The following is a 257,459-nucleotide window of genomic DNA, read 5'->3' on the forward strand; positions in this document are numbered from 1 at the left end:
TCCTTAAAATATATATATATATATTACCCTTTATTTAACTAGGCAAGTCAGTTAAGAACACATTCTTACTTACAATGAAGGGCCTACACCGGCCAAACCCAGACAACGCTGGGTCAATTGTGCACCGCCCTATGGGACTCCCAATCACAGCCGGATGTGATACAGCTTGGAATCGAACTAGGGTGTCTATAGTGACACCTCAAGCACTGAGATACAGTGCCTTAGACTGCTGCGCCACTCAGGAGCCTTTGAGATGTTTCAAAAACTTGATTGGAGTCCACCTGTGGTAAATTCAATTGATTGGACATGATTTGGAAAGGCACACACCTGACTATATAAGGTCCCATAGTTGACAGTGCATGTCAGAGCAAAAACCAAGCCATGAGGTCGAAAGAATTGTCCGTAGAGCTCTGAGACAGCATTGTGTCGAGGCACAAATCTGGGGAAAGGTACCAAAATATTTCTGCAGCATTGAAGGTCCCCAAGAACACAGTGGCCTCCATCATTCTTTAATGGAAGAAGTTTGGAACCACCAAGTGTCTTCCTAGAACTGGCCGCCCGGCCAAACTGAGTAATCGGAAATGGAGAAGGGCCGTGGTCAGGGAGGTGACCAAGAACCCGATGGTCACTCTGACAGAGCTCCAGAGATCCTCTGTGGAGATGGGAGAACCTTCCAGAAGGACAACCATCTCTGCAGCACTCCACCAATTAGGCCTTTATGGTAGAGTGGTCAGTCACTCAGTAAAAAGCACATGACAGCCTGCTTGGAGTTTGCCAAAAGGCACCTAAAGACTCCCAGACCATGAGAAACAAGATTCTCTGGTCTGATGAAACCAAGATTGAAATCTTTGGCCTGAATGCCAAGCGCCACGTCTGGAGGAAACCTAGCAACATCCCTATGGTGAAGCATGGTGGTGGCAGCATCATGTTTTTCAGCAGCGTGGACTGGGAGTCAGGATCAAGGCAAAGCTGAACAGAGCAAAGTACAGAGAGATCCTTGATGAAAACCTGCTCCAGAGCGCTCAGGACCTCAGGCTGAGGTGAATGTTCACCTTCCAACAGGACTACGACCCGATCGAACATCTCTGGAGAGACCTGAAAATAGCTGTGCAGCAACACTCCCCATCCAACCTGACAGAGCTTGAGAGTATCTGCAGAGAAGAATGGGAGAAACTCCCCAATACAGGTGTGCCAAGTTTGCAGTGTCAAATGAGAGTTAGATGATGGAGCATCCATCCTGGTACAGAACACTCTGACTGCTGGTGATACAGACCAGATGAAGTAGATATACTTCTACAATTAGTTCCATATGTCACAGTGGACGCTGAGGTTTATATATGATCACAGTGCTACACGATCTTCACACCACACCTGCTGATATAAATCAAAGCACCTCGTATCTAAAGTAGCTGGCCGGGGGCACAGTGAATGAACACATCACGTTCCACCACCAATATCATAATATATCATTGCCTTGTTCCGTCTCAGGCACCTACACACATCTGGGTGGTTCTGTCATGTTCGAAGTTGGTCAAAGTGTGTACTCTTGGTCATGTGGTCAATGGGGACATTTCATTGACAAGTTCCCTTCCAACAAGCTTCCTCTATAAAATCTTTGCCATCTGAGACTATAGATTAGATCTGTTTGCAGTCTTTGCCTTTGACTGCGTCCATCCTGGTCACATCCATCTAACATGTCATTGGAAAGTCCCCGCCTGGTGAACTCATGACTGCGTAAACCACACTGTGGAGGATGGAGGTCTGTGTTACTAAGGACTGAATGTGTACAGAGGTTAGTGGGACCAGTGACTGGATACTGTAAAATGTACTGTATATCATGGGAAAATACATAAGACTTCGATGCCTCCCTAAATGAGATCAGGTCAGGAAGTGACTCATATACTGTCTCAACAGGGGAGTGACTAATTGTGACTTTTTCCTAGTTCACTTTAGGTCCATTGTAATAGAGCTAAGCTGCCCTGCCAAGCAAAAAGGCAGTAACTGCTTGTTTGGTCGAAAATTAGTTAATGTCATTTTTGCTACATTAAATACATGCTTAATCATGTGGACACGTATCCTGCCTCAATTGTATTGTGTTTTGGGGAAAATGGGGGTCATGTTAGCAGTAACTGCATAAAGTTACTGTGAAACCAAGGTAAATAGCGGCAGGTAGCCTAGTGGTTAGAGCGTTGGGCCAGTAACCGAAAGGCTGCTAGATTGAACTGAATTGAATCCCCGAGCTGACAAGGTAAAAATCTGTCGTTCTGCCCCTGAACAAGGCAGTTAACCCACTGTTCCTAGGCTGTCATTGAAAATAAGAATTTGTCTCAGTTCTACGCTATGAGCAGTTTCTGCCTTTTTGCTTAGTAGGGCAGTAGGGAAATGACACAGTGCACATGAGCAGGAGAGAAATGAGAGAAAGAGAAGAGTTACTGGACTATTAAACCCATTCTGGTAGCTCATATAAAATACCAGGTCAGATTAATTAATAATAGATTAAAAAATATATTTTACCTTTTATTTAACTAGGCAAGTCAGTTAAGAACAAATTCTTATTTTCAATGACTGCCTAAGAACAGTGGGTTAACTGCCTTGTTCAGGGGCAGAACGACAGATTTGTACCTTGTCAGCTCGGGGATTCAAACTTGCAACCTTTCGGTTACTAGTAATACCAGATCTCATTAATAATCTGCTCAAACAATCGCCACCACTCTCATTCTCCGCTCTCTCACTCTCTATGTCCCTACTCTCTATCTTTCTCTGTTCCTCCTCCTCTCTCTGTCCCTTCTCTCTCTCCTTCTCTTTGGTTCTGTCAGCCTCAGAACCCTCTCAAATTTCTCATCCCTGTCTCTCTCTCCCTTCTCACTCTCTGGGTCCACTCTGTACTTAAAGCTTTTGTTCTCTCTCCCACTCCCCCTACCACTCTCTTCCCCTTTTTCCTTTCATTTACTTTTCCCCCTCCTCTGTTCTCCTCTGGGAAGTTTGCATTCCACACCTCCTCAGCAGACTGCACACAAAAGAGCAGAAAGCACCACTCCTGTCCTGTAGCAAACATTCCAGTCCACTGGGCTCTTTCACACAGCCACTGTTTGTGCTTTCAGAGCCAGTCCCATTTGTCCCCTCCAAATTCATTCAGCTCAGCCAGTCTGGTGGCCAGACCACTGTTACAGGCAAGGGGATAGAGCAGGCTGGACTAACACATTTAGACATGGACAAGCAATGCTATGTTTCATTGCAAAGTTAAGGTTACATGGAAAAGTATTTTTCTGGAACTTGGTGTTTGGATTTATTCCCTAAACAAAATAATTATAACCAAGAAAAACTCAAAGTAACTCAATCATATATTGATTCCACTTCAAAGACCAAATCATCTATCATTTTCAGTGAAATGAGTAGAAACAGCATTGACAGTGAGTCAGAGATAAATCTGAACTGAGGGATAAATAGAACTGATGGTTCCATCCAAAAGGCATACGTTCAAGTATCCTTCAACTCAGCAAACAGGAAATGGACTATTAGCCTCTTATGGAAAAGAGAGAACATGTGTTGCCTCTCTCTAGTCTCCTGTCAGAACTGTGACTGAACTCCCATGAAGAGGATGAGGGTCTGATGTGGCGCAGGGCCCAGCTGGGGTACAGTGAGATGTCAGAGAGAAAAGGTCAGAGAGAAGATTGGGGAGCGGTCTTTTGGCAACACATTTCCTTATGGTGCTTTATCTCACCTGTCTGCATCAGAAGAAAAGAAAGTCACAGGGGAGAAATGGTAGGAAGGTAAAGGAGGACTGAAAGATGGAGGCAACTTGGAGGATGAAGGAGGTCGAGAAGGAGAAAGTGGAGAGCGAGAAAAGAGGAAGATTTATATATGGCTCTGAGGGAGGAGTGCGCGTGGCAGGGGGAAACAACGTGTACGGGCCCTGCACACCTCTCTCTCGCGCTCTCCCTCTCTCCCTCTCTCGCGCTCTCCCTCTCCCTCTCCCTCTCCCTCTCCCTCTCCCTCTCCCTCTCTCTCTCTCTCTCCCTCTCTCTCTCTCTCTCTCTCTCTCTCTCTCTCTCTCTCTCTCTCTCTCTCCCCCTCTCTCTCTCTCTCTCTCTCTCTCTCTCTCTCTCTCTCTCTCTCTCTCTCTCTCTCTCTCTCTCTCTCTCTCTCTCTCTCTCTCTCTCTCTCTCTCTCTCTCTCTCTCTCTCTCTCTCTCTCTCTCTTTCAAATACCAGAGTGATAGCTAGAAGGCTGCTGACAACATTCCATCCCCAGCAGCTTTTCTAACGTGTATACCTCCACAGTCTCCCCAGGCAGGGGAAAGGCACGCCAGGAACTTCCCCCTGCTCCTGCCCCCTTCCCTTCTCACCTCAACTGGCTCCCCAGCCTCAGCCCACCACCATGGACAGAGTTTCTAGAGCAACACAAACACAAATCAAACATTCACTCACCCAAATGTTACAGGATGGCTGTAAAGTGTCATTGATGGTTTGTGTTTTCTTGTCCTAAGTCTGAAAAGTAAATCTACAGTTCCGGTACAATTCTTAGAAATGTATGTTCTTTGATCCATTGTGAAGATGGGGAGCACATGTGGATATTATTAAGAGTGTATCGATAGTTTGTAAACGGTTCATTATTATCATATAAACCCTTTAAAACAATTGTTACCTTAACCATTATCAGTCAACATCTAATAAAAGTTGTTCTTTGGTTTCCCACCGATTTTTCAGAGACTAAAAGTTGGGACATTGGCTTTTTTGAGGGTAGGGATTACATTACGTAATGCTCTGTGTCGACGGCAGTAGAAAAATGCTTCCCAACCAAGTTTTTTTTCATTCTGTTTCTCTGCTTTACTGCTTTCTATTTTCTCCCATATGTCTTGTATGTGTCATGTGCTTGCAGTCACATTTCTCACAACAAGGCTAAACTGGTGTCCACTCTATCAGGCTGTTGGCTGAAGACTGACCGTTTGTGCATCCATCCAGGATTCAGTCATAGTTGACATATGCCTCCCCTCAGGAAGAATCTCTCCTTTCGAAGTTATGAAAGGAATGAAAAACCGCCTGAGAAGGAGGAGAGGGAGGCGTTCGGCCATAGAGGCATGTCCATAAATAACTTGAAAGAAGAGACAAACAGTCTAGCTATCCTCTCTAAGCTCCTCATGTTTAACTGGATCGTTCTGTGCTCATAAACTGTGTGTGTGTGTGTGTGTGTGTGTGTGTGTGTGTGTGTGTGTGTGTGTGTGTGAGCGTGTGTGTGTGAGCGCGTGTGTGTCCTCTATACCTATCCTGCGGTAAGAATAGTGATCTCTGTAGCCTATGTTACATTGTGTGGACTGTAAAGATGGGGGTGGGTCATGAATACTGTACATTACAGGTTTGTTTGAGGTTAAATGCAAAGCACAGGAGATGGATGGATATGTTGAGAGAGAGATGGGAAGAAAAGGGAAGAGAGATGGTTTCAGCTCACCTCTCTGGCCATGCAGCTGTGGCAATAACATATTGAGATATTGAGTGTCCAACAAGCCCTAACATGGGTGTGACCTTTGTACTCTGACCCAATCACCACCGCTAGGGAAACCAGCCTGGTTTTACAATCTTATCATATGCACCTTTACACCTTGCTACGCCCACCTTGAGCAGAATTCCCATGTTCAAACAAGGCAATGTCTCTCCGTCTCCAAGCCAAAGCAACACATCACCATAACTCCAAACTGACAGACCCCTATTGCACTGACTACAAACACATTCTGATTCTTCTACCTATATAGACTTAAAATACTGCCCTTAAAACAACATGACTGAATTACCATCAATTACTTTTCTTCAGCATTGGATGCGACACAGGAATAGGAATAGTAACTGCATTTGGGACTACACGGGAGAAACCCTTTCATTCTGTATTTGTGTAATGGTTCATTCTGCCAGGAGATGGCAGGAGAGCTCCAGCGCTGTAGCGGATCTAGATTACACAACGTTACTGAAAGGAGAGCTGAAACCACACCAGTGTGAAATTTGAATATGGTGACGTGACGTAGGTCTAACGCCACATTATTGAACTTTGCGCTTGACCTTCAATTGTTTTCACACTTTAATATATAGGGTACTCATTTTTTTTACATTGTGTGGTCAAATTGAAATTAAATGGTCTAATAGCAGCACACAATTCTGATATAGGTTTCTACAATTGCCTGGTTTTAACTAAAGTAGTTTTAAACGTTTCTTCATTAATATTTATTTATTTTAGTAAGAATAATACTCTATAAAATATTTGTATCTTTAGGCCAAAAGTAGGCCTACAAGTCGGGGTTTTATGACTAGGCACGTATATAAAATCAGGCAGGTCTCATAGACTAGACATAACATAGTAAATGTCAATCCGGGATGGTCAAATTAGTATGATATGTTAAGTTTGGTATGGTTACATAACGTTAGCTTTAGCGACCTAGACACCTAGCTAACGTTAGCCACAACAAATTGGAATTTGTTATATATCATACATTTAGAAAATCCGTAGAATACTGTACAATTTTTAATTGGTAACATATTGTATGAATTGCAATTCGTAACATATTGTACGAATTAAATTTGTAACATATTATATGAATTGTAATTCGTAACATAGCCTATCATACGAAATGGATGATGGACATCCACAAATTAATACCATACAAAACGTAGTATGTAAAAAATGAAGTAACTCAGATTTACGTAGCCTACAGAATAATAGGAAATGCTCTGAGACCAGGTTGCAGCAATAGGCCTATGTCTGACAGATGTGTAAGCATCCAAACACAGCAACATTAAACATAGGCCCTACTGGGAAATACATATTTATTGAGGCTGTTGTTCAAAATGACATGAGAAATGCTTATCATTGTAACCCCTACCCATATGTTAGGCTGCCACACAGTAAAACAGGCATTAATTTAGGGCAAGCAGCATTTATCAGATTACAGTTTTTCTCAGTCGCTTTGGTGCATTTCTTAGATCAAAAGTGCAATTCTTGATACTACTTGTACAAATTCCAAATCATCTAGTCACTTGTGCACATCATTAAAGCAATTTCTTATTCCTTTGAACAAATTGCAATTGCTAATGTACAAGTGTCAGCTTTTTTCCACATTATCAATTGCTCATGTCATGTTGATCAAAATATAGTAGATGGTTCTCTGTTGAATAGTCTTACCCCTCAAAACATCTAGGCATTAGTTCCTTGCATAAGCCATTACATGCAAAATTGTTGAACTATTTGTCATAAACTGTCAAGCATAGTTTTACACATTTCTATTAGACCTTTTGTACAAAAACGTGAATTGATGAATCGTGCAGGTGAAATTGACCCTCACTCATGAAGGAATGTAAAGTGTTAGTTCAACCAACAATCAACCAGTTGTCTAAATTGCTCAAAGGTGCATCTCATGAAGAATCAATTGGCAAGCATATATAGACAGACCACAACACAGAGTTGCAATTTTCCAATAATGGATGGACCAGGAAATGAACAGGGTCAACAGCCAAGAGGAGGAAGAAGAGGAGCAAGGATGTGTGGTGGAAGGCAAAACAGAGGAAGAGGCAGAAGAGGACATAGGCGCATATCTGATGACATAAGGGCCAATATTGTAGACCATGTTGTCAATCATGGCCTTACAATGGCTGAGGCGGGTCGAAGGGTGCAGCCGAATATTGGGAGATCAACCGTGTCCTCAATAGTTCAAACGTTTTGAAGAAAGAACAGGTATGTCCACCAATGTACAGTGCACTGTTACTGTATATAAGCAGTATACTGTATACTTCCTACAATGCTTCATATTACAGTAGTCCACTTGTATTTCACAGCATACAGAAATATACTCTATACAGATACATACTGCACCTTACATGCACCCACCTGTATGTTTTACAGTAAAATGTGTGTTCGCATAGTTTTTGTCTATGTGAAAGTGTGCGATGCATCACTGCATTTTTCCCCACATAGGACTGCAAGATTACCTCAAACCGGTGGCAGAGGACGCCTTTTCACACCTCAACAGGAGGAGGCTATTTGCACCATGGTCCGAGCAAACAATGCCATGAGACTCAGGGAAATACAAAGGACCATTATAGAAGACAACGGTGTCTTTGAAAACATCCATACGGTTAGCATCTCAACCATCGACAGGGTGCTGCATAGAAACCAGATGAGTATGAAACAGCTGTACCTGAGGACAGAGTTAAGGAGCTACGGTACCAGTATGTACAGGTAAAACATATATCTATGTAACTACTTTACAGCAACATTTTATAGTGATACATAGTACAGTAAGCATAAACTGCACACATTTCCATTGCTGTGGAAGGAACATGCAATATATGTACATTTTATGTCACTCTTCCTTACCAAAACAAATTCAACTGTGTGTTCTGGGATATAGCGTATAATGGAGTTGGAATCAAGTGAACCCTCTCACAACTTTGTATACGTGGATGAGGCTGGCTTCAACCTGACCAAATGCAGAAGGCGGGGTCGGAATATCATCGGTCACAGAGCTACTGTGGATTTTCCAGGCCAACGGGGAGGAAATATCAGCATGTGTGCTGCTATTTCGGAGCATGGTGTCCTAACCCATATCCCCCTTATAGGGCCATACAACACCCAGCATCTACTCAACTTTTTAGAGACTCTCTACAGGGCTCTCATCCCTGATGATGAGAGGGGTCTGTTTAGAGAGGATTTGCCAAAGTATGTGGTCATTTGTGATAATGTGAGTTTCCATCGATCAAACATCATAAGGCAATGGTTTGTGACCCACCCGAGGATGCTCATAGAATTCCTCCCACCTTATTCACCATTCCTTAACCCAATTGAGGAGTTCTTTTCAGCATGGAAGTGGAAGGTGTACGATCGTCAGCCACACACACAGATGACCCTGCTGGCTGCAATGGATGCAGCATGTGAGGACATCAGAGGATGGATAAGGCATTCCAAAAGCTTCTTTCCACGTTGCATTGGAAGGGAAAATATCCGGTGTGATGTGGATGAGAATATGTGGGCCGACAGACAGGAACGTCTGGATGTGTAGAGACAGCACAACAGTGCTGCGGGCAAAGTTGTGCCTTAGGGGTGGTTTCCTGTGTTTCTTTCTAATTTAGTTTTTTTTCCTTTGTGCCCCTTGGGTTGTCCAGTCTCTTTCAATCAATAACCCACATACAGTAATATGTAAATAGTACTGTTGAAATTGATATATGCCATAGAAGTGCAGCCTTGTGCATTTTCAATACAGTAACTGTCATCCAAACTGTAGCCTAAGTTTACATCAGGTAATACTGTCAAAGTACACAGTTACATTGACAACATGCCTAAACATTTTGACGACCTTGTTCGTGAACAATGACTCAATAACTTATCATTCTGATGACACTGACATGATCATTGGCATGAATATTTACTTTTGAGAGACGTACTAAGGATTTTTAGTGACTGACTAGCTTTAGAAACATATCTATTGTATTTTGCAGTTTGTACAAATTGTTCTGAGAAATGCACTTATTATTTTGCACATGTTAGGGATGATGTGAAAAATGCACCAAAGCGACTAAGAAACTGTAAACATTCTGCTGGCAGTCGAGTTTGCGAGGTGCCTCGTCTTTTTTAGTAAACGCTTTTATAGGACATGTGACTAAATGACCCGCTCACATGGCCGCTGTGTTTGCATGATCCGCTTTGGTTTTTAAAGTCCAGTGCTCGAGCTCGCTCTGCAACAACCATCCGGAGCAGAAGAACACTAAAACGCACGACCTAACCGGACAAGCCATGGCGAGCAGTGGACAAAAAGTAGTTCTGATCACCGGTTGCTCCTCCGGCATCGGGTTACGAATCGCCGTCCTGCTGGCCAAAGATGAGAAGAAGCGTTACCATGGTAAATGCGCTTTCTTTACATTGTTTATCTGCCTTTAACTTCAGAAGCTTGATCCGACATGCTGCTAAAATCCCTCTGATCATTGTGTGAACCTTATGGAATATGTTCTGTGTACCAATAGGGTCATCATTAGTCTATCTATCCAAAACAACTTTTACGCGCAGGTTTGACCTTTGCGCCCAAACATTATAGCCTACGCGTTTTACTTTTAGACTAAATCTCCTATTGCTAATGATTAAAAATATATATATTTCCTATCGTGAGCCCTCTGGTTCTCTACCCCATTGATTCAGCTATTATCATCTGAAAGCAAAGTTTCCAGGGTACGGCTCCGCCAGGACGCCGCTTGCCAGGCGGGGATCATAAAAGAGACTGCCAGTTCTCTTTCAAGTGACTTCTCTCGTACAAAGCCCCCTTTATCGCACTGAATTGTAGACCGCTGCCCCGGTTTAGTGCCGTGCCTAATGCGCCTATAGTCCCATCTCTGGAGCGAGTGTTGAAAGAGGGACAAAGTTTGAGACCTGTACAAGCGAGGGTTCACTAGCAAGGCTTGTTTGAAGTCTTCATCGGGGCTCAACGGAGCTCGGGGCTCGTCGCGGACATTGTTCGTTTGTCATCCACTTTCCAGCTACTGACTTCCCATCATTAATGTCAGTCTAGGGTTATGTAGAATTGTTCTTTCTTTGAGGGTAGTGGGGTCTTGGGATTTATTGCCGTGAAATAGAGGAGCGCAACAGAAGCGAGTAACAGCTCCCTCAACAGTACTCAGGGTTGAATCATTCTCGTTGAACTGTGACCTGCTTCCAAGAAAGAGAGACCACATTGCAGAAAATAACTTGATCTGTTCTCTCTGAAGGATCAGGAGGAAAATCCAGATTAAATAGTGCGCTGTTATTCTGAGTATTAATTGGTAGCAGTGACATTTCCCAACTACTGAGAAACTTCAACAATCCCAGTTCAGGGCAGTGTGGTTCCATTCAAGCATGTTTACTAAACTGTTGCCCAAGAATAACTCTAACAACAACTGAAGGAACAATGCAGCTGTAGTTCTGTTGAAACTCACACATCTCTCTGTTGCTTTACAGACACCCAATTCTCTCATAATGAAGATCTTACTCATAGGTGTACAACACGTGTCCTCGACAGACAGTATGCAGTCGAAGCTGTCATAGTTCTCTACTAGCACCTCCACACCCTCGCTAGTAAAGCAGATACGCGCAGTGCTTATTCTAGTCACACGCCATTATTCCATGCTCTTCCACTCACTCCATATATACTGGATTGTCATTGGGGGTTTTGGGTCAGAGGTTACAGAACCAGATGAGACAAGAGGATGTCTTCATTCATCAAGGACAGCAGGTCTTCAGATCAGTGCCTGATTACAGCTGTTGATTTCCACCATTGATCTCTGTTGTGTAATACTATTTGTCTCTCTATTTCTGTGTTCGAGCTCATCAATAAACACAGAGGTGGTTGACCTCACTGTAAACTTGGAATGGAGAATGTCAAGTCGCAAGATGCAAACATGTGGAAAACCTTTCTGTACATACTGTAGATGGTAGATACGGTTTGTTACTCTATGTAGGTTCATGTCTCCCAGGTCCGGAGTTCAAAGGGAATCAATAGTGTGTTACACAATCGGATGAACGTGGAATAGACCCACTGACCTGCATGGCTGTTATGTCTGTCTGTCTCTGTCTGTCTGTCTGTCTGTCTGTCTGTCTGTCTGTCTGTCTGTCTGTCTGTCTGTCTGTCTGTCTGTCTGTCTGTCTGTCTGTCTGTGTGCAAGTCTACTATATCTGCTTATCTATGTGTCAGTGGGTCAGTCATCAGTCTGTTCCATGTAGTCTCATATATCTCAGATATATTGCTCTCTGTCTCTCTCTCTCTCTCTCTCTCTCTGGCTCTCTCTCTCTGTCCCTCTCTCTGCCTCTCTCAATTCAATTAAATTCAAAGGGATTTATTGGCATGGGAAACATACACTGCATGGCTAAAAGTATGTGGAGACCTGCTTGTCAAACATCTCATTGCAAAATCATGGGCATTAATATGGAGTTAGTCCCCCTTTGCTGATGTAACAGCCTCCACTCTTCTGGGAAGCTGCTTTCCACTAGATGTTGGAACATTGCTGCGGGGACTTGCTTCCATTCAGCCACAAGAGCATTAGTGAGGTTGGGCAGTGATGTTGGGAGATTAGGCCTGGCTTACAGTCGGCAATCCAATTCATCCCAAAGGTGTTCGATAGGGTTGAGGTCAGGGCTCTGTGCAGGCCAGTCAGGTTCTTCCACACCGATCTCAACAAACCATTTCTATATGGTCCTCGCTTTGTGCACGGGTTCATTGTCCTGCTGAAACAGAACAGGGCCTTCTCCAAACTGTTGCCACAAAGTTGGAAGCACAGAATCATCTAGAATATCATTGTATACTGTAGCATTAAGATTTCCCTTCACTGGAGCTAAGGGGTTTAGCCTGAACCATGAAAAACAGCCCAGACCATTATTCATCCTCCACAAAACTGGCACTATGTATTCTGGCAGGTAGCGTTCTCTTAGCATCCGCCAAACCCAGATTCGTCCGTTGGACTGCCAGATGGTGCAGAGTGATTCATAACTCCAGAGAACGCATTTCCAGAGTCGAATGGCGGCGAGCTTTACACCTCTCCAGCTGACGCTTGGCATTGTGCATGGTGATCTTAGGCTTGTCTGCGGCTGCTTGGTCATGGATTTCATGAAGCTCCCGATGAACAATTCTTGTGCTGACGTTGCTTCCAGAGTCCGTTTGGGACTCGGTAGTGAGTGTTGCAACTGAGGACAGTCGATTTTTACGCGCTATGCGCTTCAGCACTTGTCAGTCTGGTTCTGCGAGCTGGTTTGGCCTACCACTTTGTAGCTGAGACGGTTTTGCTCATAGATGTTTCCACTTCACAATAATAGCACTTAAAGTTGACCGCGAAGGTCTAGCAGGGCAGAAATTTGACGAACTGATTTGTTGGAAAGGTGGCATCCTATGACGGTATCACTTTGAAATTCACTGAGCTCTTCAGTACGGGCCATTCTACTGCCAATGTTAGTCTATGGAGATTGCATGGCACTGTGCTTGATTTTATACACCTGTCAGCGACGGGTGTGGCTGAAATAGCCAAATCCACACTTTTGGCCATGTAGTGTATGTTTACATTGCCAAAGCAAGTGAAATAGACAATAAACAAAAGTGAAATAAACTATCAAAAATTAACAGTAAACATTACACTCACAAGTTTCAAAGGATTAGAGACTATGGCTATGTACAGTGTTGTAAGGATGTGCAAATAGTCAAAGTAATATGGGTTGTATTTACAATGGTGTTTGTTCTTCAGTGGTTGCCCTTTTCTTGTGGCAACAGTTCACAGGAGGTGATGCGTATGGGAAGACCCTCATGCTGCTGCCTCTGTATGTGTGCAGCGATGAGTCAGTCAAGCAGTGCATCAACATTGTCTCTCTCTCTCTCGCTCTCTCTCTCTCTCCATCCCCCCTCTCTCGCTCTCTCTCTCTCTCTCTCTCTCTCGCTCTCTCTCTCTCTCTCTCTCTGCCTCTCTCTCTCCATCCCCCTCTCTCTGTCTCTCTTTCTCTCTCTCTCTCTGCCTCTCTCTCTCTCTCCATCCCCCCCCTCTCTCTCTCTCTCTCTCTCCACCCCCCCCTATCTCTCTCTCTCTCTCTCTCTCTCTCTCTCCACCCCCCCTCTCTCTCTCTCTCTCTCTCTCTCTCTCTCTCTCTCTCTCTCCACCCCCCCTATCTCTCTCTCTCTCTCTCTCTCTCTCTCTCTCTCTCTCTCTCTCTCTCTCCACCCCCCCCCCTCTCTCTCTCTCTCTCTCTCCACCCCCCCCTCTCTCTCTCTCTCTCTCTCTCTCTCTCCACCCCCCCCCCTCTCTCTCTCTCTCTCTCTCTCTCTCTCCATCCCCCCCCTCTCTCTCTCTCTCTCTCCATCCCCCCCTCTCTCTCTCTCTCTCTCCATCCCCCCTCTCTCTCTCTTTCTCTTTCTCTTTCTCTCTCTCTCTCTTTCTCTTTCTCTCTCTCTCTCTCTCTCTCTCTCTCTCTCTCCCAGTCATTGCCACCATGCGTGACCTGAAGAAGAAGGATAAGCTGGTGGAGACAGCAGGTGATGCGTATGGGAAGACCCTCATGCTGCTGCCTCTGGACGTGTGCAGTGATGAGTCAGTCAAGCAGTGCATCAACAGTGTCAAGGACCGCCATATTGATATCCTCAGTGAGTTAACAGGGCTGGAACTAACGAGCTAAACCTCCTGCCCTGGCCTTTTGTGTGGCAATGACCTGATCTCTAGCCTTGGGACAAATAGCCTCGCCTTTTCCGTGTGTGTGGGTTTGTGAATGTGTGTGTTCCAGGCCATGTGTTCATCCTGCATTAGTCTAGGCCAGGGGCATTCAACTCTTACCCTACGAGGTCCTAACCCTGCTGGTTTTATTTTCTACCTGATTAATAATTTCACACACCTGGTGTCCCAGGTCTAAATACGTTCCTGGAGGAACAATGAAAAAATACAGTGGAACTGGCTTCAAGGTCCAGAGTTGAATTTGAAGGGACTATGCCTATGTGTATATATACGCCTTAAAACTCTAACCTCTGTTTCAACTGGTGGACTCTGATTTTACAGGAAAACTGTTTCTATTCATAGGTTCACTCCTGACCCTCCACTTCCCGACACTACCCCCTCTACCCTTAATACAACAAAAACAGCCCAGCAGACTGTTACATCACACCTCTCTATTTATTTCATTCATGTCTTGACACCTAGTGGTGACAGGGAATAGTGCAATCACTATCTGACAAATTGAGTTCATGTTTTTTTATTTTTTTATTTTAATTTAACTAGGCAAGTCAGTTAAGAACAAATTCTTATTTACAATGACGACCTACCCCGGCCAAACCCGGACGACGCTGGGCCAATTGTGTGCCGCCCGATGGGACTCCCAATTGCGGCCGGATGTGATACAGCCTGGATTCAAACCAGGGACTGTAGTGACGCCTCTTGCACTGAGATGCAGTGCCTTAGACCGCTGCGCCACTCGGGAACCTACACAGAAAAAAATTATATATTCTTCCCTAAAGTATTTCAAGACACAAAACTAGTGTTCATACAATTCAAACATTTATATAACTAGGCAAGTCAATTGAGAACAAATTCTGGCTTTCTTGATGTCTATAGTATTCTCTCTGGTATGCAATCTGGTTTCCGCTCAGGTTATGGATGTGTCACTGCACCCTTAAAGGTCCTCAATGATGTCACCATTGCCCTTGATTCTAAGCAATGTTGTGCTGCTATTTTTATTGACTTGGCCAAAGCTTATTTATTTAAAAAAAAATATTCAACCTTTATTTATTTAATTTTGATACAATATATCATTCCATTCTTGTGGGCTGGCTCACAAGAATATTGGTGTCTCTGACTGGTCTTTGGCTTGGTTTTCTAACTACCTCTAACAAAGAGTGCAGTGTATAAAGTCAGAACATCTGCTGTCTCAGCCACTGCCTGTTACCAAGGGAGTACCCTAAGGCTCAATCCTAGGCCCCACGCTCTTCTCAATTTACATCAACAACATAGCTCGGGTAGTAGGAAGCTCTCTCATTCATTTATATGCAGATGATACAGTCTTATACTCAGCTGGCCCCTCCCCGGATTTTGTGTTAAATGCTCCACAACAAAGCTTTCTTAGTGTCCAACAAGCGTTCTCTACCTTTAACCTTGTCCTGAACACCTCCAAAACAAAGACCATGTGGTTTGGTAAGAAGAATGCTCCTCACCCTACAGGTGTGATTACTACCTCTGAGGGTTTAGAGCTTGAGGTAGTCACCTCATACAGATTCTTGGGAGTATGGCTAGACGGTACACTGTCCTTCTCTCAGCACATATCAAAGTTGCAGGCTAAAGTTAAATCTAGACTTGAGTTTGAGTTTGAGTTTGAGTTTATTTTTACAGGGACAGTGCACATTAATCAACGTTTCAGTAAAAGTGCCGGTTTTAGCCAGCCGGCTAATTTTCAACCGCAGTCCCTGGGCAGGTTATTAAAAACAATTACAATATAGACAATAGCAACATAGAACAAGACATAGCATACAGACATAGCAACATAGGACAAGCAAGACGTAGCATACAGACAGAGCAACATAGAACAAAAAGCAGTAAGACAAAATTCATAAAAGCAACGAAGTGTTTCCACACCTCACAAGTTACAGACAACAGACATGGAAAGCGGCAACACACAGCTAGGGACCATGTTCACAAATCTGATTGACCTTTAGCCATGTCTTCAAGCATTTTGTGAAAGTGTGATATGTGGTGCAGTTATGTGTGTCTGATGGCAGTGTATTCCAGACATGGGAAGCTCTCACAGAGAAAGCGGATTTACTAAAGGTGCTTTTCCTTAGGGGAACTATACAGTCACCTCTCATGGCAGACCTTGTAGATCTGCTGCCATATGTTTGGGTTTTCTGTTTAACAAAAGTACTGAGTGGAGGGGGAGCCAAGCCATTTAGGATCTTGAATACAAGACATGCGTCGGTGTATTGCACAAGATTTTCCCAACTCAGGAGCTCATGCTTTCTGAGGATGTGACAGTGATGATGGCTATTGGGCTTCCTATCAAGCACTTTGAGAGCCTGTTTGTAGACAGACTGAATAGGTCTTACTGTTGTACAGCAAGCTTGGGCCCAACTAGTCAAGCAGTATGTTAAGTGGGGGAGTATCATAGATTTGAAGTACAGTTTTGCTACCTCTGTAGTCAAACAATTTCGTATAAATCGGAAATTAGCTAGGTTGAATTTGGTTATTTGAATTACCTTTTTCACATGCTTTTTAAAAGAGAGGTTGGAATCAAGTATGATGCCAAGGTACTTAAAATCAGATACCACCTGGAGCTTCTCCCCTGACACATAGACATCTGGCTCAGTAGCATCTGTTGCCCTCTTTGTGAAGAACATGCAAACAGTTTTTTTCACATTGAGATGCAAACACGAGTCACTGAGCCACTTTGTAACCTGGACCATTACAGTAGTGAGTTCTTGTGCAGCTTGTTGTTTGCTCTTTGCATGCACATATATCACTGTATCATCTGCATACATTTGAACTTCAGACCCAGTACAGACAGAAGGCAGATCATTAATGTACAGGCTGAACAGGAGGGGCCCCAGTATTGACCCTTGGGGCACACCCACATCATAGCTAAGAGTGGGCGACAGCTCATTGCTCACTCTGACACACTGAGTTCTGCCTTCAAGGTATGATTTCATCCATCTCAAGGCATCGGGGGAAAAGTTGAACTTGGACAATTTTGTGATGAGAATCTCATGGTTAACAGTATCAAAAGCCTTCCTTTAGGTCCAGAAACACAGCCCCAACAACGCCCCCTTTGTCCATCTTGGACTTCACATTTTCCAGAAGAAAGCAGTTGGCCGTTTCTGTGGAGTGTTTCGCTCTGAAGCCAAACTGCATGGAGTGTAATGTGAAGGGGCTGTTGTTGAGGTGGGCAATCAGTTGTTCTGCTACACACTTTTCAACAACCTTTGACACCACAGGTAGTATACTAATGGGCCTGTAGTTACTCACGTCAGCAGGGTCGCCTGATTTAAAGATGGCCGTTATTATGGCCGACTTCCATACCCTTGGAAACACCCCGAGACCAATAGATGTGTTGGTGACCTTAGTAATGGGGCCAATGAGTGACTCTTTGTAGTTTTTAAGAAAGGTAGAGTCCATCCCAAACACATCTTTGGCTTTAGAGTTCTTTAGTGAGCTAATCACCTTGTCCACCTTTGACTCAGAAACCTCCCTTATGATGAAGACAGGTTGAGCATCATTTACTAGCACTGAGCCCAAGAAACCAGTGGAGGGGTTCTGTGTCACTGTGTCACTTGGTTTCCTCTATCGTAATCCCTCCTCTTTCACCCCAGCTGCCAAACTAACCCTAATTCAGATGACCATCCTACCCCTGCTAGATTACGGATACATAATTTATAGATCGGCAGATAAGGGTGCTCTCGAGCAGCTAGATGTTCTTTACCATTCGGCCATCAGATTTGCCACCAATGTTCCTTATAGGACACATCACTGCACTCTATACTCCTCTGTAAACTGGTCATCTCTGTATACCCGTCGCAAGACCCACTGGTTGATGCTTATTTATAAAACCCTCTTAGGCCTCACTCCCACCTATCTGAGACATCTACTGCAGCCCTCATCCTCCACATACAACACCCGTTCTGCCAGTCACATTCTGTTAAAGGTCCCCAAAGCACACATCCCTGGTTCGCTCCTCTTTTCAGTTCGCTGCAGCTAGCGACTGGAACGAGCTGCAACAAACACTCAAACTGGACAGTTTTATCTCAATCTCTTCATTCAAAGACTCAATATGGACACTCTTACTGACAGTTGTGGCTGCTTTGTGTGATGTATTGTTGTCTCTACCTTCTTGCCTTTTGTGCTGTTGTCTGTGCACAATAATGTTTGTACCCCTGTTTTGTGCTGCTACTGTACCATGTTGTGCTGCTGCCATGTTTTGTTGCTACCATGTTGTTGTCATGTTGTGTTGCTACCATGCTGTGTTGCCATGTGCTTGCTGCCATGCTGTGTTGTTGTCTTAGGTCTCTCTTTATGTAGTGTTGTGTTGTCTCTCTTGTCGTGATGTGTGTTTTGTGCTATATTTGTATTTAATTTATTTGTATTTTTAATCCCAGCCCCTGTCCCCGCAGGAGGCCTTTTGCCTTTTGGTAGGCAGTCATTGTAAATAAGAATTTGTTCTTAACTGACTTGCCTAGTTAAATAAAGGTTAAATAAAAATAAATAAAACAATGATGGCCTACAAAACATCAGTTGTGACTAAAGCTTTAGAGCCTCATCTCTAAACCTTAACTGTAGGTGTCTGTACAGAAGGCTACAGTGTAGTAACTGTATAGTATCGGTAGTGTAACTACAGGTCTATAACCCTTGTCTCTATCTGTGACTCAACCCCTCAGTCAACAATGCAGGTGTGGGCTTGTTGGGACCAGTGGAAAGCATCAGTATGGAGGACATGAAGAGGGTGTTTGAGACCAACTTCTTTGGCGTGGTGAGGATGATTAAAGAGGTCATGCCTGACATGAAGAAGAGGCGGGCGGGACACATCGTGGTCATGAGCAGTGTTATGGGTCTACAGGGTAAGACTGGCATGCCAATGATTGAGGCGTTGGCTAACGCACATACAGATCTGGACCAGCAGGCTAACTGTAAAAGCTGTAGATTCCGGTCCTGCTCTCTGACTACCATTCCTCCTGACCCTGAGTCTGCTCTGCCTATAGGTGTAGTGTTCAACGATGTCTACACTGCCTCCAAGTTCGCCATGGAGGGCTTCTGTGAGAGTATGGCTGTCCAACTGCTCAAGTTCAACATCCAGTGAGTTCCTCTCAGTCTGTCTTGTACTCCTATTGTGTTTCTGTCATTACATCTCTTGGTATCGCTCACAGTGGGCGTTCAATTACCTGGTTACTGTGTCAGCAAAATTAAAGAATTGTCGTTACTGTGTAATAGATGAATAAAGATCTATTTAATTCTCTCCGGTCAGTTTGTCTATGATTGAGCCAGGGCCGGTGCACACTGAGTTTGAGACGAAGATGATGGAGGACGTGGCCAAGATGGAGTACCCAGGAGCTGATGCAGACACAGTGCGCTACTTTAAAGATGTTTACCTGCCCTCCTCCAAGGATATCTTTGAGGCCATGGGCCAGACCCCAGAGGACATCGCCAAGGTTAGAGAACACTCTCCCCTCCCTGTGTCACCCTTTGGTTCATGGGATTTGAGTTTGCCTAGTGTAATGGAACCAATGGAATAGTCCCAAAAGTGCAAATCCAATCCCATCTGGCACTCCAGACCAACAACCACAAGGTATTTGAAAGAAACTCAGGTGTGCTACAAACACTCAATAATGTCCTCTCTCTCTCTCTCTCTCTCTCTCTCTCTCTCTCTCTCTCTCTCTCTCTCTCTCTCTCTCTCTCTCTCTCTCTCTCTCTCTCTCTCTCTCTCTCTCTCTCTCTCTCTCTCTCTCTCTCTCTCTCTCTCTCTCTCTCTCTCTCTCTCTCTCGTAGTGTACTAAGAAGGTGATTGAGTCAAGGAACCCTCGCTTCAGGAACCTGACCAACAGCCTGTACACGCCCATCGTGGCCATGAAGTACGCCGACGAGACAGGTGGCCTGTCGGTCAACACCTTCTACAACCTGCTGTTCAACTTCGGCCCCCTCATGCACATCACCATGAGCATCCTTAAGTGCCTGACCTGCAGCTGCCTGCGCCGACGCACCATCTCACCGAACTGAGACTGGGTCTGAAATGGAACCCTATTCCCTATATTGTGCACTACCAGGGTGAAAAGTAGTGTATTATATAGGGATAGGGTGCCATTTTGGACGCACCCTGTGAGAAATATACAGTTGTGTAGCTGAATTATTGACACCCAAGCCTGGACCACCTGGGGGAAGGAGGGGCATGTAGTTCTCGGGGAGAGAGGCCGTGAGAGAACCAGGATAAGCTTGGCCAGGCAACACGCACAATTGCACAAACACAGACAGTACAGTGTGACCTCATACTTGGGGCTAGGAGTTTTCTCTGGTCAGATCATGTGATCGGGAAAAACTCCTGGCCCTCCTCATACATACACACGATTACACACAAACAACTTACCCACAAACACAGCCAGGCATCTCCTCCGTCCCAGTCTTTTGAGGTGCTGCTGGGCAATGACACTGTCTGTCCATCTGTCCATCTGTCTATCTGTCTATCTGTCTGTCTATCTGTCTATCTGTCTGTGGACGGAAAAACAAAGCACACATAACTTACTAAGCTTACTTAACTTACTTACTTACTAACCAGTTACTAAGAATAACAAAAAAAGAACAGCATTACAATCACAGTGAAAGCGTAACGTAGCACCCAATGAACTGAAGACTCAGGCCTTGCTAAACTCTTAGTACTATGCAGTATTTAGCTCTGAGTTACAAAGAATCTACTAGATTCCTTCATTGTACATTTGATTTGATGTATGTCTTTACAGTAGTATTGTTGTTTTGCTGTTTAATCATATTATTATTATTATCTTTTTATAAGCTGAATGTGTGGTTTTTAAATGTTTATGAATGGATAGATTATTCATATCTTATTTTTGAAAGTAATTAATTGATTTAGAAATAATCTGGTTGGAAAGAAATAAATTGGTTTACTCTGAAAGAGACAGACTTTTTCTTAACGGCGCTGTAATGATGAGGCGTTTAGCTCAATGTCTTTGGTGGGGTTTCCAGAGAGCCTGGTTTCCATTGTGCCTGCAGTACTCTATGTGAACCAGTTGGGGGCACTAGATCACTGTGTGTTCTCTCTAGCTGTACCATCAGCTGGGGTGAGATTCCACTACAGACGCTACAGCACACACAGCTCAATGAGCAGGAGACCTGTTGAGAGTATTATACTGTTGTCTAGGGATGGAGATCAATGTAGCCATATGATATTGGTTTGTTCTTTGAAGTTACTGATCTCTGTGAGTTGGGACTGGATAATGTTTTTCTAGGGTCTGAGTGGATGTTTCCAACCACTGGTGTTGAAAGTTCTGTGTGTGGTTCGGCTGGAGTACCAGTGAATGATAGTATGTGAGAGAAAGTTTGCTTGCAAATGACCATGGAAATGTAAACTAATGTGAGATCTGTCTCCTTACACTCATAGCCAATAGTCCTACTATTAAGTATCCGTGTGTGTGCGCCTGCGTTCTTTTGCATCTGCTTGTGTGCAGTGTGTGTGTGTGGACCAAGCCAGTGATCTGTTGATGGATATAAAGAGGTCATGGCCTGCTCCCCATCCAGCCCTCTCAGCTACGCACAATAGAACAAAGACGCTGTCAATCACAATCAAATGGGTGGGGGGTCAGTCCGGGGGGGAGGAGGGTGGAGCCTGTGTTCTAAATGTTGCCGAGGCCCCGATGTGGGACGCTGCAGGGTGGGGGTGGGGGCAGTGAGGGGCGGGGGTGTGTCTGATTTGGGAAAATTAGGGATGGGGTGCCCCAGGCTGAATAGAAGACCTGTTTACTAATTGAATGAACACAGGAGTTACAGCAAGTCTCATTAAACAAAAGGTATTATTCTTATCAAACCATTGTTGGGCACTTTTGTTTCAGAATCAAGAACATAATTGCGATATAATCAGGGGCAACATGATGTGGCTTGGTCTTGACCCTGTCACAATTACTAAGCCACTAAATACACACAACTCACACTCATGCACAAACACACAGCCTCCACATGCACGCTCCAAATGTGTAGACTTATATAACCTTCACTTATGAAAGAACACTCAAACCCGCATGCACACGCACACACATGCACACACGCATACAAACACACACACACACACAGGGAGTAGCTAAAACATTTTCTTTGGCATTCTCATCGTCAGACACATTCCTAAAGTGTTTAGTCTTGGTTGTCGCCGGGTCAATTCTGGTTCAATTCAGGCCCCTTCTCTGTTCCATCAGGAGCAATACGTCATGCTAGTCCCTATGTCCTCAGAGAGAAAGAGAGAAGGAGACGAGGAAGAGGTGAGCGAGACTAAAGGAAGAGGGAGAGAGAGGGTGAGTGGAGTTGAGGTCTAGTCGAGTGCTTCAATATGAACTCAGGGCATGATGACAGATAACCACAACGCCAGGCTGCTGTGTAGGCTACCTCCTCTGCATCCTCATTCTCAATATCACTTAAATGATGCCTGACCAAGGTCTATGTGACTGAAACGTTGCACTATACAAGTAAATGTCATTTTGGGCGGATACACAGTGTCAGTTTTTGTTACCTACCCACTGTTTTTAATATGTGGGTCCACTCTCATTAATGCTCCACTGTAAAGCAACCTCTTGTCTTGTGCCCAGCTGAATGAGGTTATTTTGAAAACTATTGAAACTTCTACTAAAAATATCCATTGAGAGAAAAAATTAAATGGAAACAGCAAGTATAGTAATAAGCTAAATCTTTATCAAAATCTTTCAAGTGCAAAAAGAATAATGGCCCATATTTGCAGGAGGGTGTTCAGTGGTGTCTCCTCTTGGAGAGTCGGCCTCTCTTCTTGTTAGAGCCACTGTTCTTGGAGGTCAACACTGGAGTAGTTGCAGCATCAATACAGGAGTCTGTCTGACCAGCTCCCTTCATCTTGGCCTGGTCAACATCAAGCTCCAAAGCAACCATGGCCTGAGGAGTAAAATAAGCTTGGCTCTTAAAGCAAGGCGGGTGGAAAGGACAGGCAGAGCAGTGACTGAATGCTAGCAGGATAGTCCATATCTCCAATCATCTTTGTTGATAGCGATGTTGTGTTTCCATAAGTGGATGACTTGGTCTAATTTAGCATGTATGGTAAAGCCTCAACTCTTAGCTACCTCTTCCAATTCAAAAAGTCAAGTATTGTTTTGTGCGACTACAGCGCCAGCGATAAAATTCTAATTAAGCGAGGCATCAAAGAGGACAACCATCATCATAATTTAAAACAATGCATTCTAAAATAAATCACACATGCCTCGCATGCTTGCCTTTGATGAGTTTAGGCCATTAGTCTCAGAATCATATTTTCATTCAGGTAAAATGCAAGTATAACATTGTGGTGTTTTTCCAAAGCCTTTCTCAGACCTCCCAGCCCCAGTGTCCCTTCTCATCACCTTACCAGTATAAGGCCTTTCAAGCTGATCTTCAGTAGCAGGCCCAATCCTTCCAACACCCAACATCACAGAACCTGCTCTCTCCAGTTTTCTGTCTTCAGTCTCATTGAACCAGCCTCCTCCAGAGAAGATCTACTGCAGTACTACACTTCAAAGCCATCGCAAATACACAGAGTAAACTCAGAGAAAATATCAAAATCAGCCACTCTCTAGAAAGAAAGATGAGTTATGAAGTTCAGAATGTTTGATGTGATTGTTGGAATTAGATTGTCATTAGGACTGGGAATTGCCAGGGACCTCACGATACGATATTATCACGATACTTAGGTGCCGATTCTATATGTATTGCGATTCGATATTCCTAACATATTGCTCACCATACACTGAGTGTTCAAAACATTATGAACAGCTACTCTTACCATGACATAGTGTCACATCTGCTACTGCAACGCCCTCTGCTCCTCATCCTGTGTCTCCTTGACCTGCCGCCACTCCCCCAGTACCCTCTCCCTCTCTCTGTGTGTGTGATTGTGTGGGCGGAGACAGGTGTGCTGGAGTTAGAGCAGATCCCCACCAGCTGCAACCTGTTCCATAATCAAGACCTCTACAAATACACAGCCCTGCCACTTCCACGCTGCCAGATTGGAATCTCTGCTCATTCTGCCCGCTCTGACTCTGGTCCCTGTCTCCAGTCCCACGTGTCGTCATCCTGCTACTCTGTCCTGGATTCCCCACACTACTACTCCCTTGGATTCCCCTCCGGACCTGCTCACCCTGTCTCAACCCCTCTCGCTCCAGCCTCAGCCTCGGCACCTGCCGCACCAGCCTCGGTTTCCAGCAACCTGCCCAAGCTTCCCTTGACCTGCACTCCATTTCCCCCCTGTGTTTCAATAAATACACTGGTTACTTCATCCCAGTCTCCTTGTCTGAGTCTGCTCTTGGGTTCCCCTGTTCCACTCCGCGTAACACATAGATTGACCAGAAAGCTATGATCCCTTATTGATGTCACTTGTTAAATCCACTTCAATCAGTGTAGATGAAGGGGAGGAGACAGGTTATAGAAAAATGTTTATGTCTTGAGACAATTGAGACATGGATTGTGTATGTGTGCCATTCAGAGGGTGAATGGGAAAGACAAAAGATTTAAGTCCCTTTGAACGGAGTATGGTAATGGGTGCCAGACACACCGGTTTGTGTCAAGAACTGCAACGCTGCTGGGTTTTTCATGCTCAACAGTTTCCCGTGTGTATCGAGAATGGTCCACACCCAAAGGACATCCAGCCAACTTGACACAACTGTGGGAAGCATTGGAGTCAACATGGGAATGAGAAAATGAGTTTGATCAGTCAAGGAACTAAAAGTGCTGAAAACAAATTGGCTCCCTATTTAAAAAGAAGATGGAGAAATACCTATGAAGGAAAAATAGAGTTTTGTTGCTGGTACAGTCAACTAGCGCAAAAATAATATTGCGACACTTTCAAAACGATACGATACGATATATGGTAAAAAAATATATATATCCCGATATGTAACTGCATAGATTTTTTGCACTAGTTGTCATGGTAGTCACAGAAGACTGCAAACAAGTTATATTCCATATAATTAGAATCAATCAGTTCTGATGCCATGATCACCTCTCCTTCATGACATCATGGATTTTCCATGATTATAACAGGTTGATAGATACGGGATCAAGTTTTCTCCCTTCACAAGTACCATCTCACAAGTTCAAGCATGAGATGTTATAAAATTGTAACTATAAAAATGTTGAAAAAATCCATTCCTGGCACAGATGGGAACTATGAATCCTAACAGTCAGCATAAAACCCAGGAGAGCCCTGTAGTTGTCCCCGGCTGCCTCTGGTCATGGTAGGGCAGGAGAGCCCTGTAGTTGTCCCCGGCTGCCTCTGGTCATGGTAGGGCAGGAGAGCCCTGTAGTTGTCCCCGGCTGCCTCTGGTCATGGTAGGGCAGGAGAGCCCTGTAGTTCTCCCCAGCTGCCTCTGGTCATGGTAGGGCAGGAGAGCCCTGTAGTTGTCCCCGGCTGCCTCTGGTCATGGTAGGGCAGGAGAGCCCTGTAGTTGTCCCCGGCTACCTCTGGTCATGGTAGGGCAGGAGAGCGCTGTAGTTGTCCCCGGCTGCCTCTGGTCATGGTAGGGCAGGAGAGGCCACTGGGCCATGAGGGCAAACACAAAGAGTTGCTCTGAGGCCCACTGTCTATCACACACAAACACACACAAGCACGTCAAATCAAATCAAATGTTATTTGTCACATACACGTGATTGTCACATACACTGCGACCTGTATGCTCTAATCGGCTGGCCCTCGTTACATATTCGTCGATAGACCCACTGGCTCCAGGTCATCTATAAGTCTTTGCTAGGTAAAGCTCTGCCTTATCTCAGCTCACTGGTCTCGATAACAACACCCACCCATAGCATACGCTCCAGCAAGTATGTCTCACTGGTCATCCCCAAAGCCAACAACTACTTTGGCCGCCTTTCCTTACAGTTCTCTGCTGCCAATGACTGGAAGGAATTGCAAAAATCGCTGAAGCTGGAGACTTATATAACCCCTCACTAACTTTAAACATCAGCTGTCTAAACAGCTAACCAATCGCTGCTGCTATAAATAGCCCATCTGTAAACAGCCCATCCAATCTACCTACCTCATCCCCATATTGTTTTTATTTACTTTTCTGCTCCTTTGCACACCAGTATTTCCACTTGCACATCATCATCTGTACATCTATCACTTCAGTGTTCATTTGCTAAATTGTAATTACTTTGCTACTATGGCCTATTTATTGCCTTACCTCCTCACGTCATTGTATGTAGACTTTTTTTTCTATTGTATTATTGACTGTATGTTTTGTTTATTCCATGTGTAACTCTGTGTTGTTGTTTGTGTCGCACTGCTTTGCTTTATCTTGGCCAGGTCGCAGTTGTAAATGAGAACTTGTTCTCAACTAGCCTACCTGGTTAAATAAAGGTAAAATTAAATTAAATAAATAAAAGATGTGTAGATGTCATTGCAGGTGCTTCTAGCTCCGACAGTGCAGTAATATCTAACAAGTAATATCTAACAAATTACACAACATATACCCAATACATACAAATCTAAGTAGGAATGAATTAAGACTATATTCATATGGACGAGCGATGTCAGAACAGACTAAGATACAGTAGAATAGTATAGAAAGTAGTATATACATATGAGATGAGTAATGCAAGATATGTAAACACACACATGCATGTACATGCAGTTCTGTTCATCTACATCACTCCACTGAGCTCTAATCTCATACAAACTCTTGAGGGTCACACATTCAATGAGACATGGCGAATAGCTCATCCCTCATTCCCTAAACCGTTGAATGAGCAGGAGGTCTGTTCAGAGCCAGAATCATCAAATTATTCGGGTCCAGGAAATACAAAAGGAATTCTGGCCCATTCTGGTCAGCCCGTCCAACATGTGACGACAAACGAAAGTTGTTAAACAGAGACAGAACGGGTATTGTCATTATGACAACATGTTTGTTGTTGTCCGGTCTGCCCCTCTCTCTCCTCATGGGGAAAATAAACAATTTAGTAGGAATTTCCAGACGGAGGACAAACTGAGCCAACCACCATATCGCTCTGTTCCGCTCCTTCTCTTTCTCCAAAGCCCCATGTCCACTACCAGTCACTGGGAAACGTGTGATTGTGATTAGAGGGCCCAGTCTCTGTTCTACAATTATCACTCTGCTCGTAGAGATAGAGGCAGATTTCTTATTGTACAGGACTGGGAGGGGGTAACCCGACCTGTTGGCGCCGCCCTACTGGTGACACATGATCCACTTGTTTTTCTTAAGGACACACTGGGGATAAATTGCAGTGATCCTCCCCCTACTCTGAACTGAAGCATTACCCATGTTATAGGTTTTTGCTGCTGGACACCGAAACTCAGATATCTGTGAAAAGCAGAGCGCCAACAAGCGGAGACAGGTGTAGATAATCAAACAGGTACACACACACGCATACTACCTGCCTGACTGAGAGCCAAAAACACACCCATTTCACCTGCCAAGTTTCACCCTTCTCCTTAATAATTTCCTAAAGTTCTTTAGAAGTTCTCTCCTCCACTCCCTAACTCCCACCCCTGCAGCTTCGGGTAAGGTTAAGGGGGAAGGTGTGTGTCTCTATGTTAGCTGGTGCGCAATCTTTAATGTTAAGGAAGTCTAAAGGTTTTGCTCGCCTGAGGTAGAATACTTCCTGATAAACTGCAGACCATACTATTTACCTCACTCAACGAGCTGTATAGGGCCATAAGCAAACAAGAAGATGCACATCCAGAGGTGGCTTTCCTAGTGGCCAGTGATTTTAATGCAGGGAAACTGAAATCTATCTTACCTCAATTTTACCAGCATGCCACCTGTGCAACTACAGGCAAAAAAGTCTAGACCACCTTTACTCCACACACATAGATGCATTCAAAACTCTCCCTCCATTTGGCAAAGCTGACCATAACTCTATCCTCCTGATTCCTGCTTACAAGCAAAAACTCAAACAGGAAGTGGTCCGATGAAGCGAATGGTAACATACAGGACTGTTTCACTAGCACAGACTGGAATACGCTCCTGCATTCATCCAAAAACATTGAGGAGTTTACCACATCAGTCATTGGCTTCATTAATAAGTGAATTGACGATGTCGTCCCCACGGTGACCATACGTAGAGATCCCAACCAGAAGCCAAGGATTACAGGCAACATCCGCACTGAGCTAAAGGCTAGAGATGCCGCTTTCAAGGAGCGCTACACTAATCCAGATGCTTCTAAGAAATACTGCTATGACCTCCGATGAGCCATCAAACAGTCAAAACTTCAATACAGGACTAAGATCGTATCTTACTATGTCAGCTCTGATGTGGGTTGGATGTGGCAGGTTTTCAAACTATCACGGATTACAAAGGGAAACCCATCCGTGAGCTGCGCAGTGACGTGAGCCTACCAGTCGAGCTAAATTCCTTCTGAGCTAAATTCCTTTTATGTTCGAGGAAAGCAGCACTGAACAATGCATGAGAGCACCTGCTCGACGACTGTGTGATCTTGCTCTTCGTAGCCGATGTGAGTAAGACCTTTCAACAGGTTAACCATCCACAGACGGATTACCAGCAAGCCTTCTCAGAGCATACTCTGACCAGCTGGAAAGTGTCTTCACTGACATTTTCAACCTCTACCTGACCCAGTCTGTAATGCCTACATGTTTCAAGCAGACCACCATAGTCCCTATGCCCAAGAATGCCAAGGTAACTTGTCTAAATGACTTTCGCCCCACAGCACTCACAGATGCAGCCATGAAATGCTTTAAAAGGCTGGTCCAACACCATCATCCCAGACACCCTGGACGCACTCCAATTCGCATACCGCCCCAACATATCTACAATTCTCTATTGCACTCCACATTGACCTCTCACACCTAGACAAGAGGAACACTTACATAAAAATGCTGTTCATTGACTATAGCTCAGCATTCAACACCATAAGCTCATCACTAAGGACCCTGGGAGTGAACACCTCCATCTGCAACTGGATCCTGGACTTCCAGATGGGCCGCCCCTAGATGGTAAGGGTAGGCAACAACACATCCGCCCCACTGACCCTCAACACTTGGTCCCCTCAGAGGTGCGTGCTTAGTCCCCTCCTGTACTCCCTGTTCATCCACGACTGCGTGGCCGCGCACGACTCCAACACCATCATTAAGTTTGCTGATGACACAACGGTGGTTAGCCTGATCACCAACGACGATGAGACAACTTATAGGGAGGAGGTCAGTGACTTGGTTGTGTGGTGCCAGGCCAACCACCCCTTTGTCAGCAAGACAAAGGAGCTGATCAGGGACTACAGGAAATGGAGGGTTGTAGTGGAGCAGGTCGAGAACTTAAAAAAAAGTTCTACAGCTGCACCATTGAGAGCATCTCAACTGTCTATATCCCCGCTTGATAAGGCATCTGCTTGGCATCTGACCGCACGGCGCTACAGGGGGTAGTGCGTACAGCCCAGTACATAACTGGGGCCAAGCTCCCTACCATCCAGGTACTCTATACCAGGAGGTGTCAGAGGAAGGCCCTAAAAATGGTCAAAGACTCTAGCCACTCAAGTCATAGACTGTTCTCTCTGCTACCACATGGCAAGCGGTACCGGTGCACTAAGTCTGGAAGAAAAAGGACCCTGAACAGCTTCTCCCCCGAAGCTATAAGACTGCTAAATAATTATTAACTTAATAGCTACCCGGTGCATTGACTCTTTTTCACCAACTCTTGACTCATCATATACTGTATGCTGCTGCTACTGTTAATTATCTATCCTGTAGCCTAGTCACTTTATCCATACCTATATATACATATCTACCTCAATTACCTCGTACCCCTGCACATTGACACGCTAGTGGTACCCCGTGGATATAGCCAAGTTATCATGTGTCTTTATTCCTGATGTTATTATTTTTATATTATTTCTATTTTTTTTCTCTCTGCATTGTCAGGAAGGGCCCGTATGTAAACATTTCACTGTTAGTCTAGACCTGTTGTTTAAGAAGCATGTGACTAATAAACACAGAATTGATTCATTCAATTCTAGTGCTATTCAAATTCGCTAGCCTGTACTTGTAACTTTGTAGGCCGCATGTGCTGCACTGGAATTGCACATGTTCTCTCCCAACTTTATCATGGTTTGAACGAGGTGTGTAATTCCAGTCCATATAATACAGTATATTAAGATACAGTATAGTAATACAGTTCACACTCAAAAAGACTAGCTACTGGAGCTAGTTTCATGTATTTACCCAAGAGAGCATATAGCTAGCTACATCTATGGGTTTTTATGTATTGCTGTTGTGCGTAATGTGCAGTAGCCTATATCATATATGTTATTGGATAATGGCACAATCATTTGGGCTTTTTTGGACTTGGGCTCATTAAATGTAATTAATGTCTGGCTCATCAGGCTCAGGTAGCATCAGGCTGTTACGGTTGTTCTCCTCCTCTTCGTCTGAAGAGGAGGTGTAGGGATCGGACCAAGACGCAGAGTGGAAAGTGTCCATGTTTTATTAACAAATAAACTGAACACTACACGAAACAAAATAACAAAAGAGAATCTAACCGACAAACAGTCCCGTGTGGCACAACTACTGACACGGAAAACAAACACCCACAAAACACACGTGAAACCCAGGCTGCCTAAGTATGATTCTCAATCAGGGACAACGATTGACAGCTGCCTCTGATTGAGAATCATACCAGGCCGAACACAAAATCCCAACATAGAAAATCACACATAGACAACCCACCCAACTCACGCCCTGACCATACTAAATAAATACAAAACAAGGGAAAACAGGTCAGGAACGTGACACAGGCTTGACCTTTTGATCAAAGCTCTAATCAAATCCAGACACAGGCCTATTTATATGCTCTATATTCTTTTGAATTACACTTCCGGTTTTGGCGGGAAATACCGGGTTACGTGATGTGATGGAACATTTGTAAAATACCTGAACATATTCAACCCTAACACCCACCCTATCCCTGTCACACAGTATCATCCAAATCCAAGATGACGTAGCAGTCAGACGTCTTTTGTCCTCGTCTTGTTGTGTCCCGTGTATATATCTTTATATATCTTTTTTCTACGCATATATTTTTTAGATTTTCTTAACCTCAACTTCAACATACTCTCCTGCAATCCGCCTCACCCAATGTGGTACGGATCTGCTATTTTCTTTACTTTTGAACTGGAACCCACAACAGCAGCTAGCTAGCTAATTAGCTACTAGCTAGTAGTCAGCTAGCCACTGCTAGCGGTCATCAGCTACCTTTAGCCCGGACAACTCTCGCCAGTCTGCACAGCGTGACTCAAACCAGAGCAAATAGGTTTGAGAATTTTTCTCCATATCTCCGGATTCCTACCGCAAGCTTCAAACCTTTTCACCTGGATCATAGCTAGCTAGCTGCTATCCGAGTGGCCACTCCTGGCTAACATCTCTGTCCTGAAGCAAGAACTAATTAGCCTGGAGCTAGCCTTTGCTAGGCTCATCTCCCGGCTAGCCGAAGAGGTCCATCAGCCACTCCTTGGGCTACAATACCTATTTTGCCAATTGGCCTTGACCCCTTTTACTGCCGACACGGATCCCCACCGACCCATCACGACTGGACTACCGACATAATTCGTACGAGGGGGGTTTTCAACTGGCTCCTTCGTCGCGACGTCCCCTGAATGCCCATCTGCCACCCTGCTAGCCCAGCCCGCTAGCTGTCTAGAGCATATCGGACTGTTAGCTGAAGAGACCCATCGGACAAATTCTTTGGCCACTATACCTATTTTGCCAATTGGTGTGGACCCTTTTACCACATGGAGCCCTGCTGATCCATGACGACTGGTCTGCCGACGTAACAGCACAAGAGGGCTACAACAAACTTCTTCCATCGCGACGTCCCTCTAAGGCCCTTCTGCTAGCTTGCTAGCCCCGGCTCACTAGCTGTCTGAATCGCTGTGTCTCCGGCCCGCCGAGCTACTCACTGGACCCCTATGATCACTTGGCTACACATGTCTCTCCCTAATGTCAATATGCCTTGTCCATTGCTGTTTTGGTTAGTAATTATTGCCTTATTTCACTGTAGAGCCTCTAGCCCTGCTCAATATGCCTTAGTTAACCCTTTAGTTCCACCTCCTACACATGCGGTGATCTCACCTGGTTTAAATGATGTTTCTAGAGACAATATCTCTCTCATCGTCACTCAATGCCTAGGTTTACCTCCACTGTATTCACATCCTACCATACCTTTGTCTGTACATTATGCCTTGAATCTATTCTACCGTGCCCAGAAACCTGCTACTTTTACTCTCTGTTCCGAATGTACCAGAAGACCAGTTCTTATAGCCTTTAGCCGTACCCTTATCCTACTCCTCCTCTGTTCCTCTGGTGATGTAGAGGTTAATCCAGGCCCTGTAGTGCCTAGCTCCACTCCCATTCCCCAGGCGCTCTCATTTGTTGACTTCTGTAACCGTAAAAGCCTTGGTTTCATGCATGTTAACATTAGAAGCCTCCGCCCTAAGTTTATTTTATTCACTGCTTTAGCACACTCTGCCAAACCGGATGTCCTACCGGATGTCTCCGTGTATGAATCCTGGCTTAGGAAGACCACCAAAACCCCTGAAATGTCCATCCCTAACTATAACATTTTCCGACAATATAGAACTGCCAAAGGGGGCATAGTTGCAATCTACTGCAGAGATTTGAGTTCTGTCTTACTATCCAGGTCTGTGCCCAAACATTTCAAGCTTCTACTTTTAAAAATCCACCTTTCCAGAAACAAGTCTCTCACCGTTGCCATTTGCTATAGACCACCTTCTGCCCCCAGCTGTGCCCTGGACACCATATGTGAATTGATTGCCCCCCATCTATCTACAGAGCTCGTGCTGTTAGGTGACCTAAACTGGGACATGTTTAACACCCCGGCCATCCTACAATCTAAGCTTGATGCCCTCAATCTCACACAAATTATCAATGAATTTACCTACAACCCCAAATCCGTAAACACGGGCACCCTCACAGATATCATCCTAGCCAACCTGCCCTCCAAATACACCTCTGCTGTCTTCAACCAGGATCTCAGCAATCACTGCCTCATTGCCTGCGTCCGTAATGGGTCTGCGGTCAAACCACCCCCCCCTCATCTCTGTCAAACGCTCCCTAAAACACTTCAGCGAGCAGGCCTTTTTAATCGACCTGGCCTGGGTATCCTGGAAGGATATTAACCTCATTCCGTCAGTAGAGGATACCTGGTTATTCTTTAAAAGTACTTTCCTCACCATCTTAAATAAGCATGCCCCATTCAAAAAATGTAGAACCATCAACAGATATAGCCCTTGGTTCACTCTGGACCTGACTGCCCTTGACCAGCACAAAAACATCCTGTGGCGTACTGCATTAGCATCGAATAGCCCCCGCGATATGCAACTTTTCAGGGAAGTTAGGAACCAATATACACAGGCAGTTAGGAAAGCAAAGGCTAGCTTTTTCAAACAGAAATTTGCATCCTGTAGCACAAACTCCAAAAAGTTCTGGGACACTGTAAAGTCCATGGAGAATAAGAGCACCTCCTCCCAGCTGCCCACTGCACCAAGGATAGGAAACACTGTCACCACCGATAAATCGATAATTGAGAATTTCAATAAGCATTTTTCTACGGCTGGTCATCTTTCCACCTGGCTACCCCTACCCCGGTTAACAGCCCTGCACGCCCCACAGTAACTTGCCCAAGCCTCCCCCATTTCTCCTTCACCCAAATCCTGATAGCTGATGTTCTGAAAGCTGCAAAATCTGGACCACTACAAACCAGCCGGGCTAGACAATCTGGACCCTCTCTTTCTAAAATGATCCGCCAAAATTGTTGCAACCTCTATTACTAGCCTGTTCAACCTCTCTTTTGTATTGTCTGAGATCCCCAAATATTGGAAAGCTGCCACGGTCATCCCTCTCTTCAAAGGGGGAGACACTCTAGATCCAAACTGCTACAGACCTATATCTATCCTATCCTGCCTTTCTAAGGTCTTCGAAAGCCAAGTTAACAAACAGATCACTGACCATTTCGAATCCCATCGTACCTTCTCCGCTATGCAATCTGGTTTCCGAGCTGGCCATGGGTGCACCTCAGCCACACTCAAGGTCCTAAACGATATCATAACGCCATCGATAAGAGACAATACTGTGCAGCTGTATTCATCGACCTGGCCAAGGCTTCGACTCTGTCAATCACCACATTCTTATCGGCAGACTCAACAGCCTTGGTTTCTCAAATGACTGCCTCGCCTGGTTCACCAACTACTTCTCAGACAGAGTTCAGTGTGTCAAATCGAAGGGCCTGTTGTCCGGACCTCTGGCAGTCTCTATGGGGTGCCACAGGGTTCAATCCTCGGGCCGACTCTTTTCTCTGTATACATCAACGATGTTGCTCTTGCTGCTGATGATTCTCTGATCCACCTCTACGCAGATGACACCATTCTGTATACGTCTGGCCCTTTTTTGGACACTGTGTTAACCAACCTCCAGACGAGCTTCAATGCCATACAACTCTCCTTCCGTGGCCTCCAACTGCTCTTAAATGCAAGTAAAACTAAATGCATGCTCTTCAACTGATCGCTACCCGCACCTGCCCGCCGGTCCAGCATCACTACTCTGGACAGTTCTGACTTAGAATATGTGGACAACTACAAATACCTAGGTGTCTGGTTAGACTGTAAACTCTCCTTCCAGACTCACATTAAGCATCTCCAATCCAAAATTAAATCTAGAATCGGCTTCCTATTTTGCAACAAAGCATCCTTCACTCATGCTGCCAAACATATCTTCGTAAAACTGACTATCCTACCGATCCTTGACTTCGGCGATGTCATTTACAAAATAGCCTCCAACACTCTACTCAGCAAATTGGATGCAGTCTATCACACTGCCATCCGTTTTGTCACCAAAGCCCCATATACTACCCACCACTGCGACCTGTATGCTCTCGTTGGCTGGCACTCGCTTCATATTCATCGCCAAACCCACTGGCTCCAGGTCATCTATAAGTCTTTGCTAGGTAAAGCCCCGCCTTATCTCAGCTCACTGGTCACCATAGCAGCACCCACCCGTAGCACGCGCTCCAGCAGGTATATTTCACTGGTCACCCCCAAAGCCAATTCCTGCTTCGGCCGCCTTTCCTTCCAGTTCTCTGCTGCAATGACTGGAACGAACTGCAAAAATCACTGAAGCTGAAGACTCATATCTCCCTCACTAGCTTTAAGCACCAGCTGTCAGAGCAGCTCACAGATCACTGCACCTGTACATAGCCTATCTGTAAATAGCCCATCCAACTACATGATCCCCATACTGTTCCTTATTTAATTTATTTAGCTCCTTTGCACCCCAGTATCTCTACTTGTACACCCATCTTCTGCACATCTATCACTCCAGTGTTTAATTGCTATATTGTAAATATTTCACCTCTATGGCCTATTTATTGGCTTACCTCCCTTATCCTACCTCATTTGCACACACTGTATATATACTTTTTCTATTGTATTATTGACTGCATGTTTGTTTATTCCATGTGTAGCTCTGTGTTGTTGTTTGTGTCGCACTGCTTTGCTTTATCTTGGCCAGGTCGCAGTTGTAAATGAGAACTTGTTCTCAACTAGCCTACCTGGTTAAATAAATGTGAAATAAAATAAATAAAATCATACTCTCCATCTCATCACTCTGTTTTCACTGCCATCTACAGGCTTCCTCTATCCTGGATGTCCCGAATACAGTTTTTTCAGTCTATGCTTTAATTACATTTCTAGAATTCCAAGATAGGAAGCGTTTATATTTCTAATTTACAGATGATATTTCTAATTTACAGATTAGACCGGATGCTTTGGTTTTTCGTTTGATTCTAGTCAAAATGATCCCCGCCCCAGTGATGATTAACCTCTTTGATAATTTCCCAGGATTACTCAGTGTTTGTCTTTAATTGAGTCAGCAGATTGTGAATCCCCTGCCAGCGTGTGTGTCATCGTTAAAGGTCATCGTTAAAGACCATTTAACCACCTCAGCATGAGCCAGTCTCAATGATGTCACCACTCACAGACACAGGCAGGATGACTCAAGTACCGTGGAGAGAGAGAGGAGAGGCAGGAAGAGGGAGAGAGGGAGGAGGAGGAAGGGAGAAGAGAGGGAGAGCGAAGGAGAGGCAGGAGGGGTGAGGGAGGTGATAGAGGGAGTGGAGAGGGAAGGAGGGGAGAAAGAGAAAGAAAGACAGACAGATACAGAGACAAAGAGAGAGACTGGCCTTGTGTAAGAGACAGAGACCTCATGGCTAAGTCTGTATATCAGTACGAACATTGAGCTCCGTCATTGCCTGGCAACGCTGGCCATGTCCCAGCTCCTCCAATACACTGGATCTGCCATAAGTCTCTGGACAGGACACACACACGGCTTCCTGTCTCTCAGTGCTGCAATGCATCTGATCCTGTCCCCATGGAGAGGGTGGGGGTGCTGCTCTGGTGATGCCAGCAGAGCCACTCTCAGACCTCAGAGCTCACAGCATTGTTTATTCAGCTTGGGTGCAATCACGTCTTGGCTGCCGGATGAATACCATTCACAATGTTATTTCATAAATATATAATCATGACATTGGCATAAATAGAAGCACACAGACACATGCAAAGACAAACATACGCACACACACACACACACACACACACACCGTAACACGCAAACACCCCACCCCCAGATAATGCGCAGTATTCATGTATTCACCCAGACATTTTCCACAAAACAAAAAGAATGCCAACGTCTATTGACCATGAAAAGATGCAAGCAGATTTGGTCCCCAGTGAAGAGAGAGAGATGTCTTTGTTGGTTATCTCCGTTGGAGAGACGCCTCCGTTTGGCTCAGCCTAATCAAAACACAAACACGCCTCTGTCATCTGGCTCTCAGCCCTCACCCTCTCTGACACACACACACAGCGAAACATAACGGGAACAGCTTTCTCTCCTCTCATCACCACATTTTCCTTTCCCCCTCTCCTCCCGTTTATTCTCTCTTCTATCTCTTTCTTCTCTTCTCTGTCGGCCTCAGCATTCCTTGTCCCCCATTCATCTCTATTATGTCATAACAATCAGTTGGTAATCTTTCCCTATCCTCTTCTCTTTTCCACATTTCTTCTTCTGTTTCCTTTTCTTCCCTCTGTCCTTCTCTATCTCATCTAGTCTTAGAATGTCTCTGTCTCTCCCCAGGGCAGCAACATAAGGGCTGGTATACATTAGCTGTGCTTCTCTCTCTCTGTAGTGCACACAGGGCAGGCAGGCAGCAGGCTGATTTCAGTTGCTGGAGAGAATAGCTATAGCTGGGAATAAGCAAAGCCAATCCCTGTGGGACTCTCTGAATAAGAGGTGTTCACATCCTGCTCATCAATCCCCTCACTTCTGACAGAGGCACAATACCCAGGGAACATGTATGGACATTGGTGGAAGGGTGTGTGTCGTGGATGGAGTGACTGTGTGTGTGTGTGTGTGAGAGAGAGAGAGAGAGAGAGAGAGAGAGAGAGAGAGAGAGAGAGAGAGAGAGAGAGAGAGAGAGAGAGAGAGGGAGGGAGAGAGAGAGAGAGAGAGAGGGAGAGAGAGAGAGGAGAGAAAGAGAGAAAGAGAGAAAGACAAAAACAAACAAGAGACTCAGATTGTGTTGGATAGCCCGTGAGAATAGCCCTAATGTATGTGTGCTGAGGAATCTGCGAGCCAGAGCCACTTGTTGCTGTGTGTGCTGTATTATGAGAGACCCTAGACATTTCCCCAGTGCCTGGTCTGTTCCCTGGGCTGCAGTAGAAAGACTGGGCTGTGCCCTGACAGGGAGGTCAGCAGTCAGCAGTGCCCTGAGTACCGGGCAGGACCCCACCACTCATGTGACCAGCCCACTTCCCTTGACATCCGCCAGGGAGAGAATAGATTGAGTTGTGTGTTTGGAGTTTTGCTACGATGGGAAAAGCATCCCTCGGAATGTGACTTTGAGAGGGACGTAGGGGGCTGAGGGCTGGTACGGGGACCTCGGCTTTCTCAACAGAAGTGCTCTCCTCTTGAGACTGAAAAAAGGTCAAGGGTCAGAGCTGCAACAGTGCCCACTCTCTATTTCTCTCTACGTCTAACAAAACCCACAGCTGATGGAAGCAGAAAGAGAGGCCTCAGGCCACTACTGGACACAGAAGCTACACATGGCAGGCCGCTACTAAACAAGCCTCTCACGGCCCCTTCCCCACCAAAACACTGTTCCTATGCATTCCATCCTGGGCTGTGACAAGGACTCTCCTCTGTCTGTCTGTCTGTCTGTCCGTCTGTCCATCTGTCCATGTGACATCTGTCATCACACTTTTATTTTTCAGACATGTTTTCATTCATCTTGCCTGGAAGTATGACACCTGATGACTAATGGCAATTTCCTGTCACCTGAAACTATTTGCAGGAACATGTAAACAAAACAACGCTGCCTATACTGTGATAATGTATGGCCACAGGATGTGATGTAAGCAGCTGTCATGGGTCTTGTCCTATTATGTATGTTCTCTTTTATGTCCTTTTCTTTTGTCTTACAGTTCTGTCTCTTGTTGCCTGAGGTTAGTATCTGTTAGTCCAGCGTTTTGTACCTCGCATGAAGCCAAAAACCCACTGAACCAGCCAGGGCAGATCAAACAACTCATTTTTGCCTCTATTCCATTTCAAAATCAACATGGACAAGAGAACTTTCCTTTTATGAGAACCTACAGCATGACTGTTGGAATCAAAGACTAAACACTGTATGTACAGCAATCCAGTTCCCCACATACCTTGAGTCTCTCAGGGTATTGTTTATGAACCCATCTATCTTGACCTCCATACTCCCCTCCCTCCCTCTCCCTCTCCCCTTGCAACACAAGCCCACACAGGAAAATAATAAACAGATGAGGTTGGATGGTATGGGAAAGGCTCCAAGCCCCAGTGTCAGGCAGCAGCAGCAAGGTAGAGAGAGAAAGACCCATCCCTGTTCTGGTTCCCAGGCTCTCTCTCTCTGGAACGGGAAGAGCAGGGAGAGAGGGCAAGCCCTAGCCTGACTCTACACACACTCAGTCAATCCCACAACAGCAGAACCAGAAAAACCTGCCTGCACACACCATTCGTTACCTGTCATTCATACACACATACAAACACACACCCTATACGCAACACAAGCCCACACATACTCCGCTGTCCTGTTATGATGTACAGTTGTATGCTGTAAATGCAAATAGATATAAGGTCATATGTTCGTACACACAGCTTTCATTCAGTTTTAATAAGGTAGTCGTATTGCTGCCTTGTGTAATGTAGATATGTTTTCTTGTGCAACACGCCCTACTGTGGGTCAGTACTGTAGCTGTTTGTGCTTGGATGCACTCTGGCACAGTTGGGTAATCTTGGAAAGAGCTGGATTCTCCCAGGCTTGTGGGCTCAGACCTGGGCCAGAATAATCTGCAGGGGAGCACAGACAATTAACCACACTTTTACACACACATACATATACACACGCTCTCACACACACATACACTGAGTAGTGGATGTCGATTAAGGCAGCCCTCCGCACCTCTCTGATTCAGAGGGGTTGGGTTAAATGCAGAAAACACATATCTGTTGAATGCATTCAGTTGTACAACTGACTAGGTATCCCCCTTTCCCTTTATACCAAACATTAGGAAAACCTTCCTAATATTGAGTTGAACCCCCTTTTGCCCTCAGAACAGCCTGAATTCGTGGATTCTACAAGGTGTCGAAAGTCAACAAGGTATGCTGGCCCATGTTGACGACAATGCTTCCCACAGTTGTGTCAAGTTGGCTGGATGTCCTTTGGGTGGAGTACCATTCTTGATAGACACGGGAAACTGTTGAGCGTGAAAAACCCAGCAGCATTGAAGTTCTTGACACACTCAAACCGGATTGCCTGGCAATACCTACTAGGGCTCCCGAGTGGCACAGTGGTCTAAGGCACTGCATCTCAGTGCTAGAGGCATCACTACAGACACCCTGGTTCAAATCCAGACTGTATCATAACTGGCTGGGATTGAGTCCCATAGGGCGGAGCACAATTGGCCCAGCGTCATCCGGGTTTGGCAGGTGTAGGCTGTCATTGTAAATAAGAATTTGTTCTTAACTGACTTGCCTCGTTTAATATTTTTTTTTTACATTTACTACAATACCCTGTTCAAAGGCACTTCAATATTTTGTCTTGCCCATTCACTCTCTGAATGACACACATACACAATCTATGTCTAAATTGTCTCAAGACTTAAAAATCCTTCTTTAACCGGTTGTCACGCTGGCATAAATAATTCGGGAGACAGGCGCAGGAATGCGTAATAGTTTTTTTTTATTAAGCCCAAATTACTGCGTGCCGTGTAAAGGCACGAGGACGAAGACCAAACAAACACGTAAAACACAGGGTAGAAACCCAAAACAAAAGAGCGAGGAGTACCTCGAATAAATAACACATGTGCACAATGATTAACACACGGGGCGAGACCCATAATCATCTGCGCACAATAATCAACAGCACCATGGTGAACAAAGGGCACATATATACAAATACAATCAGTGGGAATAGGGGCCAGGTGTGCGCAATGAATGTTCCAGAGGGATCCGTGACAGTACCCCCTCCCGATCGGGACCCGGGCCAGTTGCCGCGGCTACTGAAGTTGCGTCGTCGGACAGACCCGTTGTGGCGACATCGGACGACACAGTTGCAGCTGCCGAAGTTGCGGCGGCGCCGGACGAACCATTCCCACTGTCTCCCTCAATGGTCGATTATTCTGTCACGTCGTCGGTATGAAGAGATTCGGGAGACAGGCGCAGGAATGCGTAATCGTTTTTTTTTATTAAGCCCCAAATTATGGCGTGTCGTGTAAAGGCACGGGGAGAAGACCAAACAAACACGTAACCAAAACACAGGGTTGAAACCCAAACAAAAGAGAGGAGTACCTCAAATAAACAACACACGCTCACAATGATTATCACACGGGACAAGACCCATAATCATCTGCGCAATCCACAAGCGCACGAAAGACCAAAACACACAGCATAGGTACTCGCACGCACCAACGGACATTGTAACAATAATCGAACAGCCCAATGGAAACCAAAGGGCACACTCATACAAATACAATCAGTGGGATTAGGGGTCAGGTGTGCGCAATGAAAGTTCCAAAGGGATCCGTGACACCTGTCTCCTCCCCTTCATCTACACTGATTTATGTGGATTTAACAGGTGACATCAATAAGGGATCATAGCCTTCACCTGGATTCACCTGGTCAGTCTATGTCATGGAAAGAGCAGGTGTCCTTAATGTTTTGTATACTCAGCGTATATGCGCTCTCTCTCTCTCTCACACACACACACACACACACACATTCACATGCACGAACACTGATGCACACAGCACACACACATCCAAACGTGTGAACACATGCAGTGCATTCAGAAAGTATTCAGACCCCTTGACTTTTTACATATTTTGTTACAGCCTTATTCTAAAATGTATTTTTTTTTTTATAATTCTCTCATCAATCTACACACAGTACCCCATAACGACAAAGCAAAAAACTGTTATAACCTTTTGCAAATGTATTTAAATAGTTATAATAATATCACATTTACATAAGTTTTCAGACCCTTTACTCAGTACTTTGTTGAAGCACCTTTGGCAGCGATTACAGCCTCGGGTCCTCTTGGGTATGACGCTGATAGCTTGGCACACCTGTATTTGGGGAGTTTCTCCCATTTTTCTCTGCAGATCAGATTCAGGCCAAAGAGTTCAATCTTGGTTTCATCAGACCAGAGAATATTGTTTCTCATGGTCTGAGTCCTTTAGGTGCCTTTTGGCAAACTCCAAGTGGGCTGTCATGTGCCTGTCATAAAGGCCTGATTGGTGGAGTGCTGCAGAGATGATTGTCCTTCTGGAAGGTTCTCCCATCTCCACAGAGGAACTCTGGAGCTCTATCAGAGTGACTTGGTCACCTCTCTGAACAAGGCCCTTCTCCCCTGATTGCTCAGTTTGGCCGGGCGGCCAGCTCTAGGAAGAGTCTTGGTGGTTCCAAACTTCTTCCATTTAAGACTGATGGAGGCCACTGTGTTCTTGGGGACCATCAATGCTGCAGAATTGCTTTGGTACTCTTCCCCAGATCTGAATGCTAATATAAATAAGGTATTTCTGTTTTGTATTTGTAATAAATTTGCAAAAATTTCTAAAAACCTGTTTTCACTTTGTCATTATGGGATATTGTGTGTAGATTGATGAGGGGAAAAATAATTTAATCCATTTTAGAATAAGGCTGTAACGTAACAACATTTTGAAAAAGTCAAGGGGTCTGAATACTCCGAATGCCCTGTATGTCATCACCTTGTAACGTCTACTAGGCTTCTGGGTGATATAAAATTAGATCTACACACACACACACACACACACACACACACACACACACACACACACACACACACACACACACAGACAGACAGACAGACAGACAGACAGACAGACAGACAGACAGACAGACAGACAGACAGACAGACAGACAGACAGACAGACAGACAGACAGACAGACAGACAGACAGACAGACAGACAGACAGACAGACAGACAGACAGACAGACAGACAGACAGACACACACACACTCTCTCTCCCTACTGTCACAGTGTTGGCTCACACAGATCGTTGACACTCTGGAACATCGAGATCTCATGACATCAAAAACAACCTCCTCATTCACACCCGAGGCCAGGAACACAGGGCCCGCTCCCCACTGCTCAAACACACAGACAAAAGTACTGGCTTCACCTCCCTTTCTCTCTTTTTCTTCACTTCCCTCTCTTTTTCTCTCCCTCTTTCTGGTCTGGCAGAGTCACCTCACGCAAATTAAACACAGATCTCCCATAGATTTGCAGATTGACAGCTGGTGCTACGTGCCAGCACTTCCAAACGTCCAGGGGTCCACAAAGCCAGCAACACAGGATTATCCTGCCTGACTCTCTTCAACAGCCAGGGAACTCATTCAATTGGCGCTCAACACTCTCTCTCTCCGTTGGCTTTCCTTTTCTTCACGTCTTCTCCTGTATCTAGCAGACTTTGGCAGTGACAAACAAACAGATGAATTAAGCGGGGCTGGTAATGGTTGTGACAGCGCTGACGTCAGACACACAGCCTACTAGGTCTTGAATGAATCACAGAGAGCAGGGCGGGCGACTGGGTGGGCGTTGTCCACACACACACACACACACACACACACACACACACACACACACACACACACACACACACACACACACACACACACACACACACACACACACACACACACACACACACACACACACACACAGGGCTAGGCCTGCTGTAGACAGCCTTGTTAGTCCCTGTGTTGTGTCTATGTGCACTAAAACACTGCTTAATGTTGTTGGGGGTGCTAAGCAGATTCCAGTGAAGTACATTACGCACTGACTGATGAAAGCAAGGCTGTCTGATGCTTGTCCCTGTGTGTGAACGTGTTTTTGTGTCTGTTTCTCTCTTCTGTTTAAAGGGGTTCAGGGAGAAATGTTGAGTGCTGCCTTACCATTGGCCATAAACCAGTGAGTACGGATGTCATTCTGCTTTACTAAGAGGATGACGCTGTCATCATGCCTTCAAGTTTCTTTCCAGGGGCATAAAAACTACTATACACCTACTATACACCTACTATTATAATTGTTGGTTGTAATCTGTGACTGTCTATCTGGCTGACTGATTGTCTGCCTGTTGGTCTCTGTGTGCCTGTGCCTGTGTCCCTGCGTGCAAGTGTGTGTTAGTCATACGTTGTGAACATGTGGAAGCAGGGCAATGCGCCATCTGATGATCAGACTACCAGGAGCCACTTCATCCACAGAGACCCAGAACAAAGAGCCCAACAAAGCATGATCACCACACAGTCTCTGCTATGCTACAGCCCTAATGCACTGCACCACAACTCCCTGCCTCTCTCTCTGTGTGTGTGTGTGTGTGTGTGTGTGTGTGTGTGTGTGTGTGTGTGTGTGTGTGTGTGTGTGTGTGTGTGTGTGTGTGTGTGTGTGTGTGTGTGTGTGTGTGTGTGTGTGTGTGTGTGTGTGTGTGTGTGTGTGTGTGTGTGTGTGTGTGGACATGTTTAACTATTCTTGTGGGGACCATAAATCCTATTTTAAAAAATTGGACCAGATGGGGACATGCTTTTAGTCCCCACAAGGTCAAATGCTATTTCTAGGGGGTTTAGGGTTAAGGTTAGAATTAGTGTTAGGGTTAGAATTACGTTAAGGGTTAGGGTTAGGAGCTAGGGTTAGTATTAGGGTTAGGAACTAAGGTTAGGTTTAGGGTTAAGGTTAGGTTTTTGGGTTAAGATTAGTGTTAGGGTTAGAAGAAGAGTACGGGTTAGGGAAAATAGGATATTGAATCGGACTGAATTGTGTGTTCCCACAAGGTTAGCTGTACAAGACTGTGTGTGTGTGTGTGACAGAACGGCACTAAGAAGAAACACAAAGGCAAGAAAGAAAATGTCCAGAAGCCACAGTGAAATGGTCCCTTTAGTGGGTGTGGTGTGGAGGGGATGGGGGTGTGGTGTGGAGGAGATGGGGGTGTGGTGTGGAGGAGATGGGGGTGTGGTGTGGAGGGGATGGGGGTAGCAGGGACAGGCCTTGTATGGTGAAAGGACAAAGACGTCCCCTCTCATTCCTCCAGCCTTACTAAAGGTTATTTTTGAGGTCTTCTGAACTCTCCCACGCAGGCACCAAAATGTTGGGGTTAGTTCATTTATTATCTTTTGATGTTTTTCCGTCTAATGAAGCCCCAGAGGGACGTGTGGAGTTGTTCTTGGCGTGTGTGTGTGTGTGTGTGTGTGTGTGTGTGTGTGTGTGTGTGTGTGTGTGTGTGTGTGTGTGTGTGTGTGTGTGTGTGTGTGTGTGTGTGTGTGTGTGTGTGTGTGTGTGTGTGTGTGTGACGGCAGCCTGAACAGTCATTGCATATGTCAATCACTGCAAGGCCCTTTGCTAATGTGACCATTCTGGGTATGACCGCACCCCAGTCGTCCCTATGTCCCTGTGCCTGGCTGTTCCAGGGGAAGGTGTGTCGGTATCGGCCCTACCTCTCTCAGTGAGACAGCAGGGTGTCTGATGGGAGCATGACCTGTCCCTGCCTGTTCAGACTGGCCCACCCTTCTACCCTGGCTGTGTGATTTATGTCTCTGTTCATGCGTTCAGAGGAATAGCAGGAGAATAACAGGCAGGGGAATGGGAGGCCAGGCCAGGCAGCGTGGGAGAGACCCTGGGGAGAGAGACAGCCAGCGCTCTCCCAGCCTCTGGAGCACAGCAGGGCCAACAGAGGGGAAGTGGTCTGACTCTTTATACGTGCACCCTCAAATAGAACAGTACGGGCACACACACACACACACAGCATCACACTGGATCTTGTGTTTGGTGAGAGAACTGACTTCATGTATTACTGTAAATGATGTCTGTTAACATGAATCAGCTAGGAGGACAACCTTGAACTGGGAGATGGGAGAAAAAGCTTGACATGCTGTAGCTGATACTTCTCCCCATGAAAATACAATGAAAGCAGTGGTTCATTCTGTCATTGGTCTGGTGAAAGCCCGTTTCACAATGCATGATGTTGTATTTATTTGTGGTCCTGAGACGGTTAGTCTTTATACCACGATGGTGCTGTCAGTGTTTTCCTAGTCGGCTGTCCTGACTATTGCACAAGTCAACCGACTTATCCAGTGGGGAAACCGAAGGTACTTATGATTATTAGCTAATCTCGTCTCTTAGATACTGAACTGTACAACAATAAAACAGTACGGGTCAATTCCATATTACATGTCAGTCACATTCACTGCACCTCTCAAAAACAAATGGAACCCTGCCCAGAAAGCTCTTAAAAGGAAATATGTCTCAAACACCACAGTCCCACTCACCTCGTTTATATATTTGAATACGCCATCAGTTCTCTTCTCTTACGGGCTCAGATGTCATGTTGATGTAGTGTGTGTTATTGTAGCGTGCGTGGACAACTTGGGCGCAGAAAGATGAATGGGTCACGGAGGGCCCGACGAAAATGAGTTATGGACCATGACATACATGATTAAATATTTCTGTTTCAGCACGACGCTCAACTAGTGTGTGTTCTTTTAAGGTCCAGCCGAACGAGACTGGGGCTTTCAGCAGCGCTGGGGTGTGACAGACATCATGGCCGATGCTGGTGACTAGATGGCCTCTCTCTGTGGTTCACTCTGAGGTCTAACAGTCCAATACTCTAGTGAGTCAGACACACACACTGGGCCTGCAGAGTGGTGGACACACACTGGCCCTAAAATCACGTAGGTTTCCTTGTCAGGAACTCCTTCCCCAAGTCATTAGTCATTTGGGGTACTATTGAGCTACGTTGTTGACTAGGCTAAGTATGCAGAGGTACATAGCTTTACAGACACACTGAACAGCTGCTCTTTGTTGTTGTCAAAAGACCATGGAGCCCTGCTCTTTCAGTGGATCTGTAGTGTCTGAAACTAAACTTTTGGCTTGCAGCTGTGTCGCCTGCTTTCCCTCTGTACATGAAAGTCCAGAGCAGGAAGCAGGGAGCTGCCCACACGCCTTCCAGGCCCCTGATGAGGGTCCTGAACACGCTAGTAGAGATAAGAGTCGTTAGACTGGAGCAGCATCCTCTCATCTCACTGATCTAAAGCTTTTATCACACAGGCCTCTGTGAATGGGCCTGCCTGTCTGCCTGCATGGCTTCTGTGGGAGTGAAACAATAACACATCTCCCGCCTCGTGCCCCTCTCTGGGCCTGGGATGAGTATGAAGGAGAATCTGTTAGAGTGTCTCACAGAGATCAAGTTCCCCAGAGCACTATTAAATGAGGAAGAGGAGGGAGACATGAGAAAAAACCTCGTAGATGCAAGACGGGACACGCACTGTTGATCCATCAAGTAACGGCACAGTAAAACTACATGTGATATGTTACATTACAAAACCTAACCATAGACACACTCCCAAATCAATTACGACTTACACAACTTAGAGTAATAACCCATATTTCGCCAGTCTATCCCCCAGCTACCACTAAATGCAGCATCCAGTTTTACTCAACACACAAAACCACTCTTTATACAGTAAACTGATTCCACTTCCCTCCATTCTCTGCTGCCTGAACTGTGTTGCGCCACATCATTCCTGGAGTTCTCACCACTCAGAGCTTCCACAGGAAGTGACCTCACTAAGCAGATCTATTTCATTCTGGGGTTGAAGAGAAGCTCACATGTCCTGAGGGTCGAGGCCCTTGAACCCTGTAGTGGAATACGCCAGGACTGCCAGCCAGGGCTCTGTCTCCTCTCTGCCTGCCTGTACTGCTCTCCCTCAGTCTGACGACTGCATCAGACCAGTTGTGCTCTCTCTCTCAACTCTCTTCCTCTCTCTTTCCCCTTTCTCGCTGTGTCTCCCCCCCCCCCCCCCCCCCTCTTCTCTCCTCTCTGCCCAGAATGTTTGTTTTCTTACTGAGAACTTCAACTCTGTGCAGGGTCCCATACCCCTCCCCGTTCTCAAACAGAGAAATGTCTGCTCACTCTCCTAGTAATACTGCATGGTTATAAGAGGTAAATGGTAGGTGAAGTCTTGAAGTGAGTAGGAATTACGGCCCTGAGTTCCAGGGGAAAAGAGGGGGATGTGGAGGGTTTGTACCAGTTCCCAGAGTTTACGGCCCCCATTAGACTTATAAGTGTGTGTGTGTGGGAGGGAGGGGGAGGACGGGGGAACAGAAACACGTATGGTTGCAATTTGAAGATGCTTTTTTTAGTCACTCTTATGTGGGAAGTCAAAGTCATTGAGCCAGGGGCGTCTGTTGGAAGAGAGAGGGGGGGGGAAGTTTAGATCTCCTGGTGAAATGTTCTCACTTTCAGCGGGGGGGGGGGGGGGGCATTGGTTTGTTGAAAGTTGGGAGGGAATGCTTATTTACATTAGATTGATTCATTCTGTCAGAGTAAAGAAAGAGCCACACAGAGTTAATCTCCAGGAAACGGAACAGGCAAGCCACACCACATGCAGCGGCTCTGTAATGTGGGAATCCAGAACCACATGACGCTGTAAAAGCTGGAGAAAGGCCTGGAACAGAACTACAGATTACAGTTTAACCAGGGGGTAAGAGTTAGTTGGAAGTTTGAGAGATTCAGTGTGTGTTTGTGTGTGTGTGTGTATACACGTGCAAGTGTGTGTGTGTGTGCTTGAGGTAGTACATGCGACCATATGTGTGTGTACTCATGCGTGCCTGTGTGTCCATGTGCCTGTGTGTGTGTGTGTGTTAGTGCAGAGGTTGAGTCTTGCTCCGTCTCTGGTTCCCAGAGCCCAGGCCAGCTGGATATGGCCTCCTAGCAGCACAGCTGCCATCCTAACTGATTAGAGCTTGCTGGCACTCTGCACTGGTCACCATCATGTTCTAGTACTCAGTCTGAACATCAAGACATTTTGTGCTATTATCTACTCACATTTACAGTGAAGTCATTTAGTAGACGCTCTTATCCAGAGCAACTTACAGTTAGCGCATTCATCTTAAGATATTTTTACTCAAAGAACACCTATTATAACTATCTTATTTCTATCTACCACAGTGTTGAGTAAATGCTGCCTGGAAGGTTGGATGACAACCATGGGTTAATAAACCGAACAGAGGTCAAGTATAAAAACCAGAGTGATGCAGTGAGATGACGTTGGGGCCGATTCAGCTGCATTCTTCAAAAGCCCATCGTTGGCAGATGTGACAGTTGACCAATGACATCGCTGAAATATATCCTGCAAGCGCACAGCCTTTTGAAAGCCAACTGAAATCCAATCTGCAATCCACCATCTGTACAGGACAGGACCATGCTCTAGGTCCATCGAGTCCAGCTTGTGCTGCTGGCCCAGGCCAGAACATGGCAGATGAAACAGAGTATCAAATCAGCGTGTTAATTCACAGTAAATCCTCTTAGAGGGAGTCTGTTCCTTCATGTCACTCACACGTCCAGGGTCAACGACCTCCAGAGACCTCAGAGAAACCCGTTAAAAGGGCCAGAACACAGAATGTCACACTGAAGCCTCAAGACGCTACACAGGGAAATTGGATATCCACTCAATGGACCGGAACCGAATGAAATGGCGGGTGTATTTTTGAGGAAAGAGGCACGTAGTGGAGAATGTTCAGAGGTTTCTTGTTGACTAGGGGCTTTGGGTTGGACTAATGGACTGATGTTGGTCAAGCAGGCTTTGTTGTTCAGAGCGGACCTGCTAGGATCTGACCTGCAGGACTGGGCAGCAGCAGGTGGCTGGAGGCTGGAGTTACCTGACAGAGATGAAGAGAGCTTATGATTTCATAGTCCAGTGGGGTTGAAAATGTCACTCTTACTGCCACACAATGAGCAGGTATAAATTACCATATGATATTGTGTTTGCAGAAGCCACCACCTCCAACCTAACCTAAAATAATGTAATATTACTTCTCCTTATCCCTGGAGAGGACCATAGCTTCCTTAACCACAGCTAATCAGAACTGTGACTGTATGGGATGCTTACAATGTTTAAGTGTACATATGATAAGATCCTGATCTAGGTAACACCGTGAGAGCCTCTCCATGGCCATGCCCCATAGCCGTCCCATTGTACTATATGAGTGAGTGGTGATTTGGTGCAGGGTAAACAGGAGTGGTCAGGTTTGTCTGCATGCCTGCCCTGCCTGGGGTTGACATGGTCCAGTGGTCCTGCTGCCTGTAATGGTGGGAATGCTGAAAGTTTCCATGCAGTCATGGAGCAGAGCTCAGAGGAGCAGGAGGAGTGGTCACGCTGGCCTCCTGGAGAACTGTGGGAAAGCGCAGCTCTCGGCCTCCCGCTTCCTCTGCTTATTTGGACCAATCGGTTTATAAATGGACTTTCACAGCCCTTCGAGGCCTGCAGGCCCCAGAGCACAGGACCGGTCAGCCAGTCAGATCAGCCTCTTTTATATCTCTGGCTATCTCAAGAGGCCAGAGCTCTGAGGGAGAGGTGCTGGGGGCCACGCATTTTTCCATTCAAGACAGACAGAAAAAACACTGGCATGTTTCGAGTCGACATTTAACCCCCAATGTTTACAATAGCAGTTTAGACTGAGAGAGTTAATCTGAAATATGAAGTCCTCTGGGACTGTGTGTGTATGTGTGTGTGTGTGTGTGTGTGTGTGTGTGTGTGTGTGTGTGTGTGTGTGTGTGTGTGTGTGTGTGTGTGTGTGTGTGTGTGTGTGTGTGTGTGTGTGTGTGTGTGTGTGTGTGTGTGTGTGTGTGTGTGTGTGTGTGTGTGTGCATGCTTTGGACACTGTCAGCTGGCTCTGTTGATTGTCTCCTGTTGATTGTCTCAACGTTCAACGCTTCAGTGTTGAAATGAACCATCGTTACGCAAACTGCATTCCTGGAGCCACTAGATCACCAGCATAATTCTGGATCATAAGATTACAAGCCTCCCTATATTCTGTCCCTCACAGTGAAGGTTGTTATCATGGTGTGTCAGATCAGAGGCCAACTGCCCTGTGTGTGCTGCTGACGGCTGTGTTTCAGATCATTCAGCCACCCCAACACAGCTGCATACATACATCCCTACATCCACACTGGATCCAGACCCCTGGGTCCTGGGCCTGAGGTTCTGAGCTGAGCCATGACAGGTGCTGCTTAAGACGGCCCCTCCGAACCCCTCTCCCTGGATTAAAGCTGATCTCCACATGCAGACGCCCGGGTAACGGTACTTTTCTAACCCTGGGTACGATGCACGCTGTTCTACCACAGGCCTATGACCAATGAAGACTAAAGCCTGGAACATCACAACACTGCTGGACCTCTGAAGGGGATTACTGTAGAGGGGGAAGAGGGGGAGAGGACAGAGGGACAAAGAGAGAATGAGAGAGAGAGAGACGTGAAAAGGCGGCAAATAGTATAGGTCAGGGGGAAAGACAAGGAAGAGGATGGAGGAGGAAAAATGGAGAGAGCAAGAGAGACAGAGAGAGAGAGAGAGAGAGAGAGAAAGAGAGAGAGAGAGAGAAAGAGAGAGAGAGAGAGAGAGAGAGAGAGAGAGAGAGAGAGAGAGAGAGAGAGAGAGAGAGAGAGAGAGAGAGAGAAAGAGAGAGAGAGAGAGAGAGAGAGAGAGAGAGAGAGAGAGAGAGAGAGAGAGAGAGAGAGAGAGAGGCAGTGGGAGAAAGATTGGAATGAGCAGGAAAAAGATAAGGGTCATTAAGTAGAGGATGAAGGTGGGAAGAGATAGAAAGAAACAGAGAAAGAAGATAACTACATTTTTCTGGGGGGGGGGGGGTTATAGCCTAGGGGAGAGCTTTGATTTGAGCGTCAATCACCTTTCCCCTGTCCCTCCTCTCTCCATGACCTACTCAGGCTCTACATCATTTACCTCACTCAAATCACCCACCATCTTCACATCTGACCCCTCAAAAATGTCTCTAACTTACCTATTCATTTTCTATTACCCCCCTCCTGAAACAATAAAGCACAGAAAAAGCTCTGGAAATTGAAAAAGAGAGTGACATTTACAATCCTCTGTTGTTTCTCCTCTCTAGTGTTTGTGTGTCACTGGAATCCCTCCATAAGACATAACAGCAGTTTTCACTGTCTCAGTGTCACTGGTCTGGTCTGGCCTGGTCTGGCCTGGTCTGGCCTGGTCTGGTCTGGTCTGGCCTGGTCTGGCCGAGGGCAGAGCAGAATTAGTTTCACGTTTTAGTCACATGCACTAGTACCGTGAAATGCCTTTCTTGCAAGCTCTCCCAACAATGCAGTAATAAATATCAGTAGTAAAACTATTATACTATAAACTAAAGTAAATTGGAACAAAAACACACAACAATTGAAATAATAAGAAAACAAGAAAGTAAGTAGGCTATATACAGGGTCAGTTCCTGGGTCTCTGCCAAAACCATATTTACAATGTGCAGGGATACTGGAGTGGTAGGGGTAGATATGTGCAGGGATACTGGAGTGGTAGGGGTAGGGACTTGGTAGGGTGGTAAGGACTTGTAATGAGTGATTAGTGTCAGATATGTGGCCTGTGCCACCTGGGCCTGACTGTGGGAAATAGGCGGTGCTGGTTGCACCTGATCCAGAGCTCAGCTTAGAGTTTCTCCTCAACTGGCCCGTCACATGAGGAAGAACAGTGAGATTTAAATAAAAACTCAACTAAAATGGCATCTGATTGGGATAATCACAGTTCCCCTGGCAGCTGGAGCTTGGCCAACCCTCTTCTGTGTGCCAGGAGGCCAAGAACAAAACATTCCCCAGATCAGATCTCCTCCACTCTCAACCGGCCAAATCCTATTACCAACAGGCCATTCTCTACCAATAGGACATTCTCTAGCCTGGCCTGTGGAAGAGACTGGAGGAGACCTGGTAGTATGTATTAGAGGTTCATATCGGATCTCTAAATTGCGTTTAATGGGAAAGAAGAGCCAGGTTGTGTACTTGGGACACAGTTGTATAACTTCATAGTTCATACGCTGCTCAAACAGGATTTATGGTTTACCTCAACATGAAAGTTGTATCTTTTAATGTGGAATCATATTTTGATCTTTTGGAGCACATCACACACTTACAGGCAAGCCAATGCTCCTAAAATATGCCTGTCTTCCCTTGCCCGTAAGCTTTCGACAAGTGGAGCAGGACTTGGAAAAACAGCCTTCCAATACACCATTCCTTCTTAAGCAGTTTATATACAATTCTCCTTAACTGTGTATGTTGTAAAGACATACTCAAGCAACTCAACAGTTGGGAGCAAATCATTGCCTGTGAACATAATAACAACCTTTAATCTGTTCCTACTTATCTACTACATCACTTTTACTGGGTTTGGCTTCATGTTCCCGTTGGACATTTTTGAGTGATTTTGAACTCCATCTTCCAATCTTTCCCAACCAGTCAGCCAGGGAATGATGAGTAGCATGTGGGCTGTCTGGAGGCATCATTTATAATCACCTGCAGAGGGAAGGCCTCCCAGCTTCATTAGGGAATGTTGTGGCAATGTTAAGGGATGTGGTTTTGGGGGGAGATGATTGGGTAAACAAACAGGGACAGAAAAGAGAGAAGCTAATTTTAGACATGAGGACAGAGTGAGGTCATGTTCTAGATTTAATGATCCATCTATGATTGACATGATTGCTCATTGCCATGTTCTCTTTGCCGTGCCCTGTGTCCCTGCTTCTCACTCTCGTTCCCTGCCCACTCTCTCTTTCTATCCGTCTCCCCCTCCTTAGCCATTGACCACCCCAGACTGAATGATGCCCTTCACAGCAGCTAGCAGTGGGAAGACGAGTGGCTGCGTGACGGCTGTGACTGTGGCTATGGCTGCGCTGTCGGCCCTAGTTGAGACAAAGACAAAGGGGGAATTTGGCAGGCTGCTGGGGCTGCGGCTGGATCAAACAGACTCTGTTTATTGGACGTCTCCTGCCCTTCTCCCCTCTCATCTAGGAGCTGTGTATCAGACTGCAGTCTGAAGTGTCTGAGAGCGCCACTCTCTCTCTCTCACACGCACGCACGCACGCACACACACACTTCGAGCACAAACTCGCACACACACTCGGTGAGACTGGGACCAGAGAGACCACACAGGGTGTTCAACACCACCACAAAGGGGAACTGTCACTCAGCTTATAGGCACACAGTACATATGTTCCCATTCTCCCTTTGCCTGTCTCTCTCTCTCTCTCTCTCTCTCTCTCTCTCTCTCTCTCTCTCTCTCTCTCTCTCTCTCTCTCTCTCTCTCTCTCTCTCTCTCTCTCTCTCCTTCTCTCCTAGTATCTCGCTCAACTTCCCTCCTCTCTCTCTCACTCACACACAGAGAGAGAGAGAGAGAGAGAGAGAGAGAGAGAGAGAGAGAGAGAGAGAGAGAGAGAGAGAGACACACACTCTCCCCCTCTCTCTCTCTCCACATCACTTACTCTTACTGCTGCAGTAATGCCCTGCGGCCTCTGTTGCCCCTGTGTCTTTGTCCCATGGTGCTGCTATAGGAATGTTTTCTTGTTAAAGGTGATAAATGCATCGTCAGGCAGAGAGAACTTCATTACAGGCGGATACAGATACAGGGAAAACGGAGTTCAGTAAGAAGTCCCAAAAGCATTCTGTCATTACTCAACGGCCTTCACTCTGGGCACACACACAGCACACACCCAGCACACACCCAGCACACACACAGCACACAGAGGAGAGATCTGAGATGCATGTAGCTGATCCTGCACCCAATGATGGTCAATCGTACTACAACATGATAGCAGCAGTCAATGAGTTCTGAGCAAGTGTGTGTATGTGTATGTATGTGTGTGTCAGTGTGTGTGTGTGTGTGTGTGTGTGTGTGTGTGTGTGTGTGTGTGTGTGTGTGTGTGTGTGTGTGTGTGTGTGTGTGTGTGTGTGTGTGTGTGTGTGTGTGTGTGTGTGTGTGTGTGTGTGTGTGTGTGTGTGTGTACTCTGATCTGTGTTTGGTAGAGAGTGAGAGTGAAATGTGGGGGGATTATGATGATGGCACTGATAAGTGTTGATGGGAGGAGATCAGGTAGAGACAGGTCTCTGTTATCCTCCCATCTCCAGGTTGGTTCCCATCACCAGTTCTGTTGACAGCACTCTCCTAGCAGACACATGTAGAGTACAGCAGGCTGAGGATGGGAGAGTTATGACTATAACTATGCCTACAGGGGCTAGAATGTTCTAGATCCCCAGAGGTGTTTTGTTTTTCTCATCGTACTGCATATGACTGATTGACAGTTCTTATTCTCCCATATCCTATCTCTTCCCTTGATTCCCACGCTAAAGCAACAGGTCTGATGGGAACATTCCAGAATAGAGGGACACACACACTATTAGGTCCCAGAATGCTTGCGGTGTGTACAAAAACTATCCCTGCCCTGTCACACAGACTGAGAAAAATTGAAAAAGAGATTGTGAGAGAGAGATTTCTCAGGGCGACCTTGCTGCTGTTCCATGTTATGTTGAAATGACAGCATGTGGAGGATGAAGTTCTCACAGAAAAACGGTTCTAGTCCATGCCCGACCAAGGCCACTCTGCCGGCCCTTATCTCTCCCACATCGATCTCCACTGGGGAGCACACAGTTCCCACACACACTCCCCTTCAGCCGGCAGTGCAAACAAACAGACGGCTGCCATCTGCGGCTCACACTCCATTGACCAAAGGTCTGGCCTGGGAGAGACCCTGTCTGGGACAGACATACTGCTCGGTGCTCACTGCCCTGTGTTCAGCACCAGGAGCAGCTCTACTGGGTGGCAGGAGGGTGGGTGGCAGAGTGGCAGGGCACTTCAGGTATCCTTTTTACACGACTGAGTCCAGCCAAGCTGCGCTGGCCAAGGTTCTGCATCCACCGTAGTTGCTGGAGCCATGCTGGAAAAGACCCACGTAAAAAAGGAAATATCCTCGCAAGAACAGTATGATTCAAGTTAGAAGCAGTAGTGTGAAAAGGGCATTAGTGTCTGGTGATGGAGGTGAGGCAGAAGGAGTGGCAGGGGAAGCAGATGACACAAGGATGAGAGGTATCAGCTGGCTGGTATCAGTGGCCATGCAGCCGCCTGAGAAGAGAAGAGCAGGGAGGATTTGGAATGGAGGAGCTGGATTGTATTGAGCTTGGGAGACAGAGGCAGCATTGTTTCAGCCAGGGCAGAGCAGGGTGGTGTAATGTACTAGTTGCCAGGCTGGGTTTAGCGTTTAGCCAGGGTAGTAAAGCCAGCCGACCCAGCCGTGTTCACAACAGACCATATGTTTCTGTCATCAGGAGGATCAGATGCCCTGGCAGAGGCTCCCTCTCAGGGTTGGGGTCCACTGGCCAGTTTAAGAGCTAGCTGGTGCCTCTGGAAGGAGGCAGAGAGTGCAGACTGAAGGATCCATCAGGCAATAAGGTTGTAGAAAAGGGCGAGGAGGTTTGATGAGTCAAGTTGAAAGGAGAGGAAAGAGTTCATATGTTCACCAAACATTCCAAGAGAGTTTACAGACCAATGACTGATACACACAGACAAAACACCACAAATACCTAAATATCGTGTCACGTTTTGGGCCACATCGAAAGTTCACCTGCTCTAAAGCTTCACTCAACCTAAAGCCACTCCAACATCCTACTACTCAGCTTTCACCTTTTCAAAAGAGCCCTGCCCTTGACTTGAATAGACCGACTTTACCTCACTTTATGGCAATACCAGTTCTACCATCTTCTCTTCAGTCATGCATATGGCTTCACTCAATTGTAATAGCTTTTCAGAACAGAGAAATCTGGAAGTACAAACTCTGAGAGATCTGAGGGCCTGACGGACGGATGTCAGTCACCCCATATATACTGTACACCCAGAATCACCCCCTCATTCACTCTTCCACTCTGCACTCCTCTCCAACAAATGACCTGATGGAAATGTGCTGGCTGAGGAAACGGGGCTGAGAGGGAAATTCAGTCAGTACATTAATAGCTCCTGAACCAGAGCAGTCTGAAAAAGTCCGTTCATGACGTGAAGTGAAGCAACAACTGGTTGAGACTATAATACTGTTGTTTCCCTCTCTCTCCCGTCACGGTGTCAGAACCGATCATTATTTACACTGAACCCCACATCCGTTTATTAAGCCTTGATTTCACCGACCGTCCGAGCGCCTGTACGTACTTGTGGTGTGCGAGATGTGTTTTCTGTTTCAAAGTTTCCCCCGAAGAGGATCCGGGCGCTCAGATCCCCGTTTCCACTGCGGCCCGCTCCTTCCCTCCAGCTGGGTTTAAACTGTAACTCTTACTGCCTCGGCCAGCCAGTCCACCAACCACTCTTAAAATACTGTGGTGGCGGGATCACCTCTCCCTTCAGAGAGAGGCCTTTAAAGTTTAAGGGAGAAACATAGTGAGGAGGATTAGGATCCTTAACACAGACTCAGGTTTCAGATGGGGACTTCAAACAGTCGGAGCCAGCCGGGTTTAGGCTATACTATACCAGCCTTTGTAAAACCATTAAAAACCAGAGGACCCCTTGGAAAGAAGAGAAATTCCCCAATATGAGTGTGTAGGGTAGTGGGCTACGCCCCTATCCTGTTCCCATATTTGCGACCCCCTCCCCTCCCTTGCCCCGAGCCCCACTGTGATTGCGTTAACCCTCTTCCTGCTGGCGCCCCCGGGCCAGAGGCTGCTCTTATTGTGGATTTGTTGGACTTCCAAGACTTCCTCCTGTGTTTGTCCAGCGGGAGAAGGGCTAAGGGGAGAGGGAGGAATTGGAACAAGCTGTTGAAACAGCACTTCCATGGGAGAGCAGCGTGGGGAAACCCCCTGGATCTCCTGGTCTGTTCTCATGCATGTGTTGTGTTGACGAACTCAGAGCACTGGGGTCAGGAAGGAGCCTGCGCAATTCACATCGCTTCAACGTAAAGCTTAAGGAAACAACTGCTAGAGAGAGATGCCGGAGTAATGTTACGCAACAGGAAGGAGAGAAAATGTATATTGAAAAGGCACATTTTATGGAAAACTGCATGCCAGTTTATTTAGTCTTGTATTCTCAGTAAGGACCTATATTGATTGGTTTATTCTGAGTAAGCCAAAGTTTGAACTTTCTGCACCTGTGGAGGGCATTGCACTAGTGAGCCATTCTTTGACCTGTGTGTGTTTGAGTAATGTGCGTGTATTGACAATGTATGTATGTATGTATGTATGTATGTATGTATGTATGTATGTATGTATGTATGTATGTATGTATGTATGTATGTATGTATGTATGTATGTGCACAAGAGAGATGAGGATAAAGTGAGATAAATGAATGGTGCAGCACTTGCCTGATTCCCAGAGCTTTAAATTCCCAGTACTAATTATGTCTCCTAATGGAGCCAGTAAGGTAATTAGGGGTTAGAAAGCACAGAAAGCACACTGGAACAGAAAGCAGACAACATCTGGGATCCCCCAGGGTCTCCCAGCCCCAACATGCAGCTCAGCCGAGTGTGAGAACCGGCCTCCTCGACCTGGGGAGACACCGATCTCCATTGGCAATTGGATCTATCTACCACACCTACAATATGACATTAAAATCACTTTGAATATGAAATTATACATTTAGGTGGGTGTTGGGCATTTAAGTGGTAGTTTAGCTTATTTACAACTTATTTTTGACTTCTCTCGGGTGTTGTTGTTTCCAGCAAATGTTTTTTAAATTCCTGAAAACCTTTAATTTCCCTCTCATCACTGGTTTGGTCTGTGAGTGTTACTCGCTCCTCCTGCAGGCTGTATATTCTGTTTTAGGCTTTTCTATTAAGGGAACGTGTGCTGTGAGAAGCCTCCATGACTCAGGATCTCATGTGCTGCTGCTCAAATCACTACCCGCTCTGCAATGACTAAGGCTGGATCTGGTGAATGGATAAAGCAACAGGTGATTTCCCTCTTCACTAAGAGAGAGGCTAGCGGGACCACAGTACCCACAGCAGCAGCAGGTGCCATCCTCTGCACAAACAACCCAGCAGGGGCCTTCAGGTCTCAGTGTGAGAACCACAGATAACAGCCCTATCCACCAGAGACCTCCATAGGACCCCTGAGGAACATTTCCCCATGTAGGCCCTCAAGTGCTGTTCCACTGAGACCAGTCCCTTTGGAGAAGAGAGCACAGAGAGAGAGAGAGAGAGAAAGAGAGAGAGAGAGAGAGAGAGAGAGAGAGAGAGAGAGAGAGAGAGAGAGAGAGAGAGAGAGAGAGAGAGAGAGAGCAAGAGAGAGAGAAATACTGAACAAAAGTATAAACGCAACATGCAACAATTTCAAAGATTTTACTGAGTTAAAGTTCATATGAGGAAATACATTCATTAGGCCCTAATATATGGACTTCACATGACTGAGAATACAGATATGCATCTGTTGGTCACAGATACCTTAAAAGAAACTGGCCTCACAATTGGCCTCAGGATCTCATCACGGTATTTCTGTGCATTCAAATTGCCATCGATAAAATGCAATTGTGTTCGTTGTTCGTAGCTTACAGTGCATTCGGAAAGTATTCAGACCCCTTGACTTTTTCCACATTTTGTTACGTTACAGCCTTATTCTAAAATTGATTACATATTTTTCCCTCATCAATCTACACACAATACTCCATAATAACAAAGCGCAAAAAAACATATTTTTTTGCAAATGTATTAAAAAAATAAAAAAACATAAATAACTTATTTACATAAGTATTCAGACCTTTTGCTATTAGACCCGAAATTCAGCTCAGGTGCATCCTGTTTCCATTGATCATCCTTGAGATGTTTCTACAACTTGATTGGAGTCCACCTGTGGTAAATTCAATTGATTGGACATGATTTGGAAAGGCACACACCTGTCTATATAGGGTCCCACAGTTGACAGTGTATGTCAGAGCAAAAACCAAACCATGAGGTCGAAGGAATTGTCCGTAGAGCTTCGAGACAGGACTGTACCTACTGTAACAGTTCCAATGGTGGACATGACAGAGTCAGGTGCAGAGAGCAGGGTAATCTCAATCGAGTGGATTTATTATTTCACCCAGAAATAATCACATAAACGGCGACGCCACACAAACAACGGGCGCGTCAAAATACTGTCCAATAAAAGTAGGACTGAAATCCACTATACGAAAACACCACCAACACAAACAGAAAAACAAGCCCGCACAAAAGTCGGCGGGCCAACTGGGTTTAAATAACCCCCTACCCTAAACACAAAACAGGTGATACAAATTAGACAAACTCAAAAGAAAACAGAAAAGGGGATCGGTGGCAGCTAGTAGACCGGAGACGACGACCGCCGAGCGCCGCCCGAACGGGAAGAGGCACCATCCTCGGCGGGATTCGTAACAGTACCCCCCCCCCGACGCGCGGCTCCCGCATCGCGCCGACCCCGGCCTCGAGGACGACCCGGAGGGCGAGGAGCAGGGCGATCCGGATGGAGGCGGTGAAAGTCCCTCAAGAGGGACGGATCCAAAATGTCCCCCACCGGTACCCAGCATCTCTCCTCCGGACCGTACCCCTCCCAGTCCACGAGGTACTGCAGGCCCCTCACCCGGCGTCTTGAGTCCAGAATGGCTCGTATCCTATACGCCGGGGACCCCTCGATGTCGAGAGGGGGAGGAGGGACCTCCGGTACCTCACCTTCCTGCAGGGGACCAGCTACCACCGGCCTGAGGAGAGACACATGAAACGAGGGGTTAATACGATAGTAAGAGGGAAGTTGTAACCTATAACACACCTCGTTTATCCTCCTCAGGACTTTAAATGGCCCCACACACTGCGGCCCCAGCTTCCGGCAGGGCAGGCGGAGGGGCAGGTTTCGGGCCGAGAGCCAGACCCTGTCCCCTGGTGCGAACACAGGGGCCTCACTGCGGTGGCGGTCAGCGCTCCTCTTCTGCCGTTCACTGGCCTGCCTGAGAGAGTCCTGGACCGCTCGCCAGGTCTCTCTAGAGCGCTGTACCCACTCCTCCACCGCAGGAGCGTCGGTCTGGCTCTGATGCCACGGAGCCAGGACCGGCTGGTACCCCAGTACACATTCGAAGGGCGACATGTTCGTTGATGAGTGGCGGAGTGAGTTCTGAGCCAACTCCGCCCACGGGACGTACCTCGCCCATTCTCCTGGCCGGTCCTGGCAATACGACCTCAGAAACCTACCCACTTCCTGGTTCACTCTTTCCACCTGCCCATTACTTTCGGGGTGATACCCAGAGGTGAGGCTGACCGAGACCCCCAGACGCTCCATAAACGACCTCCACACTCGGGACGTGAACTGGGGACCTCGATCAGATACGATGTCCTCCGGCACCCCGTAATGCCGGAAGACGTGGGTAAATAGAGCCTCCGCAGTCTGTAGGGCCGTAGGGAGACCAGGCAATGGGAGGAGACGACAGGACTTAGAGAACCGATCCACAACGACCAGAATGGTAGTGTTCCCCTGAGATGGAGGAAGATCAGTCAAAAAATCTACCGAGAGATGAGACCATGGCCGTTGTGGAACCGGAAGGGGTTGTAACTTCCCTCTCGGTAGGTGCCTAGGAGCCTTACTCTGAGCGCATACCGAGCAGGAGGAGACAAAGAGTCTCACGTCCTTAGCCAAGGTGGGCCACCAGTATTTCCCTCTAAGACCCCGCACTGTCCTCTCCATCCCCGGATGACCCGAAGAAGGTAGTGTGTGAGCCCACCGAATCAATCGATCACGGACACCAAGCGGTACGTACTTAAGGCCAGTCGGACACTGGGACGGCACAGGTTCTACCCTCAACGCCCGCTCGATGTCCGCGTCCACCTCCCATACCACCGGGGCCACCAGACAAGAGGCGGGAAGGATGGGAGTCGGATCGATGGGCCGGTCATCCGTGTCATAGAGACGAGACAGCGCGTCGGCCTTAGTGTTGAGGGAACCTGGTCGGTAAGAGATCGTGAATCTAAAACGAGTAAAGAACATGGCCCACCTCGCCTGACGCGGATTCAGTCTCCTCGCCTCTCGGATATACTCCAGATTGCGGTGGTCAGTCCAGATGAGAAAAGGGTACTTAGCCCCCTCAAGCCAGTGTCTCCACACCTTCAGGGCTTTTACCATAGCTAGTAGCTCCCTGTCCCCCACATCATAGTTCCGCTCCGCCGGACCCAGCTTCTTAGAAAAGAAAGCACAGGGACGGAGCTTCGGTGGCGTGCCCGAGCGCTGTGATAGCACGGCTCCAACACCAGCCTCGGACGCATCCACCTCCACTATGAACGCTAATGAAGGGTCCGGATGCGCCAACACGGGAGCCTCAGTAAACCGTGCCTTCAACTGGTTGAAAGCTCCCTCTGCCTCGGCCGACCACTGTAGACGCACCGGCCCTCCCTTTAGCAGTGAGGTAATGGGTGCCGCCACTTGGCCAAAACCCCGGATAAACCTCCGGTAGTAATTGGCAAACCCTAAAAACCGCTGCACCTCCTTTACCGTGGTCGGAGTCGGCCAATTACGCACGGCGTTAACGCGATCACTCTCCATCACCACCCCTGAGGTGGAAATGCGATAACCCAGGAAGGAAACGGCTTGTTTGGAGAACACACATTTCTCAGCCTTGACGTATAGGTCATGCTCCAGCAGCCGCCCAAGGACCCTGCGCACCAGGGAGACATGCGCGGCGCGTGTGGCAGAATAGATCAAGATGTCATCAATATACACTACCACACCCTGCCCGTGCAAGTCCCTGAGAATCTCATCTACAAAGGATTGGAAGACGGCTGGAGCATTCTTTAACCCATACGGCATGACGAGGTACTCATAGTGGCCTGATGTGGTACTAAACGCTGTTTTCCACTCGTCTCCTCCCCGAATACGCACCAGATTATACGCGCTCCTGAGGTCCAGTTTTGTGAAAAAACGTGCTCCGTGGAATGATTCCACCGCCGTAGCGATGAGAGGTAGCGGATAACTAAATCCCACTGTGATTGAATTTAGACCTCGATAATCAATGCACGGACGCAGACCTCCCTCCTTCTTTCTCACAAAAAAGAAACTCGAGGAGGCGGGTGACATGGAGGGCCGAATGAACCCCTGTCTCAGAGTTTCCGTGACATATGTCTCCATAGCCAACGTCTCCTCCTGTGACAATGGGTACACATGACTCCTGGGAAGTGCAGCGTTCTCCTGGAGGTTTATCACGCAATCCCACCGTCGATGAGGTGGTAATTTGGTCGCTTTCTTCTTACTAAAAGCGATAGCCAAATCGGCATATTCTGGGGGAATGCGCACAGTGGAAACCTGGTCTGGACTCTCCACCGATGTGGCACCGATGGAAACTCCCACACACCTACCTGAACACTCCTCTGACCACCCCTGAAGAGCTCCCTGTCTCCAGGAAATGAGGGGATTGTGAATGGCTAACCAGGGAACCCCCAACACCACCGGAAACCCAGGTGAATCAATAAGGTAGAAACTAATCTGCTCCCTATGATCCCCCTGCGTTACCATGTCCAGCGGAATCGTGGCCTCCCTGATCAGCCCTGACCCTAACGGTCGGCTATCTAAGGAGTGCACAGGGAAAGGTGGGTCTATCTGCACCAACGGAATACCCAACTTACGGGCGAGTCCGCGATCCATAAAACTCCCAGCTACGCCTGAGTCTACTAGCGCCTTATGCTGGAGAGAGGGGAAAAACGCAGGGAAAAAAATAACCAAAAACATGTGACCGACAGGAAGCTCTGGGTGAGTCTTGTGCCTACTCACCTGGGGTGACCGAGAAGTATTCCGCCTGCCATCTCTACTCCCAGAGGCACTCCTCCAGCACCGGTCCGAAGTGTGTCCTCTTCGGCCACAATAGGTGCAAGAGAAGCCACCTCCTCCGGCCCCCCTAGATGCAGCCCCTCCCAACTCCATCGGAGTTGGAGCGGGAGGGCTGGGAGGTGGAACTGACAAGACCCCCTCTGAACGCCCGCGGGCAGCTAGCAGGTTGTCCAGTCGTATAGACATGTCAATGAGCTCATCGAGGGAGAGTGTAGTGTCTCGACAAGCTAGCTCCCGACGGACGTCCTCCCGAAGGCTACATCGGTAATGGTCCATCAGGGCCCTGTCATTCCACCCCGCACCAGCAGCCAAGGTCCGGAACTCCAAGGCGAAGTCTTGCGCACTCCTCGTCTCCTGTCTGAGGTGGAACAGTCGCTCACCCACCGCTCGGCCTTCCTGAGGGTGGTCAAATACGGCCCGAAAGCGGCGGGTGAACTCTGGGTAGTGGTCTCGAACCGAGTCTGGGCCGTTCCAGACCGCGTTAGCCCATTCCAGGGCTCTACCCGTCAGACAGGAGATGAGGAGGCTAACACTCTCCTCTCCAGAGGGAGTCGGATGAACGGTGGCCAAGTAGAGCTCCAACTGGAGCAAAAACCCCTGGCACCCAGCCACCGCTCCGTCGTACTCCCTTGGGAGCGCGAGACGCAATGCGCCTGAACCAGATGCCGACGTTGAAGGAGTAGGTTGCGACGTCTGTGAAGGAGCTGGTGTAGATGTCGGGATACCACTCCTCTCCCATCGCTCCATCCTCTCCATCATCATGTCCATCGCCGACCCAATCCGATGGAGAACGGCGGTGTGATGGAGGACACGCTCCTCCATCGATGGAAGAGGGGTGGTTGCTGCTTCTGCTGACTCCATGAGTGGTGCGGGCTTCTGTAACAGTTCCAATGGTGGACATGAAAGAGTCAGGTGCAGAGAGCAGGGTAATCTCAATCGAGTGGATTTATTATTTCACCCAGAAATAATCACATAAACGGCGACGCCACACAAACAACGGGCGCGTCAAAATACTGTCCAATAAAAGTAGGACTGAAATCCACTATACGAAAACACCACCAACACAAACAGAAAAACAAGCCCGCACAAAAGTCGGCGGGCCAACTGGGTTTAAATAACCCCCTACCCTAAACACAAAACAGGTGATACAAATTAGACAAACTCAAAAGAAAACAGAAAAGGGGATCGGTGGCAGCTAGTAGACCGGAGACGACGACCGCCGAGCGCCGCCCGAACGGGAAGAGGCACCATCCTCGGCGGGATTCGTAACACCTACAGTTGAAGTCGGAAGTTTACATACACCTTAGCCAAATACATTTAAACTCAGTTTTTCACAATTCCTGACATTTAATCCTAGTAAAACTTCCCTGTCTTAGGTCAGTTAGGAGCACCACTTTATTTTAAGAATGTGAAATGTCAGAATAATAGTAGAGATAATTATTTATTTCAGCTTTTATTTCTTTAATAACATTCCCAGTGGGTCAGAAGTTTACATACACTCAATTAGTATTTGGTAGCATTGCCTTCAAATTGTTTAACTTGGGTCAAACGTTTCGGCTAGCCTTCCACAAGCTTCCCACAATAAGTTGGGTGAATTTTGGCCCATTCCTCCTGACAGAGCTGGTGTAACGGAGTCAGGTTGGTAGGCCTCCTTGCTCACACACGCTTTTCAGTTCTTCCCACAAATGTTCTGTAGGATTGAGGTCAGGGCTTTGTGATGGCCACTCCAATACCTTGACTTTGTTGTCCTTAAGCCATTTTGCCACAACTTTGGAAGTATGCTTGGGGTCATTGTCCATTTGGAAGACTCATTTGCGACCAAGCTTTAACTTCCTGACTGATGTCTTGAGATGTTGCTTCAATATATCCACATAATTGTCCTTCCTCATGATGCCATCTATTTTGAGAAGCGAACCAGTCCCTCCTGCAGCAAAGCACTCCCACAACATGATGCTGCCATTCCCCATGATGTCAAGCAAAGAGGCACTGAGTTTGAAGGTAGGCCTTGAAATACATCCACAGGTACACCTCCAATTGACTCAAATGATGTCAATTAGCCTATCAGAAGCTTCTAAAGCCATAACCACTTTTTCTGGAATTTTCCAAGCTGTTTAAAGGCACAGTCAACTTAGTGTATGTAAACTTCTGACCCAATGGAATTGTGATACAGTGAATTATAAGTGAAATAATCTGTCTGTAAACAATTGTTGGAAAAAATTACTTGTGTCATGCACAAAGTAGATGTCCTAACCGACTTGCCAAAACTATAGTTTGTTAACAAGTCATTTGTGGAGTTGTTGAAAAACTAGTTTTAATGACTCCAACCTAAGTGTATGTAAACTTCCGACTTCAACTGTAGGCACAGATCAGATCTGTACCAAAAAATATCTGCAGCATTGAAGATCCCCAAGAACACAGTGGCCTCCATCATTCTGAAATGGAAGAAGTTTGGAACCACTAAGACTTCCTATAGCAGGTTTCCTCCAGACGTGATGCTTGGCATTCAGGCAAAATAGTTCAGTCTTGGTTTCATCAGATCAGAGAATCTTGTTTCTCATGGTCTGATTTCTTTAGGTGCCTTTTGGCAAACTCCAAGCAGGCTGTCATGTGCCTTTTACTGAGGAGTGGCTTCCGTCTGGCCACTCTACCATAAAGACCTGATTGGTGGAGTGCTGCAGAGATGGTTGCCCTTCTGGAAGGTTTTCCCATCTCCACAGAGGAACTCTGGAACTCACAGAGGAACTCTGGTTCTTGGTTACCTCCTTGACCAAGGCCCTTCTCCCCCGATTGCTCAGTTTGGCCGGGCAGCCAGCTCTAGGAAGAGTCTTGGTGGATCCAAACTTCTCCCATTAAAGAATGATGGAGGCCACTCTGTTCTTGGGGACCATCAATGCTGCAGACATTTAAAAAATGCTAACATTTAAAAAATAAAAATAAAAATGTTTTCACTCTGTCATTATGGGGTACTGTGTGTAGATTGTTGAGAATATATATATTTTTAATCCATTTTAGAATAAGGCTGTAACGTAACAAAATGTGGAAAAAGTCAAGAGGTCTGAATACTTTCTGAATGCACAGTATAGAGATGGGGGGCAGAGATGGGCACTTCTATCAATGGCCATCTGTAAAATAACTGACCTTTGTGTTTTTACTGCCAGGGCCTCCAGTGACTATCTATTTCCATCCTGTAATTTATCCTCCCTCTTACCTTTCACAGGTGTTGTGGTCCGGAGATGACCTGGCACACAGTTAGAAGGAACGTGTGCTGAGTATAGCTCCTCTCCTCTCAGACCCCTGCTTCTCTATGTGTGCCCCCCTACCCCCACCCTCCTCCCAGGCCAGTCAGGAGCTTTGATGGTTGATAGTTTGCAGAGCGACAGCTGCTCCCAAATTAGAGAGCAGAAGACAACACGACAGAGCCCTGGAATGCCAGGATTGTCCCAGCAGCCCTCTCTCTCTCTCCTGCAGAAGCTCCCTGGGAAGACGGCTGCAACTGCAGCAGAAGCTCTACCAGGATGCAGGATAATCCAGCCCGTCATCTATGTTCCTATAGGCTAATAATCTTATTCTAAATACACATTGGATTGCCCAGGTGGCCTGAATAGAATTAGTGGCTAATAACTGTGAAATGCCACACAAAGGCATCATTTTGAGATTGATATATGAATGTTTTTATTTTCTCCAACAGGAAATAGCAGAAGACATTCCCGCCATGCCTAATGTCTAAGACAAGTGACCATGGCATGGCATGTTTGCTGTTGCTATGTGAGGTTAGAGAGCCAGCCACTGTGAGACCCACGGGTCATCCAGTCTGCGAGGAGGTGAGGAGCTCCTCTCTCTGTCCGAGCTGCATTATCACAGTTCCTTCATTAGTTGCCGGGGAAACAGTGACCAGGGTCACCGGGGTCAATGGGACCAGGAGCATGGTTGTAAAATCAACCAGACAATAATGTCCGCCTCAATAACAGTGTAGTGTTCATTCACAGGAGATTAGGACAACACAGCTCTTTAGGGCTCTTTAGGGCTCTTTAGGGCTCCACCAGCACCACAACCTACTGAAAGCCCCAGGATGCCATGCTAACAGAGGGCAGACAAGCATGGAAGGAGGAGCACCGTGAGGCTACTTACACAGAGAATGTGTTTACTACTGCGAACTACTCACATGGGGAGACAGAGAGGCTGCCATGAGAGAGGAAGTGGAGTAGTGAAAGCTTGATAAAGGAGGGGGCGAGAAAGAGGGAGTGGGATGTTGAACGGAGGAAGAGGAGAGATGGCCGGACAGCTGTTTGGAACCGGACAGAGGGAGAGAAAGAGGGAGAGAGAGGGAGAGAAAGGGAGAGAGAGGGAGAGAAAGGGAGAGAGAGGGAGAGAAAGGGAGAGAGAGAGGGAGGGCTGAAAAGAAGAAGGTTCATCGCCAGAGCAGAGGCACAAGCCTCCAGTGAGGGAGGAAAATAGAGAGAAGGGGGATCTGTCATGTTGATTTCCTCCTCCCCTGCAATACGCAGCTTGCTGTTTTTCTTCAATATATTTTAATAAAAGTGGTATTACTCATCCCCCCCTCCTCCCCCCTGCCTCGGTGGTGGTGTGGAATGTCTGCTCCTGTCGGCTCCCCCCCAGCCCCTCAGAGGAAGACAACACAGCACAGCGTTCAACTCCAATCACACACTTTGACCCACGAGACCCAGATATGGAGAAAGACAAATCATTTGTCATATTTAGCTATTGGAGTAACCATTCCCACGCTTTCTGATTCAACGATTTAGAAGAAAAGCTCGGAGCCAGAAGTTTGGTCTAAACATAAACAGTCATGTTGTGTCCAGTCCATAGTCAATGACGCAGGCTAAGGAAACACTTATCTTCATACACAGAGGTGTGTGTGGGAGGTGTTCATGTGGGAGTGATGTGTACTCTGGTGAAAATGTGTGTGTGTGTGTGTGTGTGTGTGTGTGTGTGTGTGTGTGTGTGTGTGTGTGTGTGTGTGTGTGTGTGTGTGTGTGTGTGTGTGTGTGTGTGTGTGTGTGTATGTGTGTGTGTGTGTGTGTGTGTGTGTGTGTGTGTGTGTGTGTGTGTGTGTGTGTGTGTGTGTGTGTGTGTGTGTGTGTGTGTGTGTGTGTGTGCGTAACCCACAGAGGAGCTGGGTCAAAGTTCCTTTCCAAGTTGCCTTTGTCAAAGTGAGTTAGCCTTCAGGCATAAAGTATTCCAACCCTGTCAACCAACCCCCCATCCTCCCCCCCCCCCCTTCTCATTCAATCACTACCCTCTCCCTATGTCCCTCCACTCCAGACCTGCCATGCCTAGTCAGTCTGTCTCAGCGTGACGAGCAGCGCAGCACGCTGTGGAATCTGGGACCAGTAACAGTAAAGCTCACCACTCCTCATATTCACCCTCATTTTCTTGACTTGATGATCCTCACTTTCTCTCCCTAAGCCTGACACAGAGCATGTCATGGAATCCTTTGTAATGAACTGGAGCAGCTGCTGCAACGTGGTGCGTGATAACATCTTTAACGGAGGCTGGCGCTATAGCTGCTCCCTCCCTCTCTCCCTCCACAGCCCTGGCCCGACTGACTGAGGAAGAGGACGAGAGGAAGACTGTGGTAATAACTGGAGATGTCATCTGACACCGCTTCACTGGGCCGGGACAAAGGGGCCCCCGTCACAGATCCTAGCGATCAGAGACGGATTGGCCCTCAGAACAAACAGGCCTGTTGATTTTGGCAGCAGGAGGACAGCCAGAGGATTCACCAGCCTTGGCAGGGTTCTCACCAGACCAGCTACTACTGACACACCGACACAGCCACCACTGCACTGCCCCTCCACAGTACAAAGCCATAACGCCATAAAAACTATACTTCAAAAAGCAAACTGAAAGTGTGGTGCCACTGGCCTGAGTGTTTGAGTCAGTTCAATCAACATGGGACCAAAGGATCAAAGTCTGACTTCCTCAGAGCAGGAAGTACTAGTGAAACCTTCCAACGCATGACTTCTCTCCACTTCCAGCCTGATGGTGTGGTGTACTGAATGACACTCCCTGTCTTTAAGACTCTCTCTGCGGTGACGTCTCTGCTATGAGGCATGGAGGTCTGTGTGTGTGGGTGTGTCTGTGCCATCATGTAAGTGTGTGTGTAGCCTATGTCTGTGTGTGTGTGGTAACTACTAGAGTAATTATCCTTCTATTGGGTAGTGTTTGTTATAATTATACCTGAGTGGTGTTGTGGCATTGTGTCTCCCTGGCTGGTGTTTTGATTGTAGCATGGCCAGATTGATCCTGTTTTCCCAGTTTCTTTTCTTGGGGAAGAGCAGGGATCTGTGGGGCTCTGCTGGGACAGGCAGGCTACCTGTACAGGTGGGGCTGTGGGCTGGGGGGCCTCCCTCTCACCTCAGCGTGGAGGTGTGGGAACCACTCAGCCGTCAGTAGTGCATGAGAAACAAGACCCTGAGGGAGAGTGGCGTAATCTCCTCCAACGCTTTTCTTTTCTCTCTGTTTCTCCCAACCAGCTCTCAGAGGAACACACACACAAGCATACACACTCACTCCAATAAACAGGTAACCTCACACAAACACGTTCATCTCAATCGGTGTACATTCGCAAACATTCGTCTGCAAATGAATACACACGCTCTATAATCACATAAACACAATGTATGGTAAGTATGTGATATTGCAAATACAGGTCTATATAATGCCAAACACAAGAAAGTCCATTTGTGAATAGATGAGTAATAACCATTTACTGTATGTAAGATCCTTCTTGTAAAAATAAATTGCCAAACAGCTAGTGTGCAATTACAACACACCTGGATTTGAAACAACAAGATATGGCTGGTTGAGCAACAATACAGAGTACGGTTGAGCTGTTTTTAGTATGCAACATGTGTGTAATAGGAAAATTGTCTTTAATATTTTCTAGTCACGTCCATCAACTTCAACACAACAGAGTCTAACCCAGTCTACTGTTGTAATGTGTTATACAAGTGAAGAAGCTAGTGAATAAGGGAACTGTAATACGTGGATTAAATCAACTACAGTCAAACCACCCACCGTGTGTAAAACTTGATAATTGCTAGTCAAGTGCCATGACAAAACTGGAACGCTCTCCCCAGTAAATAACATGTACATAACATATATCCACTTTCTCTGTTGTATCAATAGTGACATTGTTCAGCTTTGTATGATGGTGAAATAAAAGATAATCTAACATCCTCCATAACAACGGTGCAGTTATACTCCACAGAGCTCATGCACGCGCACACACGGTCACACACCCACCCGCTCAGCCACACACACCGTCACACACCCACCCGCTCAGCCACACACACCTCAATTACATACGCACAAACAGAACCAAGTGTACATAACTAAACGTGTAAGATGTAACAATCAGGACTTCTGCATGGGTGGGGAAGGGCGTGGAACGAAGAGGAGCAACAATATAAAAGCTGTCATACAGACTTTATAGCGGTGGGTCTGTGGAGCTATGGGGCTGGGTGGGGCTGGGCCAGCAGAGAGGAGCAGAGCAGAGCGGAGGTGCAGGGAGGGGCAGTGCAGTGGGCTGGCAGCTGTTGCCGCTGTGCTGTGAGGGGGCCCTCAGGTCTCGGCCTATCCCTAATGGCCAGACCAGCTGTCAGAGTTGTGTCTGTAGGGGCGCGGGGCTGCAGGAGGCGGGGAGGGCATGAGAACCACCACCCCCCTGTCCTGGGGGGCGGGTCCCCGGCCTGTCTGCCCTCCTCTGAAAGGGGGTGATTGATGGCGCAGGGTTGACACCATGCCTCCAGAACAATTGACTCAGGAGGGACAGAGGACCAACACAGACGGGGTCCCCTCCAACTCTTTTCTCCTCTTTTTTTCCAGAGGCAAATGCAGGATCAATTGCAGTTGTAATTCAGTCATTTTTCTTATTTTGACATATTTTGTGGAACGTATGCTTCTCCAAACCGAGGTTCAAAGTTTAAAACAGTGTCCGTGAATAATACATTCCCCAATTTATTTGTTTTGTGATTATTTGTCAGATTACTTGGAATCAGGACTTGGTTTTTGACGACTGGTTTAAATGACCCTCGACATTCCTTCAGATAAGCCATCTTGTTTTGGGGGGCGCCATTTGTGCCCTCTCTCTCGCGTCTATAAACCCAGCAGGCAGGCAGGCAGGGCGGGGCTGGGAGGAGAGGTGTGGTGGATCATGGTGGACATGGTGCTCCAGGGCTGCAGTGAGGAGCAGCTCCCTGGCCTTTAGGCGTGTGCTCACTGTGCTGGGTTATCTCTGGGTATCAGGCCATGAGCCTCGGCACCGGGACCCTGCTAACACAGACCTGACCCCACACACTAAACCCCAGGAACCCCTCTGGAGCCCTTTCAACAAGTCGCCAGCACCTCCCGTTCCTCCGCTGAGATTTATAGCCCTGGGGAGAGGGGGAGGGGAGAGAGGAGGGAGGGGACACTGTCCGGCAGCTGTTCACAGTGGTCTTAAGAAGCTATTTCACACGGAAACAGAGCCATGGCACTCTGGATTCCTCCAGCTGGCTCGTCTCCAGCCCTGATCTGAAACACATTCCCTCACACAGACCATCCACTTTGCTCTGCTGTACTCTGCGGCCTGCTCCTCCTTGCTCTGCTGGGGACGGACTGACTGACTACTGAGGGGCGAGTGGACCACCGGGTTCTCTTACAGGAGCTCTGGGGTGTTCCTCTCATGTGGGGGGTGTAAACCCCCATAGGTGGAGGGCTACTTCTTACATAGCAGGAATATCAGAGTAGAGGTCTGCTTTTTGGGGGGAGTGATTCTGTTGTGTTCTCCAGGGGACTGGAGGGTGGGAGGATAAAAGGTCCACTGTAGCACAGGTCTACTACAGGGGTTGTCTTTAGGTGCCTACCCCCTCGGGGCATGTGATCTAACACTCCAACAGAGCCATGGCACATTTCCACACAGAAACACCAGGGGCAACAATCACTAACCAGGAGAAAAGAGTAAATGAGAAAAGGGAGGGTGGAGAGTGGGAAAAGATCCAGGGAAAAAATCTAACCGTTCCCCTCTCTTACACACACACAAACTTCCACCCTGAGGGAGACGTACACACATGCAAGATTTAATAGCCGTTTAGAGGACTTGTGTGAAAGTCAAACACCTTTTCCCACAATCCGTAAAAAGATCCATCACTCACAAGTGTTTACTTTAGGTAACAAGCCTCAGTTTCTCTGTGTGTGTGGTAGAGCGAGAGAGAGAGAGAGAGAGAGAGAGAGAGATATTAAAGGCAGAGCGAGAGAGAGGGGAGAAAGTGTGAAGGAGACAGGATGGGGGAGATTATGATTAATTCATATGAAAAAAAAAGGTATTTTCCGCTTTTAAGCCTCCAGCAAACTGATACAACAGCGCAGTTCAAGAATACACACACCAGAGAAACTACAAGATCAAACCACATGAACACACATTTCACCAACACATTATTTAGCCTTCTAGTCGCTCTGTTGGCTCAGCAGGATTTTCTTGAAAGATTAGGAAACAGGAAATGAACAAACCACACTCAGATAGGAAGAAAGGAAAAATCATATTTTGTTCCTCTCCATTTACTTATCATCCTGGGAAAGGCAGAGGTGTTCCCATTCCCACCCTCAGAGACGATCCCAACTTTCCATTCAGAGCAGAGCAAGCGAGGTGATGTCTTATCATCCCGGGAAAATTAGTATGTGTGTATGTGTGTTCGTGTGTGAGTGTGTGTTCTTGCGCTACTTGTAGAACAAACTTTATTTAATGATAAGAACACAACACCACAATAATAAGTCAATGTGTCAACAATAGATATGGTTGGAATAGATCACATTCCCCTCCGAACCACAAACATTATTTTAACAGTCAAAGTTGTCAATTTTACAAGACTGTAAGCCGCTTTTTGATTCTCCACCCGGACATAACACACACTTAATCAATAGAGGGATCTATGCATATGTACTTAATTACAATTCCATGGCCGACACGTAAAGCATACAAATGGATTCAACCTACGGAGCCTGATGATAGAGAGATCATAAGATCATAAAGGAACTGGGAGGAGCTATAGGTAGCTAATAAAGACAGCAGACCTGAATGTTGCGTTTTGATTGGCCGTGACGTCTGTCTGTAGGGGGTCAGAGTTGCTGATTGGCCGTGACGGGGTTGTGTGGAGGGGGCTCTAATCCTCTCCACACTCAACAGGCGCTCTGAGGGCTTTTCCCACATAAATCAGCCTGGTCTGGGTGGTAAAGTCATCACCTCCCCTCACTCAATCCAAACAGCCTGACATCACAGAGCAGGATAGGCTTGCCTAGATCTCAAAGGCCACTAGACTAGGCTAGAAGAGCACTCACTCACAGCACAGGGGCTTGCCACAGTCCGTTTTAGCATTAGTTCTCTCAGGTCATAGTGCATGTTACAAACTCACCTTCCCTTCCTATCATATGAGGCATGTTAGGTTAGTACAGGGCACAATACTTTAAGCAAATGTTTTGATGACATCCCCAACAGCATTTTTCTCCCTACAGTCTTACTGTGTTGCACCACTGTCTACAGTACATTGACATTTTAGTCATTTAGCAGACACTCTTATCCATAGCAATTTAGGAGCAATTAGGGTTGAGTGCCTTGCTCAAGGGCACATTGACAGATTTATCATCATGTCGGCTTGGGGATTTTAACCAGCAACCTTTGGGTTACTGGCACAATGCTCTTAATCGCTAGGCTATCTGCTGCTACAGTACATAGTAGTGATTAGCCTACAGACTGCCAGTGGGCAGAAACAGACTCCAGACTAGGGCTTCAAAACAAAACTGTATCTCGTTAGATATATCTTAGTGGTCAGTGTGTCTGTTATGTTTGTCCAAGTGACCCCTGCAGGGTATCAACGTTCTCCCCTGGGGTCTGGGTGCGAGGTGGGGGGAGGTTATGCAGGCAGCTTCACTCTCTCTTTACACACACACCTACACACACACCAGGGTGGTCCTCCTCACTAAGTGGCTTTAACCTCAAGCTTTCCCTCTCCTCTCGGTAAACAGAACATACAGTATCATTCTAATGCGCTGCTGAATGGATAAAAGCAGACTAGCATGCAGGCCAGGCCGGTGTTGCGTCACAATAGTACAGAAGCACATACTGTAGGTTACTCATGGTAATCAGATTTGGAATAGTATACCTTGGACTAGTTAGTACAGCTGAACATACAACTAACTATACGTAGGGAAATGTCAACAAGATCTTACAAAAAGCTACTTTGAATAGCCAAGCCCTTGTATGTCCTTAGTGTAAGTATATCATTTTAATAGGGACAGATAGATCTATATCATCGAAATAATTCCTCAGAGAATTGCTGAATGCCATAGGGGTGAGGGTAATTTGATGTATGTCCTTCATGTCAATACAGTATGTACTATATGTAGACTGTTAATAGAGACACAGATCTACATATCTGTAGAATTCCTCAGTGCATTGCTGTCTCCTAGTGAGTGAGGGTTCAAAGGGTAATACAGGGAGTGTTACTGGGTTCCCATCAGTGGCCAGGGGTTATAAATCCTGACTGCTGTCAGTGTTGTTTATCTGATGTGAGATCCCCTCGGAGTCCTGCGAGAACTCTGTCACCAGCCTTTTCCTCTCTCACACTCTCTGTCCCGAACACAAACAAACATTAAGTTCCCTCTCTCTGTTTGTGTTTGTTTGTGTGTGTGTGTGTGTGTGTGTGTGTGTGTGTGTGTGTGTGTGTGTGTGTGTGTGTGTGTGTGTGTGTGTGTGTGTGTGTGTGTGTGTGTGCGTGCGTGCGTGCGTGCGTGCGTGCGTGCGTGCGTGCGTGCGTGCGTGCGTGCGTGCGTGCGTGCGTGCGCGCGTGCGTGTGTGTGTGTGTGTGTGTGTGTGTGTGTGTGTGTGTGTGTGTGTGTGTGTGTGTGCGTGTGTGCGTGTGCGCACCCACACGCATGTTTATGTATGTGAAACTATGTGCAGTAATGTAGGCTACAGAATCAACATGAAGTTCTAAATTCATCTAGTCCCAAAAAACGCATCACACAAACAAACCATTGTTGCTGTGCACAGCCAAAACAACACCGCAGTACACTACACACTCACCACCACAGAAGTAGTCTGGTCACGGTGTTCTCTTTAATTCTCCAAACAATCAGGGAGAGTTCACGTTTCCAGAGGTGAAGGGCTGGGGCTGGCTCTTCCACTGATGAGAGAAAATACGTCAAACTAGAATTTGATGTGATTGTGTTCCTATTTCCTGGGTTAAGATCCGATGAACCTGGTATTACTCCCACACATTACGGGGTTTAACGCAGGCCTCTGGGCCTGCAGGGTGAAAAAAAGACTAGGCCCCCAAGCATATGAACCGAAGTCTTGGAGATGTTTACATGGTTTTGCGCATGTGCCAGGTGAAACAAATTTCAACTTCATTACCTATGCTCTAAAAACTTGGGTAAACAATACTTTCCTGTGGATATTTTGTCTCAAATTTCGAGTAGTTGAAGGACCAACACCATGGACAAGTTCAAATATCATTCTTTTCAACATTCTGGCTTGTAGAGGGCCATTTCCAGAATCAAACACTCATGTTCCAGACAGTGTATTTAGAAGTTCACCATCTGGTCCTCAGGCAAGGTCAAACCTGCACCGGTATCAGTGCATTCGAGATGATAATGATGACTATGACGTGTCATACTCATCTGCCACGTTCACGTGCTAGTCGGAACTAGGAAACTCAGAAATGTAAGACTTGATAACTGTTTGGAGTTATACACGTGCAAGTCGGACATTTCCGAGTTTCCTAGTTCCGACTAGCACGTGAACGCAGCCCAATGTAACATCTCGGACGCACCGATACTGCAGTACGACGAAGAGGAGACACGTCAGGAGAACGAATTTGGTTGCTGTAAGGCTCATGCTCTCAAAATGTCGGCGCCCGGAGAAGACATGTTTCCGAGTTGAACAGGACGATTATGAGATGGACTTACATCAGGATGCCACCGGGCTGCAAGCAAAGTCGGGAGAAGAGGAATATTGGGACAGGGACACAGAAATGTGGATTTCTGAGGAGGAATGGAGGCGGAAAAGAGGAAGAGGTGGTTGAAGAGAATGAGGAAAGCAGAAGATGGATTTGAATCTGAGGAAGAAGGCAATAAAAATTATGGGGTGTTGAGGATGATTAGTGTCAAACAGAGTGAGTCATGAGCCAGACTGAGTTCTAGAGGAGAAATTGAAGTGAATGAGGGCGAGTTAAGTGAGGTGGAAGGTGTGGTGAAGAGCTTGACATCGTTGGACAAAATACAAAATAATCTAGTTCAATTGGAGTGACATTTTTGGAGAAAGTGGACCCTTGCCTTTTGGCAGATCCATTTGTGGTTTCAGGATGGGTGGGAAATGAGTTGGGTGCATTAGAATCCATGAAGGTCCATGAAGTGGACTTGTGATATTTGCTTGTGTTTCTTCTGTACAGAGGGAGCAGGCGCTCCATGTCACGCAGCTTGGGTCAAGATCTGTTTCGTGCTTTGCTCTTAGGAACAGGGCAACATTGAAAGGAGTGATTTCTGGGGAAGCGTTAAGTGTGGAGGTGGAGCAATTGAAGTTGAATATTCCTGGTGTTTGTGATGCCTGCCATTTGGTGCAACACAGACACCATGGTGAGCGTGGTGAAACAGAGGAGTCACTGTCAGTCCTTCCGAGTTTTGAGCCTGAGTCTTTACCCGACAAAGTCATGTTAGGATATATCCTGTTTGAGCTTTTGTGGTGAATCCACTGCTCTGTTTCAGGTGTCACGTTTATGGTCATGTTGCAGCAGTGTGTAGGAGGGAGATTCTAAGATGTGGGAAGTGTGCAGGAGGGCATTGGACAGAGGATTGTGTCGTTTCGGTAAAGTTGAATGTGCCAACTGTAGGGTTGCCCATGTAGCTGGGGATCGGAAGTGTACGATGCGAGAGAGGCAGGTTGAGGTGGCCAGAGTCAGAGTAGTGAGTAGTAGATCAGTGCCAGCACACGGATAGGCCAACGAGTGATATATGCTTCAGTAAGGTTGGCTTCTTAGAGTTCATAGCAATGGTTATCAACTGTACCGCAGAAATTGAACGTAAATCACAGAACATATATGTTGTGGTGGCAGCTGCAGAGAAGTATTTGGGTATACGACGTTTGACTTCCGAAGAGTTACAGACTGTTGGCATGGTGCAGGAGCAGATAGGGTCAAAGTGGGGTAGTGGGTATTTAATGAGTTGGAAGGGTGTTTATTTATTTTCCTTTTTCCTCTTTGTATCACAAAGTATAATGGATTTATATTATAGTGCAGTTGGGGGTGGTAATGCAACATATTGCATGCCAACCGCCGTTAAACTCCAAAGAAGATAAAGAAGAGGAGAGGAGACACGTCATACTCATCGTCGACATCTCGAACGCACAGATGCTGGGGCAGGTCAAACCCGACCTCAAACAGTCACGGCCAACTCAACACAACATGGCCCATGGGAGATTTAGGATTCCTTCTAACAGCAACACATATCACTGCTGAAATACCTGGCAACTGACTCAATGAATAGGAAATATTAGCCAATATTTTTTGCATCTCTGTGACGACACAGGCTCGCGTAATAACGCTTATTCAGAGTAGGCCCTAGGCCTATTTGTATTTTGCGCTGTCACGTGTGATTACAGTTGCCTATTTAGGCCTGTCATTTTCAAATGAACGCTCACATTGGTATGTGTAAGTGTTTCTTTACAGTCAAGCTTAGGCCAAGTCATTATGTTGCTTATTTTTCCTAAAAAGCACTGTTTAGATAGTAACATTTCTACTCACCTGCTTGCTTGAAAATCACGTTGGGAAGTCTTATTCTTCTATTACATCATGGCGGTCCGCAAACAAACGTTTAAGTGCATGCCGCTGCCACCTAATGTGCTGGAATGTACAATCAATCATGACCTGCCCAATTCTGTACTACCATGAAAAATAACATTTAAAAAAAACACATAAATCCCTACCAACTTCTACCACCCCCATTACAACACTTAACCTCCACATTGCTTCCACATTCAAAGTAATCATTTTCCCCTCCACACTTGCCACATCTTTTCTTTCCTTTACACTAATAGCATTGGACATAGCTATTGGGACCCCAGTGGTGACTCCCCTCAACCTAGCATAAAGCACATGGCTTTTAATCTTCTTCCCATTAAGCTTTTCCATTAGCAGAATCTTCCCTTGCTGAGCCTGGCTACCACAAAATATTAGCAATCTACCAATCTACCAATTTCTCTACTGCATTAGTTAGTCGGATGGGGCGTAAATGAGGCCCTGTGGTCTCATCAAACACCATCACAACTTCCCACTCTGACACATTACTACTCTTGCTTCCTACTTTGACCCTCTTTTTGCTTTCTACACTAAATACTCCACTGCTTTAAGTATCTTCAAATCAAATCAAATCAAATCAAATGTTATTTGTCACATGCACCGAATACAACTAGACCTTACTGTGAAATGCTTAATTACAAGCCGTTAACCAACAATGCAGTTTTGAGAAAAATAAGAGTTAAGAGAAATATTTACTAAATAAACTAAAGTAAAAAATAAAAGAGCAACAATAAAATAACAATAACGACTAATGAGGCTATATACAGGGGGTACCGGTAGAGTAGGGGACAAAGTGACTATGCATAGATAATAGATAATAAACAGCGAGTAGCAGCAGCGTAAAAAAAATGCGGGGGTCAATGCAAATAGTACGGGTAGACATTTTATTAGGTGTTCAGCAGTCTTATGGCTTGGGGGTAGAAGCTGTTAAGAAGCCTTTTGGACCTAGACTTGGCGCTCCGGTACCGCTTGCCGTGCGGTAGCAGAGAGAACAATCTATGACTAGGGTGGCTGGAGTCTTTGGCAATTTTTAGGGCCTTCCTCTGACACCGTCTAGTATAGAGGTCCTGGATGGCAGGAAGCTTGGCTCCAGTGATGTACAGGGCCGTATGCACTACCCTCTATAGCACCAAGCAGTTGCCATACCAAGCGGTGATGCAACCAGTCAGGATGCTCTCGATGGTACAGCTAAATAATTATTTTGTGGATCTGAGGACCCATGACAAATCTTTTCAGTCTCCTGGGAGGGAATAGGCGTTGTCGTGCCCTCTTCACGACTGTCTTGGTGTGTTTGGACCGTGATAGTTTGTTGGTGATGTGGACACCAAGGAACTTGAAGCTCTCAACCTGCTGCACTACAGCCCCGTCGATGAGAACAGGGGCGAGCTTGGTCCTCCTTTTCCTGTAGTCCACAATCATCTCCTTTGTCTTGATCACGTTGAGAGAGAGGTTGTTGTCTTGGCACCACCCGGCCAGGTCTCTGACCTCCTCCCTATAGGCTCTCTCATCGTTGTCGGTAATCAGGCCTACCACCGTTGTGTCGTCGGCAAACTTAAAGATGGCTAACCTAACCACCTGGGGTCAATCGTCAGGAAGTCCAGGATCCGATTGCAGAGGGAGATGTTTAGTCCCAGGGTCCTTAGCTTAGTGATGAGCTTTGAGGGCACTATGGTGTTGAACGCTGAGCTGTAGTCAATGAATAACATTCACACGTAGGTGTTCCTTTTGTCCAGGTGGGAAAGGGCAGCGTTGAGCGCAATAGAGATTGCGTCATCTGTGGATCTGTTGGGGCAGTATTCAAATTGGAATGGGTCTAGGGTTTCTAGGATGATGGTGTTGATGTGAGCCATGACCAGCCTTTCAAAGCACTTCATGGCTACAGACGTGAGTGCTACGGGTCGGTAGTCATTTAGGCAGGTTACCTTGGTGTTCTTGGGTACAGGGACTATGGTGGTCTGCTTGAAACATGTAGATATTACAGAGTCGGTCAGGGACACGTTGAAAATGTCAGTGAAGACACTTGCCAGCTGGTCAGCGCATGCTCAGAGTACCCGTCCTGGTAATCCGTCTGTTGACCTGTTTAAAGGTCTTACTCACATCGGCGTGATCACATGATCTCTCTTCTTCCTATGTCTTTCCACTACAGACCATGCAGATCCTTGACCCTAATGCTCCCGCTCCATGTCATCAGAACGGTCATCCATATTGTTCACATTCCAGCACAGCTGTTGCTTCTCCAACCTTCTCTCCATTTCTTCCATTTTGACCACACTACTCGCCGCCATTTCCCCACTCAATTCCTGACAATATCTGTCTTCATGTTGGGAGTTCTAGAGAGCATGCCTTTCTCATGCACTACTTTACCTGTGTAGTGCACACACATTGTTTGGGATAATCCATTCTGAATTGTCAGTGTCATAATATTACATTTTGTGCTAATTAAAATGGCTTATACTATTTCCAATTACCACTGTATGTATTGATGTAAAATACATATTTATTGAATCTCGTTGAGGTGTTAATTTATTTAAGAAAATCATGAATGGATAACTCGGCGTTAAGGCATACTATGATCATTTCCGCTTTCAGGCTATTTAAGCCATATGCGCTTTTTCACCTGATGTTGGTGGTGTCAACATGCTTGAGAACGTGCTGTTGTTACAGTGTTTGGTTGTTACAGTAAGTAGGCCTAGCCTTCTTTGGATCCTTGTAACCTGTCTTTTTTGTCAACTTAAAACCTACTACTACAACCATTTTTTTTAAATGTTCCTGGACTGTACATTTGTAAATATCCTCAACATCACTTTTGCACTGTAGGCCTACAACACTGTAAATAACTATGCTTTTGATCACGCTACTCCGTCTGCTGTCCCACTCTGGTCCCACTGTGTGCTCCAAAATCCAACTAACTGGGCTGTGGTCCATTCTCCTTAAAGATGCAATATGCAGATAATTTCAGTTTATGTGACAAAACAGCCTCAAATAGTGTCAAGGCTCTACACTGGCAAGCCTGTGTCTGTGATGCTTATTGGATTACCTTACACACGTACACACCGTAACACTTAACTACAGAGTTGTTATAACAGTGTAATTATTGTTTTACAGTAAGTACAGTGTTACAAGAATATTGTCAATTGTTACACTGTATTGTTACACTGTATTTACAGCAGTAAAAAAATGAATAGTGAGAGTTTACAGGTTTCCAAGCCTGTACCACCATTACTCTGTCACATTTAGTGATGTGACTGATCGGTAACACCTCTGTTGTCAAAGCACTGTCAGAGTAGAACAACCTCTATGGAACAGAGCCAAAGAGCCTGCAAGCTGTAAGCACAGGGAAACACACACACACACTCACACACTTTTTCACTCAGTGATATGACAGAGATATAGGTGCAGGGCGTGCCAGGCCAGTGCCGTGCATAAATCGGAAATACCAGAACACACATACAAACAAAAGTATCCCCAAACTACTTTGTGTTGCTGGGTTATGCCCTCTCAGTGGTCCATTACCTCCAAATATAACATCTCCAACAGCAATTTCTACTGAGATATATGAGCATATGATGAGGTTGCAACTGGGATTGATCAACTGCCCATTTTGACCTCTATTGTGAAAGTCATCAGGGAAGGATGAGGGATAATAAGGCGGTCACAGTCAGACATGGAGTTCCTGGGTGATTATAGACTCCCCTAACAGACTCTCTGTCTTACAGCACACAGGGAGAAAACCCTCTCTGGGAAGTCCTCCAGCTGGAAAGGACTCTCAACACAGATGGGAGCCTGCCATGACCCGTATGGAGAGGTTATACCACAAGCCCTGTGGCTGCAAGACGAAACTGTAGCCAGCCAGGTGAGATACACAAACTCACCCGATCACACACACTTGCAACCTCTCTTCTTCTCTACATCTGTCTTTCGCAAACATATGGAGACACACACACATAGTCAGAGAGTCTTGGTTGAGAGTGAGTTTGCATCCAGTGGCTATATGAGTGTGAGAACATCAAAATGATTTGGTGGTGCTGGTGAAGAAATGAACTCATCCACCCACCACGTGTACATCATCAACTATTGTATACGCTGCTGAATCCGGCTATTGACTGGGATGGTTACAGCAGAACACAAGTTTTAGAGGGCCGGTGCCAAAAGAGGCAGGTGTCTGGTGGGCCCTAACAAGCTCTTTTCAATTACCCCTATAGAGTGACGTCACTGGCTGTAACGAACTCCACTCCAAACGAGCTCTGCTACATTCACACCCCCTATCTAGACCTTGTTAATTTATTCAAGGCCAGGAGCAGAATGTCAGTGTGCTACTGCCCCCCTTCACCTCAGTCCCCCGCGGAGAGAAACTGTGTCATAATGCCGGACTCCTTTTCTCATTCAAATCACGCTTATTGTCTCTGTAAGCGACCGGCTCCGCTCTGAGCACACAGAACAACCGAGGCACTATACAGCGGCTGTATAAAATGAGTCCACTGACATAGGGCTGTGGACACTGGAGAGGCAGGCTGAGAGAAAGAGAGGCCTGTATCCCTGACAGTAGCAGTATAAAGGGTGGTAACAGGGATGTCTGCTCTCATTTTCATCATGTAAACACGATTCACAGCCTTATCTGCAAAGCATCAAGTGTAAACACACAAACAAACAAACAAGTAGCACCCAGACACACTCCTGTCAGGATAACAAGAGGCGCATTGTCAGGAAAACAGTAGTCCATCACACTCTACTGTAAACATTATGTTATTCTACAAAGATTGTTATCTATTATTATCAAGTTGATAATATCAGATCATATCAAGTAGTAATGGCAAAGATTTGTTATGGTAAGTCTACTCTAGATTGGCTATTACAGATCGATTACAATGCTGATAAAACTCTATATGAAGTGCCAGTATAAACTGACTGTATGTATGTCTTGTATGTCATATTAATTAGATAATTTACTGTTTCTTTGAAATTATTTTCAAGTGAGAGATAAGATACCTCAATGGTACCGTTATATGTCATACTCTTGAAAGACAACAAGACTGGGCTCTCCCTAAATGTTGCTAATGCCATACAAAAAACACTTTACCCGGTCCATTGAGGGGTGGCTTGCGGACTATTTGTCTTGAGCGGAGTGTAACCCGTTACTGCAAGTGGAAAGTGGGAGAAAAGGAGGGCGGAGTAATACCAAGTTGTTTCCCAGCGCAGACTTCATGCTGAGAAGAAAAAATAGTTTTTCAAAAGTTCCAGGAGGAGACGCACAGCAGCCGTGTCCGAGCTGCGAATGCTAATACGCGATAGGACCTATACGATTTATACGCCGTTTTTACTTTTAGTTGATTAATGAACTTTTTGAAGATCCCAGACACTGCCTCTTGGAACTTTTATCTCTCGGTGAACTCAAAGGATGTATTACTGCTAAGTTAACACTTCAAAGAGAAGTTGGGACAAATTTCCACCGAGATGGGGGGGAATTATAAAGTTTGGATATTTTTACCAATTTTATTCTTGGTCCATAATTGCGAAGGTAAGGACAATTTATTTATTTGACAGTCACATAAATTACAATTAATGTGTGTGTGAGCTTTCTAAATTTGGCTAGCAGACAAGTCTGGACAAATTCTAGCCTTTTCCGTTTTTTCCCCCTTCACAAATTGTTAACGTTACATTTTGTCACCTGTGCGCTGCGCAATTGAAATGGCATCAGATTGAAGCACATGCCAGACAATATGCTAGCTGATCTCTAGTCTAGGCTACAAAGATTTGTTTTAAGCATTTCATTTACAAAAGCATGGTTGGTTGTTAGTGGCGTTCGAAGTTCGATTTCTGACAGGTTAATATAACACCTACGAAGGCTATCATAACGGGTTAATAACTAGATAACAAGCATTCGTTTTTGTATAGCCTACAGTAATAGGCTACGAAACTTTGTATTTGCATAATGTTCTTTGTAGACTGGTAGTGAACAAGGAGGATTCTATCATGGAATATTTGCCCCCTGAAGTTATTCTATCTTCTAGCAGTGTTTTTAGTGATAAAGCCCAATGTATTCAATGGAAGGAAGTTGGGAGGTGTTTTGTGGAGGTTGATACAAATGTTGTATCTTCTATTGTATGGGTGAGATTTTTGTTTACAGATTGCACCCGATAACAGCAAAGAATCAGCTTGTCTCTGTGGGATTGGTATGCGTCTCTGTGGGTAACTTTGCGAGGCTGATCGCCACTGTGAGAAAATAATTACAAGCGATAGTATGGAGTGCCGCTGGCAGCGCTGTGCAAGCAAGCCCGCAAGAACGGAACCCGGAATGTAACAATTGAAAGAAAGTTACTTCGGGCATTCGTCCAGAAGTTGTAGACTAGAAGCACCGTTTACTCACATAAAAACGGAATTCGATATTTATGTCTAGTAGGAGATAAGTATTTTCCCTATTTCATTCAAGTCTATTATCTTCGTTCGTGGGGGTATAAGGTGAGATTTTTTTATGAGTGAAGGGGGGTGATGAGCCAACTTTACCCCCTACTTATCTGAACAAAGAGCTTTTAACAATTGAACTTTGTTGCTGTGGGGGATGGGATGAGTGCTAGAATATAATAACGTGATTTAAAAAAGGTAATGTATCTGTCTATGCTGTGTAATAAACTCCCACATATGGCTCACAAACCTTTTGGATGGATGTTTGATAGGGTTGTGAGTTCCAGATCTGTTTGTGCGCGAAAATCCTTTGAACTAGGCCTACTGTTGAGAAAGTAACCTATAGGTCTATTTTGTTGGCAGTAAAATAAAAGTTTATGGTTGTATACAGGGAAGCTCATCGTTGAACTCTGAATTAATTAATTATCTTGCAATAACCCTGAACATTAATCAACTTGAGTCGGCTACATTACACTGTAATTAAACAAATTATGGAAACCATTCATTGGCTTATAGGCTATGCCTACCCTCAACGAAACGGGTTGGCAGATAATCTTATAGTTATCCCACATAGTCAATAATTACCATATCAAACATATTATTACTAAAGCGATTTTGAATCTATGTAAAATAAATGGAATCCTATCTCGTTTCCCTGTCTACACCCATCACAGCATGCATCTGCATTCAGTCGCAGATAACGCTATCAGATCTTGCTAAGAAAGTAAACATACGCGTACCCATGTAAACGGGTGTGTCCATAAAGTGTCATTTTAACGAGTGGGAAAATGGAACTGTCTAGCCAAGAGCAACATGTTTGAAGTCCAGCACATGGCTTACCTGTATATTGGAATGATTGATTCTGAACGGCGGATAAGTGTAATTTGATTATAAAAAAATAGAATGTTCCTCCATGCCCACTTCTCCTCCCACAAATGATATAGTCTGCTCTATCAAATGTCTACATGAAATTAATATTTCAAACCTGCCCTGAGAAAAGGGCCTGATCACCATTGGTCGGACTCCCTTCATCTCTCCTTCCTCTCCACAGGATTCAGCTGCGTGGATAAATACAGACCTTGTGACAATGGAGGAACGTGCATAGACTCACCCTCGCGATGCATGTAAGTGCAACATCATGTTTTATGGATCACACATGTACGAAATCACTGCAGGCCTACATTGTTCCCAATGGTGACATGATGAGGAGGAACTCTGAAAACAGTATAGGCCCAGGCCTATGAGTAGGCTATCAGGATTAGTTGAGGAGTTATGGGGTAGAAACGGTTCAAGTAGGCATAGTTTAGTCATTTGTATCAGTATGCAGAACTTGTGTTATTTAGTGTTGGTTAGTAAATCATTGCATTGCAAACTACTAGAGCTGCACCACGCTCACAATGGACTGGAACTCAGCCAAGTGCTGGGTGGTTATCGATACAGTGTGGACAATGGCAAGTGTTTACGGTGAACATTTTACACGTTTATTTAAATGTTTCCGTCTGCAATCGGACCACTACTTGGGGTGTAATGTGTGTAATGAACAATGCATGGATACATACGAGACAGGTTGAATGGAGTGTTCCAGCCTGGACTTGTTTGGCTGGTGACACACCGTTCACTTGCAGTTGCACCTGTTGAAGATGAAGAGCTTTGTGAAACATAAATTACAGTATTAAAGTGGTCATAGCATGACTAAGGTGTTCCTTATACGCAATTCGATGGATTGTTTCGTAACCCGCACAATTCATTTGGAGAGTTTCCCACGGTTTCTATATCGGTGAGGTCGTGGTTCCAGTCCGTCAGAGCGAGAGCAACATGGTTGTTCTCATCAGAGAGCCAGGGGCTGCTGTTTTTACTTTTCCGCCTGATTTGGACAGTTTCTGTGGGAGCTCTCACACTCATTCACAGTGATTAGGGGTCTTTGTTTTTCCAATAGGCGAGGGGGTACGTGGCAAACAATCTGTAGTTAGGATAAATAACGTGTGATGATGGCGAGGGGGGAATTAGACTTTTTACCGTTGGGCAAACCAAAGCCTATAATACATTAGTGTTTGAAGTTGGACCAGAGCTGAGGATTGGATGGAACAATAATACTTGGTTCCTTTGGTTTTGACTTTTGTCTGATGAGGTTGGCTGACAGGCAGCTTCCCTCCACTACAGTAGTCTTTAGGACTTGGTTGGTGACAAGACCCTCACCTTCATGAGGTTGGCTGACAGGCAGCTTCCCTCCACTACAGTAGTCTTTAGGACTTGGTTGGAGACACGACCCTCACCTTCATGAGGTTGGCTGACAGGCAGCTTCCCTCCACTACAGTAGTCTTTAGGACTTGGTTGGTGACAAGACCCTCACCTTCATGCTACAGTTGGGCTAAAGGCTATTTGACGTCACCACCATCATTCCAATGCTCAGTAGAGTTTCTCAACCAGGCTATACAGTAGATCCCTATGTAGGCTAGGGATTGACCACTGATTCCACCAGAGTAGTCTACGCTGTAGTTGCTGCTTGCTTGGAACATTCCACACTGCCATCTCATTTCATTACTTACATCCCAGTTCTGACCTGTGAGAACATGGCCATTGTAAAAGATCAGACACAGACACTGCATAAAGGTATACAAGTGGCAGGCAGCGTCTGTGTAAATGCACGTGCAGCCAGTAACCAACAAACGACCATATAGTTGTCAAATCATTACCCAAGGCAGGGAAAGCGGTGGGTAAATGTGTAATTGTGTTAATAGCTCCTCAAACTGTTCTTTGTGAGATGAGCTCTCTTCTGTTTTCAAACTGGTTAGACTTTCTGGAGCAGAAGACTTCTCAGGGTCGTCACATAACTCTGCTACCAACTAGCCTGTGCTTCAACCTTCTCCTGGTCAATACTGTAGTATTGTACATAGTTAAACCCTTGAACTTGGACCAAGCGCGTTCATTCATCTCCCAACTTTAATGGCGTCACGTCACCGGGTTAGTGTTTGCCTTTCAGAGCGCGTGTAGTGTGTTCATGCTTTGTGTTCCTCAGCTTTTTGGCGCTGTGTGTCTATATGTATGGGGCGTGGAGGGCTATCCATTCATGCGTAATCACCCCTCTGGGTCAGTGTCAACAGCGGTACATAGAAGAGATTCCCAATAGGAAATCTAAATGCCGTACCACACAAAATGGTAACAAGTCCACGGCAGGGCCATGACCGGGGCAGGCAGCGTAGCCTCGGCCCGGACAACGGGGGAGCGGAGTGGTCAAACCAGTCCTAGACTGAGGCGACTGGAGGACCCAGCCCCATCCCCTGGGATCCCAGTGTAACTGGAGAACCACAACAACAGAAAAGATCCTTTCTTCCCCCAGATACCTGACTGTAACCTGGCACCGTCAGGAGAGCTGAGAGCTGGGGAGAGGGTGAGAAAAGGAAAGGGCACAGGAGAGTGAGGGAGGAATGGAGAGAGAGAGAGAAATAGCAGATAGAGATAAAAGTGGTAGCTTTAGGAAGAAATTGTAGAGAGCTGGTGAGACACGTGAGATTTTACCTGAAAATCACTGAGGGCAAACTAGCCATTAGCTCTCTGTTTGAAATCAACCTGTGGATTTTCCTACCTGATGTTTCAGAGCAGAAGCTGTTGATCAGGTCCTTCTCTGAGTTGTGCAACATGGGTATTATGTTCTCAGGTGACAGTAATGTTCTATCTTTTTTATTGTCATTGTTACTGTCCCAGATACCAATGTATCCTCTGTCTGGTTGGCAAACATAAAGACATGATACTAAACTCTGCTCTAAGCATGCCAGAACCATGAAGCTTTGTTCCCTCCCTGTTAGCCCTGTCTGTCTGGCCCCCTCATGGTTCACTGCTGTGGCCCTGTCTGTCTGTCTGTCCCCCTCATGGTTCACTGCTGTGGCCCTGTCTGTCTGTCCCCCTCATGGTTCACTGCTGTGGCCCTGTCTGTCTGGCCCCCTCATGGCTCACTGCTGTGGCCCTGTCTGTCCCCCTCATGGTTCACTGCTGTGGCCCTGTTTGTCTGGCCCCCTCATGGCTCACTGCTGTGGCCCTGTCAGTCTGGCCCCCTCGTGGTTCACTGCTGTGGCCCTGTCTGTCTGGCCCCCTCATGGTTCACTGCTGTGGCCCTGTCTGTCTGGCCCCCTCATGGCTCACTGCTGTGGCCCTGTCTGTCTGTCTGTCCCCCTCATGGTTCACTGCTGTGGCCCTGTCTGTCTGGCCCCCTCATGGCTCACTGCTGTGGCCCTGTCTGTCTGGCCCCCTCATGGCTCACTGCTGTAGCCCTGTCTGTCGGTCCCCCTCTTGGTTCACTGCTGTGGCCCTGTCTGTCTGGCCCCCTCATGGTTCACTGCTGTGGCACTGTCTGTCTGGCCCCCTCATGGCTCACTGCTGTGGCCCTGTCTGTCTGTCCCCTTCATGGTTCACTGCTGTGGCCCTGTCTGTCTGGCCCCCTCATGGTTCACTGCTGTGGCCCTGTCTGTCTGGCCCCCTCAGGGTTCACTGCTGTGGCCCTGTCTGTGGCCCCCTCATGGTTCACTGCTGTGGCCCTGTCTGTCTGGCCCCCTCATGGTTCACTGCTGTGGCCCTGTCTAAGGTGAACGAGCAGGGTCTCAGACGTGTAGTGGATAGCAGATTACAGGAGTAATCCTTCTGGAACCTGTTCCACCGTCTCACTGAGCCAGCATGACGGGTCACTTCTGATAGGTGTAGGGGTTGGCTGGTCTGGCCTGGGAGGGACTACTATGCTGATGCACCTGTAACACACACCACAGCGATCCAAGTGATTTCTTCTTCATCTCTGAGTCATGATAACAGTATATTGGATCCAGTACATTGGCTTCAGGGCATGATACTCCCTGTTGTGTCATATTTACAGTCTTGGCTATTCTCTTCTCTTGATGCGCCTGCTTACATCAACATCCTGGATGGTTGGGGGAAGTACAAAACATACACACATCATTGGACAGAACATTGTTGTTCTCTCTGTCCCTCATTCTGTCTCTCTGAATCCCATAGTTGAACACAAGGCCAAGGGAGCACAAAGCCCAGAGACAGACAGACAGACGTGTGGTGCACTTGATGGTGAAGAGGTTGAGTATCACAGAGAGAGTGGCCCTCTAGGTGAGCAGTCAGTTGAAGGGCCACGGGTCCCCTCTGCCCTGCCCTGCCCCGTATGTCTGTGTGTAGATGGAATGTGCAACGGAGGGGCCGCTGGAGTGCCGGAGATAATTAGGCAGATTGAGAGGGTGTCGTTCAGAGTAGATCCAGCTGGAAGAATTGGGGGGGGGGGGGGGGGGGGGGGACAGCTGGTGCATGTTGTGATGGTAATCCGGTGAAGTCAGATCTTTGACAAAGGGGGAGCAAGCGGAGGGCCAGGTGCTGCCATTGAGCGGCCTGCTGGCCGCATGCTGGGAGAGACGGGCTCGTGCGTGGAGGAGTGGAGCCGGCCGGCGGACCAGCCCACAGGCCTCCTCTTCTCTGAACATGCTCCCTTTCTCTCTCACTGCTATTGGGGATGAACACTCTTTGTCTCTGTGTTTTTCCCCAGCTCCTCCAACGGTTTATCTATCCCCTGTGTGTTGTGTCTCTCAAAGATAGGTTTTTCTCTCTCTCTCTCTCTCTCTCTCTCTCTCTCTCTCTCTCTCTCTCTCTCTCTCTCTCTCTTTCTCTCTGTCTGTCTGTCTGTCTGTCTGTCTGTCTGTCTGTCTGTCTGTCTGTCTGTCTGTCTGTCTGTCTGTCTGTCTGTCTGTCTGTCTGTCTGTCTGAGGCCAGGCCAGGCCAGGCCAGGCCGTGGAGGGATGGAAACAGTGTCTCTCTGTGTGTTATTAATAGCTGTGATGTGACCTCAGTAGCAGAGTAAGGTCTATAAATTGTAAGTGTTGTGTTTTAATGACCTCCATGGAAGCTCCCGGCCTCTTAGGACATGATGAAAGAGGGACAGTTTTTCAGTTTGATAGGGAACAGCCACTTCAGCCTGTGTGTGTGTGTGTGTGTGTGTGTGTGTGTGTGTGTGTGTGTGTGTGTGTGTGTGTGTGTGTGTGTGTGTGTGTGTGTGTGTGTGTGTGTGTGTGTGTGTGTGTGTGTGTGTGTGTGTGTGTGTGTGTGTGTGTGTGTGTGTAGAGTCTCTGTGTAGTAGGAGCTCTGTGTCCTAGGGTCTCTGTGTAGTAGGGTCTCTGTGTCCTAGGAGCTCTGTGTAGTAGGGTATCTGTGTCCTAGGAGCTCTGTGTAGTAGGGTCTCTGTCCTAGGGTCTCTGTGTAGTAGGATATCTGTGTAGTAGGAGCTCTGTGTAGTAGGGTCTCTGTCCTAGGGGTCTCTGTGTAGTAGGGTATCTATGTAGTAGGGTCTCTGTGTCCTATGAGCTCTGTGTAGTAGGGTCTCTGTGTAGTAGGGTATCTGTGTCCTAGGAGCTCTGTGTAGTATGGTCTCTGTGTCCTAGGGTCTCTGTGTCCTATGGTCTCTGTGTAGTAGGGTCTCTGTGTCCTAGGGTCTCTGTGTCCTAGGGTCTCTGTGTAGTAGGGTCTCTGTGTAGTAGGGTCTCTGTGTCCTAGGGTCTCTGTGTCCTAGGCTCTCTGTGTAGTAGGGTCTCTGTGTCTTAGGGTCTCTGTGTCCTGGGGTCTCTGTGTCCTGGGGTCTCTGTGTAGTAGGGTCTCTGTGTAGTAGGAGCTCTGTGTAGTTTTATGGTTTAATGTGTTAATGTTTGCTTTATTTTCAGTTGCCATGAGGAAAGAAAGACCTGAGCAGAATTCTGAGTTTCCTCATGAAAAATGCATCAGGTTTTGTTGAATGTGATTATTGTCATTTGGATCCAAACCAGATAGACCAGGGATGTCATTTGGATGGGTCACTGGCGGTCTCTCAATTAGCCCTGGTCAGCAAACATTTTTTAGATTGGAAGTTAGTCTTACGGCCAGCTATCTAAACTTGTATTAATCACGGTCAAATTACCGACCGTGCGGCCCCAATTGATTTTATTATTCAATCTCAGTCAGATATCATATTAAAAACGGCAAACATTTCTCTCCGCCCTATGGCAAAATGAGTAGAATTGCAGGAAATGAACTCTAAAACTTCAAATTTCGCTTAGGCCCCCCAAAAGGTTGCATATGTGGGTATGGATGTGGGTATGCAGACCCCCCCCCATGACGAGTTCAGCTTTTTGTGACCCCCACCCCCATTAAAGTTACCCGTCCCTGAGATGTAATCCTGTACATACCCCTGAACAGAGCCAGTTCACCTTGAAAGAGAGATGTACACACATCCCCACCCACTGGGCACAGACGTCATTTCAACAACAATTTTGATGTACATTTGGTTGAGTTGTCAACTAACATGAATTCAACATGAAATCAACAAAAAATGGCACCATGTCATTGGATTTAGGTACAAAAAAAGGAAATGAATTCCTTTACGTCGATGACTTTTTGCAAATCCAATCAGTTTTCCACGTTGTTTTAACATCATCACATTGATTTTGTTTTGCTGCGATGACGTGAAAACAATGTTGATTCAGCAACAACAATAAAATCCCAGTGGGCAGTCACACGGTGACAGGCAGCGCGAAGCAGGCAGACAACACAGTTAGTCAGTCCTGTTGGCTTTGCCCGGAACACCTTGGGGCTAGTAGTGTTTTCTCTGGCGTCTTCACGCTGGATTAGAGAGGAATGCTTAGTAAGATTCCTCCTTTCCTTTCCCCTCTGCTGCTCCTCTCAGTGTGTTGTCCTGCTCACCTCCAGCCCGTTCAGCCCTGCAGTCATCTCAGGAATGATTCAAACACCATGACCACGGGCTCTCATTTAAAACGGCATGTTTGGAATGACTGGTGGGATATAAAGACAATTAGGTTCTCTCACGCCAACATGCAGCGGGAGGGAACCACAGATCACTCGTGTCTGGTTGACAGGCAGATTGAGCCATCCCCAATCTGTCATGTCAGGAGGAGACCGCTGACTTCATGGGTGAATCTCAATTGGGTTTCTTGATTCCTTGCATCCTCTTCCCTCGCCTCCTCAAAACGCATCTAGGAGAGAGGATCCATGGAATCACGTAAACACAATTGAGATTCACTCCCAAGGAGTCAGTGGTCTCTTCCCGACTTGAAGGAACCTGTGGATTCAGCTTGTTGGACCTGTAGATAAGATTTGAGGTGGTTGCATATCTAAGGGAAGATGAACAGTATTTATCTGAGACAGCGGTGGTTGGATCTGAGCAGAGAGAGGAGGTAGCGGGTAGAAGGGGGTTTGTCCCCGCTGCTCCTGGATCATGGGGGCTGGAGGAGAACTGGGGGCTGTGGTTCCCAGGCCCTATCAGAGGAAGTGGTGCCTTCTGACCCGCTGTCATACACACATCCTGACTGTCTGTGCAGCTTAAAGCAGCTTACTCACTGCTCTCTGCTCTCTGCCCTCCTCCTCCTTGAGCCCTCCATCCACACTGACCACAATACCACCAACAACGTCCACTACGCAATCATGTTACTGCCACAACTCATCATCAGGGACTGTGGTACAACTTGCCTGCTTGTTTCTCTCATGTGAACCCTTCATGTTTTGTGTTTGGGATCTCTACTAAGAACAAACACTGACTCACACGCACTCAGACACACAGCACTCAGACACAGAGACACACAGACACAGAGACACAGACACAGAGAGACACAGAGAGACACAGACACACAGACACAGCACTCAGACACAGAGACACACAGCACTTAGACACAGAGACACAGAGACACACAGACAGAGACACAGAGACACACAGAAAGAGACACAGACAGAGACACACAGCACTCAGACACAGAGACAGAGAGACAGGGATACACAGCACTAAGACACAGAGACAGAGACACACAGCACTCAGACACAGAGACACACAGACAGAGACACACAGACAGAGACACACAGACACAGAGACACACAGACAGAGACACACAGCACTCAGACACAGAGACACAGAGACAGAGACACACAGCACTCAGACACAGAGACACACGGACAGAGACACACAGCACTCAGACACAGAGACACACAGACACACAGACACAGAGACACAGAGACACACAGACAGAGACACACAGCACTCAGACACAGAGACACAGACACACAGCACTCAGACACAGAGACACACAGACAGAGACACACATACAGAGACACACAGCACTCAGACACAGAGACACAGAGACAGAGACACACAGCACTCAGACACAGAGACACACGGACAGAGACACACAGCACTCAGACACAGAGACACACAGACACACAGACACAGAGACACAGAGACACACAGACAGAGACACACAGCACTCAGACACAGAGACACAGACACACAGCACTCAGACACAGAGACACACAGACAGAGACACACAGCACTCAGACACAGAGACACACAGACACAGAGACACACAGACACAGAGACACACAGACACAGACACACAGCACTCAGACACAGAGACACACAGACAGAGACACACAGACAGAGACACACAGACAGAGACACACAGACAGAGACACACAGACAGAGACACACAGCACTCAGAGACAGAGACACACAGACACAGAGACACACAGACACAGAGACACACAGACACAGACACAGAGACACACAGACAGAGACACACAGACACAGACACAGAGACACACAGCACTCAGAGACAGAGACACACAGACAGAGACACACAGACAGAGACACACAGACAGAGACACACAGACAGAGACACACAGCACTCAGAGACAGAGACACACAGACACAGAGACACACAGACACAGAGACACACAGACACAGACACAGAGACACACAGACAGAGACACACAGACAGAGACACACAGACACAGACAGAGACACACAGCACTCAGAGACAGAGACACACAGACAGAGACACACAGACACAGAGACACACAGACACAGACACAGAGACACACAGACAGAGACACACAGACAGAGACACACAGCACTCAGAGACAGAGACACACAGACACTCAACTGAGCTAGATAATCATTGTCAGACTGTCCATTATTGTGTTGCCCAAAGAGGAAGAAAATATGCGATGAAGTCCTATATTATTACTATATTATGCTTCAGTCCCTATATGTCTAAATCTCGTGCTTAGATAGGGACAGGCCTTCCTCTGATGTCTCATCCCCTGCTTGTTTCTCTTTCTGCTGGGAGACTACGGCTTCTAAAGAGACATGTAATTGGAATAACTGAGGTTGAGCCCAACAGATTGAGATTCCTCCCCATGTTCCCCTCCCTCTCCTCTCAGACCCAGACTAGCTGAGGAGAGGAAGGAATGGGTTCTTCCCTCAGACGACCAGAGGAAAGGCAAGCACACTTTTCCACAACACAGAAATGTGTTAATGTAGCCGCCGAGCAGCAGGGTGCATTAAAGCTACAATATCTAACTTTTTGGGCGATCTGGCCACATTCACATAGAAATCTGAGTTAAAGATCTGTCATTCTCATTGAAAGCAAGTCAAAGAAGCAGTAGATCTGTTCTATGTGTCCTCTTTCTATGCTTCCCACTATTAAATTTAGTTTTACTTTCGGTTTTGTACACCAGCTTCAAACAGCTGAAAATACAATATTTTTGGTTATAGAAAATATATTTCACAGCGGTTTAGACGGTACAATGATTCTCTACACTATACTTGCTTGTTTTGTCACATAAACAGAAATTTTGGCGAACTATTCGAATTTGATCAACCATCAAGTGGTGGAGCGATTTCTGCATAGTCCATCTTAGAAAGAAACCAGGCACGGTTACAGAAAGATACAAGTCAAATCCCACGTTGTCAAAGTGTTTGTTTTGGTGTTTATAAGATGGTAGAGGAGATAGAAGTGAGGACCTCACCCTTCATCTTAAAGTTCACCAGCGGTTTGTTGGTGAGAGTGCTTGAGATAACGGACATTCTTTGGCCCTTTTCCTAGCGTTCTCTCCCCCAGGTTTCTTATCACTGTGGAAGATAGTCCCTGTCTTGTAAACATACCTCCAATGACTCTGATTATCACACAGCCTTTCTCCTGTGAACCGGTCTGCTCTGTGCTGGTCTGTTTGGTTTGGACTCCACATTCTAATCCATCAGCCTGTCCTCATAAAAGCTTTTGTTTGAATATATTGAAATCCATTCATTGCTCTCTCCCAAAGTCATTGTGAAATAAATGTTCACTGAGGAGTAGAATAGCCAAGTATGATAAATGAACTTGGTCTTTGGATTGGAACAAATGCTGTCTCATCATCGTTAGTCACATTTAGGCCTGGCTATACATTATTCCTGAATGAACTTGGAACCAGCACAGTGAGAAACAGGCAAGATATTGGGAGGGAAGTTCTGTCATTTCATGATGGGGAAATCATTTGTTGAGAAACTCTGTGAGGAAGTTGATTTTTGATGTTGCCTTTTGTGCTGGAAAAAGTCCCTTTTATTTTCTCAGGCTTTGCAGCAGTCTGGTTCAGTTTAGGTGGTGGGGTGGGGTTCTGTGGTGGAGCACGTTGAAGAATGCTCTGGAAGACCTCGACCCTGGGATGCATGCGATGTGGTTATCCACGTCTGCTTTGCTATTCAAACAATTTCAGGGAGTTTTTTTTATCCCAAAGAAAAGATGTTGGTATTTGAGGTATTTCTTAAGATATCAACTTTAGTGTTGCATTGTCTCCTAAAGAACCGGTGTCTTCGTTCCAGTTTAATGTGAGGTAAATGTCTGTGTTTACTGCATTACTGAGCCCTTATTTACACAATTGCAGACATGTGTCACGCCAAGGATCAAAAATGCACCATGTCCATGCAGTCTTCTGACCAGAGAAAACAAGGAGTTACGAAGAGCATTGAGACGAGCAAAGCCACAGGAGTTTGAAATACACCGATAGGCCCGTGTGTTCTTGTCCCCTCGAGGGTTAAGAGGGTTTAGTGACAGCTTTTTTCTGCTCAGATTCATATTTGCTTTTCTCTAAGAGGAGGTTAATTGTCTTAATGTTCACATGGTTAATATTCATGCCATGGGGGCGCTCCTCAAACCTCCCTCTGCTCATTTCAATACCTCCATTGTCTGTCGCCAAGCACCATTGTTCAATAAAACGTTGGACTTTAAACTGGGAAAGTGTCGTACACACATCCTTTTATAGTTGATCATGGTCATTCTGTTTGACCTTGTCACTAACTGAACTCTAAGTTACCTGTACATACTGTATGCTCTCCAGAACTTTACAAACTGTCTTCACAGAACCCTGTGTCTCTCCCAAATGCCCCCCTCACCTCTCACCCTCTCCCCAACCATGGGTTACTGTTGCCAGGCTACAGCTGAGATCTGTTGGTCCGTGTAAGCTCAGGCCTGAAAGACTGTCTGTTTGGGTCACTGCCCCTCCTCCCTCCACTCCGCTCCAACCCCCCCTCACACAATGGAGTTCTGACTACTTTAACTCTTTTATTTGGCCCACAGAACTCTCCCCTACCCCCAACCTGTTGGCTCCTCTCTGAGAAAGAGGAGAGCAGGGAGAGAGAGGGGGTGTTGGGGGAGGAGGATCTCTTCTTGTTGGCAGTGTGGTGTCAGTATGGACTCTCACAAAGAAATGGAGCTGCTGGTTCCTGGTGGTGGTGATGGTGATTGTAGTGGTGGTGGTGGTGATGGTGGTGATGGTGGTGGTGGTGATTGTAGTGATGGTGGTGGTGGTGATTGTAGTGATGGTGGTGGTGGTGATTGTAGTGATGGTGGTGGTGGTGATGGTGGTGGTGGTGGTGATGGTGGTGATGGTGATTGTAGTGGTGGTGATGGTGATTGTAGTGGTGGTGGTGATGATGGTGGTGGTGGTGGTGATGATGATGGTGATTGTAGTGGTGGTGGTGGTGGTGGGGATGGTGATGGTGATGGTGGTGGTGGTGATTGTAGTGATGGTGGTGGTGGTGATTGTAGTGATGGTGGTGGTGGTGATGGTGGTGGTGGTGGTGGTGGTGATGGTGGTGATGGTGATTGTAGTGGTGGTGATGGTGATTGTAGTGGTGGTGGTGATGATGGTGGTGGTGGTGGTGATGATGATGGTGATTGTAGTGGTGGTGGTGGTGGTGGTGGTGGTGGTGGGGATGGTGATGGTGGTGGTGGGGATGGTGATTGTAGTGGTGGTGGTGGTGATGATGATGGTGATTGTAGTGGTGGTGGTTGTGATGGTGGTGGTGATGGTGGTGGTGGTGGTGGTGATGGTGGTGGTGATGGTGATTGTAGTGGTGGTGGTGATGGTGGTGTGAGTTTGGCTGACGGGGGCTGTGCTTTGCTGTGGGAAGAACACTGCCTCAGAGGGACTTTTGTTGGAGGTTACCAAATACCCATACCTTCGTAAATTCCTCCCAAAGCAAAAGCTCGCAAACAAGGGAAGGATAAAACTTCCATGACAGTTCTCAGAAGTGTAGAGGTTGGAGATTCCTTCCTTCCTGCTGAAGGGGATGACAAGATGGTGGCCCTGCTGTGCTTTCTATCCTGTTATTGTTATTGTCCATCTGTCTTGTATGGGCTTTTGGTTGGTTCACAATACCTGTGGAATAGGTCACCCTCTGAGTGGGGATCAGGCCATTCATCCATACTTGTCGCTCTGTAGGCCGTGACCGTGGTGTGTCGAACCGTGTCACAGATTACTGCGTGACGTCCACAGGTGAGCTGGCCTGCGACCCCTGTGTCAGGCTGGGTGATGTATTGTGTCTGAGAGGGTGGGGTCAGGTTACCTTGCACAATGACCCACAGAGCAGAAAAAGTTTCTCTGCGTTACTGTCACTCACACGGGCTGAACGGAGGTGTCCTAGTTCACACACATAAATCACGTCTCCTTTATCTGCAGAGGAACACACGCTCAGCCTGAACACAGGGTCTGCTTTTCAACATGTAAAACATAGGAGTTACTAATGGGTCTTTGCGGTAGGTCTGTCTGGGTCCCTTGATGTTGTTCAGAAGTCTCCCCCATAAAGTGTAGAACGTTGGAGTAACTCAATCTCATTGCCACCCGTTTTGTCATTTCTCAGTGGATCCCCAGCCCCGTGATGGGCTTGCCATACTGCCTCCCTCCTCTTCCAGCAGCTATAGTGGTTGTAAGTTCCTGCCTGTGTTTGGGTGTGTACTGTGGTGTTTCTTTGCATGTGTGCGCACATTATACCATGTGAATATTTGCATTGTTTTTGTTGTCGTTGGTGCCCTTTTGGTTGAAGGTGTAAAAAGTCACTCCATTGCATGTGAGTGTTTGTGAAGTAATGTTGTGTGTGTGTGTTGGTGTTCGTGCCTCGTCTATCAGCCAGGCAGAATAGCTCCATTGTTCTAGCAAGAGTAAAGCCCTGGCAGAGCGGGCCAACACCAGACAGCCTGAGTCTCTCTGACAGATGTGGACAGATGCATGGTGCTGGCTGGGGCTGCAGCTGGCGTCAACCCTCAGATCTGTTGTGACGTGAGGAGATTACCCTGGCTTTTCTGTCCCCGGACCCCGCTGCACCCCACAGACCTCCCCCTCGTCTGGCTCTGGCACACTCTCTTCCTCAAAGGTCAGGAGTCAGCCCTCAGTAAATCTTGACCGAGGTTGCGCAACACCCCCCCCCCACACACACCTGCTCTCTCCACATCCTACCACTAAACACTTAACACCCCCTGGCTCTGGTCGAAGGTCCAACAGCTACTGCTCTGCTAGGCTACACTACAGCAGTCTCAACGGACAAGGACTTTCACAACACTGGTGGAATCCAGATGGCTGTAAAAGTCTGAACTGAACTCCCAGATTCTGATAAGGCTGCCTGACTGAACCACAGGTGCAGGACAAAATAGCGTCCTCCACAGCCACGAGACTGACAGAACCCTGGTCTAGTTATGTGTCCCGGGAGTAGCATGTTGACAATGGCCACGGCCCTGACAAAAGAATGTGTGTTTTGGCTGCTGGACTCTGTGTGTTTTTAAAGGAAAGCAAACAATCTCTCCACTGCATTCCCTCCTGCTCTACCGCTGCTCAATCACACACACACACACACACACACACACACACACACACACACACACACACACACACACACACACACACACCTGATTTATTCTCACAATCCAGTCATACTCTTTTACCCCTTACTTCCTGAATTGTAACATCTCTCAGTCAGTATTATCCACACATTATGCAGCTCTCTCCACAGTCGTCGGTTGAGATTCTCCTCTCTCCCTTAAACTTTTAACTGCCGTATCAACAGAATACAAGTCAAAAAGATTTGAGTGTGACTGCCCGGGTCTCATTCACTGTGCCTCAGACAAACACACACACATACAGTCTCACATCCGCTAGTTTCTAAAAGTAGCTGTAAGTTATTCCCTGTCTGTCTGTCTGTCCGGGAGAGTTGTGAAGGCCTTTAGAACAGAACAACAGGCCGTAAAAGATGGCTGTTCTGCCGTTCTTTCTTCAGCGCTTTAAATGGACACAGCGCAGAATGGCCTCAGAAGAGTTTGAGTGTCAGTCTGTGTTGTTAGTTTTAAAACCTCCAAGCGGTTCCCCTTCCCCTCCTCAGTCCGGCCAAACGTCTCTTTGTGCCGACGCAGCGCTGTCCTCGTTTCTTCCTGGGTGACACCCTAGATTCCAGACATAGTTACTTTGCTTCTAAATAAACCCAGCCAAGCCATGACAAATAGCTAAGGGGACGAAGGCTTGGGGGGCTGAGGCGGGTGATTGGTCGGGTGTCAGGGCTTGCTAGTTCGTCTGTGAGGTTGCCTGGGCAACAGGGATATGGGATTCAAAGAGAGTGTTTTCAGAGCAGGGGACGAGGGATTACAGGAAATATGACATGACATTCTCTCTGGACCAGACCCCCCTCTATACCCCACCCACACCCTCCCAAAGACATTCTCTCTGGACCAGACCCCCCTCTATACCCCACCCACACCCTCCCAAAGACATTCTCTCTGGACCAGACCCCCCTCTATACCCCACCCACACCCTCCCAAAGACATTCTCTCTGGACCAGACCCCCCTCTATACCCCACCCATACCCTCCCAAAGACATTCTCTCTGGACCAGACCCCCTTTTATACCCCACCCATACCTTCCCAAAGACATTCTCTCTGGACCAGACCCCCCTCTATACCCCACCCATACCCTCCCAAAGACATTCTCTCTGGACCAGACCCCCCTCTATACCCCACCCATACCTTCCCAAAGACATTCTCTCTGGACCAGACCCCCCTTTATACCCCACCCATACCTTCCCAAAGACATTCTCTCTGGACCAGACCCCCCTCTATACCCCACCCATACCCTCCCAAAGACATTCTCTCTGGACCAGACCCCCTCTATACCCCACCCATACCCTCCCAAAGACATTCTCTCTGGACCAGACCCCCTCTATACCCCACCCATACCCTCCCAAAGACATTCTCTCTGGACCAGACCCCCTCTATACCCCACCCATACCCTCCCAAAGACATTCTCTCTGGACCAGACCCCCCTCTATACCCCACCCATACCTTCCCGAAGACATTCTCTCTGGACCAGACCCCCTCTATACCCCACCCATACCCTCCCAAAGACATTCTCTCTGGACCAGACCCCCTCTATACCCCACCCATACCCTCCCAAAGACATTCTCTCTGGACCAGACCCCCCTCTATACCCCACCCATACCTTCCCGAAGACATTCTCTCTGGACCAGACCCCCTCTATACCCCACCCATACCCTCCCAAAGACATTCTCTCTGGACCAGACCCCCCTCTATACCCCACCCATACCCTCCCAAAGACATTCTCTCTGGACCAGACCCCCTCTATACCCCACCCATACCCTCCCAAAGACATTCTCTCTGGACCAGACCCCCCTCTATACCCCACCCATACCTTCCCAAAGACATTCTCTCTGGACCAGACCCCCTCTATACCCCACCCATACCCTCCCAAAGACATTCTCTCTGGACCAGACCCCCCTCTATACCCCACCCATACCCTCCCAAAGACATTCTCTCTGGACCAGACCCCCTCTATACCCCACCCATACCCTCCCAAAGACATTCTCTCTGGACCAGACCCCCTCTATACCCCACCCATACCCTCCCAAAGACATTCTCTCTGGACCAGACCCCCCTCTATACCCCACCCATACCCTCCCAAAGACATTCTCTCTGGACCAGACCCCCTCTATACCCCACCCATACCCTCCCAAAGACATTCTCTCTGGACCAGACCCCCCTCTATACCCCACCCATACCCTTCCAAAGACATTCTCTCTCCAACAGAATCCCCCCAACCCCCGCCTTCCCTTCCCACAACCACCCACATCCCCCGGCCAGCTCTGCCCCTCCTTTCCACAGCCTGACTGACATTATCATTACAATCAGACTGGTGATCTTTGACATCTGACCTCCCAGCGTGTGAGTGGGTTCATAGGGAAAGCCAGGCCTATGCTGCAGGAGCTTTGGGACACGGAGGAGTAGCCGTGGAAACTAAGTGAGCCAGCGGGACCTCTCTCTCTCTCTCCATATTGCTGCTCAAGCTCTTCTTCCATGTAGAGGAGCATAACTCTCCCAGGCCCCAACACTGTCCCAACTGCCAAGAACCATTATGTGCTTACTGTAATGGCAGTTTTGTTCAAAATGACCGGTTGTCTAATTAATCAGAGTGGCGCACTTGAATAATCTTGTAATTCTTCAGCATGTCATTGAAAATGTAGAGGGGAATCAAATTATCTGAGGAGGACTTTCCTGGGTTTCTCTGGATTTTAGGTCCGGTGTGTGTGTGTCTCTACGGCTGCACATTCATGTGGGTGTGCCTGCCTCTCCATGCTGAGCCCTGTGGCTTCTCGGTCTCGCCATTGTCATGGCAGGTAGAAAGAAAGGCCACAGAACACTGAGCAGTCTTGTTTTTAGGAAGCGGAGCAGAGCAGCCAGTGGAACACAGTGTATTAGAGAGACAGAGAGCAGTCCGGCTCAGTATTCAGCACATAGGGCCTGGTAACCCACAAGAAGAGTGGCCCCTACGGGTCAGGAACAGCTCCTCCTCCCCTGCACTAGCCTCAGGCCCCCCAGTCAGAGAGCAGAGTCAGAAAAGCAGATTGAGGTCACAAAAGAAGCACAAAAAGTAACAGAGATGATCTACCCCCTCCTGCAAAAAAGAAGAGGAAAAGCCATTGTTGTTTTCTGCCCGGGGGTTATTTTACAGTGAAAGAGGAGAGCAGGCCCCGAGGGAGGGCCAGGGCCCAGCCATCACTGCCCTGTCATCAGCTTCAAACGACCTGTTTGAAGTGGGAGCCAATTCCCGTCCCTATCCCTTGGCCGGACTGGGGCTCCCTTTCCCTGGGTGGATGTAGGGGTATCTACCTATCACACTGGCCTCCCTCTCAAACAGACCCCAATAGGTACTGCTTCTCCGAGCTCCACCTCCCCTGGGGCCCCTGGAGTAGGCCACAGGAAACCTGTCGTTTACCTCAACCTACCTGCGCACTTTTAGTTCAGGTTTTAGTCGTCCATCAAGATGGTGTGATGCGTTACTGGAAAACAACAACTAGGAAGAGGCCCAGGAAGCAGAGACATTTATTTCTCACCTCGTCTTTACAATCGTTCCAAAGCAGCGTCAGTGAAATGTTGTTGTCTTAGTGGAGTCCTGGTTCCTAATGTCTGCATCTCTCATAGGTCAACTATGTCACAGGTGGTCTGACATTGTTGACATGCTTTTGTAAGCTGCTGGTTTTGGGCGTGCTTGTTTTAACGTACAAGGGGAAAAGTGAGAGCTGAAGTGCGGAAAAGGAGTAATGGTGGAAGAATGTGAACTGGCATGGAGAGAGTGATGCTGTCCAGCTGGGAACAACAGAGGGAGAGGGAAATGGAGGAGAGTGCATGTCTTGTCTTTTACAGACAAGCGAGAAAGACAATGACTGATGGCTTACATCTGTTTCCGAATTAGAAATAGTATGTGTGTGTGTGTGTGTGTGTGTGTGTGTGTGTGTGTGTGTGTGTGTGTGTGTGTGTGTGTGTGTGTGTGTGTGTGTGTGTGTGTGTGTGTGTGTGTGTGTGTGTGTGTGTGTGTGTGCTTGCAGTATAAATATTCTGACTGAATGGAACCCACCCAGTCCAGGGCCAAGGGGACTGGCTCCTTCCAGGGTCTGGGTCAGAGTCAGGGGCGCCTGCCAAGGTGTCTGTAAGGGGGTGGAGCAGGAACATGGTGGGAGCTGGGAACGGGGTTGCCTGCCTGGCTTTTGGCTGGAAATCACACTGATGTAGTTGTAGTTAGTTTCACTTCTCTCCCAACTTGCTCAGCTCTGAGGCCTGCTGCTCTGCTGCCAGTCTGTCTGTCAGTCTAACCTAGGGTCTAACATGCTGTGTTCCGTATTTCTGTCCAGATGTCGGCCGGGGTACATCGGCCCTCTGTGCCAAAGCCTGGACCCCTGTCACCGGTCGCCATGCCTCAACGGAGCTGCCTGCAAGAGCCAGGTGGCCAACGGAATGCCACAATTCACCTGTGTGTGCCAGAGAGGGTTCAGAGGTCTGTCTGTCTGTCTGTCTGTCTGTCTGTCTGTCTGTCTGTCTGTCTGTCTGTCTGTCTGTCTGTCTGTCTGTCTGTCTGTCTGTCTGTCTGTCTGTCCGTGTGGATCAGTGTTTACTGAGAGAGTGGTGTGGGAAAGGGCTGATCTGTGGACATTTATGTAAAGTATGCAAGTACAATGATGAGAGGCAGTTGAAGGCTCATGCATGCTTATAACAAGTTATAAAGCATATATTAGGTTTAGGTGTTAACTAAAATGTTCATAATGAGACATTGCATCCCTTATCTATCTACAGGTCAAGACTGCTCCCTCATAGACGCCTGTGCCACCAGCCCCTGTGCCAATGGCGCCCGCTGTGCCAGTTGGAATAACCACTATAACTGTTCCTGCCCGCCCGGGTTCCAGGGGAAGAACTGCCGCAACGATATCGACGAGTGCCGCAAGTCTGGCGTCTGTCTCAACGCAGGCCTCTGCATGAACACCCATGGTTCCTTCCGCTGCCAGTGCCCACCTGGGTACAGCGGGCGCACCTGCGAGGTGTCCTCCCTGCCCTGCGCCCCCTCCCAGTGCATCAACGGGGGCACCTGCCGCCCGACCGGAGATCACACCTATGACTGCGCCTGCCTGCCAGGTAAGCTGATTGGCTCATAAACTGGCCCACCCACACACACACACACACACACACACACACACACACACACACACACACACACACACACACACACACACACACACACACAGCCTCAACACAGACCCCAGAGCCCCGCCAGTCACTATAAACCCCAGGTCTTTCTCAGGGTTCCCCAGGCTGTCTGACGTAGCTGCTAGTACTGTCTGGTGGGATGTGGATCTACTCCCCTGTCTTTCCCAGGTTCCCATGCCCCTTTCTCTCTCTCTCTCTGTCTCTCTCTCTCCCCCTCTCTCTCTCTCTCCCCCTCTCTCTCTCTTTCTCTCTCTGGCTGCTATTAATAGCTTGTTGATGGGATGGGGGGACAAACGGGGGTTGGGAGAGGAGAGTGGGCCTCTGCTCTGCTCCAAACAACTCCCTTCAGGAGGAATTTACTTCATGGCCCTTCTGGCTTCCCTCCTGGGAGCTGACAGGAAATGTCTCTGGGCCGGAGAGGAAGTCATTGAAACTGTGAGAGATTATAAAACAAGCAAACATGGCAGGGAGTAGTGGACCTCTGTAGCACAGCACAGCGCTGTGTGTCAGCCTGGTGGTGTCAGGGGCCTCCCTGGTGCTCTGCTGCTGCTGCCTACTGTGGGAAACACCACGCCATGAGAACATGTAAACACTTTCACTGCCCCTCTCTGCCCTTTACCTCCACGGCTGTGGGAAGCAGAGGGGAATGTTTAGGAAGACCATATGAATGGAAGTGAGCACTTAACTCTAATGGGAGTGCCTGTTATCCCTGAGACTTAGCTTCTTGGCTCACCTCTCTCTCTCTCTCTCTCTCTCTCTCTCTCTCCTCTCCTCTCCTCTCCTCTCCTCTCCTCTCCTCTCCTCTCCTCTCCTCTCCTCTCCTCTCTGCTCTCTCTCTCTCTGTCAGGGTTTGAGGGACACAACTGTGAGACGAACGTGGATGACTGCCCAGGGCATAGGTGTATGAATGGAGGCCTGTGTGTGGATGGAGTCAACACCTATAATTGCCAGTGCCCACCTGAGTGGACAGGTCAGTACTGTGCAGAGGATGTCAATGAGTGCCTTATGCAGCCCAACGCCTGCCATAACGGAGGCACCTGCTTCAACACCATCGGGGGGCACACCTGCGTGTGCGTCAACGGCTGGACGGGAGACGACTGCAGCGAGAACATCGATGACTGTGCCACCGCCGTGTGCTTCAACGGCGCCACCTGCCACGACCGCGTGGCGTCCTTCTTCTGCGAATGCCCCGTGGGGAAAACCGGTGAGTCCACTGTTTCTCTGTGTCCCTGTTAGGGTTGTGACATTCCGGGAACTTTCCCCAAATTACCTGGTTTTCCTGAAATCCCGGTCTGGTAAACTAAGGAAGTTTCCAGAATTTTGCAGTCCTAGTCCCAGTCAGCTGTATGTTAGTTAGGACAGTGTTCCTGACATGGCTCTGTTGGTCCCTGTGTCCCCTCCCTCAGGTCTGCTGTGTCACCTGGACGACGCGTGCGTCAGCAACCCGTGTAACGAGGGCGCCGTGTGTGACACCAACCCCCTGAACGGGCGCGCCATCTGCACCTGTCCCGCCGGCTTCGTGGGCGGAGCCTGCAACCAGGACATGGACGAGTGTTCCATTGGTAAGATGGCATATTATTTAGCACCGCCCTCTGCTTTGTGTTGTTCCTATCTCACCTGGCCACGCCCTATATGTACTGTGTGTGAGCGGGTGCACTGACCCCTGTTCCCTCTGCCTGCAGGTGCCAACCCCTGTGAACACTTTGGGAAGTGTGTGAACACGGAGGGGTCCTTCCAGTGCCAGTGTGGCCGAGGCTACGCCGGCCCCCGCTGTGAGATCGACATCAACGAGTGTCTGTCCATGCCCTGCCAGAACGATGCCACCTGTCTGGACCGCATCGGAGAGTTCACCTGCATCTGCATGCCAGGTAGGACCACACCCCGCCCCGACCACCTGGAGACACCTCACAGCACAGAACTACAGCCCGGGAACTACAGGGAACTACAGCTACTGAACTACAGCCAGAGAACTACAGAGAAGTACAGCTAGGGAACTACAGCTACTGAACTAAAGTCAGAGAAGTACAGCTAGGGAACTACAGGGAATTACAGCTACGGAACTACAACCAGAGAACTACGGAGAAGTACAGCTAGGGAACTACAGCTACTGAACTAAAGTCAGAGAAGTACAGCTAGGGAACTACAGGGAATTACAGCTACGGAACTACAACCAGAGAACTACGGAGAAGTACAGCTAGGGAACTACAGCTACTGAACTAAAGTCAGAGAAGTACAGCTAGGGAACTACAGGGAATTACAGCTACGGAACTACAACCAGAGAACTACGGAGAAGTACAGCTAGGGAACTACAGGGAACTACAGCCAGGGAACTACAGCCAGGGAGCTACAGCTACGGAACTACAGCCAGGGAACTACAGCCAGGGAACTACAACCAGGGAACTACAGCCAAGGAACTACAGTCAGGGAACTACAGCCAAGGAACTACAGTCAGGGAACTACAGCCCAGTCCTGTCTCATCTCAACTTTCACTGCTCTCCCATCCCTCTTGTTTACTATAGAGCCTCTGAGCCCCAGACACTCTGGAGATGATGGCTTTACACTTGACTTTCCCAGAGTAGCAGTAGCCACAGCGCTAACCCTCCACCTTCCCTAGGCACTAGATCTTATTATGTAACACATTCTCACTGCTGCTGGTGGTAGTGGTGGTGGTGGTGGTAGTGGGCTAGAGAGGTGCTCATAACCTTGACACCGGTGGTCCCAGTAAGACAGCCAGCCAGTGTGTTAGTTAGAACAGTACAGAGTCAAAGCTCCCGACCCTCCTTCACAAACACATTGAAACTCTCACGCACGGCACCGTCCTCAGTCCATGCATCCTGGCTGGGGGTTTGGTTTGGGGGACTATGCAAATTAGGGATGGGAGTCGTGGTCTATAGGGCTGGACGGTGAGAGAGAGAGGGAGAGAGAGAAGCGAGGCGAGGGGGAGGAGTGTGCTGTGAATAATAATGAGCGGTTGAGTGGTGGGAATGGAGCAGAACAATAGGGCCCCTCTGTGCTCCACTTTACACCCCTCATACACACACAGAGAAGAGAAGGGAGAGAGGCTTTTTCCCAGAGCTTCTACCCTCCCCCTTCCCCTCCACCTCCCCGTTCATTTTCCACAGACAGCCGCCTTCCTCTCTCTCCACCCTCCTCATCATCGGCTAGCCTGGTGGAGCGCCATGTGGAGTGGCCGATTCTTCCTGATTCCACGCCGCCTCTGTCTCTTCAGAGCCGCCGCGGCCCAGTCCACACTCAGCTTCACCTCAATGGAGGGGACACTGCAACGCTCTATAGCACGATTCCACTGAATATAGGACAGTTGTTAAGGGGAAAGATGACCCAGGGACAGGGAGTGGTAATACAGTGGGGTTTGGTGATCCAGGTCACAGCCTTAGCCCAGGCAGCACTTCAATTAGGTGTATTTGTGATGGTTTCCCATCCAGGGGGTAAAAGCTAACGTTCCCCCTGTGGTTTGGGACTCTGACAAGAGCAGTGTTGATTGAAAACCTTCTGTGGCCTCCTGAGACTGTGACTGTGAGAACTCTTTCAACTGCTAGAAGTCCCCTAGATAGATAGGGAAACTATAAAGTCATGTCTCCTGGACATAGAAGGCCCAGGTGAATCGTTTTTTCACTTCACAGTTTTGTATTTTATGAATAAATATGATCTTTGATATTTGTGTTAATAATGTACATGCAGAGGCTGTTCTATAATAATGCTGTTGATTGTCCTGTTTGAAAATCCAATATTATATATGTTAAAATATATATATATATGCGTATTTACTTTCCAGGCTACATGGGGACCTACTGTGAGGTGGATGTGGATGAGTGTGAGAGCAACCCTTGTGTGAACGACGGTATCTGCCGGGACATGGTCAACGGCTTCACATGCACCTGTCAGCCAGGTAAGACCCGTTTCATGTCTGAGTCTCTCTGAGCTGTTGAGATACAGCAAAGAACCTCTCCAGCCTTTCATGAATGAAAATAGCTGACCTGTTGGTCAGTGTGAACCGAACAGGTGTGAGATGTAGAGTTAAATGTCCCTGTGAATCAGTGCTCCTCTTGCTAGTTTTGTCTGATGGGAGTTTAGAGCAACCAAGCCCAGGCATAAAAGCCACGCAGGCCCCAGAGGCAGCCTGCCTATCCTTTCCACTGAACAAAGACACTATTGTGACCCCCCACAACCCCTCCCCCTTCCTCTCCCCATCTATGGTGGAATGTGGAAGGGACAGCAGTCCTACTAATGAGATTCTTATTCAGGTTGGCAATTTACATCTGGGGCAGACATCCCCCCTCACCCCCCATCTAGCTATTGAGCCTGTGTAGCTGATGCAGGCAAGGAGGGGGGGGGGGGGGGTCCCTGAGAGAGAAAACAATCCCACTGTCTCTCCCCCTCTAACCTCCTGCCCCAAGCAGCAACACAGACACACAGAGACACAGACCAGGTTCATCCTCCTCACACTGTTAATCACCACTAGGTATTCCTGAACCGACCGCACCAATTGACTCCTCCAAGGGCCCCTTCCCCATTGATTTCTGTTGCTTTGCCAGCCAAACCTTTTCTCAGACATGGAATACAAGTTCATTTAAAGCCTACTTTGGTGTTTCCATCTCAACAAATTGAGAACGAGCTGCTTCAGACACTGTAGAAGAACGTGTACAAGATGAAATGTCTCAGCTAGTTGACCAAGGCATTAGTCATACTCATTATTCTGGTTTGACATTTACATTAATGTCGGGGCAAGAAATCCATTTAAATGGTAAGCATGTGGGAGATAACATCTTGCTGGGTTAAGCGATTGGTAGACGTGTTGGAAGTTGGAACCGTGACTTGACATTAGCAGACATTCCAGAACACAACATAGTCCTTAAGAGTCCAGACATTCTCAAATTCACCAGACATCCCAGAATGCATCATAGTCCAGACGTAACAGAACGCTGCAGATTCTAGACATTGCAGAACCTAATCCTCTCCAGAACCATGTTTAGGTCCTACACTGTGGATCACAGTAGACATTTCAAGTCCATGGATCACCCTGTCCAGACACTTCAGAACCTTACCATCCCACTGTACAGGCGTCCCACACCTAACCTAGCCTGGAGACCTCTGGCTGACCTCACTGTGGACCCTTCTACTGGAGCTTTTCTCTGACCCCTCACCTCTGTATTTGCCTGTCCCAGGGTTTACTGGCACCATGTGTCAGATCGACATTGATGAGTGCGCCAGCACGCCCTGCCAGAACGGAGCCAAGTGTTACGACCGGCCCAACGGATACGAGTGCCGCTGTGCTGAAGGTAAGGAGCAATAATAATGTCCATTTCTTTATGTCCACGTGTGTGTGTTCTGTGTTTGTGTGTGTCAGTGTGTACATACATGAGTGGTCCTAGACTGACAGTCAGCCCCTACAGCAGGCAAGTCTGTCCCCTCACCTCTATAGGGGTTATAGATGGTGATGGTCTCAGTGAGAGTGAGTGTGATGGTCGGGTCAGACGACTCCCTGGTTGTGTGTCTGTTGCGGCCTCAGACTGCTGGTTGGACTGGACCTGGGAGACTGTTTCTGGAGATGGACTGGGACTGGTGCTGAGCTTGGGTTGAGACTGGGCTGGGGTTGAGACTGGGCTGGGGTTGAGACTGGGCTGGGGTTGAGACTGGGCTGGGGTTGAGACTGGGCTGGGGTTGAGACTGGGCTGGGGTTGAGACTGGACTGGGGTTGAGACTGGGCTGGGGTTGAGACTGGGCTGGGGTTGAAACTGGGCTGGGGTTGAAACTGGGCTGGGGTTGAGACTGGGCTGGGGTTGAGACTGGACTGGGGTTGAGACTGGACTGGGGTTGAGACTGGGCTGGGGTTGAGACTGGGCTGGGGTTGAGACTGGGCTTGGATTGAGACTGGGCTTGGATTGAGACTGGGCTGGGGTTGAGACTGGGCTGGGGTTGAGAGTGGACTGGGGTTGAGACTGGACTGGGGTTGAGACTGGGCTTGGATTGAGACTGGGCTGGGGTTGAGACTGGGCTGTGGTTGAGACTGGACTGGGGTTGAGACTGGGCTGGGGTTGAGACTGGACTGGGGTTGAGACTGGGCTTGGGTTGAGACTGGGCTTGGATTGAGACTAGGCTGGGGTTGAGACTGGGCTGGGGTTGAGACTGGACTGGGGTTGAGACTGGGCTGGGGTTGAGACTGGGCTGGGGTTGAGACTGGACTGAGGCCCCTAATCCCCCTCTTCTCCCCAGCCGGTCCCTCGGACCCCAGGATCACACACAGGGTCACCCAGGGCCAGCAGCTGCTGGGGGGGCGGGGGGTTGGGGCTGGTCATCCCCCCCGACATCTGTTCCTCTGTACCCCACAATACATACCCCCACACACCCCAACACACTGCACTGGCCTTGTGGTATATCTTAGCTCACTCAAGGTCATTCCCATTCATATTAACATCTATGTGTAAGACTGTAAACAGCTCAGCTGTTTTTAGCTGGTTTCTTGAGCAGGTGTGTTTGTGTTAGTTGGTCTAGTGTGTGTGTTTGTGTGTGTGTTTGTCGGAGGCTGTATGTATGTGTGAGTATGGGGGAGCCTGTTGCATTGTTTAGCAGTGACCAGCTGCTTGGTATTCCCTGTGTCCCCCCCCCCCCTCTGTTGTTGAGTGAAGTGGCCCGTTAGACGTGGCGCGGCCCATTGTCCCCGGTGGGAACAAAGCCAGGCCTGTGAGCCTTGTCAAGGGCCCTACTCCTTCTACACCGCAAGGCCCTGTCCCCTGGCCCACAGCACGACGGGGCCTACCTAGCACCCGGCACAGCAGCGCTCAACTCTCTCTGCACCACCACACCACACGGCTCTGCTCTGCACTCTAACGAACCAACTAACACTGCTCAGTCTCACACACACACACCACCGTCGGCATGGAAACCACGGGGCCCAGAACTCCAAACTGTAGAAGCTTTCATAGAGAGAGAAAGAGTGGGAAATAGGGGGAGGAAATAGAAAGGGATAACGAGGGAAGTGGAGATGGAGAGGGGAAATGGTAGGAGGGGTTTGGATGAGGAGAGGTGGCTGGGTGGCAGGCAGATTTAAAGAGAAATAACTATCTAAAAGATGAAGAGTGAGACGCAAAGAAACCCCAGGAGGCCTGTTCTAATTCCTGTTGTCTCTCCCCCAAGGGTACGAGGGCACACTGTGCGAGAGCAACACCAACAACTGCCAGCCCGACCCGTGCCACCACGGCACCTGCGTGGACGGCATCGCCAGCTACACGTGTAACTGCGAGGCGGGCTACACGGGCTACCGCTGCGAGAACCAGCTGAACGAGTGCCACAGTAACCCCTGCCAGAATGGGGGCAAGTGTGTGGACCTGGTCAACAAGTACATCTGCCAGTGTCAGCACGGTACCTCAGGTGAGAGAGCAGTACCAACAGAGATTCATAACACTAAATATCTTCTACTTTATTCTGGTTATGGACACAGAATTTCTGCTGGGGTCTCTGTCATAGTACTGCTGTTCGATTGGTGTTCTCTCTCTTGTACACACAGGTACCAACTGTGAGATTAACTTTGATGACTGCGCCAGCAAACCATGTGACTATGGCATCTGCAAGGACGGCATCAACCGCTACGACTGCGTGTGCAAACCAGGCTTCACCGGCCCTCTGTGCAACGTGGAGATGGACGAGTGCTCGTCCGGACCCTGCCGGAATGGGGGGACGTGTGTGGACGAGGAGAACGGCTTCCACTGCCAGTGTCCCGAGGGCTTCCAGCCTCCCTACTGTTACTCCCAGGTGGACGAGTGTGGCAGCAACCCCTGTGTGCACGGCGCCTGCAGAGACGACATCAACGGCTACCGCTGTGACTGTGAGCCCGGCTGGGTGGGGAAGAACTGTGACCTAGACCGTAATGACTGTCTGCCCAGCCCCTGTCAGAATGCTGGCACCTGCATCGATCAGCTGAACGGATTCACCTGCAAGTGTCGCCACGGCTTCAGAGGTAAGCCTGCTGTCATACTCCAAACCCTATCTCTATCCCTAACCCTGGCTCTACCCCAAACCCTATCTCTATCCCTAACCCTATCTCTATCCCAAACCCTATCTCTACCCCTAACCCTGGCTCTACCCCAAACCCTATCTCAAACCCTATCTCTAACCCTGGCTCTACCCCAAACCCTATCTCAAACCCTATCTCTACCCCTAACCCTGGCTCTACCCCAAACCCTATCTCCATCCCTAACCCTGGCTCTATCCCAAACCCTATCTCTACCCCTAACCCTGGCTCTACCCCAAACCCTATCTCCATCCCTAACCCTGGCTCTACCCCTAACCCTGGCTCTATCCCAAACCCTATCTCTACCCCTAACCCTGGCTCTATCCCAAACCCTATCTCTACCCCTAACCCTGGCTCTATCCCAAACCCTATCTCTACCCCTAACCCTGGCTCTATCCCAAACGCTATCTCTACCCCTAACCCTGGCTCTACCCCAAACCCTATCTCCATCCCTAACCCTGGCTCTACCCCAAACCCTATCTCTACCCCTAACCCTGGCTCTACCCCAAACCCTATCTCTACCCCTAACCCTGGCTCTACCCCAAACCCTATCTCCATCCCTAACCCTGGCTCTATCCCAAACCCTATCTCTACCCCTAACCCTGGCTCTATCCCAAACCCTATCTCCATCCCTAACCCTGGCTCTACCCCAAACCCTATCTCTACCCCTAACCCTGGCTCTACCCAAACCCTATCTCTACCCCTAACCCTGGCTCTACCCCAAACCCTATCTCTACCCCAAACCCTGGCTCTATCCCAAACCCTATCTCTACCCCTAACCCTGGCTCTACCCCAAACCCTATCTCCATCCCTAACCCTGACTCTACCCCAAACCCTATCTCTACCCCGAACCCTGACACAGAGGCACTACAAACATAAACCAGGCACCCGTGATGTATACACTCTCACAGTATACACACACATGGTAGATAAACACCAATGACTGTTTGAAAATAAACTTGGAGATGCATGTATGCACCAAAACATTTGAACATCTACAGACCGTGTAAACTTCTGTACGTTGTTCTCATGCCAACTGATGCTTCACACAACTCAAGAGGCCTTGTTTGGTTTGGTTTCCAGATCATCCATAAAGGGTCCCATCTAATATACTGGCTCATAACGCCCCTAGTGTATATCTAAAAGAACTGCAGAGAGTGACAGTTTACTAGTTTACTTAGTAAGGTTTATCCCCATGTTAAATTAACCTACTCAATGACTCTACTCTGTATCGTAATCTAACACATCTCCCTTGTGTCGCTCTGTCCTGTGTTGCCTAGGTAACCTGTGCCAGGTAAACATCAACGAGTGTTCGTCCAGTCCGTGTCTGAACCAGGGCACGTGTGTAGACGGCGTGGCCAGTTTCACCTGTCTGTGTGAGCTGCCCTACAGCGGGCCCACCTGTGCCGACGTGCTCACCCCCTGCTCCCCCAACCCCTGCGCCAACCATGCCCTGTGCACCAACACACCTGACTACCTGGGCTACCATTGCAACTGCCAGCAAGGATGGCAAGGTCAGCTGTGCAACATTGACGTGAACGAGTGCATCGCCAACCCGTGTAAGAACCGTGGTACCTGCACCAACACACTGGGAGGGTTCGTGTGCTCCTGCCGCGGCGGCTTCACCGGGCCCAACTGTGAGACGGACATCAATGACTGTGCCCCTAGTGAGTGACCAATGAGAGACTAGCAATATTCTATTACTGTACTTCATTATCCATAGGACCACAGTCTCTGCTGCTGCTGTACAATACTGGCCTCCATATCTGCTTCTACTTCCTCCAACTCCAGTTTATCACATTATCCACAGAACTATAGTACTATCATATCATCCTCCTCCCCCTCCATCCCTAACCCCTCTTTCTCTCCCTCTCTCGCTCCGTCTTCCTGCAGACCCTTGTCTGAGCGGGGGTTCCTGTACGGACGGAGTGAACTCGTTCCGCTGCAGCTGTCTGCCAGGCTTCATGGGGCCTCGCTGTGCCGTGGAGGTGAACGAGTGTCAGAGCGCCCCCTGTAAGAACGGAGGCACCTGCACAGACTACGTCAACAGCTACACCTGCACCTGCAGACCTGGCTTCACTGGCATTAACTGTGAGACCAACATCCCAGACTGCACTGAAAGGTGAGTCTCATAGTCCGCTGTGTTTGTGTGCGTGCACGTGTGCCCTTTGTGACCTTTGAAACAGTGCGTGTTCTGATGTGTGCAGAATGGATCAGCAGTGATGATTTAACTATATTTTACCCTATACCCACAGCTCATGCTTCAACGGAGGTACCTGTACAGACAAGATCAACGGCTACTCCTGTAACTGTCGCTCAGGCTTCACAGGCTCCCACTGCCAGTATGAGGTGAATGAGTGTGACTCCCAGCCCTGCCTCAACGGAGGGGTCTGCCAGGACGCTCTGGAGTCCTTCCGCTGCTCCTGCCCCAAGGGATACACAGGCAACCGCTGCCAGGTACACACACAGCATATACTATACTTGTAACGGTTTTCTTCCTGGGATGAAGGAGAGGACCAAAACGCAGCGCGGCTAGTGTTCAACATGATTTAATAAAGAAATTATTAGAACACTACAAACAACAAAACAAGAAATGTGAAAACCGAAACAGTCCTATCTGGTGCAGAACACAAAGACAGAAGACAACCACCCACAATCCCCAACACAAAACAAGCCACCTATATATGATTCTCAATCAGGGCCAACGATTGACAGCTGCCTCTGATTGAGAACCATATTAGGCTGAACACAGAAACAGACAAACTAGACACACAACATAGAATTCCCACCCAGCTCACGTCCTGACCAACACTAAAACAAGCACAACACATAAGAACTCTGGTCAGGACGTTACAATACTATTCTATTCTATACAATTCTGTTCTATACTATACTATTCTATGCTATTTTTTGCTATTCTATTATATTCTATACTATATTATACTATTATATTCTAAACTATTATATTCTATACTATTCTTTTCTATACTATGCTATTATATTCTAAACTATTATATTCTATACTAATCTAGAAAGCATTAATACAAACACATGTTCAGATACTGTGGTGTTAAGCTGGTTCTCTGTGTCTCCAGATGCCAGTGGACTGGTGCAGACGCTCGTCTCCCTGTCAAAACGGAGGGCGCTGTCGTCAGAACGACGCCTCCTTCTCCTGTGAGTGTCTGGGAGGCTGGTCTGGACGCTACTGTGACATCCCTGGGGTTTCCTGTGAGGTTGCCGCGCTCAAGAGAGGTACGGGCGCATGCTCTGTTCTTGTTATTTGTGTGTGTGTGTGTGTGTGTGTGTGTGTGTGTGTGTGTGTGTGTGTGTGTGTGTGTGTGTGTGTGTGTGTGTGTGTGTGTGTGTGTGTGTGTGTGTGTTTACTGTAAGTGTTTAGTGCAGCGGTGTCAAACTCATTTTGCCCAGGGGGCCGCATTCGGTCTTCAACGAGGTCCAGAGGGTCGCACACAAAAATCTGTATATTTCCTCCCCATCAAAGTTAGCAAAGAATTGTTCTCTATCCATAGTTGTGGGATTTTCCAATGCTCCCTGACTGTCTAGTTTCATTTTGGTGATTATTAGAGAGCTGGACAGTCAACAAACTGTATGAATGTAGGTCTATTATCATTACTACACTGTTTTGATTTGGTTTTAGTCATTTTAAAGTATATTGAGTACGTACATATATATTTTGTTTTACTCAAACCACCCACAGGCCGTATGTTCGACACCCCTGGTTTAGCGCATGTATGCAGTATGTGTTTGTATTTATACCGTGGTATAACCGTCCCCGGTCTCTTGTCTGCTCCCAGGCCTCCAGACAGACGAGCTGTGTCATCACGGAGGTCACTGTGTCAACACAGGCAACACCCACTACTGTAAGTGTCCCACAGACTACACAGACAGCTACTGTGAGAGCCAGGTGGACCACTGTGAGGACAAACACTGTCGCAACGGCGCCACCTGCAGGGGCTACGTGGGAGGATACCAGTGTGACGTGAGTCGGATTAGTCAAGTCAGAATTGTGTATAAACTGCAGTTTGTCTAATAACTCTGACGTGAATGTGTTAATGTTGTTATAATATGGTTCTAGATATGACGTAATGGTATGTGTCTATGGCCCTACAGTGTATGCCGGGCTACACCGGAGAGAACTGTGAGATGGAGGTCAACGAGTGCCAGTCTCACCCGTGTCAGAACGGTGGCACCTGCATTGACCTGGTGGGACACTACATCTGCTCCTGCCCACCTGGCACCTTGGGTATGTCTTCTTCATGTCCTCTTCTGTCCTCACCCATGTCCTCTTCTGTACTCACCCATGTCCTCTTCTGTACTCACAACCTGTCCTCTTCCATACTCACAACATGTCCTCTTCCGTACTCACAACATGTCCTCTTCCGTACTCACAGCGTGTCCTCTACCGTACTCACAACCTGTCCTCTTCCATACTCACAACATGTCCTCTTCCATACTCACAGCGTGTCCTCTTCCATACTCACAACCTGTCCTCTTCCATACTCACAACCTGTCCTCTTCCATACTCACACCATGTCCTCTTCCATACTCACAACATGTCCTCTTCCATACTCACAACATGTACTCTTCCATACTCACAACATGTCCTCTTCCATACTCACAACATGTCCTCTTCCGTACTCACAGCGTGTCCTCTTCCATACTCACAGCGTGTCCTCTTCTGTACTCACAACCTGTCCTCTTCCATACTCACAGCGTGTCCTCTTCCATACTCACAACATGTCCTCTTCCATACTCACAACATGTCCTCTTCTGTACTCACAACATGTCCTCTTCCATACTCACAACATGTCCTCTTCCGTACTCACAGCGTGTCCTCTTCCATACTCACAGCGTGTCCTCTTCTGTACTCACAACCTGTCCTCTTCCATACTCACAGCGTGTCCTCTTCCGTACTCACAACATGTCCTCTTCCATACTCACAACATGTCCTCTTCCATACTCACAGCGTGTCCTCTTCCGTACTCACAACGTGTCCTCTTCCATACCTCTTCCGTACTCACAACATGTCCTCTTCCATACTCACAACATGTCCTCTTCCATACTCACAACATGTCCTCTTCTGTACTCACAACCTGTCCTCTTCCATACTCACAGCGTGTCCTCTTCCATACTCACATGTCCTCTTCCGTACTCACAACATGTCCTCTTCTGTACTCACAACCTGTCCTCTTCCATACTCACAGCGTGTCCTCTTCCATACTCACAACGTGTCCTCTTCCATACTCACATGTCCTCTTCCATACTCACAACGTGTCCTCTTCCATACTCACAACGTGTCCTCTTCCATACTCACAGCGTGTCCTCTTCCATACTCACAACCTGTCCTCTTCCATACTCACAACATGTCCTCTTCCGTACTCACAGCGTGTCCTCTTCCATACTCACAACATGTTCTCTTCCATACTCACAACGTGTCCTCTTCCATACTCACAGCGTGTCCTCTTCCATACTCACAGCGTGTCCTCTTCCGTACTCACAACATGTCCTCTTCCATACTCACAACATGTCCTCTTCCATACTCACAACCTGTCCTCTTCCATACTCACAACCTGTCCTCTTCCATACTCACAACATGTCCTCTTCCATACTCACAACCTGTCCTCTTCCATACTCACAACCTGTCCTCTTCCATACTCACAACATGTCCTCTTCCATACTCACAGCGTGTCCTCTTCCATACTCACAGCGTGTCCTCTTCCATACTCACAACGTGTCCTCTTCCATACTCACAACATGTCCTCTACCATACTCACAACGTGTCCTCTTCCATACTCACAACATGTCCTCTTCCATACTCACATGTCCTCTTCCATACTCACAACATGTCCTCTTCCGTACTCACAACATGTCCTCTTCCATACTCACAACATGTCCTCTTCCATACTCACAACATGTCCTCTTCCATACTCACAACATGTCCTCTTCCATACTCACAACATGTCCTCTTCCATACTCACAACATGTCCTCTACCATACTCACAACATGTCCTCTTCCATACTCACAACATGTCCTCTTCCATACTCACAACATGTCCTCTTCCATACTCACAACATGTCCTCTTCCATACTCACAACATGTCCTCTTCCATACTCACAACATGTCCTCTTCCGTACTCACAACATGTCCTCTTCCGTACTCACAACATGTCCTCTTCCATACTCACAACGTGTCCTCTTCCATACTCACAGCGTGTCCTCTTCCATACTCACAGCGTGTCCTCTTCCATACTCACAGCGTGTCCTCTTCCATACTCACAACATGCCCTCTTCCATACTCACGTGTCCTCTTCCATACTCACAACATGTCCTCTTCCATACTCACATGTCCTCTTCCATACTCACGTGTCCTCTTCCATACTCACGTGTCCTCTTCCATACTCACGTGTCCTCTTCCATACTCACGTGTCCTCTTCCATACTCACAACATGTCCTCTTCCATACTCACAATTATAGTTATAATACCATTATAAACGTACACTGATTAAGATAAGCAGAGTAAGGTGTTTACATGACTAATGCCATAATCAGTTTGATATTTCATTACTAGTGTGCATGTAAACATACTCAATATTGATAGCTGTCCATCTCTCCTACAGGTGTTCTGTGTGAGATCAACGAGGATGACTGTGCTCCTCCTCTGAGGCTGCGTGGGACTCCTCCTAAGTGTCTGAACAACGGTACCTGTGTGGACAGGGTGGGGGGCTACCGCTGTAACTGTCCCCCTGGCTTCACTGGAGAGAGGTGTGAGGGGGACATCAACGAGTGTCACTCCAACCCCTGCAGCCCCGCCAACAGTCTGGACTGCATCCAGCTCCCCAACGACTACCAGTGTGTCTGCAAGCCCGGCTTCACAGGTAAGGAGGGTGCACGTGTGTGTATACTCGTATTGTTGTGTAATACATGTGTGTGTTTGTATCTGTTTGCGCCACTCTAATGTGTGTGTGTGTTATTGTGTGCAGGTCGGCGGTGCCAGAGCAGGTTCGGTGTGTGCGAGTCTCAGCCCTGTCAGAACGGAGGGGCCTGTTCTGTCTCCAGCAGCTCAGCCCTTGGATATGCCTGTACCTGTCAGCTGGTAAGTATCAACATGTCACTGTCGCACACTTTCCCCCCGTGTCTAGTCCGCCTGTGGAAACAGCTGATATTTCTACAACCATCTCTGTCTCCCTGAACTTCCCTGCTCACAGAGCATAACCTAGAACCATATGTCAAAGCCTCCTGGATTTATTCCAATGCTACCTTCCTGTAGTTGACCACATCTGTTTCTTACCCACACTGACATTGTATGTGATTGTCTCCCTCCTCAGGGCTATGCTGGGAACAACTGTGAGAGGAGCATGTCATGTCAGGAGTTGTCTTGCTATAATGGAGGTAGTTGTGCTCTGACCACGCGGGGCTCCCGCTGTACCTGCCTGACAGGCTACGCCGGGCCCCAGTGCCAGCACCGTAGTAACGAGGGCTGCTCCTCCCAGCCGTGCCGCAACGGTGGCCTCTGCACCGAGGAGACCAGCTTCCCCTTCTTCCTCTGCCAGTGTGCCCAAGGCTGGACGGGCAAGCGCTGCGAGCAGGGCAGCACCAGGCTGGTAGAGCCCCCTCTGCCGCCCGCCTGCCCCCTGGCTGACTGCCACAGCAAGGCCAACGACGGTGTCTGCGACAAGGAGTGCAACACATTCCCCTGCCGCTGGGACGGGGGCGACTGCTCGCTGGCGGTGAACCCGTGGGCGCGCTGCACCGACCCGCGCTGCTGGCGTGTCTTCAACAACAGCCAGTGTGACGAGTCGTGCAACAACGCCGACTGCCTCTACGACAACTTTGACTGCAAGAACAAGGAGAAAATCTGCAAGTAAGTACTCCACCGCCAGCATTCTGTTCTGGACTCTCATTCTTTCACCTTACCCTCTATATGAAACCCTCTAAGCTGATCTCTGTAACTCTCTGTCTCCACCAGTCCCATCTACGAGGCGTACTGCATCGACCACTACGCTGACGGACGCTGTGACCAGGGCTGTAACTCAGAGGAGTGTGGCTGGGACGGTCTGGACTGTGCAGGGAAGGTTCCAGAGAACCTGGCCGACGGGGTGCTGGTCCTGGTGGTCCTGCTACCCCCGGACGAACTCGTGAATAGGGCCCCTGCCTTCCTGCAGAAGCTCAGCGCCATCCTGAGAACCACCCTGCGCTTCCGCCTGGACCACAACGGAGAGCCCATGATCCATCCGTACACCGGCCGAGAGGCGCGCATCAAACGAGAGCTGCAGCCCCACCAGGAGGTCATTGGGTCCATAGTGTACCTGGAGATAGACAACCGTCTGTGTTCCCAGCGGTCTGACGACTGTTTCCCGTCGGCAGACAGCGCAGCAGACTACCTGGGAGCCCTGTCAGCCAGGGAGATGCTCCGCTTCCCCTACCCCATCACAGAAGTCCGCGGTGAGCAGAAACCCACTGACACTATACCAGGATACAGAGATAACGTTACAAACATGTATATACATGTCATTTCTCCATCAAATACTGTAACCACAGCTCGTATACTAAAGTCCTTGTTATAACATGTAGGTGAGAAGGTCCCGTACCCTGTAGACATGCCAGTGTGGGGCAAGCTGATGCTGGTGGGCATGGCAGCCCTGTTCCTATTGGTCATCCTGGTGGTGGGCGTGCTGATCGGCCGCAGGAAGAGAGAACACAGCACCCTGTGGTTCCCTGAGGGCTTCTTCCCCAAGAAGGAACCCAGCAGCAACAAGAACCGCAGGGAACCCTTAGGCCAGGATGCACTGGGCATGAAGTGAGTAACCACCCTGTTGTGTCCTCAGTACACTTACAGCACTCCTATGGTGACTCCAAATCAATGTATCTGCTCCACTATGGTAGTGTGACTGTGTGTTACCTGTCTCTCTCCAGATACATGCCCAAGACGGTGGAGGAGTCTCTGCTTGGTGACCACAGTGACTCGTGGATCGACACAGACTGCCCCGAGGCCAAGAGACTGAAGGTTGAGGAGCCCAGCATCCTGTCAGACAGTGAAGACACTGTAGACTGTAGACAGTGGACCCAGCACCACCTAGCGGCTGCAGACATCCGCATGCCCCCCTCCATGGCCCTCACCCCGCCCCAGGGAGAGTTCGACCAGGACTGCATGGACGTCAACGTCCGAGGACCTGGTCAGTATTGAAATGAACCACATGGAGCATTGTTGTGTCATGTGCAGTGTTGTATGTGTCTGGACTGGAATCCTTGAGGCTGTAGTATATCCTTTAAAAACGGCTCCTCCTGATTCGTATTCCCGGTGTTTATTGTTAGTTGCTACGTTTGATCTCTTTGATCTGTTCCTGTCCGTTGTGTTTTGATTGACACATTGACTGACCCTTCGCCTCTCCCGTCCTTCTCCCCTTCAGACGGTTTCACCCCTCTGATGCTGGCGTCGTTCTGCGGAGGCGGTCTGGAGCCCGAGCTCCCCGAGGAGGAGGAGTCAGAGGAGTGTTCCGCCAACATCATCTCTGACCTCATCTACCAGGGCGCCACATTGGCCGCCCAAACGGACCGCACCGGAGAGACCGCCCTTCACCTGGCTGCTCGCTACGCCCGCGCTGACGCCGCCAAGCGGCTGTTGGACGCCGGGGCCGACGCCAACGCGCAGGACAACACAGGGCGCACGCCGCTACACGCCGCCGTGGCAGCCGATGCCCAGGGGGTCTTCCAGGTAAACATACCTTTCAGATGCTTAATGTTTAAGTTATTGTCAGGACCCGGTGTGAGAAACAGTCACTAATAGTCGGCAGAACCCAGAAGATGAGCCAGACACAGCAGTACTAGAGACGGTGGTTTAATCAAGGTAAAAGATCTTCAGGCAAAAAATATAAATCCACAACGTCAAAAGTAAAGCCAAGAGAAAAAATGGATAACCTCCAAAATACAATGAAAATCCACAAAGTGGTAAGAACAGCAGGGAAAAACAAACCTCAAAAGACTAATCAAAAATAAACAAGAACAAAACCAGAGTACCTCTGGAAAATCCAACTAGAGAAATATATGTTCACAGCATGGCTGGGGCTGGGTGCTAACATACAAACACAGAGCAAAGAACTGAGGAACACTCAGGGTTTAAATACCTACAAGAAAATGAGGCACAGGTGCAAACAATAACTAGAACAAGGGAAAAACAAAAGGTTCAAAAAGGCGCAATGGGAGCATCTAGTGACCAAAACCTGAATAGTCCTGGCCAAAACCTGACAGAATCCCCCTCCTAGGAACGACTCCTGACGTTCCTACCAGCCTTCTCAGGGTGGAGGGCCCTGAACTGACGAATGAGGTCAGGGTCCAGTATGTCTTTGGCAGGAACCCAGGAGCGCTCCTCGGGACCGTAGCCTTCCCAGTCCACCAGATACTGCCAGGACCGCTGCACCCGGCGGGAATCCAGTATCCGATGGACGGTATAAGCCGACTGGCCTCCGATGACACGGGGCGGAGGGGGAGGTCTGCCTGCCGGGATAAGGGGAGAAAAAACAACAGGTTTTAATAAAGAAATGTGAAACGTGGGATTAATCTTAAGGGATCTAGGTAAGTGCAGGCGAAAAGTAACGGGGTTCACTCTCCTGGCAACCTTAAAGGGGCCGATGAATTTCTGGGACAGCTTGCGAGACTCCACCCGTAGCGGTAAATTCTTAGTTGAGAGCCATACTCTCTGGCCGAGGCGCAGGGTAGGCCCGGGACGGCGACGTCTGTTGGCTTGTCGTTGGTACCGCTGTGAGGAACGCAGAAGATTAAGACGGGCCTTCTTCCACGTAAGCCGACAGCGTCTGATGAACCTCGAGGCTGAAGGCACTCTGACTTCTGCCTCCTGGTCCGGGAACAATGGAGGAGCATAGCCAAACTGACACTCGTGCGGGGACATACCAGTGGAGGAGGAGCACAAGGTGTTGTGCGCGTACTCGGCCCAAACAATGAAGGACGACCATGTGGACGGGTTGTTGGAGACCATACATCTGAGGGTGGTTTCCAGCTCTTGATTCATCCTCTCGGTTTGGCCGTTGGACTCCGGATGGTACCCTGAAGAAAGACTGGCAGTGGCCCCTATGAGTTGGCAGAAGGCCTTCCAAAACCTTGAGGCGAACTGGGGACCTCTGTTGGAAACCATATCTTGCGGAATGCCGAAGACTCGGAACACATGGTTAATCACCAACTCAGCCGTTTCCTTGGCAGAAGGTAATTTAGTCAAGGGGACGAACCTGGCCGCCTTAGAAAACCTGTCGATGATGACTAGGATAGAAGTATTACCATGGGACGGAGGAAGGCCAGTAATAAAGTCCAATGAGATATGGGACCAGGGTCGGTGGGGAATAGATAAAGGGTGAAGGAGTCCTTGAGGGCGGAGGTGAGAAGATTTGCCCTGGCAGCACACGGGACAGGCCTTGACGAAAGTGGCAACGTCTTCTTTTATGGTGGGCCACCAGAACTTACGCTGGATGAACTCCAAGGTGCGACCTACGCCCGGGTGACAGGTGAGGCGAGAGGAGTGCCCCCACAGAAGGACCTGGGTCCTCGCTGCCTTGGGAACAAACAACCGATTGGCAGGACCTCCTTTAGGACCCGGTTCGATGGCTTGAGCTCGTTTCACGGTATCCTCAACTTGCCACGAGATCGGAGCCACGATTTTAGCGGCAGGAAGGACAGGCATGTCAGTATCTTCTCGAATGGCAGGAGCGTAGACTCGTGACAAGGCGTCCGGTTTGAGATTCTTCGACCCGGGTCTATAGGTGAGGATAAACTGGAATCGATTGAAGAAAAGAGACCATCGAGCTTGTCTGGAGTTCAACCGCTTCGCCTGCTGGATATACTCCAGATTTTTGTGGTCCGTAAGCACTTGAAACGGTTGAAAAGCCCCCTCGAGCCAGTGTCTCCATTCCTTCAATGCCATCTTAACCGCTAGGAGTTCACGATCCCCCACATCGTAGTTCCTCTCGGCCGGGGTAAGCCGGTGAGAGAAGAAGGCGCAAGGGTGAAGCCTCTTGTCTTCACCCCTCTGAGACAGGACAGCTCCAACACCAACCTCTGATGCGTCTACCTCCACCACAAAAGCTTCATCCGCCGTCGGTAGTGTCAGGATGGGAGCAGAGAGGATGCGCTGCTTGAGTCCTTGGAAGGCCTTCTCAGCTTCTTCTCCCCACAGAAACCTTGCGTTGCCACCCTTGGTTAAAGCTGAGAGAGGGGCTGCCACCAAGCTGAAGTTCTTGATGAACTTGCGGTAAAAGTTAGTGAAGCCCAGGAAACGCTGAACTTCCTTCACGGACTTGGGGGTGGGCCAATTCGCTACCGCCCCTACCTTCCTGGGGTCCATCTGGACTCGACCGGGTTCCACTACAAATCCCAGGAATTGTACTCGGGAGGAATGGAATTCACATTTTTCCGGCTTAACGTACAAATGGCTGTCTAGGAGGTGTTTGAGTACTTGTCTGACATGCTTAGTGTGTTCTTGAAGGGAGCTCGAAAAGATGAGGATGTCATCCAAGTAAACAAACACGAAGATGTTAAGCATATCCTTAAGCACATCGTTTAAGAGCGCTTGGAACACAGCCGGGGCGTTGGTCAGGCCGAAGGGCATCACCAAGTATTCGTAGTGACCAGTAGGCGTGTTGAAAGCGGTCTTCCACTCGTCACCGGGTCTGATCCGCACAAGATGGTATGCGTTCCGCAGGTCAAGCTTAGTGAAGACAACTGCTTCCTGGAGCAGCTCAAAGGCTGTGGCCATAAGGGGTAGCGGGTAGCGGTTACGGACGGTTATGGCATTGAGTCCCCGGTAGTCGATGCAAGGACGTAATCCACCGTCTTTTTTGGCCACAAAGAAAAACCCTGCTCCCGCCGGCGAGGTGGATGGACGCATGAGGCCTGCTGCCAGAGCGTCCTTGATGTAGATATCCATAGCAGCTCGTTCGGGAGGAGATAGGGAAAAGATCCGACCCCTGGGGGGGAAGGTGCCCGGAAACAGGTCGATGGGGCAATCGTAAGGTCTATGGGGTGGTAGTCTGGTGGCCCTCTGTTTGCTAAATACCGGTTTGAGGTCATGGTAACACTCAGGAACTCGGGACAGGTCGATGGATTCTAGAGACTCGGGAGGGGAACTCGGGAAGATAGAAGTGGCTTGGCACGTAGGACCCCACTGCTTGATAGTGCCCACAGACCAGTCGATGTGAGGGTTATGGCTGTGAAGCCAGGGGTATCCAAGGACGAGAGGGAACTCGGAACAGGAGATCAGATGAAAGTTCATCACTTCCTGGTGTTGGGAAACTGAAAGTCGCAAGGGGGTAGTGACACGAGTGACAAGTCCAGATCCCAAAGGGCTTCCATCCAACGTAGTAACCCTTATGGGGTCACTTAGAGGTTCAGAGGGAACGCCATTCTCCTTCGCCCAGACACCATCCATGAAGTTACCTGCTGCTCCAGAGTCTACCAAGGCTTGAAGGGGAAGCTCGTGGTTGTCCCAGGAAAGGGTAACTGGAATGAGCAGGCGGGAGTTGGATGGATGGGAGGAGGTTATGTTTCCCGTTACAGTCCTCCCAGGCCTGCACGGGAGAGTGCGTTTCCCTGGAGCCCGGGACACGTGGAGCGGAAATGGCCCGGTTTGCCGCAATATAGACAGCATCGCTCCCTCATCCGGTGGTCTCTCTCAGCCTGGGAGATGCGTCCAACCTGCATGGGTTCCGGTGGAGCCCGCGAGGATAAAGGTGGAGACTCAGAGCTGGGACCGATAGGAGCTAGGGTGAGAGGTCTACGGTTGAGTTCTCTCTCTCTCAGACGCTGGTCTATGCGCGAGGCCAACTTGATCAGGGACTCGAGGTTGTCCGGTGGTTCCCGAGTGGCCAGTTCATCTTGGATGGTGTCGGAAAGACCCTTCAAAAAGCACACTGTGAGCGCCTCGTCGTTCCAGCCACTCGCTGCTGCCACCGTGCGGAACTGGATGGCATAGTCCGTCACGCTGCGCCGACCTTGGCGGAGAGTCAGGAGCTGTTTGGCTGAGTCAGGGCCGCTGGTAGGACCTTGAAACACTCGCTTGAATTCTTCAGCAAAGGTAGAGTAGCTGGCACAGCAGGGACTTTGGGCATCCCACACAGCAGTAGCCCAGGCTAGGGCTTTTTCCGACAGCAGGTTGATGATATATGCTATCTTGGACCGGTCGGTGGGAAACGACGAGGGTTGCAGCTCGAAGGAGAGAGAACATTGGGTGAAAAACCCCTTACAAACACTCGGATCACCTGAGAACCGTTGGGGAGGTGGCAGACGAGGTTCAGCCAGGGGGTTAACTGCCACGGGTACTTGAATCTGATGTACTGGGGCAGAAGCGGTTGCCGGGGAAAGTCGATCAGAAATCTGCTTTATGGAAGTCAGCATCTCCGACAGAAGTTGAGAATGTCTAGCCATTAAGGCCTCTTGCTGAACCAGAGCAGCTTCGTGACGTTGGACAGTCCCCTCGTGGTGGGACAGCATGGGGAAAAAAACCTGGGTACTGGCTGCCTCTGGGTTCATTTTAATGGCTCTGTGTTTCTGTCAGGACCCGGTGTGAGAAACAGTCACTAATAGTCGGCAGAACCCAGAAGATGAGCCAGACACAGCAGTACTAGAGACGGTGGTTTAATCAAGGTAAAAGATCTTCAGGCAAAAAATATAAATCCACAACGTCAAAAGTAAAGCCAAGAGAAAAAATGGATAACCTCCAAAATACAATGAAAATCCACAAAGTGGTAAGAACAGCAGGGAAAAACAAACCTCAAAAGACTAATCAAAAATAAACAAGAACAAAACCAGAGTACCTCTGGAAAATCCAACTAGAGAAATATATGTTCACAGCATGGCTGGGGCTGGGTGCTAACATACAAACACAGAGCAAAGAACTGAGGAACACTCAGGGTTTAAATACCTACAAGAAAATGAGGCACAGGTGCAAACAATAACTAGAACAAGGGAAAAACAAAAGGTTCAAAAAGGCACAATGGGAGCATCTAGTGACCAAAACCTGAATAGTCCTGGCCAAAACCTGACAGTTATATCTTCACATTTACTCAATGTATTCCTCAGTGTTTCTATACACAGTATTACACATGTAAGACTTGACTTTGCTACTTCTTACGGTTGCCCACTTTCTGAGTAGACTGCTGTCATCTGCCAGACTGACATGTTATTTCTCCCTGTCTGTCCTGGTTAGATTCTGATCCGAACCCGGGCTACAGACCTGGACTCTCGTATGTACGACGGCTCCACTGCCCTGATCCTGGCTGCCCGCCTGGCCGTAGAGGGCATGGTAGAGGAACTCATCACCTGCCACGCAGACATCAACGCTGTCGACGAACTGGGTACGTGATTGGCTAAACTAGTGTGTGAGTGTGTGTGTTGAAGAGAGAGTTGATGCAGTTGAATGGTGATGCTGTGTTTCGTGGTAAGAGGTAGGATGAGTAACAACAGTGTGTGTTCCTCCCATCCCAGGTAAATCTGCTCTGCACTGGGCAGCTGCTGTCAACAACGTGGAGGCCACCATGGCCCTGCTGAAGAACGGAGCCAACAAAGACATGCAGGACCTCAAGGTACACACAACCCTCCACCTATATCTACAACTGTCCAGCTCCCCACAGTCATACAGTCTTGAATATATAGAGATATTGAGGAGCCAACATGTCTAATTCTCTCAGCTTACTCTCTCTCTCTCTCTGTATATTAGGAGGAGACGCCTCTCTTCCTGGCGGCGCGTGAGGGTAGTTGTGAGGCGGTCAAGGTCCTCCTGGCCCACTTCGCCAACAGGGAGATAACCGACCATATGGACCGTCTGCCACGGGACATCGCCCAGGAGAGAATGCACCATGACATCGTTCAGCTGCTGGATGAGTACAACACAGTGAGGAGCCCCCAGGGCCACGGAGGGGCCCCACACCACCTGGCCGGGGGACACACCCTGTCCCCCCTCATGTGCCCCCCCAGTGCCTTCATGCCCGGCCTGAAGAACACCCCCCAGGGGAAGAAGAGTCGCCGCCCCGGGGCAAAGGGTTCAGGTCTGGGAGGGCAGCATGCCCAGAACCTCAAGGATTCAGCTAAGGCCCGCAACAAGAAGCTGACCCTGGACATGCAGAGCGCCCTGCTGGAGAGCTCGGTCACCCTGTCCCCCGTCGACTCCCTGGACTCCCCCCGCGGAGGGGCCAACAACGCCGGCTACATCACCAACCCCTGCTCCCCGGTCGCCATGTCCTCCTCGGGGCTCTTCCACTCCTCCATGTCGGTGCCCAGCACTCCCATGGTGCACAGCAGCATGATGGACGGCTCTGGCCCCTTCGCTGTGTCTCTGGCCCAGCTCAACGACCTGGGAGATGGAGGCATGTCCATGCAGGGCCGCGTGTCCATGGCCAGCCAGGTCAACCAGGGCCCCCACGGCTACATGCTCAATGCCGGCCAGCTGGGGCTCAACATGGGCCTGGTGAGCCCTGTCAGCGTGCCCTTCGACTGGCACAGCCGCATGCCCTCCTCCTCCCAGTGCGGGGGACAGGTGGTGAACCTGGTCCACAGCAGCCAGGCGGGCATGCACCCTCAGAGCCCCATGCAGCAGCAGCAGAACAGCCTCATGATGCAGCAGCACCAGCAGCACCAGCAGAACCTGTACCGCAGCGCCCAGCAGGCCATGCTGCAGCCCACGCCTGTCATCGCCAGCACGCCCATCTCCCACAGCCCCGTCAAGCTGCCCTCCATCGCAGAGCAGCAGCAGCAGCTCCACAACCACTCCATGGCCAGCCAGCAGAGCCTACGCATGGGCACCTCCTCCCCACCCACCCCCCAGACGACACAACCCCCTCCAGCCTTCTTCCAGCAGCAGCAGCAGCCTCCTCAGCCCCAGCCAGCCACTCAACCCACCTCTCCACAGGCCTCCCAGGCCCCTCCTCCCCAGGCCAGTGGCAGCACTGCAGGCTTGGAGGACTACCCCACCCCGCCCTCCCAGCACAGCTACCCCTCCACCCTGGATGCCACCCCCAAGCATTACCTCCGCCTGTCCAGCGAGCATCCCTACCTGACCCCCTCCCCAGAGTCGCCCGAGCCCTGGTCCAGCCCCTCCCCCCACTGTGTGTCTGATTGGTCAGACTCCACCCCCAGCCCGGCGGTGGCCGGTCCTGCCCAAACCCAGATCCCCCATGTCCAGGAGTCCAACGGCAAGATGCAGGTGTTTGCATGAGCCCCCAAGGCACCTGGTTAACACCTGGTTAACAGAGTCCTGCCTGGGGGAGAGGAGAGGAGACGACTGGCTGTAAAGGCCTGTGTGTCTGGAGTTTATGCGTCAGCCTGGTTCCAAGATTTCCATTGGATTTGGATTGACTGTGGTTTATCACGAGGGCCGTCTGCTAGTGTTGTTTGCAGAGAAAGAGTAAAGGGAAATGTGTTGTCTGGATATAAAAGAACAGACAATTTAATGAAGTAAGACTTATTCTGTCACAGATGGACTTGTTTTTTTATTATTATAAAAAGTATATGAAGAAAACGAAGTCTTTCATTTCAAAGACTTAGGGATGCTCTCCTGAAAAACTAACAAACTTTTTAAAAAGTAGATAAAATAAAGACAAAAGCAACAATGTTGAAGGGAATTCCTTTATTTTTATTTATTGTTTTTGTTTTGTTTCTCAGAACTGCCCTTTCAGGTGTTTTCTCAGCCTCATTCTGTCCTGCCCTCTCACACAGTGTTTCACACTCTCCTGTTACATGGAACACATGTCTTGGGCTCACCTGAGGCCAGTGGTGTTACAAGGAAAACGACTAGTGATTCAGTCACTCACTCTCCACCCAGCCCACCACCACCACCAGTGTCTAACACTCTGTAGGCAGATCAACATGGGGTTCAGACAGGAAGAGATCTCACCTCTCGACTGATGTTATTTATTTAGGCCAACAGGTAAAACGATCAGATTGGCTTGGGAACAAATATGTACTCTTTTAAGTTGGCTGTCATTAGTGATATTATGTTCTGATTTGATGAACTAGGAAAAAAAGGAACTGATTACATTCCGTAGAAGTATTATGTGTAAGAATGTAGAATGATGGGCGTCTCTGAAGCACTTGACGGGACAAAGCGTTGGGAGGGTGATCGTGAGGTGGGGTTCTGACACACAGAGCCAGGAAGGCATTTAAACATTCATTACAGTACGTTCATTGGCCAGTGTTCAGTCAGACAGACAACTCAACAAAAACATTGATGTGTTAAACTTTCAACTTCCCATTGACTTAAGCCACGTTGTCCCCCAGGCCGTCTGCGTGTCAGTCCCAGGCATGGCTCGAGTCATCCTAGTCATTAGTCTCATTGGTCCTGGTCTAAAGGGTTTGCCCCCCAGTCTGCCATCACTACTTCAGTCATGCAGCTTGTTTTCACTCATTCATTCAGATGAGGGCATTATTATGCCAATTCTAAAATCAGCATGTCACTGCCCTTTAGTTTTGGTTTTAACTCAGTTATGTGTTGTTGTTGTTTTTTATATACTGTATATGTGTTGACACCATGGTTACTTTTTTGAACATCTCCTCGGTGTACCAAGCTATGTTTACCGGCTGCTATTCCTTTACCACTAACCTGCAAACATTCCTGCATGTTGCCTGTCAGTGTGATAGCATGTTTTTGACTGCTTCTATTCTATTCTTTGACCCCTGGTCCTGTTTTTGTGTAGCCTGAGTCCCACATCTGCTTGTGCTCTCTTGCCGACTCCATTGCTGTCATTGTCATGCGTGCAAGACCACACACATAGATCTGGGACTCAGGCTAGCTGTCGTGTTGGCCAATAGAAGCACATTCTCTTGCGGTTCCATTGGTAATTGAGGTGCTGGTATGTTCTCTTGCGGTCCAGTTACGGATAAGTCTGTGTACTGATTCCAACTCTGGTGCGCTCCAGTCGTGGTCAGTCAGTCGTCAGTCAGTCGGTCATTGTGAGGGCGTGGCTGGTGGGTTGGGACCGTTAGTGCTCCGTCACTCCTCAGGGAGGTGCTATTCTATAGCATGCATAGGAGCGATCCCCTGCATCTTTAGCAGCTTGCACCCCACTAGCCACGGAGAGGACATTGACATAAGACGTGGAAGGAGAGAACACTACTATGTAGTGCTGCGCCCCCCTACGGTAGCTCTTTACTATGGATGTCACTCCCCAGGGATCCAATTAACCCTCACAACCAGACCACTGCTGCTCCCTGGATAGGATACTTACTACTGGGAAAGCCAATCAGATCCTCCTCCCCTGTTCGATTTCATTACTATGTTTCCTTCACTGGTCCAAGCCTGTTCACTATAACCAGCTACTACAGTACAGTCAGACCTGGGAGGTTTCTGGGTTGGACTGATACTAGGTTCAGATTCCAGTTCAGGGTTCATTTAGTGAAGTGTTTATTTGTTGTCCTTTGATTTCCTTTCCTGGCGACACTACTATGCTCTGTCTGTACATTTCAGATATCCCAACTTCTGTCTGTAAATAATGTTTGTCCTGGGTAGATTTATTTGTTTAAGATGCATCTTATGTTTCTAAAAATGATTATGTACTAAAAAGGACAAAAAGAAAATGTACTTCCTTTTAGGATTATTGTGAAAATTGTGGATGTGACTGATATTTTATTGGTCTTGTATTATTAGAAGTCATAGATATTTTCTATCATTATTATTAATTTCTATACTTGTTTAAAAGTAGTTTAAAAATCACTGTACATAAAAAACCGTTCCACAATGTTTCTTTCTACAGACAAAAGTTGTAAAGTAAGTCACTTCTAATAAAAACTGTAGGGAACTACATTTCTGTGTATCTTTTTGCATTCATCATATTTTCACACATTTATATTTGACTTATAATGTTTTAATTATTAAGTATTGCATGTGAATAGAGCAAATCGTTTCAAATGTAGAATATGATGTTGACTGCCGTTTTAGTGGATGGTTAAAGGCATCGCTATGGTCTTCCTGAGTTTCCCTGGATTTAGAGCAGCCTTAGCATTTCTGGGTCAGCGGTATTGACAGTGCTTCTTGAGTACGTTGTTACGGTGCTGAGAGTTGTGAGTTCGTGCCCACGTCGGCTGGAATTTCCACTCTGTCGTAATTGCAGTGGGTTTCCACTCTGTCAACATTGCACAAAAGTAAATGAGTCAACAAGGAGGGACAGGCATGTTCTTTAAATGGTATAAAACTGAACTTCCAAAGACCTTGCTATTCATCATTTTCCTCCAGTTCAATGTTACTCTCGGAGCGAGAAAGGATCACAACTTTGGACAACTTCCCTAAGGTCATTTAATCCTATCAGAGAAATAATGAAGGTGAGATTGGTTACCTTGAATAGGGGGTGGGGGATTACTATTCTATAATAATCTTTAAGTTAAAGTTGACATTTATTGCAGGCTTTGGATGTGCTCATTCTACTACTCCCAGTGGCAGTCAATACTCTACCATACGATATCATGCCAGTGGATTGTGCTGATGTGTATAGAAGGGGCTTTGGACACAGTGGCGTGTACACCATCTACCCTGCAGGAACAACCTCCCCCATCCAGGTCTACTGTGACATGGGCTGTGAGGACCAACCTGGGGGGGGGGAAATGGACAGTGTGTACAGTGACTAGACCTTTTGTTTATAGTCTTTTGAGCTTCAAGTTTGTTTCACTACCACTACCTCAGGGCTCAATCCATGTTGTTGTTTGCGCAATTAACATTTGAAGTAGAGAATGTTATCAACCCGGAGAGATGGATAAAAATTCCTCTTGTGTGGAACATCTCATATTTCTGTGGAAAATCTCTAAATGCCCCTCTATTCCAGGTGATCCAGAAGAGAAAGGATGGGACAGTGAACTTTTACCGTGGATGGGACCAATACAGGAGTGGGTTTGGGCAGGCATCCGGAGAGTACTGGTTAGGTAAGAGCATGACGCACTGGACACATTTGAAATGTCTATGCTGAGATACGAAATGCATTAAATGTCTGTTCATGTGTATTATTACTATCTTTAATACTCACCTCTTGTTATGTTCTCCACCAACACCTTGTGCTCTCCCTCAGGCCTAGAAAACATCCATCTCCTCACTCAGAGGAAGAAGTATGAGTTGAGGGTGGACCTGGAGGACTTCGAAGGGGCTAAAGTCCACATCCAGTACTCCTCCTTTTCTGTCGACTCCGAGCATGAAGGATACAAGCTGCATTTTAGTGGCTTCAAAGATGGAGGTGCTGGTGAGTCTAAAGAACATTTACATTTCTCCTCCTTTCCCGTGAAATAACAGTATTACAAATCAGAAAGGACTACTTGGTCGATACAGTATGAAGAAAGTTATACTGTGAATGGAAATGTGGAACAATCCCTTCTGCATTTCAGGAAAATCTATGGATGAACACAATGGGCAGAAGTTCTCCACCTTCGATAAAGACCAGGACACTCATGTTTCAAACTGTGCTAAATCATATCTAGGAGGATGGTGGTATGGAGAATGCCACAGTGTCAATCCCAACGGGGTATATCTGTGGGGCGACTCAATCCATGGTATTGGTATCAACTGGGTGACTTGGAAAGGTTATCAATACTCTTTAAAAGCCATTGAAATGAAGATAAGGCCAGTGGAATAAGTTCAGAACCTCTCACACTCACACTTTACATTAAAATATTACCTTTTAAATTATGAAAATATTTGGAAAGCCACTGAAGTTTAAACATTTTAAAGCTAATAAATTGAAGGGAAAAAAGTTTTGCCTCGTTTTATTGAAGTGTTGCCAGTCTTACCATAAACCTTCTGTTAAAATACAGTAGTAACGCACTAATATCCTCTAAAAGCTGAAGGAACAGTTGAAGGAGTCCAGATTGGTCTGAGACACACTGAGCCCTTAGTCCGTACAGCTAGGTTACTGGGTTTGATTAGAGGCCCACAAACATCCGTCCTTAACTTGTCAAAGTCTCATCTTTGTTTAAGGAGTGGTTATGAATGTTCATAAGGAAGGGTGTTGGTCTGAGGCGTGCGTCTTTTACTAAGGATCTATCAGGAAGGTCTCAACAGTACTCTTTTGTTGTTTCTATACACAAACATGACTAGCAGAGAAGAGAAGGGGGCTTGTGCACTGCAGACTAGAGTCACTCAATGACTCACGCCTTCTGCTCTCTCTATCCCCCTATCTCTCCTCACCAGGTTATTCACTCTGTCTCTCCAACCTTCTGCTCTCTCTATCCCCCCATCTCTCCTCACCAGGTTATTCACTCTGTCTCTCCAACCTTCTGCTCTCTCTATCCCCCTATCTCTCCTCATCAGGTTATTCACTCTGTCTCTCCAACCTTCTGCTCTCTCTATCCCCCCATCTCTCCTCACCAGGTTATTCACTCTGTCTCTCCAACCTTCTGCTCTCTCTATCCCCCTATCTCTCCTCACCAGGTTATTCACTCTGTCTCTCCAACCTTCTGCTCTCTCTATCCCCCTATCTCTCCTCACCAGGTTATTCACTCTGTCTCTCCAACCTTCTGCTCATTTGGAGCTCTTTCCCGTCCTCTTCTGCAACATGTGCAGCAGCCCCAGACTGGCAGTGAATAGAGTGTCGTGCTTGAATAGCAGCTTATAGAAGGTGTCTAGGGGTAGACGACCGGTAGGGTCTGCGTGCTTCAGGGCAGTCATGGGCATGTACACACGGTTGGTCTGGTGGCGAAAGGGAGGCTCCTTCGCTGTGATCAGTTGAAGTGTTTGCTGCAAGAGAGTAGAGTAGAGCGATAAGTATATTCTGTTTAACATTTAGCCACCAAAGGATGAGATGTTGAGACTGCATACCAAATAATACTAGGATAGTAGTCACAAAATATAAGATAGTGACATAACAGAGTGTTACCTCTGCTATTTCCTCGGGTGTCTGTGCGAGAGAGTTGAACACCTTCCTAGAGTAGGGCAGGTAGATCTCACGGAAGATCCTAGCAGTCTCCTCGTCTGCCCCCGCGAGGTCCATCTTCTCAGCGTCCTCGTACACCTTCCTCTCAAACTCTGTCCCCACCGGACCAGGCTCCACTAGAGTCATCCTCAGAGTGGAAGGACAGATGGACAGAGGCAGGACCTCCTTCACCAGCCGCACCAAGCCAAAGAAGTTGGTGTCGAAGAGCCCCTGCATGTCAGACATACTTTGGCACTCCAACGGCCCAATCATGCCTACACCTGCGTTACTCACTGAGGGAGACAGATACTGCCATGTCACACCCTGTTCACTCATTATGGATGACAATGTGTTATCACTCATGGTGTACTGTATACAGTACAAGTGAGTTTATATTGGAGTGTGGTTCAAGTTTTTATCATGCCGCGTGCACTAGTACAGTGAAATGCCAAAAATGCCGTAAATGCCAATAATGCAGTAATCAATATCAGAAGTACTATAACATTTTTTTTAAAGTCAAGTAGAACAAAAATGCACAAAAAATGTAAATAACAAGAACACAAGAAAGTAAGTAGGCTATATACAGGGCCAGTAGGCTGTAGGCTATACAGGGTCAGTTCCAGGGTCAGTAGGCTGTATACAGGGTAAGCTCCAGGGTCAGTAGGCTGTATACAGGGTAAGTTCCAGGGGCAGTAGGCTGTATACAGGGTCAGTTCCTAGGTCAGTGCCAAAACCATATTTACAATGTGCAGGGATACTGGAGTGTTAGGGTTAGATATGTGTAGGGGTAAGGTGACTAGGGGTAAGGTATCAGGACATTTGATAAACAGAGTAGCAGCAGCAGCATATATGATTATTGCATGTGCGTGCGAGCCTAATATCCTCCGAGTACATCCACCCGTCTGTCTTGCAGGCTGTCCACACACTCTCTGATTGAGTCTTCACAGCAGGCATCCAGCTGTCTGATCTCCAGGGATCTGTTCAGGGTGTCCCCAGCCACTCTCTCCAGGGGTTTCCGCTTCTCTAGGTCCCTCATGGTGGCAACCACTGCCTCACACAGACACACTGCAAGTTAACAACCCTTGCATTGCATCTCAACTGATGGGGTTGAGCGTGTCAAACTGTCAATTTCATTTATGAAAACCACAATGTTTTACAATCAAGGGTTCAGTGCCTCTCTGACCTTTGAATCCCTTCTCCTTGGCCAGTCGTACAGCCACAGCCATCCCGATCCCAGAGGAACAGCCTGTCACCAGCACCCTCCTGGTCCCCATGGATACCTCACAGCAGCTACAGTTGCTCCTGATTGAAACTGGGTTCTCTGCAACTCTCCCAGAGTCCTTTGCAGTTGGAATGCATGGACCTTAGTGACCAGTCAACCTTGTGGTCACGGACAGTGTGTGAAGCAGGTGCTTTGTTATAAGATTAGAAGGCTAATCCTATGTGTCTATCCTGGGAACGCATTGGCTCCATAGACGGGTTGGCTATTTAGCAACAAAACCGACACGTGCGCAACTATGGGGCAAAACTGACGTGGTTGGCTTTTGTTGACAACATGTAAACTATATTTCGTTTACAATATTTGTTGAAAACATAAATCAATTTGCAGTTGTTGTCTCTCAAATACATCGTTACAGTTGTTGGTTAGCTAGCTAGCGAATTTGAGCCATATTAGCATTGACATGAAATCAATCAAAACACCTCAAAACAAGAGATGGTATAAAGAACAAGATGAAACGAGCCACTTCCGATTCCCCACATGACAGTTTCTTGCCAGTTTTGCTAGCAATCTGGCCATCCAGAATCACAACAACACGCCACATGGAAGCGCGCACATCGTTTTCGTGACGTTGTCAGCTAACCCATCTATGCTGTACAGCCTTACCGATTGGTACAACGGGTCTGTGGGGTCGCTGCTTGCCCCACTTCATTCAGATGTCAGTAGCCTGCTGATGACTTAATTTCACTCTAAAGGGTAAGGTTCATTATATGGATGGCGATGTGGATTTCAGTAACAAAGCCTCCCCTCAGGCCCCTAAATTAATTTAAATCACTTAAGTATTTTTGCTGGGCTTTACAAATGCAAATTATTTAATGACAACGGGTCTGCACCTCTTTACAAATCTAAATACATTTCTAATATAAATATTTAAGTACATAGCATGCACACATGCTACCCATGATGATACATTACATCATATTATAAACTGGGTGGTTCAAGCCCTGAACGCTGATTGGCTGACAGCCGAAAGTTGTGCCAGTTCTGGTCAGCCTAAAAGGCTGCAACACAAAGTTGAAGAAGTTGCCAGCTGCGTTGCTTGCAATGACAACAAAAAAAAAGGTTGCTTGGTGCTGCTATCTGAAATGCCCCATGTGCCGGTTAATACAGCTACAGCAGGCTATAGTTACAGCCGTCATAAATGGCTATAGTCTACCGGTATACTAACCTGTAGTGTGGGAAATAGTGCGCAGTTGCTACGGTGCAGGTATATATCCCACGTATATGTGTAATCTAATACAGATATATCTAGGTAAAGATTGCCAATTTAGAGCAACGTCTAAACATGTAGGTTATTCTAACCAACGCTAAAGCATAACGACGACCGAGCAGCCGCTAGCCCGATGACCTAACTGGGTCATGTCATTTGGCAAACTGTGGCTGCTCTACTGGGAGTTGTAGTTCTTCGTCGGCAATTTACATTAGGTTTTAAATCGTTGGTTTAGGAGAGGGGGCTGGTGATTCCGTGATTCGGTTCGCTTAGGTGTGACAAAGTGGAGGGGACGGTGGGGGTTATGCTACATTCGTTAAAGAGGGGATGGCATACAGAGTATTGGAGATACAGGAATTGGAATGTGTAGGAGGAATAGAAATACAGTTGAAATCGGAAGTTTACATGCACTTTGGTTGGAGTCATTAAAACTCGTTTTTCAACTACTCCACCATTTTTTTTTAAACAAACTATAGTTTTGGCAAGTCGGTTAGGACATCTACTTTATGCATGACACAAGTCATTTTTTCCAACAATTGTTTACAGACAGATTATTTCACTCATAATTCACTGTATCACAATTCCAGTGGGACAGAAGTGTACATACACTAAATTGACTGTGCCTTTAAACAGCTTGGATAATTCCAGAAAAATTATGTCATGGCTTTAGAAGCTTCTGATAGACTAATTGACATCATTTGAGTCAATTGGAGGTGTACCTGTGGATGTATTTCAAGGCCTACCTTCAAACTTAGTGCCTCTTTGCTTGACATCATGGGAAAATCAAAAGAAATCAGCCGAGACTTCAGAAAAAAATTGTAGACCTCCACAAGTCTGGTCCATCCTTGGGAGCAATTTCCAAATGCCTGAAGATAGATGGCATCAAGTGGAATGAAAATCATCTGTACAAACAATAGTACGCAAGTAAAAACACCATGGGACCACGCAGCCATCATACCGCTCAGGAAGGAGACGCGTTCTGTCTCTTAGAGATGAACGTACTTTGGTGCGAAAGTGCAGATCAGTCCCAGAACAACAGCAAAGGACCTTGTGAAGATGCTGGAGGAAACAGGTACAAAAGTATCTATATCCACAGTAAAACGAGTCCTATATCGATATAACCTGAAAGTCCGCTCAGCAAGGAAGAAGCCACTGCTCCAAAAACGCCATAAAAAAGCCAGACTACGGTTTGCAACTGCACATGGGGACAAAGATCATACTTTTTGGAGAAATGTCCTCTGGTCTGATGAAACAAAAATAGAACTGTTTGGCCATAATGACCATAGTTATGTTTGGAGGAAAAAGGGGGAGGCTTGCAAGCCGAAGATCACCATCCCAACCGTGAAAAACGGTGGTGGCAGCATCATGTTGTGGGGGTGCTTTGCTGCAGGAGGGACTGGTGCACTTCACAAAATAGATGGCATCAAGTGGAAGGAAAATTATGTGGATATATTGAAGCAACATCTCAAAACATCAGTCAGGAAGTTAAAGCTTGGTCGCAAATGGGTCTTCCAAATGGACAATGACCCCAAGCATACTTCCAAAGTTGTGGCAAAATGGCTTAAGGACAACAAAGTCAAGGTATTGGAGTGGCCATCACAAAGCCCTGACCTCAATCCTATAGAAAATTGTGGGCAGAACTGAAAAAGCGTGTGCGAGCAAGGAGGTCTACAAACCTGACTCCGTTACACCAGCTTTGTCAGGAGGAATGGGCCAAAATTCACACAACTTATTGTGGGAAGCTTGTGGAAGGCTACCCGAAACGTTTGACCCAAGTTAAACAATTTAAAGGCAATGCTACCAAATACTAATTGAGTGTATGTGAACTTCTGACCCACTGGGAATGTGATAAAAGAAATAAAAGCTGAAATAAATAATTCTCTCTACTATTATTCTGACATTTCACATTCTTAAAATAAAGTGGTGCTCCTAACTGACCTAAGACAGGGAATTTTTACTAGGATTAAATGTCAGGAATTGTGAAAAACTGAGTATAAATGTATTTGGCTAAGGTGAATGTAAACTTCAGACTTCAACTGTATGTAGGAATAGGGGTAACATTGTAATAGTTAACTTCTATAACCCCTGCAAACCTCTCTGGTTAGCAAAGTTAAAGGGATTGATAAGACTTGTAGGGGTAGAAGCTAATATGGTGTGATTTTAATACCCATAATGAAGACGACAATGGGAGTACAGTTTAACAATGTATGGATAACAGGGGATTAGTGTGTGTTAATGATGGGAGGGGGATGAGAATCAACGTGGTGAGTGGTAGAGGGTCATGCTCTGACTCGGCATTGGTATCTGCAGCGGTGGCAGGGAGGTGTGAATGAATGGGAAGTGATGAGAGAAACCACCGTAGGGAGTGATCATTTTCCGGTTGTGTGTGTGTGTGTGTGTGTGTGTGTGTGTGGGGGGGGGGGGGGGGGGGGGGGGGGGGGGGGGGGGGGTGTTGGAGGGCCAGTAGGAGGCACCCTTTCCTCTGGTCTAAAAAAATATCCCAATGCCATTGCCCTGTGTAAGGTGCTGTCTTTCAGATGGGATGTTAAACGGCTGTCCTGACTCTCTGTTGGTAACTAAAAGATCCCATGGCACTTATCGTAAGAGTAGGGGTGTTAACGCTGGTGTATTGGCTAAATTCCCAATCTGGCTCTCATACCATCATGGTCACCTAATCATCCCCAGCTTACAATTCATCCCCCTCCTCTCCCTTGTAACTATTCCCCAGGTTGTTGCTGTAAATGAGAATGTATTCTCAGTCAACTTACCGGGTAAAATATAAAAATAACATAAGGTGGTGCTTTGAGAAAGCTAACTGGAAGATGTTAGTACCTGTGTGAGCGTGTGGGACAAACGTGATCAATGGAGGGGTCTGTGAAGGAGTGCACCGAGGCAGTAATGTCTGTAATTATATCAGCTGCCGATGTGACTGTTCCACTGTGTATCATGAAGTATCAAAGGAAGAGAGCGATGGCCAGAAGAATGATTAAGACAGTGAAAGGGGAGGCATGGTGTGAATTTTGCTCCACTATTGGTATAGGGGCCGAAATTGGTGAGGTTTAGAAAATGTTTTAAAAAATGTTTGGGAAGGGTTAAACTGCTGAAATTCCAGTGTTGGTAGAAGGAAACGCCACCGCTGTATCAAGTGTAGAAAAGTCTAATGTCCTCGGAGGTGTGAGTAAGATGAGAGTAAGAGGAGACTTGGGGAAAATTTAAAGGAGCATGGAAATGTCTTAGAGAGAAAAGGGGAGTCAGGAGAAGCTATGGATGTTTGAGATGCCAAGGGTGTTGGGAGGTCTACGTGCAGACTGCTCCTGAAGATAGGGTGTGTTATGTGATGTTTAAGCATGCACCAGACAGTGTGTTGGAAGCAGTGTTAGGGTTGTATAATAAGGAGTGGAGGACTGGGACATCTGTATAACTGGATCATGGACTTCCTGTTCGATTGAGTCATACGGGTGAGGGTGGGGTCAGAATTGTCAATGGGGTTTGAAGTGGACAATGGTACTCCTCAGAGAAGTGTGGTTAGTCCGGTGTTGTTCTCCCTAATGATAGATTACATATTTAAGGAGCTGAGACAGGGAGTGGGTGTGGCCTTGTATGCCGATGATTGGGCTGTGTGGAAGAGAGGTGGGAATGTGAAATATGTGATGAGGAAGTTGCAAGAAGTTGTGGGAGTAGTGGAAGATTGGTCTCTAACATGAGGGTTTAGAATGTCTGTGGCCAAGCCCTGGTTTATGGTGTATTCTAAGAGGAAGGCTAAAAACGTAAGGCTGAAAATATATGGTCAGGATATAGGTACACTCTTAGAAAAAAGGGTTCCAAAAGGGTTATTCGGCTGTTCCCATAGGATAAACCTTTTTGGTTCCAGGTAGAACCCTTTTGGGTGCCATGTAGAACCCTCTGTGGAATGGGTTCTATAGTGCATTTGGAAAGTATTCAGACCCCTTGACTTTTTCCACATTTTGTTACGTTACAGCCTTGTTCTAAAATTGATTAAATAGTTTTTTCCCCACTCATCAATCTACACACAATACTCCATAATGAAAAAGTGGAAACAGGCTTTTAGAAGTATTTGCTAATTTAAAAAACAGAAATAACTTATTTACATAAGTATTCAGACCCTTTGCTATGAGACTCGAAATTGAGCTCAGGTGCATCCTGTTTCCATTGATCGTCCTTGATATGTTTCTACAACTTGATTGGAGTCCACCTGTGGTAAATTCAATTGATTGGACATGATATGGAAAGGCACACACCTGTCTATATAAGGTCCCACAGTTGACATGTGCATGTCAGAGCAAAAAACTATCCATGAGGTCGAATGAATTGTCTGTAGACCTCCGAGAAAGGATTGTGTCGAGGCACAGATCTGGGGAAGGGTACCAAAATGTCTGCAGCATCGAAGGTCCCCAAGAACACAGTGGCCTGCACCATTCTTAAATGGAAGAAGTTTGGAATCACCAAAACTCTTCCTAGAGCTGGCCACCCGGCCAAACTGAGCAATCGGGGGAGAAGGGCCTTGGTCAGGGAGGTGATTAAGAACCCGATGGTGACTCTGACAGAGCTTCAGATTTTTTCTGTGGAGATGGGAGAACCTTCCAGAAGGACAACCATCTCTGCAGCACTCCACCAATCAGGCCTTTGTGGTAGTGGCCAGACGGAAGCCACTCCTCAGGAAAAGGCGCATGACAGCCCGCTTAGAGTTTGCCAAAAGCCTCTAAAAGACTCTCAGACCATGAGAAACAAGAATCTCTGGTCTGATGAAATCAAGATTGAGCTCTTTGTCCTGAATACAAAGCATCACGTCTGGAGGAAACCTTGCACCATCCCTACGGTGAAGCATGGTGGTGGCAGCATCATGCTGTGGGATGTTTTTCAGCTGCAGGGACTAGGAGACTAGTCAGGATCGAAGGGAAAGATGATTGGAGCAAAGTACAGAGAGATCCTTGATGAAAATTTGCTCCGGAGTGCTCAGGACCTCAGACTGGGGAGAAGGTTCACCTTCTAACAGGATAACGACCCTAAGCACACACCCAAGACAACGCAGGAGTGGCTTCGGGTCAAGTCTCTGAATGTCCTTGAGTGGCACAGCCAGATCCAGGGGAGAGAGGGAGGGGGGGGAGAGAGGGAGAGGGCCGGCAATTGCATTGGGGAACGTTCCTCCATGGCTGTTTCCTAAACAAAGTGTAGATGTGGACATGATTGAGGGCAGGAGATAATTGGGTGACATGAGACGGTGTGTAGAGTTTTTAATGATATAAGCAGATAGTTCAAAGGATCCAGTCAGTGGTAGGGTGGGGGCAGGGGTGTATATCCCAGATTTCAATGTTAGTGTATGTAAGCGGTTAACTGATTATGTGTCAGTGTATGCAGCAGAGTTGATGACCATGATTATAGGTTTGAGATGGGTGGAGGAGGTGAAACCACTCACGGTGGTGATCTGCTCTGATTTGGCTGCAGTGTTGGATAGTGTGAAGACGGGCAGGTCAGATAGGTTAGACTTGTTTAGTGGAGATGACGGTGCTGTTAATGGGATAGGAGAGGATGGGAGTGGTGTTGAGCTTTTGCTTGGTTCCCGCCCATGTGGGTGTGGAGGGTAATGTGAAGGCCGATGTGGTGGCTAAGAGTGCTGTGAGGAGAGAGGGGGTAGATATTCAGGTCCCGCTGGGCCACAGGGAAGTCAAATCCTTAATCCAGGCAAAAGGGTTCGATCTTTGGCAAAGGCAGTGGGATGCTAGGTATAAGGGGAGGAACATTGTTTGCGTGCACCGGTCAGTAAATAAAGAGGTGGGGAGTATGGGATGTAGGAGAAAGGAAGCTGTGTAGAGTAGACTACGGTTTGGGCACACAGGTTTGAATGCCACATTGTGGATGATAGGGAGACATGAAACAGGGCTGTGTGATGAGTGTTTAGTGGACGAAACAGTGGATCATGTGTTGATATTTTGTGAACGGTATGACGTACAATACCAGTCAAAAGTTTGGACACACCTACCTATTCCAGGGTTTTTCTTACTTTTAGAATAATAGACATCAAAACTATGAACTAACACTTATGGAATCATGTAGTAACCAAAAAAGTGTTAAATTCTAAATAAATCACAGACAGTGTCACAAGCAAAGCACCCCCACACCATCACACCACCTCCTCCATGCTTCACGGTGGAAACCACACATGCAGAGATCATCCATTCACCTACTCTGCATCTCAGAAAGACACGGCTGTTGTAACCAAAAATCTCACATTTGGGCTCATCAGACCAAAGGACAGATTTCCACTGGTCTAATGTCCATTGCTCGTGTTTCTTGGCCCAAGCAAGTCTCTTCTTATTATTGGTGTCCTTTAGTAGTGGTTTCTTTGCAGCAAATCCACCATGAAGGCCTGATTCATGCAGTTTCCTCTGAACAGTTGATGTTGAGATGTGTCTGTTACTTGAACTCTGTGAAGCATTTATTTTGGCTGCAATTTCTGAGGCTGGTAACTCTAATGAACTTATGCTCTGCAGCAGAGGTAACTCTGGGTCTTCCTTTCCTGTGGCGGTCCTCATGAGAAACAGTTTCATCATAGCGCTTGACGGTTTTTGCAACTGCACTTGAAGAAACTTTTCCATATTGACTTACATTCATGTCTTAAAGTAATGATGAACTGTCATTTCTCTTTGCTTATTTTAGTTGTTCTTGCCATAGTATGGACTTGGTGTTTTACCAAATAGGGATATCTTCTGTATACCACCCTTATCTTGCAAAACACAACTGATTGGCTCAAACGCATTAAGAAGGAAAGACATTTTACAAATTAACTTTTAACAAGGCACACCTTTTAACTAAAATGCATTCCAGTTGACTACATCATGAAGCTGGTTGAGAGAATGCCAAGTGTGCAAAGCTGTCATCAAGGCAAAGGGTGGCTACATTGAAGAATCTAAAATATAAAATATATTTTGATTTGTTTAACACTTTTTTGGTTACTACATGATTCCATATTTGTTATTTAATAGTTTTGATGTCTTCCCTATTATTCTACAATGTAGAAAATAGTAAAACATTAAGAAAAACCCTTGACTGGTAATGTAGATAGGGAGAGATTGTGTGAAACGGTTAGAGAGGCTGGACGGGGTTGGAGTTTGGGGGGAGTAAATGGGAGGGAAGTGGTATTTCACTTTCTTAGAGGAACAGGACTAATGAAGATAATTACATTTTGGTAGGCTGTGACTGGCCTTACACTCCAGTACAGTAGGTGGTGTATGCACCTTAAAAGTTGGATGTGATCCGCCAATCCAATCCCAAAGAAGAAGAAGCAGAGGGGGCTGGTTGGAACAGTTCACTTGAAAGGGGTTCTGAAGAGGAATCATGGAACAAGAGCAGGAATATTGGGACAGGGACACAGAAATGTGGATTTCTGAGGAGGAATGGAGGCGGAAAAAGAGGAAGAGGTGGTTGAAGAGAATGAGGAAAGCAGAAGATGGATTTGAATCTGAGGAAGAAGGCAATAAAAATGATGGGGTGTTGAGGATGATTAGTGTCAAACAGAGTGAGCCATGAGCCAGACTGAGTTCTAGAGGAGAAATTGAAGTGAATGAGGGCGAGTTAAGTGAGGTGGAAGGTGTGGTGAAGAGCTTGACATCGTTGGACAAAATACAAAATAATCTAGTTCAATAGGAATGACATTTTTGGAGAAAGTGGACCCTTGCCTTTTGGCAGATCCATTTGTGGTTTCAAGATGGGTGGGAAATGAGTTGGGTGCATTAGAATCCATGAAGGTAACCTGAAGTGGACTTTTTCTTTTTGTTTATGTTTCTTCTGACCAGACGGAGCAGGCGCTCCGTGTCACGCAACTTGGGTCAAGATCTATTTTGTGCTTTGCTCTTAGGAACAGGGCACCATTGAAAGGAGTGATTTCTGGGATAGCGTTAAGTGTGGCAGTGGGGCAATTGAAGTTGAAGATTTCCGGTGTTTGTGAAGCCCACTGTTTGGTGCGACACAGACCTGGTGGGGAGCGTGGTGAAACAGAGGAGTCACTGTCAGTCCTTTTGAGTTTTGAGTCAGAGTCTTTACCCGACAAGGTCATGTTAGGATATATCAGTTATCCTGTTTGAGCTTTTGTGGCGAATCCGTTGCGCTGTTTCAGGTACAATGTTTATGATTATGTCACAGCAGTGTGTAGGAGGGAGATTCCAAGATGTGAGAAGTGTGCCGGGGGGGCAGAGGATTGTGTAGTTTTGGTAAAGTTGTGTGTGTCAACTGTAGTGGTGCCCATGTTGCTGGGGATGGGAAGTGTCCGGTACGAGAGAGGCAGGTTGAGGTGGCCAGAGAGTAGTGCAGAAGGTGTTGTATGCTGAGGCAGTGAAGAAAGCAGAGGCGGATGGGTCAAAGGTGAGGAATCCTAAGAGGAGCCCAGTGAGTCGTAGATCTGTGCCAGCACAGAGGGAGAGGCCACAGTGTTTTCAGCTTCAGTGAGGCTGCCTTCTTAGCGTTCATAGCAATGGTTATCAACTGTACCGCAGAAAGGGAACGTAAATCACAGCAAATAGATGCTGCGGTGGCAGCTGCAGAGAAGTATTTGGGTATATGAGATTTGAATTCAGAAGAGTTACAGGGTGTGTTGAGTGGGGGTGTCCCGTCCTCCCAGGCCGTTGGCATGGTGTAGGAGCAGATAGGGTCAATGTAGTGGAATGGGGTTGTGGGTTTTTTAATGAGTGTAGCTGGCAGCTGGCTATATGAAATTTTGGAGATTTTTAAAAATTAAATAGCGCTATATAGTTGTAGGGTTGATTGGTGGTGAACGTATATATATATACATTAGGTATGTATTGTTTTGAACGTATCATTAGACTGGTCATATATATTTTTTATTCAAAAATTAAAAGGGGTAAAAAAATATATATATATAAAAAAATATATTTTTGTATAACGTGATTGAACATACATTACCGCACAGTAGGTGGCGAAATGCACAAACAAACTGTGCAAACGCCATGATACCAAATAATAAGAAGAAGAAGTAGTGGGGGCTGGTAGTGTGCTCATTGGTTGGTGTGTGTTGGTTTTTACGGTGTGTGGCGTGCGTGGGCGTGTGTGGACGCGTGGTACGTATGACCAGTCTAATGATACGTTCAAAACAACTCGGAACTGGGAACCCCGAAATCCGACTTCAGCGCGTTCAAAACAAATGGGAACTCGCACAAAAAAAACGAGCTCCGACTGGGAAAGGTCATCCAACTCGGAATTTCAACTCGGGAACTCGGGCCTCTTTCTCGAACTCCGACTTTAGTGATCCCGATGTAATGATATAACATCGTATTGTTCAAAGTTCCCAGTGGTTTTGAACGCGGCATTTTATCAAAGTGAAAGTTGTTAACGTTAGTCAACACACTGCAACTGCAGCGCTACAACTAAATAGATCGATTGTTGCAAAATATGTGGCCATAGAACGACATATACAAGGATAGAAAAGGCCTAGACGATAATAAAATGAGCTGTCTGCAAGATGAATTCGAGGTAGGCTACGGTAAACTTAGTTTTCATTTGGGCAATAACACTGTTTTATATGGTCAATTTGTATGCGCCTTTCTTTGTATTGTAGTCCTACGGATCCAATGTCCAATTTGTGTTTTGGTCGATGTGAAACTTTTAACGTTGGATAAGAATAGTGTTTTTTATCACATTTCTCATACGTTTAGCCTAAGCCTAAATAACGTCATCAAACACTATAGAGTTATTACACTTTATAAATAGGCCTATGTGGTTAGAGAGGACAGGGCAAGAGCAGTATGTTTCATTGTGCGTTGTGTTGTGATCTGTTTTTTAATAAACCATGACCTTAGGCTGCATTTGCATTTGTTGCAATGTTCTGTCGATCTTCCTGTTGAATGTGTCCGATCTTCTATTTTATTTACAACATGATTGAGTCCATCATGTTTATTTTAGATTATTATTGTCCTTTTCTTATTTGTCTGTTAACTCAGCTGGAGAAAAGTGTCCGGCGGTTCAGGGAGACATTCCATGGAAAGATAGCGGTGGAAAAGGCAACCTTACTGATGAGACGCTATGCCAACAACCATCAAATGGTCACCTGGGCAGTTATACTGAAGAAAGGCAACGGTAAAGAAATTGTTTACAGTAAATGCAAACCCCAGTCATACCACCATAGGAAACCCTATGGAATGTTTTCCAATACACTGGGTCCTGTAATAAAAAGCTTGTTCAATGGGGATTCTCCGTTAAATGTGCCCCTTAGTCAGAACTAGGATTCATCTGTCCTGGAAACTATCCCTTAAAGTGGCAATTTGCAGTTGCTACATCCATTTGTTGGACTTATGCATTTATGATATGTACCCATTGATTCTTGAACTGTGGTACCCCATCAGAACCCAAAATATAAGCTAGTTTTACTCCATTGTTTGTAAACAAAGTAAATGTAAACAAACGCTATATAGCCTCAAAACATGGTTAAAACTATAATTTTTATATCATGGATGGTCAGTACTTGCAGCCACAGCTCTGTGTATACATTGAAAAGTGGCTACATTTCTCCAGCCCCATCCCTACATTATTTACAGAAACAGGGGCGGGGAAGCCTCTTTGTTATTGTTTCAGCTGCTGATTGCCTCTTTAACCTCTCTATTCAGACATGATCTCTGGTGGTTTAACAACCATACCTATTTTATTTGCGTTAAAGGGTTGGCCATGTTGACAATCTAATCTCTGATTCTTCCTCTTTCTCTACTCTTGCCGTGCAGAGCTGGATGATGAGGACAGAAAATGCTTAGAGACGGATCAGGCTGTCAAGGTTACATTAATAAATGCCATACTATTCTCTGTCACATTATGTGTGTCTCTTTGGCTTAGGGGTGTATCCAGGAGGGTCTGTATTTCTTTGAACATGTGGTCTTTGTGGTCATAAACATGATAGTTCAGTTGTACCCTGACCCTTGACCCACCTCTCTCTCTTTCAGAATGTGGTGCAGAGACTCACAGCTGAGGACAGGGAACCTCTGGTCCCTCCTGCACAACAGGTACAACACAGTCACAGTGTTAGTTAGTCCTCTTTCATTGGGTTAAAGAGTCAATGTTCCTCAGAAGACATCTGGATTTCAGCATAATGCAAAAATCTCTGTTGATGTTGAAGTTCCGTATTCCATAACCATATTGGTAATGGTTAATAACACGTTGGGAATAGATTTGTGAGCTATTATAACAACACTGTTCAAGGGCTGAAAGAGGGAATAAAACTCCTATCATATTACATTGGTCCTATATCCAATCTGATAATCAGGTTGGTAAATTGGTTGCCTTGACTATTTCTAATTCTATGACTTACATTTGTCTTCCCTACAGCCCCGAGGAAGCAGACAGCCTGAAGACGATAATGATATCAAGGTCAGTCATCCACAGGCTATTTTCCGACTTTACTGGTAGGGAAAGAGATGACGGGTTAAGTTGATGGCTAACTGAAAGGTGTGTGTGCGCATGAGTGCGTCCCTGCCTTTATGTGTGTGGCTCGTGTGTGTTGAGTCTTCAGGAGCTGGGAGAGCGTCTGCGGGTCCTGCCTCTCACTGAGAAGAACAAGAGAATGTTTGATAATGCCCAGCGCCACCTCACCCCCTCTGTCCTGCACCAGTTTGCCTGCCAGACCTGTGACAAGGACTGGTGGCGTCGGGTGCCCCAGAGGAAGAGGGTAATGCTCTTCCATACATACCCACCTGGTATCCACCGTGGTCTTCACACATTGGTACACTGTTTGATATGCATGCCAAACCCATGCACAATAGTTCAAAAGTATTTCCCCATGCCTGTGTCTGTAACTGTGTTCCTGTTACCTTGTTACTTTGTCTTAGAATGTGTATTTCACATGGCCAGTTCATCTACTAACTGGGGCCTCCACTGACTGTCATCTCTCCTAGGTATCTCGCTGTCACCTGTGCAAGAAGAAATATGACCCTGTCCCTGATGACAAAATGTGGGGTATTGGAGAGTTCTGCTGCACCAAATGCACACGCTCCTTTAGGTAAAAGCTGGAGCTGTCCTGTACATGTGTGATTATGAAAAATTATAAATGTGATTTAATCTCTATGCACTTGGTTTGATTTGTCCATCAGAGGCTTTGGGAGGATGGATTTGGGCTCCCCCTGCTACTCCTGTCGAACTCTGGTGATCCCAACAGAGATTCTTCCTCCACGCAAGGGAGGGGTAGGAGTAGTAGGACCCAGAAAACCTACCCCACACAGCTGCCTCGCTGAGGACTGTTACAACAGACAAGGTTAAACCACACACACACACACACACAGGATTGCTGTACAGTGCAATGCACTGTGGTTTGTAGAGTGTGTTACTACAAACAAGTACCACCAGATGGCGTCCTTTTACATGTCTGTCTGGCTGCTGGCTCCAGCCAACTAACTGGCCTTGTACTTCCATGCCAGAGCCCCATGTTCCTGGGACAGAGTGTGTCCACCCCCGCAGTCGCCAGAGGAACAGGAAGCCTCGCGTGGTCAATCCCAGCTCCATCCACATCAGCTCCGGCTCCACCGTCAACACCTGCCTGAGCCAAGGAAGCCTGGAGAACCTGTACGACCTCATCATGGATGACATCAGAGAGGAGAGTGAAGAGGACAACACTAGTGGTAGCAGCAGCAGCTAGAGCAGCACTGATGTTACCAGTGACCAACAGTCGTGAGCAGCTTCCATGCTTCCCCAATGGTGCTTCCAACGATCAGGATATGATGGCTTACCTTAGGTTCACATTCAGTGTGGCATCTCATAGGCCTATCGACATAGTATTGGTTCTACTTTCCTTTCATTTTAAAAACCATGAAAATACTGTTCAATATTCACAACAGTCAGATGATATAAGTGAGATGATATAACTAGTTTCACGTTTTGCTTTTGGCTTTGTTTATGCTTATTGAAGTGTTGCCACGTGTTGTTGCTGCTGCTTTGTTAATGTCTGAATGACAACGGGAGATTGACCGCTCTGGCTACTGCCCAAAATTCTGACTTTACTTTTGGTTACCTATTCAGGAGTTAGCTTTCTAGTGATGTGTGTGTTCAAATAGATTTGTCATATCAACTTGAACAACAATATATTATAAAACACAAATAATGCATTTTGGTTTCCCCCCAAAAACACAAATAATGCATTATGAAATCTTACTATTATTAATTTTCAATACGACTCGGGTTCAAGTCAAATTGTATTTGCCACATGCACCGAATACAACAGGTGAAACGCTTACTTACAAGCCCTTAACCAGCAATGCAGAGTTTTTAAAAAAAATACGAAAATATTCAAAAACGTAACTGTAACGGCTGTCGGTAGAAGAAGGTGAGGACCAAGGTGCAGCTTGATACGTGTTCATATTATTTATTCGAAACTGAACACTAAATACAAAATAACAAAAGGAATAACCAAAACAGTTCTGACAGGTGATACAAACACTAAACAGAAAATAACCACCCACAACTAACAGTGGGAAAACAGGCTACCTAAGTATGGTTCTCAATCAGAGACAACGATAGACAGCTGCCTCTGATTGGGAACCATACCAGGCCAAAACATAGAAATACAAAACCTAGACATACAAACATAGAATGCCCACCCACATCACACCCTGACCAAACAAAAATAGAAACATACAAAGCAATCTACGGTCAGGGTGTGACAGTAACACAATAAAATAACAATAACGAGGCTATATATAGGGGTTCCCGGTACCGAGTCAATGTGCGGGGTACAGGTTAATTGAGGTAATATGTACATGTAGATAGGGGTAAAGTGACTATGCATAGATAATAAACAGCAAGTAGAAGCAGTGTAAAAAAGGGGGTCAATGCAAATAGTCAGGGTAGCCATTTGATTAACTGTTCAGGAGTCTTATGGCTTGGGGATAGAAGCTATTAAGGAGCCTTTTGGATCTAGACTTGGCGCTCTGGTACCGCTTGCCGTGCGGTAGCAGAGAGAACAGTGTATGATATGGGTGGCTGGATTCTTTCACAATTTTTAGGAGGAAAAATCACAGACATGCCACCGTGGATTTTAATATATCACTGTAAATAATTTAGAAGAGACCTGTACACCAATAAAGCACAGTGTATTCTGTTTGTTTAAGAATAACCTGAGAAAAACATTTACAGTGGGGTTCAAAGTTATTGATAAAGATTGACAAAGATAAGCAATATTGACTTTATAAACTAAAGAATTCAAATACTGAGCTATATTGTATGCGGAAAAAATGGGGAAATTATTATTTTATACTAATAATACAATTTCTCAGAGAAAGAGATGTTGTTTAACAAGTAATATTTTTTTTTCTCAAAAGGGTAGTGGTCAAAATTATTGACACCCCTAAAGATTCTAATAAATAAAATAGTCAAATGTTCCTAGCACACAATGATTACATCAAGCTTGTTACTACAAACTTTTTGGATGCATTTTCAGTTCGTTTAAGTTGTGTTTCAGATCATTTTGTGCCCAATAGAAATTAATGGTAAATCATGTATTGTGTCTTTTTGGAATCACTTTTATTGTAAATAAGAATATAATGTTTCTAAACACTTCTACATTAATGTGGGTGCTACCTTGATTGCGGATAATCCTTAATGAATCGTAAATAATGATGAGGGAGAAAGTTACAGAGGGACTAAACTCCTAGGTATAACATTGGATGGTCTACATGTACATACTACCTCAATCAGCCTGACTAACCGGTGTCTGTATGTAGCCTCGCTACTTCTATAGCCTCGCTACTGTATATAGCCTGTCTTTTTACTGTTGTTTTATTTCTTTACCTACCTATTGTTCACCTAATACCTTTTTTGCACTATTGGTTAGAGCCTGTAAGTAAGTATTTCACTGTAAGGTCTACCTACACCTGTTGTATTTAGTGCACGTGACAATTAAACTTTGATTTGATTTGAATTATCATTGGATGGTCAATTATCATATTGACTAAGTTGTTGTGAAGATGGGGAGGGGTATGTCCCATCTTGATTACTGTCCGGTAATATGGTCAAATGAAGCAAAGAAAAACATAGCAAATCTGCAGCTGTTTGAAAACAGCAGCACGCCTTGCCCTTACAGTGCATTCGGAAAGTATTCAGACCCCTTGACTTTTTCCACATTTTGTTACGTTACAGCCTTATTCTAAAATTGATTCAATTGTTTTTTCTCATCAATCTACATACAGTACCCCATAATGACAAAGCAAAAACAGGTTTTTAGACATTTTTTCTCATTTATAAAAAAAAAAAATACAAAACTGAAATATTACATGTACATAAGTATTCAGACCCTTTACCTCAGTACTTTGTTGAAGCAACTTTTGGCAGCGATTACAGCCTTGTATGACACTACAAGCTTGGCACACCTGTATTTGGAGAGTTTCTCCCATTCTTCTCTGGAGATCCTCTCAAGCTCTGTCAGGTTGGATGGGCGTCGCTGCACAGCTATTTTCAGGTCTTTCCAGAGATGTTCGATCGGGTTCAAGTCCGGGCTCTGGCTGGGCCACTCAGGGACATTCAGAGACTTGTCCCGAAGCCACTCCTGCATTGTCTTGGCTGTGTGCTTAGGGTCGTTATCCTGTTTGAAGGTGAACCTTCGCCCCAGTCTGAGGTCCTGAGTACTCTAGAGCAGGTTTTCATCAAAGATCTCTCTGTACTTTGCTCCATTCATCTTTCCCTCAATCCTGACTAGTCTCTCAGTCCCTGCTGCTGAAAAACATCCCACAGCATGATGCTGCCACCACCCTGCTTCACCGTAGAGATGGTGCTAGGTTTCCTCCAGACGTGACGCTTGGCATTCAGGCCAAAAAGTTCAATCTTGGTTTCATCAGACCAGAGAATCTTGTTTCTCATGGTCTGAGAATCCTTTAGGTGCTTTTTGGAAAATTCCAAGCGGGCTGTCGAGTCTTTTACTGCGGAGTGGCTTCCGCCCAGCCACTCTACCATAAAAGCCTGATTGGTGAAGTGCTGCAGAGATGGTTGACCTTCTGGAAGCTTCCCCGATCTCCACAGAGGAACTCTGGAGCTCGGGGATCGGGGATCGGGTTCTTGGTCGCCTCCCTGATCAAGGCCCTTTTCCCCCGATTGCTCTGTTTGGCCGGGCGGCCAGCATTTCTGTTTTTAATTTTTAATAACTAACCTGCAACAATTTCTAAAAACCTGTTTTCGCTTTGTCATTATGGGGTATTGTGTGCAGATTGATAAGGATTTTTTTTTTGTTAAATCAATTTTAGAATGAGGCTATAACTTAACAAAACGTGGAAAAGGGGAAGGGGTCTGAATACTTTCCGAATGCACTGTAACTACATAACATCAACAACATGCATGCCAATCTTTCCTTGTTGAGGGTTAAAGAGAGATTAAAGTATTCTCTTGTAGTTTTTATGAGAAATATTACTTTGATGAAAATTCCAGATTGTCTGCATAATCAAATAACATACATCTCAGACACCCAAATGTACCCCACAAGACAGGGGACTCGCCACAGTATTATACAGAGCCATGATTGCATGGAACTCCCTTCTATCTCCAATTACTCAAGCAAACATCAAAATGACCTAAAAATGTTTTATAAAACAACATCTCATGGCACAATAGGGACTGTGAAATGACACACACTGACACACTCTAACGCAGTCTAAGGCACTGCATCTCAGTGCTAGAGGCGTCACTACAGGCACCCTGGTTAGATTCCATGCTGTATCACAACCGGCCGTGATTGGGAGTCCCATTTGGAGGCGCACAATTGGCACAGTGTTGTCCGGGTTAGGCCGAAGAATTACTGACTTGCCTAGTTAAACAAAGTAAAAAAAAATATATATATATACACACATTCTTTAGTTGTATTGTTTGTATATTGTTGTATTTTACATTTGTGTGATGGTTCTTGTCTAGCAGTGTATCAGTGTTGTGTTACTTGTCGTGTTCTATGTTTTTGTGTGGACCCCAGGAAGAGTAGCTGCTGCTTCGGGAAAAGATCATGGGGATCCTAATAAACCAATAAAACCAGCAGTCATTCAGGATTTTCTGACACAATACATTAATTACCATTAATTTCTATTGGGCACAAAATAATCTGAAACACAACCTAAACAAACTGCAAATGCATCCAACAAGTTTGTAGAGTCACAAGCTTGCTGTATTCATTGTTTGTTAGGAATATGGGACCAAATACTAAACTTTTGACTACTTTATTTTTACAATTCTTTGGGGGTGTCAATCATTTGGACCCCTACCTTTTCGAGAAAAAAGGTATTACTTGTTAAGCAAAATCAATATTTCTTTTGCAATTGTATTACTATACAATTATATAATTTCCCACTTTTTTTTGAGCATACAATATAGCTCAGTATTTGAATAATGTATTTTATACAGTCATTATTTCTCAACTTTATCAAGGGTGTCAATAATTTCAGACCCGCTGTACACACTCTTTTGCCCCTGTGAAATAATTTTAGTTTGCCAAATTGAAGCATATGGAAAGCAGTTAGGAGCTTGGAAATGCCTCAGGGATGAATCTATTTACAAGGTTATCTTTTCCCCGAAGAAGGAGTAAAAGTTTATTGCTGATTTATAAATGATCTATAAAATAACTTAGTTATATTGTTATTACTTTAATTGAAATGGCATCACAGTATGTGTTACCCTGCTATCTTCATATAATAAACAGTAGGTGGGACTAAATGGTAAGATCCTGCTGAGTATTGAATACACAACTCATTCATTGACTGAATACAGTGGCTTGCCATCCCATGTGTGATTTAACACTCCTTATCTTCCGATGTGACAGTTATAGTTTAGTGAAAAGGGGTTGACTTGATTATAAAGCCCACAGTGCGTCAGTAGTTCACCACACAGTAGCTAGTGGTGTGGAGAGGAGATGAAGGCAGATACCTCTCAGTGACTCGCTCTTTAAAAGACAATTTCCTAACAGGGTGTGGGTGTACCTCACAGCTCAGTCTGGCAGGTAGTGAGATCTAGCCCATCTGTGACACACACACACGTTGCAGTGGAGAGTGAGTGTGTACCATACGGCAACACACCAACTAACTGACTGATGCTTGATTCGAGTTTAACTGCTTTCCAATCAGTCGAGGACTTTAGAGGAAACATGCCTCAAAGACACATGCTGGTCTCTCAGGTAAATTATTGAGTCAATCCATCATTGAGGGAAATGCCCAGTCATATGAATGCCGTATTCATTGGAGTAAGCTCTCTTACTACATGATACCCAGTCATATGAATGCCGTATTCATTGGAGTAAGCTCTCTTACTACATGATACCCAGTCATATGAATGCCGTATTCATTGGCGTAAGCTCTCTTACTACATGATACCCAGTCATATGAATGCCGTATTCATTGGAGTAAGCTCTCTTACTACATGATACCCAGTCATATGAATGCCGTATTCATTGGAGTAAGCTCTCTTACTACATGATACCCAGTCATATGAATGCCGTATTCATTGGAGTAAGCTCTCTTACTACATGATACCCAGTCATATGAATGCCGTATTCATTGGAGTAAGCTCTCTTACTACATGATACCCAGTCATATGAATGCCGTATTCATTGGAGTAAGCTCTCTTACTACATGATACCCAGTCATATGAATGCCGTATTCATTGGAGTAAGCTCTCTTACTACATGATACCCAGTCATATGAATGCCGTATTCATTGGCGTAAGCTCTCTTACTACATGATACCCAGTCATATGAATGCCGTATTCATTGGAGTAAGCTCTCTTACTACATGATACCCAGTCATATGAATGCCGTATTCATTGGCGTAAGCTCTCTTACTACATGATACCCAGTCATATGAATGCCGTATTCATTGGCGTAAGCTCTCTTACTACATGATACCCAGTCATATGAATGCCGTATTCATTGGCGTAAGCTCTCTTACTACATGATACCCAGTCATATGAATGCCGTATTCATTGGAGTAAGCTCTCTTACTACATGATACCCAGTCATATGAATGCCGTATTCATTGGAGTAAGCTCTCTTACTACATGATACCCAGTCATATGAATGCCGTATTCATTGGCGTAAGCTCTCTTACTACATGATACCCAGTCATATGAATGCCGTATTCATTGGCGTAAGCTCTCTTACTACATGATACCCAGTCATATGAATGCCGTATTCATTGGAGTAAGCTCTCTTACTACATGATACCCAGTCATATGAATGCCGTATTCATTGGCGTAAGCTCTCTTACTACATGATACCCAGTCATATGAATGCCGTATTCATTGGCGTAAGCTCTCTTACTACATGATACCCAGTCATATGAATGCCGTATTCATTGGCGTAAGCTCTTTTACTACATGATACCCAGTCATATGAATGCCGTATTCATTGGAGTAAGCTCTCTTACTACATGATACCCAGTCATATGAATGCCGTATTCATTGGAGTAAGCTCTCTTACTACATGATACCCAGTCATATGAATGCCGTATTCATTGGCGTAAGCTCTCTTACTACATGATACCCAGTCATATGAATGCCGTATTCATTGGAGTAAGCTCTCTTACTACATGATACCCAGTCATATGAATGCCGTATTCATTGGAGTAAGCTCTCTTACTACATGATACCCAGTCATATGAATGCCGTATTCATTGGCGTAAGCTCTCTTACTACATGATACCCAGTCATATGAATGCCGTATTCATTGGCGTAAGCTCTCTTACTACATGATACCCAGTCATATGAATGCCGTATTCATTGGAGTAAGCTCTCTTACTACATGATTCCAGATTTGTTATTGCATAGTTTTGATGTCTTCAATATTATTTTACATTAAAAATTAAGCATAACCCTTGAATGAGTAGGCGTGTCCAAACTTTTTTGACTGGTACTGTATGTGCATAAATATGATATAGCACCAGGACCCTGATGAAGACAGCTTGTCTGTCGAAACGTTGGTTATTAGGTTATGAAATGAGTGCGTCTGAGCTCCTAGAGTGTGTGGCTCTCCTTTTCTTTTTCTAGTGTTCTACTCGGCCAGCCAGCTCCTAAACAGGTGTGCGTTTCTTTCGCCTCCAGATAGCACCAGCATTACCCTTGCTAGACAAGGAATTACAGGATATTTGTAGCCACATTACTGTAGAGACGGTTATGAGCAGTGACATGGTGGTGTTGTCGTTCCTTTTTGTCTAGAATTCATATGGAACAGAAGCAGTCTAATTTATTCCCTGTCCGTTTGGAGAGTGGTGACAGTGTTTCTCATCAGGACACTCAGATCATCTGAGGACCCTCCTTAGATCACATCCTCAATCAGCCTTGGTCTAGTCTAACTCATCTCATCTCTCTGCATCCTCTGACCCTTCCCTCATCACTCCACGCCTAAACACGGCCAGAGATGTCTGACTACTTTCAATCACCACAAAGTGTCAGAGAGAAATGTCTTACCTCAACTAAATGTTCCTTTCTGTAGATGTGTGCCTTGATGAATTGTTGGCATCTGGGAGAGTTATGCTAAAAGCACAAACAAAGATGATTACCAATCAAATGTAATGTTTTGTTAACATAAAATGAATACCTTGATAGTTGATGGTGGACTGGTTAACTGTATTATTGACATTGTCCAGGGAGTTATGTGAAAGCCATTGGTCCAGTTATAAATTGGTTTCGGACTGATTTAACCGGTCGAGACTTTTTTGTCACCCTTGGTGAACATAACTCATAAAACATAAAATACAAATCACATGTGGCGTTCCACAAAGTTCGATTTTGGGTCCTTTACTGTTCAGTTTATATACACTGCTCAAAAAAATAAAGGGAACACTAAAATAACACATCCTAGATCTGAATGAATGAAATATTCTTATTAAATACTTTTTTCTTTACATAGTTGAATGTGCTGACAACAAAATCACACAAAAATTATCAATGGAAATCAAATTTATCAACCCATGGAGGTCTGGATTTGGAGTCACACTCAAAATTAAAGTGGAAAACCACACTACAGGCTGATCCAACTTTGATGTAATGTCCTTAAAACAAGTCAAAACGAGGCTCAGTAGTGTGTGTGGCCTCCACGTGCCTGTATGACCTCCCTACAACGCCTGGGCATGCTCCTGATGAGGTGGCGGATGGTCTCCTGAGGGATCTCCTCCCAGACCTGGACTAAAGCATCCGCCAACTCCTGGACAGTCTGTGGTGCAACGTGGCGTTGGTGGATGGAGCGAGACATGATGTCCCAGATGTGCTCAATTGGATTCAGGTCTGGGGAACGGGCGGGCCAGTCCATAGCATCAATGCCTTCCTCTTGCAGGAACTGCTGACACACTCCAGCCACATGAGGTCTAGCATTGTCTTGCATTAGGAGGAACCCAGGGCCAACCGCACCAGCATATGGTCTCACAAGGGGTCTGAGGATCTCATCTCGGTACCTAATGGCAGTCAGGCTACCTCTGGCGAGCACATAGAGGGCCCCCCAAAGAAATGCCACCCCACACCATGACTGACCCACCGCCAAACCGGTCATGCTGGAGGATGTTGCAGGCAGCAGAACGTTCTCCACGGTGTCTCCAGACTCTGTCACGTCTGTCACATGTGCTCAGTGTGAACCTGCTTTCATCTGTGAAGAGCACAGGGCGCCAGTGGCGAATTTGCCAATCTTGGTGTTCTCTGGCAAATGCCAAACGTCCTGCACGGTGCTGGGCTGTAAGCACAACCCCCACCTGTGGACGTCGGGCCCTCATACCACCCTCATGGAGTCTGTTTCTGACCGTTTGAGCAGACACATGCACATTTGTGGCCTGCTGGAGGTCATTTTGCAGGGCTCTGGCAGTGCTCCTCCTGCTCCTCCTTGCACAAAGGCGGAGGTAGCGGTCCTGCTGCTGGGTTGTTGCCCTCCTACGGCCTCCTCTACGTCTCCTGATGTACTGGCCTGTCTCCTGGAAGCGCCTCCATGCTCTGGACACTACGCTGACAGCAAACATTCTTGCCACAGCTCACATTGATGTGCCATCCTGGATGAGCTGCACTACCTGAGCCACTTGTGTGGGTTGTAGACTCCGTCTCATGCTACCACTAGAGTGAAAGCACCGCCAGCATTCAAAAGTGACGAAAACATCAGCCAGGAAGCATAGGAACTGAGAAGTGGTCTGTAGTCACCACCTGCAGAACCACTCCTTTATTGGGAGTGTCTTGCTAATTGCCTATAATTTCCACATGTTGTCTATTCCATTTGCACAACAGCATGTGAAATTTATTGTCAATCAGTGTTGCTTCCTAAGTGGACAGTTTGATTTCACAAAAGTGTGATTGACTTGGAGTTACATTGTGTTGTTTAAGTGTTCCCTTTATTTTTTGAGCAGTGTATATGTTACACCTTGGCAGCGTTATCAGAAAGGAAAGCATTGATTTTTACTGCTACGCAGACAATACACAACTTTACATTTCTGTGTCACCAGAGGATTTTAGCTCCACAGATACATTATTAGACTGTATTAGTGATTTAAATACTCTGATGGCTCACAACTTCCCCCAGCTGTGGTACTTATTGTTGGAGCCAAAGCATAGAGAGAGAATATAGTTGCACATTTTAATTCACAGGCAATAAAGATAAAACAAAAGGTAAAAAACCTAGGTTTTATTTTAGATTCTGAACAAAATATCAAATCACACATTAGGAAATGTGACCAAAATAGCTTTTTACCACCTGAGGAACATTGCCAAGGTGCGGACGTTTCTCTCTCAGGCTGATACAAAGAGAATCATCCATGCTTTTATTACAAGCAGGCTTGACTACTGTAATGCTCTCCTGTCTGGTCTACCCAAAAAAAGCCATTGGTCAACTGCAAAACATACAGAATGCTGCAGCGTGGGTACTGACCAAGACCAGACAGAGAGCACACATTACGCTGGTTTAAAGGTCTCTACACTGGCTGCCTGTGAGTTTAAGAATTAATTTTAAGATTCTTCTCTTGGTTTTTAAATCAATCCACAATTGTGCACCCCAATACATGGTCCCTCAGGTCCTCTGGCAGTGGCCTTTCAACTATCCCAAAGCCTAGGACCAAGAGGCATTGAGAGGCAGCCTTTAGTTACTATGTCCCCAGCCTCTGGAATAGCCTCCCATAGAACATGAGGGGGGCCGAAACTAAGAACATATTTAAAAGCGATGTTAAAACATCTTTTTAGCTTTGCTTTTCCTTAGGGTGCTTTTTAGTTGTTCAGTTTGTGTCATTCTTTAGTTTGTTTATCTGACGTTTGTTGTGTAGTAAATATTTCAGCTTTTATTTTTGTAGGTTATTCATTATTTTTTCCTGTAAAGCACATTGCGTTGCATTCCATGTCTGAAATGCTTGATTTCATTTGATTTGATCGGTGGAACAAGAGAGATAACACTAGGGACTAATCATGCTCTCCCTCAGGAGCGTTTTAGTTGGCAGTGTGACATTCCAGACCGAAGGCTGAAGTGTTGAGAAGGAACTGACATAAATTCTCATCCTAATTTCCTTTAAGTCAATCTAACCTATGCATTCCTCGGTAACTGTAATAGAAATGACTGACATGTATCGCCCAGGTGGGATGACTTTTCCATTAGGTCCAATTCTAGGAACACTTTTTTACCCATGAATACCCTCAGTTATAAGATGTCGCATGTGTGGGTAGGGTTGTGTAACAATCCAAATTAGCAGGCTAATTTCCGAATGAATTACAATAACTAATAAAGAAGCTTTCAAGTTGACGACAGATGTTGAAAACTTGAAGACTAACATTCTTTATTGCTATCTATTGCTCTTTGTAGATGGGTTGCCTGACAACGTCACAAAAATGATGTGCGCGCATCGATGGGCAGAATGCTGTGTGTTTTATGATTCTGAAAGGTCAGATAGCTGGGATAAAACTGCTAAACAAGATGGCTGCTATGTCTCCATCTAATTTGCCTGATCTATTGAGCTGTGCTAGATATGATAAACACAACACAGCTATGTTACCAAAATGTTGTTTCAGTTATACGGCTGAAACAAGACTGTAAAACAAAAAATAAAGATGACTAGACTAAACATTTATTTCAGTTTTTTATCTTCCAGAAATATGTTATTATCTCCTGATGACGTCCACAATGTCCATTGATACCGACCCTTATGACTTCAATGGAGAATGATTTTCAAATGGGTCTGATTTTCAATGCAGCTTGATTACAGACATTTCTATCATGTCATTCTGGCAGGTTCTATATAACCTCTCACCTGTATCAATCGTTCTACTTCAATGATACATTCATTTTATTACATACACCTTTTTTGTTTTTTATCAATCATATTAAAAAAGTTAATCCTGTCAAAGACGCTAAGTTAACTTAACTTCCCAGCCAGCCTGATCCTCCTGGCACATATTCACACCTCTAGCAACATGCCTGAGATTGACTGCCTACTCAGTGAGACCTGCCATTTCACTGAAACTACCTCTGTGGCCTGGGTAGGATTGAGCTGGATAGAGCAGCAATCTCATTTTACAGATTCATCCCTAGAGTTGACCCCAATGTCCAAAAAGACAATGAGGATATTAGGAACCTTTGTGACTGGCTGGGATATTGAATGCAAAACACGTGGCTATGTGCTGATTGAACTGCTCTTGTCACGCACATCCAATAGCACCTGTACTTCAGCCTGGAATTGGTCCATCTATCATTAGAGGGATGATATAACCAACATGTGTGTAGCATGTTATTTTGTTCTTTCTTGTGGTGTATATCCATTCTGTATTTTAATGTATGTATTGTATGTGTGTATTAACATAGACCTTAGCCTATGCCTGCTATGTGACGCATGCCATAAAACACATGGAAGATGTAGGCCTACATGCTACATGCAGATCTGCCAACAGAGGTGTCATTCCCATAAGGGGCACAGGGGCACGTGCCCCCTCAGATGTGTCCTGGGAAAAAAATAACATTACATGTTTTTGTTTAATTTGTTGTTATTGTTTCTCTGTAATACTACTAGACACCTACATATGTATGATGTTAATTTGAGGCAGTTTACTACAGCAGGAAAAGAATCCTGCAGCAATAGGAAATATTATGTGGATTATAATTAATGCAATTTTTGTAAGGGATGAGACATTTTTTGTAATGGAAAATCAAGTCTGTTATTTCAAAGTGGAAATGACAGACTTCAGAAACCTTTTTAAACCTGAAATACACTACAAGTTTTACATTTCCAAGTTTTACATTTTGCATTGCAGGAAAGTTATGCTGCAACAGTTTTTGGAAGCAAACCCCTCGATTTCATCCCTACTTTATATCGGCATCGAACATGTCACCCTCCCTAGAAGAGGGGGTGACCTCGACAATTTATTGTTAAAACGAGAGGCTGCCTGGATCTTTAATTTAAAGACCCTTGTTCCCTTCGGTCTTAACGTAGACTTTTATCTGAAGCCATTCTTGTGATTATTGTGATTTTGCTATTGTAAATGTTTGTAGGCCTATGTAGCCAAATTGTATCTATGATCGTATGCTATCCATTCATGTTTTTGGTATGTTTTTTTATATATCTGAGAATTAACCAATGATATCAGGCCACACCTGTGTGTGTCCTTTGACACTATGTGAAGACAGCTTGTCTGTCAAAACTTTGGTTATTAAATTATTGCATCTGAGCTCCCAGAATGTGCGCCTCTCCTTTAATTTTTCAAGTGATCAAATTAAGATCCTACATCTGTAGCAATTTTATGAAGTTGGCTTTAGCTAGCCCAGATATGTTCCCAATCTCCCAACCTCATAACTAGCTACCAAGAAGACATTTCAGGCTATCAAGTTAGAGTAGCTTGTCTAACTATCTCAGCTGGCATGCCTGCTGGCAAGGTTGGTAGACTAGAAAAGTAAGCAATTACTAAGTGTACTGAATAAGACTCATTCATTTCAATATTTTACTCAGATTTTAGTAGAAATGCAAAGTAGCATATTTAGTTTCTTAAATTAGAAAAAACACCAGTCAGTAGGATACAGACAGCTCAAGAGGTATGATTAGATATGCAGAAAAATAACCATGTTTTTACATAGAACTAAGCATAATGCTTATGGCTCTAGATTGCAGAAGAAAAGCTGTTTCAGATGTTTGAAAAATGCTAAATTCTCCAAATTGGCAAATAGCTGAATTATTGGTGATAATGAACAAAGCAATGTTATACATTCCTAATTAATGACATAATTGCGTTCTGGGTTTATTTTGTAAATGAGCTTTTATGATTTTATATTTATAGCCCTTCTCTGGCCCACCCACCAGCCATCCTCACATACTTTGTGCCCCCTCAGGTTTTTAGGTTGCACGACACCCCAGTCTGACACAGAGATAGAAAGAGTGAAATTACCGAATAAGAACTGTTAAGATAAAAGAAACTTTTTTCAATAAATATATTCATTAGAGATGGTTTGATTTGTCCAACATTGATGCCATTAGCATTTTTTCACCAAGTCAACTGCAACTGCAATATATATTTCTTCAATAAATCATTGCTTATTGTGCTAACTCAATAGTACTTACCTCTGGTTGTTCTGCCCTTATTGGATGATCATTTATCCAGAGGTAAACGATTCGAACACACAATGTAAAACAAATGGGTTGAGAAAAACAACACATGCATCATGAGAAAAAGGTCAGATGGCTTTAGACAAGGCTTTAGACAATCGTGAGTTTGCTCACCAGTTGCGCACAAAGCTATGTCAAAACCAATATTTATTCTCATAAAAATGCACATATGATGCTTATGGAGAGAGGGGCGGAGCAAAACATTGGAATATAAATTGACCACAGCGCTACGGATTGAAAGGCACACGAGAGAGACCACACTATAAAGACCGTTACAACTTTGGCTTTGCTTAATAGATATCTGTTTGTTTCATACAGAAGAAACACCTGCTGCCTATCATCTATTTCCTCAAATTTACCGACATGGACGTTTTAAAGTTTGTGGTTTTGATTGTTGCAGTGTTTGCGCAGGTATACGGTGCCCTGGGAACCCAAACCAGCGACGATGGAGATATTTGGTCGATTGAAAACTGGCAGGTAAAACGCACATCCCTCTTCTGAAGTGCATATCTAGTTGGTTAGCAGCGAATGTTGTAGCGTCCTGCTGCGTTCAAGCTATTATTTTTAGGTTTCACGTTTAGGACATCTTATATGGCAATGGTTGATAGAAGGCTTCTTTATTGACTGTTACAATATTGTTACAGAGGGATCCGTTGGAGAGTGGCTTGGCCTTCCGCGTGGCTGACCTTATCAAGAGGTCCAACTCGCAGCAGTTTCACGGACTCGTTGGGCGAACCTCAGGTCAATTCAACTTTCATATCTTTTGATTTGGTCAGTTTTTTTGGGGGGGTCATAGTAAAATGAGCCTGTAGGCTATAATTTATAGAAATTATAGAAATTTGAATGAATTAAACACATTTCATTTCCCAATTTAGGAGTCCCTCAACCGATTAAACTGGGGCAGAAAAGTAGGTTTTTCAAATTTGAAAGCATTATTAATTGGCCTGCTTTGGGCTATAGCCTATATTATGTACTTCTCAAATAAAATAAATATTGTGTGTGTGTTTCATCAGGAAATAAAGGAGACATGTATATTGGACTCATGGGTCGAAGGTCCTCAAGTGGAGGTAGAGTCAAGCACCTTACCAGATGATAAATATGTTAGCTATCATTCTTCAGAACAATTTCAATCTAATATATTTATTCCATATTTGTTTTTTCCAGAGTCACAAGAAGAATGGAACAAGCCCCAGTATTACTAGAGATGAAGATATAACTTGATTGTTCAAAGTTACTGTAATAATCAATGTTGCTCAAATTATTAATCTAGGTCAAAGCAATCCAATACGTGCAACAAAGCTTAATTGATGTAACATAAGTAAGGAATGTGTAATAAGGGTTAATAATTATTTGACCCATGTGTTTAAACGGCGTCAGGGATTTGCTGCAACTAATTTACATTTTATGCCTTCCTTAACTGTATCATTCTGTACTCTTTGCAATACAAGCCACTTGTCATGTTCAGTCAAGTATTTTTGGGGGGGCATAATATTAGATGGATTGTTGTGCATACAAACAGGTATATTTGTCTAATTTAAGATAATTCACACATGTCCCATCACTGAGAGCATTACTGAACTTCAAGATTAATTAATATTGAAAAATTGTTTGCTTTTCTGTGCTTCATATCAAATGCTGATAATTTGTCAGTGAACCTCTACACATCTATGTGGCAAAGGCTCAATGCTGTTCACATTTCCTTAATAAAAACAATTTGTTCAATCAAGTCCACTTTTTGTAGTGTTCATTTGCTTTCAACTGTCTAGATTTACCAGATTGGTGCAGGTCATGGAGCGGAGATGAAACCACTAGACTGATCCATGCACCCGAGACAGCAACACATTGCACTGTGTAGTGGCAATTGGTTGGGGAAACAGAGGATGCTGCCCAAGAAAGTTCAGAAAGAACACCTTGCACCCAGGATCAAGACATTTGAGTTTAGATTTATTGGAGAGGAAGCAAGTACAAAAGCAGGTGCACACAACGTATCTACATATTAATGCTGTACAGAGGTACTACTGTGTATCTACAGTGGTCTACTGCTCTTTTGATAGCTTACTGAAGAACAAATTCTTGAATGAAGGTGAACATTATGACCACACACACTGGTTTCAGGTAAACCCAGCTGTTCTGGAGTTGCTTTCTATAGATGCCATGACTGGCACAGGAGGAAGCATCAAGACAACACAGACCACAGCAACATGTTGGGTGGCAAAATATGAAAGGCAGAGGTAAAGGAGAATTGTTTTGGGGAAATTAACAGTTGACCTGTTGTAGCAGTGTTTTCTCAGGTTCCAATAAAATATACAGTGAAATGAGCTGCAAGTTGACCTGCTATAATACCTACTTTGTGTGATGTTAGGCCAAGTTAGCATCGATTCATGCCAAAGATGCAGATATTATACAGACTCTTTGAAGAACCATGAACTTTGCAACTAAATCAAAATCATACCCCAAAATATAGTGGACAGTGTACAATCTAGTTTCAGAGAGTCAAAATAAGGAAGTAAACAATCTGATGGGCAGGTATATTTCAAGGCCTGTTACTTAACATTCAAAAGCAGAAGGAATGAATAAAGCCTGACTGGCCCAAAACTATTTTAACATGCATTTTACATTGGACATCCAACACGAGTGCTTCAATTCTGAAAATAATCATAACGCCATATTATTGGAGTATTACTTTCTTAGTTGGATCCATTGAAATACATTTTGAAATATGGACGTGAAATATACAGTATATTTGGCAGCCTTGAAGAAATACCTCCTCTCAGATTCTGAGCTTGTTTTGTTTCTCCCCTATGACAAACATATACACGGATCAAATAGCTTATTTTTTTAAAAACACACAAGAAAGAACCCAGAAACACAACTGAATAAAAACTCTAAACAAGGATTAACACTATTTCAGAATGACAGTGAAGTTTGTCAATCCTTTACGATGTTAGTAAGAGTTAACTTTTGACATATGGTCAGTAAAGGCCATTTCTTCTGCAACTATAAAGATGTGCACTTTATATATTTATTGCCCTATTGTGGCTATAAATTCTTGAGATGAGGGCCATAGGTTGCTGTGGAACTCAGAATCTTTATATATACACACAGCAGATGGAGGTAATTTCTGGTTTCATCCAAAGTATATGCACAATCAGTCTAGCAGTCAGTAACATTTGCAGCAATTCAAAATGTTGGTGAAAAACATCCATTATTTTATCCTTATACACATAGACATAAAATGGGTTGACCACAACGCAAAACTAATGGTCTCTTTTGCTGTGTACTACATGCATTTGCTTGTTCCTCTGCAACATGTCAGAGAAAATCTCTTCTAATGACACGTTCAAATCTAGTTCTCAGTACGGCTAGGAAACCAGTCCTGCACATTTTAAAAACTTTCTTCAAATATACTTTGTCTTGCCAAACCTGTACTATAAAATCTTCTCTCTATCATTTAAATATATTGACAGCATGACTTGAACTTGACATCAAATTCGTACTTCGGCCTCAGACAGAGCCTGACTGAGAATTCCAGTTATTTTCCTCCTCCTTCTCTCCCAAAGTGTTTACTTGTGCACTCTTCCTCGTGGATTTAAAAGGAATGGATTGGGGTAAGGAACTTCCTCCAGCCAACGTTTTCACCAGTCCGATGCTTTTAAATACTTGAAAGAGTGCACACTGTGGAGAGAAGGGGAAGAAAGGGAATTGGCCATTTTTCAGGGAGCCAAATTTAAAATAGCTTAAAAAAGGACATTCGCCAAAACAGCTTAAAACAGTGGTAAAACCAAACACAAGTTTAAACAGTTTAAAACAGTGGTAAAACCAAACACAAGTTTAAAAAAATTCAAAAAAATAAAAAGTTAAATAAAAAGTTAAATAAAGCTCAAACCAAACAGAAACACTAAAGACAATCAAGACACATGGATACATTGTTGTGTTACCTCAACCCCTCCCAGAAAGACAGCTATATTCCCATACGTACTAACTGACTGGCTCACTAGGTTAATACGCTTCTACTGAGAAGTTGTGTGAGGAAAGCTAGGGTCTGGATTCAAGCAACCCACCATCAGTATTCTTCTTGATATTATGATCTACTACTTAAGCCTGGTTAGGACTCTCAATAATAATGATCAATAATTCTGCACTAACACAGTGTACTGATCAAAAAGTTGTTTGAAGTAAACTATTCTGATAGTGAGCTTTGAACGCAGGTCCGTGGGTTGGAGAGTTGGCGTGGTATGGTGTAGGGGGAAGGGGTGTCCTATGTTCCTTTAGGTGGGGTCCACTTTAAGGCGGTGGGTTCAATAGTCTTGCTGCTGCCACGCTTGGTCTCCTTGGCTTTCCAGTCATCGATTAGGTCCTGGAGGAGATAGTAGCATGTTAGCCTCAGAAGCCAAGGTTTGTCACGCTCCGTTCCAAAACCTGTGGAAGTTCTCCTCAGGAAGACAATAAAAAAGGACAGACAGTGGTATAGATAGAAACTAGACATGTTGCCACTTTTCAAACCCATTAAATATTTAGCATGTTTCAGCTTATTTTATTTATTCATACACAACTAACACAGCATAGGCAAACTGTCTGACACGGTAGAAAGAGAAACAAAGCAAATAAAAATAGCAAAAAATAAATTAAAAAGCCTCTGAGGGGAAACGTCACTTCTACTCAAAATCCAATACCAAAGTTCTCCAGACTTCCAATAGTAAAGTCATCGTGATGAGATTTGGAAGGATGGGTCCGTGAGGTTAGTAAGAATGTTAGCACTGCTAGGCTCAATGATAAGTGGATGTCCAAGACAACATCGAGACTGAACTGACGTCTAATGTAATAATCCAAACCCCAACTAATTCCACAGTTAGTTAGAGAAATGTCCTGGCCGTCATACTAAATCAGAACTTGTTCTTGGCTGATTAAAGAATAAATATATGAAGAAATGGTAGGTGACATACCTGTCTCTTCAAGACCAGGTGCTTCCCTTTCCAGTACTTGAGCATCTGGAGGGACTGCAGGGTGCTGACGATGTCCACTGGGTTGACGGCTGTCTCCTGGCTGATCTCCTTGATGGAGATCTCCTTCCCCTGGAACTGGTTGAGGTAGCGCAGCAGCACCTCCTTCCAGTAGGACCTGTAGCTGATTAGGCCCAGGTCTGAGAGGGGCCGTTCTGGAGAGCCCACCTTCTCCTCCACCTTAGACAGTAGGTAACCTGGGAGAGGGCAGACCACACACAGGGTTACACAGAGACCAGGGTTAGAGAGAAACCAGGACCAGACACGGGGTTACAAAGAGGTCAGGTAGAGTCAGAGAGACCACAAGGTAGTGGCAGTACTCACTGAAGTCAATCAGCATCTTTCCGTAGCCCTGCCTCATGTACTGTGGCATGGTGAGGATACAGGAGACATTGTAGTTCAGGAACGAGTTCTTCTCCTAAAATGGGAGGGCATAGACGTTTTGAGTTTGAGAAAAGCAGTTTATAAATAAAACGTAGCATTATAACTACGACTGACTGGTTACCTTTGAGAAGTAGCCCACAAGATGGCAGCCGGTGTTGTCAGCCTCTGTCATGACGTAGAAGAGGAAGGGCTCCACGTCGTAGTATAGGGTCTTGTGGTCCAGGAAGAGCTTAGCCAGAAGGCACAGGTTTTGGCAGTAGATCTGTGGACGATAGGGTCATTTAGCAGGGTTATGGTCAGAGCAGGGTAGTCAGAACATTCACAAGGCAGGATAACATAACATTCCTGGGACCCCAGCAATCTCTCACCTTGTTCTTTTTACCGTCCACCTCAAAGACGGAGATGTTTCCCTTTCGATAGATCTCATCCCCTGGTGGGTGTTTCCAGACACACTTGGCCTGTACAGGGGGAGGGACGGCACCGATCATCATACAAAAACTTATTCAGAATTGAGATCCACTCTGAAACGTCTGAATCCATCCATAAAGAACAATCAGAAAACACCGGAGAAACTAATTGACATGCACCAACGTTCTCACCATGTGCCGGCGCAGGATGGTCAGGCTCTTCATGTACTTGAGGCAGAACTCACACATGTAGAGGCGTCCCAGGCGGGCGTACTCCTCGGGGTAGGGCGAGTGGTACCAGGTGTCCAGCTCGTAGCGGCCAAACACAATGGTCTTGATCATGTTGCTGCCCTCCGCCACCTGGCCCTGCAGCTTCTCCTGCACCAGGCGGAGGACAGGGAGAGGGGACAGAAAAGAGAGGAGGAAGAGAGAGGTTTGACCAACGCAGCAAGGGAGAGGGGCAGGCAAAACGCCACGGGAGGAGAACTCATTACTCTCCGTGGAAGCGACCACGGAGAATGCGCTTTAATTTGGAAAAAAAGGTTAGAAATGTGTGTGGAAAGGATAAGAGAGAGCTCTGATTTGGAAGACTGAAAGGGGAGGCTCTTAAAGATATTGGCTAGAGTAAATCTAGCTCAAAGAGAGCGAAGAAGAACTTCTCCATAAACTACCCGGTCTTGTAACTGACAACACCAGACAGTGTGAGAAGCCAGATTACCCAGAATGCTCCCCGTCTGGCACTGCCCACCATAAACGGTGAGAGCTGGGTGTCGACTGGGCCCAGTCCAGCCAGTCACTAGTACAGGCTCAGGAAAAGAAAGAGGAAAATGGGAGGAAGGGCGATGAGTTCTCTCTCTTACAAGATCCTCCGAAGCACGTGCCTGGGCTTTTCGAAAGAGCTCCAGGTCGTAATCACTTGTGATGTTCTCCAGGAGGGGCTCTCGGTTGTTGCCGTGGGACTGCCGGTGATCCTGGGACATCAGAGAGGGAGAAGAAGCCTTTAACCTCAGAACAATCAGCACATCTCTTCAACCGGACACATTATTTACCTTCAACATATCTGTTGTCCAAACAGTTGTCAAACTGTGCTTGCGAGACACTTTTTAATACTGCAAGTATTATATTTGTTTACGTTTCGTATGGGATAAGAGTGTATTACAACGCGTAGGCTACAAGGAAGCTTTTTCTTCTGGCACTAATGGAAATGGGTAGTTTTTTCATTCCTAGAGTTTGGATTAGAGGTCAGATCATCACACTCACCATGTACTAGTCTTTCTGCTCTTTTAGCAGACCCGAGTTCCTCTTCTTCCTCATTTCCGTCACCTTCTCCTTGTACCTCATCTGTCTCTCCGTTGGGGCCTAATCCATTATGCAATGTTATGATACTGCCATGATACTGCCTTTAAATCCAAATCCTAATTTGCGCCCTATTTGATATTGCCTTTCTTGAAACATTGACTGCAAGGAGAGACAAATCCAAACCAAAAACAGTAGCGTAGTGATAAAATGAGATGGTTGACCAAATGAAAGGCCCAGGATCATAGTACCTGGTGACGGGTAGCGTGTCTGTTCTCATCCTGCCGGTGGGACAACGTCCGCTCCTCCACCTGTTTGTCACGAGAGGAGGCCCTCGTCTGCGAAGAGAATTCCCATTTGGTAAGCGATCCCTACTAAAGATATGCCTACAGTATGTTGTTTTATTAAGTAGTAGGCAGACAGATTTCAGACACAGTCCAAGAATCCCACACCTCAACACTAAAGACAACTTCTAAGGTAGATTTACCTTGCATTCATCTACAGAGAGGTTGTGGAAGAGAGGGCAGCCAGATATTGAGAAGTGCCTCTCATGTTTCCCTGTCAAATGGCCTGAAAAACAAATAAAACAGAGAACGTCAAATGAAACCAATGCAGAACATAACAATTAACAGTGTGTGTTTTGAATGTGTAGCGCTCTGAGGTCCACATTGCACAAAAAGTCAACTATGTAAATAAATGTCCTGTCCTCATTGACGGTGGAGCTGACAGTTAAGAATGAGATCATTTACCCAGGGAGTTGCAGCCTGGTGTGGGGCACTTCATGTTGAAGTTGTAGCTCTCGTGGAAGCGGCGGCGCTTGGGCCTGTGGGAGAGGTCGCTGCCAGAGTCTTTGAGTGACAGCTCCTTGGCCAGGCTCTCGTCATGAGAGGCGTTAGGGCTGGACACGTCAATGTCCGACTCCGATGAGAGGGCATTCCCTGTTGGGGTGCGGGGCGGAGACTCGTCCTGGTCTGCTGCTCGCTTCAGGTCTGGAAAAGCCAACGAGGAGAAGAACACATGTAAAGGAATTGTTATACTCACAAGTCCGACAGACACCTCACATTGTTTTATTTTACCTTTATTCAACTAGGAAAGTCAGTTAAGAACAAATTCTTGTTCACAATTACGGCCTACCCCGGCCAAACCCGGACGACGCTGGGCCAATTGTGCGTCGCCCTTTGGGACTCCCAATCACGGCCAGTTGTGATACAGCCTGGAATCGAACCAGGGTCTGTAGTGACACCTCTAGCACTGAGATGCAGTGCTTTAGACCGCTGTGCCACTCGGGAGCCCACATGATGGGGCTTAGTTCATATTTCAAGTGGCTGGCTTGTATCTAGAATTATGAACGAGGACATTCCAACTATCTCACCACTCTCTCACAGTACCATGTCTATACAGTTTCAGGACACAAGGTTCCATTTTGTTGTGATGCTGTTATACACACACACACACACACACACACACACACACACACACACACACACACACACACACACACACACACACACACACACACACACACACACACACACACACACACACACACACACACACACACACACACACACACACACACACACACAATGCTATATATTTTTTGTCAATGTTGGTGATGCATTTGTTTTTCACAAAATTCTTGCACGCCCCCTTCAGGTTTTCCCAAGGCATGTTTTTCCAAAGGCAAAAAGTGAGGGGTATGAAACAGGACAGGAGGGGGTGATGACTCATCGTGACATCAAACACCCAATACATGATCGCGTACAACGACCCCACCACACCAGCAACGGAAACCCAAAGGAATGAATAGGGATGGTAGCTACAAGCATAGGCTGCAATTTTCAGCAGAACTGTCTGAGTAACCAGCAGAAACATAACAAATGAGTGGAATAACATGTGGAGGACAACACAAGCTCAAATCATCTGTTTGAGGACACAAGTCCAAAACAAACTTAAAGAGTAGAAAAGCACTGGTTGAGCATCACTGCCTCTTCGAAAACTTAAAATGATACAATGAAAACATAACATCAATAACGCAGTGGGTGGCCAGCTCTCGCATGTGGACAATGGAGCGGGGGGGGGGGACTGTGAGAGAAAGTGACCATGCTGCCTCGTCCTCCTACCCTCCACATGCTGCTCCGTGTCCGACCCCGAAGAGCGACTCTGGCGCAGAGGGTATTTCTTGGGGGTGACCGGCGGCCCTTGCTGCACACTACGGCTACGGGTCACTCGTCGGGCAGAGAAGGTCACCACCTCTGCTGGGCTGATCTGGGCAGGGCTGGAATCTAAAAAGACATTTTTTTAACAAACGTCTTCAGGGGTCTCTGGCCCTAAGCAGTAATGTAGAAGGCTAGGAGCTACAACTCTTGTCTCGTCAATGGACAAATCCCTTTCAAGCAGAGACACTTACACTCCCTTAACAAACGGATTCGTTTCCACAACAAAACTGACCAGTAGAGTACAGGCAACAAACAAAACATAGGCCCAAGCAGTAGGCTACTTGTTGTGTGTAACAACTTAATAACAATATCAGTTCAGTTGTCACATTGAGGACCAAGGGACATGCCAAGCTTTTCAAAAACCACATAGAATGCATCCAGTTTTTTTTCAATAACAAAAGGGAGTGGAAACTATATCATCCTCTACTCAAACCATGACAGCCAGACCGAATAGGGATCAGGGGGTATGACTGCTGTCTAAACCCATTCACAGTTTATGAGCTTGAATGCTGATATTCAATGGCTATTGTACAGCAAGCGATAACAACCCATGAGCACATCTATGGGTATATCTACAGACAAAAGAGAACCCCAGCATTACAGTCAGTATCTTCATTTTGAATCTTCTGACTTAGATTATTGTCACAACATTTGGTTCAATGACCTAGACTGACAACTCATATGGCTGGAATCCAAGGGATTCACATAGGATTCATAGTTATTCAGCAGATTCTTGATGCAGAAACATAACAATATAAATATCTTGGCCATCTCATGACAGTTCCATATCAAACCTGCACTGTTGGTTAAGGGCTTGTAAGCAAGCCACTGTAAGGTCTACTACACCTGTTGTATTCGGCGCATGTGACAAATACAATTTGCTTTGAAAAAGGCATATTTACCTTGTGAACTTTGGCTGAGTCGCAGCGATGCCCGGGTGAGGCGCGTGTTCCTCCGTGTTCTCCCATAGGTCTCGATTCTATCTGTGTGCTCATGGTCAGCAGAGAAGTCTGAATCTTCAGTGCCGTCGGAGCTGCTTCCAGCATTCCTCTTTCATAGAACAAAAGGGAAGGTCGATCGTCAGTTATGCACATCAGTAACATAAACATGACGATTCTTTGGTTTGGTTCCTGTTAGCTTGTATGAACACAATGCTATCGTCGAATCCATTTATGATTATCATGAAGCATCACTTGTGTGCCCCAAATCTTCCTATTACTTTCGTTGTCGTCTTCCAACAACATGCGGGAGGAAACAGCGCAATAGCCGCTCTAACTGCGACGTGAATAGGCTATATTCAGTAGACTACAGTGCATTCAGAAAGTATTCAGACCCCTAGAGACTTTTTCCACATTTTGTTACGTTACAGCCTTATTCTAAAATGTTTTAAATCGTTTTTTCCCCCTCCTCAATCTACACACAATACCCCATAATGACAAGGCAACCTTTTTTATTTTAGCAAATGTATAAAAATATATATCACATTTACATACGTATTCAGACTGTTTACTCAGTACTTTGTTGAAGCACCTTTGGCAGCGATTACAGCCTCGGGTCTTCTTGGGTATGACGCTTGGCACACCTGTATTTGGGGAGTTTCTCCCATTCTTCTCTGCAGATCCTCTCAAGCTCTGTCAGGTTGGATGGGGAGCATCGCTGCACAGCTATTTTCAGGTCTGTCCAGAGATGTTTGATCGGGTTCAGGTCTGGACTCTGGCTGGGCCACTCAAGGACATTCAGAGACTTGTCCCGAAGCCACTCCTGCGTTGTCTGTGTGCTTAGGGTCGTTGTCCTGTTGGTAGGTGAACCTTCACCCCAGTCTGAGGTCCTGAGGGCTCTGGAGCAGGTTTTCATCAAGGATCTCTCTGTACTTTGCTGTTCATCTTTGCCTCGATCCTGACTAGTCTGCCAGTCCTTGCCGCTGAAAACAACCCCACAGCATGATGCTGCCAACACGCTTCACCTTAGGGATAGTACCAGGTTTCCTCCAGACGTCATGCTTGGTATTCAGGCCAAAGAGTTAAATCTTGGTTTCATCAGACCAGAGAATCTTGTTTCTCATGGTCTGAGAGTCCTTTAGGTGCCTTTTGGCAAACTCAAATAGGGCTGTCATGTGCCTTTTACTAAAGAGTGGCTTCCGTCTGGCCACTCTACCATAAAGGCCTGATTGGTGGAGTGCTGCAGAGATGGTTGTCCTTCTGGAAGGTTCTCCCATCTCCACAGAGGAACTCTGGAGCTCTGTCAGAGTGACCATTGGGTTCTTTTCCTATTTTTTTTACTTGGTCACCTCACTGACCAAGGCTCCGATTGCTCAGTTTGGCTGGGCGGCCAGCTCTAGGAAGAGTATTGGTGGTTCCAAACTTCTTCCATTTAAGAATGATGGAGGCCACTGTGTTCTTGGGGACCTTCAATGCTGCAGACATTTTTTGGTACCCTTCCCCAGATCTGTGCCTCGACACAATCCTGTCTCGGAGCTCTACGGATAATTCCTTCGACCTCATGGCTTGGTTTTTACTCTGTTATGCATTGTCGACTGTGGGACCTTGTATAGACAGGTGTGTGCCATTCCAAATCATGTCCAATCAATTGAATTTACCACAGGTGGACTGCAATCAAGTTGTAGAAACATCTCAAGGATGATCAATGGAAACAGGATACACCTGAGCTTAATTTCGGGTCAAAGGGTCTGAATACTTATGTAAATAAGTTTTTACATTTACTTATTTTTTAATACATTTTCAAGAATTTATAAAAACCTGCTTTTGCTTTGTCATTATGGGGTATTGTGTGTAGATTGATGAAAAAAATTATATTTGATATATTTTAGAATAAGGCTGTAACGTAACAGAAGGTGGAAAAAGGGAAGGGGTCTGAATACTTTCCGAATGCACTGTATATCCCCCGTCTCCCCTAATCTGCATCGGATGCGCTCATCCATTTTCTGCAGAGATCTCAAGTTATGATGCTGCATGCATTTCGTCAAATGCTCGCAGTCAAACAACAAATAATAATTACAGACCTATATCCATCCTGCTCTGCCTTAAAGTCTTCGAAAGCCAAGTTAATAAACAGATCACTGACCATTTCGAATCCCACTGTACCTTCTCCGCTGTGCAATCCGGTTTCCGAGCCGGTCACGGGTGCACATCAGCCACGCTCAAGGTATTAAACGATATCATAACCGCCATCGATAAAAGACAGTACTGTACAGCTGTCCTCATCGACCTGGCCAATGCCTTCAACTCTGTCAATCACCGTATTCTTATCGGCAGACTCAACAGCTTTGGTTTCTCAAATGACTGCCTCGCTTGGTTCACCAACTACTTCTCAGAGTTCAGTGTGTCAAATCGGAGGGCCTGTTGTCCAGACCTCTGGCAGTCTCTATGGGGGTACCACAAGGTTCAATTCTCGGGCCGACTCTTTTCTCTGTATATATCAATGATGTCGCTCTTGCTGCGGGTGACTCTCTGATCCACCTCTATGCAGACGACACCATTCTGTATACATATGGCCCTTCTTTGGACACTGTGTTAACAAACCTCCAAACAAGCTTCAATGCCATACAACACTCCTTCCGTGGCCTCCAACTGCTCTTAAACGCTAGTAAAACTAAATGCATGCTTTTCAACCGATCACTGCCCGCAGACTGTAAACTCTTCTTCCAGACTCCAATTAAACATCTACAATCCAAAATTAAATCTAGAATCGGCTTCCTATTTTGCAACAAAGCCTCCTTCACTCACGCCGCCAAACATACCCTCGTAAAACTGACTATCCTACCGATCCTCGACGATGTAATTTACAAAATAGCCTCCAACACTCTACTCAGCAAACTGGATGCAGTCTATCACAGTGCCATCTGTTTTGTCACCAAAGCCCCATATACCATCCACCACTGCAACCTGTATGCTCTTGTCGGCTGGCCCTCGCATCATATTCGTCGCCAGACCCACTGGCTCCAGGTCATATATAAGTCTTCGCTAAGTAAAACTCCGCCTTATCTCAGCTCACTGGTCACGATAACAACACCCACCCGTAGCACACGTTCCAGCAGGTATATCTCACTGATCATCCCCAAAGCCAACACCCCCTTTGGCCGCCTTTCCTTCCAGTTCTCTGCTGCCAATGACTGGAACGAATTGCAAAAATAATAATAATAATAATAAAAAATAAAAAAAATAAAAAAAATCGCTGAAGTTGGAGACTCATATCTCCCTCACTAACTTTAAACATCAGCATCTGAGCAGCTAACCGATCGCTGCAGCTGTACACAGCTCATCTATAAATAGCCCATCCAATCTACCTACCTCATCCCCATATTGTTTTTAATTTACTTTTTTGCACACCAGTACTTCTACTTGCACATCATCATCTGCACATCTATCACTCCAGTGTTAATTTGCTAAATTGTAATTACTACGCCACTATGGCCTATTTCTTGCCTTACCTCCTCACGCCATTTCCACACACTGTATATAGACTTTTTTTCTATTGTGTTATTGACTGTACGTTTGTTTAGACAAAGGGTAACTCTGTGTTGTTGTTTGTGTCGCACTGCTTTGATTCATCTTGGCCAGGTCGCAGTTGTAAATGAGAACTTGTTCTCAACTGGCCAACCTGGTTAAATAAAGGTGAAATAAATAAAATAAAAAATAAAAATGTGACAGGTTATTTTCCTGTGTTTAGTCCAGACTGCATCCTCACCTGCAGTGAACCGCACCACGGTATGAATAGAATCGGACCGAGTACACCCTTTTTGAGCAAATCACGGTGCGTTGTTTAGTGTGCTTCCGAGTGCAGATAGTAACCACACCAGTCCAAACGAGCCCAACTAAGGGGGTAAACGCACCAGAGGTCGGAAAAAACGCACCAAACCAATTGTGTGAAAGCCCCCTACAACTGCAAAAACATGTGGCAAAGAAATGTACTTTATGTCCTGAATAGAAAGCGTTATATTTGGGGCAAATCCCAACACATCACTGAGTACCACTCTTCATATTTTCAAGAATGGTGGTGGCTGCATTATGTTATGGGTATACTTGTCATCAGCAAGGAACAGGGAGTTTTTTTAGGATAAAAGAAATGGAATAGAGCTAAGCACAGGCACAATCCTAGAGGAAAACCTAGACACTGGGAGACAAATTCACCTTTCAGCAGGACAATAACCTAAAACACAAGGCAAAATATACACAAGAGTTGCTTATCAAGACGACATTGAATGTTCCTGAATGGCCTAGTTACAGTTTTGACTTAAATCGGCTTGAAAGTCTATGGCAAGACTTGAAAATGGAATGCTCAACAACTAACTTGACAGAGCTTGAAGAATTTAAAAAAGAATAATGTGCAAATATTGCACAATCCAGGTGTGCAAAGTTTTTTGAGACTTACCCAGAAAGACACAGCTGTAATTGCTGAAAAATGTGATTCTAACATGCATTCTCACGGGTGTTAATACTCCTGATTTCATTTTCAATAAATTTGCTAACATTTCTAAACTACATGTTTTCACTTTGTCATTATAAATATTGGGTATTGTGTGTAGACGGGTGAGAAAAAACATTTAATCCATTTTGAATTCAGGCTGTCACACAACAAGTGGAATAAGTCAAGTTCATGTGAATACTTTCTGAAGGCATTGTGTGTTTTGAAGCAAACTGGACTGGAATACTAGCTAGTACTTTACACAGAAAAAAATCCTAATCCAACAGCACAAGCACATAAAATACAAGGATCACCGAAAATAATGTTTACAAGTGTCAATGGTTTACATCTTGATTAATGTGGAGGAGGGGCATGTGTACAAGCAACACTTCCGTAGTACTTTTCCCACAATGCACCATGTCAAAACATTTACCAACGGCCAGAACTGAAATCCACTCGAGAAATGTTCCAAAACAAACATGAACATGCAACGGACCATGCATATGTATATTAACAACATTACCATACTGTTACGTTGACAACTAGCGTAGAGAAAATATATTCGAGATGAAAATGGTTCAACAATCTTGAGGGCACTATTTGTCTTTAACCAATTGCAAGTGAGGAAAGGCGGGACAGGAGAAAATTAAACCAATTGACACTATGTTATTCCTGAATCAATCCAATGAAATTGTGGTTTTGAGGAAGACAAGAATTTCCCTCACCACCAGCAGGATTCAACTAGCTACAGCCAGAGAGGTTTGAACCTAGATAACACCTTTTCCGTACACCCTGCGGGCCTGTTCCACCAAGCTTTTGGTTCTATCACTGCTAGCTGGTGGTTCATCTGTTAGCTAGATAACTATGTCAGCTAGCTAAAGCGATTGTGAAATGATGTTCAAATGCGCCCCATGAACACACTCATGGATAGCTAGTTAGCATTAACTAGACCAGTATCGCATCAGCTTGCCATGGCATTTGTGCTATTCTAAATGTTACACAAAATTGATTGTGCCATGTTTTAACGCAAACCAGGGCTCAATTAGCTCCTATCTGTCACGTTATAGTGACATTTCGACATGATAGCAAGTTAGCTAAACAAATTGACATTAGATATAGCTAGCATGAGTCAGTCACCTGTATTTTACCACTACGTATCTAAATAAATCAAGTTCTTACCTTTCTCCGAGGCATATTTCACTTTAACGGTGTCTGTTTTAAGACGTTAGCTATCCCTTAGCAGTAAAAATAAACACAGCGTTTTAAAATGAAAACGCTCACTAATGAAACGGGTTGACTGGAGATGCCGTTCAACGTTTGTCTCACACTTCCGTGGTGTGTTCAAGCAGGTCGACACGTTTCGGAATGTTTTGAAACGGTTCTACTGTTATTCAATTGGTCACTAGATGGCAGTGTTGTAACGTGTACATGATGGTCCCTTGTGTAAATGCCCCTTGCTATTCGGAATCCTTGGGAAGTCCCTACCCACTACAAGTTGAAATGTAAGGTTAGGGTTTAGAGGTAGGGACATCCCAAGGACCCCAGATATTGTACAGCGAAATACACTGACAATACACTGACTCATACAGTTTACATAAAAATAGACTGTGTATTTTTTTTCTGAGGTAAAATACAGTACAGTACACAAGATGCATAGTGAGAAGTTTGATGAGGATGTACATAGACCATTCATTCATCATAGAGTGCTGATTGAGTGTATATCAGGGGAGGTCTTGTGTAACTGACCTCCCCTCCCCACACACTCTGTCTTTACTACTAAGTCTCACTCCCACCGAGTTCTATAGAGTTCTATACTGAACAAAAATATAAATGCAGCATGCAACAATTTCAAAGATGTTACTGTTACAGTTCATATAAGGAAATCAGTCAATTTAAATAAATTCATTAGGCCCTAATCTATGGCTTTCACATGACTGGGAATACAGATATGCATCTGTTGGTCACTGATACCTTTAAAAAAAAAAGTAGGGGTGTGTATCAGAAAACCAGTCAGTATCTGGTGTGACCACCATTTGCCTCATGCAGTGCGACACATCTCCTTCGCATAGAGTTGATCAGGCTATTGATTGTGGCCACTTCTTCAATGGCTGTGCGAAGTTCCTGGATGTTGGCGGAAACTGGAATAGGCTGCCTTACACGGGCCGTGCATTATTATACTGAAACATGAGGTGATGGCGGCGGATGAATGGCACGACAATGGGCCTCAGGATCTCGTCACGTTATCTCTGTGCATTCAAATTACCATTGATAAAAATGCAATTGTTTTCATTGTCCGTAGCTTATCACTGCCCATACCAAAACCCTACCACCACCATGGGGCACTCTGTTCACAAAATTGCCAACAGCAAACCACTCGCCCACACGATGCCATCTGCCCGGTACAGTTGAAACTGGGATTCATCCGTGAAGAGCACACTTCTCCAGCTTGCCAGTGGCCATCAAAGATGAGCATTTGCCACTGAAGTCAGTCACGTGGCGGACTGCAGTACACGTTGTCTGCGGTCGTGAGGCCGGTTGGACATACTACCAAATTCTCTAAAACAACGTTGGAGGCAGTTTATGATAGAGAAATGAACATTCAATTCTCTGGCAACAGCTCTGGTGGACATTCCTGCAGTCATTCAATTGCAATTCCCTGTGTAATGATCATGCTGTTTAATCAGCTTCGTGATATGCCACAGTTGTCAGGTGAATGGATTATCTTGGCAAAGGAGAAATGCTCACTAACAGGGATGTAAACCAATTTGTACGTAACATTTGAGCGAAATCTGCTTTTTGTCCGTATGGAACATTTCTGGGATCTTTGGTTTCAGCTCATGAAACATGGGACCAAGACTTTGTTGCATTTATATTTTTGTTAAGTATATATGTAATTCTATGCTCACCCTCCTTCTCTCCCTATAACAATATTTCATGAAGACAAGAAACCGATTGGGGTGCTTCTTGATTTTACAATCTAAAGACTGAATCCTCCACAGGTTTTTCTGGCTGAGAGCGATAACAAATAAATGAACTGTGTTCTATCTACAGTAAGTAATTATTAGTTATGCTATTTGATAGTCAAATAAAATGTGCCATTGGGTATTACAAATCACAGGGCATTTACAGGAAAAAGGGCTGTTTCATAGAACATGAATAATCTGGATTGTACACAATAAAAAAATATATATATTTCATTTTAAAATAATTGTTTCTCATATCATATAAAAAGAAAACCAAGTAGTGAGCTAATAACGGCTTTATATTGCTGTCTAATTTCTCAGGGCAGGCCCTGTCCATGACCACTGCACTGTGTGAGGTTACCAGAACTTTTCCATTGAAAAACGACAGCTGATCCCTCTATGGACATTTTATCCCCCCCAACGGACAATTACCCTGCCCACACCCAATGAACATTTATATTTATCATTGTCACGTTGTAAACATGTATACATAATAATAATAATTATTATTATTATTGTATTTTTTTATTGTTTCATTCACACCTGCACTGCTGGAGCTCGGAGCTTAAGAATTTCACTGTACACTGCAACTACATCTACAAAAACATCCACCTCATGCAGCAACAAGTGTCTACTGACCGACCTTCAAGCCCTTTCAACTGGGGTGAACATTCCTGCTTCTCCTATGACAGTCCGCACAGAATTACAATAAGTTTGAATTAGTTCAAAACTGGTGTTTCTTTCCGTTCCGTCCTGCTGCCCCGGCCACGCAGTAGGGCACTATGCCCACAGTGGCCAGGGGCACAGTGGCACTCTTACAGAAGGACAGCAGGTAGAACAGAGCCCTGGTGTGGGCTGGTGGCCTGAATGAGTCCAGTAGGTGGAGCAGCAGCAGTGTGACGCCCACGCATGCCAGCCTGTAGGTGGCGCCACCGCCTACTCTCCGGGCCTCGGCGTAGAGGGGCGAGTGCAAGCCCAAGCCCAGGCCTAACAGAGTGCCGGTGTTGCGCAGGAGACTGGCGAAGGGTGTAGTGTCTATGTGGACCCATTGGGGCCGCTGGCACCAGCGCTGGGCCTTGTCCAGGGTCCAGAGCAGGTCCACCCCCAGGCCCCTGAGGCCCAGGTAAAGGCCCACAGCGAAGGAGAGCAGGGAGAGGGTGGTGTAGATGTAGCGCCTCAGGCTAGCCCTGTAGATCCATTGGACCCGGTCAAAGGTCTCCGCCACCAGGATGCCTAGGAAAACGGACAGGCTTGTCAAATAGAAGTTCTTTCCCAGCTTTCACTTGCATGTTCTCAATTGGGAAAACACCTAACAAAGGCGCCAGGGACCTACTACCATACCTCGTTCAAAGACACCTAAATCTTTTGTCTTGCCCATTCACCCTCTGAACAGGGTAGGGTGTAGGGTTTGATTTCGAATTTGGTATAAGAGTTGGGGCTCTCCACTGACCTGTGACGACCCCAGCGACAACCTGGTGAGGGAAGTGGGCAGCGATGAAAACCCTGGAGAGGCAAACACACACCTGCACATACCAGAAGACAGCCCACAGGGTCCCGCGGACACACCTGACACACACACACACACACGAGGAAAGACACACAGTCACCTACTTAGCAGAGTTGGATCATTCAATCTAGATAATTGTGTCTAGAGGATAAACTCTGAGAAACAACATAAACAACAGAATTTGTCCTCTTACCAGTTCTTGATGTGACACCCATGTCCCTTGAGGAGGATGGCGAGGAGTGATGAGATCATAGCGTAGTAAACCCCTGCAGCACTCATGGCATGACCCGACGGACTTCCTGTGAGAGGAGAACTGCTGTCAAGTACAGTTTTGCTTGAAAAAAAATTTGTGAAATGAATGGAATCAAACTGAATCGAACTGCACTCTATACTTCTCTGTAAACTGGTCATCTCTGTGTACCTGTCGCAAGACCCACTGGTTGATGCTTATTTATAAAACCCTCTTAGGCCTCACTCCCCCCTATCTGAGATATCTACTGCAGCCCTCATCCTCCACATACAACACCCGTTCTGCCAGTCACATTCTGTTAAAGGTCCCCAAAGCACACACATCCCTGGGTCGCTCGTCTTTTCAGTTCGCTGCAGCTAGCGACTGGAACGAGCTGCAACAAACACTCAAACTGGACAGTTTTATCTCAATCTCTTCATTCAAAGACTCAATCGTGGACACTCTTACTGACAGTTGTGGCTGCTTTGCGTGATGTATTGTTGTCTCTAGCTTCTTGCCCTTTGCGCTGTTGTCTGTGCCCAATGTTTGTACCCTGTTTTGTGCTGCTACCATGTTGTGCTGCTGCCATGTTTTGTTGCTACCATGTTGTTGTCATGTTGTGTTGCTACAATTCTGTGTTGTCATGTGTTGCTTCCATGCTATGTTGTTGTCTTAGGTCTCTCTTTATGTAGTGTTGTGTTGTCTCTCTTGCCGTGATGTGTGTTTTGTCCTATATTTTTATTTAATTTATTTGTAATCCCAGCCCCCGTCCCCGCAGGAGGCCTTTTGCCTTTTGGTAGGCCATCATTGTAAACAAGAATTTGTTCTTAACTGACTTGCCTAGTTAAATAAAGATTTAAAAAAGAGAAAAGAAAATAATTGAGTTTAATTCATTTGAGTTGAATATACTGCATGGATTCTCCAGAAGGGAAAGTGGTTTTGCCACCAGCAGCAGACAAACAGGAACTCACCTGGACTAGTCTCACAGGTCATAGGGAACTGCTCAATTTGTGGCGCTGATGAGTTGCCATAGTAAGGAGTCTCTTGAACCCACCAATAGGGACGCTCGCCAAACAGGATCCTGTGTAGACATGAGAGAGTAATACATCATGTATCACATATTGAATCCTCCTCTGTCTGGCAACATACGCACTGGAGGGATCATCTATTGGATCGTTCTCATAGCATAGTTAAAACATTCGGAACCTGCAGTATTTTCATCCTGGAAATATACATATTATATTGTTATTCTTTATCTTAGCATCTGAGCACTGTGATTAGTATTAGTATTAGCAGTCACCTACCATTTGAAGATAAGGTTGAGCCAGTCTCCCACCACAGCCACCCAGACCAGCTTGACCCCCACTGATTCCCGCAGGTGGAAACACACAGGAAAGAAGACAAAGAAGGTGTTCCGCAGGTCAGCTGCCATGGAAACAAACAGAAACCAGCTCTGCGTGTCCCTGTAGTGAGTCTGGAGGTATCGTGTGGTGCCAACCCCATAGGCGTGGACGGTGTCCATGGCTGCTCTCTAGTTCACTGTATCTGACAGTCACACTAACGTTACGACAACTAGTCTATAGCTGCTGCTGTGTCTGATACCCTATGTCAGAAGAGCAGAGGTGTCTGCTGAGATGCCCGCTGGCAGTACCATAGTTCTGTGTGTATTGTCCGATAAAGTCAAGAGGTGTGAGGTCTCTGTGCAGCCCTTGTAGTGTGTGCTGCTTGTCTGTCCAGTGCCCGCCTGTCACCGCTGCCATCCCTTTTATACCCTGTGTGAACACCTGGTCACTCCACCACGCCTGATCTTTGAACTGGAGAGAGTGAGGAGGGAAAAGAACTGGACAAACATTACATCATGACTGACTGCACTGCAGGCAGCTGGTCAGTGCATCACCATGGGGACTACCTGTGGTGTGGTATTGCTGGAAGACCCCCCCCCCCCCACCCACATGCACGCACGTACACACACACACCAGTGGTGGGAGGAGCTATAGGAGGACGGGTTCATTGTAATGGCTGGAACGGTATCAAACATCAAACATATGGAAACCACATGCTTGACTCCATTCCATTAATTCCATTCCAGCCATTACAATGAGCCCGTCCTGCTATTGCTCCTCCCACCAGCCTCCACTGAAAGACATATGCATGCACACATACTCATCACCACTGTCACATGTCATGCATGTGCAGGGGCTGCTCCTCCAGTTATCGCTCCCTGCCCTGTTGAGAGCTCAGAGTGAGTAGATACCAGATGAAGTAAATGTGAGGTGTTCTTTTTCCCCCGCCGCCTGATTGCCCTCTTATGGTCTTAGTGGAGTTGAACAATAACAAGAGTATGGGTTCAATATAAGCGCCAATGAATCGCTGACGGATTTCTCCTTTCAAGAGTTCATTATCCCTCAATGTCTCATTGATCCATCATTCTTATTTCATTCAATGACTGCTTTAAACTACATGTACTCTCTAAGGGTTCCAAAAGGGTTCTTTGGCTGTCCCCATAGGAGAACCATTTTTGGTTCCACGTAGAACACTTTTGGGTTCCATGAAGAACCCTTTGTAGAAAGGGTCCTACTTGGAACCCAAAAGGGTTCTCCCTGGAACCAAAACGGTTCTACCTGGAACCAAAAAAGGTTCTCCTATGGGGACAGCCGAAGAACCCTTTTAGGTTCTAGATAGCTCTTTTTTTTCTAAGAGTGTATGGTTAACCATGTTAAGAAAGAGGACTTTTCCAGGACATACTACTTTGCATGTGTTGCTGAAGGCCAAAGGAGGAGGGGGAAAAAAGAGGACAATATGGAAAAACCCACACTGGACAGGCACGCAGAGCTATTGATGGAAAAGAGTGTAGCCTCATTTAGTGAGGGTAGGCATGGAGGGGAGTGAAGGAGGGAAGAGGAGGGGAGGAGGAGAGGGTCTGTGTTTACTTCTAGCTGAGTGTCCCCAGCCACCACCCTCCAACCAGCACACGTTTCCAAGGTGATATGTTATCTGGCCGTGGCCGGCTGACAGACATTAGGCCTGTTCCTTGCCTGCTGCTGCAGTTGTTTGCTCCACAAACCATAATCTTCCCCAGGGAGCTAAAAATAACACTAGCATGGTCCCACTGTGCAGCCCACCACACGTACACACACATCCTACAATTCCCATTTCATGTCCGTCCCCCACCCCTCCAACTGCACTAATGGAGCGGATGGCTTTCCCTTGAGAAACACGTTCAGGGAGGGGGGAGACAAGTGAACATGTGTGTGGGGTGGGGAGGGGGGAAACCAGGTGAGAGATGCATGATCTAAGTGTGTTTTGTTGAACTCTTCCCTGACGTTATAATAGGACATATTTTTGCGATATTTATTCATGTAACATTTGTAAATCCATTACAAACCTATTAATATTTTCTAGCCAGCTAAGGGACTGCTACTGGTGTGAGATTGCAACTCAAGGAGGCCATTAACTGTGGCTGATCTCTGCTATGCAACATGTAACTGTGAAGATGTTAACTCAGTCAAGAGCCTCTTGTTTATGTCTACACAAATACGTCTGTGATTAACAAGGCAATTGTCTTAATTGCGCCATGTTGATTACCAGAGTGCTTTAACCAGGCTTAATAAACAGAGTTAAAACAGAGGTTAAACCGGGCACTCCATCACCAATAATACCCTTGCCATAGACCACATCACCAACATCACTGCCCTGCACACCAATGTACCATCTGTCCCAGTGGACAGTGCTGATAAACTAGAGAAAAACACACAGTTGTCCAAATATTGAATGTTCAGCCAATGGTTGTCTGCTTTGTATGGAGATCAGGCCTCTGAGCTGTGGCTGTTTGGGACTGTGAGTTATGACCAAACCAGGTCTATTAGTTAATGATTACAGACATCCCCAACACATTCATCACAAATGTGAGGATGCATGATGCATTAGAGAGGAAACCTGTGCAGGTCACCATGCGTTCATTACATTGTGTGGTGTTGCTGTTGTTCACCACGTTATAAAAGGAGGATAATGGTCTACTGGAGACTTTTAGCACCAGGGAATCACAAGGCTCAGACTTTTGCGGAAATAATGCATTGATGTCAATGGGAGATTTTTGGATTCCTCCCTGAGTTTCTGGACTCTGTCAGCATCCTCTTTCATCAGTTGGAGAGGCTTACCTTTGAGGAAGTTCCAAAGGGTAGTCAAATACTGGGGGTCTCACTGTCACGACTTCCGCCGAAGTCGGTCCCTCTCCTTGTTCGGACGGTGTTTGGCGGTCGACGTCACCGACCTTCTAGCCATCACTGATCCATTTTTCATTTTCCATTGGTTTTGTCTTGTCTTCCTTCACACCTGGTTCCAATCCCATCAATTACACGTTGTGTATTTTACCCTCTGTTTCCCCTCATGTCCTTGTCGGAGATTGTTTGATTGTCTGTTTGTGCTAGTTATGTGTTGGTGCGCAACGGGTTTTGTACCCATTTTTATTATTTTTGTATATTTTGGTTTTGGAGTTTTTTGTGAGCACTTATTTAACAACTCCATTTATACCAAGTTCGTTCTCCTGCGCCTGACTTCCCTGCCACCAACACGCACCCATTACACTCACACCATGCATAGGCCTATATTTAATTTCATTTATGGTTTATTTTAATAGGGACGGGTACAAGCACATTGAAATACTGAATAAACAATTATCTAATGTGCTGCGTCAGATAGATTAGCGTATTAAAATAACATCACTGTGTTTACACAATACAATTTAGCCATAAAGTTGAGGTTTTGTTTATAAAGTCATCTGGTCTGTTCAACATTTATACATCTGTTATAGAAGTTGTTGTTGAAAGAGAAACTAGACTAATTAAGGACTACAGGATCAAAGGAAGTGTTGTACTATACTATCAGGAACCTCAACTTATAGGCAACTTTCCATCTATTGCCCTTGAGAATAGACAGATGAAGTTATAGTATGTGACACCCATGTTGCTCTCGATGTCTCGCCAGGCAGTCTGCCAAGAGAATCCAAATGATAAACAGTCTTGTTATGACAGTAAGGTTCTTTATAGAAACATCCAACATACTTTCCCAAGTCTGTTCAGACTCCTCACAGTATGCCCTGAACCAAGAGACCCTGACATTGAGTAGTTTTTGCTAGATTTTCTTGTTGCCATAAAGAAAAACATTTCCCATGGTTGAAGATACCTAATAGTTCTGCATGGGTCTTTCATTATGAAATGAAAATCAAACTCAAGTGTACTCAGGTAAATAGCTAAAGATATGTGGTTTTATCTGGCCAGCATTTGGGGGGGGGGGGGGGGGGGGGGGTTGCTGTGTCAGGAGTCAAGTTAGGAATTTGACAAATGAAGTTCCTTCGCTTTCTACTGAGTGTTTGGTTTTTACTCATCTGTCTTGTTTTAACCAAGCTAGCCTGCAGGCATTAATTAGAATGGAGGACAAACCAAAGTTTCCTTAGTGTCTGACTGAAATCATGCGAACCCAGATGTGGTAATCTCCATAGGAACGTTTTCTCTGACACCACTAACTCCAGTGTTGATTCAATGTATCCATTCCCCTCACAGTTCTAACACTTTAACATCTGGTCTGTAACTGAATGTCTACACAGTCTGAGTGGAATTTATTGAAAGTGGAAGGTCAAATTCAAACAGATGTTTTGCAACACAAGTGGGAGTGTGTGTGTGTGTGTGTGTGTGTGTGTGTGTGTGTGTGTGTGTGTGTGTGTGTGTGTGTGTGTGTGTGTGTGTGTGTGTGTGTGTGTGTGTGTGTGTGTGTGTGTGTGTGTGTGTGTGTGTGTGTGTGTGTGTGTTGAGCAGCCTACACAGGTCTAAGAGGCACTTAGCACCGGAGCAGAAATCCATCACTCCAGAATGTGGACAAAGTTCAGCGTAAGAGGCCTCTTCGCTGCATGGACATTCCTTCAAATATTTACGATGGCCAGGGAGAGGAGGTCATTTTCAGGTCACCTTTTGTAAGGATTGGAGGCTGCGCCAAGATATGTTACAAAATCTGTGGGTTATCCAACGGGGGAAATTACAGACTCGCAATGGCCTTAAAAAATGCCAAAATCTTGTGCAACAAACCCCCCAGAAATGCATGTTTACAGGAAATAAATTGCAGTGCTGTTTAAATTTGTTACCCTATTGTACTGTGAAAAAAAATCTAAGTTAATTCTTATCCAGGCTGTATCACAACCGGCCGTGATTGTCCCATAGGGTGGCGCACAATTGGCCCAGCGTCGTCCGGGTTAGTGGCCGGGGTAGGCCGTCATTGTAAAATAATAATTTGTTCTTAACTGACTTGCCTAGTTAAATAAAGGTTAAAAAATAGTTATCAATGTATTAAAATGTATTAATATTAAATTATTATATAATGCTGTATAATAATAATATATATAATATAAATATAATATAAATATAAATATATATTATATTAAATATTAAAAGGTATACAACAAGAACTTCCGTTCCCATGAAGTGAGGAGGGGTGGGGAGTTCATTCACCCACTTTGATCTGGTCTCTGCAGACACCATGGGGAGTAGAAAGACTGAAAAAACAGGAAACAGCTGAAGTCCAGCCCATTTTAAACAAATATTCATATTTTTATTTGGAGAGACAACTAGACAGATTCTTTCTTATGTGTAAGGTAAAAACATAAACAAAACAATCAACGGAGAGTTTCGGCTTCCTCCTCATACAGAGAGTGGTCAGACGAAAGTGAATTGAAAAGCCTCAGTGCAGTGATAAAGTATTCAAATGAGCAGATATAAACCTATACTGTATTGAGTTGAATATATACAGTGAGTGTACCATTTAGAGGGTTAATGGGCAAGACAAAAGATTTAAGTGCTGTTGAACAGGGTATGATAGCAGGTGCCAGGCACACTGGCCTGAGTGTGTCAAGAACGGCAACACCGCTGGATTCTTCCACTCTTAACAGTTTCCTGTGTGTATCAAGAATGGTCCACCACCCAAAAGACATCCAGCCAACTTGACACAACTGTGGGAAGCATTGGAGTCAATTTGGGCCAGCATCCCTGTGGAACACTTTTGACAACTTGTAGAGTCCATGCTAAGTTAGAAATCCAATGTTGTTTCTTAGTTATTTCAAATGTTGTCTTGGGCAAGATTCACATTTTCACAAGTGTTTAAGTGTTTAGCGCAGAGCACACTCAGGATTGGGACTGGGGACTTGTTTTTTTCACTCTTCAAACTTTATGGTCCCTTCAAACCCACTGTAGGTGAAGGGTTCAATGACTGGGCTGCATGCGTCTTCAGCCAAGCAGGCCATCTTGTTATTTTCACAGTTTCCCTCTGACCCTGGACTGATGTACACCCCGTCTGGAGAGTGAATAGACGGGTCCTCGTCAAAGTAGTTATGTGGTCTCAGGATCACTCCGCCTCCATTTCCAACGGTAACTGTGTTGGGGATGTCCTCAGCGTGAGGAATGTGGAGGAAGCCGGTGGTTACCCAGGCAACCAGGTCCTAGACGAAAAAGCACTAATTCGGTGACTACCAAACCTTCATTTATCAATGACCTGAAAATGTGCAAATCTCAAGAGAGGGGTAAAATATATGTAAGGACAACGGCACATAAGACCAAAAACACACCTGGTTCTCAATGCTCTCGTCATCCTCAATGTACTTGCTGAAGTCCACTGCTGGTGTCCACATGTTGTTCTGACTGTACAGGCTACTGCTGGTCTGCTCTGAGTCTTTGTGCTTAGTGATGGCCACTTTATACCTGTCAAATAAAATAGCAAAAGTTGGTCAAACTGCTTTGCCTTTGGTCTACCTGTAACCTATGTTTTGGGAATTAGGACCTTAGGAGGAGAGAGGAGGGAGCCTCACCTAGCCCAAGACATGGACTTCTCCTCTGGCTCCGTCTCTGGAAGGCTGTCACCGGTGAAGCTGACCACCTGGAGGCGGTAGGAACGCTGGTGGCCCCAGCGGTTGGTGCGGTTGCTGGCGATGTGAAGGTAGCGTGGCGTCTTGGTGTCGTAGCGGAGAGCAGCCTCCTTCTCAGTCTTTAGCTGGGCCTCCACCAGCTGAGGAACCATGGCATAGCGCTCCGGCATCCAGGGTAAAGACACATTCATAAACTTCATGTCCTTGGTCTGGAATACATTCTCAACCCCTGTGGTACAGAAACCCAATTCAAAATTCTAATTATTGGATCATGTTATAATCCTATCATTGAAATGAAAGATAACTTGCAGAGACATGTCCAGCACCAATGTAACCAACTGGGGTTAAAACCAGGTCTTCAGTGGCCACAAGACATTTAAAACATTTACAACTGTGCTTGACCTTTCATCGGTTCATACTAGGCCAAATGCATTGTTCACACTTACCCAACACGTCCAGGTCAACTTTGAAGTTGATGAAATGAGTGTGGATGTTCCCAATAGTATTTTCTGCCACCTGGTGTCCGTATTTGAGATTGCCATCAACATTGAAAGATGACGATATGTATCCAGTGGCATGCACTTTGGTCTCAACAGAGCCGCTCTGGTAAAAAATGAAGTCCCACAAGTAGTCATAGTTACCTATGGCCGTAATGGTCCTAAAAACTAAGGCACTGTTAACCATGCCTCCATAACTATTGCTGAAAAAGTCAGAGAAGTGTCTTCTGAGAGGACGGCCTGTATTGTGCTCAAAAAGGCAAATTGAATTCCTGAATCTATGAGGTGCACTGACGTCAATGTATCGGAAAGTGTCGATGTAGGTTGCCGCGTACGGACAATCCACGCCTCGAACGAGCTCGTGCGCAAAGCGCCCTATTCCGATACTAGAGTCCAAAAACTTAGTCAGAATCATGCCGGGTGTGATGGAACCATACACTGACATTGCCTCTTGAACACTAACCTCATAAGCTATCCTTTCCCCCTTGAAACGAACGTCAAAAACTCTCATACCGGTGAGGGAACTCAGACCAAACGCAAAACTCCATTCGAGATACATAACATGATTATTCTTGACACTGAAGCGTTTACCTTGCGCGTAAAACTGCTGAGGGCTTAAACCGGTGGGTTTAATTTTAGGTTTGAGTGATGCATAGTTCTGGACAGGTTTATACACAATTTTAGTCACTTTTCCATCATCATATTGTTTTATAAGATCCTCCACACTGTCAAAGTACTGTCCGTTATAAAGTAATCTCTTCACACTCCAAAGAGACGCGTTGGTGCTTTCGTGGTTGATTAAAACTTCCAAACCTACAGGGTGGATGTACATCCCACTCAAATCACGAAAGAAAGATATCCATGTCTGTCTCTCTCCTGATTTGACACCCCGAGGCATGCCTTCGAAACAATTCAGGGTTTTCTCTTTACTGACATCAAAACTTTCTTTCACAATTTTACCAAGTTTTGTAAATACCTCTTCATTAATAAACTTGAAAATAAGTGCATATTCACCAATGGTGACCGTACGCGCATTGATGGGCAACTCTTCTTTATACCTCTCAACGGTGACATCGCGGTGGTAAGTCGGGTTGGGGAGAGGTCCCACCACATATTCTTTAATGTGCCCAAGGGTGCCATAGAAAACCACCGCAGTCGCCTCTCTCACCGGCTTGGGCTTATTGTTATCTAGGTAGCCAAGCGCATCTGCTTTCCTTGGCAACAAAACATCAATTAAGAAGAGAAAATTCCCTGAAGGCTTTGTAAGCGCATTGACAGAAATATCCAAGTCTTTCTGATTACTCATATAGTCGCGGACTTGGAGATATTCCTCGGCGGACAGGTCAGCAAACACCGCGCTGCGTTCATTGTGTTTGCCCTTGAAAACATGATGCGGCTTCGAGGAGCATTTGGGCAGCCTACCTGAGTAAAGACATACAATGACAATATTCGCTATTACTGAGATCAGGCCAAGGAGTATCAATATCCATTTAACTAACGAACTCATTCTCAAAACCACCATCGAAACACCATGGGGTGTTCTGGATAGAGGAGGCGATTGCGAGCATGAAATAAGATTAGGCGCGCAAGTGAATTTCGGATGAGCTACACCCGTCCGTCCCTAGTCCCACCCCCATGCAGCACCCTCCAGAAATCCAAAATTCTCCCATACGTTGAATAAAGTTATGCAATTGCCGGGATTTAATCCAATAGTTTTTGGATAAAGGCCAACATTCCTCCTGCGTAAAGTGTATTTTACGCACATACTGTGGAAAGGGTTGTGCGTTCCTGTCAAATAAATACTTGTTCAAGGGACTTCGTTATGTTGATATATTTTTTTTAATATATTTTTATTTGTACATGTAGGCCTAGATAGAAAATTAAATGTGTAACTATTTTTACACAAAATGTGGTTTGCAAGAGCATCGTCTTCTTGAAGTTGAAATACACTATAATGGTTATTTTAGTTGGGAAGCCTCTATAAACCAGGCATCACGCGCAGACAAAACAACTGATGGTGTTGCTTTTGTTGTTTTTCACTAACCTGGGTCTCACTGCACTGTCGAAGTGAAAAAACGCCGTCTTGATTTGTCTGTTGTCGCCGGCAGTGTTTCCTGAACCCTGGTGGGAATAGTTTTCCGTTTCGGAACGCAGCCAACATTCTCTTCCCAACATTTGATGTAAGTGGAAAGCCACAAGTCTTGGCAGCCTTCCGAAAGTCCTCAGTTTGAAGTAGGTTTATAGTGTATAGCGCTCCTCACTTTTTCTTTCTGAGGCAAGCCGTAAAAGGAGTTCTCATATTCTAACCAACACAGCTATAACTCTTAGTTGCTACATCCATTTTTGGATATAGGCTATACATGAATGATATAGCCTATACCCATTGATTCTTGAAGAATAAGCTAAGTTATAAATGCCTCATGAGCTAGTTCAACTGTCGTAGACCTACCCCATCAGAACCCAAAATATAAGCTTGTTTTACACCAATGTTTGTAAACAATGTAGGCCTAGATGAAATGTAAACGAACAATGTATACCCTCAAAACATGGCTAGCAGAGACAATTTTGTATTAGCAACTGATAATAATGAGCTTATATGGTATTCAAGTTAAGGGACATCACCCTGTGCTGTGTGAACCATAGTAGGGGAGAAAAAGGGCAAACACCATCTTGAGAACTGAGTGTGTTACTTGCAAATTACTGTAAGCGTATACTCCAGGTTGCAATCCTTATTAAAAAAACTAACCTCTGATCAAATAAGTTTCCTGTGGTCTCTTGTACGAACAAAGGGCAGAAATCCCTTACAACTGTTTGCTTCTGAGTGATTGAAGCAGGGAGAACAGGGCATGGCTGGGGTCCCTGATGATCATCTTGGCCTTCCTACGACACCTGGTGTTGTCCTGTAGGGCAGGCAGTGTGCACCCAATGGTGAATTTGACTGCACATATCACCCTCTGAAGCGCCTTACGGTCCGTGGCGGTGGAGTTGCCGTAAGTGATGCAGCCCGACAGTATGCTCTCGATGATGCACACTGTGGAGGGCCCTTCGGTACAGGCCAAATTTCTTCTGCATCCTGAGGTTGAAGAGTCACTGTCGTGCCTTCTTCACGTGTCCGTGTGGTTAAACCATTTCAGCTTCTCTGAGATGTGTACACCAAGGAATTTTAAGTTATTGACTGTCTCCACGGCGGCCCCGTTGATGAGAATGGGGGCGTGTCCAGCCTGGTTCCTCCTGATGTCCACAATCAGCTCCTTTGTTTTTCTAACATTGAGGGAGAGGTTGTTTACCTGGCACCACGCCGTCAAAGTGCCTTCCTCCTACCTGTAAACTGTCTCGTCGTTGTTGGTAATCAGGCCTACTACTGTCGTGTTGTCAGCAAACTTGATGATGGAGTTGGAACTGTGTGAGGCCACGCAGTCGTGTGTATACAGGGAATACAGAAGGGGACTGAGGACGCACCCCTGTGGGGCCCCTGTGTTGAGAGTCAGTGTCGATGAGGTAATGTTGCCTACCTTCACCACCTGGGGATGTCCCGTCAGGAGGCCAAGGACCCAGTTGCATAGGGAGGAGTTCAGACCCAGGGCCGTGAGCTTTGTAATGAGCTTATAGGGCACTATGGTATTGAAGACCGAGCTGTAGTCGATGAACAGCATCCTCACATATGCATTCCTTTTGTCCAGGTGGCTAAGGGCAGTGTGCAGTGCAATGGTGATTGTGTCGTCCGTGGATCTGTCAGGGCGGTAGGCGAATTGGAGAGAGTCGAGTGTGTCAGGGAGGGAGGAGGTGATATGGTCTTTGACTAGCCTCTTTAAGTACTTCATGATAACAGAAGTGAGTGCTACTGGTCGATAGTGATTCAGTTCAGTTACTTTCCCTTTCTTGGGCACAGGGATGATAGTGGACATCTTGAAGCAGGTGGGTATAGCGGCCTGACCTAGGGAGAGAAAATGTCAGAGAAGACAACAGCCAGTTGGTCTGCACATGCTCTGAGGGCAGGGCTAGCAATGCCGTCTGAGCCGGCAGCCTTGTGAGGGTTAACACATATGTCCTCAGTGGAGACTGGGTGTGTAGCCCACGTTGTCATCTGGGCTCTCCTCGGCAGCTTAGGGTCATTGTGCTCGAATCATGAAAAAAAGGTGTTTAGCTGGTTAGTGGGGCGTTGGTGACCGCGATATGGATGGCTTTCTTTTTTATGCTTCAATGAAGGAATCTAGCTTTAATTTCAGGATGAACTGGTATATTTGGATACATTTTATTCCCCATATTCTATTGATCCAATACAACAACACAATTCATAATTATAAAATATATATGTTTTGCTTAGGTCCCCCAAAACGCTAGGCTGCATGTGTGGGTATCGATGTGGGTATGGAGACCTGCGAGCCACTGGGGCCCCTCGTGATGATTTCAGATTTTTTGTTGTGGCTCCCACCCCCACCCTGACCTATACATTTTCCAGCCTTTGACCTTCCTGCCATTCGACTTAGATTTACTGAGATATGTTCCTATAATTCACTCATTTATTCCTGGCCAGTGCACGAGCTGCGTGGCCCACTCATTGTCATTCTCCTATGAGTCCTCTCTCCCTTGTGACAACTTTCAGATGTTGAATTCCAGGGAAACACAACAATTTGCATCTCAGGAGGAACTCCGATAAGTTGTAGCAAATTCAATGTCTGTTTATACAAGAAAACCAAGAATTGTAGATCACTTTGACTATACCGGCCTATCTGCAGAACTATGTGGATATTTGATTTGTTAAATACACATTCATATATCAAGCTACATTATCTATATTATAATATGCTAAGCATTCTAAGCTGCAGGAGGATCCCATTCTACAATTTCATGCCAATTTTCTTAATTTTAGGCTCAAAAGAAGTCGATTTAGAAATGGATATGAAAACAGCTTCACTTGAACCTGATTGGTCAACTTCCCTAGCCCTCCTGCATCAGTAGTGGCACTAACTTTGCCCACTCAGAGGGCTGTAAGAAAACTCAATCAGTCACCAAAACATGGGATAAAAGGCAGACACTCAGTTAATGAGGCATAAAAATTGCACCATTCCTGTTAGTAGAGACCATGAAGAGCAGGGATACGAAAATAAATAGTTAAAATGTAAAAAGGCTAAAAAGCACAAATTTCAAAAAATGTGCTCCGCCAGGCGGTTTGATACACTATATATAAGTATGTGGACACCTCTTCAAATTAGTGAATTTGGCTATTTCAGCCACACCCGTTGCTGACAGGTGTATAAAATAGAGCACAGAGCCATGCAATTGCCATAGACAAACATTGGCAGTAGAATGGCCTTACTGAAGAGCTCAGTGACTTTCAACGTGCTGACATCATAGGATGCGACCTTTCCAAACGAGTCAGTTTGTCAAATTTATGCCCTGCTAAAGTTGCCCCGATCAACTGTAAGTGTTGTTATTGTGAAGTGGAAATGTAAGGAGCAACAACAGCTCAGGTGCGAAGTGGTAGGCCACACAAGCTCACAGAACAGGACTGCCGAGTGCTGAAGTGCATATCGCATAAACGTTTTCTTTCCTCGGTTACAACACTCACTTCCGAGTTCCAAACTGCCTCTGGAGGCAACGTCAGCACAATAACTGTTCGTCGGGAGCTTCATGAAATGAGTTTCCATGGTCATGCAGCCGCACCAAGATTATGATCAACATGCGCAATGCCAAGCATCGGCTGGAGTGGCGTAAAGCTTGCCACCATTGGACTCTGGAGCAGTGGAAACGCGTTCTCTGGAGTGATGAATCACACTTCACCATCTTTTAGTCTGACGGATGAATCCGGGTTTGACGGATGCCAGGAGAACGCTACGTGCCGAATGCATAGTGCCGACTGTAAAGTTTGGTGGAGGAGGAATAATGGTCTGAGGCTGTTTTTCATGGTTCGTGCTAGTTCCAGTCTAGGGAAATGTAAACACGACAGCATACAATGACATTCTAGACGATTCTGTGCTTCCAACTTTGTGGCAAAAGTTTGGGAAAGGCCTTTTTCTGTTTCAGCATGACAATGCTCCTGTGCACAAAGCGAAGTCCATACAGAAATGGTTTGTTGAGATCAGTGTGGAAGAACCTGACTGGTCTGCACAGAGCCCTGACCTCAACCCCATCGAACACCTTTGGGATGAATTGGAACGCCAACTGCGAGCCAGGCCTAATCACCCAACATCAGTGCCCAACCTCACTAATGCTCTGAATGGAAGAAAGTCCCTGCAGCAATGTTCCAACATCTAGTGGAAAGCCTTCCCAGAAGAGTGGAGGCTGTTATAGTAGCAATGGGGGGACCAACTCCATATTAATACCTATGATTTTGGAATGAGATGTTCGAGGAGCAGGTGTCCACATACTTTGTCATGTAGTGTATATGACATTGTTATTTTTGACACTGAGGCGTTTACCTTGAACATAATATAGTTGGGAGCCTGTCCCAGCGTCATATTGTTGTTTAAGATCCAGCACACTATTGAAGTACCGGCCGTGATGAAGCAACTTCCTCACACGCCATTGAAACTGATTTGTGATCTCGTGATTGAGTTGAAATTCAAATCCTATAGGGTGAACATACAACCCCTCATAATTACGACGGAACCCTCTGTCCCTGACTTGACTCCACGATGCATACTCTCGTAAGAGGCAAGGGGCTTAACACCAAAATTCTAATTTAGCAATCTACCAAACCCTGAAAATAACTAAACAACTGAGATTAAAAGTGTGTAAAGTGTAACTCGGTTTTATACCTCTCAAACGTGACATCTCGATGGTAAGTAGGGTTGGGAAGAGGTACCACCAAATATTATTTAATCAGTGGTGTAAAGTACTTAAGTAAAAATACTGTAACGACCCTGGGTCGTTACAATACGTTAAAGTTCTACTTAAGTAGTTTTTTGGTGTGTATATGACAACTTTTACTTCACTACATTCCTAAAGAAAATCATGTAGTTTTTACTCTATACATTTTCCCTGACATCCAAAAGTACTCGTTACATTTTGAATGCTAAGCAGAACAGGAAAGTGGTCCAATTCACGCACTTCTCAAGAGAACATCCCTGGCGGACTCACTAAACACAAACGCTTATTCTTTCATTTTAAAAACAAAAAAATGGTGCAGTCTGGTTTGCTTAATAAAAGGAATGTGAAATTATTTATGATTGTACTTTTACATTTGATACTTACGTATATTTTAGCAATTACATTTACTTTCGATACTTAATTATATTTAAAACCAAATGCTTTTAGACTTTGACTCAAGTAGTATTTTACTGGGTGACTTTCACTTTTCCTTGAGTAATTTTCTATTAAGGTACAGTATCTTTACATTTACTCAAGTATGACAATTGGGTACTTTGCCACCACTGTCTTTAATGTACCCAAGGGTGCCATGGAAAACCTCCCTCCTCGGCTCTCTTACCGGCTTGGGTCCATTGTCATCCAGGTAGAGCAGCGTATCCACTTTCTTTGGCAGAGAAAGGTTGATTAAAGTAATCATCAAAAGGCATAGTTTGTGGATAGTACGAAATGTTTATGTCTAGAATTGTGCTCATGTAGTTGCGTACTTGACAATATTCCTCAACTGATGGGTCAGCAAAAACAACGCTGCGATTGTTGTGTTCACTCGTTATAGAGTGGAGAGGTTGATCAAGGAATTGTTGCCCTGCTGTCACATCTCTCGTATTAAGCCATATTAGAACAATGTTCCCGATTACTGAGGCAATGCCAAGGACTATCAATATCCATTTGACTAACGAATACTTTCCTTGAGCGACCATTTTGCAGGGGAGGTCTGAAGAAAGCGGTAAAGGAACGATTGTCAGTTGTACATATTATGAGAGGTGCACATCTTATCTGAGATGACCAGCCCACACCAACCATTCCCTTTAAGAGTTCATTAACAACATTCACATCACAGGATTGCATTTACAGCTGTATGGGATGTATTGGAACATTGTTCAGGTCAGGATCAGATGTAACCCCTGACAAGGCTTACCTTTAAGAACCAACTGTATCAAATATAAGAGCACAATCAATCTTAGCAGGCACTAATGCTACTCTAAACGACCACTGTTCTGTATACAGTCATGTCATGTGCCGATGACTCACCGTCTCTCTAAACTCTCACTATATACGAACATTTCATATCACATCCGTGACCAGGGTTGGGGAGTTATTACAAAAAACAGATTACAAAAAAGCTAACCAATCAGTTATTTTACCAGCAAAAATATTGTAAACAGATTAGATACTTAAAAAAAGAGATTATTTAAAATCCAATTTTATTGGTCACATACACGTGTTTAGCAGATGTTATTGCGGGTGTAGCTAAATGCTTGTGCTTCTAGCTCTGACAGTGCAGTAATATCTAACAAGTAATATCTAACAGTTTCACAACATGTACCCAAAATGCAGGTAAATCTAAGTAAGGAATGGATTAAGAATATATATATATACACATATGTCAGAGCAGCTTTGGACTAAAATACTGTGGCATAGTAAAGAGTACAGTATATACATATGAGATGGGTGATGCAATATTTACAAACAATTAAAGTGACTAAGATACCGTAGAATAGTATAGAGTACAGTTTACACATATGAGAGGAGTAATGCCAGATAAAGACATTATTAAAGTGGCCAGTGATTCCTAATCTATGTCTATAGGCAGCCACCTCTGATGTGCTAGTGATGTCTGTTTAGCAGTCTGATGGCCTTGAGATAGAAGCTGTTTTTCAGTCTCTCGGTCCCAGCTTTGATGCACCTGTACTGACCTCACCTTCTGGATGATAACGGGGTGAACAGGCAGTGGCTCGGGTGGTTGGTGTCCTTGATGATCTTTTTGGCCTTCCTATCTCATCGGGTGCTGTAGGTGTCCAGGAGGGCGGGAAGTTTGCCCCCGGTAATGCATTGGGCAGACCACACCACCCTCTGGAGAGCTTTGTGGTTGTGGGCAGTGCAGTTGCTGTACCAGGCGGTGATACACAATTGAGAGCATCCTGTCGGGCTGTATCTATAAAAGTTTGTGAGGGTTTTGTGTTAAGCCAAATTTCGTTAGCCTCCTGAGGTTGAAGAGGCGCTGTTGCGCCTTCTTTACCACACTGTCTGTGGGGGTGGACAATTTCCGTTTGTCAGTGATGTGTACACCGATACTCAAGTTTAAGTTTGTGCCACCTGAGTGAGTCTAACTACAAGTCAGAGACCACTATGACACACCAAATGGGTTTGAGGGGTCCTTTTCATCTTCTTCTATTGCCTCTTAAGGGGAAAGTAATCCAAAAGAAACTGAAATTAATCATACTACGTTACCGAGTTTGGGTAATCCCAAAATTACATTACTTCGAAAGTGCAGGTTACATTTAGAAAGTAACCTACACAACCCTGCCCATGACCAACCAGCAGCCAATTCTAGATTATTTCCCATTATTTAGCCTGTTATACATTACCTCTTGGGTGCACTTCCCTATCTCTATACCACCACTACTCGAGTGCATAGTGTAGTGCCCTCACACTCAACTCTGGACCTCAAAGCCAATGCTTTTTTTTTTTTTTTTCTTCAATTGTTCCCCTCTAATCAGGGACTGATTTAGACCTGGGTGCAATTAATGATCAATTATAACAAAAAACCAGCAGGCTCCAGACCTCTTAGGGTAAGAGTTGAATACTGCTGTAGTAGATTAAAGTTACCCTATAACCATGTATCCATCAAGTTATGCGAGTAAAGGCCTGCAGCATAAAAATACATCGACAGGTGTGATAGAAACAGGATGTGTTCTTACAATTTTGTAAATGTTTACAATTTGTTCGCTCGACATGGTGGGATCTTTGTGTCGGTAAAATTGTGACGAATTGTAGTGAAATGTCTTACTCAATTTGATAGAATAATCATCATGTTGAGGTAAATTTGCAGTCACACGTTGCTATGATGTGTGGTTCTCCCACTGCAACTTGGTAAAGCATGCAGTTGTCTACACTACAGGGTGCTGAAAGTGCAGTGATGAGCTTGATGCTCCTTTCCAATAATAATAAATAAATACAAATCGAGGGTCTTAATTTGTATGCTAGTGACATGATCGGTGCTTAGCTGCCAATTAACAAATTATCTTGCTCTTATCATATAACCTAACCTGTGTACACCATCAACAAACTTGTCTAGAGAGTATGCGAACCAGATTGGGCAAATTTGCCATTTATCGCAACACTGCGCAACAAAACTAAATCGGTAGAGCTGAAAATGCCATAAACACATTGACCTTTACTCAGTACATGAAACTTCATCACGCAGCCTTTTATCCACAAAAAAAGTGTCTGATGGAAACACCTCTGGTGGGGAAATGCACATGTTTTTAAAATGCAGATTTGATCACATTTGTATGAAAATACATAGCAAATTAGATAGAAACCTAGCTATTAATAAGTATTTTGCCCCCTCATCCAGAGGTTAATCATTTTCACAGCAAGGCTTGAATTCAACTACACAAGCTCTTTGAGACACACCAACAGTTGCAGCATATACAATAGGTGAGAAACCATGTCATTCTCTCAAGAATTTGTATTAAGTAAAAAATATTTATTCTTAAAACAAAATTACTGTTAAGGGAGAGATACAGTAAAGACACTTCTCTCATCACGTAGCATCTGGGATATGAGAACATTACAGATCTGGCTTTTAACACAATTGAAACTCCAAGATCAGAGTGGGAGTGGATGGACATTACATATTGTGCTGTAAACAGACCATAGTCCTTCACAATGTACTTGTGAGTAGTCCCTTAAGTAAAAATAAAAATAACTGACAGGACTGCAAGCTACACTACAGCTAAAATGCAGACTGTCAAGGTGAGTGTGTGGGAATGCTCAATCTCACATACAGCTAATTATAGTTACCACCAAGCACTTCAGAATCCTCAAAATAATTCCTTAAAAACAAACTAAAGATAAAACAGACAAAGTATACCTGTGAAACTCCCATGATGGTTTCCAGACAAGACATACACACAAACAACAAGGACACAAAAAGTTTCATCTGACCTCCTACCAACCTTGGAGGCCGGCCATGTTTGAGTTCAGTTCAAGCCCGCTTGATTGGTCGACATGGAGAAAAATCCATAATCAAGGTACAACCTTCTCACAAGTCCTGGAAACATGGATGTTTCAGAACATGTCTAAGGAGGTTCTTTCGAAGTCCACCTTGAGGGAATTGATGATAATAGTCCAGAACAAAGCCCCCGTTACAGTCAATGGCTGCATTCACACAGGCAACCCAATTTGGAGCTTATTTCCACTAATTAATTGGTCTTTTGACCAATCACATCAGAGCTTATCTGATTGGTCAAAAGACTAATTGGTGAAAAGAAATATCAGAATTGGGCTGCCTATCTAAATACTGCCAATGTGGCTGTTACTAGGAGTTGGTGAGAAGAGGATACGGAGAAGTGGAGTGTTCAGTAGAGGGCTTCATTGTTGCTGCTTCGTGGCCTCTTGATCTTCTCTATGTTTTTCAGGATCATGTCATGTAATGTCACCTGCAAGCGGATGGGGTTTGGTTATTACGGTAAACAAATATCTGCACCAGAACATGACAGGCTAACATAACATTGATACATTGTTGAACAGAGCCAGAACGGTGTACATGTATTGCTCACATATTGATTCCTCAGCTCTGACACAATGATCTTGAGGCTGATGTATTCCTTCTCGTCTATTTCAGTCACCGTGCGCTGGTAGTCCTCCTGCAGACAGACAGCTGGTCAACAAGAGACTCGGGGCAGCAGATTGGATGTAAACAGTATGCAGTTAACACTTACCACATGAGGGTACTTTGTAATTTTTGAGACTAGCTTCGCTCTGGTGATGTAATACCTGTTGAAAACAAATGTTTGAGACAGTCCAAGGAACCGTTTTATAGAGTCATAAGGGATTTTTGTGAAGTAAATAAAAACACAAGGTAGTGTATACTGTGGCATACCTGGAAATTTGGTCCAGGTAAGAGGCTGCCTCTCCTTCCACAGTCCTGAGCTCAGCAACAGTTTCCTCCTGTGGACAGAAACCACAACAAGACCAGCATCATCTGACAGAAAGGCAAAAGAGCGCAATTACTGCCCCCTAGTGTTGGAGATTTGTTAATGTTTGGAAAGTAGACCAGAAGCTAGACATGTGAATGTGCATGTCTCTGCACTCATATTGATGGGAAAGTATAATACCTGGATGGATACACCAAAGTTGTTACCATCCTCTATTCTGGGGATTAAGAGCTGGACCCACATTTTGACCTGAGAGAGACATACAAACGAGAGTCATTTCTCAACAGTAGATCTCCACTAAGCAATTCAGTGGGAGAGCCCTCAAAAAGCAATCAAATAAATCCCGCAAAGAAAAATGGCTGTGTTTGTGGGTACATACCGTGTTGCATTTCTCTATGAGGGTTCTTATTTCTGGCTTGACTCTTTCGATCAGGTCCACCAGCTGGCCGTTGCTCTTTATCATCCCCCCTGGCATGACAAACACCTTGGGGCCATCTAGAGAGGTGGGATTGAGAGGTCAAACATCCAAGCAGCTTCTAGCTAATATAGAATACTGCAAATCAGTCAAGTGTAGTCTACTATTCTCTTCTATCAAGAAATGTATTGAAGATGAATGGTTCTGGCATAAGTCGGCATTTAAAGACATTAAGAGATATCAACAAGCGTATTTTACAGTACAGCAATGCCATCAGACATATTATGCAAGTATTAAATGGCATGACAACAAGCAGTAGGGTTTACCTTGACAGTTATCATCATCTAGTCCATCTTCCATTTTCCGTTTTCTGGAATTTTGCTATAAACATTAACCTTGCGTTAACATAGGCATTACTTCTGTTACAGGTCTCCCTTGATCAAAGGGGTTCCACATTTTTCTCCCTCGAACAGTAATGGTCAAGTGCATTGAGCACAGTGACCTGCTGAGAGTCAATGAGCCATTCGGTTTATGTCTCATTAACATTCCTTCACAGTGTTATGTTAAAGTGAGTGAGAGACTACTGGTGTTGGCTATCCTCCACTTTGTTCAGGGTAGTCTCTTTCAGATGTGGAACATACCCTTCTGATCAGACTAATGAAGTTGTTAGGCAGCGCCAATATAAACAAATGCTAGCTAACTGTGGGTGCAGGCCTTTGTTCCAGCCATGCAGTAACACACCTGATTCTACTTTTCATAGTTTTTAAATTTTATTTAACCAGGTAGGCCAGTTGAGAACAAGTTCTCATTTACAACTGCGACCTGGCCAAGATAAAGCAAAGCAGTGCGACACAAACAGAGTTACACATGGAATAAACAAACGTAGTCAATAACACAATAGAAAAAAATCTATATACAGAGTGTGCAAATGAGGTAAGATTAGGGAGGTAGGGCAATAAATAGGCCGTAGTGGCAAAGTAATTACAATTTAGCAATTAAACACTGGAGTGATAGATGTGCAGAAGATGAATGTGCAAGTAGAGATACTGGGGTGCAAAGGAGCAACAACAAAAAAAACATGGGGATGAGGTAGTTGGATGGGCTATTTACAGATGGGCTATGTACAGGTGCAATCTGTGAGCTGTTCTGACAGCTGATGCTTAAAAGCTAGTGAGGGCGATATGAGTCTCCAGCTTCAGTGATTTTTGCAATTTGTTCCAGTCATTGGCAGCAGAGAACTGGAAGGAAAGGCAGCCAAAGGATGAATTGGCTTTGGGGGTAACCAGTGAGATATACCTGCCGGAGGGCGTGCTACAGGTGGGTGCTGCTATGTTGACCATTGAACTGAGATAAGGCGGAGCTTTACCTAGCAAAGACTTATAGATGACCTGGAGCCAGTGGGTTTGGCGACAAATATGAAGCGAGGGCCAGCCAACAGGTCGCTGTGGTGGGTGGTATATGGAGCTTTGGTGACAAAACGGACGACACTGATAGACTACATCCAATTTGCTGAGTGTTGGAGGCAATTTTGTAAATGACACTGCCGAGGTCAAAGGATCGGTAGGATAGTCAGTTTTACGAGGGTATGTTTGGCAGCATGAGTGAAGGATGCTTTGTTGCAAAATAGGAAGCCAATTCTAGATTTAACTTTGGATTGAAGATGCTTAATGTGAGTCTGGAAGGAGAGTTCACAGTCTAACCAGATACCTAGGTATTTGTAGTTTTCCACATATTCTCAGAAGTCAGAACCGTCCAGAGTAGTGATGCTGGACCGGCGGGCAGCGATCGGTTGACGAGCATGCATTTAGTTTTACTAGCATTTAGGAGCAGTTGGAGGCCATTGAAGGAGTTGTATGGCATTGAAGCTCGTCTGGAGGTTTGTTAACACAGTGTCCAAAGAAGGGCCAGAAGTATACAGAATGGTGTCATCTGCATAGAGGTGGATCAGATAATCACCAGCAGCAAGAGCAACATTATTGATGTATACAGAGAAAAGAGTCGGCCCGAGGATTGAACCCTGTGGCACCCCCATAGAGACTGCAAGAGGTCTGGACAACAGGCCCTCCCATTTGACACACTGAACTCTGAGAAGTAGTTGGTGAACCAAGCGAAGCAGTCATTTGAGAAACCAAGGCTGTTGAGTCTGCCGATAAGAATGCGGTGATTGACAGAGTCGAAGGCCTTAGCCAGGTCGATGAATACGGCTGCACAGGATTGTCTTTTATCGATGGCGGTATGATATTGTTTAGGACCTTGAGCGTGGCTGAGGTGCACCCATGACCAGCTCAGAAACCAGATTGCATAGCGGAGAAGGTACGGTGGGATTCGAAATGGTCAGTGATCTGTTTGTCAACTTGGCTTTCGAAGACCTTAGAAAGAAAGGCAGGGTAGGATAGATATAGGTCTGTAACAGTTTGGGTCTAGAGTGTCTCCCCATTTGAAGAGGGGGATGACTGTGGCAGCTTTCCAAACTTTGGGGATCTCAGACGACACGAAAGAGCTTGAACAGGCTAGTAATAGGGGTTGCAACAATTGCGGCGGATAATTTTAGAAAGAGAGGGTCCAGATGGTCTAGCCCGACTGGTTTGTAGTGGTCCAGAGTTTGCAGCTTTCAGAACATCAGCTATCTGGATTTGGGTGAAGGAGAAATGTGGGAGGCTTGGGCAAGTTGCTGTGGGGGGGGGGGGGGGTGCAAGGCTATTGACCGGGTAGGGGTAGCCAGGTGGAAAGCATGGCCAGCCGTAGAAAAATGCTTACTGAAACTCTCAATTATCATAGATTTAAAAATCGGTGGTGACTGTTTCCTAGCCTCAGTGCAGTGGGCAGCTGGGAGGAGGGGCTCTTATTCTCCATGGACTTTACAGTGTCCCAGAACCTTTTGGAGTTTGTGCTACAGGATGCAAATTTTTGTTTGAAAAAGGTAGCCTTTGCTTTCCTAACTGCCTGTGTATATTGGTTCCTAACTTCCCTAATAAAAAGTTGCATATCACGGGGGCTATTCGATGCTAATTCAGTACGCCACAGGATGTTTTTGTGCTGGTCAAGGGCAGTCAGCTCTGGAGTAAACCAAGGGCTATATCTGTTCCTGGTTCTAAATTATTTGAACGGGGCATGCTTATTTAAGATGGTCAGGAAAGCACTTTTAAAGAATAACCAGGCATCCTCTACTGATGGAATGAAGTCAATATCCTTCCAGGATACCCGGGCCAGGTCGATTAGAAAGGCCTGCACGCTGAAGTGTTTTAGGGTGAGGGGTGGTTGTTTGACCGCAGACCCATTACGGACACAGGCAATGAGGCAGTGATCGCTGAGATCCTGGTTGAAGAGAGCAGAGGTGTATTTAGAGGGAAGGTTGGTCAGGATGATATCTATGAGGGTGCCCGTGTCTTCAATCAAGATCCGATTTGCTAAATCAGGTGTGTTACCTGTAACCATGGGGGCAGCAGGTAGCCTAGTGGTTAGACCGTTGGGCCAGTAACCGAAAGGTTGCTAGATCAAATCCCCGAGCTGACAAGGAAAAAATGTCGTTCTGCCCCTGAACAAGGCAGTTTAACCCACTGTTCCAAGGCCGTCATTGTAAATATGAATTTTAACTGACTTGCCTCGTTAAATAAAAAAATGTAATTGACAAAATCTTGTTTGGTATTGAATGTATACACTTTCATGATACTGATTTGATGCAAATGAGAATCCATGAACTTACCACATCTACTCCATCATGGCTATTGTTGAGAATGATTGGGTCTGGTACTTTGACGTTTATCTCTGAGTGGATCTCTTTCAGGTCTGCGACATTCAAAATGGGCTCCTGGAAAGGATGAAGAAATCAAGTCAAAGTGTATTCGTCACATGCTTCGTAAACAACAGGTGTAGACTAACAGTTAAATGCTTACGGGACGTTCCCAAAAATGCAGAGGGAATTTGAAAAATAATAACGCGTGGAATAATTACACAATGGGTAACGATAACTTGGATATACCGACTCGATGTGCAGGGGTACGAGGTAGATATGTACAGTTGGAGTCGGAAGTTTACATACACTTAGGTTGGAGTCATTAAAACTCGTTTTTCAACCACTCCACAAATTTCTTGTTAACAAACTATAGTTTTGGCAAGTCAGTTAGGACATCTACTTTGTGAATGACAAGTAATTTTTCCAACAATTGTTTAGACAGATTACTTCACTTCTAACTCACTGCATCACAATTCCAGTGGGTCAGAAGTTTACATACACTAAGTTGACTGTGCATTTAAACAGCTTGGAAAATTCCAGAAAATTATGTCATGGCTTTAGAAGCTTCTGATAGGCTAATAGGCTAATTGACATAATTTGAGTCAATTGGAGGTGTACCTGTGGATGTATTTCAAGGCACACCATCAAACTCAGTGCCTATCTGCTTGACATCATGGGAAAATCAATAGAAATCATCAAAGACCTCAGAAGAAAAATGTGTAGACTTCCACAAGTCTGGTTCGGTCATGAGGAATGGGCCAAAATTCATCCAACTTATTGTGGGAAGTTTGTGTAAGGCTATCTGAAACGTTTGACCCAAGTTAAACAATTTAAAGGCAATACCAAATACACACAATTAGTATGTAAACTTTTGACTCACTGTGAATGTGAATCAATCATTCTCTCTACTATTATTCGGACATTCCACATTCTTAAAATAAAGTGGTGATCCTAACTGACCGAAGACAGGGAATTTTTACTGGATTAAATGTCAGGAATTGTGAAAAACTGAGTTTAAATGCATTTGGCTAAGGTGTATGTAAACTTCCGACTTCAACTGTACATATACGTAGGGGTAAAGTGACTAGGCAACAGGATAGATAAAACAGTAGCAGCAGTATATGTGATGAGTCAAAAGAAAGTGCAAAAGGTTCAATGCATCCATTTGGTTAACTATTTAACAATCTTATGGCTTGGCGGTAGAATCTGTTCAGGGTTCTGTTGGTTCCAGACTTGGTGCATCGGTATCGTTTGCCGTGCGGTAGCTGAGAGAACAGTCTATGACTTGGGTGGCTGGAGTACTTGACAATTTTTAGGGCCTTCCTGACCCCGCCTGGTATTGAGGCCCTGGAAGGTAGTGCATACGACCCAGTGCTTGCGGTCGGATGCCAAGCCGTTGCCATACTAAGCAGTGAGGCACCCAGCCAAGATGCTCTCAATAGTGCAGCTGTAGAACTTTGAGTATCCGAGGGCCCATGCCAAATATTTTCAGCCTCCTAAATGGGAAAGAGGAAGTGTCGTGCCTTCCTCACAACTGTGTTGGTGTGTGTAACTGATGTGAAATGGCTAGCTAGTTAGCGGGGTGCGCGCTAATAGCGGTTCAATCGGTGACGTCACTCGCTCTGAGACCTTGAAGTAGTTGTTCCCCTTGCACTGCAAGGGCCGCGGATTTTGTGGAGCGATTTTGCGTAACGATGCTTCGAGGGTGGCTGTTGTCTGTGTGTGCAGAGGGTCCCTGAATCGAGCCCAGGTAGGGGCGTAGAAAGGGACGGAAGCTAAACTGTTACATGTGGACTAGAGCTGGGTGATATGGACAAAAATCCATAGCGCAATAAATTGCCTGAATTGATGCAATAACAATAAGTTATAACATTAATGTGCACTACAGTTTTATTCTTTTTTATTATGTACTACTGGTTTGATGGTTGTAGCCATCAACTGTTCCATTAAGAATCAGCAAGTGTATTTAACTTCAAATTTCACTAGTATAGGCTACTTATCGTAATGATTGATATCGGCAAAATTCTTGTGATTGGTGTTGATCATTTTCGCTTTATTGTCCCAGCTCTAGTGTGGACTATGTTAATTAGTGATACGGACACAGGAACTTCAGGCTCTCAACCCACTTCACTACAGCCACGTCGATGGCGGCGTGCTCAGCCCTCCTTTCATGTAGTCCATGATCAGCTCCTTCGCCTTGCTGATGAGGGAGAGGTTGTTGCCCTGGCAGTGCAACATGGGTGGTGCCAGGACAACAAGGGCAACGCATCACAGCTGAGAACACATGTCAGCTGTGACACAGTATTTAAAGGTCTCTGGATTAACCTATGTTCTATTTTGACAATGAAATATACAACAATAGAATCTGTTATTAGAATATGAATTACCTTCAGAAAGCTGTCAAGTTCCAGCAACTTTTTGGGGAAAAAGTCTGCGACCAGGTTTTCAGCCTAGTAAAAGAACAAAGTTTTTTTTATTATAAAAAAAAAAATCAATGATCACCTGTGCACCAGCATCAGTAAATACATGACTCCAAACAGTTGTGTGGTTTTCGATTGATAGTTGTGTGGTTTTTGATTGATAGTTATTTGTGGTTGGTAAAATTTGTGAAATAGAAGACTAGGACCATCAAAAGTCTAAAATAGGAACATGTTGACATAATATTGATACCTACCTCGCCCGTGATCCGCTCTCTGAAGGCGTCAACCTATGAGAAAATAATAATAATCATTTTCGAACACATCTTATGACATGTGAGTGAAAGTAAAACCATGTTGAATGACCGTCCAATAACACCACGTGCCATTTGATGGAAGCAGCTGTTCTTACAACCAGTTTTTTTCCCCGTCGTGTCTTTATCTGTAGCTAGTAGACGACCTATCTAGTTAAATTTGTACATATGCTAATGTTATCGCTCTCCCCGAGAACTGTTAGTGTTACAACAGATTAAATGGGAAATATCTAGTTACTAGCAAACGTTGCCATTTCTGCAGAAAAAGACAGCCCGCGTGCTTAAATGTGTGATGCGGGATACGGTAGACAAACAAACAAATCAGTACTGTCCAGTCTCAAGATAAACAACACCACTTGACTGAGCTCAGATTGTCTAATTGAACATTCATAGATGATGTTGTGCTGTGCTAATAACGTAGCTAGCTACTATAAGCAATGAGCAAAATGTAGCTAACCTCCCTAGCTAGGCCTGGCAAACATTCTCAATTACTCAACTTCTGCGTCAAAGAAATTGTGAAAACATTACCTTTGTTTTGAGGTCATTGTCTACCTTAATGCCTTTTGAAGACATAATTTGAAATAAATCAAATTAACTGATATAAACAAAAAAAACGGTTTTAAGTGGCTCGTTGTTGCTTTGCCGCACACTGCTTCGAAATCAAGTTATGACGTAGACAATATGCGACTCCTAAAACAACCACGTGGACCAAAAAAAACGCATCACTAGCTATGTTTCTCGTTGATTATTTTAAAATTTAAGATTATATACTGATAAACAAAAGTTACGTCCATGTATTACATTAACTGTGTGTCAGTGTTTATTTTTTGCGCAGCATTGATTCAAATATGCGTTTCTGTCACGTGATCATATGGGTGTGTTTACATAGCTGATGATGTAAACAGAAAAGACGCCTCATCCGGATAAGTCACATACCATAAAGGCAGACTATCTGTATTTATCTGGGCAAAAGTGATTCGTTTTTGTTTTCCTTGATATGTTTTAATTCATAGAAACAAGAAGCAATGGACTTCTACATCAATTTGAAGGTGAATTTCAGGGGGAATGCGAAGAATTTTCTTCTGTCAGGTTCCGAGACGAAGAGTTGGGAGTCAATGGAGGCCATGGTAAGCAAGGATAACGATGCTGGTATTTTCATAGCAGCATTCACCTTGGCATACCTTTACGGTAGGCTGTTACTGAAGCTAAAGCTATCAACCATCGATCGCCGGCCGTTTATTTGCTAAATGTTGTATACCTTGTATAAATGATTGATACCCTGTAGTTGAAAACATTGTTCTAGCTATGACAATACAGTATTTAACAATTAGGGCCTAATGTTAGCTAGTAGTTACAGTAGCTACCGATCTAAACGACCAGAAAATAAGTACTACAACAAGATCCCAGTCGCAACAACATAATATCGAGCAATGCTAAAATAAGAGGCGCTGCTATTAATAAAAGTGGATATATTACAATAGGCCGACATTTTGCTGAAGATACATTAGAAATGAATTTGTTGCCTGCCCTGCAGAGGGCATCCACGTAGATGAGTATACATGCGTCGTAACCATGTCAATGGTAACAACAACAGTAAGGAAGACCAGTGACATTCTTGGGATGAGCGCTTGAAGCCGTGGCTGTCAAAATAGACTACAAGCAGAACCTATCTACTCATGGACACACTTACTGACAGTTGTGGCTGCTTTGCGTGATGTATTGTTGTCTCTGTAATAATGACAATTACAACAATACTGAATGAACACTTATTTTAACTTAATATAATACATAAATAAAAATCAATTTAGCCTCAAATAAATAATGAAACATGTTCAATTTGGTTTAAATAATGCAAAAACAAAGTGTTGGAGAAGAAAGTAAAAGTGCAATATGTGCCATGTAAAAATGGTTTAAGTTCCTTGCTCAGAACATGAGAACATATGAAAGCTGGTGGTTCCTTTTAACATGAGACTTCAATATTCCAAGGTTAGAGGTTTTAGGTTGTAGTTATTACAGGACTATTTCTCTCTATACCATTTGTATTTCATATACCTTTGACTATTGGATGATCTAATAGGCACTTTATTATTGCCAGCCTAATTTCGGGAGTTGATAGGCTTGAAGTCATAAACAGCGCAATGCGTGAAGCACAGTGAAGAGCTGCTGGCAAATGCAGGAAAGTGCTGTTTGAATGAATGCTTACGAGCCTGCTGCTGCCTACCACCGCTCAGTCAGACTGCTCTATCAAATCCTAGACTTAATTATAATATAATAACACACAGAAATACAAGCCTTAGGTCATTAATATGGTCAAAACCGGAAACTATAATTTAGAAAACAAAACGTTTATTCTTTCAGTGAAATACGGAACCGTTTCGTATTTTATCTAATGGGTGGCATCCCTAAGTCTAAATATTGCTGTTACATGGCACAACCTTCAATGTTATGTCATAATTATGTACAATTCTGGCAAATTAAGTACGGTCTTTGTTTGGAAGAAATGGTCTTCACACAGTTCGCAACGAGCCAGGCGGCCCAAACTGCTGCATATACCCTGACTCTGCTTGCACAGAACGCAAGAGAAGTGACACAATTTCCCTAGTTAAAAGAAATTCATGTTAGCAGGCAATATTAACTAAATATGCAGGTTTAAAAATATATACTTGTGTATTGATTTTAAGAAAGGCATTGATGTTTATGGTTAGGTACACATTGGTGCAACGACAGTGCTTTTTTCACGAATGCGCTTGTTCAATCACCCGTTTGGCAAAGTAGGCTATGATTCAATGATAAATTAACAGGCACCGCATCGATTATATGCAACGCAGGACAAGCTAGATAAACTAGTAATATCATCAACCATGTGTAGTTAACTAGTGATTATGTTAAGATTGATTGTTTTTTATAAGATATGTTTAATGCTAGCTAGCACCTTACCTTGGCTCCTTGCTGCACTCGCATAACAGGTAGTCAGCCTGCCACACAGTCTCCTTGTGGAGTGCAATGTAATCGGCGTCCAAAAATGCCGATTACCGATTGTTATGAAAACTTGAAATCGGCCCTAATTAATCGGTCATTCCGATTAATCGGTCAACCTCTAGTTGTTATGTGTTGCTGCCATGCTATGTTGTTGTCTTAGGTCTCTCTTTATGTAGTGTTGTGTTGTCTCGTCGTGATGTGTGTTTTGTCCTATATTAATTTCATATTTTTTTTTAATAAAACATAATCCCAGCCCCCTCCTCCGCAGGAGGCCTTTTGGTAGGCCATCATTGTAAATAATAATTTGTTCTTAACTGACTTGCCTAGTTAAATAAAAAAACATTTTTTAAATGCCCCATTATCATCTATTATTCAGTTGCATCATTTTGGGATTAATTCATATTTACCCCAGTGACACTTTATTGACAACAGTCAGGGTATTGAGATGGAGGGCTACACTGCATGCTACAGTTAATGTTGCTAGTTCTCTGCGGTTCTCATTTCCTTTTCATGAATACAATAACAGAACATATTACTCTCCTATGATAGCTTGGTTCATGTTAGTACTGTACTCTATTTGACGTCAGTATGTGGAGGGTATTGATTCGAGGGCGAGTCTGGCTTATGATACTTGAGGCTTCCGTCTCTCACTCCAGCGTTTAACAGCCCTGCCACATGATGTCAAAATAAACATTTGAGCCAAGCCACCTCATCTGACAACATCCCCTTGTGCCAAGATGTGTCACTTTCCAAAGCAAGCCAATAAAATATCTTGCAATGGGCTGCATTCTCTCTCTTCCCACAGTAAAATGGGAAATCTTAATTTCAGTGAGTGCAAGACTGAATGGTGGATGCCAGTTGTTTTTCCTATGTGGAGAGCTTATTAGACTGTTTTCCTCTGAATCTCCTGGCAGCAGCAAGCTCAGACTCCATTGTCACTCCGCTGTCCAGTCACCAGTCACGGAGTTCATCCTCATTGAAATTGCCATTGTGTCTCCATGTTGCCATGGCATTGCCTTCAAGGAGACCGATCAATTTTCCTTTCAGGCATCATATGCTACATCATAGCCCTGCTTGTTCATTCAATGAGCAAATATGGGATACTACGGCATAGCCTAAATATAACCGTGATAACATGATTGATTTTTGGCTCTTCTTGAAAGGATCATTTTTATGTCATTTGGAGGCGCCTGTCCTTTGTCTGAGAAACAGCTTGCTAAATCATGTAATACACTGGTTGGTTTATAGATTGTGTCTTTTGTCTACAGGTGAAAAGGTCCTTTGGCCTGTGTAATCTACAAGTTACTTATTTTGATGAGGAGAATGAGGAGGTGAGTGAGAGCAAAGAGTTACGGCAATGTTAATTTGTTGGGAATGGTAATACAATGCTATTACAATGTTGTTGCAATACATTTCTGTTTTGTTTCAGGTATCCATAAACAGCCAAAGTGAGTAGTAAAACACTTTTTTTTTGTACCAAACATAATATGAATTAGTTGTTCAATGTAACATGTCCAATAATTATATTTTTCCTCTTCTAGTGGAGTATGAGGAGGCATTAAAGGTAGGTGGTAACTTAAATCTGACTCCTGTCCCTGCTTAGGCCTTATGATGACAAAAGTTTCAAGTGAAGAGGCAGGATCCAAAATACGCCTTCAAGTAACAAAGCAATACATTAACCATCATTCCTCTATGTGTCGTGGAAAATCACTTCAAATATAACTCTTACAAGAACTTTGTGAACTCAAATATGATTTTTAATACAAATTGTATCACAATCTGGAATGTCCGCGGAACACACCCCGCGGAACACACACCTTCTCAGAACTCCAGCTACTCTATTTATACACACATAGTATTGTCCGTCCCCTATGAAGTCATTCACCACCATCTGCTTTCCATTTGTTTATAATAGTGGCCGGACCCTCTATCCCAGTGTGTCCAATTGCCTTTAGGCGCCACTCTGTCTGACATGTATGTTTGTAATGGAATGGTCAGACCATATGTCTAGTGTCCAATTGCCTTTATTCTGCTCTCCCCTATCCTTAGTGTGTGCAATTGTCTTAGAAGTCTATTTTTAATGTTCAGCTAGCTTATGTTACTACTACAATCCCCCCTCTGGGGCTATTAAGCCACATAAATGATACAAATAAGACTATGGGATAGTAAATGAAAAAACCTATGATAAACAAGAAAATACAAAAAATAAAAACAAAGTGAAGCATATAAACCAACTAGACCAAACATCTCCAATATTCATAAGAGTAAAAGATTCAATCAGAAACAGTATAAAAAATAAAAATAATACAATGAATATAATAAGAAATTGAATATGACATCAGCATTAGCCTTTACTTCTGCTCGTAATCCTTTGAGTTTGGCCATAGCAATATTGTGAATAAAGGTGCAACAGTCATCCCCAAACATGACACAAACTCCACCCTTCTCCACTAAGAGCCAATTAAGTATAGTTAATGAATCCCTGTTGGTTATAGCATATATAATTAATCCATTCTAAGTTCTTATTTGGTGTTATCCACAAAAATATAGATTCAAATCCTGATTTAACCTCATCTCTGGCCTTGAAATCCCTAGGTAGACCTCTAAGCAGTCCAATTGCATTAAGGTATACCTCAGGATCCTTCTCATAAGCCCTTTTAACTCTAGGTTTTACATAGTCATCATGGGGTGATTTAATAATCGTAACCTATTTAATTGCTCTAAGGCACAAAGACCAATCCATCCATCAGGCAATACATTCAACAGTTAGTTTTTTCCACATATCCATAAACTATCAGCAATACCTCTGTCTTGAATTTTCAACATAGTAAGAGATGGCGCAACCTGAGTTATGTGACCACACAACCCTTTTCTATTCATAATCAACCCTTTATCATTATTTTTATGAACTCCCACATTCTCTAACACCCAAATAGTATCACATTCTACAGTGGTGTTTCCTACATCAATTCCTTCGGTGTCATGGCTGTAAAAACATTCATATTTTCCTTTAACCACGGTACCTCTGTCTAATTGAGGTACATTTAATTCAGTTCTAATATTATAGGCAACACAATCATTGTCTCCCAGCATGGTCTCATTCAACATAGTTTTACCCCTAGTACTTACCCAGAACAATCCTACATTTTATGTCACACAAGGGAATAGAATACTTTCTATTGGTACAATAGTCATTTTTACAACTTACACAGTTTTTACATGATGCTGGTTCAGAGACTATTAAAAGATCAGACAAAGGTGATTTTCTTCACAAAATACAATTGTCCATTCTGTGTCTGTTTGCCATATACTTAGCCCATTCGTATCACTCCTTCTTCACTACTTCTTCTCATGTAGTGTCCTTGAGTGCTTCTGATTCTGATATATCTAATTCTGTTGCTTTTTCAATGTTCTTATCTTGAGGTAGATCATTAGAGTTTATCAGAAAGTTTCAAATATCAGTAAAAACTCTCCTGACTGATGTCTCAGGTTGCTTTGTTGGCACGGTGGTCTGCTTGGTAAGGGCAGTCGATGTCATCTAGTGGTGCTACTCCCTTCGGTCACTGTTGTTCTTGTTATTTCAACTATTAATTCTTCACCTTCAACTGGTTCAATCTGATTCATGATGAGCACCCTCTCGTCTTTTTCTTTGATTAATGTCAGATCACATCCTTTCGGATCCCAAACGACTTGTCCCTTTGTTTGATGATATGTCCATCCACAGAGTGCCATCTCCGATAAGGGTTTGATCCTTATGATTGAGATAGACTTCAGTTCTCCTGCTTCTGTTATAAATTGAGGTGGAACATAGATTCTAACCTTGTCAGTCTTTTTGGATTGTTCGGCTGATTCCATTCTTCTCTTCCTGCTCCCACCATACATCTTGATTGTGCATTAGTCTGTTGTTTCTATACTAGCATTCACTGTTGCTTCTGTTATGTCAATGTCATTATTCTTTTGTTGTTCTAACATCAATTGTCTGTAAAGGAGGCCATTCAAAAGTTTAAAAGTCAATTGTGGGGTAATCCCCATTTTCTTCAGCTTGCGGGACTTTTCCTCCTCTTTCTTCACCAGAGGCTCCCTCCTCAGGCAGGACTTAGCTTCCATCTGGAAGGGTTTCAATTTTAGGGAAGAAATGTTCTCATTCTGTTCCTTGTGAGGCCTCTCCTCCTCTTCTGGGTGCATTAGTCGGTGCACGTGTCATATTTTGGCTTTCACTTGATTTACTGTTTTCTTGGCTCCTCCCTGGCATCTCAATCGTTTCCGCTGCTCCTGCTCCCTCCAGGCTCCCTCCTGGTGAATCAGCATCCTCAGTGTCCTCATCTCTATGTGGTTGTATCCTTCTCTCTGTTGGGACTCAGCTGCAGTGGTTCAGATGGTACCACGTCTGGCTTCTTTTCACTTGGACGGCCGTTCTTGTTGCTTTGGCCACCTCATAGGGTCCATCTCTCCTCGGTTGATCCCACTTCCTCCGGATCCCTCCAACGTGGACTAGATCTCCTGGTATCACTGAGAGAGGTCCTTCTGGTCCCCTTGGATCATCAGACGCAGAACCTCTCATCCTGGTTCAGGTTTCTGCCTACTTTCTGTGAAGCATTCATACTTAGAGACTTATGGCCTCTGTTCTAAGATTGCACCATACATCCTCTTACTTCCATCACTCATCACACAACAAACAGACATTCCAGCTGAAGCTGGCGAACCCCTCTCCTTCTGGTTTCCTAAACATAAGACTTGGAAAACAACAGACAAAACATAACAGCATTGACAATGTTATGTGTTATGCATAAATATATTCATGCAAACTGAAATCTGAGACCATGACAATTCCCACTCTCTCTTTACCTGACTCTATGCCTCCAGGATACTTTTCTGCTGGACTCCACAAAAATAAAAGCCCTAAAAAGCTTCCTCATGCTTCCACCCAGTCTTCCCCTTTCGGCCACAGGTTCTGAGAGGTGTTCCCAAATCATGTCATTTTTACTTAGTTTCCCATCTACTCCATTTCAACTGATAATCATGTGCATAACCTACAATTAACATTCTCTCTTCTTGAATTAATTCAACACTGTATATGCTTTCATATCAATCCCTTTAACATGTTTGTTTAGAGTATAATATCCTATCATCCATTCTCTTTCACATGATGTATTAAAAATAAAACAAGTAGCCTCCAAACTCAACCCAGTATGTCTATAGTGGAATCTAATCTCTCTCTCTTTCTCTCTCTGATTCCACATCCTCTGTCATGGTGTTTTCAAGCTCACCCATTATTCAGCTGGACCTTACTTCTCGTGAGACTTATGCACCCACCAAAGAGAGACATAAAGAACTTTACCACTGCAGTGTTGTAAGAAGTATACCACCAGCCTGGTGTATCTTGATGTACACTCAGTCTCCAGAATGCAGCCCAAGCCCTTCCATTTCTGGCTGTTTTTTCCTGAGGACATACACACTAACACATGGGTTATTTCCTGACAACATTAGCAAGATCACTAAATCTTAATTTTTAATAACAGCCCTATGTAACCATTCTGCCTCAAATACCTGGCCTCCTGCCACAGAAATATTCAATGATAGTCAAATGATGTTCCCTACATCAACTGCTGTACAATAACATGTAATCAGTCAAATGTCTTCCAGTTGGATTAATATCCAATCCTATCAAAACTAAGTAATAAGTTTCTTAAACTTTTGCTCTAGTGTTCAAAATGCCACCACTTATTCTTTTTACCATATCTTTAGATATGTGAATTGTTCTATTTACTTTAGAATTGTCCCTATATTTTACACAGCCAGCTGTCTTTCCTTTTCTGTGAATTATCTCTATTATTATACATAGTTTCTAGAAATAACACCCCTTCACTACCATTACCTTCATTTATGAGTCCCCTAACCCATAACAGCCATTATTTGATACATACTTAAAACATCCTTAAGTCAATTTATATATCATTTATATCAGTATCAGTCCCTCCTCAGGAACATATACACAACATTATGTTCCTCAAAACAAAAATAAATTGACCAAACGAGAAAAAGAGAAAAAAAAATTATAATAATTTCACATTTGCAATAAATTTCCACTATTCGTAATGTAATTAAACCTGGAGAAAACGTCCATCTGTTTCATTCTATGCCCATGTTATTATTGGTCTCTTTCTTCTTCATTCTTGGGTATCATCGCACAACAGACTACCTTTTTATTCAATTACTTATATTATTACATTTTATCATTACAATTCCAATGGCATTATAAAACAAAAGAAACAAAAAAACCTGTAATCTAATATTCTGTAAGTTTTGTCAACCACCTTGTCTCAGGATTAGTTTCCAGAGCTTCCCTAGGCCTATTAAATTTAAACAGTTCTATATCTAAATAACTAAACAGTTATTTCTTAAATACATTTTCCAACCCAATATTCAGGATAACAGTCCTTAGTGTTTACTTTAACTCAAATTTGACCTTATCTATTCAATACACAACATCCCTTTAATAATTAACATTTATACTAAACACTTTAATTACCAGTACCATCTATTTTCCCAATAGCCCTTTTGTCTCAGTTTCTCTCATGAATGGCCTGATAATAAAAAAATCAGTACCCCAATAACTTTAAGTCATTATTCTCCCAACAAATATAATGTCATTTCAGCATGTCTTTTTTTAGATACAGTTCACAGGTCATCAGACACAGTTGTCCCTCACTGTTCAGTCGGTTAGGGTGGGTTTGATCTCCACACCCACTTGTGGTGATATTCTCTCCCATGCCTTAAAGCATTCTGACGTCACCTTCTTATGATAACTCCCTTATTCCACCAGTGTTCTCTCAGATGAATTATAGATGATGTTTTTATCAACAAAACCCTTACAGAAACCCACACTCCAATAAACCCTTTAGAATAACTTTCAACACTTTTTATATGCATAATGAACAAAACACATTTGTGTATTCCCCCAAAGACCATAACCCCAAAGAACTGATAGTTTTACCTATGAACCCATGTTATATCGAAAATTAAAATTAAAATAAACCTATTCGAATAACTTATTCAATTTAAGGGTACAACTCTTCATAATTTTCCCAGGGACATAATAGATTTTCAAAGTAATTATACAGTTTGAATAGAGTCTGGTGTCTTAAACATTTTATAAGTATATCCCACCTGTTCCAACAATTTCTAGTAAAAGGTGATCAGTCTTTCACAAGAAATTCCTAGGATTCAGGGCATTTTGACACCATTAATATGTTTCCACTCCCCCTTTCTTTAGGAGCAACTTAAATACATTTTTCAAAAACATGTTCATCCTTTTGCATACCCAATTTGAAACTGAATTGGAAAAAACCCTTCCAATATATCTACTAATGCATATTCATTCCCAGTACATGGTGTACTCACTAGTGAATCATAAGCCAATAATCGCAAAGGGACTGGACTCACTCATCCAGAACTCCATGTTTTAGCCTTATCCAGATATTTTTATTTTTAAAGCAGCTGACTTTAATTAACTGCTTTCCACAGTAATGCAGTCTCCAATGACATTGTTGACCAGAGAAGATTAAAAAACCCTTTTTTTCCCTTATTCTTTCTGGAAAAGAAAGTGTACATATTGTTAATATTCACAACGTTACCTTTTAGTCAGCAAACCAATAATTTTACTTATCCATAGATTTTATTCTAAAGCGTCTTTAACAGTTCCAGAGAATTGTGGTATAGAATGTCTAACAATTAAAATTCCATCGTTATTTTACTAGATGTCAAACGTGATCTAATACTTCTTCTTGACCACATATAAACTGTAATCTCTATGAAACACTCATTGTTCGCTCAGAGACTATACACCGACAAGTAAAAAATTCCATTCTCACTAACCTCAAACCAATTAGTTGTTTGTTATTTTGACAAGGATATAAACTCTTGTATAGCGGCATTTCCTACTACCGCACTAAGTTCTAATGTCACATTACACTAATTTTCCCATACCCGATATACCTATATCCAGAACAGAGAGCTATTTTCTTATTGGTTCTTAGATCTTGTCAATAGTTCTGCCAATCACCCGCACGTCTGCAAGGACTAGAGGAACCACACACACAACCCCATCGCAATGTATTTTCTGATGATAGAAAGTTGACATCAGAACGCCTGCAAATCGAGCTTCACATTTTGGTCCCATGTGACTGTTTATTTATTTATTTTTCCTAAATACTCACATGTATTATACACCTCTTATTTACTATTTTTCTGAGGTAAAGCTAATCCCCTTTCCAATTAAAAATTCATTTGTCACATCACTTAATTTCTTTTATTGAAGCCTACTCTATATAATACAGACATTATTTCTGAATACTACAGATGAATTAATGTCTTATTCTAGGACAGTACTACAGATATCACTGTGTTTTTCCCTTTACAGATATCATTATTTTTATTCATTTTATAGTTCTAATCAATTTTATGATTACATTTATATTACATTGAAGTCATTCAGCAAATGCTCTTATCCAGAACGACTTACAAATTGGAAAGTTCATACATATTCATCCTGGTCCCCCATGGGAATTTAACCCTCAACCCTGGCGTTGCAAGCACCATGCTCTACCAACTGAGTTACACCAGTCCACTGCCCGCTCCGTTAAGATCTCTATCTAACGTCTTACTTTTACCTTTATTAATTTATTTTGTCTATACTTTCTTACCTCTTCTCTATATCCTTATTATTTCATTGTCTTTTATCCCATTTTACTGTTTAATTCCCGATTCACGGTTTTAGTGAAACAAACCTCTCATATTCTGGTCTCTGTCCTTCAGGCTATTTTTAGACCGCAGTCTCTGTGGGTACATAGTGATCGACGGCCTGTTTTTTCCTCTTCCTTTGTTACACCGTTCGTGAATCCTTAATCTGTCCTGAATTTCACTATTTATCACTATTTATCTTAACTAACCTAGATTCGTTTTTAACTTTATAGTATAATTTCAGTTTATTTTAAACATTCTTTCCTTTTATATACTATTCGTGCCTCAGTTTAATACCCCTTTAACACCTATCGTATTTTTACAATGCTCTTTTAACACATTATCACGTCAATTTTTATCGTTATTTATAACTTATTTTGCCCAATATTTTTTCCCGATTTTGTTCCTCTTCCCTGTGAGAGTTAAATGCACTCTCCTTCTCAAATTACACTCAGTTAACTGTCAGAGAGGCTTGCGCATGCCTCTTCCTACCAGCAGTTGGTCACAGACACACACACACATACTATTTTCCTAATCTGCTCATTCATCACAAATAATTGTCATTCATTTATTCACGCATACCCTTCGTTTTTACCTAAAAACGACCTCTAGTTGGTTCCTACTAACTTATTTCATTTTCTCAACATAAGCCGGAATTATACTATAGGATTTTTCACGATATGACGAGACTACTACCTAATCGGGCCAGCCTGTCTTCATATCCTATTCACCCCCCCAATACTGATCTTTACTTCTATTATTAGAGTAGTATTGTGGCGTGACCTACTGAATTACAAAACCCTGTTAGCTAGACAGAGCGGTTTTTTATTCGCAGGATTTCTTTTGCATTTGAACGCCGCACAATCGGGCAAACGTCCTAAATATTCATCCGTACAGTCCCCCTTTCGGGGCGGTAACCATGAATATTTATTTAACTACTGATTTATGTTTTGACCGTATAAACTAATTTTGCAGTTGAACGCCGCACAATCGGGCCAACGTTTTCCTGCAACCTAATATTTCACCCGTACAGTCCTCCTTTCAGAGCGTTAACCATGAAATATTTATTTAACTACTGATTTATGCTTTGACCGTATAAGCTACTTTTGCAGTTGAACGCCGCACAATCGGGCAAACGTTTTTCCTACAACCTAATATTTATAAGCTACTTTTGCAGTTGAACGCCGCACAATCGGGCAAACGTTTTTCCTGCCTTCTAAATATTCATCCGTTCAGTCCCCCGTTCTGGGGCGGTAGCCATGAAGTATTTATTTACTAAATATCCACCCAATCAGACCTCTCTAAAAATGTTCCTTTTTTAAAGAGCGGTATCGTGGCTAACTACTTATTTATGCAGTTCTCTGTTATCTTTAGAGCCGTTATTCATAAGTAACCTGTCCAAGCATTCCTTCTACTAATTTTATTGAAGAGGTATCACAGGATTTTCTACCTACATTATCTGTTTTTACCGTATGAGCTGTCCCACATTATAGCCAGCCATCTCAGCCAAATGGCGCAAACAAGCACATCATTTAAGCTACACATTCGAACGGTCTAATCAGAACGAGCGCATGCTCCACTAAACACCTAACACAAGCAAAGTTCACATCGCCTATTCACTCATTCTCTATACATGCGCATGCATTTATATTTAATACAATTCCCCAAATTACACATACATGCAAATTCATTTGAATTCAAAAGTTCTTTCGTTTTTACTGGTTTCTTTTTAGGAAATTTGAAAGAGAGACTTACATGGCGCCCCTCTCGCTGAGACAGGATCTCTGAAGCAATCCATACAAACATTTCAACTATGTAAGAACAAGCTTACCTTTTTATAGTTGTGGCCATAGTGTTTGCAAGATTGTCCAAAGAAACTATCTCCAGCCCTGGACGCCATTCCTCAGTCCCTGTCCCTCCTGGCTCAGCTCGCCAAATATGTCGTGGAAAATCACTTCAAATATAACTCTTACAAGAACTTTGTGAACTCAAATATGATTTTTAATACAAATTGTATCACAATCTGGAATGTCCGCGGAACACACCCCGCGGAACACACACCTTCTCAGAACTCCAGCTACTCTATTTATACACACATAGTATTGTCCGTCCCCTATGAAGTCATTCACCACCATCTGCTTTCCATTTGTTTATAATAGTGGCCGGACCCTCTATCCCAGTGTGTCCAATTGCCTTTAGGCGCCACTCTGTCTGACATGTATGTTTGTAATGGAATGGTCAGACCATATGTCTAGTGTCCAATTGCCTTTATTCTGCTCTCCCCTATCCTTAGTGTGTGCAATTGTCTTAGAAGTCTATTTTTAATGTTCAGCTAGCTTATGTTACTACTACATATGTTGATTTCATCAGAGTGCATCCAGGCAAGGGAACCGGTTGCACATGAATGTGTATGAGACCAGGGGTCAGCCCACGCGTGTGCCGGCCAAGGCCAGTGGAGGGGAGCCCAAGAAAGGGTTCCGTCCCCCACAGCACTGCCCAACCCTGGCTCAAGTGGTGAGCCGGAAGGTCCAGGCTGCTGTCCCCGAACAGGGCATGGTAAGGACAGAGCTATAGATATACACACTACTGTATACTTCCTACTTAATAGTGCTGAGCGATTAACCAACATTTTGGTTATGTTTCGGTTTTTAAACAACTAATTGATCAATGTTGGTTAAATTATAGGGACTGAGTGGTGCAGCGGTGTAAGGCACTGCCTCGCAGTGCTAGAGGCGTCACTACAGACCCGGGTTCGATCCCGGGCTGTATCACAACTGGCCGTGATCATGAGTCCCATAGAGCGGCGCACAATTGGCCCAGCGTCGTCTGGGTTAGGGGAGGGTTTGGCCGGGGTAGGCTGTCATTGTAATATAAGAATTTGTTATTAACTGACTTGAATGGTTAAATAAAGGTGTAAAAAAAAAAAAAAAAAAAAAAAAAAAAAAAATTTTATATATATATTTGAATTCCATTTCGTTCATTTTTTTCCTGTGAGCTCAATGCGCACATCTCACAGTTTCTCTAGAGATAAATTAGATCCAGCCTGAACTGTGTGATGTAGTAGGGAGTTGTAGATTCCAACAGGCCAATATTCTACATGGGTTAGCGCATAAAATGCGGTAATTAACTACAATGACCAAGGTCCATTGCGTGAGGTGATATAGAGAGCAACTGTTGCTTCGTGGGGTATCTACCAGAAAATACACAATCTAAGTGATTGGTAGTTGCTATTTAGCAGTCACAAAAGTATGCCTTATTTACTTTGAGGAACTACATTTTTAGATTTTGTCAGACTGCATAGGCAGCAGCTCTATAGAGAAGAGATGACTTGAAATAATAAAGTAATCAAATAAAACAAATGTAATATAAACAACAACTGAAATATTTGATTAATGTACAGTGAATAAATTATGGTTGATAAGCAGTAATGGGCAGTCACTACCATCATGGGATTTTTATTAATTGCTTTATTCTGTGTTACAGCATTCAACCCACATAATGCATAGTGTATTTAATGTTGTTTTTTAAAATCGAACCAAAACCAAACCGAACTGACCTCAAAGTACTAATCGCTCAGCACTATTACTTTTATATAGCAAATTCTTTCAAATTGAATGAGCTTTTGTGTCATTAGGTATTCATTTAATAAAAGTAAAGACCAAACTAAGTCATTGCGTGTCCTAAAATAAATATGTCTTATTTGTCACCAATGTGTTTCTACTTTGGTTTCCAAGGTGATCATGAAAGAACTAAAGGGGACCAAAGAGGAAGATAAGACACCTCCAGCATGGTTTACATCTTACATGGAGAAGGTGAGGAGATGACTTGGAAATTACTGTGGTTTTATTGTCAATGAATGTACTATTTAGAATCATACGACTTAACCTTGACATGTATATGGTTGTATGTGTATATTTTATAGATGAAATTAAGCTAACCAGTAACCCAAACTCTTGTCATCCAGTTCAAAGACCAAGTAGTGAGGGAGGCAGTGGAGAAGATCTGTCGGGAGTTCTCGGGCCAGTGCTGCATCCACAAGCCCATTGGGGCTGAGGCCCAGATCCCTGAGGTGACCTCCTCCACCCTGCCTGGGGGTCCTAGTTCCACCCCTGCCTGCAGCAGCTGCCGGGGCCAGACCGCTGGGGGAGGATACCAGTGCAGGTGAGAAGGGGAGGAGGAGAAGAGAGGTGGCTCTGAGAGAGACTAGGGAGGACATTGACAAATGTGAATTAGTTAAAATGTGAGTTAAGGTAAATAAACACCAATGTAATCAGATATTTTCTTACATGTTTTTGTAAATAGCCTACTCCCACATACTTTTAATTTAGTGCCTCCAACATACATTGTGTTGCTCCAAAACAAACGTATTCCTTCGATCAGTTGTCATTTCCATTTCTTCAGTATGCGAAACCTAAGAAGATCAGTTTAAAATAATCAGAAGGCCCTTTGTTTGGTGTGCTGCTCCCTGAATGTCTGGTTTCTTTTTCCCAGTGTGTGTACGTCATGCACACTGTGTGAGCCCTGCAGCTTCTCCCATGACCCCAGCCACAACCTGGTGAGAGCCAGAACACCCCTTTCCATCCCTGAGCACGGTTCACCAGCCCCAGACCACAGCAGGTAAGACCAGGGTTGGAAAATATTACATATTGTAACAGTTACATATTCACTTTTTGGAACCTCATTTAATGCTTATGGGGTGCCAATGTTAATGAATTATTGTTTATGGGGCTGCTATGGTTTGATATGAGAAATGACTCTCCATTTTTGGGGTTGTTTTGTGTTTGTAATTTTCAATCCTACAATGATCATTGTCATCAGAAAGTTGTCAGAACTGTATCTGTCCTATGATGGCCAATCAGAAACCCTTGCATTCTCCCCTTCCCTACCTTGTCCCCAGGTTCTACCGGCGAGGGGACCGGAGCTTCCGTAAGGCGGAGAAGCAGCGTCTGAAGGCTGAGAAGCGTCAGCTGAAGGCGGAGGTAAAGGAGATCAGGAAGCAGCTGAAGATGGAAAGGAGGGGCCTGCAGTGGAGTGCCGCTGGCGACGGGAGCTCCTCCCCCGTCCTGCTCCAACCCAGGGCCACCCAGGCCAACAGCCCAGAGTACGTCTTAAAGGGACAGTTGACCAGAATTAGATGAAAGGAGATACACAGAATACCAAACCTTGCAAGCAGTATCTTAAGGCCAAATCAGTGAGAGACACAGGTCTTGTCTCTGTAATTAGACTGCTGTCAAAAGGAGGGAAAGGACAGCGAGAGTTGTGCTTTGTAGAGATGTTCTGTGGTTTAATAGTGTATTTTGGCGCTTTGTCCCCCAGGCGTCCCAAGCGGCCCTGCCCTCTGGTGGTGCCAGCCATGACGGCCCTGTTCCTGGATGAGAACCTGCCTGATGGGACTCGTCTTCGCCCGGGCACCAAGTTCATCAAGTACTGGAAGATGAGAAACACTGGCAGCGTGAGCTGGAGCTCTGAGACCAAGGTACTATTATGGGATGAGGATGCACCTGGGATATGCACATTATCTGAGGTTACCATTGACAGCCACAGTACTCTTAGCAGAAAGGAGGACACAACGATGAGAGTTAGGCATAACATTGACAGTCTATTTCTCTCTCTACCCCCATCTCCTTCTCAGCTGAAGTTCATGTGGGGGAATCTGGCGGTGGCGTCGGGCGACCGCTGGCGTGAGGTGGCTGTGCCTTTCTTGCAGCCAGGTCAGGTGGGCGTGGTAAGCGTGGCCCTATGCGCCCCAGCCCTGGAAGGCTCATACACCTCCCACTGGCGTCTGGCACACGGTGGGGAGCAGTTTGGCCCTCGCGTCTGGTGCAGCATTGTGGTGGACCCCCTGGCCCCTGCAGCCGTGATGGCAGATGGCGTGCTGGTGTCGCCCTGCGTCACCCCTCAGGCAAGTCCACCCACCCTCTTGACTTTAGTTCTCAGTGGCCAATCCCAAACTGCTATACAATGCTGTAGTTCTCTGGAAAAGATGGTAGTAATCTCAGTTAAGTATGTATTCTGTCTGGGTAACATATATTTCGATCTGCTGGTGCTCTACAGGGGAAGAACCCCCTCTCCACAGATAAGGATGGGAAGTCTTGTACTGCATCCTCTAGGGATCAAGCACTCATGTCAGTGGACCAAGACGAACGAGAATACTACATTCCCTCTGTGGACCTGCTCACAGCCCAGGATTTACTCTCCTTTGAGCTGCTGGACATCAACATTGTTCAGGAAATAGAGAGCGTGCCCAACAACACCCCGGCAGGTAAGCCTTCCATTGTTATTCACATGCTAAATCTGCAGGGTGTTCCTAATCAGTTGACTGCACTTAGGGTCTCTTTGTCTCTTTTCTGAATTTCTCTCTCATTCTCTCTCTCGCTTCCACACAGATATGACCCCGTGCATATCCCCACTGCCCCATGACGGTCCCCTGCAGGAGAAGCCCACCCTGGGGTTGATCCAGGAGGAAGCAGAGGCCCATCAGGCCCAGGGAGTCAAAAGCATCCAGCCGTCTCAGGGCCTGGGGCCAGGGGCGGAGGGGGGCCGGGTTCCAGCCCAGGAGGAGGGAGAGGAGGATATGAGCGGGACTCAGTTTGTGTGTGAGACGGTGATGCGCTCGCTCACACTGGAGGAGGCCCCAGACCACACACCCCTGCGTGGGAACTGCCCCGGCAAAGGTGAGTTTTTATTAATTAGTTCCATATGAAGCCTATGTTAATACCAGATTAAGGGCCATAACATATAACAAATTACTTTCCCTGATCTTCACAGTGGTCCGCCCAGCAGCCCAAGGGGGCTCCGCCTCCTCTTCTCTTAAAGGGAAAGGTGTTGAGAAGCGTTTGGAGGCGAGGTTGGAGAAAACCCGGGACATATCCCATGTGGCCCCTCTCACAGCCCTAGCACCACCCCAGCTGGCTATACCAGAGCTGATGATGCCAGGTGATTGGCCCAACTTATCCTTCTGTTTTCAATTAGTTGATTGGTTGATAAATACCACATGAGCTCAAATCTGGGCCCTGTTGTCAGGTAAAAAACAACAATTAAATAGTTTGACCGTTTGCAGATGAGGGACTGGAGTCAGACATCGAGAGCATCTGCGTGGACGCCAGCGGGGACGAAGACAAGGGCGAAGATAAAGGAGAGTTGACAGAGGGGAACAGGGGCGCCCGCAGCCGTTCCTCCTCGGCCTCATCCGAGGATTACATCATCATCCTCCCTGACTGCTTCGACACCAGCCGCCCGCTGGGAGAGTCCATGTACAGCTCCGCCCTCTCCCAGCCTGGCGACGCCCCCGACACGCCCACAGATCCCGACCGCCAGGGCCGTACCACTCCCGAGGGGGAGCACGATGAAGCAGAAGAGACAGTTTCAGGCTCCAGCAGCGCCAACGATATGCTGTGCACCTCCCAGACGTTGGACGCCGTGCCCCTAACCCCTGTGGTGGTGGCACCCCCTCGGCTCAACTCAGCTCTTACACTCAGGTGAGAAACCATGGGCCAGCAGTGCTTGGAAATAGGTTTACAGTGCTATTACACATTTTGACAGTGCTAAATTGCTGAGATGTTCCAAAATGTAGATGTATATTGTTGGTGTTGTCTTCAGCCTAGACAGCAATGATCAGACCGAGGCAGCAGCAGAGTCCCTGGACAGGACTGAGGTCTACCAGCAGGGAGAGTCAGAGGATGGTAAGGAATACACACGGTCACATACTGAACAGTAGTTCTAGCAACTAAAGGAAACAAAGTGTTTTTGCTCGTCACATAAAGGCAGTTGGGCCTAACTGACGACAATGCCCTAACAGTAATAATGTTTTCTGCTTGCTGCAGTGCCTTTTTGCTGTCTGATCATTCAGCGGTAATATCCAAAGTACAATGTCTGCTTGGTTCTAACAAACACAAGTACTAAGCACTAGATCAATGGCTATGGAGTAGAGGTCTGCTTGGAGAGGCATTCTTGTCAAAGAGCACCTTCTATACACTCCCCTCTAGAGCTCTACAACTTATCCATATGAGCATACCGGTATATCCTTTTCCCAGAACATAACCAACCAGTCATCTCTGTGGTTGTGTCTGAAAGGTTCCAAGCAGCCAGACAGCCAACCAGACAGCCCATCTGCTTCTGGTGACTCAGAAGACAACTCCGAAGACCCTAGGTGGGACCCTGATGTGCAACTCAGTCAGTTCAGATGCTAATATTTTCCTAGATCTCTCTTGTTAAAGAGATTTGTTAAAGTGGAATGTCAATTTAATGATGTTAGTGTTGGCTGACCAGAAGCAAAATGGTGTCAGTAAGACTCACTCCCTGGCCCTCTCTGTCTGTCTTGTTCCTTTTAGGCACCCAGGCATCACTGGAGGCCTGGTGAAAGGAGCCCTGTCTGTCGCAGCATCCGCCTACAAGGCTCTGTTCACTGGGCAGCCTGGCCCAGTGCAGGTCAGTCCTCCGTTCACTTCCTACAGTGCTGTTAATGATGGCATTCAAGGTCATCCTTTTTGCAATCTCAGAGGATTGCTATATCATATCAACATGGTGGTTGAGACATTGAACTGGAATGCCACCATTGTGAGGCTACTTTAACATGTCATTACTGACTATCAGAGTCGTTCGTATCTAGGAGGTGTATTTTAAACAGTATACTGTCCTTCCTGCAGCCTCCAGTGGATGGAGCCACCCAGGACACCATGATGGGGGTGCTGGTGGAGATGGGCTTTGGTGACCGGCCGCTCAACCAGCGGCTGCTGAAGAAACACAACTACAACCTGCTGGACGTGGTCAACGAACTGGTCCAGATGACCGACAATGACTGGTACTCCACCCGCTACTGAGGAGAGAGGCAGGAGGAGGAGGAGGAGCTGGGGTGGCGTCATGGGTTTAACCTCTGATGCCTTGACCTCTTGTCTCTTCTTACTCTTTTTAGATTTGGACCAAGTTGACAGGAGGTATCCTGATTATGACCTAGAGACATTCCCACGGACTTTGGGATATTTAGACTATCAAATAGCTACAGTATGTATGTATGTAGATTAATTTAACATGGCCGTTTCTGCCTGTTGGCTTTTGCATGGGAAAGGGGGAGACTGAAGGGGGGTGGATGAGGTGGGCTACTCTTTCCAGGAGAACACCTTCATTGCTGTGGTAACAAATGGCAAACATATCACAAGTTGCTATCGCCAAGCCATTCCTGTTAAACAGTATACTCACCCTTGAAGTCATAGATTGGAATACAGGCTGAATATGCAGCCATAGACCAGGTATATTCAACAAGAGTTACAGGAAAAGGTGTAAGCTTAGCTGAAGGGGTGTTGGGTGTAGTATTTATCACAGAGAGCCAGAACCATATAGGACTTACTTCTTCTATAAGCTGTGGCAATAGTCAACATTGTATGACGTTAATCAACTTCATAGAATGTTTGAATAGTGGACATGTCAGGTCCTCGTTCCAAGTGTGAATGACTGTCAGTGTTGGATAACGCTATGCTTCATTCAGATCACAGCAATTAAACACACAAACACTCACCCCCACATGCTTAAACCTTTCTCAGCTTAACTGTTCAAAGTATCAGCGTACTGTAGACATGATGCGTGTCTTATTGATTGAAGATAATCATTCCCCTACTTTCTGTGATGTCGTGCCATGGCTGACAACATGCTATGGGTATTTGTGCGTAATTGTGTACACATGAAGTATTTTTGAAATGAGGACCATTACATTGATGCACTCCATTTAATTCCATTTTGAGAGGGCATATTAATCATCATTCTTAACTAGGAGTATATTTGGGTTTAAAAATAAAAATCATGTAAATATAATATACAAATGATTTTTTTGTTGCACATGGAAGACATAAATATTGATGCAAACCCAAAAGACTAGCTGCTCAAGAAGTGAAGGATGTTATCATTTTTAAGATCCTGTTGAAGGGATTTTATCAAGAAATGAATTAACCTCCTTTACAAAATGTCTTCAATCTGCTCTATATTATTGAGGGGGGTTCTTTTCAGAACCATACAGGGGGCCTGGTGATCATGATATATCAAAAGCATTGACTCGTTCCACTTGGTATCATTCTTTTTTTTTTAATTACTTCAAGTTCTTTCAAAACTTAAACTGAAATCAAGCAGTATGTAACAAGTTTGAAATGCTTTTATTATTTTCCAATATGAAAATGCTAACGTGTTTCAGGTGATCCTAGGAGGTAATCTTTGTTGTTAAAATATTTTTTGTTTTAGAGTTGATTGCTTGAGGGCTGTTTTGGAAATGTAAAGGAAGATTTGCCTGTGTTCTTCTGGTTGAAGCGTTCTCACGTCATTGTGCTTGAATTTCCACTGTTCTAATATGTTTATATTTGAAGAAAAGATACTGGAAAGGTTTGCTTAAGTCTTGTACACTAAGGGGAACTTGACAGGGTTGTGAGCATTGTGAAAAAGAATTAACACTTAGTGGCCAGTCATGTAATGTAGCAACTGGATATTGGTAAAAATCATCAATACAAAAACCCTTTGAATCAACCCTATTTTGGTATAGTGTAGTCTTAATGGTTCTTAGGGTTAGGGTCTTACCAAAGGATAAGTGTCTGCCAAATGACTAAAATGTACAGTCCTACCAGGTTATGGTATCTGATTTATTGCCACTTATGAGTCAACTTTTAGGGTGTCAAGGAGAAACTGAATTCAAGGACAATAAGTATTGTGGTCTTTTAAATTAAAGTCATCTTTTCCCACAGTGGAAAAATATATGTCAGAAATTATGGCAGGTTAATGGAGGTCAGAAACAGTGCGATTCTTAAATGTCTACATACATGTACTTGAAACATTCATACCTTCCATATATGGGCAGGACAGTTTCATAGAGGGTGAAGAATGAGAACTCCCAAAAGTTTTTTGGGGAGGGATAATGTGCAGATTGTCTGAACTCTTTCTGTGTTGCACTTAAGACTTACCTGGAACCCTGACGTTGAATTGCATTGAATTCTAGGTCGACAGAATTTAGAATTTGAATCAGGAAAAGTTAATACTCACGACCTCTACAAGCCAGAATGTTGAATAAAATTATATTTTAATGTAATTTACCGGCATGCACACATGATAAAAATACATGCATTACTTGCCGAGCTCGTGCACGTGTTTACATGGTTTTGCTCGTGCTTCAGGTGATAGAAATATGAATGAAATTATACTTTCCTGTGGATATTGTCAGACATTCCTTCCACCAAAAGGACCAACCACAAAAACAACCGGTAAAATACGTAAAAATATAATTTTATTCAACATTCTGGCTTGTAGAGATCGTGAAAGCAAACTTTCCTGATTCAAACGCTCGTTTCTGCCGACCTAGAATTGAATACAATTAAATGTTGGGTTTCCAGGCAATTAAAAGACATAGGCTACCTGTGATGTACAAATATCTTGTCTCTAATAAAAGTCACTACACTTAGATGTCACTTCTTTTTTTGAAAAGGCGAAATAAAAATATTTAAAATGCTCACATACTCAAAAAAATACCCAGGAATCAATGTAATTATTTGACTTCGTTTAAAAACATTGAGTAGGCAACCTATAAAAGATTCCACTATACAGAAATTGTTCCGACATTTTATGGTTCCTAACATTTGCTTATTTTCAGTTTGACTAAACGAGCAAGTGCAGTGTAAATAATAATTGTACCCTCTAAACCACTGAAATATTTTCCATAACTAAAAATATTGTATTTGCAGCTGTTTGAAGCTGGTGTACAAAACTGAAAGTAAAAGACTCGAAAATAAAACGTAATCACGGGAAGCATAAAAATAGAACACATCTACCGCTTCTTAGACTTCCTTTCAATGAAAATTCCTTTCAATGAAAAAACTCATCTTTGTGAGTTTGGTCCGGTTCCCCAAAAAGTTACATATAGCCGCTTTAATTCTTTCCTGTAGGTGGCTCAAAATTACGCTGCGTCACCCTCATCTGGATAGGACATTGCTCCACTGCTCAGTGAGTATGTGACCAACATAAAAAGAATATTAGACCATTTTCACGACTGCTGTGAGGCATATTGTGTGGAGTTAGATTACAGATAATCTTGTTGACGGCGCCGTCTTTATAAATCGTAACACCCCATAAACAAGGCAAGTAAACACAGTGAAATAAATTGTTTTCTTCAGGGGTGGCAGAGAAACGAAACTCGTCACAAGACTTGTATGCGGAGTGTTATAAAAGCGTAGTCAAATTTCTGTTTAGATTAAAACTAACGTTCGCCATCGGTTATTTGCTAAATTGTCTTAATTCACATAAGATGTTGTTTGATGTATGGACAATGCCGACTTCGATCTAATTGGTTCATACTTATGGTGTCTGCGAAGTTAGACATCGTCTAATTGTATGCATTTAAAATAATCTCCATTGTGAAATCCACCAAGACAGCAAAGCACATACATACATAAAATATAATCCTTTGTCGTCACAAATATCAAATAGTAAAGTATCATTATATTGATGTGAAGCAACTAACATTATAGGAAACACTTGCGTTAAAGAGGGATTCAAAGTATATTGAAAGCAGATGCTTCCATACAGGTGTGGTTCCTGAATCAATTGAGCAATTAACATCCCATCATGCTTAGGGTCATATATAAAATCCCCAGTTGCCTATTATTTTGGCTAGAAGAAGGGAGCTCAGTGACTTTGAAAGAGGGGTCTCAAAGGAGTGCACGCTTAACTATACTGGTCCCCACAAGAATTGTAAACAAACAAAAATTTGCCCAACTGGGGACTATTTGCAGGTCACCACAAATAAAAAGGTTATTTCTAGGGGGGGTTGAGGTTAGGGAAAATAGGATTTTGAATGGGAGTCAAATGTTTCGCTGTGTGTGTGTGCCTCAGTAACCAAATCTCAACACAATTGAACACTTATGGGAGATTCTGGAGCAGCGTTTTCCACCACCATCAACAGAACACCAAATTTTGACATTTCTTGTGAAAGAATGGTGTCGCATCCCTCCAGTAGAGTTCCATACACTTGTAGAATCTATACCAAGGAGCATTGAATCTGTTCTAGCGGTTCGTAGTGGCCCAACGCCCTGTTAAGACACCTGATGTTGGTGTTTCCATTATTTTGGCAGTTACCTATATATATGACTGTCTCTTTAGCAGGCATGGGAGCTGGTTCCAGTCAACCCAGTGAGAATGATGAGCAGGCCATCGTACCCCAGCAGGACAGGAGGAAGACCTCTAACAGGAGACACTCTGAGGAAACACTGGACTGCCCAACCTGCCAGGGCACAGGCCGCATCCCACGAGGTCAGGAGAGCAAATTGGTGGCAGTGATCCCCTGCTCCGATCAGAGGCTGAAACCACGACACACGTACGACCATGTTGAGATTTACAGCAACAATTGTTTTATTCCCCACATGCAGCATTTTAGAAGGTCTTTTAAGTCTATGGTGTGTAGATATGTTCATTGTGTGTGCAAAGTAATATTGTGTTCCGTGAGTGGGCATCTGTATCAAGGTGTGTTTTGTGTATACTGCATGAAAACACTTGTGGTATGTTAAAATGGCCAATGCAATGCAGCCATTTTTTCCCAAATCATTTCTGGGTAACAATGAATTAACTTACTGTAATAGATTTCCATTAACAAGCTTTTTAGCTAAACTTTCTCTAGCAATGTGGTCGTATGCCACGTTCACATGCTAGTCGGAACTCCCGATTTGCTGATTCCTTGAACGCAGCACGTGTATAACAACCAGTTAGCAAGTTGTACATTTTAGAGTTTTCTAGTTCCGACTAGCAGTTGAATGCAGCATGACTGGAGAGAGGAAAACTAGCTGTTATTTGCAGAGATTTGGAGCTTTTTGTTATTGGTCTACTAACCGCATAGTGATGTCACCATGGAAATCTAAAACTCCTGCCCATGCAAACTTGCTGATTAGAAGATCCTGTGTAGATTACATTTTCTACCAGCAAAAAAAAGCACACTTTTACAGTGTAAATTTCATCAGCTGTTGTACAATATGATATTAAACAAAGAAAAAAAACATATTGACTGCACTGGGCCTTCAATCAATACTCAACTTATACATATCATGTCTCCTTACAGGAAGTTGTATGTCACTGTGTCGGTGACGCTGTGCCTACTGGTCAGCTCGCTGGTCCTCTTCTTCTTGTTTCCTCGCAGTGTCATCCTCTCACCCGGGGCTGTCGAGTCTGTCTATGTTTACTTCACCCCGACCACTGTCCAAATGAACATCACGGTGAGACCTCATTGGCCTTATTCATATACCACACAGTCGGTTTCTATCTGGGCTATGCCATAAAACTATTGGTCTCTTCCTCTGCATCACTGGAGTGTGTTTTTGGAGGTGAATGTAATAATCACCTTGTCTCTCTCCCATCACAGAACATCCTGAATATTACCAATGACAACTTTTTTACAGTTCAGGCCTACAACTTGACAGTGCAGGCTCTTTTTGATAAAACGGTTGTGGGCAAGGCTGATATGAAAAATGTCACCACCGTCAAACCACTCACGGACAAAACGGTGAGCACCTCCCCTCATTACCAACTGCTATACTGCAGAGATGTTAGCTTCTAAAAGCCTCTAAATATTGTTACTTGACTCACTAACGCTCTTATTTCCCCTGACAGTTTGCCTTTGAGATTCCTGTCACGCTAGTGGAGGAGGGTCTGAAGTAAGTACAAGTATAACCTTGGTTAAATTATGGCTGGTGCTGAATCTTCCATCGCGTCAGTAGTGAGACATAAAGCTGCTTTTGTGGCTGTTTGGTTATACAAAGTGCCATGGTAAAACACTTACAATATAGTGACGCAGTCCTTTTAATTTAGTTGTGCTGTAAAGTTAAGCTTATTTTGATTGTGTCATGTTGTAATGTAACTCATTCGCTGTAAATGTGAGAATTTATTTTGTGTGCTCTACAGACGGTTATTCTCTTCCTTTTTCTTGGCTAGCTTTGAATAATGTATAAAGACAAAGAAACTGTAAATGTTTTTTTTTTGTATTTAGAGCAAGTTTGAGGCATGACTATCAAATGTTTGAACAGATATTAAGTATTTGTCTACAAAAGTACATAAACTAGCATAACCTGCTTAGCTGGGAGCACTGGCAGGCGCAATCCATCTCCCTTTTTTTTAATGTGTTGCAGGCTAATTGTCACTAGCAGTAGCAATTCCTATTCACAAAATGAAAGGGCCTCTGGACTGAAAGTAGTCAAAAGCATTCCCACTGGGCACACCATGTCATTTCAACTTGGTTACAATTTGGTTAACATGTTGATCAATGAGATTACAACCTATATTCACCCACTCAAAAAGACAGCCAAAAGTTAGATGAATTTCCAATGTGTTATCACTATGTTTTCAACCAAATTCCAATGGAAAAACAATTAGATTTTTGATTGTCGTCGTCACTCCAAATGTCTATCACTGTGCTTTCAACCATTTTAAAAGCCCAGCAAAGTTCAAATGGGAAGGTAATGTCATATTTTGTTTATTGATAAAACAGATTGTTTTCACTGCACATCTTTTAAAAGCAGAACCAAATGGCCTAGATTGCAGTTGAGATTACATTAAAAGTATATGGTGCAATTGATATTCTGCACAGATTACAGAAATTGTGAAGATCTCCACAGACCTGTGAGGACCTATGCATGCTTTTTGAACATGCAGACTTTTATATGGTTACATAAGAAATGTATAGTTACAGTATCCTCAATGTGGCCTTGGATATGTTACTCATTTTAGGGTTGAATGTTACATTCTCTTGTAAGATTGCCTTAACTTTAAGCTATTTACTGTATTACAAAAGTAATATTGAATTGTTTGGTTGACAACGCAACCAAATATCAACATTTTAAAGGAGAAGTATGGGTAACTGCCAAAATAAAGGAAACACCAACCTAAAGCGTCTTAATAGGGTGTTGGGCCAGAACAGCTTCAATGCACCTTGGCATAGATTCTACAAGTGTCTGAAACTCTATGGGAATGCGACACCATTCTTCCATGAGAAATTCCATAATTTGGTGTGTTGTTGTTGGAAAACGCAGTCTCAGGTGCACTCCAGAATCTCCCATGAGTGTTTTAATTGGGTTGAGATCTGCTTACTGATATGGCCATGGCATATGGTTCCCCTCGTTTTCATGCGCATCAAACCATACAGTGACCACTCGTGCCCTGTGGATGGGGGACTTGTTATCCTATTGGGCGTAGCCAAAATAGTGGCCTGCCAAGCATTTTTATACATGACCATTAGCATGATGGGAATGTTAATTGCTTAATTCACTCCGGATCAGGTGCTTCCACCTGTGTGGAAGCACCTGCTTTCAATATTATTTTTATCCCTTGTTTACGCACGTGTTTCCTTTATTTTGGCAGTTACCTGGATCTACTGCTTGGCTAGTTCCATCTAAGCCACTGGCTTAGTCCCATAGAGTACCACAGTATGCGTCATAATACCCATAAAACTTAGCAGTCAAGCAAGGAAATGGTTCCAATCGTTTCCCCAACATTCATTTTTCCCATAGGGGATTTTAGAAACACTTCAAATAAGGGCTGTGTTTCGTATAGGCTTACCCTGGCATGATCTTTTTGATAACCGTGTAGTCTCTAGGACTAGGTGACATATCAATATATTCGCCTGTATTTACCCCTAAAAAATGAAACGCTAAGCCACATTAACAGCTAATATCATACAGAACTACAAATGCCATGATGATCTGGATGAGACAGGTAATCCTCGATTTGGCAATCTAAATGTAGCAATTAATATATATGGCAACATTTTTTAAACCTGAATTCTTTTAACTTTCTTGTGCAAGTTTTAAATTGACGCTACTTGTTAGCAAAGGTTTCAACTAGAGATGACACGCAGGGAATTGTAGTTTTGCATGATGTCTACTTTGATGCTAATTAGTGTTTTCGAATCTGAGTAAATAGAGAATATATTGATAAAAGTCACCTTGTCCGAGAGATTTACATGGTTACAAAATGTCACGCCAGGGTAAGCCTACACGAGATGTTTGAAGAAGGTTTTAATCATCTGCTTGGATAGTTCCATCTGTGCAACTGTCTTAGTCTGGTTTTAATTCCAGTTTGTGTACAAATGAACAATGTTGTATTTATGAAGCCATCTCAACCAAAAATCAAAATGAAAGAATACGATTAAATTAAACTTTCAATGCACTTTAAATAAAGTTTGATTTTATTTAGTCCTTTAAGATGGAGATGTAAATCCAACACACATTATACATTTGGAATTAAATCCAGACTAAGTCATTGGCACAGATGGAACTATCAAGCAGAAGGTGCATCTCCTCATTAAATTTGAAGTCAACCAGAGCTTGAAACACTAGGCCTATTGTATTGTCTATTTTTAGGTTAATTCTGGGTTGAATTTAAACAACTGTTGATGACTTTGCAAATGCGATATAGGACTAAATAGCATCATTGATGATAAGTGCTAAAGTATGATCACATTTTAATTTACTCTGTTAAACCTACCCTTTGCAATGACTTTGATAGCAACAGTGAATTTATTTAGTTTTAAAGTGGAGATCTCTCAATAATAATAATAGTCATGATAGCACATTGGTAATAGTCAATGATAAATCTCATAGCTAAGCTGGGCTGGGCTTGGTTAAAACCCTGGATGGGAGACTCAAGGGTAGCTGTAGATGGATGAATTCTTCAGTAGGAGGTGCTGCCCAGCCTATTGTTTTTTTTTCTGATTGTGGATATAACATTGAGTTCTGATGTTGTTTTAAAGGTACAAATTCAACATTTTATACAATGTTTCAAATGTGGTTACCATGATGACATCCATAATCCTGTGGTTGAAATTTCACCCTCAAAACAACAGTTGATGACTTTTTTTCAAATCAATGTATTTTCCATAGATTTCACGTCACAATACGTTGTCAAATTACGTTGAAACAGCACTAATTCAACAGCCCAGTGGGTTGTTTTTGAAATCATATCTTTCATAAGGAAATCCTGAAGGTATTCATTATTTTCTCCTATTTATTCTTCCCAGCAATTACTGCAAGAAATCTACAATCAAGATCCACACGTTATTTGTCCATCTTCAGTGAGTATGTGCCCAGTCAGTCAGTATGGGTAAAACACCCCCCAAAATGTAGCTTTGCTCCCACAGATTATCCATTTTAGATTCTATTAACATTTTATAATGCATACATTGAACAATGATCCTATTGAAACTGGGAAGAAATGTATACCATAATAGTTCATAGTTAATGACTAAACCTAGTAAACCAATGGGGTCAGAGACTAACCTATGTATTTCTTATTAGTGGTTAAACTCTGAGGATGGGATATAAAAGGGCTGCATTGCTTGTTAACATGGCCCAGTTTTTACAGTGATGGCTCAAGGGAGAGTTTATTTCATGGTTACGGTTAGGAAACCTTAATAGCTGGCTGACCTAAATCTGGTACAATTACATAAATGATCATTACATTTGATAAATAATAGATGAGAAATTGTATAATCTGTAACCATCCTCCTCCCTCAGGATGTCAATGACTGTCTACTACCTGGCCCACTTTGAGCAGCTTTCCTTGGACACGTATGAATACATCGACTGTGGGTCTAACACCACAACACCCCACATCATCAACCCTACACCCTGAGAACAGGGGCTCCATTAGGGGCGGGATGACAAGGGTGAGGGGAAGACTGAGGAGCAGGCCAGGAGGTGAACTGTGTGGTCAAAAGCCATAGTTAATGCAAATGTTCCCTCAAGTTATGGGGAAGAAGGAAATAACACAAATGTGGAGTTTGAAATTAAAATTAAAGCTCTGAAATGTTCTGTTTGTTGTTTTTATGCACCTCTGTAGCACTTGTTTTATAAGTAGGGTCATCGCTGTGAAATTTTACTTTTTTGCCACTACATCCTACTGAAGCCTACTCTGTTTTGTCTTCAAAGAAACTGAAAGACTTGAGTGGAATACAAATTTGCACAAATTTTTGAGAGAGTAATTTAATTTAGATGTTATATTTTTGCATAATTTCCTATAAAACAGATTGTCGGTGCACTTCTACAAACAAGTAAATTACTTTTGTATGTGTGTTAATTGGGTAAAGTAGGTAAAACCATTTAAGTATTCTTAAAGTTATGCATACAACTATGTAGTATTGATCACATAATGACTGGTAGACTATTTAGAACTTTTCTATGGAATCACATGGAAATTACAGTTCTGTCTTTGATTTGTACTCTAATGGGATTGACTACTGCCCACACATTTCTATGTTAAACCATAATCTCTAATTGTATGCTAATTCTATCAGCTATAACAAGATCTGGATATTAATTCACCTATCGTTTTTGTGTCACTGAAATGAGATTATTAGTGAGGGGAAAAATGGTTGTTTGGAATCCACATGGACTAGTAGTGTCACCACGGGTATTTTTGGAATGGGGAAGCTAACTAATTTACTCCCTTGTGTTCTTCCACTACAGCAAAATCATGGCAATGTTTCTTATGCCCTGTTCAAATACTCTTAATATTTACTTCCTCTATTCTTTGGGTTAAGGGTTTTAGTGCATTGTTTCCACCTTTGTCAGACCAGTGAAAAACATTCTATGCATTTTAAAGGATTCAATACTGTATTCTATTTTCTCAGGATTTGTGATTCCATGTTCCTTGTTTGGTCACATAATTAAAGGATGTTGTATATTGAAATGGCCACTAAGTGGTGCTGAAGTTGCATAGAAAAAGTTTCCTTGATGACAGTTGGGTCCAGTCCATATGGGTCTTCTTCACCAAAGACTGGATATGGGCTCTTCACCACTGCTGGGAGTACTGTATGGACTGTAAAGTCGAGAAATAAAAACACTCCTATAATCTTATGTACTGTATATCAATAATACATAGCATTATCACGGTGTATCACATGCACTCACCGAGTATCTGTTGTCAATCTTAGCACTGTACTGGAGCTTGTTTTTGCAGTGTGAACATTCATTCACGGCTGGAAGACAAGGAGAAGATAACGGCATGTTAGTGGATACTACGGTCAAGAGAGGAAGTCATCAAAAGTGCTCATAGAGTACTCCAAGACTTTGTACAGATATGTTGTAATCAGTGTTGTTCTGTTACTAAGAACATGTTATCCTTCCTGTCAACTGGTCCAGTTGTCTGAGACTGTAGTTTCACAGTTGATAATTCACCTGCAAAATAGCACAATGCAGGTGGCCATGCCAATGAACTGTACGTGACCCATGTCAATGGGCTGGCAATTACTTCTAGTCCTTTCTCTCCCATGACAGACACTCACTGGGGGTTGCATCCAGTAAGATTGAAACAGGGAAAAGTATTTTTGAAACAGAATATCCTTACCACTACCTGAACTCGTATCCAAGCATTTTCTCCAGTTTGTTTCTACTGAACACAACCCAAGACTTGGCTGCCTGCCACAAACCTCAGGTTTCCAATCCCCATAACTCCTCATCTGTGATATTTGAGCCACTACACAGTAGGAGTGCAGAGCATGGCCCCATATATTATTTAACAGACCCCATTCTAATGAGAGGACGGTAGAGCGTGACACCCTCTGCTATTGTGGAGACTTGGTTTGGCCAGGCTAGAGCCATTAAAATTACCAAACTGTATAGACAGTTGGTTCTATTTTATTCCCGGATACCCACGTGACCGCACATTTTTGTTCAATACCAGCACTAACACCTGCTTCAATTATTGATGTTTAGATCATAAACATCTGTTACGCTTGTGCTGCGGTCCTGTGTTATCCCCAGGACTGGAGTTGGGAAACTTGACTAGTGTAGACCACTCCGATCTGAGCATTCCTCCTAAATGGGAGGTTTTCTGTTTGTGTTGAGGATGTGTGTCCATGTCACCTCTGGGGGATAGGCTGTTGTTGACTCAGTTAATGGAAATCATTGATGTGCCTGCAAGTGAGAAGCTACCAGATTACAGAGATATTCATGAGCCAATAGAAGGCTTTGGAGAGTAAATTGTAATTCCATTGTTCTCAAAGTGTTGGAGTCAACTGGGGATTAATGGCTCTGGTATTGTGGGCTACTTGCTGGACGACACGGCAAAGTCATGTTGGAACATGAGCCCACAGATATAACTCCTTAAACAGAAGCCTCTGGGCATGGAATTGTTTGCTTATGAAATGCGATTACCTTATTTGCCTGAATTACAGTCAGAAGATGGTTGTGGTTGCAGGGTCAGAGATTTACAAATAAGTATGCAAAAGTCCCTTTTCTGAATGGCCTAGTCATGAGACATAACATGAGCATGTCTGGCTTATAATGAATATGGTTTTGTTAGTAGTTTGTCACCCTTTTAGGTACAACAAAAATGGTGCAAATTAAACATTTAGATATTACCTGGCTGCTGAGCTGGTGCGTTAGACTCTGCCAGTGGCTTTGAGCTTGGCTCTGAAGGGTCCTTTGTCATCTGCACAAACAAAAGAGGTACTTGTAAATGCTGTTTACTTGAGGCACCCTGACATGCAGCAGAAACACCAAATGCACCTGAGATATTTTGCATATAACTAGGGGTGTTGTACATTACTTCACAGTTTTGTAAACAGTTGCACACCTCAGACAGGGAGGAGTTCACCCCAAGTGACGGGTCAGTTTTACACCCTCCATTTAGACAGGTGTTAATGGCCTCCAAGTTCTGAATACCTGTCAATGTTGAACATCCAAAATGTGGTGGAGTTGAGATCCTATACAATGATCCCTGCTCTCAATACCAAATTACCACCAGGAACTTGCAAACTTATTTGTAAGTGATAATGGACTGTGTTGCAGCAATTAACTTTGAATGAGAATACAGTAGCACCTTGCTCTGCTGTTTCAAGAGGTGCTTGAATATATAAGCGTAAGCCAATGACATTTAATGCCACCTGATGGTGGGAGTGAGGGATTCGGATGTTTTCCTGAATTTCAAGGCTATTCATTGGCTCTCGGTCAGTGCTGGCACACATGAAACATTCAGCCGAGGCGTAAGGTATGACCAGAGGGACACAACCTTCAAAATGAATAATAGGAAATGAGGTTGACCCCTCACATGGGTGTCGCATGTCCGACTTTGGTTTCCACCTCCGGTGTTAATCAATTATGGAACAAGCCTACTGACGGTAGCCTACCTGCTGCTTGGCCCTGGACATCCTGCGGTCCACCATGGTCTGTCGGCGCCGGGCTTCCCAATGCATAGCAGACATCCTACACCAGCATCTGTGGGAGAGTGGAGCTAACTATCATTAAACCACAGTGCCAGTGCTGTAACCTGATAGACAAACAAGCCCCTATATCACTGTTTCACCAATTCTGATTAATGACAGCCCAACACAATGTCTTGTTTTTGTCTAAATATAATCAGGGGCCACTGATGTTATTCCCTCTCTGTCTCCACACTGCTGCATTAGGTGTTTCAATGAATGTGTATTAAAAAAAAGGCAATAGCTATCCCTGGATAGTAAAAATATAACCTAGAGTAACCACACTAACAGCCAATAATTAAAGAAAATCATGTAAGACAATAAAATGAACCTCTTGATGTACTGGATCTGCTATGTTGATTATTAATCTAGGTTAACCGATTGAAATAAGATATACAATGAGGAATGTAGCAAAATAAAATGATTTGCAAGTACAGCTACTTTAAATATTACATTGACAAGGAAAAACATATCTACCCTGTTAAATTCAGCATGCAAAAGTGACAAAGAATTATTGGATCTTTCACTTACAACAATCCCTGGAGAAAAAAAGCTGTTTTGCCCTCAGAGGCAAGGTGGACTTCAGCAGCCTAAAGCAGGTAGCTAATGATGACGTTGACTACCTCAATTTTCCAGCTTCAAGTGTTTCCCACCTGCCTCGCAAGTTACCTAGCAACTGAACGTTCCCTTGAGTTGGTGGCGTCATAGATAAAGGTAAATAATTACTCACCCCAGTAGTTCACCCTCTGGAGATACAATTCTCACCTGAGGAGTCTGGAAATCTCCAACCCATTTGATCATGTAATATGTACAATGCACGTTTGGTAACTTACCAAATGCATTGTCGTTCTGCAATAGTTTTGCACCTGTGAATCTTTCAGGTGTAAGCGTCACAATATATGGATGTATTTCCCATATTAGTCGGTAGAGAGCGCTACTGTCATGTTTAGTAAAACAGACCCCATTTTTTTAACTACGCAAGTCAGTTAAGAACAAATTCTTATTTACAATGACAGCCTAGGAACAGTGGGTTAACTGCCTTGTTCATGGGCAGAACGACAGATTTTTACCTTGCAGGCTCAGGGTTTTGGTTTCTGGCCCAACGCTCTAACCACTAGGCTACCAGCTCTTTTATACTCATACAGTCTGGAGGCCTTTTTTCTTGCATTCAAATTCCAATTGATCAAAGCTTTTATGTTTTTTAAATCTAAAAAACATAGGCCTATTTGTTTTTCTAGCCTTTTCATACAAAGCAAACACAGTAATTGCCAATGAGAATACATAAGTAGATGCATAGACAGTCTACTTAGAAACATATATTCTGCATGATATATTAAGTGCTAAAAGTTAATTGGTACCCAATTTATCATTTTCCAATTGTTTGTTAAGATAGCAACTGCTCTATAAATGTAGCGCCAATGAATAATTGTCCATTGTATATTGAGGTTGTTCCCTTGTGATAATGACAGTAAAATGTATGTGTTGTGTGTGTACGTAGATCGAGTGAATTTACGATGAGAGAAGAAGCACAGTGTTTTTTATCTGATTTGCTTCACTGGAAAGCTAATTTGTCAGTGATTTGAACATTGACTGTGTTTAATTACTGAGTTCTGCTCCGAGGCAGACCCTTCGGCATGGAATCCTGCTCTGCAGGAAAGATAATTATTGTTGCACATGCTGACACAATTTCTCAATCTCAATTCCCCTGCGAGTTTTCATTTAACTCCCATGTGTGATATCTGCCCTCCATTTGCTGCACTGTGGGTACATCTGATAACCACTCTATTTTCAAATCTGCACACAGTTTTGCATCCTCCCCTCATGACAGGCTACAACCAGCAAGTGTTGTGCTGAGAATAGTAACTAGATTCCTCCCAGATATGCTGATATGATCTGGCTGGTTTCATAACACATGCCCTATGAATACAGGGCACTCCAACTCCAGCGGGTCATTCACTGAAGTGTTATCATGGTGCTGTTCAAGGAAAAGACTACAAAGGCATTAGCATTCAAATTGCCACAGTCGATCCATTGTCCCCTTGCTGCCCCCAACTTTGTTCAGGGCAGAAAGACCTCAAGCGGCACCCCCAACTACTTTATACACATATTTCCATGGTTTTTGCTGGTATACAGTTCTCATGGGCTACTGAACATGACGTCTCATGTCAGAATATGAAATAGGTTACTGTTTAGTGGTTTACGATTATGTATTGATTCAATAAAAAAGGTGAAACAGCCAAGGCAGCCAACCAAGCTAAGCATACCCACATAATCAATATCCTACTTTGTTTATTACTTTAGTTTGACAATTCCAAAAGCAATGGACTGATAACTGTCGATAAGAGCTCAAAAGTTGACCTCTGACCACTTTCCATTTAAAACTCATTGCATTAGGGGGGAGGCTGGGACTGGGAGTGTTTTCGTTACGTCACTCGTGGGGGTTGTGCTCTTCAGTTGCGCTCAGCACCTTTGGTTCCATTCCTTGCTTGGAGATTCGAGTAGAGGGACGCTGGTGGGTGTAACACAGCTTCTTTTGGAATTCTTCTTCTTCAGTGTGGATTTGTGCTTATCTGTGTTGGAATTATGTTGTCTGATTCAATACAGGCATGCTATAAAGGTAAGATTATGTGTAAATGTTCTAACTAACAGAGTTTGTTTGGTTCGGTTCAACTAGCTAACTAATTAACGCTAAGTGTCACGACTTTTAGATATTGTTTGTCGCACGGACAGAGCCAGCATTGCAAGTGCAGCACAGTAACTAGCCAATGTTTGTTAACCCCACTGGAATTACTTACGACTAAAGAATTGTTACCCAACTATCTACCTAGACGGCCAACACTTCACTAAAGTGATCTACTATTTGTTTATTTTTTTGCGTTAAGGTTAACTAGCTAGCTTGCGTTAGCGACACCAGCGTTACTATGCAGCCGCATAGGCAACGAACCAACAGGACAGAGGAGAGCCGTTTGCTGAAGTAACGTTACATACATAGGACCAGAATATTCTTTGCCTTATTGACAAAACACATTTCAATGTGGTCAATTCATTTTTCTGCAGATAGCGCAATAAACTAGTATGACAATGCGTGTACTGTACACTCTACTCGTATTGCCATGTAAAAAAAAAAGTGAACAGGTTTTTAGCCAGTGTTGTAAAGCAGTAATGGCAATTCAGTTGCATTTCCATATAACATTTACATTTTAGTCATTTAGCATATAACATATTGAAACTCTGTTTTTTCTGCTATGGAAAGATATGCAGGGTTGTTTTGAGGAACGTGTGGCTAACTGAAATGGGCAGTTTATTTTTTTCTTCCAAAGCACAGTCAGTAGACTAAACGTATAAATGATTGTCAGCCATGGTGCCACATATAAAACATAACTAATCTTGCCCGTTTCCTTCATTTTACAAGGTCATCATTGAGTCCGGTTGTCTGCCTCCTGGTCTGCAGCTGCTGCCTTTGAAGTAGGTGTGAATACTTCATCTCTCTGGAGACACCCCCCACCTCCCTGACTAGTCTGCCACCTCACTATCAGGACCAGACAACCAGACAAAATGGGCAACCAGCTAACAGAGATGGCCCCCAACACTCCTTTCCTCCCCAACTTCCAGTCTCTGCATGTGGTCGTCATCGGCCTGGACTCTGCAGGAAAGACCTCCCTGCTGTACAGACTAAAGCTCCGGGAGTTTGTGGAGACCATCCCCACAAAGGGCTTCAACACTGAACGGATTAAAGTAGCAGTTGGAAGCTCGCGGGCCACCACCACCTTCCAGGTGTGGGACGTGGGCGGTCAGGAGAAGCTGCGGCCCCTGTGGAAGTCATACACGCGTTGCACCGATGGCCTGGTGTTTGTTGTGGATGCTGCAGAGACTGAGCGCATGGAGGAGGCCAAGGTGGAGATCCACCGCATCAGTCGCTCGGCAGAGAACCAGGGAGTACCAATTCTGGTGCTTGCCAACAAGCAGGACTTGGACTCTGCAGTCTCTGCTGTGGAGGTGGAGAAGGCCTTGGCCCTCCATGAGCTTAGCAACTTCACACTGCACCACACCCAGGGATGCAGTGCGCTGAATGGCCAGGGGCTCCAACCCGGCCTGGAGAAACTATATGAAATGATCCTAAAGAGGAAGAAGCTGCTCAGACACAGTAAGAAGAAGAGATGAGCTGTGTGCCTGAGCTTCCGAAAGGTGCTTCGCCTGCAGAATGGACCTTGTTGATGTTCCTTGGAATTTTATGGGAAATTTGTGCCCCGAAGGATCTGCTTCTGGAATCTCAGCGAGGGCCAGTCCAGAGGACCGTGAAATGGACCTGTTATACTATACGTTGGACACAGCACGGACTACGTTCAGCCCTTTACAGTGGCTCTTTTTTTCTATAAACATTGCCATCTCCTTTTTCTCAAGTTGTGGTGCCAACACGGTCTAGTCCAAATGTCCAGTGACGTATGGTAGTTCTAATTTAGTTTACCTTGTAGTTCACTTTGTTTCACGGAGGTGGTTCACCGTTGGAAGAGACAACGCTTTTGTAGATCAAAAGAGGGACTGTATTTCATCCCACTGTTCGGATGGCATTGGAACTGAAATGCCTGCTGGCACGAGGCCTGAGGCTGCTAGCCACGATGCAAGTTTTCACCACAGTTTTGCTTGTCATGGTAGACTTAAATGTGTGAGTTGTGAAGTTGTTACAACCAATATGTTTTTACATTCTGTACATATTTTTTTGTAATACTTACAAGTGAATAAATTATTGAAGACACTATCTGGAAGTCCCCCTTCTTTCCTTCTGTTCATTTGACCATGCTGACCAAGCGTTAGTTTGCCCTTGTTATATCACAATGTTTGCGCAGTTAATGATATTCTCAACAGAACACCAAGGATCCCTATAACTTATAGGTCCTTGGTCCAGTTTCCCTTTTTGCTCTTTTGTGGTGGTGTTTCTTAACGTCATTGAAAAAGTGTCCTTTGGAGTCAGGAGACAACAGCTCGTTTCTATTTCAATTACTAATCTTTCCTTTAACATCTGCCTGCTGGATACCACCCTGGAAGAGATCATTTAAAGAACAAACAATCTCTTTGGCTTATCAATTATAGCTTTCGCATCAATCACAAGAGGAATTGCTTACCTGTATTCAAGGACATTTAATTAGTGATTTGCACATAGTCTCCTAGAGGACATTCATTGGCAGTTTTCCAGTCATTTTATATATCTATTTTATATATCTATGGTAGCTCCATTAAGTCATTAATTGATCAGTGAATTTATTAGTCAGACAAATGGAATAATTAGCTCACAAAGGTAATTGGGAATAGTTGTTAGAATGCGTTTTCTTGAAGGACATCTCACCTTCCAGTGAGAGAAAGGGCAGTGTTAAATGGTAGCCCAAAAACCACAGGCAATTCTAAACCTGAGCCTGTTAAGTTACTCTTCCTGACACAGTGCACTACTTTGGCAATAGTGCCACAATGAAAATAACCTAGGTCTTGCCAGGTGCTAATATGTAACCGGTTTCTCAGATATTGTATTTCATCGGAGAGAATCTACAGGTTTGAACAAGTGACCCATATTACTTGTATAGTGGAAATCAGTGGATTTAGTAGAAGTTGTTTGATTTTTGTATGTGTTCACAGAATACTAAGAAACAGGATCAAGGATCTGCAGAGTTTGGCCTGTATAAATATTTGAAAGCCATATGAAAGGAAAGCTGTGGGCAGGACTGACTTCAAATGTACCACATCATTCAAATCAATAATGGAGGCTAGGAGCCTACACCAGCACACGAAAACCTTCACTTTAGTCTATTTTTGGGCATTCTATTTATCAGGTAATGGGATTAATGACCAGATTAATGCAATGTCACTGTCTTTGAATTGTCTCTCACACTTCACATTTTTGGGGGTATGTACTGCTACCTTTTTTTAGGTTTTGTGTCCATGCTGTTATATTCCAACTGCATCACCTATGTTCTGGAGGCATTTTCACCCTTAAGCTTACTTCCCAGTTGAAACGGTTTGCGCAAATATTATGTTTTTGTTTGTTTTGGTGTTTGGCAGTTTTTTTTGTTGGCCTGTTTGAGCACACTATTTTTTTTATTGAGGCTAGTTGAAGTCTACGCCCCTTCGTCAGTGATTGGTCAAAGGTAAGGATTCTTCAATTAAGTGTTGTCATTCAATGAGAGACTAGTTATCATGCACATTTTTTCAGCGCGTAAATGAGACACAGTTGTTCACTTCGCCTAGCCGAGTTCTGCTAAGAGCAAACCGAACCTAGTGTGCGGATGGCCTGCAGGCCGATCTGGGAAGACAAGTCATGCAGGAATGTAAGAAGGACCCACCAACACCAAGCCATCCCCCGTCACGGCCACAGTCTCACCACCAACTATACACTTCTACTGATACAAAATCCAATTACCTTGATTAGAACCTCCCTGTGTGTGTCAGCAGCTTGAGCTGGATTAGTCAGCAGTATTGACTCAACCAGCACAGAAAATACAGTAGCCAAGTTTAATGCAATTCAACTTTTATTTGATTAGCGTGTTTTTGCAATTTCATCATCAAAGTGCTCTGCTCTCCCAAGGCGCAAGACCAAAACCATGTAAAGCAGGTCTACATTAATTGAAGTTAAGGAAACATTTTTCACTAGAAGTTAGGCTTTATAGATCTTAGACCACACCATTTGGGTTTGCCAATAACAGTCATCCAGCTTGGCTGCTAACATTGTCGGCCCTGATGCCTAAATATGCCCTGCACGCTACATTTCACCCTCCTGGCCAGTGCTGTAATTTAGGGTGTTTCTGATGTGTATCTCCACATTCTATGGGAGGCTCTAGCTTTATGGGTCATTTAAGTTGGCTCACAGATAGTGCTTCCAGAATAGAACATTACCTCTCACTCCCCAAGCAGCTGTGAGGTAATAAGGCAGGGAAATGAGTCTGTGCTAAGGGACTTTTTTACCCTTGAGAAAAAGTACTCAACTTATTTGTGTACTTGAACTGAAGTGTGGGTCTAGTAGTTTACTTTTACATACTTCACAGGGAATGCTTTGTAAGGGTGTGTACAAGTCAAGCAGAAAGAGCAGAAGAATTTGACAGTTTCTCCCTCTGCATTGTTGCTCCCATAGTATAGCTTGCAGCTAGTGCGTCAGAGCAGTGAAGGGTGTGCAGAGGCAAGCTATCAAGCTTGCGTGAAGCTCTATTATATCAAACCAACCCTGTGATTCACACCCACTCTCTAAAGAATAGCTGAGCAGTGACACAGGACTGGCTATGCACTGTCCCCCAGGCACTAAAGGAGATACCCGGTCTGACAGCCAATGAGCTGAAAGTACTACTTAATTTGTTTTTTGGGGTATCTGTACTTTACTTTACTATTTATATTTTTGACAACTTTTACTTTTACTTCACTACATTCCTAAAGAAAATAATGTACTTTTTTACTCCATACATTTTCCCTGACACCCACAAGTACTCGTTACATGTTGAATCCTTACCAGGAAAGGGAAATGGTCCAATTCACTCACTTATCAAGAGAACTCGTGGTCAACCCCAAGCTTGATGTCAACGTCAGTGATTTTTAAGCCAGTCCAACAGTAGTGATACCAACTATACCCCATATGGAAAATAATCATGAAAATCAAATACGAATCTTGTATGGCAGTGGTGTATTTGTATATGTGTTCATGTATATGCCTTATATGACATACACAATTGAGTACATGATGTGGTGCATTTCCCACAAAGATATGGCAGTATTTGAGATAAAATATATGAATTATATGAGTCATCTACGAATAATATAAGGAATGTGTATGTGCTGAGAATGTAACAAAATAAATGCTTTCCTTATAGGTTTCAAATTGTTGTTTTTTAAGTCAACATATAAAAAAATCTGTTATAAGAAAAATATAATACTTTAATAAACATTTTCAGGTATGCGTTTCTATGGTTAAGGCTGGGCAGCACCTCGTGCTAGACAGTTGATGTATTTACAGCTATGCCTTTGGTCTCCCATCCAGGGTTCTAACCAAGCCCAGCTTAGCCAAGACATTTGTCACATTACTAATGTGCTGTCATGAGAATGATTGTTGGAGATCTCCACTTAATAACTAAATAGATGAACTGCTGCTACTAGTCATTAATTTCCTCCTTTCCTCCTCCTCTCTCTCCTCCTCCATCTCCTCTCTTCCTCCTCCTCCTCTTCACCATCTTCTCCTCCTCCTCTTCACCCTCTCCTACTCCTGCTCCTCCTCCTTCCACTCATCCTCACAGTGAACTTTGCTTATTTTTTCCAATAAGTGTCACATTGCATGCATCAGTGACATCAGACAGTGGTATGCAAGTGCTTTGAAATGAGTATGTCCCATGTATGAGACCTTAGAAGGCTTAGCTTACATGTCTCTTGTATGGTTTATATAATATAATACTTGCAACATATAAGTCAGATATTAGAAGAATCTTCTATGAATCTTGTAAGTATATTTGCTGCCATATGTATTGCTTACAAGTTCCAGGTAGAACATGTAAGAATCTTGTCAAATTCTTCTATCTTTTCCATATGAGATAGTCCCTGCTTTTGCATGAATACAGCTGGTTGACAGATGGGCCATCAGTTGAGTGCTCTCAGTGTGTTTCTGTTTCTCTCCAATGACCTGAGGTTGTGCTTGTGTGCACAAAGGGAGATTTAGCGCCACTTGCAAGTTCAGCTTCACGTGTGATCTCAAACAAAGCCATCTGTTATGTTTTTGATGTTCATCTTTTGAAGATGTGATGATGTACGATAAATGTAGCTTTTCTTATTAAACCGTAGTCCATTTTTTATAAAAGTGACAGAAGACAGCATCAGAAATCTGCAATTTTATGAAAGCAAATCTAACTGAAACCATGGTGAAAGAGAAATCACTATCTCTCATTCTGCCTGTACAAACCACTCTTTGCATACATTACATCCTATCTTCCCTCTGTACCTTAATAGGTTATTGGGTCTAATAGGCAGATCCAGGGGTCTCTCTGCGTTGGACATCCTAATACTCTATTTGACACTGAGGGCCAGGAGGTAAATTATGTCTTCTGTTCTGGCCCATCCATAGAGGTCAACCCGGCTCCATTACTATCTCTGACCTTAGCCATGCTGGTGGAACACAGATAATACTTTCAATAACACCCACCACCACTGAGCAATAGATAAGTGCCAATTCCAATGAGTGACTCTATAACGATGTGACCTGAAATGGGTTTCTGTGCAATCAGCTCCTGCACTGGTGTCTGGAAGGTGATCTGCCTCCTGCTATTGGGAATAATGAATGGTGAATGGGAATATTCATACATGGATTGGCCTTGGTCACATATCTGTGTGTCTTGCAGTCCTGGGTTTAGTATTTGTCAATTAAATACTTATATTCTGTATTTTTGAGTATTTCCAAATAATGTGGTGCCGAATCAACTATTCTATTTGAAGTATTTGAAAGCTTTTTTTGAAATAGCTTCCTATACAGTGAGGGAAAAAAGTATTTGATCCCCTGCTGATTTTGTACGTTTGCCCACAGACAAAGAAATGATCAGTCAATAAATTTAATGGTAGGTTTATTTGAACAGTGAGAGACAGAATAACAACAAAAAAATCCAGAAAAACGCATGTCAAAAATGTTATGAATTGATTTGCATTTTAATGAGGGAAATAAGTATTTGACCCCTCTGCAAAACATGACTTAGTACTTGGTGGCAAAACCCTTGTTGGCAATCACAGAGGTCAGACGTTTCTTGTAGTTGGCCACCAGGTTTGCACACATCTCAGGAGGGATTTTGTCCCACTCCTCTTTGCAGATCTTCTTCAAGTCATTAAGGTTTCGAGGCTGACGTTTGGCAACTCGAACCTTCTGCTCCCTCCACAGATTTTTTATGTGATTAAGGTCTGGAGACTGGCTAGGCCACTCCAGGACCTTAATGTGCTTCTTCTTGAGCCACTCCTTTGTTGCCTTGGCAGTGTGTTTTGGGTCATTGTCATGCTGGAATAACCATCCACGACCCATTTTCAATACCCTGGCTGAGGGAAGGAGGTTTTCACCCAAGATTTGACGGTACATGGCCCCGTCCATCATCCCTTTGATGCGGTGAAGTTGTCCTGTCCCCTTAGCAGAAAAAGCATAATGTTTCCACCTCCATGTTTGACGGTGGGGATGGTGTTCTTGGGGTCATAGGCAGCATTCCTCCTCCTCCAAACACGGCAAGTTGAGTTGATGCCAAAGAACTCCATTTTGGTCTCATCTGACCACAACACTTTCACCCATTTGTCCTCTGAATCATTCAGATGTTCATTGGCAAACTTCAGACGGGCATGTATATGTGCTTTCTTGAGCAGGGGGACCTTGCGGGCGTTGCAGGATTTCAGTCCTTCACGGCGTAGTGTGTTACAAATTGTTTTCTTGATGACTATGGTCCCAGCTGCCTTGAGATCATTGACAAGATCCTCCTGTGTAGTTCTGGGCTGATTCCTCACAGTTCTCATGATCATTGCAACTCCACGAGGTGAGATCTTGCATGGAGCCCCAGGCTGAGGGAGATTGACAGTTCCTTTGTGTTTCTTCCATTTGCGAATAATCGCAGAAGCTGTTGTCACCTTCTCACCAAGCTGCTTGGCGATGGTCTTGTAGCCCATTCCAGCCTTGTGTAGGTCTACAATCTTGTCCCTGACATCCTTGGAGAGCTCTTTGGTCTTGGCCATGGTGGAGAGTTTGGAATCTGATTGATTGATTGCTTCTGTGGACAGGTATCTTTTATACAGGTAAGAAACTGAGATTAGGAGCACTCCCTTTAAGAGTGTGCTCCTAATCTCAGCTCGTTACCTGTATGAAAGACACCTGGGAGCCAGAAATCTTTCTGATTGAGAGGGGGTCAAATACTTATTTCCCTCATTAAAATGCAAATCAATTTATAACATTTTTGACATGCGTTATTCTGTCTCTCACTGTTCAAATAAACCTACCATTAAAATTATAGACTGATCATTTCTTTGTCAGTGGGCAAACGTACAAAATCAGCAGGGGATCAAATACTTTTTTCCCTCACTGTAAGTAGCCTACTACTTGAAAATATTTTTAAATACTTGTTTCCAAATACGTTATTTCAAATAGCCCTAGGACCAAACAGACCTGAGTTCAAATGCATGGGAGTTTTTAACAATAGCATATTTGTGTTTGAAAATACATGCCAATACTTTCCAAGTGTATTTCCAAATACATTCCAATATTCAACTATTTGTTTTTTTCAAAGAAAAAATATCTGAATACTTACTTTGATATGTATGTGAATATAATTTAAATAATTAGGAATTTAAACCCAGGTGTGGTGTCTTGCAAGGAGATGTGATACATTGAAAGGCTAACATCACATTGTTATTAGAAGTCAGGTTAACTGTTAAATACTGTGTGACAGTGAGGACAACTGATGAATAATGAGTGGCAACATAGTGTTTGTGCTTATTGCACCCATATGCCTGCAACCAGTTACTCCATGTTCGAACGTGAACAGAGCAAACCCAACTAAGACCTGTCAACAAACATGGTCGCTCGGGAAACAAGCACAGTGCCTTGTGAGACATGACTCTCTCAGGCGTTAAGGAGGCAATTAAACAGACTTGTCTCTGCCTCACACGGTCGTCACTCAGATGCTGTTTATTTGGCGCTGTGCTGCGATCTTCAGGTAGAAGTTTTCCCATAGACACAGATCTAGGATCAGCTTACCCTCTTCTAATCCTGGTGTTAGGCATCAAAGGGAATTGTAAAAACTAGCTCTAGATCAGCATCTATGTGTAACTTCATCTAGATTATGTGTGGCTTATCTGCTAAAAACATAGTCATTTAGCACCAGGCCTCAGGGCTTGCTCTGAATCAGCATGAGTCTTGTTGTAACCCACAACCCCAGGGTACAATGAAATGGTTTGGACAGTAAAGTACAAACCTACTTTGGTTCTTAGGTAAGTATGTATTTTTCTGTACCAAAGTTTTCCATTAAAAACAAGAGGTCAAACAAATATGTTTTTAAATGAATAGACA

The 257,459-nt window shown here is 45.0% G+C and overlaps 11 protein-coding genes and 1 pseudogene across 18 annotated transcripts; 7 read left to right on the top strand and 5 right to left on the bottom strand.

Moving 5' to 3' along the window:
• Positions 1–9,612: 9,612 nt before the first annotated feature.
• LOC120034323 (retinol dehydrogenase 8-like) lies at positions 9,613–21,117 on the top strand. 2 transcript variants are annotated; one of them, XM_038980834.1, is made up of 6 exons: positions 9,615–9,874; positions 13,955–14,116; positions 18,878–19,057; positions 19,199–19,292; positions 19,462–19,645; positions 19,983–21,117. In XM_038980834.1, the coding sequence occupies exons 1-6, from the start codon at positions 9,769–9,771 to the stop codon at positions 20,208–20,210; spliced, it is 954 nt and encodes a 317-aa protein (XP_038836762.1). In that variant the 5' UTR covers positions 9,615–9,768; the 3' UTR covers positions 20,211–21,117. The 2 variants fall into 2 exon arrangements, with proteins under 2 accessions (XP_038836765.1, XP_038836762.1); XM_038980837.1 differs by lacking the exon at positions 13,955–14,116 and having other exon boundaries at positions 9,613–9,874.
• Positions 21,118–83,493: 62,376 nt separating this feature from the next.
• On the top strand, positions 83,494–132,628 carry LOC120033881 (neurogenic locus notch homolog protein 2-like). The gene is made up of 27 exons (XM_038980245.1): positions 83,494–83,767; positions 85,703–85,775; positions 103,946–104,088; positions 104,385–104,720; positions 105,640–105,996; positions 106,199–106,354; positions 106,475–106,660; positions 108,586–108,699; positions 109,976–110,089; positions 111,945–112,178; positions 112,315–112,764; positions 114,099–114,485; positions 114,712–114,940; positions 115,074–115,275; positions 115,914–116,070; positions 116,631–116,815; positions 116,947–117,079; positions 119,454–119,711; positions 119,817–119,929; positions 120,162–120,697; positions 120,803–121,278; positions 121,408–121,633; positions 121,750–122,009; positions 122,244–122,548; positions 128,042–128,189; positions 128,320–128,417; positions 128,552–132,628. Exons 1-27 carry the CDS (start codon positions 83,704–83,706, stop codon positions 130,043–130,045), a joined length of 7,434 nt encoding a protein of 2,477 aa, XP_038836173.1. The 5' UTR covers positions 83,494–83,703; the 3' UTR covers positions 130,046–132,628.
• Positions 132,629–133,006: 378 nt separating this feature from the next.
• On the top strand, positions 133,007–134,556 carry LOC120033882 (annotated as a pseudogene).
• On the bottom strand, positions 134,542–138,154 carry LOC120033883 (retinol dehydrogenase 8-like). Its single transcript, XM_038980246.1, has 4 exons — positions 136,897–138,154; positions 136,606–136,760; positions 135,678–136,022; positions 134,542–135,538 (listed from the first exon to the last, which is right to left on the bottom strand). The coding sequence occupies exons 1-4, from the start codon at positions 136,985–136,987 to the stop codon at positions 135,323–135,325; spliced, it is 807 nt and encodes a 268-aa protein (XP_038836174.1). The 5' UTR covers positions 136,988–138,154; the 3' UTR covers positions 134,542–135,322.
• A 9,151-nt stretch (positions 138,155–147,305) lies between these two features.
• On the top strand, positions 147,306–151,494 carry LOC120034497 (shiftless antiviral inhibitor of ribosomal frameshifting protein homolog). The gene is made up of 9 exons (XM_038981085.1): positions 147,306–147,703; positions 148,171–148,306; positions 148,945–148,994; positions 149,161–149,220; positions 149,543–149,584; positions 149,727–149,882; positions 150,109–150,212; positions 150,304–150,464; positions 150,628–151,494. Exons 1-9 carry the CDS (start codon positions 147,677–147,679, stop codon positions 150,843–150,845), a joined length of 954 nt encoding a protein of 317 aa, XP_038837013.1. The 5' UTR covers positions 147,306–147,676; the 3' UTR covers positions 150,846–151,494.
• Positions 151,495–166,694: 15,200 nt separating this feature from the next.
• Positions 166,695–180,811, bottom strand: LOC120034364 (histone acetyltransferase KAT7-like). The gene is made up of 13 exons (XM_038980890.1): positions 180,670–180,811; positions 174,972–175,119; positions 173,974–174,135; positions 172,600–172,839; positions 172,338–172,420; positions 172,102–172,188; positions 171,415–171,525; positions 170,747–170,932; positions 170,516–170,605; positions 170,269–170,409; positions 170,088–170,181; positions 169,707–169,960; positions 166,695–169,120 (listed from the first exon to the last, which is right to left on the bottom strand). Exons 1-13 carry the CDS (start codon positions 180,682–180,684, stop codon positions 169,022–169,024), a joined length of 1,710 nt encoding a protein of 569 aa, XP_038836818.1. The 5' UTR covers positions 180,685–180,811; the 3' UTR covers positions 166,695–169,021.
• A 1,905-nt stretch (positions 180,812–182,716) lies between these two features.
• LOC120034367 (glucose-6-phosphatase-like) lies at positions 182,717–185,908 on the bottom strand. Its single transcript, XM_038980894.1, has 5 exons — positions 185,494–185,908; positions 185,161–185,270; positions 184,154–184,259; positions 183,904–184,019; positions 182,717–183,686 (listed from the first exon to the last, which is right to left on the bottom strand). Exons 1-5 carry the CDS (start codon positions 185,709–185,711, stop codon positions 183,178–183,180), a joined length of 1,059 nt encoding a protein of 352 aa, XP_038836822.1. The 5' UTR covers positions 185,712–185,908; the 3' UTR covers positions 182,717–183,177.
• Positions 185,909–190,761: 4,853 nt separating this feature from the next.
• LOC120034135 (membrane primary amine oxidase-like) lies at positions 190,762–194,169 on the bottom strand. The gene is made up of 4 exons (XM_038980578.1): positions 192,539–194,169; positions 192,036–192,321; positions 191,796–191,928; positions 190,762–191,669 (listed from the first exon to the last, which is right to left on the bottom strand). Exons 1-4 carry the CDS (start codon positions 194,109–194,111, stop codon positions 191,385–191,387), a joined length of 2,277 nt encoding a protein of 758 aa, XP_038836506.1. The 5' UTR covers positions 194,112–194,169; the 3' UTR covers positions 190,762–191,384.
• An 8,902-nt stretch (positions 194,170–203,071) lies between these two features.
• On the bottom strand, positions 203,072–212,151 carry LOC120034523 (proteasome activator complex subunit 3-like). The gene is made up of 11 exons (XM_038981114.1): positions 212,029–212,151; positions 211,444–211,476; positions 211,157–211,219; positions 208,740–208,844; positions 205,363–205,417; positions 205,001–205,116; positions 204,802–204,870; positions 204,567–204,634; positions 204,406–204,460; positions 204,244–204,330; positions 203,072–204,123 (listed from the first exon to the last, which is right to left on the bottom strand). Exons 1-11 carry the CDS (start codon positions 212,071–212,073, stop codon positions 204,043–204,045), a joined length of 777 nt encoding a protein of 258 aa, XP_038837042.1. The 5' UTR covers positions 212,074–212,151; the 3' UTR covers positions 203,072–204,042.
• A 258-nt stretch (positions 212,152–212,409) lies between these two features.
• On the top strand, positions 212,410–234,646 carry LOC120034488 (next to BRCA1 gene 1 protein-like). Of its 3 annotated transcripts, none has more exons than XR_005474039.1 (19): positions 212,410–212,627; positions 215,748–215,810; positions 215,909–215,927; positions 216,021–216,043; positions 225,589–225,774; positions 226,953–227,030; positions 227,183–227,379; positions 227,710–227,835; positions 228,116–228,319; positions 228,535–228,694; positions 228,851–229,120; positions 229,273–229,480; positions 229,605–229,892; positions 229,987–230,154; positions 230,279–230,696; positions 230,818–230,900; positions 231,292–231,390; positions 231,549–231,645; positions 231,864–231,978. XR_005474039.1 is itself a non-coding variant. In XM_038981070.1 (19 exons), exons 1-19 carry the CDS (start codon positions 212,526–212,528, stop codon positions 232,035–232,037), a joined length of 2,940 nt encoding a protein of 979 aa, XP_038836998.1. In that variant the 5' UTR covers positions 212,410–212,525; the 3' UTR covers positions 232,038–234,646. The 3 variants fall into 3 exon arrangements, 1 of the variants encoding a protein (XP_038836998.1); XM_038981070.1 differs by having other exon boundaries at positions 231,292–231,367; positions 231,864–234,646; XR_005474040.1 differs by lacking the exon at positions 231,292–231,390.
• Positions 234,647–235,070: 424 nt separating this feature from the next.
• On the top strand, positions 235,071–242,907 carry LOC120034489 (transmembrane protein 106B-like). 5 transcript variants are annotated; one of them, XM_038981073.1, is made up of 7 exons: positions 235,071–235,185; positions 236,344–236,554; positions 237,290–237,443; positions 237,590–237,730; positions 237,838–237,881; positions 241,238–241,291; positions 241,734–242,907. In XM_038981073.1, exons 2-7 carry the CDS (start codon positions 236,346–236,348, stop codon positions 241,849–241,851), a joined length of 720 nt encoding a protein of 239 aa, XP_038837001.1. In that variant the 5' UTR covers positions 235,071–235,185; positions 236,344–236,345; the 3' UTR covers positions 241,852–242,907. The 5 variants fall into 5 exon arrangements, with proteins under 5 accessions (XP_038837001.1, XP_038837000.1, XP_038836999.1 ...); XM_038981072.1 differs by having other exon boundaries at positions 235,089–235,185; positions 236,341–236,554; XM_038981071.1 differs by having other exon boundaries at positions 235,165–235,189; positions 236,341–236,554.
• Positions 242,908–247,889: 4,982 nt separating this feature from the next.
• LOC120034163 (ADP-ribosylation factor-like protein 4D) lies at positions 247,890–250,175 on the top strand. The gene is made up of 2 exons (XM_038980613.1): positions 247,890–248,036; positions 248,832–250,175. Exon 2 carries the CDS (start codon positions 248,975–248,977, stop codon positions 249,578–249,580), a length of 606 nt encoding a protein of 201 aa, XP_038836541.1. The 5' UTR covers positions 247,890–248,036; positions 248,832–248,974; the 3' UTR covers positions 249,581–250,175.
• Positions 250,176–257,459: the final 7,284 nt, after the last annotated feature.

This window comes from Salvelinus namaycush, chromosome 41, assembly GCF_016432855.1.
Source record: "Salvelinus namaycush isolate Seneca chromosome 41, SaNama_1.0, whole genome shotgun sequence".
In the NCBI taxonomy this organism is placed as follows: domain Eukaryota; kingdom Metazoa; phylum Chordata; class Actinopteri; order Salmoniformes; family Salmonidae; genus Salvelinus; species Salvelinus namaycush.

Coding starts and splice junctions, on each gene's coding strand:
- LOC120034323 (XM_038980834.1), top strand. CDS start 9,769: ATGGCGAGCAGTGGACAAAAAGTAGTTCTGATCACCGGTTGCTCCTCC. Junction 9,875..13,954: donor TGAGAAGAAGCGTTACCATG/GTAAATGCGCTT, acceptor TCTCTCTCCCAG/TCATTGCCACCATGCGTGAC. Junction 19,293..19,461: donor CTGCTCAAGTTCAACATCCA/GTGAGTTCCTCT, acceptor CTCTCCGGTCAG/TTTGTCTATGATTGAGCCAG.
- LOC120033881 (XM_038980245.1), top strand. CDS start 83,704: ATGGGGGGGAATTATAAAGTTTGGATATTTTTACCAATTTTATTCTTG. Junction 104,721..105,639: donor TGACTGCGCCTGCCTGCCAG/GTAAGCTGATTG, acceptor TCTCTCTGTCAG/GGTTTGAGGGACACAACTGT. Junction 119,930..120,161: donor ATGCCTGTACCTGTCAGCTG/GTAAGTATCAAC, acceptor CTCCCTCCTCAG/GGCTATGCTGGGAACAACTG.
- LOC120033883 (XM_038980246.1), bottom strand. CDS start 136,987: ATGGGGACCAGGAGGGTGCTGGTGACAGGCTGTTCCTCTGGGATCGGG. Junction 136,761..136,896: donor CAAGGAGAAGGGATTCAAAG/GTCAGAGAGGCA, acceptor TGTGTGAGGCAG/TGGTTGCCACCATGAGGGAC. Junction 135,539..135,677: donor CACCCGAGGAAATAGCAGAG/GTAACACTCTGT, acceptor ACTCTCTTGCAG/CAAACACTTCAACTGATCAC.
- LOC120034497 (XM_038981085.1), top strand. CDS start 147,677: ATGAGCTGTCTGCAAGATGAATTCGAG. Junction 150,213..150,303: donor AAATGCACACGCTCCTTTAG/GTAAAAGCTGGA, acceptor TTTGTCCATCAG/AGGCTTTGGGAGGATGGATT. Junction 150,465..150,627: donor GGACTGTTACAACAGACAAG/GTTAAACCACAC, acceptor CTTCCATGCCAG/AGCCCCATGTTCCTGGGACA.
- LOC120034364 (XM_038980890.1), bottom strand. Junction 170,933..171,414: donor CACGTGCTTCGGAGGATCTT/GTAAGAGAGAGA, acceptor CGCCTGGTGCAG/GAGAAGCTGCAGGGCCAGGT. Junction 169,961..170,087: donor AAAGATGCTGATTGACTTCA/GTGAGTACTGCC, acceptor GCCCTCTCCCAG/GTTACCTACTGTCTAAGGTG.
- LOC120034367 (XM_038980894.1), bottom strand. CDS start 185,711: ATGGACACCGTCCACGCCTATGGGGTTGGCACCACACGATACCTCCAG. Junction 184,020..184,153: donor GGGTGTCACATCAAGAACTG/GTAAGAGGACAA, acceptor TGTGTGTGTCAG/GTGTGTCCGCGGGACCCTGT. Junction 183,687..183,903: donor TGTCGCTGGGGTCGTCACAG/GTCAGTGGAGAG, acceptor CCGTTTTCCTAG/GCATCCTGGTGGCGGAGACC.
- LOC120034135 (XM_038980578.1), bottom strand. CDS start 194,111: ATGGTGGTTTTGAGAATGAGTTCGTTAGTTAAATGGATATTGATACTC. Junction 192,322..192,538: donor AGTTGACCTGGACGTGTTGG/GTAAGTGTGAAC, acceptor TCTGTACCACAG/GGGTTGAGAATGTATTCCAG. Junction 191,929..192,035: donor AAGTCCATGTCTTGGGCTAG/GTGAGGCTCCCT, acceptor TTTATTTGACAG/GTATAAAGTGGCCATCACTA.
- LOC120034523 (XM_038981114.1), bottom strand. CDS start 212,073: ATGTCTTCAAAAGGCATTAAGGTAGACAATGACCTCAAAACAAAG. Junction 211,220..211,443: donor GAGAGCGGATCACGGGCGAG/GTAGGTATCAAT, acceptor TTCTTTTACTAG/GCTGAAAACCTGGTCGCAGA. Junction 205,418..208,739: donor GCCATGATGGAGTAGATGTG/GTAAGTTCATGG, acceptor TAATGTTTATAG/CAAAATTCCAGAAAACGGAA.
- LOC120034488 (XM_038981070.1), top strand. CDS start 212,526: ATGGACTTCTACATCAATTTGAAGGTGAATTTCAGGGGGAATGCGAAG. Junction 216,044..225,588: donor AGTATGAGGAGGCATTAAAG/GTAGGTGGTAAC, acceptor TGATTTCATCAG/AGTGCATCCAGGCAAGGGAA. Junction 230,155..230,278: donor ACCAGAGCTGATGATGCCAG/GTGATTGGCCCA, acceptor GACCGTTTGCAG/ATGAGGGACTGGAGTCAGAC.
- LOC120034489 (XM_038981073.1), top strand. CDS start 236,346: ATGGGAGCTGGTTCCAGTCAACCCAGTGAGAATGATGAGCAGGCCATC. Junction 236,555..237,289: donor AGGCTGAAACCACGACACAC/GTACGACCATGT, acceptor GTCTCCTTACAG/GAAGTTGTATGTCACTGTGT. Junction 241,292..241,733: donor ACGTTATTTGTCCATCTTCA/GTGAGTATGTGC, acceptor CTCCTCCCTCAG/GATGTCAATGACTGTCTACT.
- LOC120034163 (XM_038980613.1), top strand. CDS start 248,975: ATGGGCAACCAGCTAACAGAGATGGCCCCCAACACTCCTTTCCTCCCC.